Source organism: Ovis canadensis, chromosome 2 (assembly GCF_042477335.2).
Source record: "Ovis canadensis isolate MfBH-ARS-UI-01 breed Bighorn chromosome 2, ARS-UI_OviCan_v2, whole genome shotgun sequence".
NCBI classification, from domain to species: Eukaryota; Metazoa; Chordata; class Mammalia; order Artiodactyla; family Bovidae; genus Ovis; species Ovis canadensis.
Window position 1 is genome coordinate 189,893,574 of NC_091246.1, and position 243,793 is coordinate 190,137,366.

The 243,793-nt window shown below is 44.1% G+C and overlaps 3 protein-coding genes, 1 non-coding gene and 1 pseudogene across 10 annotated transcripts; 4 read left to right on the forward strand and 1 right to left on the reverse strand.

The window, feature by feature from the left end:
• The first annotated feature begins 15,785 nt into the window (after window positions 1-15,785).
• STEAP3 (STEAP3 metalloreductase) lies at window positions 15,786-67,678 on the forward strand. 4 transcript variants are annotated; one of them, XM_069577797.1, is made up of 5 exons: window positions 15,786-15,969; window positions 45,398-45,897; window positions 47,484-48,011; window positions 56,590-56,754; window positions 64,862-67,678. In XM_069577797.1, exons 1-5 carry the CDS (start codon window positions 15,879-15,881, stop codon window positions 65,141-65,143), a joined length of 1,566 nt encoding a protein of 521 aa, XP_069433898.1. In that variant the 5' UTR covers window positions 15,786-15,878; the 3' UTR covers window positions 65,144-67,678. The 4 variants fall into 4 exon arrangements, with proteins under 4 accessions (XP_069433898.1, XP_069433901.1, XP_069433900.1 ...); XM_069577800.1 differs by lacking the exon at window positions 15,786-15,969 and adding an exon at window positions 20,148-20,271; XM_069577799.1 differs by lacking the exon at window positions 15,786-15,969 and adding an exon at window positions 20,175-20,312.
• Window positions 67,679-69,582: 1,904 nt separating this feature from the next.
• On the forward strand, window positions 69,583-70,161 carry LOC138434028 (ergosterol biosynthetic protein 28 homolog pseudogene; annotated as a pseudogene).
• Window positions 70,162-123,220: 53,059 nt separating this feature from the next.
• Window positions 123,221-238,375, reverse strand: C2H2orf76 (chromosome 2 C2orf76 homolog). Of its 4 annotated transcripts, none has more exons than XM_069577805.1 (7): window positions 238,246-238,375; window positions 176,729-176,798; window positions 175,217-175,361; window positions 145,836-145,886; window positions 139,242-139,279; window positions 132,122-132,203; window positions 123,221-123,397 (listed from the first exon to the last, which is right to left on the reverse strand). In XM_069577805.1, exons 3-7 carry the CDS (start codon window positions 175,347-175,349, stop codon window positions 123,321-123,323), a joined length of 381 nt encoding a protein of 126 aa, XP_069433906.1. In that variant the 5' UTR covers window positions 175,350-175,361; window positions 176,729-176,798; window positions 238,246-238,375; the 3' UTR covers window positions 123,221-123,320. The 4 variants fall into 4 exon arrangements, with proteins under 4 accessions (XP_069433906.1, XP_069433905.1, XP_069433908.1 ...); XM_069577804.1 differs by lacking the exon at window positions 238,246-238,375 and adding an exon at window positions 213,904-213,990; XM_069577807.1 differs by lacking the exon at window positions 238,246-238,375 and adding an exon at window positions 213,904-213,990 and having other exon boundaries at window positions 176,616-176,798.
• TRNAC-GCA (transfer RNA cysteine (anticodon GCA)) lies at window positions 185,225-185,296 on the forward strand. The gene has a single exon. It is a non-coding gene; the product is annotated as a tRNA-Cys (tRNA).
• On the forward strand, window positions 213,318-219,219 carry DBI (diazepam binding inhibitor, acyl-CoA binding protein). The gene is made up of 4 exons (XM_069577808.1): window positions 213,318-214,191; window positions 215,218-215,335; window positions 217,540-217,602; window positions 218,935-219,219. Exons 1-4 carry the CDS (start codon window positions 214,183-214,185, stop codon window positions 219,006-219,008), a joined length of 264 nt encoding a protein of 87 aa, XP_069433909.1. The 5' UTR covers window positions 213,318-214,182; the 3' UTR covers window positions 219,009-219,219.
• Window positions 238,376-243,793: the final 5,418 nt, after the last annotated feature.

A 243,793-nucleotide genomic window follows, 5' to 3' on the forward strand; every position in this document is an offset into this window, starting at 1 on the left:
CCTGTCTTTTTTCCCCAGCCAAACAATGATGGCCTGAAGGCAGGGGTTTTGCCAGTCCTCACCGATGCTGTTGCTGCTAAGTCGCTTCAGTCGTGTCAGACTCTGTGCAACCCCACAGACGGCAGCCCACCAGGCTCCTCCGTCCCTGGGATTCTCCAGGCAAGAACACTGGAGTGGGTTGCTATTTCCTCCCCCAATGCACAAAAGTGAAAAGTGCAAGTGAAGTCGCTCAGTCGTGTCGGACTCTTCGCGACCCTATGGACTGTAGCCTACCAGGCTCCTCTGTCCATGGGGTGTTCCAGGCAAGAGTACTGGAGTGGGGTGCCATTGCCTTCTCCACAATCCTCACCGGGTATGTGTCAGTGTCTGCTGATGGTGTGGTGGGGGTCTCAGCACTGGCCCACTGGGTCTGTCTCTTGCTCTAGTGCCCCATCTCCCTACTCCCTCCATCTCCCCTCTGACTATAGCAAAGCCTAGTCTGCTCCCAGCTCAGAAGCGCAGGACCACTAAGGAGCCTTGGAGCAGTCCTCCATGGCCATAAGGCTGGAGAGTCTGCAGAAACATATAAACTCCCCCAGAAGCTTCTAGCAGGATGGAGACATATCAAGCAATGTACCCTTGATTTGGCTCCCCCCTCTCCATTTCACTCCCCCTGCCCCACGCTCAGCTCCCTGAGCTCTCCCTGCAAATACACCACATGCACACTGGCCTGAGGCTCTGCCCAAAAATGTCTCCAGATGTTGTCGTGTCCCCTGCTATGGTGGGGTGGGGGGTGGGGGGTGGGGGGGTGGTAATTGGCGCAGATGAGAACCACTGGGTTAATCAGAAATCATTCAAGAAACATACTGCAGTTTGAGAGCTATTCACAGGAAACAGGTTATGCCTATGGAAGCTCTGAGTGCCTCAGTTCCCTCATCTACAAAACGGGGGTGATAGTCACAGAGCCCACTTCATGGGTTGACCATAAGACAATGAAATCATATATGTCAGACCATATATAGGACAGAGCCTGGCACTGTAAGGGCCGTGTGAGTGTGACAGCCCTCGTCACTTGTTTCTTAAGAGGAAAGGACGCTAGAGCAAAATAGGACAGTAGGTGATTCTTTTAGGGGATCTTGATTTTTCCTTGCTGATTTCCTAGCCTAAAGGAAAATAATGTAGGCAGTAGTTAACAAACATTCAGCAAAGGACAAGAGGGGGTTGGCAAAAGGCTTGACCATTCTGCAGAGCTGGCTAGAGTGAGGGCCTTGAAACCCAGTGGTGGACCACCCAAATGTTCTGGAATCCAAGCTTCTTGAATGTGCAGGGGCTCATGTTTTCCTAACCAGTCCACACAGTGGTCTGCTCCCAGCCAACAGTGGAGCAAACACAGCTCCAGTTCCATGTCCTAGGTGCCTGACATGGACTCAGCCTACTCCCCTTCCCACAGGCCCCAGAGCATGCTAACCACAAGCAGGTGTTCAGACAGTCACTCACGAAAGTCTGAGAACCCGGGGCACATAACTGATGTGGGGCTGGAAAACTCCCAGAGGCTGTCCCACAGCACACTTTCTAATAAGAAGCTCCTAGATTCCACCCTGTTTCAGGAACCCTTTTCTCTTTAGATCTTCCTTTTGCCTGACTTTGAGCTCTGGCTCCTCACCCTCTCTCCCAAGTGGCAAGTGGCCTGAAATGCAAAATTCCTGATATTTAAAATGTAAGAAAATTTGGACTTGCCTGGTGGTGCAGTGGTTTAAAATCTGTCTACCAATGCAGGGGATATGGGTTCAATCCCTGATCAGGAAGATTCCACGTGCTGCAAAGCAACTAAGCCCATGCTTCACAACTACTGAGCCCATGTTCCACAACAAGAGAAGCCACAGCAATGAGAAACCCACACACCACAGCAAGGAGTAACCCCCGCTCGTCACAGCTGGAGAAAGCCAGCACGCAGCAACAAAGACCCAGTGCCAGCACAGCCAAATAAATAAAAATACTTTTTAAAAAAGGAAAAGGAAAATGTATCTCCCGTTAGTCTGATGCCTGTGCTCCCAGGTGTGAGGTAAAGGATTAAAAAGGAGTTTGACTTTCATGGCCAGGGTGGAGTCCCAAAGGGGCAGACCTCTTTCTCTTTCCCTCTCTGAGATGAATTCTGCTTTCCTCCTGGCCCAGGGCACTCAGACTGTAGCCTGTGTTTAAGAATAATATAATTGTTCATATTAAACATCCAACACAAAGATGAAGCTGCCCACTAAGTGGTGAAGAACTCTGAGAACAGGGCAAGCTGGTATGAAGCTGGGCTAGGGTGTCTGGGTGTGTAATTATGACTACATTCTTGCATTCCAAATGCTAGGAGGTGTGGAGGTGCCCACTAAAGAGGGGAATGACAGGTCCGTGGCTCCCCACCTGCGATGCTTCCTGAGTGCCCAGAGCAGTAACAGAAGGCCTCAAGTCTTGCTGCCTGCTACCCTTACCCAGTCCCACTCCCTGCTCCTGCAGTGCTCCCCGCCCCACTCAGCCTCTGGTGGCTGGCCCCTCAGTGGGTGGGGTTTACAGAAAGTCAAGTTCAAGTTGGAGCCATCCCAGAATGGTCAAGCTAGGACAGCCCGTGGGCATTATCAGCTATCACCTTTTCAGTGCTCTGATAAGAAGCTGAGAGCAGAGAGAGTGACTAAGTCCAAAGGCACCCAGCTAGGTTAGGGAATCTGGGTCCCTCTGAGATGCAGGGTGGATGCCTCAGACCCCAGGCACTCCCTGCGGTATAGGCTTGAGACACTTGTGGGTGGACAGTCTCCCATCTGTTTCTCACACAGGCCCCAGTGTACAGACCCCCAAAGGCCACAACCCACCACCACACCATAGCAACCACAGCACACTGGTGGCACCACTTCCTGACCAGCTGCACGTGGCCACGAGCCAGTGTTGGCAAACTTCAGTTTACATCTTTATTAGAGGACTAGGTCAACAAGCTTTTTCTTTAATGAAGTGGAAGAGAATAAAAGTTTAAATATCAGATCTTGCCACACGTGGTGAGGATATGTTTTGTCTCCTCACACTATTGTTTCAGGTATGGATCTATAAGCTATATATAAGTAGGTATGTATTGGGCCAGATTGTATGACTCCAAGAAAAAGCCTGAAAGCCCTGGCTTTATACCCATTTGACAAACCAACCATCCATCAAAAGCTTTCAAATATGATGTGGTGATGGGTTAATCACTGTCGTGTACAACCCTTGTGACCCCACGGAGAGTAGCCCACCAGGCTCCACCATCTAAGGGATTTTCCAAGCAAAAATACTGGAGTGGGCTGCCATTTCCTTTTCCAGGGGATCTACTTGAGCCAAGGATCATATCTATTGCATTGCAGGTGGTATGGACATTTTTCAGTTGAACTTGAGCCTGGCAGAAACCTATGGTTAAGGTGCTACCTCCCTCAGCAAGGGGACAGGGTTGAAGACACATTCAAGATCCATGCTGCACCGAGCTGGCCTGGTTGAAGCACTGCCTGCCACATGGCTTTCTCATCTCTCACTGCTGGGGGATCTGTGTCCTTGTCTGAGAAATGGGCAGATGGTAAGGACCATCTTGGAAGGGTACTGAAGACATTAGAAATAATGAAAGTGGGGCAGCTGGCACATGTACAGGAAAGCCAGCTGGCAGGCAAGGGCACCCCATGCCAAGCAGAGGGAGCATCAGCTGCTCTCCTGCCCCAGCTCAAGTGAGCTCTCTGCCCAGGAGTGTTTACAACCAATTGGACTTCTGCCGCAAGGAAACACGTTTGGGGGCTGACTGGAGAAGGTGGGCCTGCTTCAGAGCATGTGCCACAGGGTTGGGGGACATCCTCGAGCTGAGAGATCAGAGCCTTGAAAGAGGTCAAGAAAGTCTTCCCAGATCTGAGGCTCAGTGGGGGCCGTGAAAGAGAAGCCCCAGCCCTTGGGGTCACTCCTTCAACCACACTACTGAGGAAGGCTGCTATGGAGGCAAACCCCATATCTTTCCACTCTCTTTTCTTTTCCAAAAGCTCCGCCCACAGCGGCCAGCCTCTCGGGCCGAGGTCCTGCATTTGAGCCTCTGAGGAGATTTTTCCTCTTCAAAGTGCATTACGCCTGCCTGTGGTTAATTTTTCAGCAGTCACTTGCCTTGCTAATGGTCTAGGAAATGGACCAGGCCTCCAACTCTGCCTAAGTGCTCAGGCACCCCCACCTCGGCCCTGATTGGGCAAGAAGCCTGCGCTGCCCCTGCAGCCCAGCTCACCACACTGCCAGTCACTGCGGTTTGCCCTCTGCCAAGAACTTGAGCCTCTGCTTTGGGGTTTGGCATGTTATTTTACCAGTAATTGTACCTGGCCCCTACATGAAATGGGGTTTCTCTGGTGGTTCAGATGGTAAAGAATTTGCCTGCAATGCAGGCGACTGGGGTTCGATCCCTGGGTTGGGAAGATGCTTTGGAGAAGGAAATGGCAACCCACTTTAGTATTCTTACCTGGAGAATCCCATGGACAGAAGAACCTGGCGGGCAACAGTCCATGGGTTTGCAAAGAGGCAGACACAACTTAGAGACTAACACTTTCACTTTTCACTGCATGAAAGCCTGGAGAAGTGAAAAGTTGTGTCTTAGTTAGGGAACCAGTCAAATTCTTTTTAATTGCTTCATTGCTGCGTGGCTTTTCTCTAGTTGCTTCAGGAAGGGGCCACTCTCTAGTTGCAGTGCGTGGGTTTCTCATTGTTTTGCAGCACGGGCTCTAGAGATTAGGCTGAGTAGTTGTGGTGCAGGGGCTTAGCTGTCCCATGGCATGTAGGATCTTCAAGGATCAGGGATCAAACTCTTGTCTCCTGCATTGGCAGGCAGATTCTTTACCACTGAGCCAGCAGGGAAGCCCCAGTCAAATTCTGAAGTAAACGCTGCTTGGGAGGATATCTCAGTGCTCTGAGGTTGGCAGTAAAAGGAGACTGGATGCTGGGCCCAGGGACCCCACACTTGCCATCAGTTCTGCCTGGATTCCCCAGCCCCTGCCAGTTCTGCCCATTCCTCTGTCACCACCATACCAGCCTTAGGGCATTCTTCCACCCCATGATTGACTAGTCCACAGGCCAGACACCAGGGTGGGATATATGGGTTTCTGAGCCCATCAGCCTGTGATCCCAAAAGAAAGTGCCCTTGCTTTTTAGGCTGAAGTCTTTGTAATACAAGTTCCTACCACCATCTACCCAGAAGGTTAGTCCCTCTCAAAGTACACCTGCCACCGCCCCCCATTATTTCTGAGTGTTTCCCAGAAATAAAGAAGACTAAGTGCCAAAGTAGGCTGCCATCTCTGGGGTCGCACAGAGTCGGACACGACTGAAGTGACTTAGCAGCAGCAAGTGCCAAAGAACTGATACTTTTGAATTATGGGGCTCTAGAAGACTCTTGAGAGTCCCTTGGACAGCAAGGAGATCAAACCAGTCAATCCTAAAGGAAATCAACCCTGGATATTCACTGGAAGGACTGATGCTGAAGTTGAAGCTCTGATACTTTGGTCACCTGATGAGAAGAGCCAGCTGATTGGAAAACACCCTGGTGCTGGTGTCAACTACAAATTGGCACTTTCCCAGAGCACTGTCAACAACTGAACAACAAGGGCATTTGCCATCTGCCTCTGTGGAGACTGAACCCTGTGCTACGGCAGCTGCTAACCTTCAACACTCACTCGGGAGTTCAGGGTGAAGTGAGGCACCCTATGCTCCAGGGAACCTGGTGGGACAGGTCTTTAGATAGCTAGACATTTTCAGAAACAGGTTTTATGATCCCAATCCTTTTCATTGTTCAGCAGTTCAATTGTGTCCAACTCTTTGCAACCCCATGGACTGCAGCACACCAGGCTTCCCTGTCCTTCACCATCACCCAGAGCTTGCTCAAACTCATGTCCATTGAGTCGGTGATGCCATCCAACCATCTCATCCTCTGTTGTCCCCTTCTCCTCCTGCCTTCAATCTTTCACAGCATCAGGGTTTTTTCCAATGAGTCAGCTCTTTGCATCAGGTGGCTAAAGTATTGGAGCTTCAGCTTCAGCATCAGTCCCTCCAATGGATATTCAGGACTGATTTCCTTTAAGATTGACTGGTCAGATCTTCTTTTAGTCCAAGGGACTCTCAAGAGTCTTCTCCAACACCACAGTTCAAAAGCCTCAATTCTTCAGCTCTCAGCCTTCCTTATGGTCCAACTCTCACATCCATACATGACTACTGGAGAAACCATAGCTTCAGACCTTTGTTAGCAAAGTAATGCCTCTGTTTTTTAATATGCTGCTTAGGTTAGTCATAGCTTTTCTTCCAAGGAACAAGCGTCTTTTAATTTCATGGCTGCAGTCACCATCTGCAGTAATTTTGGAGCCCCCAAAAATAAAGTCTGTCACTGTTTCCATTATTTCCCCATCTATTTGCCATGAAATGATGGGACCAGATGCCATGATCTTCATTTTTTGAATGTTGAGTTTTAAGCCAGCTTTTTCACTCTCCTCTTTCACCTTCAACAGGCTCTTTAGTTCCTCTTAGCTTTCTGCCATAAGGGTGGTGTCATCTGCTTATCTGAGGTTATTGATATTTCTCCTGGCAATCTTGATTCCAGCTTATGCTTCATCTAATCCAGCATTTCTCATGATGTACTCTGCATACAAGTTAAATAAGCAGGGTGACAATATACAGTCTCGATGTACTCTTTTCCAGATTTGGAACCAGTCTGATGTTCCATGTCTAGTTCTCACTGTTGCTTCTTGACCTGCACACAGATTTCTCTGGAGGCAGGTCAGGTGGTCTGGTATTCCCATCTCTTGAAGAATTTTCCACAGTTTGTTGTTATCCACAGAGTCAAACGCTTTAGCATAGTCAATAAAGCAGAAGTAGGTGTTTTTCTGGAATTATCTTGCTTTTTCTATGATCCAACGGATGTTGGCAATTTGGTCTCTGGTTCCTCTGCCTTTTCTAAATCTAGCTTGTACATCTGGAAGTTCTTGGTTCACGCACTATTGAAGCCTAGCTTGAAGAATTTTGAGCATGGTCTTGCTCAGGTGAGATGAATGCAACTGTGCAGTAGTTTGAATGTTCTTTGGCATTGCCCTTCTTTGGGATTGAAATGAAAACTGACCTTTTCCAGTCCTCTAGCCACTCTGAGCAAATTCCATGAGTGCAGTACTTTCACAGCATCTTCTTTTAGGATTTGAAATTCCATCAGCTGGAATTCCATCACTTTCATTAGCTTTGTTCACAGTGATGCTTCCTAAGGCCTGCCTGACTTTGCATTCCAAGATGCCTGGCTCTAGGCGAGTGATCACACCATCGTGGTCATCTGGGTCATGAAGATCTTTTTTATATAGTTCTTCTGCATATTCTTGCCACCTCTTCTTAATATCTTCTGCTTCTGCTAGGTCCATACTGCTTCTGTCCTTTATTGTGCCTATTCTTCTTATCTAGAAAGGCACTAAATCCCTTCGTGATGACATCAGATCCTCACAACTAGCAGAAAATCTCTTGTAAAGTAAACACTTGATGGCATTGAACTCCCCCTTCATCAAAATCTTCTATATTGACCTTCCCCCACTGCCTCTTTGGAGCAGTCTCTCAGAACTAACTGGAGTGCTGTCTCCTGGGCTGCAATCCTCATTTTGCCCCAAATAAAACTCAACTCACTACTCTCACATTGTACATCATTTTAGTCAACACTGGGAAAGATTGAGGGCAAGAGGAGAAAGGGGCAACAGAGGATGAGACGGTCGCATGGTGTTACTGACTCAGTGGACATGAGTTTGAACAAACTCCAGGAGATGGTGAAAGACAGGGAAGACTGGCGTGCTGCAGTCCATGAGGTCACAAAGAGTCAGACACAACTTAGTGACTGAGCAAAGACAGACTTCCCAGAAAACTGCTACCAAGGGCTCTTGCATGAGGCCCTTTCTCTAGCCTCTGGTCTGACCCCCACATTTGCCAATGGCCATATGAGATGGTCACATGTGCACTCCTGTGGGCACAGCCCTCTCCACTGGGGACCACTGATGACCCCACTGGCTTTGGAGAAGGAATGGGATTGCTGATTGCCTCAACTAGGCCCCACCATGACTCTGAGCAAAACGTCCCTCAAAGTCTGAAGATAAACTAACTCCAGCACTCCTGGCTCAGGCAAACGTTACAGCTCACACTCACTTCATGATCCTGCACCTTACTGACTTTACAACTCCACTCAGTTCTCAGCTGTGCCCACGTGATCCTAGAAGAGAAACTGGAACAGGAAAGGCTGGAGAGGGGAAGAAGGAAGTTGCACCTCAATCCCCACTGGCTGGAACTCTTGCTCCTCCTTACCTGAACACTCAGATCAGCACTCTCTGGCCCAGTGGGGAACCTCCTTGACCAATTCTAAGGCCCCCTGCTTTCGCACCCCCAGATTAGCTCTTTTCCCCATGACTTGACCCGCTGATAGAAATCCATTCTCTGAAACAAGAAAACGAACACATCCCTAGCCATCTACATGTTGTAGTTATTGCAGTGAAAAAGAAAAAGAAAAAAAAAATGAGTTTTTTTTTCATTCCCTTTCCTGAGAACAAAGAAGGTATAGAGAACAGTGAGCAGGCCAGAACATTCCCAGTTTTTTTTTACTTTAACTGCTTCTAACTCTGCATGTCTCGAAGTTTGCTATTCTGCCCCCTAACTCTAAATTCTTAAAGCGATGGGAATACCAGACCACCTGACCTGCCTCCTGAGAAATCTGTATGCAGGTCAAGAAGCAACAGTTACAACTGGACATGGAACAACAAACTGGTTCCAAACTGGGGAAGGAGTACACCAAGGCTATATATTGTCACCCTGCTTATTTAACTTATATGCAGAGTACATCATGAGAAATGCTGGACTAGATGAAGCACAAGCTGGAATCAAGATTGCCGGGAGAAATATCAATAACCTCAGATAAGCAGATGACACCACGCTTATGGCAGAAAGCAAAGAAGAACTAAATAGCCTCTTGATGAAAGTGAAAGAGAAAAGTGAAAAAGCTGGCTTAAAACTCAACATTCAGAAAACTAAGATCATGGCATCTGGTCCCATCACTTCATGGCAAATAGATGGGGAAATAATGGGAACAGTGACAGACTTTATTTTTGGGGGCTCCAAAATCACTGCAGATGGTGACTGCAGCCATGAAATTAAAAGACACTTGCTCCTTGAAAGAAAAGGTATAACCAACCTAGACAGTGTATTAAAAAGCAGAGGCAATACCTTGCCAACAAAGGTCCATCTAGTCAAAGCTATGGTTTTTCCAGTACCCATGTATAGATGTGAGGGTTGGACTATAAAGAAAGCTGAGCACCGAATGCTTCTGAACTGTGGTGTTGGAGAAGACTCTTGAGAGTCCCTTGAACTGCAAGGAGATCCAACCAGTCCATCCTAAAGAAAATCAGTCCTGAATATTCATTGGAAGAACTGATGCTGAAGCTGAAACTCCAATACTTTGGCTACCTGATGTGAAGAAATGACTCATTTAAAAAGACCCTGATGTTGGGAAAGATTGAGGGCAGGAGGAGAAGGGGGTGACAGAGGATGAGATGGTTGGATGGCATCACCAACTCAATGGATGTGAGTTTGAGCAAACTCCAGGAGATAGTGAAGGACATGGAAGCCTGGTGTGCTGCAGTCCATGGGGTTGCAAAGAGCTGGACACGACTGAGCAACTGAACAACAGCCACCTGCTTCCCACCTTTGATGAATGAGGGTTTCTGGAATGTCAGGAAAGGTTGTAAGGGGAGAGCTGAGGAAAGACTGGGCCTCGCAGCCACAAAGTTCAGGTCTTCCAGCCAGGGCTGGGCCAGGTCCAATGGGCAGCATGTACCCAGGGTCCTAGCATCCTCCTTCCATCCCTCCAGGCTCTGGAATCCAGGGGATTGATTGCGGCCAAGAAGGACAACGAACCAAGGAATATAGCTGAGGGCAGATTGGGGAATCAATGTGTGTTCAAGGACTAATTTTACCATCTGCATGTAGTTTACTCCCCTTCTGTCATCAGCTCCATTTTACAGATAAGAAAACTGAGGCTCAGGATTCAACTTCAAAAGCCTTGTCACATCAAAAGCCTTGTTCTCTCCAGATGTCAAAGGCAGTGGGTGGGCCATAGGTCCTCAGTCACTTCCCTTCCTGGATTCCAGAAAGCAAGAGATTTGATTTTGGCTAAATGACCTTTTTGAATGCCCTTTTTAGCCCTGGCCAGATGACTGCTTGGGCAGTTGCTTTGAACTCTGATTAAACATGCAGCCCTTAGCCCTGAGTGAGGAGCTCTGAATGCACATGATTTACTAGACTTATTTTGTCCCCTAAGTACACTTCACCCCCTCCCAGCCCCTCATGTGCCTTTTATGATCCACCCCCAAAGGCTTCCAAGAGACAGAAAGGAAGTGGTAGGGAGTGGGCACCAAAATACACCCACTGGCTTTCAATCCCAGCTCCACCACTTTCTGAGCTATATCACATCGAGTAGGTGATGTAGGGACGTCCCTCTAGCTCAGATGGTAAAGAATCTGCTTCCAATGCAGGAGATCTGGGTTTGATCCCTGGGTCAGGAAGATCCCCTGGAGAACAAAATGGCAACCCACTCCAGTACTCTTGCCTGGAGAGTCCCATGGACAGAGGAGCCTGGTAGGCTACAGTCTGTGGGGTCGCAAAGAGTTGGATACGACTGAGACTAACAATACAATGCAATAGGTGACGTGACCTCCCCATACCTGTCTCTTATTTGAAAGTGGGGGGAATGTTCTATGAAGATTGTTGGGGTGTACCCTGTGGATCTGCATGCCTTGTAGTTTCCCAGCCCCAAGATCAAAGAAAGAGCCGGGAGACAGTGACAGAGACAGCGGTGGTTTATTGGACAGGGGATCTTTCGCAGAGGGTCCTGGGGAGACCCCCCACTATGTGTGACAGATGGTAAGTGAGACATGACAGCAGTTTTTGCTACTCAGAGGAAAAGGAGGCTACTATTTGACGTCAGGTGGGCTCATCAGTTACCAGGGACTAATTAAGCTCAGTAATTAAAAGGATTAGGTAGTTATGTGAATGAAGCAAGGTCTGGTTGAAGAGGGGATATACAGAGAGTAAGAGAACAGCCATTTTGAACGACCTGCTGTTGACTGAAAAAGATGCACAACTTGAGAGTTGAGTTAAGCTTGATCTGGGGCAAAATGAGGACTGCAGCCCAGGAGACAGCATTTCAGATAGCTCTGAGAAGCTGCTTCAAAGAGGTAGTGGGAGAAGGTCAATCCATAAATTATGGTGAAGGGGGAGTTCAATGCCATCAATGCTTACTTCACAAGAGGTTTTCTGCTTGTTGCCAGGATCTGATGTCATCATGAAGGGATTTAGTGCTTTTCTGAATATGACGAGATGCAAGGATTGGGATCATAAAATCTGTTCCCTAAAATACCCTCCTATTTAAAGACCTGCCCCACCAGGTTCCCTGGAGTTCAGGGTGCCTCACTCCATCCTGAACTCCCACAGGGAGTGTTGAAGGTGAACACCTGCAGCACAGGGTTCGATCTCCACAGAGGCGGGTGGCAAATGCCCTTGTTCTTCAGTCACTGGCAATACTCCGGGCAAGTGCCCATTTGTCGTTGACATTGCCCATACAAGGATTATATGAGCTAACACAGTTTACACGCTAGGAACAGGGCCTAGTATATAGCATGCCTCAGAAACTCTTAGCTATTATTATCACACACACTCATGGCTCTTCAAATCCTCCTGGGCCCCCCCAGCTAGCAGGACAAAGCCTCGATAATCACCCAAAGGCAAACCAGGCCTCTCTTCATCTGTCCCCTTTGTCCCCAGCCCTATCTGCTGCAGCAGCTTTCAGGGACCCCCAGATCATGCACAGGGCAAGCCCTGTTCACAGGACTCACAAGGCATTGGGGGAAGTTTCAGACACCTTGAGCTGGCAGGGGCAGGGAACTGGGCAAGAAGTTTCTACAGTCAGCCTGGAAGCTGACTGGAGGGCCCACAGTGCCCACTGACCACTATGACAGGCGGGGGGAGGGGGAAACTGGCATTCACTGGGGGTCTTTGACATGAGTTGAGAGGAGAGCTAGTTCCCTGAGGGCTTCTCAGAGACAGGGAGAGTTTAGATCAGGACGCAGAAGGAAGAAGACTTTTCCAGTGGGGAGAAGAGAGGCTTGCTAGGAAGTGCCTTTCTTACGGAAATGACTTTTTTCAGTGGTCTGCCCACTTCACTCTTCCTTTTCCTCTTAATTGATTGACTACCTTTTAATGAACACCTGCTATGTGCCAGGCATTTTCCTGGCAGTTTATCACTTCATTCTTACAATCACCTGAAGAAGATATGCGCTGTCATTTTGCAGCTGAGGAAACCAAGTTTGAATCCTGGCTTCAGTCTGAAGCCAGGTCAGTATGTCGCTTTGTTCTGCAAATGCCTCTAAAGACCAATCCCCGGTCCCTCTCCCCTCTGGAGTCCCCAGGATCTAGCTGACTGTGGCCTTGGTTCTTGGAATATTTACCAGGACTTGGGCCACTATCTCCTTTATTTGTCTTGCAGGGACCTAGCTTCTCACGTGCTGCCAGGGAATAGCAAATGTTTACATGACTCTGAGGATGACGGCCCACTTTTGCACATCGCTGGAATCAGGCAGTACACTGGAAACAACCAGACTCTTGAAAACCTACCTGGCATTTCACAGACCTGCCTCTGGGCTATGCAGATCTCATCGGTGGAGCCTCACCTCTGAGAGGCTAGGGCGGCTCATAGGACTCCGCGTAGGAGGGGCAGAGCTGCAAGTGTTTCCCCATCCAGATTCATCTTCCCTCTGGCCATACTATGTGGACTACTCCTGCTCTGCCCCTGACTAAGCTGGCCCCAGCCCTTAGCACAGAGGCGTGCTGGCCGCCTCCCACAGGAGCCATGCACCTGGTGAGGCAGCAGGAGCAAAAAGACCTGTGGTGGAGGCAGACCTGGTTCAAATCCCAGCTCTGCTTCCTCACTGCATGATGCTTTCTTCATCTGAAAATGTGGCTCGTTCTATTCACCTCACAAGGTCTTGATGGGGCTTAAAGCCCGTGACTTAAATGTGGCACAGTCCTTGCCTCAAGGTAGTTGTTGTTCAGTTGCTCAGCCTTGTCGGACACTTTGTGACATCATGGACTGCAGCACACCAGGCTTCCCTGTCCGTCACCATCTCCCAGAGCTTGCTCAAACTCACGTCCGTTGAGTCAGAGATGCTGAGATGGGAATCTGAGTTCTTGTCTGCAGAGCTGAAGAATGGAATCCACGAACACGCAAACACTCACGGTAGCAAGTGAATAGGATTTATTGAAGAGAAGGAAAGTACCAAGCTCTCAGCATAGACACTGAGAGGGGGTAAACAGTACCCACAAGATGGGACTTAAGGCAGTTTTTATATCCTTCCTCAAATTATTTCTAACCAATTATTATTATAACTAATAATAACCATTATTTCTAACCAATCAATTTAAAGTTAATTTAAACCAATCAATTTAAGTCAAGATACTTAAAATCTTTATGGTTTCTCTTTATCCTCGGATGAAGTTACGATTCATGCCCTCTGGCCATTTTACCAGATGGGTGGGTTTAAGATTAATGATCTTTAAGAATTTTCCACAGTTTGTTGTGATCTGCACAGTCAAAGGCTACCAGACCACCTGCCTCCTGTGAAATCTGTATGCAGGTCAAGAAGCAACAGTTAGAACTGGACATGGAACAACAGACTGGTTTCAAATCGGGAAGGGAGTACATCAAGGCTGTATATTGTCACTCTGCTTATTTAACTTATACGCAGAATACATCATGAGAAATGCTGAACTGGATGAAGCACAAGCTAGAGTCAAGATTGCCGGGAGAAATATCAATAATGATATGAAGATGACACCACCCTTATGGCAGAAAGCAAAGAAGAACTAAAGAGCCTCTTGATGAAAGAGAATAGTAAAAAAGTGGGCTTAAAACTCAACATTCAGAAAACTAAGATCATGGCATCTGGTCCTATCACTTCGTGGCAAATAGATGGGGAAACAGTGGAAACAGTGACAGACTTTTTGGGGGGCTCGAAAATCACTGCAGATGGTGACTGCAGCCATGAAACTGAAAGATGCTTCCTCCTTGGAATAAAAGGTATGACCAACCTAGACAGCATATTTAAAAAGCAGAGACATTACTTTGCAAACAAAGGTCCATCTAGTCAAAGCTGTGGTTTTTCCACGTATGAATATGAGAGTTGGACTATAAAGAAAGCTGAGCACCAAAGAATTAATGCTTTTGAACTGTGGTGTTGGAGAAAATTCTTGAGAGTCCCTTGGACTAAAAGAAGATCAAACCAGTCCATCTTAAAGGAAATCAGTCCCGAATATTCATTGGAAGGACTGATGCTGAAGCTGAAACTCCAATACTTTGGCCACTTGATGCAAAGAACTGACTCATTTGAAAAGACCCTGATGCTGAGAAAGATTGAGGGCAGGAGGAGAAGGGGACGACAGAGGATAAGATGGTTGAATGGCATCACTGACTCGATGGACATGAGTTTGAGTAAACTCTGGGAGTTGGTGATGGACAGGGAAGCCTGTTGTGCTGCAGTCCATGGAGTCACAAAGAGTTGAACACCGAGCGACTGAACTGAACTGAAGATTAATAATCACCAGTTGCTTTTCCCCCAAGCATGTGGAACAGAATCCAATTACTTCCATTCCCTGGATCTGAGTGCTGATCATTTATCATACTAAAGAGACATTCCAGGAATTCAGGACAATGGAGTGGATGTTTACTGAAAACAAGACCAAGCTCAGAGTTCTACACTGACTAGTAATTTCTACTTCAATGCTAATCCAATCATCTCGTCCTCCATCATCCCCTTCTGCTCCTGACTTCAGTACTTCCCAGCATGAAGGTCTTTCCCAATGAGTCGGCTTTTCACATCAGGTGGCCAAAGTATTGGAGCTTCAGCTTCAGCATCAGTCCTTCCAATGGATATTCAGGACTGATTTCCTTTAGGATTGACTGATTTGGTTTCCTTGCTGTCCAAGGGACTCTCAAGAGTCTTCTCCAACACCACAGTTCAACAGCATCAGCTCTTTGGTGCCCAGCCTTCTTTATGGTCCAAATCTTTTACCCATACATGACTATTAGAAAAACCATAGCTTTGACTATACAGACATTTGTTTGCAAAGTAATGTCTCTGCTTTTAAACATGCTGTCTAGATTTGTCATAGCTTCTCTTCCAAGGAGCAAATGTCTTTCAATTTCATGGCTGCCGTCACCATTTGCAGTGATTTTGGAGCCCAAGAAAATGAAGTCTGTCACTGTTCCATTGTTTCCCCATCTATTTGCCATGAAGTGATGGAACCGGATGCCATAATCTTTGTTTTTTGAATGTTGAGTTTTAAGCCAGCTTTTTCACTCTCTTCTTTCACCATCAAGAGGCTCTTTAGTTCCTCTTCACTTTCTGCCATAAGGGTGATATTATCTTCATATCTGAAATTATTGATATTTCTCCTGGCAATCTTGATTCCAGCTTGTGCTTTATCCAGTCTGGCATTTCACACGGATGTACTCTGCATACAAGTTAAATAGGTGGTGGAACTTCAAAAATGTCACTTCCTTACCCTCCTCCCTTTGGGAGTCAATACCCAGGAAGCAGAGAATTAGGCAGGATGAAAACATCCCCAGGCCTGGAAGGAAGCCTTATCTAGCTACTGACCACAGTGCATGTACAGATAACCTTGAGGTCAGTGACCCCACCTGGGCCAGGAGAGGCTCTGACACTGCTGCGCTTGAGCAGTCTGGGCTGACTCCACACTCCGCCCACACTGAGCTGAGTGAGCTGAGTGAGCCCTGGCCACCAGGCTCAGGCCCAGGGCAGAAGCAGCAGCACATGAAGAGTGGGCAGCTGGCGAGCAGAACCCCTGCTCCAGGCTGCAGTAAGTCCCTTGACATGGAGGACAGCCCCTTGCACCCCCAATCAGGTGAGCTGGGTACGGACGCGCAGGGAGAAAGCAGGGAGGAGCATAGTATGGGTATCACCTAGCTGGTCGAGCTTTCTTTTCTTAGTAACTTCGGGCAGAGTCATCCGTCTCCCAATCCTTCCACCTTCTCAAAAATCCAGCAGAGGATGGGAATGGAAGGGTAATGTTTGCCCAGGGAGAAATGAATTTGCCGTTGTAACACACAAGTGTTACCTATTTATTTTTCTTAAACAATCGGCTTTTTCCAAAAGCAATTTAGAACAGCTTATAAAGAAGAGCTTCACAATAAGGTTAATAGTAAATAAGACTTGGGAAATCATGGGCTGGGGTCAAAATAAAGTAGAATTTAAAGGAGCTCAGCTGGTAAAGAGTCCACCTGCAGTGCAGGAGAGCCTGTTTCAGTTCCTGGGTTGGAAAGATCTGATGGAGAAGGAATAGGCTAGCCACTCCAGTATTCTTGCCTGGAGAATTCCATGGACTGTATAGTCCATGGGGTTGCAGAGTCAGACACAACTGAGTGACTTGCATTAAATATATTTAGTAAAGATAAGATAATCATGAATATGGGTCTGAGTATCCTAGTCTCCATGGTAAAAAGGGAAATAGGATCAGCAACTGGAAAGGAAGATGCATACTAGTTTTATATTTTTTTCCTAGTGCTTTATATAATAGGCATTAAGCACTGTGAGAAACAGGTTATTTACTTCATATTTCTAAAAATTCAGAAGCAGATGAAATCAGGCTATTTGGCTCACAAGAGCCTTTGAGAAAGCAAGGGGAATGGTATTAAAGTACCACCCCATTAGGGTGAATGCATTCCAGTACAGGTTTCTGATGGTCAGATGGGCCTGGGTTTTCAGCGAGTCGTCCCTTTCCTCATCTGTGTTGCAGATCCGCATTTCTCAAACTTTAATATGCATGCAATCTCCAGCAAGTCTTTTAAAAATGCCTTTCTGATTTAGATCTGGGGTAGGCAGTTCTGAAAAACTCCCAGGGTACCACGTGGACCATACTTGGAGCAAGGAGCTAAAAGCCTAGACTTCTCTAGCCGTGCACCTATGCGGTTTCCCCCAACTGAAGGTAACGCAGTGCTGCCATAGTTCCCACTGACCACTGATGTCCAGTCCCAAGCCATGATTCCCGACTCACACAGAGACTGACTAAGCGCCTACCATGTGTCCGAGCGCCCTTAGCAAAATGGCTGTTCCTGCCCACCCTCCCCTAGTCTTGGATGTGCCCACCCCTCCCCCTAAAAGCACCTGCCTCTAGAACCTTGTTCATGCTCTTGAGCTGCCACAGTTAAATCTCTTGTGGATACAGTCTCATTCCACTGAACTCAGAGAGCTTTTCCTTTGGAGAGAGCTCATGTTGCAATAGAGGACTAGAAGGAGGGCAAGACTTACACCGGAGTGCCAAGCCCTGGGTGCAGGGACAGAGGGTTGAGGGCCCTGTTAGTCACACCTTATAACACCTTACAATGCTGGCTTGAAATAATCCATAACATGAAAGAGACTGTAAGCTTAAACCCTGAGCCCTGAGCACACTTCTGCAGCGTGCCTCCCCTTCCAGCGGCTGTCCCCCACAGCCCACCCCATGCCTGTGACCACGGCCTCACCTCTGGGTGGTTTCAACAAGGCTTTATCCACAGGGTCATCACAGTAGAAGACACAACCCATCCGTTTTCCCTTGAAATTGCTTCCCCTAGGTGCAGTCCCACTCCCTCCCTCACAGAAGGAAGCAGTTCCCTGTGCCCAGAGGCTTGGTTTGGGGAGTCTCACCTTGCCTGGGCCTGGCAGTGGAGGGCAGGGCACCTTTCCTGGGGCTGCAGCCGAGCCTGAGCACATCTAGGTCCAGGTGGCCTGGCTCCCAGCCAGGCTGTCAGAATATACCTGGCACACGGCTTCAAGTGACCATCTTGATTTAGTAGTCAATTAGAATATTTATTTTGTGAAATGGATGTGTTCTGTCTGAGCTTATAAGTGCTGGATCAATCTAAGAAGCTGAGTCTGAACTATGTCCTTCTCCTCTCTGGGCCAAGTAGAAGATAAACCTAGATTCTCTTCCCAGGTACTTTCATCTTCTAAGCCAAAGGAGTAGCCTTGTCTGTAGGAAAAAGGGAACTCTCAGGACACTGACATGCAGGGGCTCCATATCCAGATATCCACCAGCACATGTACTGAGCACCTCCTGTGTGCCTGCAGCGCTAGCTCCAGGGCAAGCAAAGGAGGAGACCAGATGTCGATGTCAGGGGAGCACTGGGCGAAGCTTCCCAGAGATGCTGGGAGGTGCAGAAGGTTGAGAATGGCCAAGCATTCATTCAACAACTGTTTACAGAGCACCGACTATGTGCCAGGCTCTGATCCAGGCACTGGGAATACAGAAGTGAAAGAGGCAGATAAAACTCCCTGCCCTGAAGGAGCTTACATTTCTGTGGGAACAGAACATTAATGAACAGCAAACAGAGAAGGCGTGTCTTATAGTGTGTTAGAAGGAGGAAAAAGGGCTTTCCTGGTGGCTCAGTGGTAAAGAATCTGCCTGCCAATGCAGGAGACATGGGTTCAATCCCTGGGCTGGGAAGATCCCCTAGAGTAGAAAATGGCATGGGATTATTCTTGCCTGAATAATCCCATGAACAGAGGAGCCTGGCGGGCTACAATCCATGGGGTCGCAAAGAGTCAGACATGACTGAGTGACTAACACACACCAGAAGGAGAAAAAGGCTAAGTGAAAAGAAATAGGGCAGAGTACCCAGATGAGGGATGCAGATAATTGGGTGAGTCTCACAGAGGTGATGTTATTTCTCAAGGATCCAAAGGAAGGAGGGAGAAGGCCCGCGTGGCAGGGCTGAGTGAGAGCAGAGAGAAGAGAGCTGGAGACAAGGTCCTGCTGGGCCTGGTCGCCATAGAAAGGACTTTGGTTTGACTCTCAGAGACCAGGGAGCCAGGGGCAAGTTTTGAGCCAAGGAGTAACACGGTCTGACAAATGTCTCCGAAGGATGGCTCCAGCCACTCTGCCCTTGGCCTGGCCATGGACATGAGTCTGGCAGAGGAGGTGCTCGACCAGTATCAGGGCACCATCCTCCCCCCAGCTCAGGAGGTGGCGCGTTGCTTCCGGGAGCTGGGCTCCATGAAACACTGATTCAGCTCTCAGCCACACTAGGCCTCACGTCAGGTGAGACAGACAGGCCAAGCATCAAAGGCCAACAGCGTGGATGGTGCTCTTTCCACCAAGGTTCTTGGCCTCAGCAGGGTGTTCACCTCTCTCCCTCCCTGTGCCTTTCAGGCCCCTCATTGTTCTCTTGCACAAGCTCATGATCCACTAGGACATTCCTCTGTGTATCTCTGCTGCTCCAGCCTTTGCCCTCTCTCCAACTCATGGGGAGCCCCTCAGAGCCCTACCAGGTCTCTTTGGAAGGATGCTAGCCAGATCCTTTGAGAATATTGGAAGGCTTCTCGGCGTCTCTATTTCCCAAGCTGCATCTCCTTGTGCTCCAGCTCCTCTGGAGTAACAGGAAGGGTGCTCAGAGACCCTCATCAGACAGAGAAGATCTTGAAAGAGCACCTACTGTGTGCAGGGCACCATGTGAGGGGCACCAAAGAAGGCTACATGCTCTTTCCTGTTTCCCCAAAGTCACTGCAGAGGCAACCTGCCATCCAAGGGCCAGAACCAGGCATGGGGCAACTGTGTCCCCAGCACTTGGAACATTGTGATATGGTGCGGTTTCCTGAGTGTGGAATGCACAAAGGACCTATGAGAACTGCTCCAGAGCTCAGAGAGGATGTTTTCCTGGGGCAGGGTGGCACAGGAGATGGGAGAGAAGCTGGGCCTCAGGGTCTGGCAAGTGGAGAGCTGGGGCGGGTGGGTATTTTACACAAGAGGAAACCTATGGAAGTGAGGAAGCACAAGATGCTGGTGAAGTGAGAGGACAAAGAAAAGGACTCTCATCTCACCACCTGGCCAGAGCTCTGCCTCTCCCCGTCACTGCACTCCCTGAGGTCTAGTTGTGGGGCCATTCTTGAGGCCCAGCCGCCTGCCTTTCTGGTCTCCGGGTTCAGATAGCCCCTCCCTAGGACTTATCTCCCCAGAACAGCTTGGGATCCTGGAGTAATTTGAAGCTCTTTATCAAGGGCTAGCAGAATATGTCCTAGAGGACCAATCCAGAGAGAGTCCCAGGGGCCAGGCAACCCCCAGTCAGCCTCCCAGAAGATGTGTGACATTGGTGCCCCCCAACGATCAGAGCCCCGGTGTCCTCACCTGTGGAAGGAGAGGAACGGTGGTCAGCAGCACGTGATGAGGCTGCAGGTGAGAAAGGGCTTCAGATGACGGCGCACACCTCTAGAAAGGTACCTGAAAGATATCCTCACCTTATACCTGACTCATGGCTGTGCTGGGAGGCCACCGTCATGGGGGAGTGGAGGACAGCGCCCAGGGCTGGAGGCCATCTGTCTCTGGGCAGGGTGGTAGTTTCAAGCCTAGGAAGTCTAGATGAGGAGACTAGGGCCCTCCCAAGGGCCCTCCCCCAGTTCCCAGGCCCTGGAAGTGAGGACTCTGAAGAAGGGTCAGAGGTCTGCGCTAAGGGTAGACCAGGGACAGAGGAGCAACGGAAGCAACTGAGGCCTGGATGCAGCCTAGTGGAGGAGGGGGCCTCTGCTGCTGCGCCCCTTGCAGGATGGAAGGAAGCCAGGTTGAACTGGTGCCTTGGCATCGTCCCACCTGTGTGAACTTGGCCTGCCACTTAACCTGGCATTATGAAATGGACGTGGATTTGAGGTGTCCCTCGGATGAAGGGAGCCAGCCGGTCCCAGAAGTTACTGCAGACTCCAGACGCCCTGCTTGTCCGGGTTAAGAGTTGTCCACTTTAATGAGGGAGATAGAGGTGTAGTTCTAGAAGTTTAGGAACATTAGGCCGGGGGAGGGGAGGGTCGTTTGTCCCTGCCGCCCACCACCACTGCTGGAGCTGCAGGACCAGGCGGGGATCGAGGACCCTGCAGCTCCCCGATTGCGGTCCCGGGGGAGGTGGCCAAGCCGGATAAGCAGCCGCCGCCGGCAGGAGGGCGGCCTCCTCCCCCGCAGGTCCGGCCCCACAGGCGGGCGGGGCACCGCGAGAGGAGGAGCCTCCGGGCCGGGCTACCGCCTCCGCCGCCGCGGACCTTCTGCTGCCGCCGCTCCGAGCAGCGGCGGGCCTGAAAGGTGAGTGGCCCCTCGCCCAGGTCGCCGCGGGGCTGCGCCCTGCCAGGGACCCCGGCCCCGGAGGCTGCCCCGTAGCCTCCTGCGCCTGGGCCGCCCCACGCATGCAGGAAACCTGGGCGACTGGGACCCAGCCACGTGTGCCCGGCGGCAGCGAACCCAGGTCCTGGGTCCTCCACTCCCTGTGTACCTTCTTTCCCAACCTCGTGCGCCACCCGAGGTGGGCAGGGCCGGGCGCGCGCAGCGCCGGGGCCGGGACTGAAGGGACCTAGCTAATTCCCCGGGATGCTGCGTCCCGCGCCCCACCCCGCGGACCCGCCGAGTCCACCGGTCCCGCGTTCCCCGCTGCTCCCGCCGGCGGTCACAGGGGAGCGCCGGAGCGCTGGGCGGGATCTTCTCGCCAGGCCTCCCAGCCCTGTGCCTGCCCCGGGCGGGGCAGGCGGCAGGGGCGGGGGCTCCCGACCTTGACCGGGAAGAGGCTGGGCTGACCAGTGTCCTCTGCCCGCAGAGCTCTTGCCTGGCAAACTTACCGGTTTCCGTGAAATTGGGGGCAGGCTGCCGAGAGAGGCGTGGTTGGAACTTTGCTCACTCTGGGTTAGATGAAGGGGAGGGTACGACGAGTTAGTATGTCCTTTGAGGACCAGGAGGCTGGGTCCTCAGGGAAAATGCAGACAGGTCTTGGAGCCCTGGCAGAGGACTCTGGGGGAGAGGCCTCAGAGGTGTCCAAGGCCGCCGCTGAGACACAGGCTGCAGATAGGGATCATGGAAATACAGGGAAGTATTTCTGTCCATCAGAGTCCAGTGATGATATGATTAATAGCAGACATTTATTGCACATTATCTACACCAGAATTCTTGCTTTGCTCACAGTATTCCAGTTAATCCTCAGTATGGAAAGGCACCATTATTATCTCATTTAAGATGGGGAAACTGAGCCTCTGACAGCACGGGTATTTTATAAGGATACAGGAGTACTAAGTTGCAAAAGTAGGATTTGTACACAGATTTATCTGACTTGAGAGCCGAGAGGATGCTGCTACTGGAAGATATAGGTCATGCTCTCAGAGGGCTGTGGCAGCCTGAGGAATCCCAGGCGAGGGCCCGAAAATCCACGAGACCACGGAGTCTTACCTGGCGTGACCCTCGGTCACCTGCATGGTTTCTTAAAAATACAGATACCTATGTCTTCCTTGTTGGCTCAGTGGTGAAGAATCCACCTGCCAATGCAAGAGACATGGGTTCCATCCCTGGGTTGGGAAGACCCCCTGAAGAAGGAAATGGCAACCCACTCCAGTATTCTTGCCTGAGAAATCCCACGGACAGAGAAGCCTGGCAGGCTACAGTCCGTGGGGTCGTAAAAGGGTCAGACATGACTAAGTGACTAAACAACAACAAGGTCCTACCCACAGCTGGCCGAGTCCAATTTTGCAGAGTGAACCCCCCTAGCATCTAGTCAGGAGGGCCTGGAGGGCGCTCTACCGTCATCTGTATCCCCAGTGGCCTCCAGAGGGGCCGGCTTGGAGCAGGTGCTTTTGTTACCAAGTACAAGTTCACTCTGCTCTCCACACAATATGCCAGTTAACCGTGAGACAAGGTGTTGAGGCAAGGAATAGACTTTATTTGGAAAGCTGGCTGACCGAGAAGATGGCAGACTAATATCTCCAAAAAACCATCTTGTGGGGTCTGGGTGCTATGTTCTTTTATAGAACCAGAGAGAGATGCAGTGAGGAACTAAGGCAAAAATGCAGAATAGAGGCAATGAGGAAGTAAAGCAAAAAAGGCCATCAGTCTTGCAAAACATCTCTGGGAATGGCCAGCCTTGGGAAAGGGATATGCTCTTCTCATCTTTCTTACAGCCATTCGCTGGTGGACAGGGTCAGATTATCTCCCTAGGAGCTGAATAAGGGCGCTCTAGATTAACAGTCAGGCAGAGGGACAGGGTTCTCTGAGGCAGGCCCTAACGTATGATTATAACAAAAGCAATGAAAAGCAAGTCAAAGAAATAGATCCAACATGGAGTCAATTGACTTTCTGTTACAACACTTAAGCAATGTCTGATGGATAAATGGACTTCGTGGGTCAGGGGCTATCACTGGGACAGAAAAGTTTTCCTGAAAGAGGCCTCGAATGATGGACAAGTGACCTCAGCCAGGCCTGGGGGAGGAAGGCCTGGATTTGGCATGTGGTGACCGTGGCCTCAGAGTTTGCAGGGAGCTTGGGCCAGGCCGTTTGTTCATTGGAGGGTTGGACAGACAGCCTCAAGCTTGTTGAGCTCCCCAGGACCAGGCCTGGTCACACTGGGACCATAGGTATGCCCTCTTTGGCCTAGAGATGCCAAACAGATGAACTCCTCTCTCCTCCAAGTTTTCTGTCCTTAACTCTGGGCCCTTAACTCTGGGCCCTTCCCTTGCAGGATGTATCAGAGTTGTTGGGCAGGGCTTCAGATAGTTAAAAGGGGAAATGTAAGGACTAAAGTCCATAGCTGCAAACCTGAACAGTGGAGTGGCTGACTGCAGAGGAGGGTGCCTGCCTTCATCACAGCCCTTTACCGTGTGGCCTAAAGCACGGCCTCCATTCTCTGAACCTGTTTCATCTACAAGAACTGCTAAGGGCTTGGGACCTTATATTCCTATAAAACAGGAACTATAGTGCCTGCTGGAGGAGGATGCACCATGTGATAGTGCTGAGGTTCAGGAGTACAGTAAATATCAGACCCCTTCCCATTCTCCCAGGGTTTGAGTGAAAAGCAGCTGGGAACCTTACAGGCTCATTGCTCCTCTTGTCTGAACCCCTCAGCTCACTAGGGCGTGGCCTCCATGGTCCCCTTCTCTGTTGCAGACCTGGTCTTGAGCCCAGGCCCCAATTTAGTTTGGGTTACAGAAATTGGAGGTGGGAAGGCAAGGGGTGGGGACAAGGCACACTAGGTGGTTTTCAAACATTTGGCTACAGAAGGCTCACTTCCTCCTATCTGTGCCCCAGAGCTGGGCCCACCTACCTGTCCAACCTGATCTGCCATTCCCAGGCCTCTGCATGTCAGCCCTTCATGCCCTTGGCATGCAGTGAGCACCCCTTCATAACTGAAATGCAATCGTCATCATCAGTGAATAGTCAGCTCCCCACATGCCGAGCATGTTATAGGTGTGAGCACACTTGAACCTTCCAACTGTCCTATGAAATAGACAGTGCTGTTCTCCCAGCCCTGTGACTTTCCCAAGAACACATGAGACTCCATTCTTTTGACAGCATATTTGTTCTCCTAACCACTGACTATAACTACTTGTCCAAATTTTGCCTAATTGTTTCTTCATTCAACATTTACTGAGCACTAACGTGGTATCAGGCACTCAGGAACTGGTTTGAGTCCTACTTCTAGCAGGATGAGTGTAGGCTGTCATTTATAATCACACGAAAGCCAACACCCTCCACTTATTTCTGAATATGAGTGGGAGAACTGAAGCCCAGGTTCCACAGCTAATGCGAGGGAGCCAGGATTCAAAACCAGAGATGGCTCCTCCCTGAGCTGGAGGTATTGACCACGGCCCTGGCGGGATCAGTGGCTACAAATTTATGCAGAATCATAAACCCCTGCATTGTCTCTTCAACCCAGAGCAAAAGATTTCCCCTGTCCTCAGGTATGGAACGCTGTCACTGGAGAATTACCTGATGCTCGACTCTTTCCAATCAGTCTGTCCTTATCAGTCACCATTGTCATCTGGCAAACGGGCAACAGGTGAGCCCTAATTGGTCTGCAATCAGGCAGTAACTTCTTACTCCAGCTTCGGCTTAATGAGATCCAGGTGGGGTCGAAGCACACAGCACATTTTTAAGCCTTTTAGAGCTATCCAATTAGATTAAACTGTGAAAAATGCAGTCTCAAGACTATCAAATCAGTCCAGGTAAATGTAAAGGAGTTTATGGAAGGGTGAATGGGCCTCCTGTCTTCCCTGGGGAGTAGGCTGTCTTGGTTCAAGTGCAGACGGCATGTTTCCCAGAGCCTGTGTGCCGTCTGTGATGGGAAGACCCAGGACTGTAGCAGCCAATGCTTCTGGTGGCTGTCAGGCTGTGGAAAGGGGAGGCCTGTGACTTGCCTGGTGGGCTTGGGGAGGTGACAGCATGCCCTGCTGTTGGGATGAAGGTCTCTCTGAAGGTGAATCATCCAGTGCTGACAGCTAAGGATGTTAAGGGGCTTCAGGTGTCCCTGTGAGATGGGCCCTCCAGGTAGATTTTGTGAAAGACAGGCTGGCCAAATACTGTGCCTGTGGAGTCACCCCAATGGGCCTTTTGAATCAAACAGGTCTGTGCCAAGCCCAGGTGCCCAGCCAGACGTGCACATGGGTCAGTATTGCATAGATACGGTGGGGTGGGGGTCTGGCAAATGAGCCATGACCTGATGTGGGGCCGAGCCTCTCCTGGAGGTCGAGCAGGCCCTTTGTGGCTGTCTATAGAGATGGCTCCACACTGGCTGGAAATCAGGTGGTGCCTGGAATTTTTAGGGAAGAAACAAGACGTGCTGAGCCAGGTGGCCAAGGGTTGTGATGAGAGTTCAGGGGGTTCGATCTGGGAAAGCCCTGCCCTCCTGGTGTTCCTAGATTAGAAGGCTGGAGGCTAGAGATCTGACTGCTCTGTGAGTTCTGTCTTGGCGGCCTTTGTCCTCTCTTAATTTTGCTGTGGATTTCCCTTTTGGCTCAAATGGTAAAGAATCTGCCTGTAATGCAGGAGACGGGGGTTTCACCCCTGGGTCAGAAAGATCCCCTGGAGAAGGAAATGATAACCTGCTCCAGTATTCTTGCCTGGGAAATCTCATAGACAGAGGAACCTGGTGGGCTACAGTCCACAGAGTCAGAGAGTCAGTCATGACAGAGTGACTAATCAACAACAAAGTTTTGCTACAGCTCTTCTAGAACATTCTGATCTGGCATGGCTCTGTGTGACACGTGAAGGGAAGGGGAATCACAAGATTGGGGGAGCTCAGGACACAACTAGGGGCTTGGGGAGAACCCCAGGGGGCAGGGCATCACCGCTGGAACCATGGGGGTGCTGCTCTTGCCTGGAGGGTTTGCTTTCAGAAGGAAGTGTGGTTTCTGGCAGGGCAGCTTCTCCAAGGGGCTGTGTAGGTACACAGGAGTGGAGAGCCCTCAGGGAACTTACAGTCAACTGGGAAGCCAAATGAGGATACAAAATGCTCCTAGGCAGCAGAAGGGAAAGAGTCCAAGGCTGCATGTGGCCGGTGGCCTACAGCGGAACACAGGCCATGGGTACGAACTAGCAGTTGTAAGATGTAGGTCTGGGAGCTTTCATGCTTACTGTCTTACTTAACCATCAGAACAGAGAAGGAAAGTAGCCTACCCAAGGTCACATAGCTGGTACACGGTCAAACCTGAATTCACACCTAGATCTGTCTAACTAGATCCCGCATGAGGACAGCTGCTTCTGTATTCAGAATGAGGGAGATGAGTGGGGGGCTGTGGGGGGGGGGTTCCTGGAGGTGCCTTGCATGCCCAAGGGCTCAGGTTAGATCTTCAGGGAAGAGGAGTGTCAATGGACAGGAGGAAGACAAGACTTCAGGTGGAGGTGACGGCGCTGGGAGAAGAGGGGAGCGGGGACTGGAAGGAGGGGTGGCAGATGAGTTGAGCAGGGGAACGTCAGTCTGTGCATTGCTGGTCTAGGCTGGACTCTGGAGACATTCCACAATGCCCCTCCCTGCCCACAGGGTGAGACAGAGGAGCCTTAGCAGAGAACCATTCAGGCCCTGACCTGTTGCTGGTAATGAGTAAACCTGTCTGGAGAACAGGGTGTGTATTCTGGTCATCAAAGGCCCAGATGCCCATGGTTCCTCAGAGCTAGTTTCCCAAAATCACCAGTTTTCCAACAAGTTGAAAAACATCAAAAGTACTTGTCATAAGACTGAACTTGGCATAGTTTACTTCAATGAAACAAAAGCTTCCACACCTCTGGCCTCCCCTGTGCTGCCGGTGCAGCCTGGCCTCCAGGGTCACTGCGCAGGCAGGCCTTCCCTGTCCAGGCTATGTCCTCTGGACAGTACTGTCTTTCTGTTCGTCCTTCTGTCTGTCTCTCTGTCTGTCTCCCTACCAGAGAGAGGCACCAACTAGCTAGTAAAGATGACTGTGAAGCCTTGCTGGCACCAAATGTAGAGAGAATTATCACTAAGCCAATGACAACCACAGTGATTGCAATAAATTACCCCCTGCAGCAATTGGTAAATTGCCATTTTCTGCAGCCATTATGTTTGGCTTTGTATCTGAGAAGTAAAGGCATCTCTCTCTCTCTCACACACACACACACACTCCTGTGGTGAGGCAGTCTGCCCTGCATTGGATGACATTTATTCATTTTATGTATCCTGGGTTCTGCTGGCTGTCCTGCCTCAGTTCCTGTAGCAAAGAGACTTGAGTCTGAGCCACTAATTATTACCAGTGAGGTTTCCTCCCTTAACAGGAAGTATCAGGCCAGAGCCACTCGCTTGCAGTGCACTCTGAAACCAAGCATCAGTCACTACCCTGTTCACTCCCTGCAGCCGGGAACCAGAGTGCAGGCTGAGGCGGTGGCAGCCCGGCTGTCCAAGCCCCTGGCAGTCCCACGCCTTCTGAGCATCCGCCTGAGTTCTGTGTTCCAAGCCAAAGTCAGGCAGCTTACAGGTCAGGGGGAGACCCCAGGGAGAACGGGTGGCCAGATCACAGTGGGGCTGTCAAGGGACGCGTGCGTCAGACCCTCGCATCGGCTTGTTGTGGGTGAGTCTGGTTATAGGGTGCAGAGCCACGTGGCCTGGGCAGCATGCGGGGCCCTCTCTCCAGCCCCTCCAATCCTGGTCTGCTTGAGTGTACCCCAGCATCTCGGGGAGCCCCTGTTTTAGAACTGGCACCAAAGAGCACCATCTGGTGATGTTCTTGCCAAAATAGGAAATCTTATCATCAGCACATTAAGTCAGAAACCTTTTCAAAGTAAAGGGTTCAAGGATTTATCACACACAGTGCCTTCAGTTAATGTGAGCACTGGCTTTGTGGGTTCTGGTGTGTTTAAAAAAAAAAAAAGTTAATGTTTATGATATATTTCTGTGGAAGGCAGGTCCATTTGGGAATTGTAAATTTTACTTATTAGTAACCACTTCTGGGTTGGTTTATCAGAGAACTGCTGCTGTAAATAGTCGAACTGGATTTTTTTAGAATGTTTCAACAATCTAAATGTTTGTAAAAAGCCCTATGAATTTTTCATTCACTTCTGTTTTGCAGGCGGTGTGGTGATAAACCTCTTTTCTGTCCAACCAAACTTGCATGTGTGTGTCTTTGTGTGTGTACAGCGTTGTGTGTGTATGCGTGTGCACGCACCCCTGCTTTCTGTTATTCTCTCCCGTAGGAACTTCTCAGCCTTCCTTTTAAAAATATAATGATTTTTTAATGATGTCTAAATAATGATTCCAGGCAGTATTACAAGAAATATAACAGTAAAATGTTTGTTAGAGTCCATCAGAAAGGGAAAATGCCCGCAGAAAAAAAATAGAAGTGCACCAATTAGATGTGTGCGTCTGTGACCCAGCTTTTAAACCTGTGCTTGAGATGGCATCTTCTATGCTGTCTGCTGTCAGGTGAGCTGTGGGGGTTTGTGGGGGAGCAACTGGACACAGGTAGCACCTCCTTCTTGCCCCCTGGGCCCCTCAACCTGAGATCAGGGAGGGAGGGCCAGTGCTGCTGTGGTTTAGAATCTAGGACAGAGGGCAGCCCTGGATTTGCAGAAACAATTTGAGAATGAGAGATTGGAAAGTATGAGTTTGGGCAGCTCAGCTGGGCAGAGGGAGAGTGGAGAGGAAGCCAAGACCACCTCAGAGCCCCATGTAGACCAGATGACTGGCTGTTACTCATATCCATGTGCATGAGCAGGACTGGATGGGGCTAGGGCAAGAGCCATCCAGGCGCCTTCAGGAAGCCCTGACTTGACCTCGGTTTTCTTATCTGTGGAATGGAAGCAGTGATACCCCGAGTGTACAAGTCCACAGTTAAGTCTCTCCACTGTGTGAGTCAGACCCCACCTCATCGTCTCTTCTTTGACTCCTGATTGTTACTGACGTGGCATGTGCCAGACACTTGCTGGGTACTGGGCTGTGACTTCCCAGCTGCATCTCAGTAGGGAAGGGCTGGCAGACCTCATAGCCCTGGGAAGACCAGGATTTCTACATGACGTGGCTTTAGGGGCAGTCATGTGGAGGGAAGGAGGAACTAGGGGACTTCCCTGAAAACTGTATCTATTTGCATAACAAGTAGCCGGCTTGGTACTTAGATTGTCTCTTTCAGATTTATAAAATGGGAAAGATTTTGTAGGAGCTGTATTCACTTTACCAGGCTGGGAAATGTGAATTATTCATATCAAAGTGTATTCATTTTAACATTAACATTAGCACATGGGGAAGGGCGATGGAGATTTAAGGAGGCTGGGAACTCCACCACCATCCACCCCTTGGGCCTCTCAAAGAAAGTTCCTACCATTATATGCTGGTTCCATCCTGTTAGCATGCTACAGGGAGCCAGGGGGACCAGGGGAGGGAGGTTAATCCTGCCTCGAAGAGGAGGTAGGGTGAGGGCTTCACAGAGGAATGGCCTTTCTGCTGGACCTTGAATTTTGTCATTTGAAAGGAAAAGACTTTTCAGGCACAGAGATTCAGTCTATGACTTGATCAGGAAAAAGCATAAGGAAGGATGTCCGAGTCAAGACCATTGGCCAGGTGGGTCTTGATTGAGAAAAGCCAAGGAATTCATCTAAGGGCTTCCCTGGTGGCTCAGAGGTTAAAGCGTCTGCCTGCATTGCAGGAGACCTGGGTTTGATCCCTGGGTCGGGAAGATCCCCTGGAGAAGGAAATGGCAACCCACTCCAATATTCTTGCCTGGAGAATCCCATGGACGGAGGAGCCTGGTGGGCTACAGTCCATGGGGTCGCAAAGAGTCGGACACAACTGAGCGACTTCACTTTCACTTTCAAGGAATTCATCTGCCAGAAGCCACAGCTGTGCCTCACCTGTCCCAGGTACTGTTCCCTGATGGAGAGGACAGATCACTCTGAAAGGTTGCTTCCTCCTGGCTGAGATTCATGGACCCTGGAGCCATTGGCCCAGCATCCCTGAAGCCTTCTTCCCTGGGTTTGTCCTTACCAGGCTGCACCCTGCTGTGCCTCAGATGTGGTGTTTGATTTCCTACTTTGGCCAGAGTTGCACGAGTTGAACTGCATCATTCTGTCTCTTTGCAGTGTGTGAGTGCAGCTATGCATTGGTCTTCTATGTTACTAAGTTCATCAAACAGTGAAATCTCTGGCCAGTTCTAACAGTATAAGCAAGCTACAGTAGGACTTCAAAACTCTTCATGTGATTTAATCCCCTCTGGGTAGAGGAGGACCCCAGCTAGGTGCTGGGATGAACAGCCAGGGCTCATTCCCAAGCACACTCTGCCCTCGGGCACAGAATCTAGCAGTTAAGTCATCCAAACGGCAAACACTGATTGAGCACCTACATGGTGCTAGGCCCCAGACCAGATCTAGAGACACAGACATGAGTCCAAAGTGGGCCCTAGTCTGGCGGGGTGATGAACGAGCAAGCCGGTATGTGTGGTCAATGGCAATGTGACAGGAGTGCAGACTGAGGCACGGAGCACAAGGCGCCCCTGTCCTTCAGGGCACAGGAGGAAGCCAGAAGGTGCTCCCAGGACCGCTCGGACCAGTTATTTGAGCTCTCAGAGACTTCTAACAAAAGTCAGAGTTCTGTGTGGAGCTGGCCTGTGGCAGGTGGTTGGGATGGAGTGGCATGACAACCATCCCCACACAGAGCAGTTGGAGAGTGGAGGCTGAGTCCCACTGTCCCTAAGAGTTCAGAGGAAGAGGCCCCCGAGGGTCAGGGTCAGGCACTCCAGAGGCTTCCTGGAGAATGTGGCCCATCAGCTGGGCAAAGCCAGGAAACTTGCACCCCAAACCCAAGAATCTGGCCATGTGAGGCAGGCTGAGCTGCTTGGCGAAAGTCTGGGGACCTGCCCTTTCCGTTCCTTTATCCTCCCCAGGGGCAGGTGAGCCCCCAGGGCCAGGTGGGCCCATTTCTGGATGTGCAAATGCACATCATGGCAAGGGGAAAGGGTGGAGGCAGCAACCAGCCACAAGACCCATCTGGCCCCACGAGTTGCAGCACCAAGTGTCCCTGGAAAGCGAGAAGCCATCCAAGCCCCATCGCTGAGGTGGCAGATTCAGTTGCCGCTGCCTGACAGCCTCCAACCTGGCTGGCTTAACCAGTCCATAGGGAGCTGGCTGCCTCCACATGCCAACACCCTGACCTTACTGGGCAGAGGCAAGCGTTCCTCCCTGGCTCCCACAGTGCTGGGCATGCCCTCATTCAAGCACTTTTCTCCTGGCCGCAGGGTGTAGCCAACCTTTCCCCTAAGAGCCTCAAGCGGACACCTGCCAGAACACCTGGAGAAGGAAATGGCAACCCACTCCAGTATTCTTGCCTAGAGAATCCCATGGACAGGGGAGCCTGGTGGGCTGCTGTCCATGGGGTCGCACAGAGTCGGACACAACTGAAGCGACTTAGCAGCAGCAGCAGCCAGAACACCTGCTAGGTATGCGGTGGATATTCAGACCAGGGTTGGCAGGACCAACCTTTACGTAAAACCACACAGGATGTGCACTGTACAACTCCAGAGGGCACTGTTCACATGGATCACAATGTAAATGGTGCCCCTGGGGTTGTGAGCACAGGGCCCCTTGCTAGCATCGTCCCTGTTTCACGCCACTGGCCTTGGTGCTGACCACCGGGACTTCCTCCCTCCCCCTTGCAAGCAGCACTGACCACCCTCCTGCCTCTGTGCTGATGGTGGGTAGTGATGAACTGTGCAAGTGAGCATTTCCTCCGGGCCTGGCAGTGAGAATACATGGATATGGATATGACTTCAGGCCATCTGAATTCTTGGTCCTTCAGGAAACTAAGTCTTCTGGGGAGATCACCCCAGTGGATGTGTTGGGGGCCCCTGGGTCCACAGGCTCTGTGTGGTCTCCTGGTTTCACTACTCTCTTCTCCCTCAGTGGGAGAGGTGACCCCCTGCAGTAGACCTGATGACCTGCACACAGGACGGGGAGGGGGCCATGGGAACAGGTTGCCTGGAGGGTTTGCCTCATTGACCGAGTGGGCAATGCCACCATAGCCTTGACTGCCTTCTCTTTACCAGAAAGAGCCAGCTTTGGGAGGCCAAAGTGTGTGCAGGGGTGGGGTGCACCTGGCCCTCAAGACTGAGAGGAATATAAGAAGAGTTACTGATACCAGGGGTCCCAGGGGTCAGGGAGGCTTTATGAAGGAGTGGCCTAAAGGCTAGGCCTGACTAGAAGAATTCAAGGAAGAAGACAGAGCTGGAGTGGTTCTTACATGCGAGTGATTCATCAATTCACTCGCCCCTCACCCAGACCTTTTGTGAGCATCTGCGGCAGTGTTTTTAGCCTGTGGTCCTAGGACCAGTAGCATCAAAAGTCCTGAGGATGCAGCCCAGCAGTAGGTTTTTGTCTTTGCTTTCGTTTTCGGCTGCGCGGCACTTGGGATCATTTGTTGCAGAGCACGGGCTCTCTAGTCATGGTGTGCAGGCTCAGTGGTTGCAGTTGCTAGCCTTAGTTCCTCTGAGGCATGTGGGATCTTAGTTCCCCTGACCAGGGATTGAACTCGCATCCTCTGCTTTGAAAGACTGATTCTTAACCGCCGGACCACCAGCGAAGTGCTGCCCAGCAGTACGGTTGTTTTTTTAATACATTCAGTTTTATTTATGTATTTATCTTTGACCATGCTAGGTCTTCGTTGTTTCGCTGGCTTTCCCGTAGTTGTGGTGCACAGGCTTATCATCGCGGTGGCTTCTCACTGAGGAGCGCAGGCTCTAGGGCTCAGGCTTCAGTAATTGCAGCACGTGGGCTCAGCAGTTGTAGTAGAATATGGGCTTATTTGCTCCACGGCATGTGGGATCTTCCTGGATCAGGGGTTGAAACCCATGTTCCCTGCCTTGGCAGGCAGACTCTTCACCACCAGGGAAGTCCCACCTAGCAGTATGTTTTACGAAGCCCTGCAGATGACTCAAGTGTAGCTCAGGATTGACCTAATACATGCTAGGCACTGGGCTAAGTACTGGGATTGCAGAAGTGAATTTGACTGTTCTTGCCCTTGGAGTCTGGGGAGGACAAAAGCAGGAAAGAGAGATCCTGCCAGTGCAAAGGGGCTGTTCTCAAAGACCATGAAGGCAGAGTGGCTGCTGTTGGGGTTTGATCTAGGAGCTGGGGTAGCTGGTAAGGGTTGCTGGTGGCCTGTCAACACCAGTGACTTGAGCTCCATCCCTGGGAGGGAACCTGGTGCTGAGACTAGCAAAGCCTGGTCCCAGACCACCCTTGGTGCCCTTCCCCTGACCACCAGCCTCTCTCCACTGTACCCCTCCCTGTTCGACCACCCCCTGTTACCTCTTCCTGAGCCCCAAAGAGCAGCATGACTTCCTCCAATTGTCTTAGAAGTGTGTGCAGATATCCAGACCATTATCTCAGAGCGTATTTTTAGAAAACTTTGGAGTAAAATTTTCCGTTCAGCAGAGAACACCATTTATTGATTTAGGTGCATTTATTTCTGCTTTACACAGATCAAAGGTTTTTTAAAATCCTAGGCAGAGAGGAACAACATGAAACTCATATGAGTTTTAACAAGCTCAGATCGTGGCACTTTGCTACCTCCTATAATCCTTACTGGGGCCAAACTGGCTCAGAGGTTAAAGCGTCTGCCTGGAATGCAGGAGACCCAGGTTCGATCCCTGGATTGGGAAGATCCCCTGGAGAAGGAAATGGCAACCCACTCCAGTACTCTTGCCTGGAGAATCCCATGGAGGGAGGAGCCTGGTAGGCTACAGTCCATGGGGTTGCAAAGAATCAGACACAACTGAGCGACTGCACTCAGTCACTCACTCATAATCCTTACTATGTTTCATTAAAGTAAGTGACATCACTCCATTGTACAGATGAAGAAACTGAGGCTCAGGGAGGTAAAGTGACTTGCCAAAGCCACCCAGCTTGTAAGTGGTGCAGCTGAAATATGACCCCATAATTGCCTGTGTTCTTGCTGGCCCACTTTGCATTTTCCTAAGGTGACTGATCCTGAGTAAATCCAGATGTTTTACGAGACCACACTCTGCTAGGCAACCTCCCAATGACCACTGATGGCTCTCAGGTGCCGATCTTCTGCCTAATTAAGGAAAGGATGAGTTTGGTGGGGAAAGATGAATGTATTGGACCTAATGCAGGCAGATTGGCAACTGTGTGCTAGTTTCCAGCTGTAGGTCTTTATATAAACCCACAGCCACTTGGTGAGGAGCAGATGACACCTGCCTGTCCCCTCCCACTGGAACACACGTGCCCTATTCGCTGACCCATCCCAGGAGCTGATAGGTGAGCCTCAGGCCTCAGCGCCCTTCCTTGCAGGCCATCCACTGTGGCTCTGGAACAGCTGTCTGCTGACATGGGGTGGAATGCAGAGAAGTAGCTGTGTGGGCAAAAGCTGCAAGGCCCATTCAGAAGCCAAGAGGACTGTTTAGCCCGTGGTACCATTTGCCTTTGGGGCTTCCAAGGTGGCTGAGTGGTAAAGAATCCGCCTGCAATGCAGGAGACATGGGTTCTATCCCTGGGTGAGGAAGATCCCCTGGAGAAGGAAATGGCAACTCAGTTCAGTATTCTTGCCTAGAAAATTCCATGGACAGAGGAGCCTGGTGGGCTACAGCCCGTGGGGACGCAAAGAGTCATACACAACTGAGCAACTAAACAACAGCAACCATCTCCCTTACAGCAGTAATTAATAGTGTTGACTACATAAGCCTCACTTTTCTAGATGTCTTGGGGCTTTAGAAACCTCAAATTTTGGATGGAGGAGCCTGGTAGGCTACAGTCCATGGGGTCGCTAAGAGTCGGACACGACTGAAGCGACTTAGCAGCAGCAGCAGCAGCAGCAGAAGATAACTTGGGAAGGTTGCAGAATCACCAACACTGATGTCACAAAATCCATGTATTAACTCATGCTGCTGCTGCTGCTGCTGCTGCTAAGTCACTTCAGTTGGGAGTAGTCCTTAAACTCTCACCAAAGCATGTTCTTAGTTTATACATAGTAACAGGCTGTGTAGTGTCACAACTTTATTGAGCTATAATTCGTGTACTATATAATTCATCCATTTAAAGTAAGCCACCCAGTGGTTTTTTAGTATATGCACAGAGCTGTACACCCATCACCACAATCAATTTTAGAACATTTTCATCACTCCAGAAAGAAACCCTGTACCAGTGAGCAGTCACTCTTGATTTTGCCCAACCCCTTACCCCCCGCCCCCATCCTTAGTTCCTGGCAGCCTCTCATCTACTTTCTGTCTCTGTAGACTTGCCTGTTTCTAGACATTTTGTATAAATGGAATCATACAACATGTGGCCTTTTGAGACTGGTTCCTTTCATTTAACATAATATTCTCCAAGTTCACAGTGTTGTCGTGTGTATTAGTGCTTCATTCCTTTTCAGTATGAATGTCATTCCACTGTGTGCATGAAGCACGTTTTGTTTACGCGTTCATGAGTGGCGATCATTGGGTTGTTTCCTCTGGGGTTATTGTGAGTGTGCTAATGGGAACACTGGTGCACACATTTTTGTGTGTATATATGCTTTCATTTTTCTAGGGTATCTGTGTTCCTAGAAGTGGGATCGCTGGAATACATAGAAACTCTATGTTTAAATTTCTGAGGAACTTCCAGACTCTTTTCTCCAGGGGCTGTACCATTTTACTTTCCCAATAGCAGTGGATGTGGGTTTTGATTTCTCTATATCCCCACCAACAATTTTTATCTTTGTCTCTCTCTCTCTTTTTTCTTTTTTGTTTTGGTTAAGCCATCCTAGTAGATATAAAGTGATACCTCATGGTTTTCTTGATAATTTGCTTTTCCTTGGGGGCTGATCATATTGGGCATCTTTTTGTATGTTTCTTGAAAACCAGTAAATCCTCTTTGGAGAAATGTCTACTCAAATCCTTTGCCCAATTTTATATAGGTTGTCTTTTTAATATTGAGTTGTACGAGTTCTTTATATATTTAGAAACAAGTCCCTCATCAGCTATATGGCTTCCAAAACTGCTCTCTCATTCTGTGGGTTGTCCTTTCACTTTCTTGATCGTGTGTTGTCTGTAGTTCTTGTCCACAGCCAATTAGCAGGATCTGGGAGGGCCTTAATTAAGAGGCAAGCAGGCTGACAGCTGTGATAAATGTCCTGCCAGTGAGGGAGGAGATAAGCCTATAACACAGTTCTAAAAAGGCAAGATGAGACTCAGGAACATCCCTTCTTGCAGCTCAGGTTGATCTCTGGGTTCTGGGTGAGGATGTGCTTGCCTTCTCTTGAAACAGGCACTGCATTTTGGAAGGATTTCTGCCCCCAAAGGACAAATAGAGTAAGTTTGGAAGCTGGAAGCTCCTGTGACGTGTATCTCTAGTCACAAACATGCATGGAACATCTGCAATGTGTCAGGCACAAGGCTGGGTTTTAGAAGTCGGGCCATGGAACAAGCATGGTGATCTCTACCTTCCCAAAGTTGACTGGGGCAAGGCATGGGGACACCAACAGACAAGGGCCTAGAGAAGCCGCCTAGGTCCCTAACCACAGGCAAAGTCCCAGGTGTGCACCGGGCTCAACTCCCCCGTGCCCACTGAGGGAAGCCAGGCGGTCCTCCACCATCGCACAGATGAGGAAACTGAAGGAACTCGTCCAGTGTCTACTGGTGAGGAAACTGTCAGGATGAAACCTAGAGCTTCAGCCTCTGAGAGCCATGCTCTTCATCTCTATGCTTTTTTAGTGTGTGTGTGTGTGTGTGTGTGTGTGTGTGTGTGTGTGTGTGTTTTAAGTTCTGGGTGAGAATTTACATTTTCATTTATGACTTGCCAGCTCCTAGGTACTGGCTGTGGGTACATACACCCTTTGCCCCAGGGCCACGAGCTATCTGTGGATCCCTGCTCTTCAGCTCCTGGGCCTTTTCTCACACAGGCTCATCTTTCTAGAAGGCTTTTCTGAGCTCACTTGCACATCTTTCAAGGCTCAGCTAGGCCCACCTCCTGCAGGAAGCTGCCCAGCTGCCCTGTCTGTTGGCAGGGTCCTTTCCCAGGGGACCATGTTCAGTTGCATCTTGTGCCTGTCACTCTGTGGGGACCCCAGTATCTGGAGGGTACAAACTTCCCCAGGGGTTGTCAGGGATCATCCCTGGGAGTGGGAAGAAAACTTAGAGCTTCTGTTTGTGTTTAAATTTTTAGCCTTATCTCTTTACATTTATGTGTGTTTATATATTATTTATTCTGTGTATAACATTAGAGTGTACAAATCATACTAAAATATACTTAATTTATAAATAAATAGAGCAGTTCTGGTTTGATCCCTGGGTCGGGAAGATCCCCTGGAGGAGGGCATGGCAACCCACTCCAGTATTCTTGCCTAGAGAATCCCATGGGCAGAGGGGCCTGGCAGGCTACAATCCATGGGGTCACAAAGAATCAGACATGACTGAAGTGACTTAGCACAGCACATACATAGAATTACAGGAATGTGTGCCCCCCAGATTTAATGTTAAGATTTAAAAATAAAGCTTGAACACAACTGTGGGCCACTTGAGGGCAAGAATTGTGCCATATTCCTCTTGCAGTCCATGAGGCCAGAAATGTTAGTTAAGTTAGCCTCTGCCCTGGGGGTGGAAGGGGTGGCATCCCAGGTGGCCTGCAGACCCTCCAGCTGCAGGGTGCCAAGCTGGCACCCCCGCCCCCACCCACATCCAGCCCCAAAGCAGTGCCTTCGTGGCTGCAGCCTGCTCCAGCCCCTGGGGTCTGATGGGCGTGTGCCACCCATGTAGAAGGGGCTGCAGTGCTGTCCATGCCCTGAGTGCCCACCTCTGAAGGCCTGTCTGAGAGCAGACAGAAGCTGGCAGGCAGGCCTGTGGGCCAGGCCTGGCTCCCAGCCACAAACAACCCATGTTGTGGCCCTGCCAGGAAGGAAGAGAGGCCCAGCAAGCAGGGCAGAGACCCAGAGGGGACTGGAAACTGTGGTTTGTGCCAATTCCTGCACAACCAGGCCTACATGTCGTTCTGTCCACAGTTTGAGAAGGGGAGGTGGGAAGGTGTGTCTGTGCAGGCAGCAGGCCCCAGCTGCCCCAACCCAGCTGCAATTTGATCCCCTCCCTTCCACCTCCCCCAGATCTGTAAACAGAATAGCAGGGGAGCCAGGGCCCAGGCAGGGTCAGGCCCTCTCACCTTTGGGTCACATGGACAGGCAACAGGGTCTCCGCTAGACCTTTGGGGCCTCCAGGATCCTACCACATGTCCTGCCCTTGCCAGCATCATGCCAGCTGCAGGCTCATGCTGGGCAGTGGGAGGGCTGAAGGATTTTGAAAGGCCTATGAAGCACTTCAGAGGATAGTGCACATAGATACACACACACCCACATGTACATGTACACATAGCACCAGTCAGAAAAGGTGGCTCTGAGTTCTTGTTAGCTAATTTCACCCTCGCAACAGTCCTTGGAGGAAGATGCAATTTGTGTCCCCATTTTAAAGGTGAGAGGACTAAAGTGCAGAAGCACCTGGGTAGTGAGCAATGGGCATGGCTATGATCAGAACCTAGCACCTCTGCCCACGTGGCTGGCCTTTTCCTGTCCCAAGGACCACATTTTGGTAGCAAGAAGCACTTTGGAGGTGTTTCATGTTTAGCTTCCATTTACCCTGAGGCTCAAAGCAGAGCCCCTGAGGACAATAAGTCTGGGATGTTTAATAGGTCCCTAGATGTTCCAATGTCTCAGGGTCAGTTCAGGGCAAAACTCGTCACCTCAGATCCCTGACGGGAAGCAAATACGAATGAGGTTCTGAGCAGTGAAGCTTGAGTCCCAGCCCTGAACACTTCCTCCCACCTCGTGATGCTAAGTCTGGGGATAAACACAGACAGGATTCCAAGTCCAGGTCTCACTGACTTCTCTTTGGGCTGGTTCATGTTTACTGTGAGGCTGTAGATCACTCGGGGCTCTTCAAGGACCAGCAGAGGCTGTGTGTGCCGTGAAGTTGTCGTTGGCTGCCCCTTTGGAAGCCCTATCCCTTCTTTTCCTGCATCACCCAACACGCACACACAGACACATGCAATTATAAACCACTGGAGAGTAGGGAGCATTTCTTATTCATCTTTATCCTCCCAGGAGGGTTCAGCATGTGGTAGCTGCTCAGGAGATGAGAAGGAGAAGGGGAGACCAAAGCTAGAGGAGAGGCTTCTATTCATGAGGGGACCTGCTTGGGATCCTCCAAATCATTAGCAAACATGGAGGTGACCTGAAAGGCTCAGTGTGGTGACTCTCCCCCCAAAGGAATAAAGTCTGCTCTGGCACTGGTATCTCCAGGTGGCTGGGGCAGGGACTGGGGAGACCCCAGGGTACCTGTCCAAGCCCCGACTGGCCATAGGGAAGGCTGGAGTCCCTAGGGAGGGATGTACAGTTATCTTGGCCCAAATCCCTGATGCTAGCCTGGGAATCTAAGGCCACCTGCAAAGCCCCTGTCACCACTCACCCCTCTCCCTAGGTGCACAGGTACTGGCAGGGTCTCTGCATCCTTCCATCACCTCATCCCTGCTGCTGGGACAGTGCTGGCACCCAGGGTCTGCTTCATCACCAGAGCCGCCATCCACCCAGTGCTGGCTTAACTGCTGAGAGAGCACTGTTCTGCATGCTTAACACATATTGGTTTCTTCATTCCTACAACCCCCTCATAATGTGCGCCGTTATCAGCTGTAGTCACCGCAGTGTTCATTAGATCTCCCAAACATACTCATAACTGAAAGTCTCTACCCTTTGACCAGTATCTCCCCATTTCTCCTGGTCACCAGCCTACTCTCTACTTCTAAGTTGGGGTTTTTCAGAACCACATATAAGTGGGGTCATGCAGTATTTGTCTTCTGTATTTGGTTTATTCCACTTGGTATAATGTCCCATGGGTTCATCATGTTGATGCAAATATCAAGATTTCCTTCTCTTTTTAAGGTTGAATAATATTCCCTTGTACTCATATACCATATTTTCATTATCCATTCATCCACGGACAGACACTGAGGTTGTTTCCATATCTTGTCTGCTATGAATTACGCTGCAATAAACATGGGGTACAGATCTCTCCAAGAGAGTGATTTTATTTCCTTTGGTAAATATTCAGTAGCAGTTTGCTGGATGATATGGTAGTTTTATTTTTAATATTTTGAGGAGTCACTGTGCTGTTTTCCACAATGGCTATACGAATTTCCTTTCCTCTAGCAGTGCGTCAGTTCAGTTCAGTCCAGTTCAGTCGCTCAGTCGTGTCTGACTCTTTGCAACCCCATGAATTGCAGCACGCCAGGCCTCTCTGTCCATCACCAACTCCCAGAAGGGTTCTCTTTTCTCTACATGCATGCCAAGGACTTACTATCTTTTGACTTTTTGACACTAGTCATCCTAACTGGTATGATGTTTTGATTTACATTTTCCTGATTAGTGATATTAAGTATCTTTTTATATATTTGTTGACCATTTGTATGTCTTCCTTAGCAAAATGTCTGTTAATTCCTTTGCATTTTTAATTGGATTACTTGGAGTTTTACTATTGAGTTGTATGATTTCCTTAAATATTTTAGAAATTAACACCTTATTGAATATATGATTTACAAATGTTTTCTTCCATTCCACAGATTACCTTTTCATGTTGTTGACTGTTGATTTTTCCTTTGCTGTGCAAAAACTTTTTAGTTTGATATAGTCAGACTGAACTTGTTTGTTTTTACTTTTGATCTTTGTACTTTTGGTGTCAAATCTAAAGGAAGCCATTGACAAGACCAATGTCAAGGAGCTTTTTCCCAGGTTTTTTTCTAGGACAGTAATACAGTTTCAGGTCTTGTGTGTGTGTGTGTGTTGTTTTTTTTTTTTTAGTGTGAGTCTTTAATCCATTTTGAGTTGATTTCTCTGTATGATATGAGATATGGGTCCACTTTCATTCTGTCCAGTTTTTCCAGTGCCATTTATTGAAGAGATTGTCCTTTCCCTATTGCATATTCTTGACCATATATGCATGGGTTTATTTCTGGGTTGGCTATTTTGGTTTATGTCTGTTTTATGTCAGTAATATATTGTTTTGATTACTAAAGCTTTGTAATATAATTTGAAATCAGGAAATACGATGCTTCCAGCTTTGTTCTTCTTGCTCAAGATTGCTGTAGTTATTTGGGATCTTTTGTGGTTCTGTATGAATCTTAGTTTTTTTTTTTTCTATATCTGAAAAATGTCATTGGAATTTTTGTATAGATTGCTATGAATCTGAAGGAGTTTTAATTTATTAGCATCTTCTTCAATTTCTTTCATCAGTGTTCCATAGTTTTAAGTGTACAGATCTTTCCCCTCCTTGGTTAAATTTATTCCAAATTATTTTATTCTTTAAAAAATACTTATTTATTTGTTTTATTTGGCTGCTTTGGGTCTTAGTTGCAGCACACACGGATCTTTTGTTGTGGCAAGTGGGCTTAGTTGCCCCAAGCCATGTGGGATCTTAGTTCTCTGACCAGGGATCAAACTAGCACTCGCTGCCTGGGGAGGCAGATTCCTAACCACTGGACCACCAGGGAAGGGACTGTGAAGATGGCTGGGCGCTGAGGAACTGATGCTTTTGAACTGTGGTGTTGGAGAAGACTCTTGAGAGTCCCTTGGACTGCAAGGAGATCCAACCAGTCCATCCTAAAGGAGATCAGTCCTGGGATTTCTTTGGAAGGAATGATGCTAAAGCTGAAACTCCAATACTTTGGCCACCTCATGTGAAGAGTTGACTCATTGGAAAAGACCCTGATGCTGGGAGGGATTGGGGGCAGGAGGAGAAGGGGTGACAGAGGACGAGATAGTTGGATGGCATCACCGACTCGATGGACATGAGTTTGAGCGAACTCCGGGAGTTTGTGATGGACAGGGTGGCCTGGTGTGCTGCGATTCATGGGGTCACAGAGTCGGACATGACTGAGCGACTGAACTAAACTGAACTGAACTGATGGGACTGTTTAGTGAATTTCTTTTTCAGATAGTTCATTGTTGGTATATATACAGCTTATTTTGCATGTTGATTTTGTATCCTGCAGCTTCACTGGATTAATTTCTTAGTTTTAATAGTTTTTTGGTGGTGTCTTTAGAGTTTTCTATATATAAGATCATGTCAACTCCAAAAAAAGACAATTTTATTTTTTCCTTACCAATCTGGATGTCTTTTGTTCTTTTTCTTGTCTGATTGCTCTAACTAGGACTTCCACTACTATGTTGAATAGAAGTGGCCAGGAGTGGGCATCCTTGTGTTGTCCCTGATCTCAGAGGAAAAGCTTTCACCTTCTCACCACTAAGTATGATATTATGTGTGAGCTTGTCGTATATGGCCTTTTTATACTGAAGTACATTCCTAATTCTGTATCTAACTTGTTGAGAGTTTTTATCATGAAAGAATGTTCAATTTTGTTAAATGTTTTTTCTGCATCTTTAGAGATGATTGTTTTAATTTCATTCCTCATTCTTTCATTATGGTATATCACATTTAAAAGTTTACCTATGTTGAATCATCCTGGCATCCCAGGGATAAATCCCACTTTGATCATGATGTAGGATCCTTTTAATGTGCTGCTGAATTTAGTTTCTTAGTGTTTCATTGAGGATTTTTGCATCTATGTTCATCAGGGATATTGGCCTGTAATTTCCTTTTCTTGTAGTGTCCTTATCTGGCTTTGGTATCAGAGTAATGATAGCATCATAAGATGAGCTCGGAGGTGTACCTTTCTCTTCAGTTTTTTTTGTTTTAAAGAGTGAGGAAAGGATTAGCATTAACTTGTCAGGAAATCTCTGGAAGAATTCACCAGTGAAGCCATCCAGTCCTGGCCTTTCTTTTTTGGGAGAGGCTTTGGGGGTTTTTTGTTTGTTTGTTTGCTTACTAATTTATTTTAAAATAGCCACAATAAATCCATTTTATTTTAAAATAGTGAGATATTTTCATGAAAATGATATTTTCCAAAACAAAAAGTAATGTGAACAGAGGTATTGTTTTATATTTTTTAATATCTCCTTAAGGGCTGGCTTAGTAAGAAAGAGCTGGATTCTCGTGTTTCTGCATTCAGTGTGGGGCAATATTTGATTGAAATGTATGAAGAAAATCCAGCCTCACAGAGACATGTAGTTAGGAAAGGGAGGAGTGTCTTAATAACTTCTTTATCATTATAGATATTTTTCTTTGAGTCAACATCTATCTTGTCAGCTAAGTTAGAGAGTTTTTTAAATTACTGATTCAATCTCCTTACTCATTACTGGCCTGTTCAGATTTTTTATTTCATAATGAGTCAGTCTTGGTAGATAGTATGTTTTTAGGAATTTATCCATTTCATTGGTGTTGTCCAATTTGTTGTCATATAATTGTCCATAATAGTCTCTTATAATCTTTTGTATTTCCGTGATATCAGTTATAATGTCTTTTTCTTTTGTATTTTATTTTAATCTTTTTTTTTTCTTAGTGATTCTAGCTAAAGGTTTGTCAATTTTATCTTTTCAGAACACCAGGTCTTCATTGATTTTTTTCTATTGTTTTTCTAGCTTTTATTTCAATTAGTTCCACTCTGATCTTTATTATTTCCTTCCTTCTGTTAACTTGGACTTTGTTGTTCTTTTTCTAGTTCCTTGAGATGTAAATTAAGTTGTTTTGAGATCTTTCTTTTTTCTTCATTTTGGCATTAAGCTATACTTTCCTCTTAGAGCTGCTTTTGCTTCACTTCATACTTTTTGGTATGTTATACTTCCATTTTTGCTTGCTTCAGATATATATATTTTTTTATTTCTCTTTTGATTTCTTCTTTGGCTTATTGGTCATTCAGGAGTATGTTAATTTCCACATATTTGTGAATTTTCTGATTTTTCTCCTGTTACTGATTTCTAGTTTCATACCACTGTGGTTGGAAAAATACTTGATGTGATTTCAGCTTTTTTAAATTGTTAAGATGTATTTTATGACCTAACATATATACTGTATTCTGGAGGATGTTCTGTGACATATGAGGAGAATATCTATTGTGCTGCTGTTGGATAGAATGTTCTCTATATATTTGTTGGGTCTAAAGTATAGTTCTAGTTCAATGTTTCCATGCTGACTTTTTTTTCTGTCTGATCCATCTATTACTGAAAGTGGGATAGTGAAGTCCCCTACTGTTATTGTTGCTGTTTTCCCTTCGGGTATATTAATATTTGCTTTATGTATTTAGGTATTCTATCTACCATAATTTTAAATTCATGATGAGTTTAAATCATATTTGGAGAGCTCTTTCACAATTAAAGTTGTGACATTGGTCATTATTGGTGACAAAGCTGCAGATAGGCCAATACTACTGTGTTGCTGCTTACATTCATACTGAAGAAAATAGCAACTTACAGCTAGAAGTTGGTGACAATTAAAACAAATAACTTTCCCACCCAAGTTTACTGTAAATTTGTAGCCCAAATGCAGGGGCCCAATCTTAGGTCCCATTCGCTGTCAAGTCCCACTCCAGTCCTACCCTCAGAGAGTAGAATTCTGGTGTTCGTTCGTTCATTCAGTAAGCACTGAACACCAGCTCTGTGCCAGGCCTTGTGATAATTGGTGAGATCCACAGTCAAATAACATGAGGTCTCTACCTTTAAGCTGCTAACTGTCTACTTAAGGAAGAGCATCAGAGATATCATTCCAAAATACAGAGTGTAAGCAAACAGGAACGCATCGTCTACCCTTCCTGGTAATCCAGTAAACCCAATGATGCTGAGGTCGGGGTCACTCCCGGATAGTAACACTGGATATTACTTAATGCTTTTGAAAAGACATGCATAGCATTGATCATAGAAATTCCATACCCTTCTTTCTCAGCGCACTCACTCTCACAAATTTGTACCAAGCAAATAATTCAGGACAGAGGACAGAGTAGAACACAGAGGTCCTTCCCTCTCCTTTTATGGAATCTGTGAGCTCCTGAGGAAGGGGCTGGGACTTATTCAGCTTGTGCCCCCATGCTGGCACATGTTAACACTGAAAGGCCTGTTGGGTGAATGTTGGACCATCATGCAGTTCTGATGGACAGAGAGGGAGCTGGTAGGAGGGGCAGTCCACAAGCCCTCTGCTGACCAACTTCCTGTTTTCTCTTCTAGCCACCAGAACATCAGGAAAGATGGACAAGCCGCTCATCAGCCACCACCTGGTGGACAGTGATGGCAGCCTTGCTGAGGCCCCCAGTGAGGTTCCCAAAGTGGGCATCCTGGGCAGCGGGGACTTTGCCCGCTCCCTGGCCACCCGCCTGGTGGGCTCCGGCTTCAGTGTGGTGGTGGGGAGCCGCAACCCCAAACGCATGGCTGGGCTGTTTCCTTCAGCAGCACAACTGACTTTCCAGGAGGAGGCGGTGGGCTCCCCGGAGGTCATCTTTGTGGCTATGTTCCGGGAACACTACTCCACACTGTGTGGCCTCAGTGACCAGCTGTCTGGCAAGATCCTGGTGGACGTGAGCAATCCCACAGAGCAGGAGCACCTTCAGCACCATGAGTCCAATGCTGAGTACCTGGCCTCCCTTTTCCCCACCTGCGCAGTGGTCAAGGCCTTCAATGTCATCTCTGCCTGGACCCTGCAGTCTGGTCCAAGGGATGGAAATAGGCAGGTAAGTGCTGGAGGAATGCAGTCATCATAATCAATGTAAATGGCTAACTTTCACTGAAGGCCCTTGATGAACCAGGCTCTTCATGTATATTATTTCAGCTCATCTCACATGACTGCAAAGTTCCATTTCACAGAGTAGGGCAGTGTGGTGCAGAGTTGTTAATGAGCTTACTTACACCAGGTCCCATAGCTTGGTGAGCTGGGGTTTCAACCGGAAATCCATGTTCTTCTATGGTAATTTGATTTCCAAGAAAATAAGGAGGAAAAGATTGATGGCTTTCTTTTTACTATCTGGAGTCAAGAAGAGAGATTTTGCTTTTAGGACTGGACTTAGAAAGAAGAACCTGTGCCAGAGCCTGAGGAAGGAGGCAAGTCCCAAACTTTATCTCATTTATTCCAAGGGTTTCCAAGAACTGAGCAGATTTCTCAGAATAGTTAATAGCAGGTTTTTCTGGAGGTGGAAAATGGCTCCAGAAAACAGCCATTGCTGCATACAGTTGTTGGCAAGAGGGGCTCTAACCAAGGCAAGATGGTTTTTAATGTCAAGAGGCCACCTGCATTTTCCTGAAGGAAGAATGCTAACATATGTGTATGAGACCCTCTTCCAATGAATCCAGCTCAGATGGCTTCTCTGCCAACTCTGTGCCAGGCTGTGGGAGAGCCCACCGGTACCCAGCCCCTCTAACTGGAGGGTCCTCTTTACAGCCTGCATCTTGGGACTCTCATATGTGGACAGGCAAGGGACAGTGGCTGAATGTAGAATAGCAGGGCCTAGAGAAAGCAGAACCAGCAGCTGGCTGGGGAAGCCTTTGAAGTCAGCTTTGGCCTTGGCCCAACCTCATGTTATCAGGCACAGAAAGGGCATTCCTTCTGAGGCACAGAGGTGAGAATTGATGTCCCCAAACTTCAGTTTCCTCACCTGAAAAATGTGGACAGTAGTACCTACTTTCAGGCTTGTGGCAACGCTGAGGGATCACACGTGTTAAGCCTGGCACATAGTAGGTCCTGAGTCAGTGTTGGTAGAGCAGCTGACCACAGCAGTGTCAGCAAGACACGCAGAGTGTTTGGGGTCAGAGGATTCCAGTGGACCTGCCTGGGGGCTCACAGAGGGGAGCAGTGGGCTACAAGGCAGGGGCTGGCTTGTGGAATGCCTCATATGTTGGCTGAGAGCCGTAAGGGGCAAGAGGACACTTGTGGACTGAGGGATGGAGCTGCAGCCACAGCAGCACGTTCTAAGCCATACGCAAAGCCCCGTTGCTGAGCAACCCTCAGGGCAGGCCAGAGTCCTCGAGGCACCTATTCCAAGGGCTGCTGGGGGCTGCCTAGATGGGTGTTCTGCTTGTGGATGCTGATGGCTATGAGCTGGGTGAGATGCTCACTGTTGAATGAGTGTTGGCCATTATCCTTGAGTAGTGGGCACTGCTGGGTCAGAGACGGGGAGACCACAGGGAGGAAACGCCTCTGGCCTGGGAGTCAGGGTCACCTTCTGCTCCAGCTGTACCTTACCTGGCAGTTTCCTTGGCCAGGAGACTCTCTGAGGCCCCACCCAGGGACCCCATCTAACACCTCCCACCTCCCTCCCCACAGGTGCCCATCTGCAGTGACCAGCCGGAAGCCAAGCGCACTGTCTTGGAGATGGTGAGGGCCATGGGCTTCACCCCTGTGGACATGGGGTCCCTGGCCTCAGCCCGGGAGGTGGAGGCCATGCCCCTGCGCCTCTTCCCAGGCTGGAAGGTGCCCGCTCTCCTGGCCCTGGGGCTCTTCATCTTCTTCTACGCCTACAACTTTGTCCGGGATGTGCTGGAGCCCTACGTGCAGGAGGGCAAGAACAAGTTCTACAAGCTCCCTGTGATCGTGGTCAACACAACACTGCCCTGCGTGGCCTACGTGCTGCTGTCGCTGGTGTATCTGCCCAGCGTGCTGGCAGCTGCCCTGCAGTTGCACCGCGGCACCAAGTACCAACGCTTCCCCGACTGGCTGGACCACTGGCTGCAGCACCGCAAGCAGATGGGCCTGCTCAGTTTCTTCTGCGCTGCCCTGCACGCGGTCTACAGTCTCTGCTTGCCGCTGCGCCGCTCCCACCGCTACGAGCTGGTCAACCTGGCCATCAAGCAGGTACGGCCCTCGTGAGTTGTCTCCTGCCAGTCATGGTACTGGGTGTCCCATAGGTACAACCCTCCACTTGCCATCTGCCAATTCTTCCCAGTGGCACAGCTGTAAAGAATCTGCCTGCCAATGCAGGAGATGTGGGTTGGTAAGGAGATGTGGGTTGATCCCTGGGTTGGAAAGATCCCCTGAAGTGGGGAATGGCACCCTATTCCAGGATTCTTACCTGGAGAATCCCATGGACAGAGGAGTGTGGTGGGCTATGTACATGGGGTCGCAAAAAGTCGGATATAACTGAGCAAACATGCCTAGCGCTAAGGAAGAAAAAAAACCACGGAGAATGGTGGGGTGCAATTTTAAAGGGTGGTGTAGGAGGCCTTGCTCAGAGAAGGCAATGGCACCCCACTCCAGTACTCTTGCTTGGAAAATCCCATGGTTGGAGGAGCCTGGTAGGCTGCAGTCCATGGGATAGTGGAGAGTTGGACATGACTGAGCAACTTCACTTTCACTTTTCACTTTCATGCATTGGAGAAGGAAATGGCAACCCACTCCAGTGTTCTTGCCTGGAGAATCCCAGGGACAGGGGAGCCTGGTGGGCTGCCATCTATGGGGCCGCACAGAGTTGGACATGACTGAAGCAACTTAGCAGCAGCAGCAGCAGGAGGCCTTGCTGAGTAGGTGATATGTGAGCACAGGTTGGAAGGAGAAGAGTTGCCTGGCACCTTTGAGAAATAGCAAGGAGGACCTCTTGGTGGAGCCCAGGGAGGCAGTGGTGGGTGAGGCCTGGGAGGCTGAAGCCACACCAGAGAGGCCTTGAAGGCCAAGGAAGGGCTTTGGCCTTAGACCCTAAGCCAGTGAAAGGTTTTGAGTAGAGGATTGATGATCCATCTGGGGTTTTAATTGGCTCACTCTGCTGCCAGGTGGAGAAGATAGACGATCTTCTAACTTGATCAGATAAAGATGCCGGGAAACCAGTTAGGAGGCTGTGCAGGAACCCTGATGAGAGGTGATGGAGGCTTGGAATGGGGTGGGGACAGCAGAGGGGCAAGAAGGTATTGAAGGCATGTTTTGAAGCCCAAGTACACAGGATTGCTACAATAGACTTGGCATAGATGAGATGCTCAGGTTCTCAGCCTGAGTACCGAGGCGGGTGGAGTTACCATCATCTGAGATGGGGAAGGCTGCTGGGGAAGAAATATGGTTGGGGGGGGGGGCACAGTAATTATGCATTTAGGAAAGCCAGATGGTGCTCTTTTGCCATCAGGATTCCTGGGAATGCAGGGCCTTCAGGCCAAACCAAATAGCACCACAGGCAGCCTCCCCTGGCACCTGTACCCACAGAAATAGGCCCCCTAGATGCTTCCTCATGGTTTACAAACTCACAGGGCCTGATTCTGACTCCAAAGCGCAGGTCTGCAAGCAACACTGCTTTTCTTTATTTTCACTAACCTGCTTGATTCTACCTCTAGCCCTCAGCCTCTGGCCTGGTGTGTGGGTCCTACACACTCCAGGACACTTAAGTCATCCAATGAGACCCTTCTCATCTGCCCCTGGTTCCAGCTTCAGTTTTGTTCTTGCTTAGAAAGCAGGGATCCTACTGAGGCTGTGCCCTCCCCAGGCACATCTGCCATGCAGCCATCCCCTCAGAGGCCTGGCCACTTCCCAGAGCAGGACTGTGGGGGCAAGGTGGGGCCGCTTCCTGGGAACCACAGACCTCAGCCCCTACTCACTTGGGTTCCTGCTTCCCTGCTCGCAGCTTCTCAAATGCCCCTGTCCTTCCCCACCCATGGACACCTGGCATCATTGCATCTGTAGGCTTGGGCCTTCATAAGAGAAAGTTGGAACCCAGACTTCAGACTTCTTGTTGCTGGCAATGAGAGAGAAAGGGAAAAATAATGGTCACGCACTCTTTAAAAAGAGCTTACTCTTAGCATTCTAAGAGCTTTACATACCCAGCGTGAATTCATTTAGCCCTTGTCTCTATAAGGCAGATGCTGTAATACCCTTATTTGACAGGTGATAAAACAGGCACAGACAGTTTACGTTACTTGGCCAGAGTCACGCAGCCAGTAAGGGGCTGAGGTGGGATGTAGATCTAGCCAGTCTCTTCCGGATCCATGTTCATGCCCATGTAATTTCTACAGGGAAAACAAGTCCAAATTACCAGTTGAGTAGGTGATGCCAGGGCTCATTCATTCCCTGAGTTCTACTCTATCAGGCCCTAAGGCCACAGGACGAAGTAAGACAGTCTCGTCCTCCCCTTAGCTGGCATGGGGTGGTGTGCAGGCCTGCAGGCCAGAATCCTGGACTCTTGTCCTCTAGCATCACTGATGAGAACAAAGAGCTTAACCTTGAGCAAGTCATAGCCCCTCCTTGGTTCTCAGAGCCCTGATGTCAATGGAGGTCTTACCCAGCGCTAGTGGGTTTGATGCTCTCCAATATTCTCTCACTGGGCAGGAGGCCGTGCATAGCTTCTCAGGGTATGGCACAGTACTTGCTGCCCAGGAGGTGGCAGATCTGGGTGGCAGGCATTTCAGGCAGCAGGTAAGGAAGAAGGTGATGCTCCCTTCCCACCAGAGCATTAGGCAAACCTCTGGCTGCCCCTTCCCCTGCTCACCCTCTGACTGCCACTCTCCAGATTCTCCGCCCTGCAAAGGCTGTTTCTGTTTTTGTTTTTAATTCAATCATTTATTTATTTTCAGCTGTGCTGGGTCTTTGTTGTTGCGTGGGCTTTCTCTAGGTGGGGCAAGCGGGGGCTACTCTGCTGCCGTGTCCGGAGTTCTCATTGCAGTGGCTTCCCTGTTGCTGAGCACATGCCCTAGGCGCACAGGCTCAGCAGTTGCGACGTGCGGGCTCTAGGGCACTCCGTTTTCAGTAGTTGTCACTGATGGGCTTTGGGAGTGGCCTGCGGGCTCTGGAGTGTGGGCTCGGGAGCTATGGCACATGTGCTTCTTTGCTCTGCAGCATGTGGAGTCTACCAGACCAGGGATCAAACCCCTCTCCCCTGTCTCACAGGCAGAGTCTTATCCACTGCGCCGCCAGGGAAGTCCCCAAGGCTCTTCTTGATATTATGTTAATATAGTTTTGCCATGATGCAAACACCAAGGCACAGAGGGGCAAGGGCAAGGTCACTTTCCCTGAGTTTCAAAGCCCTGTAAGGCTGCAGGCCCCAGTGGAGGTTGCCAGGCAACCATCACTCCCACAGGATGGGATCAGAGACAGATAGCAAAGTCAAGCAAAGGGGCCGAACCGTGTTCTGCAGTGTTCTGTAGGGCAGAGCCAGGGCTGCTGTGGGTATGTCGGGAGTGGGGGCGGTTAACAGCAGAGCAGCCCAGAAGTAGGATGCACATCCAAGAAATGAGGAGTTGCCTGAACCTGGAGGTTTAGAGACTGGATAGTATGCAGGTCAACCATGCCCACAGGCTCCAAGACTGGGCATCTGAGGTTGTCCTGCATTCAGCCCCTAGCAGCAGGGCTCTGGGAGCAGTTTGTGACCCGGGACTTTCCCAGTCTGCCCTCGAGCTGCCCTCTCAGGGCCCACCTTGGCTGCCCGACTGGAGAGAAGGGAGCTGGCTAGCCTGGGCACAGGAAACACAGGTTTCCTTTAACCCCAAGTCCACAGAATTGGAGACGCACCAGCTGCAGAGAAGACCTCTGAGACCATGTTTATCGATATTGTTAATAGGATTACCAGTGGTAACTAGTACTTTCTGATTTACATCTATGGTAAATCGTATTTTATTTACTAGTGTTTTCTAATTTACTCCAATGGTGCCTTAGAAATACATTTTAAGGTCAAAATTAATATCAAAGAAAATGTTTTATGCACACACTCTCTTCTCCTTCCTCTCACCCCAAATCTAGTCTAAGCTGTCAGAGAGAACCATCTAGATCTCACATCTGACCATGTCACTGCTGAAAAGCATTTGGTGACTCAGGATAAGGACAGACCCTTCCCAGTGCATCTGGGCTCTGTCCCTAGCCTCATCTCCCCAATGCTTCTTTGACACATCACACTCAGGGCCCATACTGTCCTTGGAATGGGCAGAGCTCATTCCTCCAGCTTGGACACCCCAACCTGGGACACCTTGGCAGTCTGACAAACTCCTACTCCTCCTTCAAAACCCAACCTCTATTAAGCCTCTCCAGCCACTCTCCCATTCCCCATTGCCACCTCTGTTATCTGTTGTGTTTGGTCCACATTTCTATGGGATTTCTTTTGCATCACTGTGTAATCACTCATCTACATGTCTGCCCAGCCTAGATTTCCATGACTGGGTGAGTCTTCCACCCCTTGAGGTCCATGGTTCCTAACACAGAGTCCCAGTGCATATTCACTGAGTGACTGGTAACTTGGCCACCATGAAGCTAACACCAGGCATCTCTTAAGAGAAGTCTGGGTAGAGCCTAGGGAAAGAACTAGTCTAACTTCCCAGCTGCCATTAAGACCAACAGCACCAGCCATTTATTATATTAATCATCTACTATGTGCCAGTCACATGCTTCTCACTTCACAAACATCACCCATTTAGTCTTTGCAAGAAGAGAGAGAGGTGCTGGTACTCTGGAAAGCGACTGCCTGGATCTCATGACTGACCCCAGCAGCAGACCCAGCACTGAACCCAGGCCTTGGGACAGCGAAGCCATTCTCACCAGCACCATAGACTGACCCTCTCCTGCCTTACCATAGTCTCTGGGTTTGGCTGGAGGTCAGCATCACCCTCTTGCCAACTACCACCCACTCTTGGGACATGGTGAGCCTTCTGGTCTCCTGTCCCTGAACCCTTCTGCCTCTAAGCTGAAACCTACAGGGAAAGGAAATGTCATGCGTGGATGCCAGCATTCCATCTCTTGTTGATGAGCACTGTCCTCATCGTGTCAAGGTGGCCAGCCTGATTAGCTCTGAACATGGGAGTGGAGAGCTATTGAATCGATGTCCCGGTTAGCCGGGTGTGACCCTGGTCGCTGGGAGCCCTGAGAACAGCACTTTGGTTGGATGAGACCCCCACGGCCTAATATCCAGATGCTCACACAGGTTCCTCACCACCCATTACTCCCTTGCCAGCCTCACCCAACCCCTTCCCAGCATCACTGCTGAATGGAAATAGTAGGAAAAAAACAAGACATTTTGCAAGCAAATGCGGTGTGTGTCATCATCCAGACTCTTGACTTGTGACATTAACTGCCTAATCTTACCAAAAGGCAGAAGGGAGTGACTAATGAAGAATATCTGAAGAACAAACAACTCAGAACATGGGGATGACTTACAAGCGGCAGTTGTTAGTCCTGGGAAGGTGTGAGTAAGCCTCCACCAGGCTCAGGTAGGAGGGAGACCTCCCAGCCCCCTTCAGGGTAATATCCGGCCCCGCCTTCCCTAGCTGGTGATGACATTTGTTTGGTAAGGGAGCAAAATTCTAGGATTTTAGACACAAGCTCTTCCTGCTCCGTCAGTGGAGAAACAGGCCCAGAGCTGGAGTTGCCCAGCGTCTCACAGGACCTGTGGTCAGGGTGGGAACCTGGGTCTCCAGACTCCTGGTCCTTTTGTGGCTTAATGGCACCAGCAAGAGCCAGCCTGCCCTGAAATAGAACAGAGTCCATCATTTTTCACAAATTGCTCAGGAAAAGTACTCAATGGATGGCATTTGCTCAGTTTCTTTCAACCTTTTCTCATAAGCTTTTCAACCGTTTTTGCTCAGCCCACTAGATTCATTTTTATTATTACATCTTCTACCTGTACTTGGGTTATTTTTTTTCCCTCTGCTGAAATAGTTTCTTAAAAACCTGACTGACTCTGTTTTGCAAAGCAGAGACATGCCTGCTAAAGCCTGGTCATATTTCCTAAGGGAAATGCTGTTCCTTGTCCTGTGGGTAGAATTGAAGCACCAGCATTTGCCAGTGTTCTGAGAGAACACCTTGACTTCCAGGAACTCTGCTACCTGGTCTAGTTGGGAAATCGTAGTTTTAATAGAAGGATCTGTCAGCCCAGCTTGGAGGGGGCTCAGGTGCAAGGGCACTCCCTGTGGGGAGGAAGGAAGTAGACACCTCTGGGCCTGCAGTGGCTTATCAGTGGGTGCATCCCTGGAGCTCAGTGGGGGATCCGGAACCCTGTGAGGTCAGGTGTCTTTGTTCTCTGTGGCCCAGGGCCTAGCACACAGTTTAGTTCAGTTCAGTTCATTCTCTCGGTCATATCTGACTCTTTGTGACCCCATGGACTGCAGCACGCCAGGCTTCCCTGTCCATCACCAACTCCCAGAGCTTACTCAAACTCATGTCCATCGAGTCAGTGATGCCATCCAATCATCTCATCCTCTGTCATCCCGTTCTCCTCCCACCTTCAATCTTTCCCAGCATCAGGGTCTTTTCCAATGAGTCAGTTCTTCACATCAAGTGGCCAAAGTATTGGAGTTTCAGCTTCAGCATCAGTCCTTCCAGTGAATATTCAGTACCGATTTCCTTTAGAATTGACTGATTGGATCTCCTTGCAGTTGAAGGGACTCTCAAGAGTCTTTTCCAAGACCACAGTACAAAAGCATCAATTCTTCAGCACTCAGCCTTCTTTATGGTCGAACTCTCACATCCATACGTGACTACTGGAAAAACCATAGCTTTGACTAGATGGATGTTTATTGGCAATGTACTATCTCCACTTTTTAATATGCTGTCTAGGTTGATCATAGCCTTTCTTCCAAGGAGCAAGCATCTTTTAATTTCATGGCTGCAATCACCATCTACAGTGATTTTGGAGCCCAAGAAAATAAAGTTTTGTCACTGTTTCCATTGTTTCTCCATCTATTTGCCATGAAATGATGGGACCAGAGGCCATGATCTTGGTTTTCTGAATATTGAGCTTTAAGCCAGCTTTTTCACTCTCCTCTTTCACTTTCATCAAGAGGCTCTTTAGTTCTTCACTTTCTGCCATAAGGATGGTGCCATCTGCATATCTGAGGTTATTGATATTTCTCCTGGCAATCTTGATTCCATCTTGTGCTTCATCCAGCCTGGCATTTCTCATGATGTACTCTACATATAAGTTAAATAAGCAGGGTGACAATATACAGCCTCGACGTACTCCTTTCCTGATTTGGAACGAATATTGTTCTATGTACAGTTCTAACTCTTGCTGCTTGACATGCATACACATTTCTCAGGAGGCAGATCAGGTGGTCTGGTATTCCCCATCTCTTGAAGAATTTTCCAATTTGTTGTGATCCACACAGTCAAAGGCTTTGGCGTAGTCAATAAAGCAGAAGTAGATGTTTTTCTGGAACTCTCTTGCTTTTTTGATGACCCAACGGATGTTGGCACAGTAGGTGCTTCTGAAGTGCTCATGGGTCTGCTTGGTGAGTGGACCTTGGCCTCTGCTGTGTAGCAGTGCTTGATGTCCTGGCATTCCGAGCACAGGTTGGAAAAGAACTTCCAGACACAGAGCATTTCAGATGGGAGTGAGTTTATTAAGACAAAGAGTTGAGGTAATGTGGGGGCTGTGAGCACAGTAGGCCAACCTCCTAACAGACCAGGGAGAGCCGACGGGACACTGTTAGAACAGCTGGCCAGCTCAAGGGAGAGCTGATGCTTTACATGGGTTGGTAGCCAATTTTTATGGCCTCAAGACAAAGAAAATTTCTGCTTGAAGGGTGGCATTAGGTGACTGGTTTGGGCACAATAGGATGAGTACCAGGGGGGAAGGCTTGGGAGGAGGGGCATTTTTGCCTAATTTGGAGTCAGGAATCTGGCCAGTAAGGATCAGGGCGGGTTTCGGCAATGGTTACAATGAGGCTCAGTCAGTTCCAGAGGTGACCTTGGATCTGGGCTCTGCATCAAAGGCCTCACACCTGTGACCTCAGTATGGGGCTGCACAGTTGAGTCAAAGCTGTATTCCTCAGACAGAAATGAGGAGCTGGGTGGGAAGATGGGAGCTGGGGGCTAGTTAGGAAATACTGAGGGGCTTGGTGTCTATGTGTGTCTGGAGTATGAACCAGGGATGGGGGCAGCTTGGGGGACCATGGGTCCAAGGTGAGACAGGCTGGGAGGGGAGGCGGGCAGCAGGGTCAGCAGCCCACCTAGCTGATGGGATTCTGAGCTTGGAGAGCTCCTCCCTCCTCTGGGAGACTTGGGCACCTGAAAACCTTGAGAGATGGCCATGTTTGGAGGTTCTTTGTGTCTTATCAAATTGTCTGCTCCTTACTCTTGGCTCATGTGGCTGCTTTGGTTGACTGGCCCCAGGCCAATTGTGAAACGTGTGGGGAGGGAGCCATGTCTTCAGAGCCCGCTGCCTGGCTCCTAGTCTCAGCTCTGCCATCTCCTGAGGTGTGTGTGGCCACAGCAAGGTAACTTGATCTCTGTGCCTCATTTCCCTCATCTGAAAAATGGGGACAGTAATGAACTCTCTCTCACAGGGTCGTTCTAAGGATCGGTGAGCTGATACTTGAAAAGCACTTCAAACAGAGCTAGACACACATTACATGAGGTGGAAAGTAGAAATGTTGGTTGTTCCTGTGTTTCTCCCATCCCAAACTCCTCACTGGCCCAAATCCCAGGGCATCGACCTTGGCCACAGTGTTCATGGTTTTCCTTCCTTCTATACCAGGTCTTGACCAATAAGAGTCACATCTGGAACGAGGAGGAAGTGTGGCGGATGGAGATCTACCTGTCCCTGGGAGTGCTGGCCCTTGGCATGCTGTCCCTGCTGGCTGTCACCTCACTGCCATCCATCGCGAACTCACTCAACTGGAGAGAGTTCAGCTTTGTCCAGGTAAGGTAGCCTGGGCCCTGCCTCTCCCATGCAGGCACCTTCCCATCCACATGCTGCCTGGGCTTTCATAATCTGTGCAACAGAACCTCTCAGTCCACTGTCCCAGGAGCCTGGCAGGCTCACCCAGGTCTCCTGAGAAAGGGGCTGCCTGGGACCAGCTCATCCTCACAACATCTGGGGAAGCCAGATTTAGGCACGTGAAAAAATCAGATGGCAGAACGCTGAATCCTGGACTACACGTTCTCAGTTTCTATAATTCTTGGGCTTCTGAAACAAAATCCCATAACGTGGAGTCACTGGACATGTCGCTGATCTGGCTAGGAAATCAGTGAGCCCTTGAGTGAATCTAGTGGCCACCCAGCACCCTCAGATCAACCGGACCCTGTTATTCCCTTTGACCTCTTGATTCATGCAGAGTGGATGGAAGGTGGGCATGAGGGCCTCCAATTTATAGGAAATAAACCACAGCATTTCCCAAAGGACACCACTCCTATGAAAAAGGACATGTGGGGTCAAATACATTTGGGACAAGATCTGCTGCCCCCTGAGTTAGTCACAATGCACTTTGGCACATCAAATTAATATCTGCCACAAGCAAATCTTGTTCAGCTGACTTACTTGAGTCGTAGCACCCTCCTGACCCCACTTCCCCCCTCCACCACCACCCACGTAACAGCTGTCTACGCTCTACAGGACACACTTAGGAAGCTGCTACTAGTGGCAAAGCTTCTTCATGCATTCATTCACTGTTTATTGAACTCACACTCTGCACCCAGCATTGCGCTAGACCTGTGAACAAGCCAGGCATGCACGTGTGCATGTCCGGTTGCTCAGTCGTGTCTGACTCTTTGTGACCCTATGGACTGTAGCCCTCCCAGGCTCCTGTGCCTGTGGGATTTCCCAGGCAAGAACGCTGGAGTGAGTTGCTGTTTCGTCCTCTAAAGCCAGGCATAGCCATGTTTTAATTTTAAGGACAACTGGGAAGGGACATTTGCATTCCTCTGGCATCGCCCACTGTTCTCTATACAGAGCACGTGGTCAACCCCCCGGTACTGACACACTAACTCACCCACTCCAGTGATGAGTGCTGACTAATACTGGGTTCTACCATCGACGTGGTATCAGGGCAGGGAACAGCTATCACTTCCACCCCCACTGCCAACAAACATCTGTTGCATATCTTCTCTGTGCAGCAAGGACACAGCATGAGATTCCAGCAGGGACACCAGTGGTGTGGTACTCTTATATAATCCCAATTTATTGTTCCTAACTGGGGGCACGTGCACACCCTAGAACGAGACAGAGTTGTGGTGTTTTATGTCAGTTTCTGACTCTCACTGGCTCTGCTCATCTTGGAAGGTCTCTGGAGGAATGCTCAGGCCTGACTACATGCTGGCAAAAGAGGGGAAGAAAGAATCTTATTTATCTGCCACTAATCCTCATGTGTCAAACACACAAATCTGGGATTTTCCAGTTCCTGCCTGGAGTCTGCCAGAGTGCATGGTTTATCCACAATTAAAACAGACTGCAGTTTGCTCCCCTCACCAGAAAGTTGCTTCCTTAAGCAGCCATAGATTACAAGCCCCGGCTCCTGCTGCCAGAGAAAGCCGGGGGATTTGGTTTTGTTAGCAAAAGCTGACAGGGACCTCAGCAGCCTCTCTGCTTTACATACTGAAGAGTTGAAATACAAATAGGAAAGTCCTGCTGGTGCTGCAGGAAGAGGGGGGTGGAAGGCCAAGAGAGGGGTGGAAAGGCCAGGTTTTACTTGTGGAAATCCAGTGCCCACATTCTGTCCCCAAATGCTTTATCTCCCAAGAGTGCTGACATGGGGGAGGAACAGACTTGTTCCAGCTCTGGAACCATGGGCAGATCATGTGCGCTCCCTAAGCCTTACCTTACACTCTTGTGAAGTGGAGTGAATTCCCTCCAGAGGTGCTGCAACTCATTGTGCAAGATTATGTGTAAAACACAAACACAAAGTGATTTGCCATTATTCTTAGGGCATGTGGCCACATTTCCCTGATCACTAAGCTACCAATTGCCCATTTCTGAGCCCAGTAGGAAGCAGCAAGAGACTGAACAGTCAAGTCACTCAGCACTCAGGGGAGGCCAAGAGACTCCCCCCTGAGGGCCTTAGAATAGTCCAAGGCAGGGTTTGCAAACTGCAGTGGACACTCATTGATGGGTCATGAAATCAATTTTGGGGCTACAACAAGCTTTTCAAATAGAGTAGAGTGTCTCCCAGAATGTCAGGGCACTTTACATGTTCTGAGCACAGACATCTCTTTTTCAGTTGTATCAGTTCAGTAGTTATACATATGTGTATAGACATCATTGTGTCCTGGGTGGTAATGAAAATGCGATTCTTATGGTGAGCTGACGTCAAAAAGTTAGAAGTCACAGAGCTCTTGGAGAAGTGCAGATACCCAGGACTACCCCGACCTATGGGTTGGCTCTAGAATCTGTCTTTATAAGCTCTTCGAGTGACTTAAGTGCGTGCCATGTGGTGTGTGACAGTCTCTGAGATGGCGGAGCCAGCAGACCTGGGTTTCAGTGCCAAGACCACTACTGACCAGCCCTGCCCCACTAGACAGTTTCTTAGCCTCTCCGAGCATCCTGACTGTGGCCTGACTTGTCTGTGTCCGCCTCCTGTGTTGAGGACATGTGTAGTGCATGACACGTGCACCCAGGGGTGGCTGTATACTTTCTGAGGTGAGCTTCTCCGTAAGGTAAGCACTGCTCTAGAACGAGGAGTACCCTGACCGCATTTCCTTCCCCAGCCAAGAAAGACCGCAGCAGGTCACCAGGGCCTAGAAACTGACTGTGGAGAAAATGTGGTTCCCAGTGCGCCTGGCCTGACCTCTGGGTCTGCAATGATTTACTGAGCTGCTGCTGCTAAGTCACTTCAGTCGTGTCCGACTCTGTGCGACCCCATAGACGGCACCCCACCAGGCTCCCCCGTCCCTGGGATTCTCCAGGCAAGAACACTGGAGTGGGTTGCCATTTCCTTCTCCAGTGCATGAAAGTGAAAAGTGAAAGTGAAGTCGCTCAGTCGTATCCGACTCTTAGAGACCCCATGGACTGCAGCCTACCAGGCTTTCCCGTCCATGGGATTTTCCAGGCAAGAGTACTGGAGTGGGTTGCCATTGCCTTCTCCATCTTGATGCCTTCAAGCCATCAAAACAGTATGTTGATTCAACAAGTTGACCTGTGCTTACATTCCTGAGGCTGTTTTCAAAGTTTTTAATTTGGGGTTTTGTTTGTCTGGGTATTTTTGTTGCTGTTGTTTTGGGCTGTGCCAACTGCTCCTAATGAAGCCAGTTAAACATTGTCAGATTGCAGAATACCCAGGTCAGTGCAGCTCAATTTGAAGAGAAATTAGGGTTCAGTTCTTAGCACCTCAGTTCTGCTCCATAGTTACAGGAGCTACCTGTGGCCTTGCCCACTCTAGCCACTTGCCTGAAATAGTAGCAGAGGCCTGCTTTGATCCCAGCCTTGTAAGCAATGGTCCAAAGCCCCTTCCCACCACAGTAGCTGAGCACTGGCAGGAGCCAGCAACAACCGGTGGTTTCTTTCTCACTAACAAGCCTACATATAATAGAAATGGCCTTAGCTTGTTGTGGGGGTCATTAATTGCCCCCAGACCATGCCTCCCTTTGGCTGTTCTGAGATTTTTAAATTGTTCCCAAGGAGAGTGAGTTTTAGGGAAACAGACTTGCTGGAGTCATCCAGGCTTCTCGTTGGGATTGGAAAGTCAAAAGGCCCTTTGTCACTGGCCGGTCTTTGGCTGTCAGCCCTCTCTGTGAGCCATCAGCCCGAGGCTGGGGCCTCCTGCCACCCGTCACCATGGGATCCTGGACGGTGAAGGGAAGAGGACGTCTGAACAGGAGCAGGTCTTTATTGTCTCCCGGGGCATGTCTTGTTTTGGGAGCAGGTCCTTATTGCCTCCCAGGGCATGTCTTGTTTGCCCAGCACAGTCCATCACTCTCCAGATCAGGGCCAGGGACAGTGGAGAGCATGGGCAAAACACTGGAGCCCCAGGACATGCCACCACGGGAGGTGTTTAGGCCTCACTGGGGCTGCCAGGACTCGTTCCTGGGCCAGGGTGGGTTCTCACTGCTGTAGCATCTGGGAAGGTATCACAGTGCAGAGTGTGAGCCCATTCAGGCCATGGGTGGGTCTTCGTCGAAGCAACAGAAAGGACTGAGTCCACCCCCATCAAACAGCCTGAGCAGAGGGGCCACAAAGACGTCTCAGCCTGAAGCTAGAAAGTCTCAGGTGAGGAGAATCTCCCAAATTGGTGATTCTTAGTCCTGTCTGCCAGAGAAGGCAATGGCAACCCACTCCAGTACACTTGCCTGGAAAATCCCATGGGTGGAGGAGCCTGGTAGGCTGCAGTCCATGGGGTCGCTAAGAGTCAGACACCTGGCAACTTCACTTTCACTTTTCACTTTCATGCATTGGAAGGAAATGGCAACCCACTCCAGTGTTCCCTGGATGAATCCCAGGGATGGCAGAGCCTGGTGGGCTATCGTCTATGGGGTCGCACAGAGTCAGACACGACTGTAGCAACTTAGCAGCAGCAGCAGCAGCAGTCCTGTCTGCAAACAGCATCATTGCTGAACTTGTAAAAACTACCAATGTCTCAGCCCCATCCCAAACCAATTTAATCTGAATTCCTAGGACTGGCGCTTGGGCATTAAGATGTTCCCCAAGCTCCCCAAGTGATGTTATTATGCAGCCAGATTTGAAAACACAGTCTCCGGCTATGAAAAGGCACATCCCAGCCACCTTAGCAAAACCCAGTGAATTCATCTGAGTAAGGAGAGCAGTAGTTTGGGCCTTGAAAGTTGTTTGGGAAATAGCAGGGTGATTGGAAGGCTAGTTGAAGATTTATTCCTGATGGAGAATTACTCTGTGGTCAGATGAGGACTCTATGCTTATAGTTAGCACACTTCAAGACCCTACTTTCAATTGCTTGGGATATATACCAGAAGTGGAATTGCCAAAGCACGTGGTGACTGTTTTTTAATTCACTGGGGAATTTCTGTTGTAGCCGCACTCTTTCTGCTCCCACTAGCAGCAAGTGCTCCAATTTCTCCACATCCTCACCAATACTTTTCTTGTTTTGCTTTGTTTTTAATAGTAGCCCTCCTAATGGATGTGGAGTGGTTTTGATTTATATTTTCCTGATGTTGGACATCTCTTCATGTGTTTTCTGACCATTTCTATATCTTCTTTGGAGAAATTTCTATTCAGGTCCTTTACCTATTTTTGAATCAGGTTTGTTTTTGTTGTTGTTGAGTTTGAGTTCTCTATATATCCTGGATATTAATCCCAAATATTTTCTCACTGCTGGGAACTTCTTTAACCCGAGTCTTCATTATCAATAGATCAGAACTTAGAAAAAGTTACTCTGGTTCAGAAGTTGCTAGGAGATTTGGAATTCTTGACAGGTCTGGAAGTGGCTCTGGTTACATGTGACTCACAGTCGAGAAGCCTCCCATTTGGGGGCCAACCATTTTCATATGATACCTGAAGTAGCTGTGGGTAGCACAGAGCCAACCATGGCCTTTCCCAACAGGCTGTACTGAGCCAAGAAGTTGTTAAGGATGTGATAAAAAGATCCTTGAGGTGGTCACAAAGCCAGGAAGGACCAGAGATGGCTAAGGAAGGATAGAGACGGGATCTTGGCAGCTAGTATTTTTTTTCTTGTTCAGTCACTAAGTCATATCCAACTCTTTGCGACCTCATGGACTGTAGTCCACCAGGCTCCTCTGTCCATGGGATTTTCCCAGGCAAGAATACTGGAGTGGGTTGCCATTTCCTTCTCCAAGGGAATCTTCCCGACCCAGGGATCGAGGTCGGTAGTTGCAGCTCCTGGGCTCCAGAATATAGGCACAGTAATTGCTGGGCACGAGCAGAGTTGCTCTGAGGCTTGTGGGATCTTCCCCAATCAGGATCAAACCCACATCTCCTGCATTGGCAAGTGGGTTCTTTACCACTGAGCCACAAGGCGAGCCCAGCTAGTATTTTACTTAGGGTTAAAATGTTATATTTGTGAACCTATTTATGAACTTGTATGTACAGCCATTAGAAAATATTTATTATTACTATTTTTAGTAAAAACATTATAAGCAATTCTTCTGAACCAGTTACTGAGATTCACCGTCTTGAGTTTACACTGGGGCGGGTATAAGCAAAGTGCCACCCATGCTAGTGAGGAGTAAGCATGAGGTACGGTAGTAAAATCAGACCCACTTAGAGCTGTGTCTGAGGGGAGTGAAAACAAGACAGCATCTCTCAGCCAAGCCCCTGGATTGATGCTGACAAGCTGGGCTGGAAGGAGATCCAGGAGGCCAATTACAACTTCTCCGTGGAAAGCTCAAAACCAACCTGCAAAAAGCACCCTCAGGTACCATGAGGTGTGTCCTTGGAGAAAATGCATGTGTGTTCATTGCTTGATGGGTCATTGCATATTCCTTATGCAGTGCACACAGGTCTCCCCTACCAGGACTCTCTCAGTGCCCTGTACCCCCTCCCCAACCTCTACAAAGCCCTAACGCTAGGTGCCCTCTGCTCTGCACTGTTGCCTGCCAGGTCTGGGGGCTGCAGAATGCTGCATCAGTACAGCGCTTTCCCCACAGTTCTGACTTCAGCTTTTTTAATCACTTCCTTTTCCCTGAGGCTAATGAAGTGACTTGCCGAGGGTCACAGTGTCAGTTGAGGCTAGCACCAACAGTAAATCTGGAAGGCGTCATTTGTAGTTTGCAAGAAACCCTGCCTGCAAAAAGATTCCCAGAGGCTGGAGTTACAGATCAGCACTTCTTGGCTATTTTCACATTGTGGTCCCCATAGAAAGTCGTGTTTGTATAGCACTTGGGGTGATGAGCTGCTCGTGGCTGGAAGTGACACACAAAAGCCCACACCCGGCTCAAGGGTGGGATGCTCTGCTGTAAGATGGCCTGGACTATGTCCATTCGGATTTGTGATGGTCTTGATCTCCTTAGCATCACTAATCTCCTTCCAGGCAGGAGAGTAATCCTGATAGGGTTTGTACCTGGGGTGTTTGTAGCTCAGAGCACGGGCAGGAAGTAAGGGACCAGTACCCACAGGCAGCATCTCTGTGGTGCTATGGGCTTTGTATACAGCGTGAAGATACCTAGCCTAGAGGCCCCTGAGAGCCATCTTCACTGTTGGTGCCGAGGGAACTTTTTGCATTGTGTTTTATCTTTTCTTTTTTTGGGCCATACCCCACCCAACAGCCGGAGAAGGCAATGGCAACCCACTCCAGTACTCTTGCTTGGAAAATCCCGTGGACGGAGGAGTCTGGTAGGCTAGAGTCCATGGGGTCTCGAAGAGTCGGACACGACTGAGCAACTTCACTTTCACTTTTCACTTTCATGCATTGGAGAAGGAAATGGCAACCCACTCCAGTGTTCTTGCCTGGAGAATCCCAGGGATGGAGGAGCCTGGTGGGCTGCTATCTATGGGGTCACGCAGAGTCGGACACGACTGAAGCGACTTAGCAGCAGCAGCACCCAATAGCATGTGGTATCTCAGCTCCCCAACCAGGGATGGAGCCAGCGTCCCCTGCATTGCAAGGCAGATTCTTAACCACTGGACCACCAGGGAAGTCCCTGTGTTTATCTTTAAATCAACTTAAAATTCACTTGTTTTTTTCTTGGCCTTATGCCAAATATTATCTGTGAAATTATGATTTTGATATGCTAGCAGACACTTATTACTCTATATGCATGAATATATACACAAAACTACTAATGTTTTTAAACTTCTTTGAATTTAATTCCATCTTAAGTCCTTTGGCAGCCACTAGAGGTATGAATAATACAGTTTGGGGAAAAGCATTGTTGTTTTATTGAATCCTTATGAATCAATCAATTCTTACACACATTGGCATACAAGCATTGTTCCTGTTTTTCTGTTGGGAAAACTGAGGTTCAGAGAGTTTTGGTAGTAATAAGATCACGCAGAGAGTGAGTGATGGTGCTGGGATTTGAACCCAGAGCCCCACTAAAGCCACCCTGCTTCTTTCCCCTGTCATTGTCCATCCTCACCCTTACTGCAGCCTTCTTTTCCCCCGCAGTCCACTCTGGGCTTTGTGGCCCTGGTACTGAGCACCCTGCACACGCTCACCTACGGCTGGACCCGCGCCTTCGAGGAGAGCCGCTACAAGTTCTTCCTGCCCCCCACCTTCACCCTCACCCTGCTGGTGCCCTGTGTTATCATCCTGGCCAAAGGCCTGTTTCTCCTGCCGTGCGTCAGCCGCAGACTCACCAAGATCCGGAGGGGCTGGGAGAAGGATGGCTCCGTCAGGTTCACACTGCCAGCGGACCACGCCCTGGCCCAGAAGACAAGCCACGTGTGACGGGCCTGCACCCAGCTCCGGGGAGCCAGACGCAGGCAGGACAGTGCCCGGAGTTTGCCAGGACTTCTCGATCATGCAGGACAGCAGAATTACACACAAGTTGGTGGGCCGAGATCTGGATTCCTGGGATGTGTGCAGTAATATTCAAAATGACATGCTTGTGTGTGATATATATATATATATATGTCCACATGTATTTCATATAGATAACAGGATTTACAGTTACACTTATTAGCTCAAAAGTTGAGTCCCTGAGATTTCAACCTGTAGATTTCAAAGCCAGTGCCAGATGTTAGGAGAAGGGCAGCTCACACTTGCGACATCTGCAGAGAGCTGAGCACACTTGGCACAGAAAAGGCAATGAGAGGCTGGTACTTTGATGACTGCATCCGTGTGCGCACCCCTGCCCCCTGCCCATTTTGCTACTTTCCCTAGGCGTTTGCAGAGCTGAGGCTCTCGGGTAGCAGGGCAGACAAGAGCTCTGCCTGGAGCCCAATCCAGGTGCACAGGGCTGACCAGTCGCCAGGGAGCAGGGTGCCGCCCTTCCTTTGGCTGCAGCAGGAGGCCAGGCGGGGTTGAGGGCACTGGGTGGGGGTGAGCCCAGGTCTGTGCCCAGGGAGCCACCTGAAGGTTCATCCTTTGCCAGGTTAGGAGGTGGGAAGGGGGAACAATTGGGGCTGAGGCTGCTACCCCTAATCCTCCCTGAGCTGGGGAGATTTTTTTTCCTAAAAGTCAGAAATCACCCCACCAGCTGCAAATTGGTCCTCCTGTGGGAGTGTGAAATCACCTCCTTACCGGAGCCACTAATGAACCCTGTCTTGAGAACAAATGTACTTTTTTTCTATTTTTAAGTTGGTGATGACTGTTCTTTAAACCACTGTGCCTTCTCACCTTGTAAATCATTAGTTTGAACGTCTCCCCGAGAGCAGACCCTCTAAAAGTTGGTTCAAGGGGGAGGGGAAAACAATGCCTGCTTTTCTCGGGGCCCCAGCCAGAGGGCTGAAGGATGGATAGTCCTCACTGAATTGTCCTGTGGAAGAATGCTGGGGACTTTTCAAATTTCCTGCTGCCGCCAGGCAGAGAACCTGCCTTCTGAACACCCCAAAGCTACACTGGCTCCAAGTTCTTCCTAATGCAGGGTTATGTTTCAAAATAGCTGTGGGGGGTAAGGTGGGAAGCTTTTCCACCAAAACCACAAATGGGAAACACTGCTGCCCCAAAGCACAAGAGAGGCCACAGGCCATGTGTCCTTGGATTGTATGCTGTCCCTCACTGATTCATACTGAAACTTTTTATTTCCCCTGTGGAGAGAAACAGCTGTTCTCGGCTAAGCCCCCAGCCCCTGGCAGCATCGGGATGATGTGTCATCTCTGAACGCAAAGCGGCGTGGTCTGCTGGAAGACATCAGTGAGATGTACCCTGAAAGGGGAAGTTGGTCATGCTTATATTCTTAGGTCGCCCAGGCCAGGGGGCATCGTGTTGTTCTATCACAAAGTCCGACTCTTTGCGACCCTGTGGACTGCAGCTCTCCAGGCTCCCCTGTCCTTCACTATCTCCCAGAGTTTGTTCAGATTCACATCCATGAGTTGGTGATATTAGCTAACCATCTCATGAAATAAAGAGAGTCAGCTGGCAAAAGCTGACCCAGGAGAGCCACAGAAGAAACGCTCCTGCCTCCCCATGGAGACTGCATGAGCTCATGTCTGTGGAGCGCATTAGGGTCCTTGAGTAAAAAGGAAAAAAAAAAGGAGCCAAGTGCAAGCGTATCTCATTAGGCCAGGGACTGATGGAGGGAAAGCAGTGCAGACAGAACTGCCTGCTTCCTGCGGATGTTTCTGTCTGCTGCTCGAGAGCTGAGCGGCGTGAGCTTGCCTCCCAGATGCGCCCTGATGGAGCGGCAGCCTTGGCCTCAGAGAAGCTCACTGGAAAGGTGGTGGGCGAAGCAGAGATTTCAGCATTTGCTTGACAAAAATGCCCATCAGTTTCCTGCTGATAGGAAGCAGGGAGAACATGGGCAGCTGGGACTCACCAAGGATTGTCAGCCCCACTCAGTATTAGCTGCCCTTTTCCTCCGGCCCTCCCTGGGCCTGGGATGTTTCCTTACACCAAAGATGCTGACACAGAGCCAAGTCTAATACGCTCCCTCCCCTTCCCTGCCCACCTTCTGCTACAGGTGCTCCTCAGGGGGGCAGGTGCAGCAGAGGACCTGAGCACACCCCAGCTGGACAACCTGCTCATGAAAGGCAGGGTGGGCTGTGTGTTTGGCCTTGACCTGATGTCATCTGCTGCTCTTCCGTACCTCACCAGGCAGCTGACAACCGCACCCCAATGAGAATAAGTCACTCCCTTCCAGCCTGGGAAATTCTCTGTGCCTCTGGGTACAAAAGTGCCTGAACCAAAATGCTCTGGAAACCTGAAATGCCATGGTATGAGGTTGGACGTTTAAAATCTATGCTATTGAAACTGCGTGTTTTGTTTTTACCTTGAGGAGCTTGTCTGAGAAGCAGCAAAAATAAACACCTAGCCTCCCATGAATTGCAGGCTGTTATTTTTGTCTCATTGATCACCTGCCCATTCATTGGTTCACTGGCCCAGTGGGCCTTCTGATTAGAATATGCTCTGAATCAGGTCATCTGCAAGGTGAGCACAGAATGGCCTGGGTTGGCACTGAGGAAGGGACATGCAGACCTGCAGCAACAAGGCCAGTGAGGGAGGACACAGAGGAGATCCAGGTGACAGAGTGCTGGGGTATTGAAAGGAGCACCAGGAAGACTTCCTGGAGGGAGCAGTGTCTGTGCTGTGGTCTGAGAGCAGCAGTGCTCCTCAAGCCATAATGTGCACAGGAGCTGTATCAGGATCTTGTCCACACCTCGATTTGGATCCATGGGTCAGGAATGAGGACTGTTCATCTTAATAAGTTACCAAGTGCCACTCACGATGCTGATCCTTGGACAGAGTTACACGGGCTTCGATGGCTTTCTTAGTGTCTGCTGTGCTACAGTCTGCAGCCCACAGCCAGTGCTTGTCTGTCCCATTAAGCTTCCCCTGGACTCTGGTTCCCTGGCTGTCCTGGTTAGATACTGCTGATGCTGCTGCAAACCCTGTTCTCTTAAAAGTAGAAGGAGAAAACACCCCACCGGCCACAGTCTTGCCCTCTGTGTGCTCCATGTAGGATGCTCCCAGGCGGTCCCGCACATCAGCTCTGGGTCCATCAAGAAAACAGGAACTCTTCACAGAACACCCACCTGTCATGCAGTCAAGCTTTTCTCCTGAAGCAACCAGAATTGTCTCGTACCGGGAAATAAAACAGAAACCCATGTGCAGAAAGCAATCTAGTGGTTGAAAACCATTTCTTGGGAACAATAACCAAAAGATGGCCTTGCCATTTTGAGCCTGTGAAAAGAGTTTTCCAAAATAAGAACCACAGCCAGAAAAAAACTTCACTACAAATAATTTTCAATAGAAAAACAAAATTTTGTACTTGGAGGTTTGCAAGCAAGCATCCTCCCACGCATAAGGCTGGCAGAGGTAAGTTTAAAAAGAAGGGATAAAGTAGATGAAAAAATATCCATCATTTTGGTAGCTCACATAAGAACTAAGGAACAACCAAAATAACTCATATTAGTTAAAGAGAATTATCATTCAGCTATTTGAGAAGCTGAATTTGTTTCAAAAGTAATGAAGGGGGACACTGGGAAGTGCAGAAGCTCACTTGCACTGGATCTCTTTAGAAAGAGGAAATTGGCACTGCTACAGCAGAAACTCTCAATCTCCCCAGACTAGCACCAACTTTTTCTAACAAATATGCTGATAATTCCTTTCTGTGAATGAAATTCAGAAATAATATAAACAACTATATGTAGTTTTTTCCCAACCCAGGGATCATACCCAGGTTTCCTGCATTGCAGGCAGATTCTTTACCATCTGAGTCACCAGGGAAGCCCTTTAAATCAACATAAGGTCTTAATTGAAATATAAAGTAGAAACAAATCCAAAGTAATTTACACTAACATATCAAACCAGTCAATCCTAAAGGAAATCAGTCCTGAGTATTCATTGGAAGGACCGATGCTGATGCTTCACCTGATGTGAAGACCCTAATGCTGGGAAAGATTGAAGGCAGGAGGAGAAGGGGGTGAATGGATGAGATGGTTGGATGGCATCATCAACTTGATGGACATGAGTTTGGGCAAGCTTTGGGAGTTGGTGATGGACATGGGGCATGCTGCAGTCCATGGGGTCGCAGAGTAGGACACAACTGAGCGACTGAACTGATATATATGTGTGTGTGTGTATAATACTAATAATGAGTATAAATTATTATAAGTAATGATCTTACAGTAAGTAAGTTGGTGTTGAGAGAAACACAATGACATTGTGTTTCTAAACACTGTTGACCCTCTTTAAAACTAATGTTTTAAAATAAAGGCTAGAATTCCTTTGCTGCTGCTGCTGCTGTGCTGAGAGTGCTGTTGCCGGGCAAAAAGCCCTCTCAGGTTGGAGGGGAGCCATGAGCCGATTCCTGAATGTGCTACGAAGCTGGCTGGTGATGGTATCCATCGTAGCCGCAGGGAACTCACTACAGAGCTTCCGAGACCACACCTTTCTCTATGAAAAGCTCTAGACCGGCAAGCCAGACCTGGTGAATGGCCTCCAAGCTCGGACCTATGGAATCTGGACACTGCTCTCATCAGTGGTTCGCTGCCTCTGCGCCATCGACATTCACAACGAAACGCTCTACTGCATCACGCTCTGGGCCTTCTTCCTCGCACTGGGACACTTCCTCCCTGAGTTGTTTGTATCTGGGACCACGGCTCCCACGATTGGCGCCATGGCATCCCTCACAGTGGCAAGTATCTCAATCCTGGGCATGCTAGTGGGGCTCCCGCACCTAGAAGCAGAACCAGGATCCAGACAGAAGAATAGAAACTGAGGCCAACATCCCCACATCCAAGATGTCATCTCCCGCCATTGCTCGCCTCTTCCTTCTCTATACTCTTCAGTTTCATTTCTGCTCCATCATCCACTTACAGCCTTTCACATTTGGGGTTTCTTTTCTTTAATTAAAAATTTTTAAAGATATTACATGCATACAGAAAGTCAGTGCCATTTAAATGTATGTAAAGAATCAAATTCTCCAAGCCAGGCTTCAGCAATACATGAACCATGAACTTCCAGATGTTCAAGCTGGTTTTAGGAAAGGCAGAGGAACCAGAGATCAAATTGACAACATCCGCTGGATCATGGAAAAAGCAAGAGAGTTCCAGAAAAACATCTATTTCTGCTTTCTTGACTATGCCAAAGCTTTTGACTGTGTGGATCACAATAAACTGTGGAAAATTCTGAAAGAGATGGGAATACCAGACCACCTGACCTGTCTCTTGAGAAACCTATATGCAGGTCAGGAAGCAACAGTTAGAACTGGACATGGAACAACAGACTGGTTCCAAATAGGAAAAGGAGTACGTCAAGGCTGTATATTGTCACCCTGCTTATTTAACTTCTATGCAGAGTACATCATGAGAAACTCCGGGCTAGAAGAAGCACAAGCTGAGATTGCCGGGAGAAATATCAATAACCTCAGATATGCAGATGACACCACCCTTATGGCAGAAAGTGAAGAAGAACTAAAGAGCCTCTTGACGAAAGTGAAAGAGGAAAGTGAAAAAGTTGGCTTAAAACTCAACATTCAGAAAACGAAGATCATGGCATCTGGTTCCATCACGTCATGGCAAATAGATGGGGAAACGGTGTCAGACTTTATTTTTGGGGGCTCCAAAATCACTGCAGATGGTTATTGCAGCCATGAAGTTGAATGATGCTTGCTCTTTGGAGGGAACGTTGTGGCCAGCCTGGACAGCATATTCAAAGGCAGAGAAATCCGTCTAGTCAAGGCTGTGGTTTTTCCAGTGATCATGTATGGATGTGAGGGTTGGACTGTGAAGGGGGCTGAGTGCCGAAGAGTTGATGCTTTTGAACTGTGGTGTTGGAGAGGACTCTTGGGGGTCCCTTGGACTGCAGGGAGATCCAACCAGTCCATCCTGAAGGAGGTCATTCCTGGGTGTTCATTGGAAGGATGGATGCTGAGGCTGAGGCTCCAATACTTCGGCCACCTGATGCGAAGAGCTGACTCATTTGAAAAGAACCTGATGCTGGGAAGGATTGGGGGCAGGGGGAGAAGGGGACAACAGAGGATGAGATGGTTGGATGGCATCACAGACACAATGGACATGGGTTTGAGTGGACTCCGGGAGTTGGTGGTGGATGGGGGTGCCTGGTGTGCTGCAGTTCATGGGTTCAGAGAGAGTCGGACACGACTGAGCGACTGAACTGAACTAAGCTGAAAGAATCATTTTAGAATGACGTACATCTGTCCAAATCAAGGAACTGCCAATATATCTGAAGCCCACTGTATGCCTTTCCCGCACCCACAGCCTCTTCTAGCACTGCTTTTCCAGCCTTCTCCTTTTTTCATTTTATTTTTAACTGTTGACTTGACTTGTTTGGTTGGAAGATGCAAACTGTGAAACTTCAAGCTGCTAATTTGCCCAGGGCATTGCCACCAAGGACTGCTTTGAGGGGTTGTCCATCCAGGTTGGGTTTCTCTCTGCTGCTGGACCCCAAGACTCTGAACCATCTGAGAGACAAGCAGTTCTTCCAAGAAGGGCTCCCCGGCCAGTGAGTGTGGCCCCTGTCCTTGCGCCTACAGGTGGATCAGGGTTGGAAGGATCTTTTAGACCTTCCAGTCAGCTGTATTTGTGTAATGAGACTTGTAATAAATAGAGAAAACGTCTGCTCTGATCCGTCCTGGTACTTTGGCTGCCTTTAAGCCCAGAGTGCTCCTGCCGTCCTCTGAGGCCTAGCAGAGGAAGATCCCAGCTTTCTGCAGATCAAATACACCATAATGAGTAGGACAGCGCAAGACCCAGGTAAACTTGGCTGCCTTTCATCTCCTGTTCATTTCTCATGAAGTCAAATCTTCCTCCTCTCTGTCCCCACCTTCCAAATTCTGAGCACACAACTGAACAGCCAGAACCCTCTCTTGTTTTCTTCACAAAGAAGAAACAGGTTCTTGAGAAAGCAGAACCAGACAACATGGAAGAAACAGCTGTATGAGCATGAAAAGCACACTGGAGCCCAAGGACAAGGCACTGGAGCAGACGGCTGCCATCCAGACACAACCCTGAGCACCTCCACACTGGCGGAACCCTCACCCACAGTGTATGGATGCGAGAACCCATTCGCAACTTCAGCGAGTGTTTACTGAACACTTACTCCATGCCAGACACTTGGGAAGGAAAAATGAATGGCCCAGGCAATGTCCCTGTAGTCAAGAAACAGACTGTCAAGCCCACACCTGAAAGGATAGCCCCAGGCAGTGCTAAGACTCTAGAAAACCAGGCACTGTGATTCGGAAGAGGAGGGAGGTGCAGAACCTAGAGGGGTGGGATGGGGCGGGAGATGCGGGGAGTTTCAAAAGGGATGTGAGGTGTGCATACCTATGGCTGATTCATGTTGAAGCTTAGCAGAAGAAAACAAAACTCTGTAAAGCAATTATCCTTCAAAAAAAATTAAAAAATAAAATCAAGGCTAAAGAAGTGTGTGTGAGAGAGAGAGAGAGAGAGAGTGTGTGTGTGTGTGTGTATGTGAAACACAATGAGATTCAACTAAACACTGTTGACCCTCTTTAAAACTAACATTTTAAAATAAGGGCTAAAGAAGTGTAAGAGAGAGTGTGTGTCTGTGTGTGTGTGTGTGTGTGTGTGTGTGTGTGTGTGCTCATGTGAATGTTGGAAACAGTGTTGAATTCTATGGAGAAGTCAAGTAGGGTAAAAACCAGTAAATGTCCACTGAATCTGGAAATATGGAAATTTTAGGGTGAGAATTTCAGTGGAATGTTGGGGATAAAGTAAAGACTGGGAATGAGAGAGAAGTAAGGAAGTGGAGGCTAGTTCTAGATATTATTTTAAGATTTGGCTGTGAAGTAGGGGAGAGAAAGGGTTGGAGAAATGGGGGATTAGAAGGAGAGTTGGTTATTTTTTCCCATGGTTCTGACCTGAACATGTTTTAAATGTTTCTGGAAAAGAACAAAATGAACTGGAGTCTTTCAAGAAGAGAGAGAAAGAGGTCAAAGTTCTAGAGGGTATAGGAAGAGATAAGGTCTAGAGCACAGGTGGCTTTAGTGCATATATTTGAGAAAACCTACCCCCTAAAATTGGGCTTCCCCGGTGGCTCAGTGGTAAAGAATCTGCCTGCAATGCAGGAGCCGCAGGTGACACAGGTTTGATGCCTAGGTTGGGAGGATCCCCTGAAGGAGGGCATGGCAACCCACTCCAGTATTCTTGCCTGGAGAATCCTATAGAGAGAGGAGCCTGGTGGGCTACAGTCCATAGGGTCGCACAGAGTCAGAAATGACTGAAGCGACTTAGCAAGCACACACACACCCCAAAATTGGTAACAAAGGCACAAGTAGGCAGTCTTTGAACAAAGACCACCCTCCTTCCTCTTCCAGCTCAGTGAAGACTCCAGACTTCTGCAGCCAAGGACATAGGGCTCCCTCTCCTCAAGCTACCATTGGAAGGGCCCTATTCCTAGGAGAGGCAGAACTTCAGTGTTTCACATCCTATTCCTAGCTGCCTATCAGTTCATTCCCTCAGTCATATCCGACTCTTTGCAACCCTGTGGACTGCAGCACTCCAGGCTTCCCTGTCCATCACCAGCTCCTGAAGCTAGTCCATCAAGTAGATGATGCCATCCAACCATCTCATCCTTTCACCCCCTTCTCCTCCTGGCTTCAATCTTTCCCAGCATCAAGGTCTTTTGCAATGAGTCAGTTCTTCAAATCAGGTGGCCTGATTAGTTTGTAGGACAATTTATGCCCTAGGGCATTATTAGAAACAATAGAGCAATAAGCTTGCAATTAGTGGGGTTTAACAACTGAGTGTTGTCAGGGAAAGAAAGAGCACTTACCAATACCATTATCATCCCGAGGTGATTATGGAAGTATCCAAGTTGGGTCTTCTGATGCCGAAAACTCAGCCTCTGTGCACTGGTGCCAGATCAAATCTTGGAGACAGAGTTGGGGTGAATTAGAAAAGAAGAGCTTTATTGCTTTTCTAGGCAAAGGAGACACAGCAGGCTCCTGCCCTTGAAAACAGTCCAAACCTGGGAGGATTTGGTGAGGAGTTTTACAGCAATAGTTCAAGAGTGTGGTTGCTGATAAGGATCAGGGTGTGTGCAGGGCCTGCACTCCTTTAATCTGCTCTCAGGTAATCTCTTGATGAGCTTCTCTGGTTCCTTTAATCTGACTTCAGAAGGGCTTCTCTAGAATGAAGGACTGCTGACACCTTGCATTTCCTGGGGGTTTTAGTTCTATAGGACTTCCCTGGTGGCTCAAATGGTAAAGCGTCTGCCTGCAATGCAAAGAGTCGGACTGAGCAACTTCACTTTTTCACTTTAGTTCTATAAAGAGCTTAAAGATATTGCTATGCCATCTGGAGGTAGAAACAGGACCCTCCTCCAAGGCGGCACTGTTGTTTCTTGGTTGTGTTTTCTTTGTCTCTGAATCTCCTCCCTTCCTTGATTAGCAACTGTTTGAATCTGCCCTTTGGGACACAGGGAAGGTCATGGAGGTTGGGGTCTGTTCCCTACAAACAAGGAATGGGGACACAGAAATGCTTCTATACCCAGGAGCCCCAGAGGGTCTTGCTTGGTTTCACTCCCTGAGGAACACCACCAGAGACTTCACACTTTATAGGATGGAGAAAATAAATATTGCTAAAATAATCCAGTCACTAAAAAACAGGCAAACAAAAATAACAGATCTTGGCTGGGGAAGAAGGGAGATGAGTACCCAGAGTCCTACAATATATCATCTCAAATGTCCAATTTCTAACAAAAAATTATGAGGCATGCAAGCAACAGGAAAATGTAACCCATACACCTTGGGAATAAAAGAACAACAAAAGCTGCCTCTGGAAACAACCAGATATCAAATTTCACAGAAAGGACCTCAAAATACCCATTATAAATGTGTTCAAATATGAAAGAAAAATGAAGATATTCACAGATAAACAAAAACTGATATAATTCATCACTAGTGAACCAACCCTACAAGATATGCTAAGGGGATTTTTTTTTTTGGACTGAATTAAAAGAACACTAGACAGTAACTCAAACTCAGATGAAAAGTAAAGAACACCAATAAAGATAACAACAGAGGTAAGCGTATAAATGCATTTCTTATTTGTAATTTTCTACCATCTGATTTAAAAGACAACACAGAAAACAATAATTATAACCTGAGTTGACGGGCACACAGTGTATAATGGTGTAATTTGTATACCAATAAACAACACAAAGGAGAGAGGATGGAATTGAATATATATATAGGGGCAACGTTTTGTATAATACTGAAATTAAGTTGGTATTAACCCAAACTTAAATTGTTATAAATTAATATATTAACTACAATTTCAAACACAACCAGTAAGAAAATAATATATAGTAAACGAAATGACAAGGGAATTAAAATGGTACACTACAAAATGCCTATTTAACACAAAAAAATAAATAATGGGGAAACTGAGGCACAAAAGAGAAGATATATAGAAAACAAATGGCAAGATGGGAGACATAAGCCCTACCTTATAAATAATTAGATTATATGTAAAAAGATCAAACCCTCCATTTAAAAGACAAAATGGATTGTTTTAATGAGTCAACTATCTATTGGCTACAAGAGAAACACTTCAGATTCAAGGTCACAAATAGGTTGAAAGTAAAAGGATAGAAAAAGATACTCTATGCAAACAACAACCGAAAGAGAACTGTCATGACTGTATGAAAAAAGACAAATAGACTTAAGACAAAATAATTGAATGGAGTCAGAATCTTAAAATAAGAAAAAAGTCAATATATCAGGAATATTAAGCAGTTATAAAGATAAGTGTTCTAACAACCCCCCAATACAAGAAGTAAAACTGTCAAAACTGAAGAGAGAACTAGACAATTCAAAAATAACAGCAGAGGAGCCTGGTGGGCTGCAGTCCATGGGTCGCTAAGGGTCAGACACGACTGAGCAACTTCACTTTCACTTTTCACTTTCATGCATTGGAGAAGGAAATGGCAACCCACTCGTGTTCTTGCCTGGAGAATCCCAGGAACGGGGGAGCCTTGGTGGGCTGCCGTCTATGGGGTCGCACAGAGTCGGACATGCTGAAGCAACCTAGCAGCAGCAGCAGCCTTCAGTAGCCCATTTTCAGGGATGGGTAGAAAACCTGACAAAAGACAATAAGAAAATCCAAGATTTGAACACTATAAACCAATCAGACTTACACATATCTATAGAACACTCCAAAAACAGCAGTGTATACCTTCTTCTCAACCACACATGGAATATTCCCCAGGACAGACTATACATTAGTTCCAATAAAATGTACCAGTTCCAATAAATTTTAAAAGACTAAAATCACACAAAGTATGTTCTTCACAATGGAAAGAAATTAGAAATCAATAACAAAAATATATTTTATGAATTCAAAATATCTGGAAATTAAACAACATAGCAATGGATCAAAGAAGAAATAACAAAGAAAATTAGAAAATATTTTGAGAGGAATGAAAACAGAAACATACCAAAGCTTATGGTGGTTTAGTCGTTAAGTCATGTCTGACTTTTGCAATCCCATGGACTGTAGCCTGCCAGGCTCCTTGTCCATGGGATTCTCCAGGAGAGAATACTGGAGTGGGTTGCCATTTCCTTCTTCCAAGCTTAGGATATAACTAAAGCAATGGTTGGAGGATAGTTATAGCAGTAAATACTTATATTTAAAAAGACTAAAGACCTCAGATCAATAATCTGAATAAACTAGAAAAGCAAGAGCAAACAAAAATCCCAATAAAAAAGCAGAAGAAATTAAATTATAAAGACTGATGTGAAAATAAATGAACTAGAGAATAGAAAAACAGTAGAATCAACAAAACCAAAAAATTGGCTCTTTTAAAAAATTAACAAAATCGACAAGACTGATCAAGAAAAACAGAAGCCTTAAATCAGTAAAATCACAAATGAAGTGGGGACATTACTACCAACCTTACAGAAATGAAACAGACTATAAGGGAATACTCTGAGCAACTATATGCCAACAAATTAGATAGTCTTCTAGGGCAAATTCCTAGAAAGTCACAAGCTATTGACACCAAATCAAGAAGAAACAAAATCTGAAGAGATCTATAAATTTATTAATAATCTATAAAGTAAAAACAATGAATTAATAATCAAAATTGTTTTGATTACTTCCTACCCAAAAAAAGGCCATAACAAGCAGGCTTCACTAAATGGATACTACCTAATGTTTAAAGAAAATTAACAATAATCCTTCACAAACTCTTTCCAGATATTGAAAAAAAATATGTGTACACTTACTATTATGGGTTGAACTGAGTACCCCCCGAAATTCACATGTTGAATTTCTAACCCCCAGGACCTGAAAATATAACCTTACCAGGAGAGTGTATCTTTACTGAGGTAATTAATTAAACTGAGGTTATTAGGGTAGACCCTAATCCAATATGTGTGTATCACATATTATAGTTATGTGTAACATATTATGCAGAGGAACCAAAAATCAAATTGCCATCATCTGTTGGATCAAAGAAAAACCAAAGGAATTCCAGAAAAACATCTACCTCTGCTTTATTGACTACAGTAAAGCCTCTGACTGTGTGGATCACAATAAACTGTGGAAAATTCTTACAGAGATGGGAATACCAGACCACCTTACCTGTCTTCTAAGAAACACGTATGCAGGTCAAGAAGCAACAGTTAGAACTGGACATGGAACAACAGACTGGTTCCAAATTGGGAAAACAAGTACGTCAAGGCTGTATATTGTCACTCTGCTTATTTAACTTACATACAGAGTACATCGTGAGAAATACTGGGCTGGATGACTCACAAGCTGGAATCAAGATAGCCAGGAGAAATATCAACAACCTTAGATTTGCAGATGATACCATCCTAATGGCAGAAAGCAAAGAGGAACTAAAGACCCTCTTGATGAAAGTGAAAGAGGAGAGTGAAAAAAAAATGGCTTAAAACTCACCATTCAGAAAACTAAGATGATGGCACCTGGTCCCATCACTTCATGGCAAATAGATGAGAAAACAATGGAAACAGTGACAGACTTTATTTTCTTGGGCTGCAGCCAAGATGGTGACTGCAGGCATGAAATTAAAGATGTTTGCTCCTTGGAAGAAAAGGTATGACCAACCTAGACAGCATATTAAAAAGCAGAGATATTACTTTGCAAACAAAGGTCCATCTAGTCAAAGCTACAGTTTTTCCATTACTCATGTATAGATGTGAGAGCTGGTCTATAAAGAAAGGTGAGCACCAAAGAACTAATGCTTTTGAACTATGATGTTGGAGAAGACTCTTGAGAGTCCCTTGGACTGCAAGGAGATCCAACCAGTCCATCCTAAAGGAAATCACTCCTGAATATTCATTGGAAGGACTGATGGTGAAGCTGAAACTCCAATCATTTGGCCACCTGATGTGAAGAACTGACTCATTGGAAAAGACCCTGATGCTGGGAAGGATTGAAGGCAGGAGGAGAAGGGAATGACAGAAGATGACGTGGTTGGATGGGATCACCAATTCAATGGACATGAGTTTGAGCAAACTTCAGGAGCTGGTGATGGACAGGGAGGCCTGGCGTGCTGCAGTCCATGGGGACACAAAGAGCTGGACAGGACTGAGCAACTGAACTGAACTGAAGATAGACATGCAGACATAGAGAACAGTTTGTGAACACAGTGGGGAAAGGTGAAGGAGGGATGAATTGAAAAAGTCATGCTGAAATATACACACTACCATATATAAAATAGACAGCCAGTGGGAATTTGCTGTATGAAGCAGGGAGCCCAAAGTCAGTGCTCTGTGACAACCTAGAGGGGTGGGATGGGGTGGGAGGTGGGAGGGAGGTTCAAGAGGGAGGAGATACATGTATACCTGTGACTGATTCATGCTGATGTATGGCAGAAACTAACACAATTGTAAACAATTATTCTCCTATTAAAAATTAAAAAACACAACTGATTAAGAATAGAAGGGAACTTCCTCACCCTGATTGAGGGCATCTATGAAAAATCCATAGCTAATGTAGTGGTCAAAGATTGCTTGATTTTCTCCTGAGATCAGGAAGAAAATAAGTATATCCACTCTTCCCAACACTGTGCTGGAGTTCTGCCGAGGGCAGTTAGGCAGGAAAAGAAATTAGAAGGCATTCAGATTAGAAAGGAAGAAGTGAAACTCTCTCAGTTTAGAGATGACATTATCTTATATATACGAAATCCTAAGGAATCCATTAAAAAACTGGAACTAATAAACCAATCCAGCAAGGTTATAGGATATAAGATCAATATGTAAAAATCAGTTGTGCTCTATGTCCTAGCAATAAACAATACAAAAATTAAATAATTCCATTAATAATACCACCAAAAAGATTAGCCTACTTAAGAATAAACTTAACAAAAAGGTGCGAGTACACTTAAGTACACAGAAAACTATAAAACATTACTGAAAGAAATTAAATAAGCACTAAGTAAGCAAAAAGACATTCTATCTTCATGGATTAAAAGACTTAATGTTGTTAAGATGACAGTATTCCCCAAATTGATCTACAGATTCAGTCAATCTCCATCTGGCTTTTGTGGGCTTTTTTTTTTTCAATAATTAATAAGCAGATCCTAAAACTCATATAGAATTTCAGAAGACACAGAACAACCAAAACAATTTTGAAAAGAACAAAAGTTGGATGACTTACACTCCCAATTTCAAAACTTACTACAAAGCTACAGGAAATAAGACCTATCAACATATAGGTCAATGAAACAGAATTTGGAGTCAAGAAATAAACCCATATACCTATGGTCAATTGATTTTAAACAAGGGTGCCAACTGATGGTGGAAGAATATCTTTTCAAGAAATGGTGTGACAACTGGATAGTCACCCACTAAAGAAAGAAATTAGACCTCTCCCTCACACCACATGTAAAAATTAACACAAATGGATCAAAGACCTAAACATAAGAGCTAAAATGATAAAACTCTTGGAATAAAACATAGATATGAATCTTCATGACCACAGATTAGACAATGGTTTCTTTAATATGACATACAGAGCATAGAAACACAAGACAAAATAGATGAATTGGAATTAAAAACTTCTATACTTCGAACAACATCACCAAGAAGTGAAAAAACAACCCACAGTATGGGCAATAATATTTGCAAATTGATAATATTGAGTCTGAGCTCTGCAACAAGAGAAGCCACTGCAATGAGAAGCGAGAACGCCACAACTAGAAAGTGGTCCCCACTGGCCACAACCAGAGAAAAGCCTGCCCGGCAATGAAGACCCTGCACAGCCAAAAGCACAAAAATAAATTATTTTTAAAAATTGCGACTGAGGAGGAACTGCCAGAAATAGAATCCACAGGGAGCAGATCAGGGAAATGGAGTAAAGGGAGTGGGAAGAAGAGCCTGATAAAAGGAATCTGGAGATGGCAGGAAGTGAGGTGCCAGAGTTCTTTAATACTTAACAAAGACTACAGAAGAGGATGCTCTAAAGCTGTAAAAGCAGAACAACTCTTAAACTATACCTCCTTCCGATAAGTTTGGGAAACCTAATATCACGTATGCATAAGTAAGAGAAAACGATTGAAGTCAAATCCTGTACAGTTATTCAAAGAAAAATGAGGAGCAGAATAACATCCCTATAGATAATAAAAGCATGCCAGAGAAATGCACCAATGAAAACAAAAGCCTAATAGTTCAAAATGGCAAGAGGAGGGAGAGGAAATGGAATGGGGGCTTACAGATGGAAGGAGATCTGGAAAAGACGTTCTAGGAAAGAAGAGATAAACAGGCAAAGCTAAACTGTAGTGCTTAGGAATGGTGAGAGTGCAGCAAAGAAAAGTACAGAGGTGATTAACACAAAGTCCAGCTGAAGGAGGGCATGGTGCCTATTGCGGGCTTTGAGGTCAGAGTAAGTCGTCTTGCCACGGGTGTATTTAAAGGTGTTCAGTTTTTAATACATGAACTTTTCATTTCTTATGCTATATATACATGTATATATGTATATACTGTTATTTTAACAACCAAAACAATTTTTTAAAGAATGTTCATAGCCATACTGTTCACAATTGCCCCAAACTAGAAATAACCCAAATTCCATTGACAGGTAAATTCATGAATACATTGTGCTATTCAGATGATGGCCTGTTTATTATTCAGCACTGAAAATAAACTACCTATTGCTTCAGTGAAGCTTAGAAACATAATATGGAGTGAAAAAAAATAGTAAAAAACCATAAGCTATATGATAGCATTTTTTATAAACCTCAGAAACCAAGCAAAAACTAAACAACACTCTGATTAGGATTACATACATATGTGATTTTTAGAACAAGCTTAAGGAAGCAAAGGTGGTAAACATAAGATTTAGGATGGAATACACATATGGGATTTTTTAACTACTCTTTTAAAAAGCAACAAAATGAGAAACCCAAAATTCAGGGTGGTTTTTATTTAGACGGAAGCAGGAAGGATGGGATAGGAAAGGTACTCACAAGCTTTTTTCTTAAGCTCAGTAGTGGGTTAATAGTATACTTTCCCATTATTGTTTCATAATTTGCAAATATGTTTATATTAAGAGTTTATCAGCTCTGGACACAAAGAATAAGAAATTTTAAATGCAATTATCTCTTTCATCCACCATTCATTCATTCATTCAGTTACTTAACTCATGGTTACTGGGCACCCACTCTATGCCAAGCACTGTGCTAAGTTCTAGGATGGAGCAGTGAAAAAACAGACACTGCTCTTCCCCTCTCATAGCTCACCACTTCCTAGGATTTATCATGTTCACTGGAGATGGTAATGATTGTGAAGGAGCCTTTTAAAAATCTACGGAACTAACAGCCAGTACAATCCATAATCAGAGCAACTAATTTCAGGATAACTGGGAGATACCTTCTTAGCATCACTTGAAGGAGGTCATTTTAAAAGTAACCAGCCAATATATCCAGAAAAGATGAAAACTCCAACTTGAAAATATATGTATACACCAATATTCATAGCAGCACATTTATAATAGCCAGGACGTGGAAGTCACCTAACTGTTCATTGACAAACAAATGGGTTTTAAAAAGTGTGGTGCATGTATAGAATGGAATATTACTCAGCCATTACAAAGAATGAAATAATATCATTTGCAGTACCATGGATGGACCTAGAGATTATCATGGGCTTCCAAGGTGGCGCTAGTGGTGAAGAACGTACTTGCCAACGCAGGAGATATAAGAGACACAAGTCCCATCCCTGGGTCAGGAAGATCTCCTGGAGAAGGAAACAGCAACCCAGTCCAGTATTCTTGCCTGGAGAATCCCATGGACAGAGGAGCCTGGTGAGCTACAGTCCATAGGGTCACACAGAGTTGGACATGACTAACGCAACTAAGCTACTAAGTGAAGTAAGTCAGACAATGACAAATATCATGATATCATGATATTTTTTGTGGAATTTAAAAAGATGATACAAATGAACTTATTTACAAGACAGAAACACTCACAGACACAGAAAACAAACTTATTGGAGTCCCCTGGTGGTGCAGTAGGTAAGAACCCACCTGCCTGTGTCAGGGACACGAGTTCCATCCCTGGTCCAGGAAGCTTCCACATGCTGGAAAGCAACTAGGCCCATGCTCTAGAGCCTGGTGGTGAGCCCACGCACCACAACTACCGAGCCCACATGCCCTAGAGCCCACAAGCTAGAACTACTGAGCCTGCATGCTTCAACTACCGAGCCTGCATGCTTCAACTACCGAGCCCGCATGCTTCAACCACTGAGCCCGCATACTTCAACCACCGAGCCCGCATACTTCAACCACCGAGCCCGCATGCTTCTGCTTCAACTACCGAGCCTGCATGCTTCAACTACTGAGCCTGCATGCTTCAACCACCGAGCCTGCATGCTTCAACTACTGAGCCTGCATGCTTCAACTCCTGAAGCCCGTGCACCTAGAGTCTGTGCTCCACAACAAGAGAAGTCACCGCAATGAGAAGCCTGCACACCACAACTAGAGAGTCGCCTCCACTCTCTGCAGCCAGAGAAAGCCCATGTGCAGCAATGAAGACTCAGTGCAGCCAAAATGAATAAATAAAAGAGAAAACAAATTTACAGTTACCAAAGGGAAAGGAGTGGGAAGGGATAAATTGGTAGTTTGGGATCAATATATACACACTACTTATATAAAATAGATTAAAAAAAAAAACAAGGTCCTACTGTATAGTACAACTATATTCAATATCTTATAATAACCTATCATAGGAAAGGATCTGAAAAAGAAAAGATACACACACACACACATATACACATATGTATAACAAATTACTTTGCTGTGTACCTGATACTAACACATTATAAATATTTCCATTTAAAAAATTATCTAATTACCAGCCAACAGATGACAGCAGAAACACTAGGCAGGAATTCTTAAGACAGTGGTTCCCCAGTACTACCAACTTGGCTCCATGAAGCAGCTTCCATCTGTCTTAAAAACATGCTGTACACGTTTGTGCACATGCACGGACACGCACACAGATTATTCCAAGCTTATGTCCTCCCTATGTTTCTTTGTTGTGATCTCCTTTCATTTCTGTATTGACAATGTTAAAGAAGCATTGTTGAACTTTGCAACTACTTAGGGAAGTAATGTGTTTACCTGATGAAATAAAGAGCTGACAAATGTAATCAATCTCTAAGATTTAAGTTATTTATTATTTAAATGCCAGAGTCTGAGACTTATGGTTAAGAGTTATGGTCAGACCCAACATTTTTTTTCTGAAAGAGAATGTAGGAAGACTGAGTTCACCTTTAAGGAATAAGTAACCGAGAGTGTAATGTCATGGCTGAGACCTTGCTGGGTTTTAGGAGCAGCCTGGCCTGGTCTCCCAGCCCAGGTCCACCCCTGTCAGCAGGGTGGCCTGGATATGTTCTATAGAATAGCCCAGACTCAGCTTCCTCATCCTGGGATGAAGATGAAACCCTCCACAGAGGCTGCTGTGAAAATTTAAAGAGATAATACAGGTTAAAGGAAATAAGATGAATGAATAAAGATGTGGTACACAGACACAGTGGAATATTGTGAAAATGAAAGTGTTAGTCGCTCAGTCGTGTCCAACTCTTTGTGAACCCATGGACTGTAGCCCACCAGGCTCCTCTGTCCATGGAATTCTCCAGGCAAGAGTACTGGAGTAGGTTGCCATTCTCTCCTCCAGGGGATATTACTCAGCCATAAAAAAGAATGAAACATTGCCATCTGCAGCAATGTGAATAATAGAGATTATTATACTAAGTGAAGTAAGTCAGAGAAAGACGAATATCATATTCTACTTATTTGTGGAATCTAAAAGAAAAAAAGTGTTTCAAATGAACTTGTTTACAAAACAGAAACAGACTCACAGACAAAGAAAACAAATTTATGGTGACCAAATGGGAAAAGGGTGGGGAGGGATGAAATGGGAGTTTGGGGTTAACATATACGCACCACTGTATATAGGACAACAAAGTCCTACAATATCGCACAGGGAACTGTATTCAACATCTTACAATAACCTATAATGACAAAGAATCTCCAAAGGAATATACACACACACACATAAAGCTGAATCACTTTGCTCTATGCCGGCAACTAATATTTTTGTTTGTTTTGTTTTGCCTTTGTAACACAACATTGTAAATCGACTACACTTCCATTAAGAAAGAAAAGCAGGAATGGTGCTGACCAAGCTGTGCGGCTCCGTTCCTGGTCGACAGCAGTGAAGATGGCAGTGTGCACACACATGTACGTGTGCATGTACCTGTGCATTCATGTACATATTATTACAATACATTATTACAATACATCGTCTCTACAGGAGGTCTCTACAGCACAGTTAACCTGCAAGAAGTTTTATCTGCAGCTCCAGGGATCCTCCAGGTGCAGTGCATTGTGTCTGAGGCGGAGTGCTTAGCCGGCCAGTCACTTCCTCATCCTGCAGGCCCAGGGGAGCTACCAGCGATGCTCATTTTAGTTCACCGTCACCATTTTTGCCATTTACAAATAGTACGTGAACCTCATTTTCTTTGTATCATGTTTTTTGAATCAGCTCATTTTTTTCCCCTTGAATATATCAATTTTTAAAGCATTCCTTCTGGAGAGGCAGCAGTGCACAGAGGTTAAGAACACAGTCTGGAGTCAAACTGCCCTGGTTTCAACACTGCTTCTGCCACTTCCAAACCTGATTTAACCCCCTTGTGCCTCAGTTTCCCATCTATGTGATGAGGGTGGGCTTCCCAGGTGGTGCTAGTGGTAGAGAACCTGCTCATCAACACTGGAGACATAAGAGACCTGGGTTTGATCCCTGGGTCGGGAAGATCCCCTGGAGGAGGGTATGGCAACCCACTCCAGTACTCTTTCCAGGAGAATCCCACGGGCAGAGGAGCCTGGCGGGCTGTGGTACACAGGGTCGCAAAGAGTCAGACATGACTGAAGTGACTTAGCATGGACACAAGCATGATGAGGGTGATTATAATTCTTATCACAGAGGTTTACAATCAGGTTGTGAGAAACAAAGGGCTGTCTCTTTATAAAGTGTTTGAAACAGGCCTCCCACAGAATAAAAGCTATATGAGTGTTTGCTAAATAAATGCCTCTAATGTAAATGGAAAACCAGTACTACCTTCCATAAAATCTTAAAACAAATAAAATCTTAGAAACAAAAGAGGGTTTACTAAGTCTAGCTAGATATTTACCTGCTAAAATGCTTAGTGGACTGGCCCTGGTATCTTTAAAAATAGAAAACAAACAAGAAGGAATCAGGCGAGGGAAGTCGTCAGCACCAGAGTGAAGCCTCTTCTCCACTCAACCAGAAGATCAGCAGGGCAGCTAAAACAAGAGTCACTTTCTCAGTGCACCACCACCAGAAATCATCCCCAGACACACTAGGAGTCGGCTGGATGTGCTCTGGAAAGTTCTGGAAAGGCCATTAAGATGGGAAAGTGAGAGGTGTTCCAAGGAGCACATGTAAATGAAAAGTGACACCAGGCATTCCTGTGTTGATCTGTTTATCACAAATATCCCTTTATTAAGAGTAAAATATTTTATACTGATAGGTTAGCTCCAAGGCAGAGAACTGGTTTTCACTTTGAACTGAAGCTTCCTTGTCCAAGGTGCTGCCAGTGTCTGCCACTCAAGCCTCCTCTCCATCCTTCATCTAGAGGTGACTCAGCACTTCCCAGTAGGTGATTCCAGGTGACAGCCTATGGCCAGCTTGCCTTCTGTTTTCTTTTGTAGGCAGAGTGGGCTTAATTTTCATGTATTTATTCTTTCAACCACCAGCGTCACCTGAGATGGATGGCTAGAGGGGTAGCAATAGATCTGGGATCTTGGCACCTCTGAACCTCCTGTTCTGTGTGGCCCAGGTTACAAGGGCCTGTAACCTGTCAGTCTCAATGGGTCCTGATGGATGGGGTGAGCACCTTATACAGCCTTCTTCCATAAGAGGATTAAAGGTGATGTTTAGAAAGCACAGCTCCATCCCTGGAGGGAAGATGCCAAGAGATATCAACACACAGTTCTGCATAATCAGTTCAACACCAACACAACAAAAATGAGAAAGGAAGATTAAAAACTAATCCACATTTCATAGCACTGAGGGGTGTGATGAAATGGGGAATAGAGTAAAAGCATGAAGCCCAGAATCACAAAATGCTCTCATTTCACTCTTTTAAAACCTTAAGACTGAGGTAGGAGATGATTCCAGCCCTTAGGAGAATTCTTCCAAGGTCCTAAGAAAGAGTATCCAATTCAGAGTTTCTCTCCTTGTAGATGAGCACAGGAAGGGCTGGAGAGTTGGCCACGTTAGGTGAGTGTCTTGAATAATTACGGGGCCATTCATAGTTGAGTGATGCCCTGATAGGCCCATGTCCCAACCTGGGAAATCTCTCTTAGGGGCCCTTGATGGAGAGGAGGGGGCTCCAGAGAGATGCTGGTGACCACCTCCCTTGAGGTGTCAGGCAGGATGCCCCTGGAGGCACCAAAGGGCAGCAGGGGCAAGTGGAGGGTACAAGGGTCAGCCCTTAGCCGCCTCTGTGGGCATCATCCTGAACTCCCAGTCTTTGGTTTACATAGTGTATTCACTCAATCCAGTGCAGCAACCCCCTCTCCCAACATTCCTGGGTATCCAGCTCTGGGTTAGCCCCGGTCCTGCCTTTCTCCTCCCTCTATCCTTTCTGTACCCCTCCCACCTGCTCCCCTTTCTCTTTGCCATGACTCATATCTAATTTACAATGCTTAAAGATTACACTGGAGGGTTTTCCCACTTCTAGGTTCCATATTATCAAACTCACAAAATCAGAAATTGGGCTCTGCTGATAGGACTGAATCTTGGAAACTGAGACTTCTCAGGAAGTAGAGAATACAAGCCCTATTTGCACAATGAAATGACTACACACATTTGGGAGCACAACTAAGACATCCAGGGGTGGTTTCTTGATAGAATCTGGGCTTTCCGCTCACCCATGATATGAAAATGGCTTCAAACATCAAGCTCATTTCTCTTCTAAGTGACACCTTTTCTCCCTCCTGGAGTTTCTAGAAGCCTTCCACAATCGCCCAGCAGCCAACCTCAGTTTCTCCATGCCCTGTCAATCTGCATAATCAGAAGAGAGCACCTCATTAATGAGCCAGTGAGAAGGAGAGTGTACTTCTAGCCAGTGACAAGAGCTATGTACTCCTTGAAAGAGGAGAGTAAAAAAGGTGGCTTAAAACTCAACATTCAAAAAACTAAGCTCATGGCATCCAGTCCAATCACTTCATGGCAAGTAGATGGGAAAACAATGGAAACAGTGGCAGATTTAATTTTCTTGGGCTCCAAAATCACTGCAGACAGTGACCTGCAGCCACAAAATCCAAAGAAAAGCTATTACAAACCTAGATAGCATGTTAAAAAGCATAGACATCTCTTTACCAACAAAGGTCCATATTGTCAAAGCTATGATTTTTCTAGCAGTCATGTACAGATGTGAGAGAGCCCTGAAGAACTGATGCTTTCAAACTGTGATGCTGAAGAAGACTCTTGAGAGAACCTTGGACAGCAAGGAGATCGAACCAGTCGATCCTAAAGGAAATCAACCCTGAATATTCATTGGAAGGACTAATGCTGAAGCTGAAGCTCTAATACTTTGGCCACCTGATGTGAAGAGTGGATTCTGTAAAAGATCCTGATGCTGGTGTTGACTAAAAAAAGATGTACAATTGAGAGCTGCAAGTTAAGTTTTATTTGGGGCACAATGAGGACTGCAGCCCGGGAGGCAGCATCTCAGATAGCTCTGAGAGACTGCTCCAAAGCAGCAGTGGGGGAAAGTCAATATATAAGGTTTCAATGAAGGGGGAGTTCAATACCATGAAGCACTTGATTTACAAAAGGTTTTTGTAAGTCATGAGAATCTGATGTCACCATGAAGGGATCTATTGCTTCTCTAGATATGAGGTGATGCAAGGATAGATATCATAAAATCTGTTCCTAAAACACATCCAACTATCTAAAGACCTGTCCCACCAGATTCCCTGGAGCACAGAGAGCCTCATTCCACCCTGAACTCCCTCAGGGGCTGTTGAAGGTCAACAGCTGTAGCAGCGTGGGGTTCAGTCTCTGTAGAGGCCTACGGCAAAGGCCTTTGATGTTTAGTCATTGGCGATGCTCTTGGTAAGTGCCAGTGTAGTTGATGCTGGGAAAGATTGAGGGCAGGAGAAGAAGGGGACAACAGAGGATGAGATGGGTAGATGGCATCACTGAATCAATGGACATGAGTTTGAGCAAGCTCCGGGAAACGGTAAAGGACAGGGAAGCCTGGCGTGCTACAGCCCATGGGGTCACAAAGAATGGTACATGACTGAGCAACTCAACAACAGCAACCCCTTGCTATGTCACACCACGAACAAGCACTAGACAGACATCTGACATTTAATCCTAATGACACCTCATTTGGTAGGCACCATTAGCCTAATGCTACAAATGAGGAAAATGGGGCTCAAAGTAAGTTTCCCAGAGTCATGTGGACCCCAGGGCCTCTGCTCTTAACTATTATGTTACTGTATCTTACAGAATCCCCAAAGAGGCCTCAGTGGGTCTCTGGATTTGTATACTGTTGATTTAGGTATATTCTGTCAAATTATCTCCACCGTAAAATACTGCTCCAGGTTTCCTCAGGCTTTTACCTGAGAAAATATATTTATATGGAAATACTGATATACAGCAGCCCACATTCATTTTGTATACTATGCATTTACTTTTGCAGCCTAGTGGCTGAAATAGTTTTCATATTTGAAACTTAAAAATATATACATGGAAAAATGTACTGTACAACACAGGGAATATAGCCAATGCTTTGTAATAACTGTAAATGGAAAGTAATCTATAAAATTATTTTAAAATTTTAATTAAATTTTTAAAAATATATACATGGATAAAAATATAAATAAATACACATGAGTATAGCAAACAGAATCTTATAGTTGTCAATTTTCTAAAAGATTTAACCCAGAATTTCACATGACTGAATTTAGAATTAACTATTTATAGATGGTACATGATAGTGGCTGAAGAGATCTCCAGCCAGTTAATTAGCTTTGGTTTTTCCGTCTGTGAATAGGCGATTTAAAATCATTGTGCCAGGATTGTAGAAAAGATCAGACAAGGGCATTCATATCCAAAACACCCAACACAGCTTTCACTCAACATTAGTACTGTTGCAATTTCCTTATTAGGATTCTTTAAATAAGATATACACATTTGTTTGCATATTCTTACTAAATTCTTAAAAATCAACAGTCAAATCCAATTCACCTATAATAAAACCATCTACTGTGCATAAAATCATTTGAAAAGAATGACACAATAACTATCAACTGACATTTTATTTACCATGATAGAGTGCCATAGTCTCGGGACAAAGTGACCTTAACTGCTTAGAAATTCCTTCCTTATTTTTACTGCAACAAATCATATGATGAAGGAAGACCTTCATCAGGGTCATGCAATCAGAATGGCTTCTTTGGGGATACATGCAGGCACCTTTGGGGACTTGGGAGGAAAGTCTTAGTGATTTTTTTTTCAAGAGAATATGTTTTTATTTATTTGTTTATTATTCGAAGGACTGTCCTATATAAGGGATTTAAAACAGTTTTTTTGGCTGTGCTGGGTCTTCCCTACTGGATGTGGGCTTCCCCTAGTTGTGGGAGGTAAGGACTGATCCCCATCTTTGTTTGGCTGTGCTGGGTCTTCCCTCCTGGACGTGGCCTTCCCCTAGTTGTGGGAGGTAAGGACTGATCCCCATCTTTGTTTGGCTGTGCTGGGTCTTCCCTCCTGGACGTGGCCTTCCCCTAGTTGTGGGAGGCAGGGACTGCTCCCCATCTTTGTTTGGCTGTGCTGGGTCTTCCCTCCTGGACGTGGCCTTCCCCTAGTTGTGGGAGGCAGGGACTGCTCCCCATTTTGTTTGGCTGTGCTGGGTCTTCCCTCCTGGACGTGGGCTTCCTCTAGTTGTGGGAGGCAGAGACTGCTCCCCATCTTTGTTTGGCTGTGTTGGGTCTTCCCTCCTGGACGTGGCCTTCCCCTAGTTGTGGGAGGCAGGGACTGCTCCCCATCTTTGTTTGGCTGTGCTGGGCCTTCCCTCCTGGACGTGGGCTTCCCCTAGTTGTGGGAGGCAGAGACTGCTCCCCATCTTTGTTTGGCTGTGTTGGGTCTTCCCTCCTGGACGTGGCCTTCCCCTAGTTGTGGGAGGCAGGGACTGCTCCCCATCTTTGTTTGGCTGTGCTGGGCCTTCCCTCCTGGACGTGGGCTTCCCCTAGTTGTGGGAGGCAGAGACTGCTCCCCATCTTTGTTTGGCTGTGCTGGGCCTTCCCTCCTGGACGTGGGCTTCCTCTAGTTGTGGGAGGCAGGGACTGCTCTCCTGTTGTGGTGCCTGTGCTTCTCGCGGTGGTGGCTTCTCATTGCAGAGCATAGGCTCTAGGGCGCAGGCTTAGTAGTTTCAGTGCACAAGCCTAACTGCCCCGAAGCAGGTGGAACCTTCCAGGACCAGGAACTGAATCCATGTCCCCTGCAACGGCAGGTGGATTCTAAACCACAGGAGCACCAGGGATGTCATTAGCGATTGGCTTTTCCCCCACAGGATGTGTCCTGTCTCCCCTTTTATGTGTCAGGTCCTCAATAGCAGGAGCCCTATTTTTTCTGTCTTTTGTCTCCCAACTCCCCAACTAAAATCAACAGATAATTTAAACAAGTAATGCATGTCCAACACTGTGTCAGATCATGGGGAGAACATAGAAAAGCAGCAGAAATTGAAGTTCTAGCTGAGAGGCACAGATAATCTCAACAGGCAATTTTGGCACTGGCTGAGCTAACCAGATATTATTGCTGGTATCTAAATTTCTTAATGTAAGTTCCAGAAAGCCAAGTAACTTTTAGAAAATTATATGATGCAATAGGGAAAGCAAATCCATCCATTCATGTATAAATAAATAGAACTATACCTTTATTAAGTCCTGATATGTGCCAGGTAAGGGAAACCCAACAGCGAATTAGACTCGATCCTCAAACTTGGGAAGAGCCCTGTCTTGTGAGGAAGATGAACATATAAAAAAGCAAGACCATGGTGTGTGTTATAAGCTCTATAAAAACTGGCCAGGACCTGGTGAGGACCCAAAGGAGAGCACAATCTAGGCTACTGGCCATGAGGTGGTGGGAGGGGTGGGTCAGACAAGATCTCAGAGATGAGGTGATCCTTGGCCTTGCCAGTGTCTCCCAAGGTGAATGCCTTCCTGGTGGAGGAGGGGTGGAGCATTCCAGAGAAGCCACAGCAGCATGGCACATGCAGAGAAACAGACGCCGGGGACAAAGGAGGGCTGTAGGTGAGGGGAAGGCTATGCCCGCTCACATAGCAAGAGAAAGGTTGGAGACATGCCTTGAGATTAAACCAAAAAGTCCCCAGCACCACACTAGAGCGTGTACTTCATGCTGAATGAAACAGGAGCCCATCATCAGCTGGTTTTAAGCAGACAGGAACATAGTCAGACTTGATTTTTTTTAATTACTTTTAATTGGAAGACAACTGCTTTACAATGTTGTGTTAGTTTCTACTGACAAATTAGCGATATGTATACATATATCCCCTCCCGCAGGGGCTTCCCTGGTGGCTCAGCAGTAAAGAATCTGCCTGCAGTGCAGGAGATGTAGGAGACAAGAGTTCAATCCCTGAGTCAGGAAGATCCCCTGGAGGAGGGCATGGCAACCCATTTCAGTATTCTTGCCTGGGAAATCCCATAGACAGAGGGGCCTGGAGGGCTATAGTCCATGTGGTTGCAAAGAGTCGGACAGGACTTAGCTACTAAACAACAAATCCCCTCCCCCTTGAGCATCCCTCCCACACCCACCTCCACTCCACCTCTCTAGGTCATCACAGAGCATGGGGCTGGGCTCCCTGTGCTTTCCACTAGCTATTAACACATGGTAGTGTATATATGACAATGCTACTCTCTCAGTTCCTCCTTCCCTCTCCTTACCCCCACCATATCTACAAGTCTGTTCGTTTTATCTGCACTCTATTTCTGCCCTGAAAATAGGTTCATCTGTATCATTTTTCTACATTCCATATATAGGCATTAATATATGATATTTGTTTTTCTCTTTCTGACTTACATTTTTAAGAGATTATTCTGGTAATATGCATGACAGATGGACACACTGGATGAGAGTCTGCAGGAGAGTCTCCTGCAGACAGAATGGTGTCTCAATGATCAAGATGAAAAATAATGAAGGCCCAAAGCAAGGCAGTGGAAGTGGAAAGAGAAAGGGAAGGCAGTCTTATAAGATGTCAATTCCAAAAATTTTGAGCTGTCTCATCTTGAGGAGGTATCAGAAAGCAGTGAAAGGCAAAGAAGGATATCATTTGCTCCAGCTACAATTAGCAAATATTCTGCAGTGTAGCTGGTGATTCTAAGGATCCTCCCTCTTAACCTTAGAGTCCCTCCTGCCTTCCATACAAAGACAGTGTGATAGCTGGTCCTGAGCATACTCTAAACCCTAGCTCCATCACTTTTTAGCAGGGTAACCAAGTGCATAAATCTATTAATATTAGTAGCTATACTCAGTAAATGCTAGCTGCTCTTGGACCTGGCTGGGTCTCTCTTCTGAGGGCTTAGCTTGTCCTGCAGAGGTTGCTAACTCTTTTTGTGGAAAAAACACTCAGACTTAGCTTTTTAAAAATATGAGTTTTGTCATTCGTGGAAGGTCTATATGAAGGGAGCAACCACCAGGCAGAAGCCAGGCAATTAGCACACCCTGGTCCTTATCATGTCAGTATCACAGATCCCCCTATATATACAGTGCCAATCAAGATCCACCCTCCCCACCACCCCTGCCACGACAGCCTTGTGCCCACAAGTGCACAGACATCAGAAGGTATTTGAAAGGACGGCTAATCACATATCCACCTAAAAACAAGGGGGATCTTGGTTTTTGTTCAGAAGCACCTGGGGAGTGTGACCTTGAAGACATGGAAAGAGGACATGATGTCTGTTCAAAGATGTTAAGGATCATTTTGGACTCCTTGAGTTTTTAACTAAATATGTGATATGACATTCTGGTGGTTATGGAGGAAACTGATTTCCTTAAAAGCTTTTCGAGGTAACAATAAACCTCGCTTCACTCCTGAAGAAGGACATTAGATTGGACAAAATTTGGTGTGGTTTTTTTTCTTAATAAAACAGAATTGCTGTCACTTAAATTTCAATTTCTTATCATAATAGAGCTGTTCTTCAGTTGGGTAAGCTGGGAGGATGATTTGTACCATATAAATACTTCCCTCAAATATTCAAAAATTAGAATCCCAAATTCATTGACAGAAATCACAACAGTGGCTTTTAATGGTGGAAAAGAGGGGAGGGACCTGAAAAGGGGCATGAAGGAAATACCTGGGGGGATGGGCACATTCTGTAAAGATACTGATAGGGATGTAAGTTGCACATTTGTCATAACTCATGGAACTGTCCACTCAGGGTCTTTGCATTTTACCGTATGTAAATTATACTTCAATCTTTAAAAAGGAAACATGTTTGGGAACGCATGTAAGAATTAAAGATTTTAAAATTTAAAAAATAAAAAAATAAAAATAAATAAAAATAAAAAATGACCAAAAAAATAAAAAATTAAAGAAAAAAGGAAACGGGAAGAAGCATGCATGCAGATTTCCAGGTAAGCATGATGGACTGGGCACATTCATTGTGTCACCTCCTCTGGCTGCTGCTGACCCGCTTCAGCGTGTCCGACTCTGTGCAGCCCCATAGACGGCAGCCCACCAGGCTCCCCCGTGCCTGGGATTCTCCAGGCAAGAGCACTGGAGTGGGCTGCCATTGCCTTCTCCAATGCATGAAAGGGAAAAGTGAAAGTGAAGTCGCTCAGTCGTGTCCAACTCTCAGCGACCCCATGGACTGCAGCCCACCAGGCTCCTACGTCCATGGGGTTTTCCAGGCAAGGGTACAGGAGTGGGTTGCCATTGCCTTCTCCAGAAACTCCACTAAAATAAGGATAAATGGACAGGATAGGTATAAGCCCATAAAAACAAAGAGATTACGATAGTTCATCCCATTTTTGAAGATGAAAAGTTTATAGAGGAGTAGGAACTGCCAGAGTTAAGATGCTCCTAGTAAAGTGCTCACCAAAAGTGATAAGAAGCTGACTTATTCACCTTTCTGCATCCTCAGAACCTCAGGCCATTCCCAGACAGGAGACTGGAAATTTATCCTCCGGACACTGGGCCCTGGAGCACCATTCAGCAGGTCCCACCCAACCACAGAGCACTTTGAAGAAGTTGTTTGTAATGTAACTTCAAGCTTATAAGCTTCAAACTTCAAGCTTAGTGTAAATGGACAGACATTATGATAAATACCTCTATCACACAAGAAACTGAGAAAAGGAACCCAGAGGAAACAGAAACAATGTAAGCAACAGAGTAAGACATTTCAATGAAACTACAAGCAACATCTTTAGATCACAAGCTGGAATTAAGATTGCTGGGAGAAAGATCAATAATCTCAGATATTCAGATGACACCATCCTTATGGCAGAAAGGGAAGAGAAACTAAAGAGCCTCTTGATGAAGGTGAAAGAAGAGAGTGAAAAAGCTGGCTTAAAACTCAACATTCACATTCAAATATCATATTCTAATGTGTATATACAGAATGTAGAAAAATGGTACTGAAGAATCTATTTACAGGACAGTAATGGAGAAGCAGACATAGAGAACAGACTTATGGACGTGGGGAGAGGGGAGGAGAGGGTGAGATGTATGGAAAGAGTAACACAGAAATTTGCATTACAGCCAACGAGAATTTGCTGTATGACTCAGGAAACTCGAACAAGGGCTCTGTATCAACCTAGGGGAGTAGGATGGAGAGGGAGATGGGAGGGAAGTTCAAAAGGGAGGGGTATATATATATATACATATACTTATGGCTGATTCATGTTGAGGTTTGACAGAAAACAACAAAATTCTGTAAGGCAATTATCCTTCAATTTAAAAATAAATTTTAAAAAAATTCAATGAAAATAAAGCAATGTCAATAATAATAATAATAATAATAATAAACCCTCAACATTCAAAAAATGAAGATCATGGCATCAGGTCCCATCACTTCATGGCAAATAGATGGAGAAACATTGAAAACAGTGACAGACTTTATTTTCTTGGGCTCCAAAATCACTGCAGATGGTGACAACAGTCATGAAATTCAAAGATGCCTGCTCCTTGGAAGAAAAGCTATGAAAAACCTAGACAGCATGTTAAAAAGCAGAGACATTACTTTGCAAACAAAGGTTTATATAGTCAAAGCTATGGCTTTTCTAGTAGTCATGTATGGATGTTTGAGTTGGACCATAAAGAAGGCTGAGCACTGAAGAATTGATGCTTTTGCACTGTGGTGTTGGAGAAGACTCTTGAGAGTCCCTTGGACTGCAAGGAGATCAAACCAGTCAATCCTAAAGGAAATCAACCCTGAATATTCATTGGAAGGACTGATGCTGAAGCTGAAGCTCCAATAATCTGATGTGAAGAACTGGCTCATTAGAAAAGACCCTGATGCTGGGAAAGATTGAAGGTGGGAGGAGAAGGGGGTGACAGAGAATGAGATGGTTGGATGGCATCAACAATTCAATGAATATGAGTTAGAGCAAGCTCAGGGAGATGGTGAAGGACAGGGAAGCCTGGCATGCTGCAGTCCATGGGGTCACAAAGAGTCGTACGTTACTGAGCCACTGAACAACAAAAAATAAGGCACTAGTCCTCTCAACAGCTTCTTATAAGCTAAAAGCAGATGGCACCTCAAAATTCTAAGCATCAGTGTGTCAGTCTAGATTTTAATACCTACCAGTGTGTGAAGACTGTGTGGATCACAATAAACTGTGGAAAATTCTGAAAGAGATGGGAATACCAGACCACCTAACCTGCCTCTTGAGAAATCTGTATGCAGGTCAGGAAGCAACAGTTAGAACTGGACATGGAACAACAGACTGGTTCCAAATAGGAAAAGGAGTACATCAAGGCTGTATATTGTCACCCTGCTTATTTAACTTCTATGCAGAGTACATCATGAGAAACGCTGGACTGGAAGAAACACAAGCTTGAATCAAGATTGCCGGGAGAAATATCAATAACCTCAGATATGCAGATGACACCACCCTTATGGCAGAAAGTGAAGAGGAGCTAAAAAGCCTCTTGATGAAAGTGAAAGAGGAGAGTGAAAAAGTTGGCTTAAAGCTCAACATTCAGAAAACAAAGATCCTGGCATCTGGACCCATCACTTCATGGGAAATAGATGGGGAAACAGTAGAAACAGGGTCAGACTTTATTTTTTGGGGCTCCAAAATCACTGCAGATGGTGACTGCAGCCATGAAATTAAAAGACGCTTACTTCTTGGAAGAAAAGTTATGACCAACCTAAATAGTATATTCAAAAGCAGAGACATTACTTTGCTGACTAAGGTCCGTCTAGTCAAGGCTATGGTTTTTCCTGTGGTCATGTATGGATGTGAGAGTTGGACTGTGAAGAAGGCTGAGCATCGAAGAATTGATGCGTTTGAACTGTGGTGTTGGAGAAGACTCTTGAGAGTCCCTTGGACGGCAAGGAGATCCAACCAGTCCATTCTGAAGGAGATCAACCCTGGGATTTCTTTGGAAGGAATGATGCTAAAGCTGAAGCTCCAGTACTTTAGCCACCTCATGCGAAGAGTTGACTCATTGGAAAAGACTCTGATGCTGGGAGAGATTGGGGGCAGGAGGAGAAGGGGATGATAGAGGATGAGATGGCTGGATGGCATCATGGACTTGATGGACATGAGTCTGAGTGAACTCTGGGAGATGGTGATTGACAGGGAGGCCTGGGGTGCTGCAATTCATGGTGTCGCAAAGAGTTGGACACAACTGAGTGACTGAACTGAACTGAACTGAGTGTCTGAAGAAAAAATAAAACAGCCATTTTCAAACCTTTCAAAACACAGACCTTCTATGTGCCCATTTTTTAAAGAAACTGAAAGTGAAAGTTGCTCAGCCATGTCCGACTCTCTGTGACCTCATGGACTATACAGTCCATGGAATTCTCCAGGTCAGAATACTGGAGTGGGTAGCCATTCCCTTCTCCAGGGGATCTTCCCAACCCAGGGATCCAGCCCAGGTCTCCCGCATTGTAGGCAGATTCTTTGCCTGCTGAGCCACCAGGGAAGCCCAAGAATACTGGAATGGGTAGCCAATCCCTTCTCCAGTGGATCTTCCTGACCCAGGAATCGAACTGGAGTCTCCTGCATTGCAGCTGGATTCTTTACCAGTTGAGCTACCAGGCAACCCATTTTGGGGAAGCTACTATTAGGTTGGTGCAAAAGTAACTGAGGTTTCAGATCCTGAATTTTAAATTATTATAACTAGGCTTAAACACATGCTTATTAATCAAAATAGGAATCTTTACAATCAACACATTTTGCCAAAAGAAATAAGTTTGTTTATTCCTGTAGCCTAAGAGTCCATGCTTCAAGAATCAACAAACTCTTGGAAAGCATTTTCCGGTTCTACTGGTTTTAGAAGCATTTTCCCTGCAAAAATTGTTGAGATGCTTGAAGAAGCGGTACTCAGTTGATGAGAAGTTAGGTGAATATGGCAGATGAGACAAAACTTTGTAGCCCAATTTGTTCAACTTTTGAAGTGTTGGTTGTGTGCTGTGTGGGCAGGTGTTGTCGTGGAGAATTGGGCCCTTTCTGTTGACTAATGTTGTCTGCAGGCATTGCAGTTTTCAGTGCATCTCATTGGTTTTCTGAGCTTTCTTCTCAGATGTAATGGTTTTGCCAGGATTCAGAATGCTGTAGTGGATCAGACTAGCAGCAGACCACCAGTGACCATGACCCTTTTTTGGTACAAATTTGACCATCGCTGGTTGTCGTATAAAATTCACTTCTGTCATATGTCACAATCCAGTCAAGAAATGGTTCGTTGTTGTGTAGAACAAGAGAAGACAACACTTCAAAACAACAATTTTTTTAGATTGCAGTCACCTCATGAGGCACCCACTTATCAAGCCTTTTCACCTTTCCTATTTGCTTCAAATGCCAAACGACTGTAGAATGGTCAACACTGAGTTCTTGGGCAACTTTTCATGTGGTTGCAAGAGGATCAGCTTTGATGATCCTCTAAGTTGGTCACTGTCAACTTCCAGTGGTCAGCCACTACACTCCCCATCTTCAAGGGTCTCATCTCCTTTGCAAAACTTCTTGAACCACCACTGCACTATATGTTGGTTAGCAGTTCCTGGGCCACATGTGTTGTTGATGTTGCGAGTTGTCTCTGCTGCTTTATGACCCATTTTGAACTCAAATAAGAAAACTGCTCAAATTTTCTTTTTATCTAACATCATTTCCATAGTCTAAAATAAGCATAAATAGCAAGTAATAAGTCATTAGCAAAAAACATAAAGCAAAAAGTGAGCACTGAAGTGATGTATAACAATCACATTTATTTAAGAATGTATTCCAATATCAAAATGCAAAGTTGGACAATGCAAAACTGCAACTACTTTTGCACCAACCTAATAGAAGCTGTGAAGTGAAGAAGAAGCGCAAGAAGTGAGACAAAAAAACAATAAAGCATTCAGGAACCAAGAAGACAGGAGAACAAGGAAGCCCCAGATGATGGCAATGGGAAGCCCCCTGTAATATTTTTACAGCAGACCCAGGGAGCACACCATCTGGCCACAGCAGGACAGATGACTCAGGATTCAGCAAGCCAAGGAGAAGAGGTTATCTGATATGCTTCAGCAGTTGGGAAAAAACTAACAAAAGCCTAGACCACTCTGATGGGGAAACGCTATACATGTGAAGGGGGAAAGCATTTACAAATTCCCAAGAAAAGGCATAATCGTGGTATACAATCATGACAATAAAGGATAGAAATGTCAAAGAAGCATAAAAGAGTTAAATCCTCATTGATTTAAAATAGGTGAGTCAATTCCCTTCTACAGTAGAAACTCAATAGATTGTTCCCCAAATGGGCAGATCAAGGAAAGGAACGGGAGCAGATTAGAAGAAACATGGAGAAAAATAGCAGGAGGAACTAATCAAGAGTTTAAAGTAGTTGCTTTGGGGACTTGAGATCAGAGAGAGGAGATGGAAGCCAGTATAAGGCATTAGTACTGTAGGACATTATTTTTTTTTAATTTGGTAAGACTAAAGATATATTTTTTAATTCTTCCAAAAAAAAAGACAGGTGTTTCTTTTGAAAATTTGGCAGGAGGATTTAATTCTGTTCTCCATTTTTATTAAATTATCATTTTGGTTGGTAACCAAGAGGTTACATTGCTCCTCCTTAAACACTAGATTATACAAAACTTGTATACTGTGTTCAGTTCAGTTCAGTTCAGTTTGGTCGCTGAGTTGTGTCCAATTCTTTGCAACCCCATGGACTGCAGCATGCCAGGACTTCTGTCCATCACCAACTCCCAGAGCATACTCAAACTCATGTCCATTGAGTCGGTGATGTCATCTAACCATCTCATCCTCTGTCATCCCCTTCTCCTCCTGCTTTCAATCTTTCCTAATATCAGAGTCTTTTCAAATGAGTCAGTTCTTCACATCACGTGGCCAAAGTATTGGAGCTTCAGCTTCAGCATTGGTCCTTCCAATAAATATTCAGGACTCATTTCCTTTAGGATGGACTGGTTGACTCTCCTTGCTGTCCAAGGGACTCACATCAGTCTTTTCCAACACCACAGTGCAAAAGCATCAATTCTTCAGTGCTCAGCTTTCCTTATAGTCCAACTCTCACATCCATACCTGACTACTGGAAAACCATAGCTTTGACTAGATGGATCTATGTTGGCAAAGTAATGTCTATACTTTTTAATATGCTGTCTAGGTTGGTCATAACTTTTCTTCCAAGGAGCAAGCACCTTTTAATTTCATGACAGCAGTCACCATCTGCACTATTTTTGGAGCCCCCCCAAAAAGTCTGTCACTGTTTCCATTGTTTCCTGATCTATTTGCCATGAAATGATGGGACCAGATGCCATGATCTTTTAGTTTTCTGAATGTTGAGCTTTAAGCCAACTTTTTCACTCTCCTCTTTCACTTTCATCAAGAGGCTCTTTAGTTCTTCACTTTCTGACATAAGTGTGGTGTCATCTGCATATCTGAGGTTATTGATATTTCTCCTGGCAATCTTAATTCCAGCTTGTGCTTCATCCAGTCCAGCATTTCTCATGATGTACTCTGCATATAAGTTAAATAAGCAGGGTGACAATACACAGTCTTGACGTACTCCTTTCCTGATTTGGAACCAGTCTGCTGTTCCATGTCCAGTTCTAACTGTTGCTTCTTGACCTGAATACAGATCTCTCAGGAGGCAGGTCAGGTGATCTGGTATTTCCAACTCTTCAAGAATTTTCCACAGTTTGTTGTGATCCACACAATCAAGGCTTTGGCATAGTAAACGGATGTTGGCAATTTGATCTCTGCTTCCTCTGCCTTTTCTAAATCTAGCTTGAACATCTGGAAGTTCATGGTTCACGTATTGTTGAGCCTGGTGTGGAGAATTTTGAGCATTACTTTGCCAGTGTGTGAAATGAGTGCAATTGTGTGGTATTCGGGGTGGTGAACAGGGGCTGCATGGCACAGGGACAGCAAGCAGCATAGAGGAGATACCCCATGTCCAAGGTCAGGAGTGGCAGCTGTGAGGAGACAGCCCATGTCCAAGGTAAGGGAAACCAAAGTAAGACAGTAGGTAGGCCCTGAGAGAGGGCATCAGAGGGCAGACAGACTGAAACCACGATCACAGAAAATTAGCCAATCTGATCACACGGACCACAGCCTTGTTTAACTCAATGAAACCAGGCCATGCCATGTGGGGCCATGCAAGATGGACGGGTCATGGTGGAGAGGTCTGACAGAATGTGGTCCACTGGAGAAGGGAATGGCAAACCACTTCAGTATTCTTGCCTTGAGAACCCCATGAACAGTATGAAAAGGCAAAAAGATAGGACACTGAAAGATGAACTCCCCAAGTCGGTAGGTGCCCAACATGCTACTGGAGATCAGTGGAGAAATAACTTCAGAAAGAATGACAGGATGGAGCCAAAGCAAAAAACAACACCCAGTTGTGGGTGTGACTGGTGATAGAAGCAAGGTCCGATGCTGTAAAGATCAGTATTGCATAGGAACCTGGAATGTTAGGTCCATGAGTCAAGGCAAATTGGAAGTGGTCAAACAGGAGCTGGCAAGAGTGAACATCGACATTCTAGAAATCAGTGAACTAAAATGGACTGCAATGGGTGAATTTACCTCAGATGACCATTATATCTACTACTGTGGGCAGGAATCCCTTAGGAAAAAAATGGAGTAGCCATCATAGTCAACAAAAGAGTCCAAAATGCAGTACTTGGATGCAATCTCAAAAATGACAAAATGATCTCTGTACACTTCCAAGGAAAACCACTCAATATCACGGTAATCCAATCTATGCCCTGCCCAGTAATGCTGAAGAAGCTGAAGTTGAATGGTTCTATAAACACCCACAATACCTTTTAGAACTAACACCCCAAAAAGATGTTCTTTTCATTATAGGAGACTGGAATGTAAAAGTAGGAAGTCAAGAAACATCTGGAGTAACAGGAAAATTTGGCCTTGGAGTACAGAATGAAGCAGGGCAAAGGCTAATAGAGTTTTGTCAAAAGGACGCACTGGTCATAGCAAATACCCTCTTCCAGCACCATGAGAGAAGACTCTACACGTAGACATCACCAGATGGCCAACACCGACATCAGATTGATTATATTCTTTGCAGCCAAAGATGGAGAAGCTCTATACAGTCAGCAAAAACAAGACTGGGAGCAGACTGTGGCTCAGATCATGAACTCCTTATTACCAAATTCAGACTTAAATTGAAGAAAGTAGGGAAAACCACTAGACCATTCAGGTATGACCTAAATCAAATCCCTTAGGATTATACAGTGGAAGTGAGAAATAGATTTAAGGTTCAGTTCAGTTCAGTCACTCAGTCGTGTCCAACTCTTTGCGACCCCATGAATCGCAGCACCCCAGGCCTCCCTGTCAATCACCATCTCCCGGAGTTCACTCAGACTCATGTCCATCGAGTCCATGATGCCATCCAGCCATCTCATCCTGGATCATCCCCTTCTCCTCCTGCCCCCAATCCCTCCCAGCAGCAGAGTCTTTTCCAATGAGTCAACTCTTCACATGAGGTGTCCAAGGTACTGGAGCTTCAGCTTTAGCATCATTCTTTCCAAAGAAATCCCAGGGTTGATCTCCTTCAGAATGGACTGGTTGGATCTCCTTGCAGTCCAAGGGACCCTCAAGAGTCTTCTCCAACACCACAGTTCAAAAGCATCAATTCTTCGGCGCTCAGATGCCATGATCTTCGTTTTCTGAATGTTGAGCTTTAAGCCAACTTTTTTACTCTCCTCTTTCACTTTCATCAAGAGGCTTTTTAGCTCCTCTTCCCTTCTGCCAAAAGGGTGGTGTCATCTACATATATGAGGTTGTTGATATTTCTCACGGCAATCTTGATTCAAGCTTGTGTTTCTTCCAGTCCAGCGTTTCTCATGATGTACTGTGCATATAAGTTAAATAAGCAGGGTGACAATATACAGCCTTAAGGTACTCCTTTTCCTATTTGGAACCAGTCTATTGTTCCATGTCTAGTTCTAACTGTTGCTTCCTGACCTGCATACAGATTTCTCAAGAGGCAGGTTAGGTGGTCTGGTATTCCCGTCTCTTTCAGAATTTTCCACAGTTTCTTGTGATCCACACAGTCAAAGGCTTTGGCATAGTCAATAAAGCAGAAATAGATGTTTTTCTGGAACTCACTTGCTTTCTCCATGATCCAGCGGATGTTGGCAAGGTACTAGATCTGATAGACAGAGTGCCTGATGAACTATGGTCAGAGGTTCATGACATTGTACAGAAGACAGGGATCAAGACCATTCCCATGGAAAAGAAATGCAAAAAAAGCAAAATGGCTGTCAGAGGAGGCCTTACAAATAGCTGTGAAAAGAAGAGAAGCAAAAAGCAAAGCAGAAAAGGAAAGATATACCCATTTGAATGCAGAGTTCCAAAGAATAGCAAGGAGAGATAAGAAAGCCTTCCTCAGCAATCAATGCCAAGAAGTAGAGGAAAACAATAGAATGGGAAAGACTAGAGACTAGAGATCTCTTCAAGAAAATTAGACATACGAAGGGTATATTTCATGCAAAGATGGGCTCAATAAAGGACAGAAATTGTATGGACCTAACAGAAGCAGAAGATATTAAGAAGAGGTGGCAAGAATACACAGAAGAACTATACAAAAAAGATCTTTATGACTGAGATAATCACGATGGTGTGATCACTCACCTAGAGCCAGACATCCTGGAATGTGAAGTCAACTGGACCTTAGAAAGCATCACTACGAACAAAGCTAGTGGAAGTGATGGAATCCCAGTTGAGCTATTTCAAATCCTGAAAGATGATGCTGTGAAAGTGCTGCACTCAATATGCCAACAAATTTGGAAAACTCAGCAGTGGCCACAGGACTGGAAAAGTCAGTTTTCATTCCATTTCTTTCCAATCCCAAAGAAAGGAAATGCCAAAGAATGCTCAAACTACACACAATTACACTCACCTCACACACTGGTAAAGTAATGCTCAAAATTCTCCAAGCCAGGCTTCAGCAATATGTGAACCATGAACTTCCAGATATTCAAGCTGGATTTAGAAAAGGCAGAGGAACCCGAGATCAAATTACCAACATCTGCTGGATCATGGAAAAAGCAAGAGAGCTCCAGAAAAACATCTATTTCTGCTTTATTGACTATGCCAAAGCTTTTGACTGTGTGGATCACAAGAAACTGTGGAAAATTCTGAAAGAGATGGGAATACCAGACCACCTGACCCACCTCTTGAGAAACCTGTATGCAGGTCAGGAAGCAACAATTAGAACTGGACATGGAACAATAGACTGGTTCCAAATAGGAAAAGGAGTACATCAAGGCTGTATATTGTCACCCTGCTTATTTAACTTACATGCAGAGTACATCATGAGAAATGCTGGGCTGGATGAAGCACAAGCTGGAATCAAGATTGTCAGGAGAAATATCAATAACCTCAGATATGCAGATGATACCACCCTTATGGCAGAAAGTGAAGAACTAAAGAGCCTCTTGATGAAAGTGAAAGAGGAGAGTGAAAAAGTTGGCTTAACACTCAACATTCAGAAAACGAAGATCATGGCATCCGGTCCCATCACTTCATGGCAAATAGATGGGGAAACAGTAGAACAGTGGCTGGCATTATTTTGGGGGGCTCCAAAATCACAGCAGATGGTGACTGTGGCCATGAAATTAAAAGATGCTTACTCCTTGGAAGGAAAGTTATGACCAACCTAGACAGCAGAGACATTACTTTGCCAACAAACATCTGTCTAGTCAAGGCTATGGTTTTTCCAGTAGTCATGTATGGATGTGAGAGTTGGACTATAAGGAAAGCTGAGCACTGAAGAATTGATGCTTTTGCACTGTGGTGTTGGAGAAGACTCTTGAGAGTCCCTTGGACTGCAAGGAGATCCAAACAGTCCATCCGAAGGGAGATCATTCCTGGGTGTTCATTGGAAGGACTGATGTTGAAGCTGAAACTCCATTACTTTGGCCACCTGATGCAAAGAGCTGACTCATTTGAAAAGACCCTGATGCTGGGAAAGATTGAAGGCAGGAGGAGAAGGGGACAATGGAGAATGAGATGGTTGGATGGCATCACCAACTCAATGGACATTAGTTTGCGTAGGATCCAGGAGTTGGTGATGGACAGGGAGGCCTGGCATGCTGCATTTCATGGGGTCACAAGAGTTGGACATGAGTGAGCGACTTAAGTGAACTGAACTGAACTAGAACATTCTTTTGCATTGCCTTTCTTAGGGATTGGAATGAAACTGACCTTTTCCCGTCCTTTGGCCACTGCTGACTTTTCCAAATTTGCTCATATATTGAGTGCAGCACTTTCACTGCATCATCTTTTAGGATTTGAAGTAGCTCAAATGGAACTCCATCCACCTCCACTAGCTTTTTTTGTAGTGATGTTTCCTAAGGGCCACTTTACTCTACATTCCAGATTGTCTGGCTCTAGGTGAGTGATCACTGAGAGTAATCACCATCATAGTCATCACTATTGTGATTATCTGAGTCATGAAGATCTTTTTAATATAGTTCTTCTGTGTATTCTTGCCACCTCTTCTTAATATCTTCTACTTCTGTTCAGTTCAGTTCAATTGCTCAGTTGTGTCCAACTCTTTGCGACCCCATGGATCGCAGCACCCTAGGCTTCCCTGTCCATCACCAACTCCTGGAGTTCACTCAGACTCGCATCCATCGAATCAGTGATGCCATCCAGCCATCTCATCCTGGGTCGTCCCCTTCTCCTCCTGCCCCCAATCCCTCCCAGCATCAAAGTCTTTTCCAGGGAGTCAAGTCTTCGCATGAGGTGGCCGAAGTACTGGAGTTTCAGCTTTAGTATCATTCCTTCAAAAAAAATCCCAGGGTTGATCTCCTTCAGAATGGACTGGTTGGATCTCCTTGCAGTCCAAGGGACTCTCAAGAGTCTTCTCCAATACCACAGCTCAAAAGCATCAATTCCTCAGTGCTCAGCCTTCTTCACAGTCCAACTCTCACCTCCATACATGACCACAGGAAAAACCATAGCCTTGACTAGATGGACCTTAGTCGGCAAAGTAATGTCTCTGCTTTTGAATATACTATCTAGGTTGGTCATAACTTTTCTTCCAAGGAGTAAGCATCTTTTAATTTCATGGCTGTAGTCAGTCATCATCTGCAGTGATTTTGGAGCCCAAAAAATAAAGTCTGACACTGTTTCCACTGTTTCCCCATCTATTTGCCATGAAGTGATGGGACCGGATGCCATGATCTTTGTTTTCTGAATGTTGAGCTTTAAGCCAACTTTTTCACTCTCCTCTTTCACTTTCATCAAGAGGCTTTTTAGCTCCTCTTCACTTTCTGCCATAAGGGTGGTGTCATCTGCATATCTGAGGTTATTGAGATTTCTCCCGGCAATCTTGATTCCAGCTTGTGTTTCTTCCAGTCCAGCGTTTCTCATGATGTACTCTGCATGTAAGTTAAATAAGCAGGGTGACAATATATAGCCTTGAGGTACTCATTTTCCTATTTGGAACCAGTCTATTGTTCCATGTCCAGTTCTAATTGTTGCTTCCTTACCTGCATATAGGTTTATCAAGAGGCAGGTTAGGTGGTCTGGTATTCCCATCTCTTTCAGAATTTTCCACAGTTTATTGTGATCCACACAGTCAAAGTCTTTCTATCCTTTATCTGCCCATGTTTGCATGAAATATTCCCTTGATATCTGTAATTTTCTTGAAGAGATCTCTAGTCTTTCCCATTCTATTGTTTTCCTGTATTTCTTTGCATTGATCACTGAGGAAGGCTTCCTTATCTCTCCTTGCTATTCTTTGGAACTGTGCATCAAATGTGTTTATCTTTCCTTTTCTCCTTTGCCTTTCACTTCTCTTCTTTCCACAGCTTTTTGTAAGTGCTCCTCAGACAACCATTTTGCCTTTTTTCATTTCTTTTTCTTGAGGATGATCTTGATCACCACCTCCTGTACGATGTCACAAACCTCTGTCCATAGTTCTTCAGGCACTCTGTCTATCAGGATCTAATCCCTTGAATCTATTTGTCACTTCCACTGTATAATCCTAAAGGATTTGATTTAGGTCATACCTGAATGGTCTAGTGGTTTTCCCTACTTTCTTCAATTTAAGTCTGAATTTGGCAATAAGGAGTTCACAGTATAGTGTGTATGAATTTACAATTATGAATGTATGTGTAAAAGAAAATTCATATATTTTTATTTCCTGAAGTCTGATTTCAAGTCCCTATCTGGCTTGAAATTCAACCTCAGACATTACCGATCTTTCTTATACCCTACCTGAGGGTTATGCAAAGGTCCTGGGGCAAAATATTTCTGGGGCTCTTAGTCCTCAGTTCATACTTGGTTTCCCAGAGATGCCTGTTGTCTCAATCCATGCGGTTCTGAGAGGCTAACAACCTGGCTACTCTCATGAGGAATAGAGAAGCCTGGGGTCTTGGGTGGAGCTGGAGTGCTCCCCTGAGTAGAACTACCTCTTTGTCTCCAAGGTCAGACCCACCCGCCATGCCCCAAGAATGCAGATAGCTGCTTATGGTAGAACTCATAGGCCTCCATTCCCCTCCTGTCTTGGAGAACCACTCTAGCTTCCCAGTCTCCCCAACTCTGCCTTCCAAAATGTGCCTGACCAGCTAAGGCTTTCAAGAAAGACTTACAGAATTTATCTTCAAGTTGCTTCTGCTTTCAACCCTTCAAGCACCCCTGGGTTAGGACACCAAAGAGCGCAACTATCTTAGAATAAGAAGAGGGGAGAATACAGAGGACCACACACAAATTCCTGTCTCTATACTACTCTGTCCCCTTGTGCTGGAGACCTTGAGGAAGGGCAGTCACCAGGCCTTTGCACAACAGGTAGGTCCCAACACATTTCCATGAAATATAGGAGACCTAAGACTACAGAATGCTCACTAGATCAAAGAAGCCCCTTTCATCCCAGGGCTGTAAGAATTTGGAAAATGGAGAGGTAGGGGAGGATTGGACTCATTCCTACATCAAATAGGCTTCTTAGAATTCTCCTCCTCCTTTTCAGTCACTGTGTTTCATCTCACACTTTGCCAAGCCTCTCATCAATGTCTTAGTCTGGAAGCATCTACCAGCTGTGTACATGCATTAAAGAGCTGAGTGACATAGACAGCACAGGGAGCTGAAATTAGACACCAATAGAGTCCCCAAAGCTATAAAAAGACACTGCTACTTCAATGTACTGTCAGGGGTTTCCCTAGTGGTCCAGTGGTTAAGAATCCACCTTGCAAAGTGGGGGACACCAGTTCAATCCCTGGTCCGGGAAGATTCAAATGCCGTGCAACTACTGAGCCCTCGTGCTATGCTGCAACTACTGAAGCTGTGCGCCTTGAGCCTGTGCCCTGCAATGAGAGAAGACACCACAAGAAGAACCCCAGACACAGCAATGAAGAGAAGCCCCCTCTCTGCAATGAGAAAAAGCCCCCATGCAGCAACGAATATCCAGCATAGCCAAAAATAAAAAATAAAGAATTTTTTAAAAAAGTTTTAAAATTTACTCTAGGCCCCACTCCCAGCACCAGCTTAGCCCTCTGTCTACACAAAAAGTTTTCTTCTAATGGCCAGACTGGAGCCGAACCATGAAGAGAACCCACAGAGGCAATTCTGTACCATGCCAGATTGTTTTTTAATTCTGTTCACTAACTCAAAATGATGTTTAAAAAAATTTTTTTAAATAATTCAGAAACAAACACAGGGGTTTTTATAAACTGTTAGGGGTTAAAGGCAATGCCTAATCATGTGTGAGTACATTCAGCCTTTAAAACGGAAGAGAGACATCACCTTGTGTAAAGTAATTTTTATGTCCTTGAGGTGCGAGTCACTCTGTGCTCCTGGAGCTGTGAGCACTGCTTTAAAGCTCAAAAAAAGAGAGCTCCCAAGGTCTTCCACCAAGTAGAATGTTTTCACAAACATCGCTGGTTTGGAAGGAACTGGCTTAAGCATCTAACCTCAGCCGAACAAAGGAAGTTGCACATAATGCAGTATACTCGGAAGCTTTTGGAAAAGGATCTATTAAAACTTCCTTGCCACCTCTCAATCCTTACCTTCAAACATCATCCTCAACAAATAAGTAGAAGCATTTTCTGAAGCATGAACACCTTACTGGTATACATTGGAGAAATAAGGAAGATTACAGAGGTGCAACTGATTAAAAGTAGCCATTGGTTTTGTAATCCTTAGGTGCTGATTTCTGAAACAAATTAAAATTTTAGGCAGTAGAAATCACATGATCATTTTGAACAGGAGTACAACAAATCATTTACTGGTTGAAGGCTTTGACTTTCTGCTGAAGTACTGCAAAGCCGACTTGACAGGTGTATAAACCTACCTTCTGATGCTGCTGCTAAGCCACTTCAGTCATATCTGATTCTTTGTGACTCTATGGACTGTAGCGTGCCAGGCTCCTCTGTCCATGGGATTCTCCAGGCAAGAATACAGGAGTGAGTTGTTATGCCCTCCTCCAGGGGATCTTTCCAATCCAGGGATCGAACCCACGCCTTTTCCACCTCCTGCACTGGCAGGTGGGTTCTTTACCTCTAGCACCTCCTGGGAAGCCCATCCATTAAGCGCAGTCTTTGACAAAGGGCTCAGCCCTCTCTGCTCTGGCAACTCTGAGGCCCAGTGGCCTCTGCTGACACCTGGTGGCAGACAGCAGGCAGACTGAGCTGAGTCCACAGAGGATTTCCTTTCACCTGACCTGCTGCCTGGACTTCTGGTCTGCAGTGGATATCGGCTAAAACAGCAAGAATGATGTTACATTAGAGGAAGAGCTGCTCTGTAAGATCGTCGCATTAATGGCCAGAAATTAATCAGCACCAATAAAGAATCCCACACAGGTATCTAGAAAATTCAAATGGCAAAACCTGCTTTTCAAAATTGTTCTTCCCATAAATGAAATTTGTTTGAACAATCTCTGTATCCACCTCTCTGGAATCCATTCATTCTACCAACTCCTGCTCTTATCCACATTTTAAGCAAGTTATATCCAGAATATAGAAAAAGAATATTCCTTATTCTTTTAAAGGGGGCATTTAAATTGTTCTGCTGTTGTCAATTAACTCAATCCTAACTGGGAATAACACCAACCAGAAGAAAAGGGACAGGTACAAGAAACATTTAACATTGTTAATGGTTAGCCACATTCAAGGACAAGGCTCTGCAGGAAAGGGAATAAGATGGGAAGATTTCTTAGAAAAAGAAAAATGAATTCTTCACCAGGTCCCAAGAACACTACTGGGCTGTGTCATTGGAGCCAACAGGTCAAAAGAAAATTGGCAAGCAGCAGGATATACTTGTAAAGGCTTGGCTCTACTGCCCAGTGTTTGATGTGGGACAACCCCATTCTCTGTTTAGATTGTCCCTAAATAGGATGAATGGTCTTCTTTGTGGAAACAGCCAACACGATAGTTCCTCCCAAAATAGAGTATCTGTATGCCAGGCACTGAGTAGGCCATTTTGCTAAAGCTCAGAGCAATCCTGTGCAGTCAGAGTTATTATCCCCCCATGTAATGGGATGCTGGGGTCCAGCCCCGGTGGATCCAGGGTGATTCCAAGGTGGGGACAGAGTCAGCGTCCTTGGAAATAACTTATTTAATTACAGATAGAGAGGGATTAGAAAGTTAGCAGAGAAAAAGAGGCTGAATAACTTGGTTTACATAGAATATCAATCACTACCTACGTAGGCCGCAGGCGTCTTCCCGTTCTCCCAAAGGAGAGGAGGCACTGAGGCCCCCTCACCCACCCCTGTCCGATCTTAGAAGCCCAGGCAAAATTAGCAGGCTTGGTGAATACCCATGCACCAGATGGGAATTCGGTCAGAAAACAGCAAGAGAGAAAAAAAGGCTGAATAACTTGGTTTACGTGGGATACCAATAAAATTCCAAGACAAGGAATTTGTACCATCTATGTTGGGCCACCGGCACCACTTGAATATCAGAAGGTGCCACTCCTTTGGCTCCTTCTCGCGTGGGCTTGAAAGCCGGGGCAAGTAAGTAGACATGGTGAGCACCCACGCTCCAGATGGGAATTCAGCCAGAAAAACGGGGCGCAAGAAAGAAGCGACATGGGGGAATCAGTCTTTCTGGAAACTGATCCCGATTTCTTTAAGTTTGCTTATATACCTTTTGTTACACATAGGGATGAATACAGAGTCACGTGAGGGTCAGCAGTCCTGACCTTTATCAAAATCAGGTGCTTTACATAAAAAAAGATCTTAGGGGTTTTACATCATCTTCTGGCCGTGAGGCCTGCTGACATTTTACGACCCTTTCTTTCTGACAACCAAAAAACTTATTTTTTCCAAGGGTGTTTTTCTTAAACCAGGCACCACCCTCCAAATAAGGGTTGCATTCCTATAGGGTGAGGGTGCAGTGAGTTACAATCAAGAAAGGAATATATTTAACCCAAGGTTAACATGATTAATCTTAAAGGTTAATACTTATTTCTCCTATATGTTAGTTATGTTCATTATACGGGCAGGGAATGTGGAGATTTAGCAGCAAACTTCAGTCCAACAAATGAAAATCCTTTTACCAATGTTCCCCTTAAGATCTGTTAAGTCTTAAGATAGTGATAAAGTTACATTTTTACATAGCAAGGACACAGTGATTTATAACAAAATACAGTGATCTATTACAAAAGAGAAAATTCATTAACTCAAAAAGTCTAGTATTGCTAACCTTAAAAACTACTATATTTCCTTTTCTATATTCCAAATACATTGATTAATATAGTCCCAGGTGCCTAAGGATATGGAGGCCTGGCGGCAATCATTGACTCAACAATGAGAAAAGCCCTATGCTAATTAAGACTTTCAAAATACTCCAGAACTCTCTGTGCTGTTTATGGTTGAGAGGTAGTAAACAGTCATGTGTGTAGTGGCAGGAGTATGGATAATCCTGTCACACAAGCTAGTTTGCCAGCAGAGAGGTTTGACCTGAGACACCCTTGTCACACCCAGGGCAGGGAATTAGCAGCAGTTATTGGTACAACAAATGAAAAACCCTTCACCAATATAATTCCTAACCAACCCACCATACTAATAATTTCTAACTTCCCAAAAGAATTTGCCTTTAGTAAGTCTAAAACATCTCGTGCCTCTCAGGTTGGGAGGCTGTAAACAATCATATGTGGCCAGACGAAACTATACAGGCGGGCTAGATAACCTCAGGGGAGTTCGTAAGTTGAAACACCCTTGTCACGCCCAGGAATTTTTACTGACTTGGAGCTGCACATTTACTCCTTCTCTGAGAGAACTGGTGGGAAACGCCCCCCCATAAAGTCAGAGGTGTAGGCGAGAGCATGAAACAGTAAAGTAGATAGACTCTGGTTTGGGGGATAGATGCTCGGGAACAGGGGGTTTCCTGAGGCTTGATCATGCCTTTGCGTATGCCAAGCCTTCTTCCTCATGACCTTTGCCATGGGCGGAGTTTCTCATGCTGGCAATGGGAGAAAGGGGACTTCCCAGGTGGCTCAGTGGGAAAGAATCTGCCTGCCAATGCAGGAGACACAGGTTCGATCCCTGGGTTGGGAAGATCCCCTGGAGAATGAAACGGCAGCCCACTTCAGTACTCTGCCTGGGAAATCCCATGGACAGAGACTGGGGGGCTACAATCCATGGGGTCACAAGAGTTGGACACAACTTAGCGAGTAAACACCAACAGTAGAAGAGACTGCGGCCCAGAGAGGCCGAGTGGCTTGCCCAAGGTCACACCTCCGTACTAGCGACAGTGTGTCTGTCCTTCAACCCAGGGCTGACTTCAGAGCCAATGCTCTTTCCTCCTGCTCACACTTGCTTAAAGCAAACACTGAAAGATAAATAATTCCAATACAGGCAGAAGTGTACCCTTTGCCTTTTTCAATCTGTATAATTTTGAATGTCACCACAAGTTCACTTCTAGGTCACTTTTAAAACAAGAAACTTTGCTTTAAGGCAAGAAGGGGAGAAAATACTGCTGTAATTTGTACAGTTGTAGGATCCACTGTGCAGTGTGCAGTTTTCTACTCAGCTTTCCAGGGACATCTGTCTTGTATGTTGTGAGTATTCAACACTGTGGTTTTTTTCCAGCTGGTAAAAAAAACCCTCACACAAGGTGCATGATGGCTTCCAGGCACACACCGGGACTGCACAGTGAAGAGAGCTGTCAGCTGCACTCATAGGCAGGTGTGACAGCCACCAGGTTCAGACAAATAAACACCAACTGTAACAAGATTTTTAATCTCATTTCCTCAATACCATTTGAAGCACATATGCACTAAGGACTGCTGGCCAATTACTACAGGGCCCAGTCTATTAGTATACAAATCTAGATGACTGTCTTCAAGTAAAAAAGTGTCTAGAACTTATCCAATCTACTTCGGGTCTACTTTGCTAAGAGATGAGCTTCAAGAGTCTGTAAAGTTTTAAGATTCAGATATAGTCCCAAAGGCATTCATTCATTCAAGAAATATTTATGCTGGCCTATTAAATGCCAGCACAGTTCTATATAGCGGGGACAGCCTGATAGCAGACTGACCAGAAAAAGATTTTTTAAGAGTAGAGTTAGAAGGGACTTCTAACTTATCCACTGGTGGAGCAGTGGATAAGAATCTGCCTGCCAATGTAAGGGACACAGGATCAATCCCTGATCTGGGAGGATTCCACATGCCTTGGAGCAGCAAGCCCACATGCTACAATTACTGAAGCCCTCACAGCTAGAGCCTGTGCTCCATAACTAGAAAAGCCACCACAATGAGAAGTCCGTCACTGCAACTAGAGAAAGCCCGCACCAAGCAACAAAGACCCAGTGCAGCCAAAAATGAATGAATAAATAAAAGTATTAAAAAATCAGGAGTCCACGGCATCTAGTTGTCAATTAAGAGACGCACGAGGTCATCAAGAGAGTAGAAACGGAAAGAAGATGAGGAAGGACCAGTAAAGGAAATCGGGATGAGTGGCCAGGGGAGCACCAGAAAGCCAAATGAAGAGAGTGTTCACAAGCAGGAGGGTGCCAGGTGAATCTGTGTCAAACGCTTCTGATAGGCCCAGTAATTTGAAGCCGAAGCATCATCCTCCTTTGGCAAGAGAGAATCCACTGGTGATCCTGACCAGACCCAAGTCAGTACAGAGATAGGGGTGAAAGCCCAACTAGAGTGAGTTCAAGGGAAAATGGGAAGAGAGAAAGTGGGGAAAGGAGGGTATGATTAACTCTGTTAAGGAACTTTGCTGTAAAGGGAAAATGGGACGAGTGTTGTGGGCTCAAGATGAGAGACGTTACAGCATGTTTATATGTTTATACACTGGTGGGAATGATCTAGGGGACAGGGCAGATGTGACAACACAAGAGAGGGAGAGAGGCCAAGTGCTGTGATGGTGCTTGAAAGGCAGGGATGGATACACAAGTAGAGGGCAGACTCGAAAGGAGTCTTCTCATTCATCAGTAACTGGCGGGACAGAGGAAAGCTATCTTCTGATGACTTCTATTTTCTCAAGTGAAATAGGAAGCAGGGATAGCAGCTCAAAGTTGGAAAGGAGGTGTTAAAATTGAGGGCCAAGGAGAGTGATGGAACTAGGGAAGTGTAAGAAGTGCAGGGCGGCATTAGGAACTCACCTGAGTTTAGCAGTCACAAACCAAACAAAATGGTTTGTCAGCCCACGTTTTTATCCAGCCAGGCAAACGTGGAGAAGGCAGAGGGTAGAATTAAGCCTGGGGACTTGGGAGTGGTAAGGGAACTGAGGATCCATACAAAGGACCAGTTGTGGTTGTTCAGTCGCTAAGCTGTGTCCAACTCTCCACAACCCCATGGACTGCAGCACACCAGGCTTTCCTGTCCTTCACCATCTCCCAGGGCTTGCTCAAACTCATGTCCATTGAATCAGTGATGCCATCCAACTATCTCATCCTCTGTCACCCCCTTCTCTTCCTGCCTTCAATCTTTTCCATCAGGGTCTTTTCCAATGAGTCAGCTCTTTGCATTAGGTGGCCAAAGTATTGGAGCTTCAGCTTCAGCATCAGTCCTTCCAATGAATATTCAGGGTTGATTTCCTTTAAGGTTGACTGGCTTGATTTCCTTGCTGTCCAAGGGACTCGCAAGAGTCTTCTCCAAAGGACCAAAGAATCTCAGTGGGGTTAGGAGGGACAGTGAAAAGATAGTAGAGTCAATGCTGGTGGCATCTCAAGAGTCTGAAGAACTGCAGGAGGGGGCACCAGAGGGAAAGAACTGGAAAGACAGGGCACAGTGGTTGATGAATGAGAGGCATGATATTGAGAAGTTATGGACTAGGATGTGATCAGTGATGATAACTATGGCTAAAGTGTGAACATGAGGGTAAGCAGTTGGCTGAGACAGTCGAGCTGCAAGGCTCCATGGTACTGGAAGGCTTGACTATACCAAATCATGACAGTAGTAGTACTGGCATGAGCCAAAAGCTGACCTGAGTTTGCAAGGAATAAGGGGGACTGGTGTTGGGTCCTGCAACAAAGGGTTGGGCAGGCAGGTGATGTACAGTCTGATGGCAGAAAGCACAAAACTGGGGATTATGTGAGGGAGGAAGAGGCAAAGAGGCAATAATGATGAGGAAATTAAATGAGATTCTTATTTTTCACTAAGTAGGACTGAACAAAGAAAGGAATGCGGATAATAGTCCTTGATCTTTCTCGCTTTCATTTCCCACCAAGTGAGAAATGGGGGGAAGAAGCCCCCACAATTTTGTCTTTATCACTTGCCTTAGTCCTGTTAAAGAATCAGAGCCTCTGCTCACTCATGAACGACAAAAATTTTATTGTTGGGGGTGGCATTTTTCCTGTGTATTGGACTTACAAATGAAGCTAAAACCAAAGGCCTGATCTCTAAGGCATTCCCAGCATTCCCCAAACCATTTGCCTTCACATATTTCAGGAGTCGTATGACATCACCTGGAACCTCAAGTGGATTTTCTCCATCCTAAATCTTGCTGCCTATGAATGACATTATTGACTGAATACTTGTGTGAAGAGCCAGAAGCACAGAAGAGTTGAGTCACTGCTCTCTAGAAAACCCACGTCATAAAGCAGCATGACACATATCCTGTAAGTTTCTCTTAAGTCATTGCACATTATATAATCCTCTCACTGACTAACAATCAAAAAAAAAAGAGTCTCCAAGGGCCATTATCCAAGGTCCAAAATGCACACCTGGGGATGGGAGAACTGGTCTCCGGTCTGATTCATTGAAAGAAATGTCTCCCTTGATGGAGAGAAATGACAAAAGCCATGCTCTTCTCCATCATGCTGGAAGTGCTAAGTGAAAGCTCGACAGTGGCCATGAGCTTCACGCAGGAGGCTCAAAGTGAAAGACGGGTATCTTCCAGGCCCTCAGACACCCAAGCCCCGCCCCCATCATGATGGCGGGGTTCAAAATGGCCACCTCAAACCAAGGAATTAACTAGAGCACTTGCTTCAGTTACCCTTGCTAACCTACCTGATCAACTATGAGTGTTTTAAGAGTAAAATAAAAGGAAACTGTCTATAAACAATAATCAGACCCCACCCCCGCCCCACCCACCCAACACACATGCATGCGCACACAGTGAAGAAAAAATGAACAAGTCCAGATCCCTGGACTGACTTACTTGTCTTACTTGGACTTTTCCGTGTTCTTGAGATGTGGTTCAGCAGCCTGACTCCTCTGGCCCCTGCCCCTGCATGCCCAAAGTAAGAAAGCCTCATTTTCCCCTCCCCTCCCCTCCTTAGCAATGAGCAGCAGTTTCCCAAGAGGCCCAGGCCAGGCCAGCTCTCTGGGTGTCCCACATGGGCAAGAGCATCACCACCTCTCCTGCATGTATCTAAAACAGGCAGAAAGAGAAGGGAAATAAAACACCTTTGCTGTGTAAAAAAGCCTCAGACACATAAAACTAGGTGTGGTTATTAAGTGGGGCTAGAGCCTGTACGGAGAAGGCAATGGCACCCCACTCCAGTACTCTTGCCTGGAAAATCCCATGGACGGAGGAGCCTGGAAGGCTGCAGTCTATGGGGTCGCTGAGGGTCGGACACAACTGAGCGACTTCACTTTCATGCGTTGGAGAAGGAAATGATAACCCACTCCAGTATTTTTGCCTGGAGAATCCCAGGGATGGGGGAGCCTGGTGGGCTGCCATCTATGGGGTCGCACAGAGTCAGACACGACTGAAGCGACTTAGCAGCAGCAGCAGAACCTGTATGTTCGTTTGGCACAAGAGGAAGAAAGCTCTCTTCAACTGAGAATGGCAAAAATGCTTGGAGAAGGGGTGACAATCGACAAAACTGGGACACCACCTCTCAGCCCATGGTTGACAACCTTCATGTTTCTTCAAGTGTCCAACACACCTTGTTTTTCAAGAGTGGCAGAACATGGTATCTGAAGCCAGAAGAAACCTGCTGTTTGACCTTCCAGATTTTAGGCCTTGGGCAAGTGGCTTAACACCTGAGTGCATCAGGGTCTGGGGCTTCAAACTGAAGCTGATGCTGCTTCACAACTCATGAGTATCATAAGACATTCGATGAGCACTTACCCCACACCAGGCCCTGCCTACTAAGTGCCCTGTGGACAGTGTCTCACTTGACACTAAGATCCTGTAAGGTGGGCATCATCACCTCCACTTCACAGATGGAGCTACTCATAGCTCTATCCAACTCGAGGACTTAATATATAAAACGCATGCAGTGTCTGGTACACAGTGATTTTTCAAAAAGAAAATGAGACTTCCAGGACTTCCCTGGTGGTCCAGTGGTTAAGAATCCACCTGCCAGTGCAAGGGACACCAGTGTGATCCCTGGTCTGGGAAGATTCCACGTACCTCAAGGCAAGTAGACTCGTGTGCCAGAACTACTGAGCCCCTAAGCCACAATTACTGAGCCCAAGTACTGCAGATACTGAAGCCTGCTCACCCTAGAGTCTGTGCTTCACAACAAGAGAAGCCACCGCAGTGAGAAGCCTGAGCACTAGAGAGCAGTCCACGCTCGCTGCAACTAGAGAAAGCCCACACACGGCACGAAGACCCAGCACCGCCAAAAACAAATAGAGTTTGTAAAAAGAAAGAAAATGAGACCTCTATATATATGAGAATAGTTTAAAATATTTAAATGATAATGCTTTAAAATGCACACTTAAAAACTGATATATGTGCAGAAAAAAAAACAACTAAAGTATGAACACCAAGTCGTGCAAAAAAGAGACCGCTGAAGGGCATTTTATTTCACCTTAGAGCTGTTTTTAGTTATTTACCTAGGCTGCGCGGAGTCTTCGTTGCATCTTTGGGGATCTTTCATTGCTGTTCACAGACTCCCTAGTTGTGGCGCTTGAACATCAGAGCGCACGGCCTCAGTATCTGCAACTCACAGGCTTGGTTGCTCCATGGCATGTGAAATTTAAATTCCTTCACCAGGGATTGAACCCATGTTCCCTGCATTGCAAGGTGGATTCATAACCCCTGAACCACCAGGAAAGTCCTCTAGAGTTGTTTTTAACAAGCACATATTACTTGTATAACTCAAAACACAACAAAAAGATCAGAAACATTAAAAAAAATACGTAGAAAAAATAACCTAGGTGGAATATGCCAAAATATTAATAGCAATTGTCTGATGGGTTCTTTTCCTGCCTCTTTTAATCTCTATAGTGTACTAGTTTTTTACTAATTCTTAACACAGATACATTCTCCTTAAATATTATAGATAAAGCCTTTTACCACTTTCACCTCCCAATCCTAGGCCCCTACCAAGGGGTAATCAATATTATCAGTTTGGTGTATAGTCTTTCATGTATATGTACATATGTGTATACAATGTGTGTATTCACACATACACATGTATATATAACATTATATATATTATCATTTTGTGCCTTTTTAAAACAAATGACATCAGTTTGAGACCCTTTGCAATTTCACCCATCAAGATGTCTCAAAGATTATCCCATGTCACTAAGTAATATGAATGGCTCTCATTGCTTCAGATTAAGTAGCAACACAAAATATAGATACACCAAATGTCACTTAGTTACTCTCTACTAACAGCATTTAGTGTTTTTCTACTAATAATAATTCTGCAGTCAATTCTCTTATAAATGCCTTCTTCTGCAGGCATTAGAGGGTTTCCTTGAGATTCATTTTAAGAAGTGAACTGCTAGGTCAAGAGAAGACACACATTTGTTATTTTAACAGACAGTACATCAAATTGCTTGACTAAGTGACTGCACACGAATTTATACTCCCAGTGTAGGCACACATCACTGTCAATACTTGCTAACAAAACCTTTAACTTTTTGCCAACTTGATGAATAAAAATGACTCTCCGCTGTTTTAATTTCCTTGAATCACAGGATGTGTGTCTTTTCAAATTTTTATAAGCCATATGTTTCCTTTTTTACAAATTTCTTCTTTACAAAATGTGTCCATTTTTCTGATGCAGGTTTGTCCTTTTCTCATTGATTTTTATAAGAGTTCTTCATATATTCTGGAAACTAATCCTCTGTCCACCTTATATGTGCAAGTAGCTTTCCCAGTTTTTGTCTTTCAATCTGTTTATATTGGCAGGGGCGTGGGAGGAGAATCTAGTTTTTCATACCAATACATCAAATTCAGCAAATAATGGCATTTGCACGTTTTGTGTTTTAAAGCCAGCCTTACCCTGAGGTCATAAAAATAATCATTTTTTTTCTAATAAATTCATTTATTTTTTCATGTTTATTTAGTCCATCTGAAATTTCAGTGAATGGTACGAAGTAAGGTCCTTAATCATTTTTTTAAGACCTAGGCAGGTGCTAAATATCCATCTTTTTTCCACTGATTATAAACACTTTTATTATATACTAAGTTTCCATAGACATTAGTCGGTTTCTATTCACTGATGTTTTGGTTTGCTGTATCACAACCAAGCTGTTTTAATTACTTCAGTTTTACAATGTATTTTGACATGGAGTAGGCAATCCTCCCTACTCCTTGTTTTTCCAAATTGATCTTGGCTCTTTTTATACATTTGCTTTTCCAAATGAACCTTAAAATCAATTTGTCAAATCCCAATATAAATACTGAGGTTGCACTAAATTACAGATTAGGTATAAATCAACATCTTTACTACACACCAAAGTTTCCATCTATGAACATGTAGTATCTCTCTACTTAGGTCTCTTATATCTTCTAGTTAACAGTTTTATAGCTTTTGTGCACATTTTAAGTTCATTATTAAGCACTCAAAGTCTCCTGTTAGTTCTCATAACTTGTCAGTTGATTCTCCTGCAATCATATTACCTGCAAATAAATGTTCTGTCTCCTTTCCAACGCCTGTGGTTCTCACTACTTTTTCTTATTGCACTGGCTGCAATATGAGGCAGAACCATTCTGAATCGCACTGGTAATACTGGTCCTCCCCGTCCCATTCATCTCATAGGTTTGCTTAAGCACTTCTCCATTAGTATGTTTCCTGTGGGTAACCTTCATCAGGTTAGGGAGATTCTGTTCTATTATTCACACATGGGGTTGTACATCATCATATGCTTCTTTCTGGCATCTCTTGAGATAGCACAATTTCCTTCTTTATAGATTTTGCAAATTATGTACAGTGATAAATTTTCTATGTTTTCAACCAATCTTTCACTCCCGGTAAAAATCCTTCTTAGTCATAATATATTTTAATTTCTGACTTTTACATCTGTGTTTACAAGTGAGAAAAGGCTATATGTAACTTTCTAATAAGGAAAATAAATACAGGCCAAAACAAAGGATTAGACATACATACATATTTTTGCATTATTTGTTAAAAAGAAAACATAAAGGTAAACAATGCTTAATTTTTCTTAAAAAAGAAAAAAGTGTGGGTAAACTGAATGTTTGAAAAATAATCAAACTGAATATGCTTTAACTCATTCTTCTACTTACTTAACTTTCTGTTTGGGTTCAGGCTGTCACCATCAATCCAGTCACTTGCTCCAGCAAGAATCTGGAAGAATTAAAGTCTCCTTTCCTCCTTCTTCTACACCTTCCACAACAGCCATTCAGCAAGTCCCAAAGATTTTACCTCAAAGCTCTCCTAGGAGGCCACAGGATAAAATGGGCAAGGTCAAGAATTTAAGACAGACCCGGCTCCGCTCGCAGTGCACAGTACTGTGTTGCCTTGAGTAAGTTGCTTTACCTCTCTGGGCCCTAATTTATTCATCTGTAAATAGATATGATACTATCAAGACCAAAGAGCTGTGCATGCTAAATCACTTCAGTCATGTCTGACTCTTTTCAACCCTATGGACCACAGCCCACACCAGGCTCCTCTGTCCAGGGGATTCTCCAGGCAAGAATACTAGAATGGGTTGCCACGCCCTCCTCCAGGGGATCTTCCCAATCCAGGGATCAAACCTGTGCCTCTTATGTCTCCTGCACTGGCAGGCAGGTTCTTTACCACTAGTGCCACCTGGGAAGCCCCTTAAAGAGTTGTGGTAAAAATTAAATAACACATGTAGATACCTAACACAATGCCTGCCATCTGATGCGTGACCAAAGGTTAGCACTACTTCAGCAAGGTCTCCTGCCTTCCCCTCTGCTGGGTCCTAGGTTGAGGCCTTCCAACCTTCACCTGGTCTATGACAACTGTCTTCTAGTCTTTCTGCCATATGGATACTGCTGCCAAAGCTTACTTTCTAATATACAAGTCTAATCATGTAATCTACCTGTTTAAATCTTCCCACTGGCTCCCAACTACCTGCTAGGTAAAGTTCCACCTCCTCAGCATGCCTAATAAGGCCTAGTTCAATGGACTTTCTGCCCTTATCTTCCTCTACTCCAAGTGCTTTGCCTTTAGACAAAGCAACGCATCTTCTAGCTATGTTAACCAGGCTTTCAAGTTTGATTTTTGTTTGTTTGCTTGTCTGTTTTAGCAGAACAGATTTTCTTATATTAGCCTCACCACAATGAAGCCTTACTAGCAATTTAAGGCTTCATGGAACAATTCTAGAGCCAACTAACCTCTCTCAGAGTTCTGATTAGATATATGCTTGCTGAGAGGCCCCCTTGAATCCACTATTCTTCAGATGCTGGTAGTCAGACATCAAAGTATTATATTATTTTGAAAGAATGTATCATCCATAACTTAGACTTGTTCTCAATGGATGATTTTCTTCCAGAAGTGCAAACTTCCTGCTACCTCCTCTCTCCAAACAAATGAGTTTGATTCTATTATAGTTTGCTCCTGTAGTCAGGAAACATAGCTCAGAAAAACACATTTCAGCAATGTTATCTGTGTGGGCTGTAACATGAAAAGAAAGAAGAAACTCTCTTATATCAGAAAACCTCCCTAAAATATACCCAGTTTAATTTCATGTGTGGTGGCGTTTATCACAGTGACTGAAAAGACGGCATTCATGGTCATAAGAGACTCTTATGGTCATTCGTGGTCATAAGAATCCCTGCTAGACAAAGATAGTAACAGGGGCTCCAATTAGAAAACTTTGGAGACAACACAAAATAGAGAATGACCTTAGTCTTATAATCTTTTTTAAAGAATCCAACATGCAAGTCACCAAAATGACCTCTAATTTAGAGAAACAAATGATAACGAAAGAGCCAACACTCCATGGTGATTTTTGAATAATTATTTCTTTCACTTAAAACCAGATGTTTTTCCCATAAATAAACACATTATTTTACAACAAGAAAGAAGAAAATGAGACCTGCACAAGAGAGAACACACCACAGATTTTACCTCAAACAGCAGAGGCTGGGATTAATTTTTTTAAGTTTATTTGTCAATTTCAGAAACTCACTAGTGGAATAAAGAGCTTAATACAAGTATGCAAAAAAGAAAGCTCTGTGAGGTTTTCACCAGGATGAAATGGGATTAGCTTTGTAGTTCTTATAGTCTTCTTCACAGAAGAATGCAATTTCAGTTTCACTGGCTGAAAAAAAGAATAGAAAATGGAAAAAAACTGTAATGTAAAACTAGATTTTAAATAAGTATGGAAATACATATTTCATTGATTTAGTGCTTCCAAGGCCCAAAGTTAGAAAAACAAGTATGGTTTCACATTTCATAAAATCAACAAGAAGTTTAAGTACGAGAATCTAGAATTCAACCAATTTAAAAGTAAAAAGAAAAATTACCAAAAAAATTAAAAACAAGAGTTAACACATGAATCTGGTTTCCAAGAAATCATAAAATTGTTCATTTATAGTCCTCTTGACAATCCTAGAAATAATAAACCATTATTTTTTTTTTCCAAATGTGTTACTCTGGTCCTGAAGGAGGAGGAAAACTCTTTTCTCCCCACTCTGAAATTAGCCTGTAGGTATAATAATTTAATACTTAGAGGATCAGTAGAATATTTTACAGATCACTTTACATTCTCCCTCATGACCCATCAAAATATGTGTCTGAAGAAGTTAATTTTTTGCCCGCTTATGACTAATTCATGAGGCTTCAACAATATGCAAAGTGAAAGACACAAATTGGCTTCTACCGCAATACCTTCAAATACCTCTAATTATTCACAAGGGATATGGCGCAGCTAAAGGACCCACAAAGGTTCAGAGCAGTCACAATTCTTTCAACCTAGCAGGTCAAGGACTCTGTCTTCTAAAACAATAAGTCAGCAACATTATTAATTCAGACTGGAGACAAATCTGATGGAAAGCCTTCCAATTATTAAACATGCAATTCTTTAAGGTGTTGCACCAACAAGTTCCACATTTTTTAAATTAAATCAGAAGTTAATACAGCCTGCTTAGCTTTTACAGAAAGAGCAAAAGGGCCTTCAGAATCTTGACAAGAAAACAGACAAGATTATTTGTAATGAATACTGATCACTCAATTAACATATTCTCTAAAAACAGACAAGTGAAACTCTTCAAGCCAAATAAATAGGATAATCAGGAAGGATGCCAAGGATTACCACTGGTCTCCCAGTTTAAAGCTCTCATCTCTTCATTAGAATTTATCACAGAAGAATGAAATTAAAGAGCTTAGCATAACATTTCATTAAAAATGTTTTTGCTGGTTTTAAGTATACCAAATTTAATGTTTCTCAAACCTAAATTTCTGTGGTCTTTACAGAAAATATGGAAATGTTGAAAGAAGAAAATAAAATCACCCAGAGTCTCAGATCTTCATTCCAGCCCTTTTATATATTCAAGATCAAATGAAGATTAATCTTTATAAAAATCATATTACGAACTCTTGTTACAACAAGCCTGAGTGTGTGTGTGTGTAGGCAAGCAGGGAAGACACAGCAGAAAGAAACTGGGAATCGATGAGAGGGGCTGTATAAAAATGCACCCTGGGCAAACGATAAGTTAATGTACAGTTAAATTTTACAAGAAAATGGCATTTAAAATAATAGCTAAGAGCTCTATACTAGGAATTAGTAAAAAGTTGAAAAGGGGGCTTCAAAAAATTCAGTATTCAAAGTTAAGATATTCTGAGATCTATCCTTTAAATAAAAAGCTCCTTTTTGGAAGAGAAGCAAGCCCAAAGGTAGACCTACAAAATTTGCAAGTGATTCTAAAATCCTCCTCCTGATGTTAGGAGAATAAGCAAAAGTCCCCTGTTCTTAATAATCACAATGCAAGATTTCATACACCATGTGCTATTTACATATAGAACTTTACACAGTGCTTTGCCCACACAGCACTTTGCTCAATACACACTAACTGTAATTACAATTTTCACTTAACCGTAGCTGACATTTATCTGCACCCCTTTTGAGAAACTAGTACATCTTACGGCTCTTCAGGATACCAATAATCGGTTTAGAATTAAATGAATGTATAGAAAAAACTGACAAAGCATTCCTGTTTTGACACATAAGTTCTCTTGGGTCTAATTAAGTTATAGATCAATCCATCTTTTATACACTACAGGGTTAAAAATGAGGTCATCTAAGGTAAATATTTTATTTTCAGATGAATGTTTTTTCAGGAAAACTAGATTGACAAATGGGTTAAACTCAAATGGTCCAGGCTGATAAAAATGTTCACCCTTAACAAATTGGAGAATAACACACAAATTAGGAGTTGGCTGGTTTGAACATTCAAAAGAAAGACATAAGGTGGATTTTAAATTTTAGTCATGTTTCTTAAGCAGAATCAGAATATAATGTTTTTTCTTAAATCTACAGAACCCTATTGGAAATCTCTGAGACAATGATTTCACATATTTAGACTGCAAATTTACTTGCCAATTACAGTGAAAACAAATTACAAAAGATTTTCAAGACCTCTACATAATCACCCTTTCCTCCATTATCCCAAATTCTATTTAAAATGGCTCCAGAAGAACCCTCAGGAAGTCTACCACACGCTGGTCCCCTAGGGCTCCTGATTTTAAATTAAATGTGCTGCAGGCGGCAGTGCACTCAGGTGCAGAGTGCCTTGGCATGTGAATGTGAAATGAATGTGCATTCTCAAATCCAATAAATATACCACCAGCTCATCCCTTTGTCTTACTAGCAAATGAAACCAAGTAAGAACGCTCCAAATACATTTGTAGACCATTTTAATACTGACTTTCAAGTTTAATGAAATGAACACAAGCCAGGACATTCAAATGTTGGATATGAAATTAATAATTAAGAATTTTATAATGTTTCCATTACAAAATGCACATATATACACCTTCAATGGGAAAATAATAACTTCAAATTTTTTAAAAGAAGAAGAAAAACCAATTTTAAATGCAAAAATCTCAGGAAAGTTGAGTATAATGAACTTAAACTCCTCAACTAACTTATTTCAATAAACCCATCTATAAACAAGGATTTACTGTATGGCTTCTAAATCCCAAGCTTCATATCAAAGCTGTATGCAGCACAGCAATTGTCGTCCAAGAAAAGAGGCTGAGAAATGTGTCCTGACTGTAGTACAATTAATGATCAGAGCAGGCTGTAATGTGAATAATAACTCCAGATTATTGGCCAAAAAAAAAAAAAAAGCCAAGAAGGGCAAGGTGTGATTTCTGCAGCAATTTGACACCAAAAGGACAAAGTTTCACTGTCTCACCTGGTCCAGGAGTCATCCTTGCAAGTTTCACCAAAGTATAATCTAAGAATCATTCAAAACCATGCCCACAGCTGTGTTATATTTCTAACTTTTTACCAAAGGAGGTCAACAATCCAACAAGTAGTTCCAAACAACCATGTGTCTTTTATTTCTTATTTGCTTGAGATTCCGTTTTCAAGCTGGTTGAGAAAGATTTCAAACTATAGTTTGGAGAAAACAAATATAGAGATAAGTCTGACCTTTGATAGACTGGACACTGTGATTTCCACATCAGCATGCAAAGTGAAAGTGTTAGTTGCTCAGTCGTGTCCGACTCTTTGTGACCCCATGGACTGTAGCCCTCCAGGTTTCTCGGTCATGGAATTCTCCAGACAAAAATACTAGAATAGGTTGCCATTCCCTTCTCCACGGGATCTTCCTGACCAACGGATCAAACCCGTGTCTCCTGCATCAGCGGGCATATTTTTTACATCTGAGCTACCAGGGAAGCCCGAGGGGAGTGCAAAAAGGAAGAATCATGTCTGGAAGGTTCCTTCTGATCTTCTTCCTCTGGGATCCCAAATTCCCTGGGCCTACCACCTATTTTAGCAAGTACCAGATCATCGCTGCTATGATGTTAACATGAACAGCCGGTTAAACACACTGTCAAAGCAGGAAAGCATGTATGCCCCCAAGATATTACTACCTAAAAAGAGAATGGGAAAGGGACTCAAACCTTCAGGAAACACTAATCATATATGAGCCTGATAAAGAAGCGGAGCCAAGGAAGCCTACAATCTGAGCTGCTTAGCCAAGGTCACCGAGAGGTGCCGGGCACCAAGACTGGGTTTCGGCTGTAGGCAGACAATAGAGGAGCGACACACAAAGTGGAAACAAGCCACAAGGGAGCTGGGGAGTTAGCACAAGATGTGGCCTGACGCGGACTCTTCCCAGAGGTGAGCACTTAGAGTTTGCCAGACTGTATCTTGCTCTAAAATATTTCCGGTAAAACATAACTGACTTTAGAAGAGTTACCCTATCTCAGTTTCTTTCCTAAACCGGAGACGATTCAAAAGACAGCAATCGTAGAATCCAGCAAAATGAAAGAGATAAAATATAACCCCAAAAATATTTAACATGAAAATTTATTACCTAGGGGAATTAGTCCATAAAACTACAACTGTTAACAACAAGATCTTTAAATTATAAACAACAATTCTAGGTAAGGCCTTCTTCCTTCTTCCACAAAACAAATCTTTTTATTGATGTATTTTAGGACGAAATCCACAAGCAAAAACCTCCCCTGATGTCAAGCGTAGAATATACAATTGGGATCTGCAATGCAGATAAAAGGCTAGAGAATTTCTTGGTGAGAAAAGAAATCTTCAAACCAGTTTGTTCCCCTAATTTCCCCCCTTACAGTCTCTTTTCCTTTCATGATTTTTACAGAAAAGTCATAATGATACATTTGTTACACTGGCCTTATTCCCATGGCAACTGGCTGTGATGGCAGAGTGACAGCTCTACAGCAAGATCAAGTGGTAAGAAGGGAGAAAGCGATGACTTGGAATTTTTCTCCTAAAACCTCTTAAAAACCTAACCAGGCACAGCACCAAGGGAGGGAAAATTCCCTAGAAAAATCACACATTTCAAGTACTGCTTTTACAACTCTACTCCCACTTAGAATTTTTTGTTGCTCTCCAGGGGCCATCACCTCCTTCCCCATGAGTAGTAACTGTGGCTTGTTCTCAAGGGTACAGAAACACTGCTCTCAGCAACAAAGGGGAACATGCAGAAGAGGGGGTTGCTCCCAACAGGGATGGCAGACACCCTCAACCAGAGCTACAGACTTGCCAGGGCATGAGAACAGTTTGAAGTAACCTGAAACCAGTGGAGAACTCATGAAAACGATCCAATTCTGATCGAAGATCTATATCGCCTTAAAACAAGAATGACCAAAAAAAAAAAAAAAAAGTGATTTGATTTATACCTTTATAGGTGGTTTGTTATATAAGTCTGAAATTGATGACAATTAAACCAACAACTTGAGATTTTAACAAATTCAAAACATTTGCCAACTGCTTTCTCCAAAATGGTTTCCAAATAAAATGAAGTGTTTTTGAGGGCGTTTACATGCATTGCTCCAGATGCTTTCATATACATTCTTTTACTTAGCCCTATGACAACCGTCTGAAATAGGTTTATTATTTCTGTTTCATTTTACAGAAATCAAAGTAGAAGTTCAGAGAGTCTAAATGGCTTCCAGAAGGTCACAGATACCGAGCCATCATTCAAACCAATTTTCCCTAAATTTAGGAGTTGATTCCTTAAAATTGGGCCCTTACTTTATAAGTAATACATGTAAATTATACAAGAAAGTTTAAATTACAAGAACAACTAGATAAAATGGAGAATAAAGGGAAAAAAAAAAACAATTGCTAGCAATGCCACCACCCAGGGAAACCATTTTTATAATTTTAGTATATGATCTCTTCTTCATATACATATGAAAGAAAGTCAAAGTGAAGTCACTCAATCGTGTCCGACTCTTTGCGACCCCATGGACTGCAGCCTACTAGGCTCTTCTGTCCATGGGATTTTCCAGGCAATAGTACTGGAGGGGATTGCCATTTCCTTCTCCAGGGGATCTTCCCAACCCACGGATCAAACCCAGGTCTCCCGCATTGTAGACAGACGCTTTACCATCTGAGCCACCAGGGAAGTCCTCATATACATATACAGACATGTAAATACATACATTTAAAAATAATAATGGTATCACACAATACATTTTCTATTTCCATTCAATAAAGGAAATGAATCTCAAACCAGGAAGGTGAAAGATAACACTTCTGAATGTGTATCACAACCTTGGAGGAGTCACAGAGTTGAGGAAGCACTTTTCTGTTGGCTTGGTAATAGAGATGACAGAAAATTACTTAGTAAGGTTGAGAAAGTCTTACTGATCAAATTGATCAACAAAGTTAGAGGTAATACACCTTCCCAACAGTAGTACAAGAGAACATCCATTTTCTAACATTCCTTCAGATACAACCACTGTTCTTTGTGTCTGCTAGTCTTAAATTATTGCTTGTCTAAGGTCACGCAGACAGTACGTGGCAGTCAAGCTGCTAACCCAAGCACTCTGACTTCAGCCTCTAATTCTTAATCACTAGAGTAGTAAAGTACATAAAATTTAGTCTCTATTTTCATGTATATTGCTCTCATTACTAATAGGGCTGAACTATTTTTTATGTTAGCTATTTCTTCTTCTGCTGCTGCTGCTAAGTCACTTCAGTCGTGTCTGAATCTGTGTGACCCCATAGACGGCAGCCCACCAGGCTCCCCCGTCCCTGGGATTCTCAGGCAAGAACACTGGAGTGGGTTGCCATTTCCTTCTCCAATGCATGAAAAGTGAAAAGTGAAAGGGAAGTTGCTCAGTCGTGTCCGACTCTTCGCAACCCCATGGACCACAGCCTACCAGGCTCCTCTGTCCATGGGATTTTCCAGGTAAGAGTACTGGAGTGGGCTGCCGTCGCCTTCTCCGAGCTATTTCTTCTATCAGTAGTTTATTTCTCTTTTTTGTGCTAATTATAAGACCTCTTTATAAAGTCAGGCTTTCTTTGTCATATATGCTGCAAATATTTTTTCACAATTTATTGCTTCTCCTTTTAACTCTGTTTATGTGGTCAAATCTATCATTTCTCCCTGCTTTATGGCTTCTGGCTTCAAGGGCATGCCTAGAAAGCTCTTCTCCCCAAGATTATGAAACTACTGACCTGCATTTTACCTAAAACCTTTTTTACATTGCAAACATTTAATCTATATAGAATTTATTTTAGAGTAAAGACTAAGAACTTAAGTTTTATTTTCTCAAATGTTTTGGCAATGGGCCCAACAGTTTCTGGCTAATTCATTCTTTTCTCCACTTATTTGAGATGTCAAAATTTTTTCATACCATGAAACTGCTTTTTAGTTGGTTTTTGAATTTTCCAGTCTTTTCCATGGAGCTGTCAATTTCTGTATAAATGCTTCTGCTGCTGCTAAGTTGCTTCAGTCGTGTCTGACTCTGTGCGACCTCACAGACGGCAGCCCACCAGGCTCCGCCATCCCTGGGATTCTCCAGGCAAGAATACTGGAGTGGGTTGCCATTTCCTTCCCAATGCATGAAAGTGAAAAGTGAAAGTGAAGATGCTCAGTCGTGTCTGACTCTTAGCGACCCCATGGACTGCAGCCTACCAGGCTCCTCCATCCATGGGATTGTCCAGGCAAGAGTACTGGAGTGGGGTGCCATTGCCTTCTCCGGCCTGTATCAATACCAGTCTGTTATACTAGGTACAGTTTTACGCTTAATAAGCAGTTAAGTGCTACTTGCTGTAATAAAATAAGCACCAAATTAAGAAGAAATAAATGCCAAATTAAACATTGTTTTTTCAGATAACAGCAATCAATCTTAGTCACAATATGGAAAGACACTAAATCTAGCCAGGAGTATAGACTTAGACACAGAAAACAAGTCTGAGATTATATAACATGGCATTCAAAATGATATCTAAGTTAGAGAGGTCAGGAATCCACTTCAACCACATGTGTCATTTAAAAATGACTTCCTGACAGATGCGACAATAAAACACCTGTCAAAAAAATGTAAGGATTCCTAACATGGACTTCGTGGACCTTGCTACTGCCAAGTCGCTTCAGCCGTGTCCGACGCTGTGCGACCCCATAGACAGCAGCCCACTAGGCTCCTCTGTCCCTGGGATTCTCCAGGCAAGAACACTGGAGTGGGCTGCCATTTCCTTCTCCAATGCAGAAAAGTAAAAAGTGAAAGGGAAGTCGCTCAGTCGTGCCCGACTCTTAGCGACCTCATAGCAACCCCATGGACCTTAAAGTGTCCCTTAACCAGTGCATATAAAAAATTAGAAAGTAAGTGTGATTTGTGCTGCTTCATTATGTCAGAGGCATAATGCCTTCAACTGCTCACATTTCTCTCAAAACCTTCGCTGTACTACCACATCATCTCTAAGTATACATGTAAGTAGAATTACAGTGACATCTAATGGTCACAACACATGTCACACAGCATTTCTTTAAAACAAAACTGCATGCATATTCCAAATGGAAAGGTTAAATCAGGCAATTTTTCAACTGCATACCATAGGCTCCTATTTGAAATTCCATGACTTGGTCGGCTCACAGTGATTTGGATAACTATCAGAAACCACGCTGCTTGTTATACAAACAACATCTCACTTCATTATTCCACGATACTTCTACTGGGCCCTTTTCTCTTAAACTATCAGCTCAAATGAAGCTGATATGAGTAAGTAGGTTATTAAGTGAGTAATAACCTGTCAATCACTTAAAATAACCCTCAGCAGAATTCTGAGCATACTTTCTGGAAAGAACTATTTGCATGTTGAACGCTGGGAAAGCAGATATCTACTGCCCTCAGTCAAACGATCTGAATGTACATCATTCTTGTCCTTCCCCTCTGAATAACTATCAGGTAGTGTAAAGAGCACCAAGGGTAGCATTTACTTTGCATTAAGTTATCTGAATATAATCAGCCAGACATCACCATCCAGGCCGGGAAAGACAGTGCCCCCTCCAGCCCCACATGCACACACACACACACACTTTCTCACCAATTCCAGCTGCTTTCAGGGTACTATCTTCTTTTAACAGGAGTCTGTCATCGTCTTCCAAACTCAACACAAGTTCATTTGTCTAGAAAGAAAAAAAAATCCACTTTTTACCAGTACTTTTATTAGTTTCACATTTGGTGAGATTCCTCAAAGACAAACGAATTGATACTTTGGGTCACAGCAATAATCCAAGTCACATTTTGCTCCCATCGCTGTAGGGAAAGCAGTGAACAGGTACATAGTGAGTGCTTCCTAAATACACACTACATAAAGCACTATGGAGACAGGGCTAGAACACAGAGCTTTTGTGCTAGAGCTGGGTTAAAATTCAGGTTCCACAAATATCCAGCTGTGTGGTCTCAATAAATTACATAGCCTTAGGAAAAAAAAAAAAGTAGGGGTAGCAACGCATCTTCTTACTGCCATGTGGTGAGGATGGAGAGAGATGCAGTATATAAAACCCCCAGTGCAGTGTCAGTCACATAGGGAGCAGTGTCAGCTGTCAGTGTTCTGTTTCATCATCATCTCATCCTCACAATACCCCAGGAGGATTCAGAGAGGTTAGCACACAGACTGAGGATGTGATCAGGGGACTAAGGTTCTGTTAGTGGAAACAGAAACCGCCCACCCTGGTCAGGCACTACAGTAACCATTTGCGTGATTTTACAACAGCAGATCTTAGTAAGGAAAACAGAACTAACAAGCCACTATCAACTGGAAGCATTTGGGAAAGGTCAAAAGGAGATGCCACATCTCCTATCAATCTCCCAGAATCCTTCTCACTGGAATCCATCTTGGCTGAAGAATGCTTGCTCCACCAAGAAGGACCCTGAGTGAGAATGACTGGCCAGAGACAGCCCAGAAGCTAATCTCATCACCACAGAACCTGGGACTGCAGGCCACATGGCAGAGCAGTGCCCCTGGGCTCCCTTACCCTCCTGCTCTTCACCCGGGAGCCCTTCCCAGTAAAGCCTCTTGCTGTGTCAGCAGGTGTGTCTCCTCGGACAATTCATCTCCCAGTCTTAGACCAGAGCTCAGTCTTGGGTCCTGGTAGGTGTCCCTCTTCCTGCAACAGATCCAGTTTTGACCAGTCTGACTTCTGAGAGAAGCAAGTTTGCCTTTACTGAAAGCTCACGTATTTAAAAACCCTGCTCCAGCTAACAAACACTTGGTCCCAAGTCCTGTTAACTAACATTTCTCTTTGTGATTTAGGGAAAGTGTGCTCTCCAATGCTACTCACAAATCCACTTAAACACCATAAATGTTGATCCTGCCTCTAAACAGCACCTAGTAGTGAGCACTCGCTGGGCACACAGTACCACCTGTCAACCAGAACGCAGTTGTTTAGTACCAGACTCTCTTTCCAGAATATGGCTGAGAGGGAGGCTCAGAAGAAAGGCCTTCTCAGCAGTCAAAAGAGCCACCCTGGGAGGCATGCTCCACAGCTTTACGCACTAGAAAGAGCACAGGGGCTTAAACGTGCACAGATTAAAAGGGGGGACAAACTTTACCGAAGAAATCATTTTAGAATGGGCAATACATATTCACAAGACAAAATTCTCCAAGTACATATGGACAGAATGAGATGTAGGCTCCTCCCTCCTCCACCCAGCTACCCACCTTTCCTCCAGAGAATTTGTACTAATTCTTATGCATCCTTCCAGAGACTGTCCTTGTACCTTCCAGAGACTGTTGCTGTACATGTACATGCAGGCAGAGATGTGCCTATAAACCTTTTCACACAAACGGTGGCATGGTATATGCTGTATTATAACTTCTCTTTAAATATCTTAAAGTCATTCGGATACAATGAACTTACAAAACAAGACTTACAGAAAGAGACTCAGAGAACAAACTTATGGTTTCTGGGGGAAAGGATAGTTAGGGAGTTTGGGATGGACATATTTAAAGTGGATAATCAACAAGGACCTACTGTATAGCACAGGCAGCTCTGCTCAATGTCATGTGGCAGCCTAGATGGGAGCAGGGTTTGGGAGAGAATGGATACATGTATATATATGGCTGAGTCCCTTAGCTGTTCACCTGAAACTATCACAATATTGTTTATCAGCTATACCACAATACAAAATTAAATATCTTAAAATCATTCAAAATTAGTTTAAGAGCTGCATCATAATTTATCAAGGCTATAGTATATTCCAATGGAAGGATTAACACTCTCTCTGTCCCTACTGATGGACATTCAGGTTGTTTCCTATCTCCTATCCTACTCAGTCCTGCATCAAATGTCCTTGTCCATGTATCATTTGGTATATGTACAAGTTTTGTCTGTAAGATAAATTCCTAGAACTGTTCGGTCAGAGAGGAAGTACAATTTTTATTTTGACAGATATTTCCAAATTACTCTCCAAAGAAGCAGTACCCATTTATACCACCACTACCCATCACTGGGATTCCCTGGTGGCTTAGATGGTAAAGCATCTGCCTGCAATGCGGGAGACCCGGGTTTGATCCCTGGGTTGGGAAGATCCCCTGGAGAAGGAAATGGCAATTCACTCCAGTATTCTGCCTAGAAAATTCCATGGATGGAGGAGCCTGGTGGGCTACAGTCCATTCGGTCGCAAAGTCGGACACGACTGCGCGACTTCACTTCACTTCACTTCACCCATCACGGAGAGTCCCTGTTTCCCATACCCTCACCAGCACAGTGTATTATCGAAAGATTTTGATATTGCCAATCTGGCAAATGTAGATTAAGAATAGCATTGTGGTGGTTTAGTCACTAAGTCGTGTCCAACTCTTGTGACCCCTGGACTGTAGCCCTCCATGTTCCTCTATCCATAGGATTTTCTAGGCAAGAATACTGAAGTGGGTTGCCATTTCCTTCTCCAGGGGATCTTCCTGACCCAGGGATTGAACCTGGGTCTGCTGCACTGCAGGCAGATTCTCTACCTACTGAACTACCAAGGAAGCCCCCAAGAAGAGTAATTTATATTTATTTGGGTGTGAATAAAGGCTGAGAGGTTAAAGCGTCTGCCTGCAATAAGGGAGACCCGGGTTCAATCCCTGGATTGGGAAGATCCCCTGGAGAAGGAAATAGCAACCCACTCCAGTATTCTTGCCTGGAGAATCCCATAGACGGAAGAGCCTGGTAGGCTACAGTCCACGGGGTCGCAAAGAGTCGGACATGACTGAGCGACTTCATTCAAAGGTGTGAATAGTTTCTATTTTTTAATAAACTTGTTGGATAATTTTTTAAGTGGAATTGTGGAATATTGTTACATTCTAAGAAAACTAGGCTTCCTTGAAGGCTCAGATGGTAAAGAATCTACCTGAAATGCAGGAGACCTGGGTTCAATCCCCAGATCAGGAAGATCCTCTGGAGAAGGGAATGGCTACCCACGCCAGTCACAAAGAGTCAGATACAACTGAGTGACTAACACTCACTTTTCACTAAGAAAATTAGGTCTTTTCTGTAATACAAGTTAGAAAATCTCCCAGTTTTCCTTTGTTCCTTCATTTTCCTTCTAGTGCCTTTTTTTTTTTAATTTTTCTATCATATTTGAAAAGACCTTCAGTGTAAGGTTACTTTAAAATCCCATGTTTCCTTAAAATATTTTAATTAACTTCACCTTTTAAACTTCTAATCACAGAGTATTTCAAACATAAAATGCATGCAGGATAGTACAATGAACCCCTCATGTACCTAACACCCAACTTGAACAGATTATCCACTCATGTTAATCTAGTTAATCTCTATCCTTACCTATGGGTTTCATCTTAGACTTCTTTGAGTATTTATTTTGGCATAAGGAAAAGGATATGGATTCAACTTAACTGTTTTTTAGTTGTTCCAGTAATATTTACTGAATCCTCCATATTTTCCCCATAAATTTGAAATGCAATGTTCACTATATACTAAATTTCCATATATAATTGGGTCTATTTTTGGACTTCTGATTCTGTGTCTTTGAACTAAAAGTTCATGTGACAGTACCACACTGTTTTAGTTACTATAGTTTTACCATATGCCTTAATGTGCCAGGGTTAGTCACTTTCATTTCTCTCTCTTCTGACTATTCTTCATTATTTATCTTTTGCATGTTAGTTTTATAATCAGTTTCTTTAGCTTTTATATACACACCACATACACACACACACACACACATATACAAATATATATACACACACCACTGTTACTAGAATTTTATTTGGGTGGCATTAAATTTGTCAATTAACTATGAGAGAACTGACATCTTCATACTGTTGCCTCTTCCCATCCAAATACCCTTTACATTTCCACTTAAATCTCATCTTATATCCCTCTTTGCATGTTTTTCTTTTTTATTAAATTAAGGTGGAATTTCATATAAAGATAGCACATAGTTCTTAAGAGAAGTTCAGCTCAATGAGTCTGGACAACCAAATAACCTCTCTGCAATTTTAAAGTTTTCTTCTTAAAGATCTTGCATATTTCTTACAAAGTTTACTACAGGGTGTGACTTCTTCCTTTCATAAACTTTTAACAAGGATAGCTATCCAGTTTCCAAACTCACAAAATGTAAAACAGAAATTGGGTTATTTCTTTCAGATCTTTTTTATAGGAATTATTATGACTTTACAAGTAGCCTACTGATTATACCCCATACTACACACATAGACTCACAAGTACATTTTCTTGCCAAAATAAACCATACTATAATAATTACTTGCACTGGACTACTGATTCATTCAAGAAACACTGAGCTCATCGTCCAAACAGGAGGCTTGGTGGGAAGGTATCCAGTCACTTTTTTATTGTGGTGATGGCACCAAATTTCTGTGGACACCTGGTAATTTCAATTAAGAAAGTCTAAACCTAGAAATTTGGGGAAATGGGGAACATGCCTTTTGTGAACAAGTTCATTAAGATACAGGAGTTAGTTGGAAGTTTCTCCCTTTGGCTAAGGAAGAAGACTAAAATTACAGCAGGGTTAGAAAACTGACAGGCTGGGCCAGTGACGTCTACAGGCCTTGTAAATGGGAAGTAGACGCACATGCAAAAACGAGAACCACGGCTGGCAGTTGGAAAAGGCACAAAGGAGGGACATGTGGGTAAAAGTTTTAAGTCTTAAAACTGTATCTCTAAAAATATATTGACTCCTTCCTTACAAAAGTTAAAGAGGAAATCTGAAGAACTATCTCTTAACTGGGTTTCCCTGGTGGCTCAGGGGTAAAGAACCCCTGAGCAGGGGACATGGGTTCCATACCTGGGTCTGGAAGATCCCCTGGAGAAGGAAATGGCAACCCACTCCAGGATTCTTACCTGGGAAATCCCATGGACAGAGGAGCCTGGTGGGGCTGCAGTCCATGGGGTCACAAAACAGTTGGACACAACTTAGCAACTAAATAACAACAATCTCAACTAGAATCTCTATAATTTAGATGAGAAGTTTATAAAGCCAGATTCCAGAAACCTCCTCAGTGACTCAATTTGTTTGGAGAATCTTTAAGTAAATACATTGCTCAACTGAAAAATGGGCTCTAATTTCACAACTCTAATGTGCCAAGATGGAACATATGTTTTAAATATAAGAAACAATTCTAAGATATTTCCAACTATAGCAGGAAAACTTTCTGATTTTTGTAAATATCATAATACTGATTAATCTGAATATTATGAACTAGGTCTTCATTAGGATAAAGGAATACTCTACTTATTATTCCCTTTTAGGAAACATGAGCATATGAGCAAGCTATGATATAAATGCAACACTAAATGGAGGATGACAACCTTTTTAAAGAGCCTATTGTTTCATTTTAACTTCATTTATTTTCTTTCTACAATAAGATCAAGATTCCTACTCTCCACATTTTAAGGACAAGCCTAAAAACAGTCCTGGCTTGGACAAGAGAAAATGGATGGAGTCCGTGACCAGATACAATTCTAGCATCCATACAAAGTAAAGACTCCATACCATAGTCACAGACATACACAAGCACCAAATTTCAAAGCATTTGACAATTGGATCCTGTCAAATTTGTATACATAGTCCTTGGTATAGAAAAATAAAGTTACTGGAAAGAACCAGCTTGATTTTAGCCCAAGGAAACTGATTTCAGATTTCTGACCTCCAGAACTGTAAGACAGTAAATGTGTGTTGTTTTAAGCCACAGGGGGGAAAAAAAAATTGAGTTACTAATCCACAGTCAACAGACATATCCTTATACCATCCTCTTTATGATCTCTTGCTATACGTTTATTTGAAAGCTGACGGAGTTTATGGGGGGCATCATCTATGAATAGCAAAGAGAATGAAATTAAGTGAATCCATAAATAAATACTTCCTTCAAAAATTGTTAGGAAACATTCCTTTGAATGAGGCATTGTGCTAGGTATTGGAAATATGAGGAATAAAATACAGTCCCTTATCCTTGAGTAGTTTCTATAATAGAAGAAATTATTGTTTTAATGAGAAGTCTATACGAGGTCACTGAGATTCAAGAAGAAAGATCACTCTGGTCTATCTACATGAGATGCAAACATAAAAACATTGTTCTAAAAAAGTATGAAGACGGAAATGTAAACATACTATAAACACATAACTAAGCAGTCCTCTTTGGGGCAGCCCATGTCCTCTGTGAAACTAGTAGGCCTGTTTCTGAGAGCCACAGTACGGGGCCTTAACATACAGAGAGAGTCAAATGAGAGAAAACACGTTATTTTCATAATGCCCTCTTCTGGTATAGAAATAAGAAAATCAAAGAAATTGGACTAAATATAATATTTGATTTCCTTTATTTGTAAGCTGAATTTATTTCAACAAGTTTTATGCTTGTTAAACATTTGCTTGATATACCGGGTTGACCAAAAAGTTCATTCAAGTTTTTCTGCACCAAAAAAACCCGAACAAACTTTTTGGTCAACTCAATATATTAACAACATTTTTTTTTTAATTAACACTTTTTTAAAAAAGAATCTATTACCAACAGGAATACAATTTAGAGGTGTGTTTTTTTCTTTTAATGGATAAAAGGCTATTTAAAGGGTAAATTCAAAATGAAAAATGCTACTATAATGAAAAATATCTTAGAAGTACACATGTTCATTCATTTATTCACTAAGTCAACCAAAATTGATCACCTGCTATGTGCCAGATACTGTCCATATGAAACATACCTTTGATTTATGTGCTTGATGAACAATCTTCAGTTTATCTGAAAAAAAAAAAGTTGTCTTTTTACTAAAATTATTCTAACCTAAGTGAAATATACACATTTATGACATAAAATAGGTCACAATGGCTAAAAATAAGCTTACAATGTATGTACACAAGAAAACAAACAAATGTGACTTTTGAATTATCTATTACACTAAGTTACCTATTACACTCTTTTTCTCACTATAAATATATATTGTTTGTTACTAGAGACAAGTTAGAGAAGCCAATAGTAGTTGCTTTTTTTTTAAACAAAAGGACCTTGATTAAAGTCAGTTATAATCGACCTGCAAAATTGCATACTGACCTCTCCAAGTGTCATCATGTTCTATATATTTTGCTAATAACTCTTTAAGTTAGAAATATCTTTGCTCTAATATGCTCTGCAACCCCACAATAAGGAGGCAACATTTTTTTTTAGCAGAAAAAGAAATGCTTTGAACATAAACTTTTACCAAATTTTTCTCTCCAACAGAAATTGGTAAGAATTGGGAAGAAAACAAATGCCCCTTCCCTTGTTAAATCATCTTTTTCACTTGTTTTTACTTCTTAAAAAAAAAAAACCAATTTCAATTATTAACAGAAACAACTTCTGCAGGTATTATTTCCTTAGTGCAGATTTCTTGAGGAAAACAACCTCATAAAGATAAAAATAAGATTTACAAGATTTACATTTGCAGAGTATTTAATGTGTTCACATTGTTTAATGTAATCTCACACAGCCTTAGAAACAAACAGAATTAGCAGCCTCACATTGCACAACAACAAACATTCACTGCACACATACACCATGCCTAAACAAAAAGAATTTAAAAATAAGACAACATCCCCTGTGCTTTAAGAACACACCATCTGACCAGGGTAAATCAGTAATAGATGCAGATGCCAATTAAACGGGAGGCAGGGCTCTGAGAAATCTCTGACTCTTGGCAGCTTGGCAGAGAGACTAGACGTTTGTCCAAGGACACAGAGATGGCAACCAACAAAAGTGAAATCTGACTCTGTGCCCTTTCCACTCCCCAACACCCAGTGTGTTCAGTCCCACAGAGAGTGTAGCAATACGGCAGGACAAGGATAGGTGAGCAAGGAACACTTCAGCGTTTCTTGTCAAAAACAAAGCGGCAGATTGTTAGAGAGCCAAACACAGTCACCTGAATTCTACCAAAACCATGGTGGTTCTCTAATTTCCTCACAGGTAAATGTGTTCATTTTCCTGCCAATTCATCTGAGTAGTATAGAAACAAGAGGACAAGTGGATGTCAATAAGGTGGACTAATAAGAAAGATACATTATCTACCACCATGGTAAAAGAAAAAGCAACAAGGAAAGAGCACAAAATCAACTGCAGAATGAGGTTTAAATGGCAATAAAAACACATCTGGCAATAATTACCTTAATTATCAATTAACTAAATGCTCCAATCAAAAGACTTAGAGTGACAGATGGATAATAAAACAACAGCTTACAATATGTTGCCTACAAGAGACCCACTTTAGGGTGAAGGACACACATACATTGAGAGTGAGGGAATAGGAAAGATTCATGTATAGAGCTATAAAAGACCACAACTGCCAGAGCACTCCTGAGGGGAAAAAAAACAAAACAGAAGGCAAACCCCCCCAAACTTCGGGAAGGAGTCAATTGATACTATAATATTAACAATACTACAAAGCTACAGTAATCAAAACAGTGTGGTACTGGGGTAAAAACAGACATATAGATCAATGGAACGTAACAGAGAGCCCAGAAATAAAACCACACATACAGTCAATTAATCTTTGACAGTGGCAACAGTATAAAAGAGGAAAGTCTCTTTAGCAAGTGATTTTGCCACATGTAAATCACTAAAGTCAGAACACATCCCTACAACATGCACAAAAATAAACTCAAAATGGCTTAAAGACATAAACATAAGACAAGACACCATAATACTCCTAGAAGGGAACACAGACAAAACATTTTCTGACATAAATCGTACCAATATTTTCTTAGGTCAGTCTCCCAAGCTCAGTTCAGTCACTCAGTCATGTCTGACTCTTGGCGACAGCATGCCAGGTTTCCCTATCCATCACCAACTCCCGGAGCTTGCTCAAACTCATGTCCATCGAGTCGGTGATGCCATCCAACCATCTCATCCTCTGTCATCCCCTTCTCCTCCTACCCTCAATCTTTCTCAGTATCAGAGTCTTTTACAGTGAGTCAGTCCTTCACATCAGGTGGCCAAAGTATTGGAGTTTCAGCTTCAGCTTCAGTCCTTCCAATGAATATTCAGAACTGATTTCCTTTAGGATGGACTGGTTTGATCTACTTGCAGTCCAAGGACTCTCAAGAGTCTTCTCCAGCACCACAGTTCTAAAGCATCAATTCTTCGGCACTCAGCTTTCTTTATAGTCCAACTCTCTCATCCATACATGACTACCGGGAAAACCATAGCTTCGATTAGACAGATCTTTGTCAGCAAAGTAATATCTCTGCTTTTAAATATGCTGTCTAGGTTGGTCATAGGTTGCTGTCTAGATTGGTCTAGGTTGGTCTCCCAAGGAAAGAGGCAATAGAAAAATAAATGGGACCTAATCAAACTTACAAGCTTTTGCACAAACAAAAGACAGTTTACATGAAGGGATAAAATATTTGCAGGTGATACGACCAACCAAGGGCTTAGTTTCCAAAATATACAAGCAGCTCATACAACAATGACAACAAACCCAATCAAAAAATGAGCAGAAGATCTAAACAGGTATTTCTCCAGAGAAGACAAGAGATGACCAATAAGCATGGGAAAAGATTGCTAATTAACATTGCTAATTATTAGAGAAATGCAAATCAAAACTACAATGAGGTACCACCTCACACCAGTCACAGTGACCATCATTAAAAAGTCTACAAATAACAAATGCTGGAGAGGGTGTGGGGAAAAAGGAACCCTCCTACACTGTTTGTGGAAATGTAAATTGGTGTAGTTACTACAGAGAACACTATGGAATTTCCTTAAAGAATTAAAACTAGAGTTACCATATGATCCAACATTCCCACTCTTGTGTATATATGTGGACAAAACTATAATTCAAAATGATACATGCACTCCTATGATCATAGCAGCACTATAGTTCACAATAGTCAAGACATGGAAACAACCTAAATGTCTATTAACAGTTCAGTTCAATTCAGTCGCTCAGTCGTGTCCGACTCTGTGACCCCATGAATCGCAGCACGCCAGCCCTCCCTGTCCATCACCAACTCCCGGAGTTCACTCAGACTCACGTCCATTGAGTCAGTGATGCCATCCAGCCATCTCATCCTTGGTCGTCCCCTTCTCCTCCTGCCCCCAATCCCTCCCAGCATCAGAGTCTTTGCCAGTGAGTCAACTCTTCGCATGAGGTGGCCAAAGTACTGGAGCTTCAGCCTTAGCATCATTCCTTCCAAAGAAATCCCAGGGCTGATCTCCTTCAGAATGGACTGGTTGGATCTCCAGAGGAAGGGATAAATAAGATGTGGTACATATATGCAATGGAACACTACTCAGTCATAAAAATGAGGTAAACAATGCCATTTCTAGCAACATGGATGCAACCAGAGATGATCATGCTAAGTGAAGTAAGTCAGAAAGACAAATAGCATATGATATCACTTTAATGTGGAATCTAAATATGACAGGAACGAATCTACAAAGCAGAAACAGACTCAAAAACACAGAGAACAGATCTGTGGTTTCCAAGAGCAGTGGGAAGGGACAGACTGGGAATTTTGGGTTTGCTGTTGTTTAGTCACTCAGTCGTGTCCCACTCTTGTGACCCCATGGACTGCAGCACACCAGGCTTCCCTGTCCTTCACCATCTCCTGGAGCTTGCTCAAACTCACACCCATTGAGTCAGTGATGCCATCCAACCATCTTATCCTCTGTCATCCCTTTCTCCTCCTGCCTTCAATCTTTCCCAGCATCAGGGCCTTTTCTAATGAGTCAGCTCTTCAAGTGGCCAAAATATTGGAGCTTCAGCATCAGTCCTTTCAATGAATATTTAGGGTTGATTTTCTTTAGGATTGACTGGTTTGATCTCCTTGAAGTCCAAGGGATTCTCAAGAGCCTTCTCTAACACTACAGTTCAAAAGCATCGATTCTTCAGCACTCAGCCTTCTTTATGGTCCAACTCTCACATCCATACATGACTACTGGGAAAATCATAGCTTTGACTAGACAGACCTTTGTTGGCAAAGTAATGTCTCTGCTTTTTAATATGCTGTCTAGGTTTGTCATAGCTTTTCTTTGAAGGAGCAAGAATCTTTTAATTTCATGGCTGCAGCCACCATCTGCAGTGATTTTGGGGCTCAAGAAAATAAAGTCTCTCACTGTTTCCATTGTTTCCCCACCTATTTGCCATGAAGTGATGGGACCAGATGCCATGATCTTTGTTTTTTGAATGTTTAGTTTTAAGCTAGTTTTTCCCTCTCCTCTTTCACCATCATCAAGAGGCTCTTTACCTCCTCTTCACTTTCTGCTATAAGGGTGGTGTCATCTGCATATCTGAGGTTATTGACATTTCTCCCGGCAATCTTGGGTTTTGTAGATACAAAAATTACATATAGAATGGATGGACAACAAGGTCCTATTGTATAGCACAGGAAATTATATTCAATGTCCTGGGATAAACATAATCACACATAAGTACATACATACATACATATGAGTCACTTTGTTATATAACACAAATTATAAATTAAGTATAATTCAATTAATAAATAAAAAAAGATTTTTTAAGATATTTTATGCAAACAAAAAGGATAAGAAAGCAGGGGTGGCAAAATACTCATGCCAGACAAAACAGACTTTTTAACAAAGGCCATAAAGAAAGAAAGACACTATAAAATGATAAAAGAATCAATACAAGAAGATACTCCACCTATTAACAAACTAATATACGTACCCAACATCACACCTAAATATACAAATACCAACAAAGGGAAAAATTGAAGGAATACATTATTTACCATCATGATGATTAGTACCCAGATATTTTGATAATTTCATTATCTAAAACTTATCTTTCAAAATAATTTCCATGGAACATAGTTTGAATACATATCCACAGCATGTAAAAAAGGGAACCCACATGTAACTATGCTAATCTGAAGTGGTATCTGAAGGCAGATTCAAGTTTAAGGTTTTTATTTCAAGGCTTGACACTTTGAAAGCCGTGAAAGACAGAACTGAAAAGTTTCATAATTACTTAATCATGCTTTTTATTTCTCTCTCTTATTCAATATTTAGTATGTAAATTCTTTAAGTCCAATAAATCAAAGTACTTTCGACTCAGTGCCTTTAACTTCTGCGTGACTACCCCTTGTGACCTCACAATTAGTCTCTGAATATTAAAATGCATACACACGGTGAAGATTGTGATTTCAAAGTATTTTATGTCATAAGTTGCTCTAACAAATGGCAGCAGAATTAAAAACCACTCCAGAAATGATCTAGGGTAATTAAAAATTTATGCTTTAAAATGTCTGCACCAATTAACAGAAATATTTATTAGGTGCATCGTAATTCTCAAGTGAAGTCTCAAATCCAAAGTTTGGTGAGTGTCACTATCCTGAAGATTAATAACTGTACCATCTTTATAATGAATAATGAAACCTAGTTTCTTGACTTATTACTACATTTTAAAGTCCATAATTGCAACATACAAAATTACTATGTAACACGCTCAAGTTGCTGCTTTTGTTGTTTAGTCAGCTAAGTAGAGTCCGACTCATTTGCTAAAAGCCCTATGGACTATTGCCCACCAGGCTCCTCTGTCCATGGGATTTCCCAGGCAAGAATACTGGAGTGGGTTGCCATTTCCTTCTCCGGGGGATCTTCCTGACCCAAGGATTGAATCTGCCTCTCCTGTGTTGGCTGGAGAAGGCAATGGCAACTCACTTCAGTACTCTTGCCTGGAAAATCCCATGGACGAAGGAGCCTGTGAGGCTGCAGTCCATGGAGTCTCAAGGAGTCGGACACGACTGAGCGACTTCACTTTCACTTTTCACTTTCATGCATTGGAGAAGGAAATGGCAACCCACTCCAGTGTTCTTGCCTGGAGAATCCCAGGGACAGGGGAGCCTGGTGGACTGCCATCTCTGGGATCTCACAGAGTCAGACACAACTGAAGCGACTTAGCAGCAGCAGCAGCAGCAGCTGCAGCAGCTCCTACATTAGCATATAAATTCTTTACCACTGAGGCACCAGGGAAGCCAACATACTCGTTATTGACATCTAAAATGTTAAATCTCTTCTTTTAATTCCCTGTCTTTAATCATTTCTCCTTTTCTGACTATCTGACAAAGAAATTCATTTCAAATAGTTTTCCAAACATGCTATTCCTCATAAATATGCCACTTGATGACACAAGTAGTGTTTACTTTAACGATATGCTAGAATTCCTATATTTTTAAAGAACTTCCATATTGGTTTTTATATACAGGTTGCAAACTCATTTTTGAAAACCAAATTTAAATTCACTTCAAAATAAAACTAATGTGAAATTATATGTTTTAAAAGAATAAGAAAAGTTGGTTACCATATTTATAATTTCTGAATGGTGGTGGGAGGCTGGTCCTCAAAGGGATGTCTGTAAGATAAAGAGTATTTTTATTATAAAATATTCAAATAGTCATAGTATTAAGAGAATTGGCATTTTATTATACAATAGATCTACATACACTTGAAATATATAGTATGTATGAATGAAACATTATTATATAGTTGATGTTCATTTAGCACATGAGTCTGAGAATCCCTTGGGGTCAGTAGCAGAACAAAGATCTAGAACAATCTTATCACTCTTATCAAAATTCATATAACCTATAATGTAACTACTCTAACTCAGCAAAGAGACTATAAAATTTTCTTAAAACAGTGTTTTCAAACACTAGTATTAGTTTTCATTAATAATTAATTAAACTACAACCCTTACAGACGAAAATTAAGTAACATGTATCTAAATTACATATGCATATATCCTTTGACATAACAATTCCACTTGGAGAATTTACCATAGAAATATAATTTGCACATTCGTGTGTGTGTGTGTGTGTGACTTAATGACTTAAACAAAGGTACTAACTGTAGCACTGTTTGCACTAGCAAATGCCTAGGAAAATCCAAGTGTCTTTCAATGAGGGGACTTCCTAAATAAACTATAATATGTCTAAACATATTTTTCAACAACCAGTGAAACAACCAAAAAAGGAGGAGAAGGAAGCTCTTTACTAACATAAGATCTTCAAGACGCGTCAAGAGTAAACAAGGCAAGATTTTCCTGGTGGTCCAAGTGGTAAAGAATCTGCCTGCCAGCACAGAGAACATGGGTTCAATCCCTGGTCCAGAAGGTCCCACATGCCACAGAGCAATCAAGCCTGTGCGCCACAATGACTGAACCCACGCTCTAGAGCCTGGTGCTCCTTAACAAGAGAAGCCACCACAATGAAGTCTGTGCACAGCAATTAGAGAGTAGCCCCCGCGTGCCGCAACTACACAAAGCCTGTGCGCAGCAACAAAGATCTAGTGCAGCCAAAAATTAAATAAGTAAATAATTTTTTTTAAAGAGCAAAGGAGGCATAAGGCGGAGCATTATTTTTAGTATGCTACCTTTTGAATAAAAGAGAGGAAAAATAAGAATATGTATTTGCTTTTGTTTATACTTCCATGGGAGAGAGCATGAGGTGCTGGTCAGATAAAGAACAGAAGTGGGAAGGAGACTTTTCACCGTATTCCTTTTATATATTCATCCTTAAAAACCATAGGAATGTGTTACCAAAGAAAACTTTTTTAGAAACCTACACATCCGAATTAGGGAAAGTGTTCAAGTACATTTAACATTTTAAAGGTCAGTAAAAGTGAAAAAGTGTTAGTTGCTAAGTTATGTCTGACTCTTTTGCAACCCCATGGACTGTGGCCTACCAAGCTGCTTTGTCCATGGAATTTTCCAGGCAAGAATACTGGAGTGGGTAGCCATTCCCTTCTCCAGGGTATCTTCCTGACCCAGGGATTAAATCCACATCTCTTACATTGCAGGCAGATTCTCTACCACTGAGTCACAAGGAAAGCCCAAAATTTAAAGGTCAAATAAATACCAAAATTAAAATATAATTTATTCATTTATGTTTCAAGCATTTAAAGTACCCACTACCAAGTATTCCAGAGACAGGGAAAATAAGAAGTTACTGAGACAAGTCCCCACTCTTGAGAGGGCACGCTCCCTGTGAATCCTGTAACAAATATGTGTTCACAGCTAGGGCTATGATCTCACCTGCCACATGCTAGAATCACCCAGCCCCACACCCAGAGATCAGACTCACAGCCAGCCAGTCCCAAGCATATTTAGACTCAAAATGAAAACCTGCTGAGATGATTCTTAGACAAACACAATCACAGGAGGACAACCAGATGACAGGACTGAGTGAGGCTGGGCAAACAGAAGGGCCGTGAGGTAAGAGCAAGCATCCCATTAAAGGGAGTACAGTCCCTTCATTCTAACTGGTCACCTAAAGGTTTAAATGGAAACACTAAGTCTGGGGTAGGGGTGGGGGAGGTGCTTCCCTGGTGGCTCAGAGGTTAAAGCGTCTGCCTGGAATGTAAGAGACCTGGGTTCGATCCCTGGGTTGGGAAGACCCCCTGGAGAAGGAAATGGCAACCCACTCCAGTACTCTTGCCTGGGGAATCTCATGGAGAGAGGAGCCTGGTAGACTACAGTCTATGGGGTCGGAGTTGGACACTGAGTGACTTCACTTTCACTTTTCACTTTAAAATACTGTAGGCAGGGACTTCCCTGGTTATCCAGTGGTTGAATTCGCCTTCCAACACAGCGGACACAGGGTGTATTCCTGATTGGGGAACTAAGATCCCCACAATGGTGGTAGTGTAGTCCCTCAGTCATATCCTACTCTTGTGACCCCATGGACTGTATCCCACCAGGCTCCTCTGTCCATGGGATTTCCCAGGCAAGACATGCCACAGGGCAACAAGCCCACATGCCACAATGAAGATCCCATGTGCAGCAACTAAGACCCAATGCAGCCAAAAAAAAAATGCTGTAGGCCAAAGGAAACCTGTCTGTGGAGTCCACACGCCTGCCCAACCTCCATCTGAAACCTGTTTCAGCCTTAGCAGAGCACAGAACTTCATTTTATCTTTTGCTTCTTACTTTTGAATTATAGGCCAAAGAAGTGTTGACTAAATATCAGAAAGAAGAATTAAATCTGTTTAATTTATTGCCATTTGTATTTCCTAAACTAGACAGCAAAACTCCCTGAAGAAAGGACTAAGGCACAGAAGAAACAGTGCCATGACACTATTCTCATTTAGAGACGTCTACAGTCAGGACACAAATCACCCCCCTTGGACCTCAGAGGTCTAGGCTTCTGGAGAAGAGACTATGACAGACATGAAAGGAGCCATTTTTTCCATCTGTGGATCTCAGCTCAGCGGTCACCTCCACAAAGAGGCCTTCCAGGACAGCCCTACTAAAAGAGGGGTCTCCTCTCATAGTCCTCCACTCATAACATTTTTTACAATTAGAGCTCTGTTTACTTAGTTTGGTCTCTCTTCTCTACTAACTCATAAGTTCCTAGAGATTAAGACACAATGGCCTGTCTTCCCAAAACATAGGACAGTGCCTGGCACATTATATGTTAATAAATACTGGTTCCAATGAGGGCAAGGACTACAGCCTATTTCCTTCATCATGTTGCCAAAACCTAACAGAGTGCCTGGCACACGGCAGGTGCTCTAAAACAGACATGAGTAAAAATGTATCATTTAATCCCTTTCATCAGCAGGTTAGGGCACTGAAGTCCCAAGAAGGCAGTCGATCAGCCCAAAGTGTCAAGAGCCAGGACTAGAATCCAGCCCTCCCAACTTCCATCTGCCACACTAAGAAGGGTAGGACTAAAGCTGGTATCTTCTGCGGTGGAAAAAGAAAAGAAAGAATAGATGTTAAACACATTCTGGTGAAGTGAACTTTACATATAAAAATGAAGAGGAAGAGAAAAAGAACGAACACTTCCTTATGAAAAAGGTTGTTTCCCATTTTGTACCGCTATGAATACGGCTGTGAGTATTCATATGTAGACACACACCTTCATTACACCTACAGGTGGAATGGCTGGGTTGTATGGTAGGTTCGTAAGTTTAACTTGTCAAGAATCTGCTGAATCATCTTCCAAAGTGGTACCTTTTTAACGCTCCCACTAACAACATATAAGAAGCTCCAGTTCTTTCACATCCTAGCCCAAAACTTGGTTTTTAACTTCTAAAGCTTTCTTATTTTAGTCATGTTAAGTGGGTGTGTTACGCTCTCATTGTGGTTTTAACTTGCATTTCACTAAAGACTGATGATGAGTATCACTGAATGTGCATATTCGTCGTCCATACATTTTCTTTGATGAAGTGCATGTTCAAATATTTTGCCCATTTTTTAACTGGGTTATATGTCATATAACTTGAGTACTAAGAGTTTGGTCTCTTTCTTTAGTTACTATTATTCTAGACACAAATTCCTTGTTGGATATATGCTTTACAAGTATTTTCTCCAAAGTCTGTGGTTTGCCTCTTCATTTTCTTAACAGTGTATTATAAAAAGCGAAAGTTTTTAATTTTGATGAACCCTAGCTAGATTTTTTTTTTTTTTTTGGCTCATTGTACTTTAAGAAATTTTGCAAAATCAGTCTTTAAGATTTTCTCTTATGTTTTCTTTCAGAAGTTTTTATAGTTTCAGATTTTAAATTTAGGCCTTGACCAATCTCAAATCATTTTTCGTGTATGGCAAGAGGTGAGAGTTCAAGTTCATTTATTTGCATGTGAATATCCAATTGTTTCAGCTCCTTTTTAGAAAGATGACAGCTTCCCCCTAAAATGCTGTGATCAAAAACCAATTAAACATATATGTATAAGACTATTTTTCATCGATATACATGTCATCTGTATAACAATACCACTGAATCCTGCCACCGCTTTATAGTAATAAGTCACGCAATCAGATAGTGCAACTCTTCCAACTTATTTCTTTCTGTGATTTATTTATATCATTATTTATTTATATATTATGTCTTTACTTTCCTTATAATTTTTGAACACGTTAGAATAACTTATTCATAAACTTTAGAATAAGTAGACATTATCTGAAGGAAAAAAGAAAGCTTGCTGAGACTCTGATTGGGATTGGAATCCATACATTATTTTGAGGAGTCATGACGTCTTAACCATATTGAGGTTTCTGATCTATGAACATAGTATATCTCCATTTATCTAGGTCTTTTTAAACTTCTCAGTGATGTTTTAGAGTTTTCAGTGCAAAAGTCTTACAACTCTTATCAAATATACCCTATTTCAATTTTTTGGATGCTATTATTCTTTTTTAGTTTCCAACTGTATACTGCATAATTAGTTTTTATATATTCATTTATATCCTACAACCTTGCTAAAAGCTCAAGTTACTAGTTCCAGTAGTGTTTTTATAAACTCCACAAGATTTTCAACAAAGATAATCAACTCACCAGTGAATAATGACAATTTTACCTCTTTCTAACTTGGATGCCATTTATTTCTCTACCTTGTCTTACTGACCTGGCTAGAACTTCCAGCACAGTGTTTAATAGAAGCAATTTCTAAGAAAACAACTTGCCTAGTTCCTTATATTAGGAGGAAAGTCTTCAGTCTTTCACCATTAAATATGATGTAGGGTATCATTTTTTCACAAATATCCTTAATCAGGTAGAGAAAGTTCCCTTCTACTCCAACTTTCCTGAAACAGTTTCTAACAGAAGTGGATGCTGTAGAAGCATACACACTACCATATGTGAAACAGCCAATGGAAATTTGCTGTACAACTCGGGGGACTCACACCAGGGCTCCATAACAACCTAGAAGGGTGGGAAAGGGTGGGAGGTGGGAGGGAGGCTCTAGAGGAAGGGGACATAAGTATGCCTATGGCTGATTCATGTTGATGTTTGGCAGAAATCAAGGATTTCTTTCCTTAGTACCATCAACCTCCCTTCCCAGAAGTAACCACTAACTATCCTTAAGTTAGCATCACTTTCTTCATTGCTATATTTTCACTCTGTTAAGTCATAGCCACAGAATTTAAAGTATTATCTTGTGTTTTAAATTTATGGAATATTTAAACTAAGGAATTTATAGTACATTTGTAATACAAACAAGAGAGTATTACCCTAACACTGTATTGAAGGAATGGTCCCTTTGTGATAAGGTGATAATGTGCTATGATTTTGCTACTATAAAATTATCCTGGTTCTTTCTAAATAGGAGGGACACCAGGGGAGTGCCTCTTTACAGAAAAAATGCTAAACAATAAACACAGAAGGAGTCACAGAGTTAAAAAAAAACCCAGTTGCTGCAGCTACCAGAGATTTGGGTAAAGATCATCAATAGATACTAAAACCGGGACTTCCCTGGCAGTCCTGTGGTTAAAACTCCAGGCTTCCAATACAGGGGGCACAAGTTCGACCTCTGGTTGAGGAACTGTTTTGGTGTGGCCAAAAAATTTAAAGATGAATTTAAAAACAAAATAGATACTAAAACTAATGGAAACAACATACACATATGGTCTCAACCATTTATGAGTTGAAAAGATACCGTTACAACAGAGAAATCTAATAGACAGCATCTTAACCAAATGACTTAAACATCTATCACGAGAGCTTCCAGGTTGGTGAACGCATGTGACACAAGGGAGAATGGTGCCCGCCAGGAGGGCACAGAAGCTCCACCCCTTTCCCCATGCTTTGTCCGATGCATATTTTCCATTTGGCCATTCCTCAGTTTAATCCTCTAACAAACGGCTGATCCAGTAAGTTCATAAATACTACCAATAACAAGTGCTTCCTAATATGATGCAATGAGGAGGAATCACCAACGTTAGGGATCAGCAAACTATTCCTGTAAAGATCAGTAAAAAATATTTTAGTTTTTGTGAGCCACATGGTTTCTGTCACAACTATGTAAGTGCCACTGAAACACAAAAGCAGTACATATAATATGTAAATCAATGGGTGTGGCTGTGTTTCAATAAACTTTATAAAAACAGGGGGAAGGTCAGACTGACCCATAGCTCGTGACTTGTCAACCTGCAACCTACATGGTAATCCTGTCAAAAATGTCTAATCTGAATCTAATCATACGAAAACAATCTGACAAATTCAAATTGTGGGGCATTCTATAAAAACTCAGATTTGGACTTTTCTCGAAAAAAAAAAATCAATAAAATGACAGATAACTGAAGGTGAGGCCTGTTCCAGGTTAAAGGAGGTTAAGAAGATAGGACTTGCCATGAAAACATACAGAAAATCCTTAAATGCATGTTTCTAAGTGAAAGAAGCCAGTCTGAAAAGACTACATACTATATGATTCCAAGACCATGATATTCTGGAAAAAAGCAAAACTAGAGACAATAAAAAGATCAGTGGATGTCAGGGGCTTGCAAAGAGGATGAATAGATGGAAGCATGGGGGATTTTTTGGGCAACTGACTCCAGCTTGTGTTTGGAATTAAACAGGTAAGTAAATGGATGGCAGATGATAGGAGCCAGATTTCTCACAGCTGGAGTGAAGATGTACAGATAAGCAAACAGAGAAGGCTGAAATGATCCACGTGATAATGGATTATAGTTGGAAGCACCAGTAAGAACTCACATTTAACATACAGATTCAGATAGTAAATATGAAAATATTTATACATACATAAAAATAAACTGTGGACAATTCTGAAAGAGATGGGAATACCAGACCACCTAACCTGCCTCTTGAGAAACCTGTATGCAGGTCAGGAAGCAACAGTTAGAACTGGACATGGAACAACAGACTGGTTCCAAACAGGAAAAGGAGTACATCAAGGCTGTATATTGTCACCCCGCTTATTTAACTTATATGCAGAGTACATCATGAGAAACGCTGGGCTGGAAGAAGCACAAGCTGGAATTAAGATTGCCGGGAGAAATATCAACAACCTCTGATATGCAGATGACACCACCCTTGTGGCAGAAAGTGAAGAAGAACTAAAGAGCCTCTTCATGAAATTGAAAGAGGAGAGCGAAAAAGTTGGCTTAAAGCTCAACATTCAGAAAACGAAGATCATGGCATCTGGTCCCATCACTTCATGGGAAATAGATGGGGAAACAGTGGGAACAGTGTCAGACTTTATTTTGGGGGGGCTCCGAAATCACTGCAGATGGTGACTGCAGCCATGAAATTAAAAGATGCTTACTCCTTGGAAGGAAAGTTATGACCAACCTAGAGAGTATATTGAAAAGCAGAGATATTACTTTGCCAACAAAGGACCAGCTAGTGAAGGCTATGGTTTTTCCAGAGGTCATGTATGGATGTGAAAGTTGGACTGTGAAGAAAGCTGAGCATCGAAGAATTGATGCTTTTGAACTGTGGTGCTGGAGAAGACTCTTGAGAGTCCCTTGGACTGCTAGGAGATCCAACCAGTCCATCCTAAAGATCAGTCCTGGGTGTTCATTGGAAGGACTGATGCTGAAGCTGAAACTCCAGTATTTTGGCCACCTCATGTGAAGAGTTGACTCATTGGAAAAGACTCTGATGCTGGGAGGGATTGGGGGCAGGAGGAGAAGGGGACAACAGAGGATGAGATGGCTGGATGGCATCACGGACTCGATGCACATGAGTTTGAGTGAACTCAGGGAGTTGGTGATGGACAGGGAGGCCTGGCGTGTTGCGATTCATGGGGTCGCAAAGAGTCGGACACGACTGAGCGACTGAACTGAACTGATAAATACACAGGTTGACATATTTCCTTGTTCTGTCAAGAACGCCTAAGAAATTAAAGTAGTGAAGAGCATACCTAGCACCCAGATTTTGGTCTAAAACCATTCTCCAATAAAAGCAACCAAGGCTCCTACAGAAATGGCTGGTTCTAGGATTGGCACGGGAAATACACAAAATTAGCCTGGACCATCTTAAAAACCACACACAGATGGCATACGTCCAAGGGGCACAGAGGACAACTGGAAGTTTTCAGTGACCAAATCTGTAACAATCTGAGCAACAAATATCTCCCATGCAAAAGAATTTCAAATAAATTATGTAGATATTCCACACTAAAGGAAGGAGAACATAATTCCCCACTCCTTAACTGTGTGCTGTGCATAGTGCCTTCCTTAGAGTACCTTATGAACAGGGAGATTCCAGAGTAACCGGTGATACAGCGGAGAAACCTGTACTACTTTAGCCAAGTGGTCAAAGTCAACATCAACAACCACAAATCATTTAGAAAATATGTACCCTTGATATGATGTGATGTGAAAAAAGTGACACTATCTGTGTGATCTTCCTCTCGAAAACCCACAACTCCAGTCTAAGCATGAGAAAAATCATCAGGCACATTCCAATAGAGGGATATCCTACAGTAAGCTTGATGAGTACTCCCCAAAACTGTCGAAGTCCTCAAACAAGGAAAACCTGAGAAACTGCCACAGTTCACAGAGCCTAGAGAGACGTGACAACTAAGTGTAATGTAGTATCCTGGCTGGGATCCTGGAGCAGCAGAAGGACATCAGTAAAAACTAAGGAAACCTGAATCAACTATAGTGAAGTGAAAGTGAAGTCGCTCAGTCGTGTCCAACTCTTTGCGACCCCATGGGCTGTAGCCTACCAGGCTCCTCTGTCCATGGGATTTTCCAGGCAACAGTCCTGGAGTGGATTGCCATTTCCTTCTCCAGGGGCTCTTCCCAACCCAGGGATCAAACCCGGGTCTCCCGCCTCATAGACAGAGGCTTTACCATCTGAGCCACCAGGGAATCAACTATGGACCGTAGTTAATAAGACATCAATATTGGTTCATTAATTGCAATAAATGCAGCATACTAATATGTTAATAATAGGGAAACTGTGGAGGGGAGAATTAAATATAAACAAATAAATAAAGATTTAAAAGATAAGGAAAATTTTTCTAACTATTCTAGTAGTCACCTAACAGAACAGACTGCTCTACAAAGTAACAGTTCACCAGGAGTAACCGGGTATAAGCAATTGAGTTCTGAATTGGAAGTTTGGATAAAATCTCCACAGCTTTTCTTTATTTAATAGATGAAATGATTTTACATTCAGAACCCAAATCTAAAGTATTGCAAAGTATTAAAATGCCAGATCAACAAATAATTAAAATGTCATACAGTCTAGATAATTGGTTTGTATATTATTCTGAAATTTTGTCATCTATATAAAGTAATACATGATCAATATCCATTTCCCCTATGTTAATAATAGATTTGTTTTATTATATTTATATGCTTATACATGGATACAATCATGTATTATTATATTTACACCCTGGTGGCTCAGATGGTAAAGCATCTGCCTGCAATGCGGAAGATCTGGGTTCAGTCCCCGGGTTGGGGAAATCCCCTGGAGAAGGAAATGGCAACCCATTCCAGTATTCTTGCCTAGAAAATTCCATGGATGGAGGAGCCTGGTGGGCTACCGTCCATGGGGTCACAAAGAGTCAGACATGACTGAGTGACTTCACTTCATAAATGCTAGTTTACATCCACTACACTTATTTGTTCTATTTACACAACTTTAGATTTTAATGGCATGATATAGTGGTTCAATGATTCTCAAGGCAGAATCAATCCAATTTAACCAAAGTTGCTTGGTTGAGGGAGAAAAAGACAATTACGGGAAGAGACCACGTTAAGCTATGGATGGCAAAAGTGATTTATCAAAAGGACGGCTGGAAAGGCAAGAAGGCATCTAAAATAACCCCCAAAAGTCATTCACCACAATCAACATTCAGTTTCTATACAAGATTCTCTATGCCACGATGTCAAGCATCCTTCCAGCTTTCAGTGTTCAAAACGTTAAAGCAAGGCCAACAGGCACATGAAAAGATGCTCAACATCGCTAATTATTAGATAAATGCAAGTCAAAACTATAATGAGAACAGACCAGACCTCAGGCCAGTCAGAATGGCCACCCTCAAAGTCTGCAAATAGACGATTCCCCCGGTGTCCAGCGGTCAAGACTCTGTGTGCCCAGTACAGGGCGCCTGGCTTCAATCCCTGGTTAGGGAACTAGACCCCACATGCCCAGAGACTAAGACCTGTTGCAGCCAAATAAATATATAAGTGAAATATTTTTAAAATTCTACAAATAATAAATGCTGGAGAGTGTGTGGAGAAAACAGGACCCTCCTACACTGTTGGTGGGAATATAAATTGGTGCAGTCACTATGGAGAGCAGGATGGAAACTCCTTAAAAAACTAAAACCAGAGTTACCATATGATCTGGGAATCCCACTCCTGGGCACATGTGCAAAAAAGACAAAAAGTCTTAACTGAAATGTTCACAGAAGCACTATTTACAAAACCAAGACATGGAAGCAACCTAAATGTCCATCGTCAGAGGAATGGATAAAGAAGATGTGGTATACACATACAATGGAATATCACTCAGCCACATAAAAGAACAAAGTAGTGCCATTTGCAACAATATGGATGAACCTAGATATTATCATACTAAATGAAGTTAAGTCAGACACAGAAGGACAAATATTATATGACATTACTTATCTGTGGAATCTAAAATAATAATACAAATGAACTTTTTTATAAGACAAAAATAGACTCACAGACATAGAAAATAAAATTATGGTTATCAAAGGGGAAAGGGTGGGAAGGATAAATTAGAAATTTGAAATTAACAGATACACACTACTATGTATAACATTTAAACAACAAGGACTACTGTATAGCACAGGGAGCTAACTATATTCAATATACTAATCTATAATGGAAAAGAATCTGAAAAAGAATATGTGTGTGAATCTGTTTGTTATATACCTGAAACACAGTAAATCAACTATACTTCCACTAAAAATAAAACAGTAGAGCATGATGAACTAAATTCAAAGACTCTTTTGACTCTAAGCAAATCCATTTATTTCAGAGATTCTATTTTAAACAAGTAAAGTAATAGAGAAGAATAAAGAGGCAACTGAGTGTACTGTTTAAGAGTACATGATTGTATAGCTAAACTGCAAGGGCTGGATTGCAGCTTTGCCTTGTTTTTGCCATGTAATCTCAGGCAAGCTTCTCAACTTCTCTCTCTGTTCTTTAGTTTCTTCATCTGCAAAATGGAGATAATAACAGTTCCTAATTTAGAAGGATACTGTGAGGATGAAATGAGAAAAATCTACGTAAAGCTCTTAGCACAAATTAGTTCAAACATCCCTCAGTAATAAGCTATTTGGTCTTTGTTATGTACACAATTCATAAAAGGTAAATTCACTAACTTTGCAGAGTTCCACTGTACCTCAAATTAGAGGACAAAGGCAGGCACAGAACACACAGCTCAGAAAGGCCTGAAGCCCAAAGTTTACCTTTTAATCAGTGGAACACATTTCCCACATGCACAATATTAATAGAAACAAGTAACAGGTGAAAGATGTGAGTAGGCTGTGCTGAGTGTTTGCAGTGATCCACACCACTGCTCTAATGGGGAGCAATTCTGCGGTACTTGGGAAGGAAAAGAACACAGTGACACTGGGGAGAATACATCTTCCCTTGGCACTGGAGCAGCCTGAAGACTACATCTTGTTCTCAAGGGCTTCAGAGGATCTATTCTGCACTGTACCAAGCAGAGCACTTACTGTACTAAGAAACACTGTAACCCATAATACACACAAAGATTTTAAAATAAAAAAAGTAGGGATTTGTTTTTCTTTCAAAATCTGAATATACTTTCGGTGATAGCCTTTCAAAAACAGGACACTCTGTAATTGGCAATACCTTAGTACCAACTCTCAGTCTCCCCCTAACAAGTAGAGTGACTAGCCTGTCTTCTCTATGAGTTAAAACACCATGCTTACTTCTTAGGCAAGTAACACTGAGCAGTAAAACCACTTGAATTAGATGGAAAAAAAAAAAAAAAGGGAGAAGAGTTTAGAAATATTACAAAGTCAATCAGGAAGCAAAATGTCAAGAATTCACTACATTTTTAAAAGTTAACTATGTACATTTATATTGCACACATATAAACCAAGTTTGTGGTTTCCCAATAACATTCTCCAGTAATGGAATCACAGCTCCTCAGAGAAATGACTGATCCCAAGACTGGGGTAGAGAAAGAACAGGACACATCTGGAACATCTTAGATCAAAAAGTAAGGAAGTGCTCAAAGAAGGATGTGGACATGTTAAAAGGACAGGGAGCTTTGTCCTTTCTTTCTGTAACATAAGAAAATCCAAGGACATAACGTTAGTTCAGCTCCTTTCATCTGAATTAATTTCTTCATTCAGGACTCTTTTATTGTCTTTCATTGGCAATTTTGAACAGTGTTTTTGGCTACCCCCAGCCAAAATGAGGATTATTAGACCATCAGAATAAAATAAAAATAAAGAATTATAATCCTCTGAATAAAGTAAGTATCCTTGACTGCACAATGATATAAACCGAAGATTAAATAAATGGGGCAGGAGCAGGAATGGGGGGTAGGATAAAAAGATCTTCCTTACTGTAGAAAAACAACTAATATATGTAAAAGGAATGATGGAATAAGAAGAATCATCGTTTGCTGAACATCATAACTGATTCAGGCAAGAATCATCAAACTAGTGGATGAAAGATTGGGAAGTAAAGGACATTCACGTAGTTCAGAATGTATCCCTAACAAGTTACTTTTCAAGTACAATCAAAATTTACAGTAGAGAAACCTGGCAGCTATCACCTTCAGTTCAGTTCAGTCACTCAGTCGTGTCCGACTCTTTGTGACCACATAGACTGCAGCATGCCAGGCCTCCCAGCCCATCACCAGCTCCCAGAATTTACTCAAACATGTCCATTGAGCCAGTGATGCCATCCAACCATCTCATCCTCGGTCGTTCCCTTCTCCTCCTCCCTCAATCCTTCCCAGCATCAGGGTCTTTTTGAATAAGTCAGCTATTTGCATCAGGTGGCCAAAGTATTGAAGTTTCAGCTTCAACATCAGTCCTTCCAATGAACACCCAGGATTGATCTCCTTTAGGATGGACTGGTGGGATCTCCTTGCAGTCTAAGGGACTCTCAAGACTCTTCTCCAACACCACAGTGCAAAAGCATCAATTCTTTGGTGTTCGGCTTTCTTTATAGTCCAATTCTCACATCCATACACAACTACTGGAAAAACCATACCCTTGACTAGACGGACCTTTGTTGGCAAAGTAATGTCTGTTTTTTAATATGCTGTCCAGGTGGGCCATAACTTTCCTTCCAAGGAGTAAGCATCTTTTAATTTCATGGCTGCAGTCACCATCTGCAGTGATTTTGGAGCCCCAAAAAATAAAGTCTGACACTGTTTCCACTGTTTCCCCATCTATTTCCCATGAAGTGATGGGCATGATCTTAGTTTTCTGAATGTTGAGCTTTAAGCCAACTTTTTCACTCTCCTCTTTCACTTTTATCAACAGGCTCTTTAGTTCTTCTTCACTTTCTGCCATAAGGGTGGTGTCATCTGCATATCTGAGGTTATTGATATTTCTCACGGCAATCTTAATTCAAACTTGTGCTTCCTCCAGCCCAGCATTTCTCATGATGTACTCTGCATATAAGTTAAATAAGCAGGGTGACAATATACAGCCTTGACGTACTCCTTTTCCTATTTGGAACCAGTCTGTTCCACCTGTTGCTTCCTGACCTGCATACAGGTTTTTCAAGAGGCAGGTCAGGTGTTCTGGTAACCCCAGCTCTTTCAGAATTTTCCACAGTTTCTTGTGATCCACACAGTCAAAGGCTTTAGCACACTCAATAAAGCAAAAGTAGATGTTTTTCTGGAACTCTCTTGCTTTTTCAATGGTTCAGCGGATGTTGGTAATTTGGTTCCTCTGCCTTTTCTAAATCCAGTTTGAACATTTGGAAGTTCATGGTTCACATATTGCTGAAGCCTGGCTTGGAGAATTTTGAGCATTACTTTACTAGCATGTGAGATGAGTGCAATCGTGCGGTAGTTTGAGCATTCTTTGGTATTGCCTTTCTTTGGAATTGGAATGAAAACTGACCTTTCCCAGTCCTGTGGCAACTGCTGAGTTTTCCAAATTTGTTGGCATATTGAGTGCAGCACTTTCACAGCATCATCTTTCAGGATTTGAAACAGCTCAACTGGAATTCCATCACCTCCACTAGCTTTGTTCCTAGTGATGCTTCCTAAGGCCCACCTGACTTCACATTCCAGGATGTCTGGCTCTAGGTGAGTGATCACACCATCATGATTAACTGGGTCATGAAGATCTTTTTTGTACAGTTCTTCTGTATACTCTTGCCACCTCTTCTTAATATCTTCTGCTTCTATTATGTCCATACCATTTCTGTCCTTTATTGAGCCCAGCTTTGCATGAAATATTTGTTCCCTTGGTATCTCTAATTTTCTTGAAGAGATCTCTAGTCTTTCCCATTCTGTTGTTTGCCTCTATTTCTTTGCACTGATCACTGAGGAAGGCTTTCTTATCTCTTCTTGCTATTCTTTGGAACTCTGCATTCAGATGCTTATATCTTTCCTTTTCTCCTTTGCTTTTTGCTTCTCTTCTGTTCACAGCTATTTGTAAGGCCTCCCCAGACTGCCATTTTGCTTTTTTGCATTTCTTTTCCATGGGGATGGTCTTGATCCCTGTCTCCTGTACAATGTCACGAACCTCCATCCATAGTTCATCAGGCACTCTATCTATTATATCTAGTCCCTTAAATCTATTTCTGACTTCCACTGTATAATCATAAGGGATTTGATTTAGGTCATACCTGAATGATCTAGTGGTTTTCCCTACTTTCTTCAATTTAAGTCTGAATTCAGCAATAAGGAGTTCATGATCTGAGTCACATTCAGCTCCTGGTCTTGTTTTTGCTGACTGTATAGAGCTTCTCCATCTTTGGCTGCAAAGAATATAATCAATCTGATTGTGCCTTAACCAGCTGATTGAAGTCACCATTGTCAGCAATGTGGCCATTTGACAGCATGTGTGTCTTGGTGTAAATGCACTGAAAGTCAGCATCATTTCAATGTTCTCTGCCAAAAGTATAACCTAAATCTAATAGAGAAAACACTGGAAAACCCCACCTGAGGGAAGCATTCTACAAAAAAACTAGCCTGTACTATTCAAAATTGCCAGTGTTATGAAACACAATAAAAGAATCCCAAATGGGTTTATTTCTGGGTTTTCTATCTTGCTCCATTGGTCTATATCTCTGTTTTTGTGCCAGTACCATACTGTCCTGATGACTGTAGCTTTGTAGTATAATCTGAAGTCAAGAAGGTTGAAACCTCCAGCTCCATTCTTCTTAAGACTGATTTGGCTGTTCAAGGTCTTTTGTGTTTCCATATGCATTGTGAAATTTTCTGTTCTAGTTCTGTGAAAAATGCCATTGGTATTTGATCGGGATCGCACTGAATCTGTAGATTGCATTTGGTAGTATAGTCATTTTCACAATATTGATTCTTTCTACCCAGGAACATGGAATATCTCTCCATATGTTTATGTCATCTTTGATTTCTTTCACTAGTGTCTTATAATTTTCTATGTACAGTTCTTCTGTCTCCTTAGGTAAGTTTATTCCTAGATATTTCATTCTTTTTGTTTCAATGGTGAGTGGGATTGATTCCTTAATTTCTCTTTCTGATTTTTCATTGTTAGTGAGAGAGTCATTTCCTAGGCAGGTTGATAAGAAGTCTAGGGGTCCCCAAGGAGAGAAGGGTCTGGAATTCTCAAGGAGGAAGAAAGGACAAACTCTTTTTCCTTCTCTACATTCTTTAGGATTATATAGCAACAATGTATTCTGCCTGAGGACAGTCTCTGGATTAAACCTTCTGGCTAATTCTGCGCAGGCAGCTGCGACCGGCCGGCGCACTGAGCACAGGCGGCTGCGACCAGCCGGTGCACTAAGTGTGGCTGAGAGGAGCTACCCCATGTCCGAGGTCAGGGGCAGAAGCCAAGAGTGCCAGGCTGCGACGGCACAGGAACGGCCGAGAGGAGCTACCCCGCTTCCAAGGTCAGGGGCGACGTCCGAGAGGAGCTACCCCGCGTCCGAGGCCAGAGGCGGTGCCCGAGAGGAGCCACCCCACGTCCGAGGTCAGGGGCAGTGGCAAGAGGAGCCACCTGGTGCCCAAGGCCAGGGGCAGTGGCCGGGAGGAGCAACCACATGCCCGAGGCCAGGGGCAGTGGCCAGGAGGAGCAACCCCACATCCAAGGAGCGGTGGCTGCCTGGATGCAGGAGGGCCTAGAGGAGCCATCCCACATTGAAGGACAGGAAGGGCGGCAGTGAGGAGACACCCCTCATCCGAGGTAAGGAGCAGTGGCTGCACTTTGCTGGAGCAGCCGTGAAGAGATACCCCACACCCAAGGAAAGAGAAACCCAAGTGAGATGGTAGGTGTTGCAAGAGAGCATCAGAGGGCAGACACACTGAAACCATACTCACAGAAAACTAGTCAATCTAATCACACTAGGACCACAGCCTTGTCTAACTAAATGAAACAAAGCCATGCCAGTGGGGTAACTCAAGACGAGCGGGTCATGGTGGAGAGGTCTGACAGAATGTGGTCCACTGGAGAAGGGAATGGCAAACCATTCCCTTCAGTATTCTTGCCTTGAGAACCCCATGAACAGTATGAAAAGGCAAAATGATAGGATACTGAAAGAGGAACTCCCCAGGTCAGTAGGTGCCCAATATGCTACTGGAGATCAATGGAGAAATAACTCTAGAAAGAATGAATGAAGGGATGGAGTCAAAGCAAAAACCATACACAGTTGTGGATGTGACTGGTGACAGAAGCAAGGTCCGATGTTGTAAAGAGCAATATTGCATAGGAACCTGGAATGTCAGGTCCATGAATCAAGGCAAATTGGAAGTGGTCAAACAAGAGATGGCAAGGGTGAATGTCGACATTCTAGGAATCAGCGAACTAAAATGGACTGGAATGGGTGAATTTAACTCAGATGACCATTATATCTACTACTGCAGGCAGGAATCCCTCAGAAGAAATGGAATAGCCATCATGGTCAACAAAAGAGTCTGAAATGCAGTCTTGGATGCAGTTTCAAAAATGACAGAATGATCTCTGTTCGTCTCCAAGGCAAACCATTCAATATCATGGTAATCTAAGTCTATGCCCCAACCAGTAATGCTAAAGAAGCTGAAGTTGAATGGTTCTATGAAGACCTACAAGACCTTTTAGAACTAACACCCCAAAAAGATGTCCTTTTCATTATAGGGGACTGCAATGCAAAAGTAGGAAGTCAAGAAACACCTGGAGTAACAGGCAAATTTGGCCTTGGAATGCAGAATGAAGCAGGGCAAAGACTAATAGAGTTTTGCCAAGAAAATGCACTGGTCATAGCAAACACCCTCTTCCAACAACACAAGAGAAGACTCTATACATGGACATCACCAGATGGTCAACACCGAAATCAGATTGATTATATTCTTTGTAGCCAAAGATGGAGAAGCTCTATACAGTCAGCAAAAACAAGACCAGGAGCTGACTGTGGCTCAGATCATGAACTCCTTATTGCCAAATTCAGACTCAAATTGAAGAAAGTAGGGAAAACCGCTAGATCATTCAGGTATGACCTAAATCAAATCCCTTATGATTATACAGTGGAAGTCAGAAATAGAGTTAAGGGCCTAGATCTGATAGATAGAGTGCCTGATGAACTATGGACGGAGGTTCGTGACACTGTACAGGAGACAGGGATCAAGACCATCCCCATGGAAAAGAAATGCAAAAAAGCAAAATGGCTGTCTGGGGAGGCCTTACAAATAGCTGTGAACAGAAGAGAAGCAAAAAGCAAAGGAGAAAAGGAAAGATATAAGCATCTGAATGCAGAGTTCCAAAGAATAGCAAGAAGAGATAAGAAAGCCTTCCTCAGTGATCAGTGCAAAGAAATAGAGGCAAACAACAGAATGGGAAAGACTAGAGATCTCTTCAAGAAAATTAGAGATACCAAGGGAACATTTCATGCAAAGATGGGCTCAATAAAGGACAGAAATGGTATGGACATAATAGAAGCAGAAGATATTAAGAAGAGGTGGCAAGAGTACATAGAAGAACTGTACAAAAAAGATCTTCATGACCCGGATAATCAAAATGGTGTGATCACGCATCTAGAGCCAGACATCCTGGGATGTGAAGTCAAGTGGGCCTTAGAAAGCATCACTACGAACAAAACTAGTGGAGGTGATGGAATTCCAGTTGAGCTATTTCAAATCCTGAAAGATGATGCTGTGAAAGTGCTGCACTCAATATGCCAACAAATTTGGAAAACTCAGCAGTGGCCACAGGACTGGAAAAGGTCAGTTTTCATTCCAATTCCAAAGAAAGGCAATGCCAAAGAATGCTCAAACTACCACACGATTGCACTCATCTCACATGCTAGTAAAGTAATGCTCAAAATTCTCCAAGCCAGGCTTCAGCAACATGTGAACCGTGAACTCCTGATATTCAAGATGGTTTTAGAAAAGGCAGAGGAACTGGAGATCAAATTGCCAACATCCGCTGGATCATGGAAAAAGCAAGAGAGTTCCAGAAAAACATCTACTTCTGCTTTATTGACTATGCCAAAGCCTTTGACCTAGATAGCATATTCAAAAGCAGAGACATTACTTTGCCGACTAAGGTCCGTCTAGTCAAGGCTATGGTTTTTCCAGTGGTCATGTATGGATGTGAGAGTTGGACTGTGAAGAAGGCTGAGCGCCGAAGAATTGATGCTTTTGAACTGTGGTGTTGGAGAAGACTCTTGAGAGTCCCTTGGACTGCAAGGAGATCCAACCAGTCCACTCTGAAGGAGATCAGCCCTGAGATTTCTTTGGAAGGAATAATGCTAAAGCTGAAACTCCAGTACTTTGGCCATCTCATGCGAAGAGTTCACTCATTGGGGAAGACTTTGATGCTGGGAGGGATTGGGGACAGGAGGAGAAGGGGACGACAAAGGATGAGATGGCTGGATGGCATCACTGACTCGATGGACGTGAGTCTGAGTGAACTCCGGGAGTTGGTGATGGACAGGGAGGCCTGGTGTGCTGTGATTCATGGTGTCGCAAAGAGTCAGACAAGACAGAGCGACTGAACTGAACTGGCTAATTCTGTAAATTATGGGAGTATACCTACTCTTTACAAGGATTATATAACAATAATGTATTCTGCCTGAGGACAGCCTCTGGATTAAACCTTCTGGCTATTTCTGTTATCTTAAAATGTAAATTATGGGAGTAGGTCTGGTGAGGTCTTTACAACCTCCAGACATTCTTTGGATTCATTGGAGAGCATATAACTTCATTGCTAACACTAACAAGCGGGTACTCTTTCTGCCCCCTTCTGATGCCTATGTCAGAAGCTTTCCCTATCTCCTTTATACTTTAATAAAACTTTATTACACAAAAGCTCTGAGCAATCAAGCCTCACCTCTGGCCCCGGATTGAATTCTTCTCCTCCGAGAGCCAAGAATCCCGGCGTCATGATTCAACAACAACCTTTCATCTTGGGGGCTCGTCTGGGATCCTTCAGGACAAGGTAAGGATGCTTGGAGCTCTAGTTCTTTGTTCTCTTAGCAAACACGTTTTCTGCTGTGCTTTACTAACTCTATGGTGTGCTTGTGTGAATGAATGACATTCCCTGCATGAAGCAAGTAAGGAGCCCTGCTCTGCGGTTCCACGGTGATCTCATAGGACTTATGGCAGAAACCTGTCGGGGGTTTATACCGACCTGCCAATGCCAAGAGGCACCCCATGTCTCCTTTGGGAACCAACCAGAAATGGGCAAAGCGTGTGGACCAAACTCTCCTTTCTCGGTCAAACTTTTTTCGGTCTCTTTGATCATTTCATAACTCCTTGGGAATTAGAAGTACTAACCTAATCTATCAGATCTTAGACTTTCAAAGGACTTGTGATCTATACTGTTACTGTGTACTGTGGCTTAGGTCCCAAACTTGGATTGGTAGTTAACAAAGCACCTAGCCTCGCCTAGGAATCGGAAGTTCAGAAACTAGATGGAGCTCTAGCTCCAAGAACATCTCTGAGGTTGAAGGTTACTCAGATTGGGACTGCAATGGGTTTTTTCCTTTGGTAATGCTGGCTCTTAGTGGACCAGAGGCGGCTCTCATACTGGTGTGGTGATGCTTGAAAAGAACATCTCAGCTTTATGTTCGTATTGGTCTTATTGGTCAGGAATATACTCAGGGTCGTACACAGGCACTCAGGTGACGAATGTTTCCCCCAGCAGTCTTAGCTTGGGAGGCATTCCGGGGGGTTACTCTGACTGCACCCCGGGTGGCATCAGAGGCAAGCAAGGTTGACCGTGAAGAGCTGGACATCAGGTAGAGATGCTATCAGGTCTACCCCGGTGCATCCCCACCCCATCTCGGTGGTAGAACCGGGAGGGTTGAAGACGGTGCCTGTGTCGGTAAGGGACAGACTAAGTCTGACCAGGAAGGAAAAGCTTTTGGTGTAAAGTCTGTCTACACCCCCATCTTGAGCAAGCAGGGATGCCTCTGGTAGAAAAATGGTGCTGGCCACTTTTTTCTCTCTTACAAATGGGAGCTAACAATTTCAGCCTCACTCCTTTGAAAAACTGGGATAGATTTGATCCCCAGGGCTTAAAGAAGACACACCTGGTCTTCCTATGCGATACTGCATGGCCACGGTATCCACTGGAGGACGGCGAAAGGTGACCAGTTGGAGGGTCTCTTGAGTATAATACTGTTTTACAATTAGACCGGTTCTGCAAGGAACAAGGGAAGTGGGTAGAAGTAGCACGTGTGTTGCCCTTTTTCTCTCTGCGGAATATGCCAGACTTATGTCCTAAGGGTATAGATTTGGGCGTGAAACCTTCAGCTCCCTCCTGTCCTCCTACTTTGCCCCCATACCCAGGGCTCCAAGCTGAGCAAACTGAAAACCAGAGAACCCCCCTTAGAAGGGTTGCCTTTGTCTCAGTGGAAATCCAAACTGAGATTCAAACTGCCCACGTGGAGGTCCAAACAACTCCTGTCTCAGTAGGACCTCAGACTACTCTGGTTTCAGTAGAAACTCAGACCATCGAAGTTAGAGATGAGATGGAGGACAGGAGACAAAGAGAAAAAGAAAAACAGGTTTCTCCAATCTATCCCTGGGATCATATGTGCAGAGCAGCCAGAGAGACAGGAACAGCCACACAAGCTGTTGCCTCTTCATGAAACACCCACCGGGAGAAATAATCAGTCTATGAGAGTTAATAAGCCTTTTTCTTATCAAGAAATACAAAGAATCAAGGAGGATCTGGGAGACTATTTAGAGGACCCAGAAAAATATATTAGAGCTTTTAAAGGTGTTACTCTGCTTTATGACCTTACTTGGAAGGATGTGATGTATATCTTGGGACAAATGCTGACTCCTGACTCAAAGACTCGAGTTTTGGGAAAAGCAGTTGCTTATGGAGATGAATGGCTTGGTAATGAATCAGTAGGGAAGAGGGAGGACGAGATAGCAGACAAGATAGCGGCCCTCCCCACTGGGAATCAGGCGGTCCCAACTATAGAACCAGACTGGGACTACAACTCAGCTAAAGGAAGATGGGGTCAGAGTCATTTTGTCAGATGCATTCTTGAAGGACTCAGGCAGGCACGTTCTAAGCCTTTAAACTATAGCAAATTGGCAGACATAGAACAGGAGGAGAAGGAAGCTCCCGGTAAATTCCTAGATAGACTAAGAGAAGCCCTTCGCAGATTCATTGAGATTGATCCTGAAAGTGAAGAAGGAAAAGTGATCTTAAAAGATAGATTTCTCACTCAGTCGGCTCCAGATATCCGCCATAAGCTACAAAAACGGGCGTATGGACCAAATCAGTCTTTAGATACTCTGTTACAACTGGCTCAGATGGTCTATTATGGTAGGGAATATGAGGAAAAGAAAGAAAGGCAAAAAAAAGAACACCAAGGAAAAGACGGAAGCTTTAGCAATGGCTATGAAAAACGTTCTTAAACAGCCAGAGAAAAATGCCCAGAGGGACCCAGGTGAAAAGGGATGGGCTTGCTATTACTGTGGAAAGGAGGGGCATCTCAAGTGGGATTGCCCTCAGGCATCTAAGCCACCCCCCTCCACCCCCCACCCCACCCCCACCCCTGGCTTCATGTCTGCAAAGGACCACACTCCAGGGTCAGACTCTCAAGACAATCAGGACTGAAGGTGCCCAGGGGTCCCCACACAAGCTCCCGTCCTAATTATACCTAATTATACCTGAGGAACCCGGGTATTAATAATTGTGGGGGGCCAATCCATCGATTTCCTTTTAGATAATGGGGCAACTTACTCTGTGCTTACTGAAGCCCCTGGCCCACATTCTTCCCGATCCACTTCCATAATGGGACTGTCTGGATGAGCCAAAAGGTATTATTTCAATTATTCTTTATCTTGCAACTGGGATTCTGTGCTATTTTTACACGAGTATCTGACTGTGCCAGAATCTCCCTCACCCCTTTTGGGGAGGGATATACTGAGCAAGGTCCATGCCTCTGTTTTCATGAATACGGAGCCCTCCCTTTCTCTCCCTTTAGTTGAACAAAATGTAAATCCTAGAGTATGGGCTGATGGAAAATCTGTGGGTCGAGCACAAAATGCTATTCCTATAGTTGTCAAGCTCAAAGACCTGCACTTATTTCCACATAAGAAGCAGTGTGCACTGAAACCTGAGGTTAAGGAAGGGTTAAAACCCATCCTCGAAAATTTAAAGGAACAGGGACTATTAATTCCCTGTAACAGTCCTTGGAACACTCCTGTTTTGGGTATAAAGAAATCGAATGGTAAATGGAGACTAGTTCAAGATTTACGTGTAATAAATGAGGCTGTAGTTCCTTTACACCCCGTGGTGCCTAATCCTTATACTCTATTGTCTGAAATTTCTGAACGAGCCAAATATTTCTCAGTAATTGATTTAAAAGATGCCTTCTATTCAGTGCCTTTGGCGGAGGAAAGTCAATTTCTATTTGCCTTTGAAGACCCTACCCAGCTAGCTTCTCAGTTAACCTGAACAGTTTTGCCCCAGGGATTTCGTGACAGTCCTCACTTATTTGGACAGTTTGTCACGGGATCTACAAAACTTTAATAGCTCTGAGGTGGTGGTGTTACAATATGTAGATGATATTTTGCTCTGTGCTGAGACAGAGGAAGCTTATTCTCAAGCTTCAGAAGATTTCTTAAACTTCCTGGCAGGCTGTGGTTACAAGGCATCAGAGAAAAGGCTCAGCTTTGTCAACAATATGGCTATCTGGGCCTAATCATATCAGAAGGGACTAGGGCCATAGGCCCTGAGAGAATTAAACCTATACTTAATCATCCCCTACCTATGACTTTAAGACAATTGAGAGGATTTTTGGGAATCACAGGTTACTGCATTTGGATTCCAGGTTATGGGGAACTTGCCCGGCCTTTATATAAACTTATAGCTGAAACTCAGCAGGCCCAAACTGACAAACTGGTTTGGTCTCCAGAAACTCAAAAGGCTTTTAAGGTTCTTCAGACTGCTCTCCTGCAAGCTCCAGCTCTGAGCTTGCCCACAGGGTCAGAATTTAATTTGTTTGTCACTGAAAGAAAAGGTATGGCCTTGGGAGTTTTGACACAACCCTGAGGGCCTCACCAGCAACCTATTGCTTATCTAAGCAGAGAATCAGATGTAATTTCATGTGGTTGGGCTTCCCTGGTGGCTCAGAGGTTAAAGCGTCTGCCTCCAATGCGGGAGACCTGGGTTCGATCCCTGGGTTGGGAAGATCCCCTGGAGAAGGAAATGGCAACCCACTCCAGTATTCTTGCCTGGAGAATCCCACGGACGGAGGAGCTTGGTAGGTGCTAGTCCACGGGGTCACAAAGAGTCGGACACAACTGAGCGACTTCACCTTCACCTTCACGTGGGTGGCCCCACTGCCTAACAGTAATTGGGGCAGTGGCTTTATTAGCACCTGAAGCTTTAAAAATAATTAATGGATGAAACCTTACTGTACTGACTTCTCATGATGTGAGTGGAATCTTAAATTCTAAGGTTAATATTTGGATGACAGACAGTAGGCTTCTTAAATACCAGTCATTGTTGTTGGAAGGACCAGTAACTAAGCTTAAAGTTTGTGAAATTTAAATCCTGCCACTTTCCTTCCTAAGAAGGAAAATGAAACACCTGATCACGATTATTCTCAATTCCTAACTTTAAACTATGCAGCTCGGGAAGATCTAATGGATACCCCATTAGACAATCCTGACATGGAAATATTTACAGATGGCAGTTCTTTTGTTCGGGATGGAAAGCGTAAAGCAGGTTATGCCGTGGTGACTGCTGAACAGGTTTTGAAAGCAAAATCTCTCCCCCAGGGAACCAGTGCTCAGTTAGCGGAGCTTGTGGCTCTGACCCAAGCTCTAGAGTTAAGCAGAGGGCAGCAGGTAAATATCTACACGGGTTCTAAGTATGCTTATTTGATTTTACATGCTCATGCTGCAATATGGAAAGAAAGACAGTTTAAAACGGCAACAGGAGAAGCTATTAAGCATTTCAGGGAGATCGAGAGACTTTTAACTGCTATATATTGTACAACGAAGTGGGAAGTATCCTGGAGAGGACTGGGAAATTGATTTTACTCATATGCCAAAAGCTAATGGATATTCTTGCTTACAAGTTTGGGTAGATACTTTTACTGGATGGATTGAGGCTTTTCTCTGTCGTGGTGAACAGGCTAAGGAGGTTATAAAGATTCTCTTCATCAGTGGAAGGCTTCCCGTGGTGGACATCTCCACTTCAAGGAAAGGACTTTCTCCAAGTCTGTGAATACCTTCAACAATCACATGCAATGCCTCTTCTTCATCTGATGACATCTACCAACCCTAAAATGGACTGGTACAACACGTTGCATTTTAACTATGGACATAATGTGACTTTTAATTTTGATTTTACCTTGTTTTAATGACTATGTTGCCTTACATCTGTATTGTATAACTGGATTTGTTTCTAGCCGCATGAAAGCTTTTAAGTTACAAATGGTTGCTCAAACTCCTGTTACTGCTACACCTTCCTCCAACTACTATTTGGGGCCCCTGGATCAGATATCCTCAATATGAGGATTAGGAGAATATGTTGCCTCGCCAATTTAGGGACAATGCCCCTTCTCAGCTCGAAAGCAGTTATGGAACAAGAACGACGCCCCTTTTCCCTAGGCAACATAATTCTCCTAAAAGAAAAGGGGGGAATGACAGAGTCATTTCCTAGGCAGGTTGATAAAAAGTCTAGGGGTCCCCAAGGAGAGAGGGGTCTGGAATTCTCAAGGAGGAAGAAAGGACAAACTTTTTTTATCTTAAAAGGTAAATTATGGGAGTAGGTCTGGTGAGGTCTTTACAACCTCCAGACATTCTTTGGATTCATTGGAGAGCATATAACTTCATTGCTAACACTAACAAGCGGGTACCCCCTTCTGATGCCTATGTCAGAAGCTTTCCCTATCTCCTTTATACTTTAATAAAACTTTATTACACAAAAGCTCTGAGCAATCAAGCCTCGTCTCTGGCCCTGGATTGAATTCTTCTCCTCCAGAGGCCAAGAATCCCGGCATCGTGATTCAACAACAACCTTTCATTAGTATATAGAAATGCAAGTGATTTCTGTGTATTGATTTTGTATCCTGCAACTTTGCTAAATTCACTGACTAGCTCTAGTATTTTTCTGATACTATCTTTAGGGTTTTCTATGTACAATATCATGTTATCTGCAAACAATGAGAGCTCTACTTCTTTTCTGATCTGGATTCCTTTTCTTTCTTTTTCTTCGATGACTGCTCTAGCTAGCACTTCCAGAACTATGTTGAATAATAATGGTGAAAGTGGACACCTTGTCTTGTTCCTGATCTTAGGGTTAATGCTTTCAGTTTTTCCCCATTGAGAATAATGTTGGCTATAGGCTTATCATATATGGTCTTTACTATGTTGAGGCAGGGTACTTCTATGCCCATTTTTTGAAGAGTTTTAGTCATAAATAGGTGCTGAATTTTGTCAAAAGCTTTTTCTGCATCTATTGAGATGATCATATGGTTTCTATCTTTCAATTTGTTAATATGGTGTATCACACTGATTGATTTGCATATATTGAGGAATCCTTGCATTCCTGGAATAAACCCAACTTGATCATGGTGTATGAGCTTTCTGATGTCTTGCTGAATTCTATCTGCTAAAATTTTGTTGAGGATTTTTGCATCTGTGTTCATCAGTGATATTGGCCTATAGTTTTCCTTTTGTGTGTTTTCTTTGTCTGGTTTTGGCATCAGGGTGATGGTGGCCTCATAGAATGAGTAATGGAACAAGATTGAAAGCCCAGAAATAAACCCATGCACCTATGGGTACATTATTTTTGACAAAAGAGGCAAATATACAATAGGGCAAAGACAGCCTCTTCAATAAATGGTGCTGAGAAAACTGGACAGCTGCATGTAAAAGAATGAAATTAGAACACTTCCTAACACCACACACAAAGATAAACTCAAAATGGATTAAAGACCTAAATGTAAGACCAGAAACTATAAAACTCTAAGGGGAAAACATAGGCAGAACACTCGATGACATAAATCAAAGCAAGATCCTCTATGACCCACCTCCTAGAGTAATGGAAATAAAAACAAAAGTAAACAAGTGGGACCTGATTAAACTTAAAAGCTTTTGCACAGCAAAGGAAACTATAAGCAAGGTGAAAAGACAACCCTCAGAATGGGAGAAAGTAATAACAAATCAAACAACTGATAAAGGATTAATTTCCAAAATATACAAGCAGCTCACACAAAACTCAATGCCAGAAAAACAAACAACCCTATCAAAAAGTGGGGAAAAGACCTAAACAGACATTTCTCCAAAGAAGACATACAGATGGCTAACAAACACATGAAAAGATGCTCAACATCACTCATTATTAGAGAAATGTAAATCAAAACTACAATGAGATATCACCTCACACCAGTCAGAATGGCCATCATCAAAAAGTCTACAAACAATAAATGCTGGAGTGGGTGTGGAGAAAAGGGAATGCTCTTGCATTGCTGGTGGGAATGTAAATTGATAGAGCCACTATGGAAAACGGTATGGAGATTCCTTAAAAAACTAGGAATAAAACCACCCTATGACCCAGCAATCCCACGTCTAGGCATGTATCCTGAGGAAACCAAAATTGAAAAAGACACACGTATCCCGTTGTTCACTGTAGCACTATTTACAATAGCTAGAACATGAAAGCAACCTAGATGTCCATCAACAGATGAAGGCATAAAGAAGGTGTGGTGCATATACACAACGGAATATGACTCAGCCCTAAAGAGGAATGCATTTAAGTCAGTTCTGATGAGGTGGATGAACCTAGAACCTATTATACAGACTGAAGTGAGTCAGAAAGAGAAAGTTAAATATTGTATTCTAATGCATATATATGGAATCTAGAAAAATGGTACTGAAGAATTTATTTACAGGCAATGGAGAAACAGACATAGAGAATAGACTTATGGACATAGAGAGAGGTGAGGAGAGGATCAGATGTGTGGAAAGAGCAACATGGAAACTTATATTACCATATGTAAAACAGATAGCCAATCATCTATTTGCTGTATGGCTCAGGAAACTCAAACAGGGGCTCTGTATCAATCTAGAGAGGGTGGGATGGGGTGAGAGATGGGAGGGAGGTTCAAAAGGGAGGGGATATATGTATAGCTACGGCTGACTCATGTTGAGGTTTGACAGAAAACAACAAAATTCTGTAAAGCAATTATCCTTCAAAAAAAATAATTAAAATCAACAACAAAAAAACTCCTGGATGAAGAAATTAATTCAGATTAAAGAAACTGAACTAACATATGTCTTCAGATTTTCTTTTGTTCAGAAAGATCTTACTGGGACAGGTAAAATCTCAGTAAGGTCTATAAATTAGTTGATAGCATTGTTTCAATGTTAAGTCTGATTTTCATTACTGTAACTACAGTTATATAAGCAAATTCCCTATTTTTGGAAAATACAGCCTGAAATGTTTAGAGGTAAAAGGGAATAATGTCTGCAACATACTTCTAAATGGTTCAAAGAGAAAAATGAAGTGGAAGAGTAAGAAAGGAACTGGGGAGGAGGAGAGAGAAAAACAAATGTAACAAAATGGTGACATTTGGGGAACCTGTGTGAAGAGCTTTCAGGAGTTCTGGCAACTTCTCTGTCTCAAATTATGTCAGTTGAAAAAATTAAGTTAGATATAAAGTGCTACATCTGCCAAAATTCACAGAAATGTGCACTAAGACCTGTACATTATACCATATATAAATCGCAATTCAATTAAAGCAATAAAAGCTTATTCTAGATGTTTCATCAAATGTTGATGACTGGAACACTTCTGTAATTAAGACCAGAGGATAGAAACCCACCAAGGACCTAGCTAAATGAAGACTACATTTACACCTGCTGTATGCTGAGCTTGAAATGATACACTACCCCAGTGAGGCTGGTCATCACTCTGTGCCCACAGTGACCAGATGCTCTCGTGATCTCCTGGCTGGACAGACAGAGGTCTGCTACCTTCCTGTCATGCTCCCCAGGATGCCCTCTGTGTGCTCAGCCAGGTAACACTACCTTCTCTTGTTAACTAGCCTCCAAATACATAAAGCCATTTGTCATGAGGACTCGTAGATCTTAAATGTTTTTTAATTATAAAAAAAAAAAGAAGTCTAACATGCTAGTGACAATCCCTGAGGAAGGCACACATGTTGTTAAATAAGCCTTGGAGAGAATACTGCTGCTGATACCAAGGCCCAGAGCAAGAGCAAGCCTCACACCTGGCTTAGAACACAGATTGGTATCTTTCAAAGTGCTTTTAAAAGGTTACTATCACTCTAATACTCAACTACTCTTTTTTGAAACACTAATAAAGCCAAGTGGCTGAGACATCTCATACCTTGCTTTAGAAATACTATAAAATCCTTCACAGTTTGGTCCAAATGAACTCCATGATATACTACAGGTCTGAAATTGCGATGCTCAAATGAACGAATGAGGCGAACTGTAATGGTCACATCTTCGGAAGCCATGTGCAGAAATTCCTGTGGCAAGGGATAATAACATCAACTCATAACTATCCACCAGCCTGCATTTCCTCCATCAGCTCTCAGGCACCCAGCCGATCTCTCCCACACTGCACAGTTAACAACAGAATTCCTAGAACCAGACCAGATTCCAGGACAACCAAAGGGTGTCAAGGTCGCTCCCACCTACCCACTGTGATCCTGGACAGCTTTACCACAGTCCCTGATGTTCTGACAGGCAGAAAACTGACAAGGTACAGAAGATGAACACCGACTCAGGAGTGTGGGTGTATGTGGAGAAGTGGGGCTGCACACGTTTCTGCTCTGGTGTGCTACACCACCAATCTCATTTGGCCCTGAGAGGAAGTTCACTGACATTAGCATCAACTATCAGGCTGCATTTTCATTTCACAAATGCTGCCAGATTTCAGAACTGATTTAAACATGCGTCATAGTATTACCCAGGCTTCCCAGGTGGTGCTAGTGATAAAAAATCCACCTGACAATGTAAGAGACAAAAGAGACTCAGGGTTCCATCCATGGGTTGGGAAGATCCCCTGGAGGAGGGCATGGTAACCCACTCTAGTATCCTTACCTAGAAAATGCCATGGACAGAGAAACCTGGTGGGCTAGAATCCACAGGACTGCAAAGAGCTGGACACAACTGAAGCAACTTAGCATGCATACTATCACCCATTGTCCACACTATTGTTTAATTTGAATATGTTTATTTCACCCTAAACTATGTAATAGTCCTACATGCCAGTGTTAATGTTATCAGATTTAATTCTATTACCAAACCATACTTTATTACCAAATGATACTTATTTTAAGATGAGGTAAAATTCATTGCACTAAATGCCCAAGGTCATAAAACATGGAGCCAGGATTCAAGCACCAATTTAATTCCAAATTTCATGATCTAATATATAATATACTATTAAAAAAAAATTCACCCCAAATAATTTCCTCCAAAAAATCTCCAAAGTTGCCAATGTTTTAAAAATAAAATTATGGTACATTTCTAATTAGCAGCAACTACTTCATGCTTTCAACTTTGCATATAACTTTCAGCCATAATACACAAGTACTAAAAAAAAAAAAATACCTGTAATGCTAACAAAATAAAATAAGATAATAAAAAAAAAACCTGTAATGCTAACAAAATAAAATAAGATGTCCAACCTCACCAGTAATCAGAGAAATTCAAAATAACAATGAGCTATATATTACTCATCAAACTAACAAACGAAAAAGCCTGACAACACTTACTGTTGGCAAGAGTGCAGAAAAATGAGAGTTTAATCAGTTAAGGTGGGCATCCAAATGGATTCTACTTCTGGAGACAACTGGGCAATATTTAGTAAAGCTGAAGATTCATATACCTTTCAATCCAGCAATGTCATTCATATGTAGGTGCTCTTGGGAATCTCTCACATGTGTGCACAAGGAGAACTGTAAAAGAACATCAATATTCACATTGTTAATTGCAAAAACTGGAAACAACTAAATGTCCATCAGCAGGAGAACAGATAATTATGGTACTTTCATTCAACAAAATGCTTCAAGCAGTGAAAATGAATGAACTTGTACATCAACACAGATGGAATCTCAGAAACAGCATGGTGAATGCAAAAAAAGCAAGTTACAAAAGCATCAGAATAACACATCAGTTCAGTCGCTCAGTCATGTCCAACTCTTTGCGACCCCATGAATCACAGCACGCCAGGCCTCCCTGTCCATCACCATTTCCCGGAGTTCACTCAGACTCACGTCCATCGAGTCCATGATGCCATCCAGCTATCTGATCCTTGGTCAACCCCTTCTCCTCCTGCCCCCAATCCCTCCCAGCATCAGAGTCTTTTCCAATGAGTCAACTCTTCCCATGAGGTAGCCAAAGTACTGGAGCTTCAGCTTTAGCATCATTCCTTCCAAAGAAATCCCTGGGTTGATCTCCTTCAGAATCGACTGGCTGGATCTCCTTGCAGTCCAAGGGACTCTCAAGAGTCTTCTCCAACACCACAGTTCAAATGTATCAATTCTACGGCGCTCAGCCTTCTTCACAGTCCAACTCTCACATCCATACATGACCACAGGAAAAACCATAGCCTTGACTAGACGGACCTTAGTCGGCAAAGTAATGTCTCTGCTTTTGAATATACTATCTAGGTTGGTCATAACTTTTCTTCCAAGGAGTAAGCGTCTTTTAATTTCATGGCTGCAGTCACCATCTGCAGTGATTTTGGAGCCCAGAAAAATAAAGTCTGACACTGTTTCTACTGTTTCCCCGTCTATTTCCCATGAAGCGATGGGACCGGATGCCATGATCTTTGTTTTCTGAATGTTGAGCTTTAAGCCAACTTTTTCACTCTCCACTCACTTTCATCAAGAGGCTTTTTAGCTCCTCTTCACTTTCTGCCCTAAGGGTGGTGTCATCTGCATATCTGAGGTTATTGATATTTCTCCCAGCAATCTTGATTCCAGCCTGTGTTTCCTCCAGTCCAGCGTTTCTCATGATGTACTCTGCATAGAAGTTAAATAAGCAGGGTGACAATATACAGCCTTGATGTACTCCTTTTCCTATTTGGAACCAGTCTGTTGTTCCATGTCCAGTTCTAACTGTTGCTTCCTGACCTGCATATAGATTTCTCAAGAGGCAGGTCACGTGGTCTGCTATTCCCATCTCTTTCAGAATTTTCCACAGTTTATTGTGATCCACACAATCAAAGGCTTTGGCATAGTCAATAAAGCAGAAATAGATGTTTTTCTGGAACTCTCTTGCTTTTTCCATGATCCAGCAGATGTTGGCAATTTGATCTCTGGTTCCTCTGCCTTTTCTAAAACCAGCTTGAATATCAGGGAGTTCACGGTTCACGTATTGCTGAAGCCTGGCTTGGAGAATTTTGAGCATTACTTTACTAGCCTGTGAGATGAGTGCAATTGTGCGGTAGTTTGAGCATTCTTTGGCATTGCCTTTCTTTGGAATTGGAATGAAAACTGACCTTTCCCAGTCCTGTGGCCACTGCTGAGTTTTCCAAATTTGTTGGTATATTGAGCGCAGCACTTTCACAGCATCATCTTTCAGGATTTGAAATAGCTCAACTGGAATTCCATCACCTCCACTAGCTTTATTCATAGTGATGCTTTCTAAGGCCCACTTGACTTCACATTCCAAGATGCCTGGCTCTAGATTAGTAATCACATCATCATGATTATCTGAATCATGAATAACACATCATTTACACAAAATTCAAAAACAAAGGTTTCATTATGTTGAAAAAGAGGTGATTCTTGGAGCAAAGAAAGGATTATCCAATTAGGGAGAAGTAAAACAGGTGTTTCCATCATACTGGTTGCATTTTATATCTTAAGCAGGATGTCAAGTATATGGACAGTATAGCTACCATTCTTTAAGCCTTTTAATGTGTCTGGAATATTTCATAACATACACAAAGGAGCCACACTAATTTGATCTGGAAAGTTTCTTTGAATCACAAAATGCTTATACAAATATTTCACTAAGTTTGAGAGACTATGCAGCACATTACGTGTGAAAAGCAAAGGTTCAAGCTGTTTTAATGCATAAAATAATCTGTAATTATAGTGTACTGTTTATAATTAAACAAATGGTTTTAATGAATTGGTCTTGAATTAAAAATAGTATTTTTCCTCTAAAATAAAGGATATAACCTTATTTTGTGGCTTGAGAGCTTAAATTAAATCTTTTGGTAATTCCATTATTAGCTGTTACACTATTTGTTATTAAATCTGGCTTTACAGGGCTTCCCCAAAATTTTGACCCTAAAATCTATCAAATAATGGCAGTTTAGCAAGACATCTACAAAATTACAATTTAAAATTTACTGCGATACCTAATAAAAAATCTCTCTCAATAAAGGGATAGCATAAAAGACTCTAGGAACTTCCCCTGTGGTTTAGTGATTACGAATCCATTGCAAGAATCCCTTGCAATGCAGGGGACTCAGGTGTGATCCCTGGTGGGGGAACTAAGATCCCACATGCAGAGGAGCAACTAAGTGCTGCAATTACTGAGCCCATGCTCTCTGGAGCCTGCAAGCCATAACTGGAGAGCCCCCACCACAACAAAGATCCTGCACGCTACAACTAGGACCCAAAGCAACCAAATAAATACATAAATAAATTTTAAAAAGAAAGAAAACAAGACTCCATATTTTAGAGGCAGTGTTAACAGGTTTGTGAAAATTATGACCAATTTCTTCCTCCTCTCACCTAGCCCCCAAAACAACAAAGAAGCTCTCCAAAACACACACACACACACACACACACACACACACACACACACTCACACACACACATGGACAGAAGCCCTACAATGAAGTCCAAATTCCTAAAGAGTTCAGAGCTAGACAGATCAAACTTAATTACTGACTCTACTTCTCAGCCCTAACGTATAGTTGGATCTCAATAAATAGTAGCTGCTTTTATCAAGGGTCTACTTGGGATTAAACAGGTTTGGGCATAAAGACAGCTCACGTAGGCAGCAAATAAAGATACAAGATTCCCAGGTGCAATGAAATAAATGATGTAAATGGACTAACAAAAGAGGCCAAGCAAGCTAGCACATGTATGCCTTATGAAACTTTTATAATTGTAGGCTTGTTTTTTTCCACTTTAAAAAAAGCTGCCCCATATGCTGTACTGAAATAGCTGAAGTTTTCAATTTAAAACTCCAAATGTGCGTTACTGTCTAATTTGATTAACAATGTATTGTCATCTTCATCAGAAATTTGTAGTAATTTATACTCAGTAACTAAGCCATATTAGCTACTATTAGAATGAGGCCATTATTTAATTTGTCTCAAGGACTGTGGGAAATATAGGTTGTTAGTTTAGGGAGCCAGACATACTGAAGAGACAGCTTGGAATGCAAGTATTACAAATTATAAATGTGATATTTTCCCAGAAGGTTTGACCTACTTTTAAAAAATGAATCTGATCAAGTTTAAAAGGTATCCTTCAAATGAAGGGACAGAGAAACCAAAAGCAATAATTTAGAGGTAAATTAACAAAACATATTCAAAAACAAGAAAAAATGTGTGAATAAATGAAATGATAGACCATTTTCTTAACTATGAAAGCTCAGAGTTGTAAAGAAATAATTCTCCCTAAATTAATCTATAAATTAAATAAAATCCCCATCAAAATATAACAGGGTGGTCTGGATTTAAAACAAGTATTTCTAATCTAGAAGAACATGCTTGTGAACTTAGCAAAGTCATAAAAGGAAAAAAAAAAAAAAAGCGAGAGACAGAGAGACCAGCAGCACCATAAATTATGTGACACTGGAGACTGACAAATCAGTAGAAGAGAATAGAAAACTCAGAAAAGACTCAAGATGCAAGAATTTAGTATAAAAATGGCATTTCACATTTGTGAGGAAAAGACACCCTAATCAATGGCATTAGGAAAACTGGTCAGACATTTAGAAAAAGGTAATTCTGGATCCTTACTTCATATCTTATACAAAATAAACTATACGGAGAACAAATATTTAAACTAAACTGTAAAATCACAGGAAGGCATCAAAAAATGGGTATAAACTTTTATAAGCTTAAGGTAGAAAAGACCTTTCTAAGCAAATAAAAATCAGCGACCACCAAGGAAAAGGTTGACAGATATAGCAAAAAAAAAAAAAAAATTATAAGAAAAGACAAATGTCTTGATAACATGGATAAAGGTAATCAATGAGCAATAGGCTAAATTTTTAAGTCAATATTACTGGTAACTGTAGAACTGAAAAATAGAAATAGTAAGATACTGGTTAGCCACAGATTGGTAAAATATATTTAAATTAAAAACTGGTCACACCAGTGTTGGCAAGGATATAGAAAAGTAAATATTTTACATACTCTTGCCAAGAACATTAAATGATAGACTTTCTGGAGAGGAGTGGAGATCAGTTCAGTTCAGTTCAGTTCAGTTGCTCAGTCGTGTCCGACTCTTTGCGACCCCATGAATCACAGCACGCCAGGCCTCCCTGTCCATCACCAACTCCCGGAGTTCACTCAGACTCACGTCCATCGAGTCAGTGATGCCATCCAGGAGTGAGATAACCGATATCAAAATTTTAAATTTGCCTACCTTTTGACATGACAATTTTCCTTCTACTAATTTATCCGGAGAAGACAATCACATCAAATATTTTAAAATCCATGAGTTTATAATGATATTTTTTTAAGTCGATTAGTCACTCGGGAAGCTAAAGGGGCATTTATTTGTTTTCCTGAAAACTGGCTTACCAAGGTAGGGAATGGGGCATTGAAAATGAGAAAAATAATCAGATTCTTATACAGTTTGTATTTCAAGATTACCAAATAGCTGATGGAAAGTTTCTTCTTTAAAGAAGAATGACAGCTAAAAAGCACTGAAGGAATGACAGAATTTAAAAATTATGATTTACATAAATATCAAAATGGCTAAAATGAGAACAATGATAACACCAAATACTGGTGAGAATATAGAGAAACTAATCTTTCACTCACTACTGACGGAAATGCAAAATGGTACAGCCACTCTAGAAAAGAATATGATAATCTCTTACAAAACTAAACACATGCTTACCATAGACCTAGCAAATGCACTCTTGAGCATTTATGCCAGAGAAATGAAAACTTATGTTCACACACAAAAAAACTATCTATAAATGCTCATAGTATATCCATGTTTAATGCCCCAAAACTGGAAACAACCCAAACATCCTTCAACATGTGAGTGGTTAAACCAAGTGTGGTATATCCATATCATGAACCACTGGGGAATAAAAAAGAAAAAACTACTGATACAGATAACAATTTTGATAGATCTTAAGGGAATTAAATTGAAAAGAAAAAATCAATCTCAGAAGGTCACATACTGCGTAGTTCCATTATACATCATTCTTTTTTAACAGCAGACTTTTACTTGTGTGTTTATTTCCAGCTGTTCTGGGTCTTCACTGCTGTGCATGGGCCTTCCCTAGCTGTGGCAAGCAGGGGCTACTCTCTCGTAGCAGTGCACAGCTACTCACTGCAGTGGTGTCTCTTGTTGCAGACCATGGGCGGTAGGGCACATGGGCTTAGTTGCCCTATGGCATGTGAAATCTTCCCGGACCAGGGATCAAATCCATGCCCTCTGCATCAGAAGATGGATTCTTAACCATTAGACAACTAGGGGAGTCCTGTATGCCATTCTTGTAATGACAAAAGTATAGAAACGGAGAATAATTAGTGTCCCTGGGGTTGGCAAGGAGGGAAGGAGGTGGCTCTGGCTGTAAAAGGGTAACAAGGGATCCTTGTGATGGGAAGTTTCTAATTCTTGACCGTGGTGTTATCCACACTTATCTACACATGTGATAAAATTGCCTAAAACCAAATACACATGCACGTGCACACATGCCTACAGAAGAGGATGTAAAACCAGTGAAACGTGAATATGGTCCATGGATTGCATCAACATCAATTCCCTAGATGTGGTTGATCTAAGACCACCCTGAAGCAGGATGTCACCCTTGGGGAAAACTGGATGAGGGGCAGAAAGGATCACTGGTATTATTTCTTATAACTGCATGTGACTCTGCAATTATCTCAAAATAAAAGTTGCTAAAGCCCATCATTTTGGAAACCCTAATGAAGTAATGAAAGTAGGCAGTGATCAGAAAGGGGTGACAAAACCATTAGGTAAAAGATTGATGGGAAACTTCAGAATGGATACTTCAAGGGCTAAACTTAGTAATCCAACTTAACAAATGAATCCAACTTAACAAATGAATTAAGCCTCTGGATCTAACTCCCAGCTTAGGGGTTATGACAGTGTCTGCAAGAACAAGTTAAATGACACAAAATAATTAGCATGCAATACACAGAAGGGGAGGAAGGTTGTAAACTAAGAGACTTAAAAGAGATATATCAACTAATGTTTAGGTCATGCATGGATCTTAATCTGCATAATACTAGAAGATATTAGGAATCAATATCAATTCTGTTTATTTAATATTATTATGCTTGTTAGTCTAACTTAAAATACTGACATATATAAGTAAAATGATACTATGACTGTACTTGCTTTCAAATACTCTTGACAGAGGAAAAACAATTATGGATGTGTAGACTGAAAAGAACACTAGTAACAGCTGAAGCTGAATGTATATGGGACCTTATCATACTACACAGTTTTTAGATGCTTGAAATTTTTTAATAATAAAATCATTTTAAGAAAAGATAAATGTACAAAAATGTACATTCTAGGAAGGTTTTTTCCACTGATGTGCTTCTACTAGTTTATAAAAATTAGAATTCAATGAAGTAACTGAATTCATCAATTAAATCAATTGAGTTCATTAATGAAGTAAATTATGTCATATCATAAAATGAAATCCCTTGTAGCCATTAAAGGGTGAAATGAATCCACAGATATTAACTTTAAAAGATGGGTATGAAATATTGGTGAATGAAAAACTAAATTTAGAAAACCATGGGTGCATGGTGTCTGCATAAGATCAGAGACAGGTTCAGAGCAGCACTGACTAAAATGTTCACAGCAGCTATGAATGGTAGAAATCCAACAGACTGCTACTTGTTGTATAAATTTTTAATATTGCTTGATGTTTTAAGAATGAGTATGTGTTTTGAAATTAGGCTAATTTCTCTGTATACTTACATTTTCACTTTTCTGAGGAATGTGGTATACATCAACAAAAAGTTATTTTTAAAACTAAGGTATTTCTATTTCCTTTAAGAAAAAAGAGCTTACTGAGCAAAAGCAAACAAAACAGAACTTAGCAAATGCTAGAAAGGACAGAGAGGGTCAGAAACTTAGTTATATTACTGATATGCATTGAAGGATACCAACTATTGATAAATTCAGAAAGTATCACTCAGCAGTCAAGAGGCACTAGAAGCAGGTCACAGGCCCAAGACGAGTTTACACTTGTCTAAGAAGTACAAAAGGCCTTCCATACTCAGCCCCTCCCTGCTCCTCTGAAGGTATTTGTCACCACCACAACCCATTTTGTACATATTACCCCGGTGGTAATGTCAGCCCACAATTTCCCACACACATCAGGCTGTTTCCAAGCCCCTGCCACACCTTTCCACCCCCAGCTTTTCTCTGAACTCCCTTTGTCCCTCTACTCTTCACCTTACTACACAGGCAGCCTCCAAAACCCAGGCTGGCACCATCTGCTCCAGGATAGCATCACAATACTTTCTCCTCTGCCCCAGCTAAAGGCCCTCTGTCCAGCCACAGCACCTGACCACGTCATACTGCAGTCATCTGTTTATGGCTTGTTTTTGTACCAAAGCAACATATGTGTCATGAGGCACATCAGAGCCCCCATCAGTGTCTGGATAACTGCAATGCTAAGGAACACCTGAATTCCTGACACAGTCCAGCACTACAGACACGGTTATTGTTGTTTAGTCGTTCAGTCGTGTCCGACTCTTTTGCAGCCCCATGCACTGTAGCCCCCCCCAGGCTCCTCTGTCCATGGGATTCTCCAGGCAAGAATCCTGGAGCAGGTTGCCATTTCCTCCTTCAAGGGATCTTCCTGACCCAGGGATCAAACCCACATCTCCTGCACTACAGGCAGATTCTTTATCGCAGAGCCACTAGAGAAGCACCCAGGTACCTATGAGCTTTTTCCAGGGTCCATGAAAATGCTTGAGATCTGGAGAAAAAACTTACTGCTCTAGAACATGAAATTTTTAAAAAATCAAATTTAACATTTAAGTAACTACAAGTAACATTTCAACACCAATTCAACTCTACTTTTAAATCTCAGATTTAATACAGGATACAAGACCATTTTCTATAATGTAGGGTGGGGATTTGAAAAGTAACAGTGCCTAGGGCTTAGGAGGGCTTCCCTGGTGGCTTAGACGGTAAAGCGTCTGTCTGCAATGCAGGAGACCCAGGTTCGATCCCTGGGTTGGGAAGATCCCCTGGAGAAAGAAATGGCAGCCCACTCCAGTATTCTTGCCTGGAAAATCCCATGGACGGTGGAGCCTAGTAAGCTACTGTCCATGGGGTCACAAAGAATCGGACACGACTGAGCGACTTCACTTCAGGGCTTAGGAAGGTCTTTAAACTTCCCTGCCTTAGAAACCTGTCATGGCTGGTACCTTACCCAGCTGGTTTGGGATAATGAAGAAAAACCCATAACCATAGCAAAGCAAAACTCTTAAAGAAACAAAGCAAGCAAGCAAGAAACCCACATAAGAAGGCCCTCACGAGGAGCTCCCACATCCCATGTCCCTGCACCATCAGAGCCAAGAATAGACGCAGTCCAATATCCTCCCCTCCTGGACCAGCGTCACAGGTCAGGTTGGAGCTGCTTTTCATGGCCCAGGCTGCAGCAGCATGAAAAGGGAAGGTGGAAAGTCAGGATGGAGTGGTCAGGGAAAGCCAAGACAAGCTGCAAGCCAGGTTCCCTAACCAGCCAATGGCTCTCATGCCCTCGCTGATGCCTCTCCCTGAGGCAAAGCTCTGAGCTGATGAGCTGTAAACTAGCTAGGGCGCTCCTGAGATGAAAGTGCACAGCCCAGCATTAACATAAACACGAAACACACGTATGCATAAGATACTTGACTGATGATCTCTATCAGTCCAACAAAATAAAATAAAATAACTACAGCTGATTCTAGTTACTTGCAGTGGATGCTGTCTGTAAAGTGGTCTCGAACACTGAATTCATGAATACTAGACCACTGCTCCGGGGGAAATAGAGAGTCAGGTTCTGGGACATCTGTTTCCTCTAGCCACAATTTTCATCAACTGGTAAATACATAACCTTGTTTTATGTGCATTTCTGTTTAAAGACACCTTCTTTGATATATACTGTACACTGCTGATTCATAAATGTTAAACTCACAGCCAGGAGTCTTACAAGTCATGCCTGAACAAAGTTTGCTTAACACACATGTTTTCTAAGGCACACACAGACAGCAAGATATTTGGGGGCCATTTTAAAGTGACATCACCAACAAACAACCATGAAAATGTGAAAAGCATGGCATTAAATGAAGCACAGTGTGGACACCTGTCTACAATATGAACTGAAACAAGAAGGCAGCAAGTTGCCTAGTTTCACCTCAGCTGGCAATGTGAATTCTGTTGATTCAAATGTGTCACAGCCCTGCAGACTGGAGAATGACCAAGAAAGTGCCTGGGTACTGCTCTGGGGGTTGCAAGTAGGCAAATCACAAATACACAGTCTGTGAGTAACAAGGATTGACGACATTACAGTTAAAAAAAAAAGTGTATGTATTTTCCAGGCTTCCCTGATAACTCAATTGGCAAAGAATCCACCTGCAATGCAGGAGACCCGGGTTCGATTCCTGGGTCGAGAAGATCCACTGGAGAAGGGATAGGTCACCCACTCCAGTATTCTTGGGCTTCCCTGGTGGCTCAGCTGGTAAAGGATCCACCTGCAATGCGGGAGACCTGGGTTTGATCCCTGGGTTGGGAAGATCCCCTGGAGAAGGGAAAGGCTATCCACTTCAGTATTCTGGCCTGGAGAATTCCATGGACTGTATAGTCCATGGTGTCGCAAAGAGCTGGACACAACTGAGCAACTTTCACTTTCACATGCTTTCCAGTATTTGAAGCACGCACACTCTTCACTTTTTGTCAGAGAATGGAAGAGGATCCAAATGTCCTTGAGAGTTAAAAGCTTTTTAAAAAACCTTTTTATTCTGTATTGGTGTACAGCCAATTAATAATGTTGTGATAATTTCAGATGAAGGGACGCAGCCATACACATACATGTAAAGAATCAGAAGTTTTAAGTGTAGAAAAGCACTCACCACTCACGCAGTTAGCATTCAGACTCTTTAATCACCAGGAAGGAGAAAGGGTGTACATAACTTGAAATTTAACAGATTCCTAAGGTGAATCACTTGGAAAAACTAAAATATTTTGTAAAGTTATATCTACTCCCTAAATTTAAGTATTATAAAATCAAAATTGTCATAATACCAAGTTTGCTTTAAAACTTGTCTTACCAATATGAAAAAGGTACAGCTTTCAAAAAACTAATGTTCTAAGCACATACAAAAAACATATATTACACTAAATGCTTAATTTTCCTCTAGATTTAGGAACTAATAGAACACAGAAAAGAGTAAATTTGCCTTCCTTTTGAAACAAATCAATAAAAAGAAGAAATATAGTTTATTGTTCTTTTATATGAGGAAACTAAACTGGCATAAAATTAGGAAAAAGAAGAGTACTGCTAAGACGAAAATTACTCAATATGCAAATGAGTCTGACAATGATTCTGAAGAAAATAAACATACGTACTACTAAATATCACCCAAATATGTGATTTTACTCCTAGAAAAAGTTGTTTGAGGCCAAAGAGGGAGAGGAAAGAAAACCTACATTCTTTTTTCCTTTAATGCTTTTGCCTTTTTTTTTTAATTGGAGAATAACTGCTTTAAATTGTTGTGTTGGTTTCTTCTAAACAACTCGAATCAGTCATAATTATATACACACACCCTTCCTCCAGTGTCTCCCTCCCCCCTTCCATCCCACCCCTCCGGGAGGTCACAGAGCTCCAGGCTGGACTCCCTGTGTTATATAACGGCTTCCCACTAGTTACCTATTTTACACATGATAGTGTACGTATGGTACGTGTAAGAATTGATGCTTTCAAATTGTGGTGCTGGAAAAGACTCCTGAGAGTCCCCTGGACTTCAAGGAGATCAAACCAGTCAATCCTAAAGGAAATCAGTCCTGAATATTCATTGGAAGGACTGATGCTGAAGCTGAAACTCCAATACTTTGGCCACCTGATGGGAAGAGCCGACTCATTGAAAAAGACCCTGATGCTGGGAAAGATTGAAGGCAAAAGGAAATGGGGGCAGCAGAGGATGAGATGGTTAGACAGCATCACTGACTCAATCGGCATGAATCGGAGCAAACTCTGGGAGACAGCGAAGGACAGAGGAGACTGGTGTGCTGCAGTCCATGGGGTCACAATGAGTCAGACACGACTTAGCGACTGAACAACAACAGAATGTATACATGTAAATGCTACTTTCTCCGTTCATCCTACACTCTCCTTCCCCTGCTACATCCCTAAGTCCATTCTCTACACCTGCATCTCCATTGCTTCCCTGTAAGCAGGTTCCTGAGTATATGCTTTAATATATGATATTGATTTTTACTTTCTGACTTACCTCACTGTGTATAACAGGCTTTGGGTTCATCCACCTCACTACAATTGACCTACATTCTTTATACTGTTCTTAAAAATACTGAGCACCTAGCACACTGCTAAATAGGTGAATGAGAAATGTTCACCTTTTAAAGAGAACATAACCTTGGCAAATTAGTAAGTTTATATAAAATTCCAATTTAACTGAAGTTGATAAGAATGACAAATTATAATCAAGTCAATTATTTTAGACTATGTCTAAAATGTTAATTTAATTCTAATATATTCCAGCCTACTTTAAAAGTATAATTATTTTTAAACTCATAAATGAAGAACAAAATTTTATTCTAAAATTAGACCTTGGTAAAAATGAAATACCCAAAACTGGTCTTTATAATAAAAAGAAAAAAGTTAACAGAAATTTGCTTTAAATATTTTCAAAAGTATAATTTTTAAGATCATAAGCTATAACTTTATAGGTCCATGAGAGAATCAAATAAACATGTGAAAATCTCCTAGCCTTTTTCTTCCAAATGTTTAGTTGTATAATTGAAGTCAAAACACTATTACATTAGAAAAATCAGTTATTCATCTTTCAGTGACACAAAACTTTTGAGAAAGAGATTTTCAATGTATTAACTTATGAAAGACTTCAAAGTCTTTGACCTCAGCCATTTTTTAGATAGGTCAGAAAAATAAAATCTCATACATTAGATGTTTAAGATAACACAGAAGGTGCAAGACAAATAATTAGCTAAATTAAGGCTTCCCTTATGGCTCAGTGGTAAAGAATCTGCCTGCCAATAGAGGAGACATGGTTTCAATCCTTGGGAGGGGAAGATCCCCTGGAGAAAGAAATGGTAACCCATTCCACTATTCTTGCCTGGGAAATCCCATGAACAGAAGAGCCTGGCAGGCTACAGTCCATGGGGTCGATAGAGTCTGACATAGTTTAGTTTAGAGACTAAACAACAAACATTTGCTAAATCAGATGATTATGCAAATAATTCTCATACTGTAACTGCTTCACTGCAAGAAGGCATTAGCAGCTAGCCTTTCCTGAGAAGGAGACATGGTCAGTTCTAATAAGTAAACTCTTGCTGTTCACCCTGAGTGTATCACTCACTGACAAATCAACACCTACAATTCCACAGACCTGCCTTTATGACCTTCGATTTGGGGCAAATACACAAAATCATAATCTAGTTTCTCTGCTCAAGGACAAAAACAACTCTCAGAGACCTAACTATTCTGGACAGTTGAGTTTTCCAAAGGGTTTAACAGTTAACCATGTGGTAAAAATATTTCACGCCGTCCTTCCTGTTTGTAACAAGGTACATGGAATACCAATTCGATTTTTCTTGATACACAGTCATCAATGAAAACGTCAATCCTTACACAGTGTGTTGGAGATACTTCTCCATGGTGCTCTCACACTTCTGTACACCTTGTGAGCAGAGGCACTGGCTGCTCTAGTGCTCAGATATTCTTTTCAAGGATGGTATAGAGCAAACAGTCCAGGAAGACAGATCTTCTCCCCCTCCAGAATAGAGGGCAGGTGTGTTTCCTGTCTAGTATAACAAAAACAACGGTTCCCTCTGGGCTAACGTTGGGTAGGCTCGCTACAGTTCTTTATTTGGATTACCTAAATTCACAGCTGTGGACTCATGGGACAAAAGGAAATGACACAGACAGGGAGCTCATGCTGTTGGCTGTTTTGATATACAGTCCTTTGTCTCAGAACCAAGAGTCCCATGTCTTCTGCCAGCATCCAGGATGACAGGCTGACTTGCTGGCTTCCAAGTTGGGTAAAATCTCAAGACTCTTCACAGTTCTTAACAGTAGGTGACAAGGATGGGATGCTGGCAGAAACATGGCTTTCTGGAACAGAAAAGACAAGGGTCCCATGGGTTTAGGGTACACAAGAAGATTCCCTGGGATCCAGTAACGAAGGTTCTTCTCCAAGTGATGGGTGTGGGGGTGTTAGGGCTAATTGACCTCAGAGGACAAGCAGCAAAAGGTAGGACTGAAACATCTGCCCAGTGGACCTTTTGCTGTTGCTCACACTCCCTCGGGTGGGAGCAGGAAGGGATGTTACTGAGGCAGTGAAGCACCAGCCCCTGACTCCAGATGAGAAGCAATGCAGCTGCAGCTATTGAGTAGAGTCCTCAGAGCTGAAACAGATTACATCATCAGTGAGGATGCAGAGCTTTTGGATAACTGAAAAATTCATTCAGTTGAGCCATGTTTAGTCACCAAGCCATATGAAACTAAAGATAAGTGGGGCTTCCCAGGTGGTGCTAGTGGCAAAGAATTTGCCTGCCAATGCAGGAGACATTAAGAGACACAGGTTCAATCCCTGGGTCGGGAAGATCCCCTGGAGGAGGGCATGGCAACCCACTCCAGTATTCTTGCCTGGAGAATCCCATGGACAGAGAAGCCTGGTAGGACAGAGAAGCCTGTGTCCATGACGTCACAGAGAGCTGGACACGACTGAAGCAACTTAGCACACACACACACGCTTACTGGCACAAAGCTCCTCCACCCCTTTGTAACCCTGATCCTGCCCTGTGCCCTCTACCCTGACATCTGCTTTTAGGCGAAGCATCAGGGGTGGCCTGAGGCCTCTCTGCTCCCAAGAGAGACTGAAGACCTGATGCACCCAAGCATACTGGAGAACTCCAAGGAAAGGAGGGACTCAAATATCTGTGGCTCTGTGGATTCAGGCACCACGTCACTGTGCTACTTGGCCCTGTGCAGGAGGAGGTACTCAGATTCAGCTAACGGAATCTGGACAAGATTCACAGTAGGAGAGGGAAACTAACACGATGTAGCAGATGGGCACTTCAGGCCAATTCAAAGTACTGCTGTTGTTTCTACATCTGATTGTACAAATGATGCTTATATATCCTTAATACTTCCCCGTCCACAGTGCCAGAGGAGATTCTTCCCCATGAGGAAGAGCTATAGATAGAGAAATGCTAGTGGGAGAAGCTCCCCTGCTGTGTGTCATCAGTGGGTGGGTCAAGACAACATGTAATTGCCCTACCCATTGATGTTCAAAGTTTTCAATATATAAAAGATGTCCTGTTGGCTGGCAAATCAGACACCTCAGTCTCCACAGTCCTGCCTGTGCTGTTACCACACCTCTACCAGCCAAATCCAGGGCCCTACTCAACAAGTAAAGTTTCCTGGGATCATGTGGGTGGATTCACAATGCCCAAGCCCTTTGGTGATCAAGGAACAACAGCTGCCTCCTCAGCCTCCCACCACCAAAGAGAAAGCCTAGCACCTTGCTACACTCTTTGGGTACTGGAGACAGTATATGCCTGGGGTGGCTCACTGTGGCCAGGCTGAGCTACAGTCCCCAGAAAGCACAAGGGATATTCTCTCCAGAATGTCAGAGGAAGAAGGGGGCAGTGACCATTTTGTAGCATATTCATTTTGTAGATAAATTAAAGTCCATAATCAACTGGCCTTAAATTAATCAAAAGGGAGATTTTCCTGGGCAGGCCTGACTTAATTAGTTAGTTAGAAGCCCTTCAGGAGGACTTCCCTGGTGGCTCAGGCAGTAAAGAATCCGCCTGCAATGCAGGAGACCTGGGTTGGATCCATGGGTTGGAAAGATCCCCTGGAGGAGGGCATGGCAACCCATTCCAGTATTCTTGCCTGGAGAACCCCCATGACAGAGAAGCCTGGTGGGCTACAGTCCATGGAGTCGCAAAGAGCTGGACACAACTGAGCAACTAAGCACAGCACAGGAGGACATAGGCATCCCTGGGCTCAAAGAGTCCAAACTCCAGTGAGGCCTGCACTTGCTCTCCCTCCCCCTGGGTCCTCCCTCCTGATCACTGCCTGGGACCACAGGCCTTGGCTGGTGTCTGTGGGGTCCAGTCTGCTCCTCATGGGCCCTTCCTGACTGCTGGCCTCTGGATTTCCAACCTGCTTATCCAGTCCCCACCATGGAGTAAGTCAATTCCATGTGTGTGTGTGTGTTTGTGTCTGTGTATTTTGTCCCTACTGGTTCTGCTGCTTCTCCAGTTGAACCCTGATTGATACAGTCCTCACATGGACACTCTACATGGTCTTTTAACCTACAAGGCAGCATCCTGAGTGGTGTCCAAATCAACTGACTGCATCAAAAGTGGTCCAACAAGCTGCACTACATGTCTAACTTTGGTTCCCACAACCCAACAACCTCGTTGAGGTACCAGTCTCTGTGGCTAATGATTTTGCCAACTAGAGCCTCTAGAAAAGGGAGACAGCCTCCATTCGGAGGCACTCCTTTGCGTTTTGGGCTCCTCACCTCCTTGACACAGCTACTGGCTCAGCAGGATGCTCTGTTCACCGAGGTTGCCCTAAATGCCTGGACTTAGTTCACAGATGGTTTGGATAAGCTCAAACCCAGCAGTGTCCATGGGCCTGGAATGGGACACACACATTTTTGTGGAGGTGGAGGGAGGGAATTAACCTCACCATTGAAGAAGAGAACCTGGAGATACCTGGGGTATCTCCGTACCCCAGGAGATACGGGTGGGAAGGATCATTCCCTAACGATTTTTCATCTTTCTGCGCTGCCCTGGAGCAGTTCACATGAAGCAAAACACCCTGACAAGCTTCCCCAAAATTGGTATAAGCACTTCAAATTTAACTGACTCCTGAATTTGCCACCCCTGACAGATGGCTCTGACCCCTATGTGATCACTGTTACCAAGAAAACAAGTGTCTCAGAACATCTGTCCCAGCTCCTGTATTTCTCATACAAGACATCTGTCCACACCTCCAGACATCTTCTCCACCCCATTCCCACAGCCACTGCTCAGCATGTGGTGTTACAGACAATGACACTCAGCGGGCAGCCTAAACAAACAAGACAGACTGACTGCCAGCCCTCATGCAGTGCCTCCAAAAACAAGGCCTAAGTGCAATAACGTGAACCCAAGTGATACATTTGGGTTGAGCAGGTCAAGGGTCATACTGGAGGCCCTGACAACCTATGTGTTCCGAACCAAGTGAGTCCCAGTTGCAAACTGTAAAGAAATCTTTTTCCAGGGATACCAAATGCACCTCCAGGCCTGTAACTGGTTGTATGTGTCAATGTGTATGTGTGTATGCGTGCGCGTGCACACCACTTGCCTCTCTCCCAAAAAACAGGTCTAAGAACACACACGAGTAAGATCTCAGATGACCAGCAACTAGATTAGAGGTGGCAATCTCTCCAAAACAGCCCTAGGGAACTCAGGAACGCTTCTAGGAGGGTTAACTATCTTAAGTAGACCCTATGGGCGGTTTCCTCCACAGTGAGCCATCCAATCAGAAAGGGTGGTTTGAAATCCATTCCCAGCTTAAGCTAAAGCGATAAGTGACACCACCTTGTCCTGCAGGTTAGCAAGGGTTCACTCACTGGCCAGCGTGGCTATGGGTGGCAGACTCTAGACTCCTGCCTTTTGCCCAGGGTGAAGTCTCTGCCAAGGCTAATATAAGCTGCTACACCTAGATTGATGTCTTGTACCCAGAGGGAAGGTCAATACAGAAACTTAAAGAGAAAGGGCCCTGGTTTTTTAAGGCCCATGGGTAGTTTCTGGGATTTGCTCAGGACCCTGGTAGTATGGTGGAGGTCAACACTGCAGGTTGCCCTAGTCCTGCTGCTTGGAGTCTTACTGACAGTAGTCCTAACAAAACGCTGTCTGAGATGAACAGAATTGATTTAGTCCCAGCCTGCCAGTAGATTAACCAGACTGGCTGAGAGAGTGGCATACTCAGAGGAAAATTCACTGGAATATGCTATAGAAATGAGGAGTGGCTCTTGCCATGCGTGATAAGTCACTTCAGTCATGTCTGACTCTTTGTGACCCCATGGACTGTAGCCACTAGGCTTCTCTGTCCATGGGATTCTCCAGGCAAGAATACTGGAGTGGGGTGCCCCTTCTCCAGGGGATCTTCCCGATCCAGAGATCAAACCACATTTCTTAGATCTTCTGCACTGGCAATCGGGTTCTTTACCACCAGTGCCACCTGGGACTGGCTCCTAGCCAGCGACAATTTTCCATGAGTCTGAATTTCTACATGTCTTACTGAGCAGAAGCACTGGCGGCCTTTGTTCTCAGCTATCTTTTCTCAGGATATCTATATAGTCTATGGCCTTGGAAGATAGTGTCTGCCCCCAGCATAGGGGTGGTACGTTTACTCTGCTGATGTAATTCCCCACCTCCCATTCTCTCTTCAATCTATTCTAAAGAAGACATTAGAATAAAGGTTTCTAACACTGTAGAGGAGTTGGTGATCAAAACCATCCCCAAGAAAAAGAACTGCAAAAAGGCAAAATGGCTGTCTGAGGAGGCCTTACAAATAGCTTAGAAAAGAAGTGAAAGGCAAAGGAGAAAAGGAAATTTATATGTTCATCTGAATGCAGAGTTCCAAAGAATTGCAAGGAGACATAAGAAAGCCTTGCTCAGTGATCAATGCAAATAGAGGAAAACAATAGAATGGGAAAGACTAGAGATCTCTTCAAGCAAATAAGAGCTACCAAGGGAACATTTCATGCAAAGATGGGCACAATAAAGGACAGAAATGGTAGGGACCTAACAGAAGCAGAAGATATTAAGAAGCAAGAATATAAGATATTAGCAAGAATATACAGAAGAACTACAAAAAAAAAAAAAAGATATTAATGACCCAGATAACCACAATGGTGTGATCACTCACCTAGAGCCAGACATCCTGGAATGCAAAGTCAAGTGGGCATTAGGAAGCATCATTACCAACAAAGTCAGTGGAGGTGATGGAATTCCAGTTGAGCAATTTCAAATCCGAAAAGATGATGCTGTGAAAGTGCTGCACTCAATATGCCAGCAAATTTGGAAAACTCAGCAGTGGCCACAGGACTGGAAAAGATCAGTTTTCATTCCAATCCCAAAGAAAGGCAATGCCAAAGAATGTTCAGACTATTGCAAAATTGCACTCATCTCACATACTCGCAAAGATATGCTCAAAATTCTCCAAGCTAGGCTTCAACAGTACACAAACTAAGAACTTCCAGATTTAGAAAAGGCAGAGGAACCAGAGATCAAATTGTCAACATCCATTCCATCATTAGAAAAGTGAGAGAATTCCAGAAAAATATCTAATTCTGCTTTATTGACTATGCCAAAGTCTTTGATTGTGTGGATCACAATAAACTGTGGAAAATTCTTCAAGAGATGGGAATACCAGATCACCTTACCTGCCTCCTGAGAAATCTGTATGCAGATCAAGAAGCAACAGTTAGCACCAGACATGGAACAATGGACTGGTTCCAAATTGGGAAAGGAATACATCAAGGCAGTTTATTGTCACCTTGCTTATTTAACTTATATGCAGAGTACATCATGAGAAACGCTGGGCTGCAGGAAGCACAAGCTGGAATCAAGATTGCCGGGAGAAATATTAATAACCTCAGATATGAAGATGACACCACCCTTTTGGCAGAAAGCGAACAGGAAATAAACAGCCTCTGATGAAAGTGAAAGAGGGGAGTAAAAAATCTGGCTTAAAGCTCAACATTCAAAAAACGAAAATCATGGCATCAGTCCCATCATTTCATGGCAAATAGATGGGAAAACAATGGAAACAGTGACAGACTTTATTTTCTTGGGCTCCAAAATCACTGCAGACGATGTCCACAGCCATGAAATTAAAATGCTTGCTCCTTGGAAGAAAAGGTATGACCAACCTAGACAGCATATTAAAAAGCAGAGACATTACTTTGCCAACAAAGGTCCGTTTAGTCAAAGCTATGGTTTTTCCAGTAGTCATGTATGGATGTGAGAGTTGGACCATAAAGAAGACTGAGCACCAAAGAACTGATACTTTTGAACTGCGGTGTGGGAGAAGACTCTTGAGAGAAAGGAAATCAGTCCTGAATATCACTGGAAAGACTGATGCTGAAGCTCCAATACTTTGGCCATCTGATGTGAAGGACTGACTCATTGGAAAAAACCCTGATGCTCAGAAAGACTGCAGGCAGGAAGAGAAGGGGGCAACAGAGGATGAGATGGTTGGATGGCATCACCGACTTGACAGACATGAGTTTGAGCAAGCTCCAGAAGTTGGTGATGGACAGGGAAGCCTGGCATGCTGCAGTCCATGGGGTCGCAGAGTCTGACATGACTGAGCGGCTGAACTGAATAAAACTGAAAGACTTTGCACTCACCCCTCAGTTAAAATAGCAGAGGTGGATCCACTGAATACATTTCTCTCCTTTTCTTCATATCCCTTTGATCACACTCAACTTCTTAGAAGCACTCAACAGAGCTGAAGAACCTGCTCATCCTTCTCTGCCTCTCTCCAGCTGTCTATTACTGCATGGCTCCTTTCCTAGATCTTCTCCAGGCTCCTCTCCTCTCCGAGACCTTGAAATGTTACTGCTCCTCTGACCACTCTCTCAAATACATTTCCAGACCTAAGTTCAAAACTCAGACATCAGATGCTACTTAAGTTCTCTAGTTAGTTATCACCCCAGGCATTTAACATATCCCAAACTGAACCTGGCAGTTAAATCGGACCCCAACCCCTAATCCTAATTTCCCCATCTCAGTCCATTACACTTGAGTTACTCAAGCCATCAACAGAGCATTCCTCCTTCCCTACTCTTTAGCTAACCCAGCAAATCTTCTCAGCTCTTTCCCCAAAACGTATCTTGAATTTCCCCATTTCTCTCCACCTCCACTACACCAGTCTAAGCCTCCACTCTCACTGTCTCTACTGAAATAATAGAAACTGGTCTTGGTCCCAATACCAGTCCAGTTCTCTCAATCCATGTAACATATAGCAGCAGGAGTGATCTCCATAATATGTAAATCTGTATATGTCTCCCCTGCTTAAAATTCTTCACAGGCTCCCCAGAGCCCCTAAAGGAAAGAAGTGAACTCATCATTATGGCCAGCTAGTCCCTGCATGGTTTGGCCCTAGACACCATCTCCCCCTATGCCACTGCTCAACAATTACACCGGTCATCCTTTGGTTCTTCCAATACATCCAGCTTTCTGGATCATTCCAGAAACTAGACAACAGGTTGTTCTCTAGCTTGAAACATTCTTGCTTTTTCTAAAACTGGATCCTCCCTATTAGTGTAATTGGTACCACATCAGGAGGACCTTTTCTGACTGACTCAGCTCCACTAACTATTCCTTTGCTCTGTTTTCCCCTACTATAAAACAATAATGCTTGAAGAAAAGCACTTGTTTTTAATACCAATTCATTTATTTCTGATTTTTAGGTGAATGTTGTTGTGGGTGTTACTGTGTTCTCCCTAAAAAGATAAGTTGACATCCTAATACCTACCCCTTCCTCAGAATGTGACCTTATTTGTAAATGCAGTTGCTGAACATGCAACTCATTAAGGTGAGGTCATACTGGGGTAGGCTGGGCCCCATATCCAATACAACTAGCATCCTTATGAAAGCAGAGGGCCTTGTAAAGACAAGCACACAAGAAGACCACCATGTGAAGATGGGGGGCTGAAGTGATGCCTCTACGGGCCAAGGAATGCTTGGGGCTACCAGAAGATAAGGGAGACAAGGAACAGATTCTCTCTCACGACCCTCACAAGGAATCAGGCTTGCTCATTGATTTTGGACTTCTGGCCCCCAGAACTAAGGGACAACAAATATCTGTTGTTTGAAGTCTCCCAGCTTATGATACTTCGCTATAGCAACCCTAGGAGACTAACACAAATGTCAAATTGCAAAGACATATATAGAAGTGAAAGCTGTTCTTACAGAGGGAGGCAGTGGATAAAGGGGCACGAATGACAGTTTTAACATTTGTCTGCTTAAACTAAAACTTTCACTTTTGAAAGTAACCTAATTATTAAAATATGAACAACAGGTGTTCCCTGGTGGTCCAGGAGTTATGAATCAGCACTTGCACTGCAGGGGGGATGATTTGGATCCCTGGTCCAGGGAACTAAGATCCTCCATGCTGCATGGTACAGTACAAAATACATATGAGCTACAGTCACAGTGAAGCCTCACTACACAGAAATGTCATGATTTATGGGAAGTATATGTATATTTGGTCCTCATCGTTCCTGCTCATGGTTTCCAAATCTCTTAGAATCTCCTGAACAATGGAATGGAATTTGGTCTCTCATCCTCAGTTTCTGAAAACCACTCCAGGGAAGATGATTTTTGGGGTCCACACAAAGGTGGGGGCTGGTGGTTAGGAAAACTAACTTTCAGTCCCACCCTGTGCTGGAAGTTGAATCGATCACCACTGGCCAATGATTTAGTCAATCATAACTATGTAATGAAGCCTCCATAAACAACTCCAAAGAACAGTTTTTTGGACCTTTTTCAGAGATCTTCCACGTCAGGGAATCAGAACACTTCCACATGCCCCCATGCCCAGCTTCATCAGCCATGACGACGGAAGTCCCTTTGTAGGACCTCAACCCATGCATCTTCTCTGGCTGTTGAGGTATATCCTTTAACATCCTTTTATAATAAACTGGTAATCTAGTGAGTAAACAGGCTTTCCTGAGTTCTGTGAGCTCTTCTAACAAGCTAATTGAACGCCAAGAGGGAGTTGTGGGAACCTCTGACTTATAGCCAATTGATCAGAAGTATGGGCTGCAACCTAGAGTTGCAGCTGGCACCCTGAATTGGAGGGGTAAACAGAACCTCCAGTCTGTAGCTGGTCAAAAGCACAGATAACAACTTGTGTGACTGGCCTCTGAAGTGGAGGGCAGACTTGTGCAACTGAGCCCTTTGTGTATGGAATCTGATTCTATCTGGACAGGTAGTGTCAGAACTGAGTTGAATTTTTGAATACCCTCCTAGCATCAGTGGGGAAGCCTCCATATATGTACACAGGAATTGAGTCTAGGAACCCAATTCAACCAGCTGCCCCCCAAAAAAAATCTCTATTATTACACCAATCCATATTAAATGGCACTGCAAACAGTTCCTGAAAAATTACAATGCAGTTAATGAAGAAAAGTCACAGATTCCTCAATCTCAACTCTATGATCACTTATAACAAGGACTGGGGCAAGTTATCTCTAATTTTGCTATGAATATGCTTCAAGGTTTTTGCTTTAACAAAGTGCATTAAGGATGATAATAATAGCTACTCAGAATGTGCTAAATGCTTTAGAAATATCATTCGGTTCAGTTCAGTTGTTCAGTCATGCCCGACTCTTTACGACCCCATGAACTGCAGCACGCCAGGCTCCCCTGTCCATCACCAACTCCCGGAGACGACCCAAACCCATGTCCATTGTGTTGGTGATGCCATCCAACCATCTCATCCTCTGTCGTCCCCTTCCACTCCTGCCCTCAATCTTTCCCAGCATCAGGGTCTTTTCAAACGAGTCAACTATTTGAATCAGGTGGCCAAGTATTGGAGTTTCAGCTTCAACATCAGTCCTTCCAATGAACACTCAGGACTGATCTTTAGGATGGACTGGTTGGATCTCCTTGCAGTCCAAGGGACTCTCAAGAGTCTTCTCCAACACTACAGTTCAAAAGCATCAATTCTTCAGCACTCAGCTTTCTTTATAGTCTAACTCTCACATCCATACAACTACTGGAAAAACCACAGCCTTGACTAGACAGACCTTTGTTGACAAAGTAATGTCTCTGCTTTTGAATATGCTGTCTAGGTTGGTCATAACTTTCCTTCCAAGGAGTAAGCGTCTTTTAATTTCATGGCTGCAGTCACCATCTGCAGTGATTTCGGAGCCCAAAAAAATAAAGTCAGCCACTGTTTCTCCATCTATTTGCCATGAAGTGATGGGAATGGATGCCATGATCTTTGTTTTCTGTATGTTGAGCTTTAAGCCAACTTTTTCACTCTCCTCTTTCATTTTCATTAAGAGACTCTTTAGTTCTTCTTCACTTTCTGCCATAAGGGGGTGTCATCTGCATATCTGAGGTTATTGATATTTCTCCCGGCAATCTTGATTCCAGCTTGTGCTTCCTCCAGCCCAGCATTTCTCACGATGTACTCTGCATATAAGTTAAATAAGCAGGGTAACAATATACAGCCTTGACGTATTCCTTTTCCTATTTGGAACCAGTCTGTTGTTCCATGTCCAGTTCTAACTGTTGCTTCCTGATCTGCATACAGGTTTCTCAAGAGGCAGGTCACGTGGTCTGGTATTCCCATCTCTTTCAGAATTTTCCACAGTTTATGATCCACACAGGCAAAGGCTTTGGCATAGTCAATAAACCAGAAACAGATGTTTTTCTGGAGCTCTCTTGCTTTTTCAATGATCCAGCAGATGTTGGCAATTTGACCTCCAGTTCCTCTGCCTTTTCTAAAACCAGCTTGAACATCTGGAAGTTTATGGTTCACATACTGCTGAAGCCTGGCTTGGAGAATTTTGAGTATTACTTTACTAGCGTGTGAGATGAGTGCAATTGTATGGTAGTTTGAGCATTCTTTGGCATTGCCTTTCTTTGGGGTTGGAATGAAAACTGACCTTTTCCAGTCCTGTAACCACTGCTGAGTTTTCCAATTTGCTGGCATATTGAGCGCAGCACTTTCACAGCATCATCTTTTAGGATTTGAAATAGCTCAGCTGAAATTCCATCACCTCCACTAGCTTTGTTCCTAGTGATGCTTCCTAAGGCCCACCTGACTTCACATTCTAGGAAGTCTGGCTCTAGGTAAGTGTAAGTGATCACACCTTCGTGATTATCTGGGTCATGAAGATCTTTTTTGTACAATTCTTCTGTGTATTCCTGCCACCTCTTCTTAATATCTTCTGCTTCTGTTCAGTTCAGTTCAGTTCAGTTCAGTCGCTCAGTCATGTCCAACTCTTTGCGACCCCATGAATCACAGCACGCCAGGCCTCCCTGTCCATCACCAACTCCCAGAATTCACCCAAACTCAGGTCCCTCGAGTCAGTGATGCCATCCAGCCATTTCATCCTCGGTCGTCCCCTTCTCCTCCTGCCCCCAATCCCTCCCAGCATCACAGTCTTTTCCAATGAGTCAACTCTTCCCATGAGGTGGCCAAAGTACTGGAGTTTCAGCTTTAGCATCATTCCTTCCAAAGAAATCCCACGGTTCATCTCCTTCAGAATGGACTGGTTGGATCTCCTTGCAGTCCAAGGGACTCCCAAGAGTCTTCTCCAACACCACAGTTCAAAAGCATCAATTCTTTGGCGCTCAGCCTTCTTCACAGTCCAACTCTCACATCCATACATGACCACTGGGAAAACCATAGCCTTGACTAGATGGACCTTAGTCGGCAAAGTAATGTCTCTGCTTTTGAATATGCTGTCTAGGTTGGTCATAACTTTTCTTCCAAGGAGTGTCTTTTAATTTCATGGCTGCAGTCACCATCTGCAGTGATTTCGGAGCCCCCCAAAAATAAAGTCTGACACTGTTTCCACTGTTTCCCCATCTACTTCCCATGAAGTGATGGGACCAGATGCCATGATCTTCATTTTCTGAATGTTGAGCTTTAAGCCAACTTTTTCACTCTCCTCTTTCACTTTCATTAAGAGACTCTTTAGCTCCTGTTAACTTTCTGCCATAAGGGTGGTGTCATCTGCATATCTGAGGTTATCGATATTTCTCCCGGCAATCTTGATTCCAGCTTGTGTTTCTTCCAGTCCAGCGTTTCTCATGATGTACTCGGCATAGAAGTTAAATAAGCAGGGTGACAATATACAGCCTTGACGTACTCCTTTTCCTATTTGGAACCAGTCTGTTGTTCCATGTCCAGTTCTAACTGTTGCTTCCTGACCTACATACAGAATTCTCAAGAGGCAGGTCAGGTGGTCTGGTATTCCCATCTCTCTCAGAATTTTCCACAGTTTATTGTGATCCACACGGTCAAAGCCTTTGGCATAGTCATACAATTTCTGTCCTTTATTGAGCCCATCTTTGCATGAAATGTTCCCTTCGTATCTCTAATTTTCTTGAAGACATCTCTAGTCTTTCCCATTCTATTGTTTTCCTCTATTTCTTTGCATTGATCACTGAGGAAGGCTTTCTTATCTCTCCTTGCTATTCTTTGGAACTCTGCAATCAAATGAGTATATCTTTCCTTTTCTTCTTTGCCTTTCACTTCTCTTCTTTTCACAGCTATTTGTAAGGCCTCCTCAGACAGTCATTTTGCTTTTTTGCATTTCTTTTTCTTGGGGATGGTCTTGGTCCCTGTCTCCTGTACAATGTCACTAATAATCCTCAATTACCTATCAGCAAAGCAGGTGCAACTGCCCCTATTTTGCCGATGAGAAAACAAAGGATATGTGGATCTAGAATAACACAGCTAATTCAGTAGCAGAGATAAGACTAGAACACGTGCCTTGACTTCCATCAAGACCTACCTATACACAAATAATGTATTTGGCAGGCTCTACTAAAGAACAATCAGTGTCACTGCAGCAACATTTCTGGTACTGTTACACATAATCAGAAAATACTGTCATGTGCTAAGTCACTGTAGTTGTGTCCGACTCTGTGTGACTCTATGGACTAAGGGACCCTTTGGACTCCAGGCTCCTCTAGAGCCTGGGATTCCTCTGGAATCCCTTGGCAGGGATTCTCCAGGCAAGAATACTGGAGTGGGTTGCCATGCCCTCCTTTAGGGGATCCTTCTGGCCCAGGGATCAAACCCACGTCTCCTACTTCTACCTGCATTGACAGGTGAGTTCTTTACCACTAGGGCCACCTGGGAAGCCCGAAAATACTCTTAAGATAAATTCAAAACTTACTTTTTGTATCACCCATCCCAGGAAGGATGCTTTTTAAAATAAATTGTTTTTAAATTAATATTTTAAAACATACATTATATTAGGCACTAGCTAAAGTTGGATTTGGCCTTACTGAAACTCACTTTCTGGGCTTCCCAGGTGGTGCTAGTGGTAAAGAACTCACCTACAATGTGGGAGACACAGGTTTGATCCCTGGGTCAGGAAGATCCCCTGGAGGAGGAAATGGCAACCCACTCCAGTATTCTTGCCTGGAGAATCCCATGGACAGAGGGGCCTGGTGGGCTACAGTCCATAGGGTTGCACGGAGTTGGACATGACTAAAGCCACTTAGCATAGCACAGCACAAACTCACTTTTAATGGCAAACCACTTGGCTTGTATTTGACCACTTGGCTTCTTTTTTCTTTAATTTAAGAAGTTGCTGCTGCTGCTACTACTACTGCTGGTAAGTTGCTTCAGTCGTGGCCGACTCTGTGCAACCCCAGAGACGGCAGCCCACCAGGCTCCCCCATCCCTGGGATTCTCCAGGCAAGAACACTGGAGTGGGTTGTCATTTCCTTCTCCAATGCATGAAAGGGAAAAGTGAAAGTGAAGTCGCTCAGTCATATCCAACTCTTAGTGACCCCATGGACTGCAGTCTACCAGGCTCCTCCGTCCATGGGATTTTCCAGGCAAAAGTACTGGAATGGGGTGCCATTGCTATAGAATACTATGTAAGTTACAAGAGAACAACATTTTTTAAAGGTTATACTCCACTTATTACAAAACATTGGCTATATTCCCCTACCACTTGGCTTCTTAAGAAGAAAATAATCCTGCTAAAAAAAAAATAATAATAATAATCCTGCTATTGAATTTGGGAGGTTGTAAGCTTCAACCCGGTGGCTCAGATGGTAAAGCATCTGTCTACAATGTGGGAGACCTGGGTTCAATCCCTGGGTCAGGAAGATTCCCTCGAGAAGGAAATGGCAACCCACTCCAGTACTCTTGCCTAGAAAATCCCATGGATGGAGTAGCCTGGTGCAGACTACTCCATCCATGGGGTCACATAAGAGTCGGACACGACTGAGCAACTTCACTTCACTTCACTTCAAGCTTCAACCACGTGAAACAACTTTCAAACAGCCAAAAGAGAACTAATGCTCTTCTGAAAAGAATGGAGAACACTGAGTTTTTATTCAACTTTAAAAGCCACAACTTAGGTTATGAATTCAGAATCTAGTCTAATTCATGGAGAAATTAATGATGAATTTTAAGTGGTACTATTCTTCATTTCTGTGTCTAGGAAGATGGAGTAGACGTATCTTTCCCTATATGTCCTGATAAAATACAACTAAAAATCCTGGACATTATCTATAAAACAAATGTAAGAAGATCAGAAAGGTGGAGGGAGGGCAACAGATTAGCTAGGGATCTACAGACCTAAGGAACAACATGGTGGAGAGGTCCCTAGTTTTTCATATATCTCAGACACAGAGCTGAAGAAGTCAGCAACCCAGAATCACAAACAGGTGCAGGAAAAGAAAAAAAAAAAAGCTTGAACAAGTCTTCTCTATCTAGCCGAAGGACTAGGAAAGGGGCAGCCTAGCCAAGAAAGAAAACTTTTAGACAAAGGGGCCCTCTAATCCAGCCAGAAATCACATAAGAAACTGCTGCCCCACCCCCACTAGCAAAGGTAGAGCCGGAGCCTAGACTTCTGCCCTCCCCAGGCCTTTATGTGGAGCCCCAACCCCCCGCCAGGGTCACGTTAGAGAAGGCTGAGTAGGGAGCTGGGCAATCACCGGCTTGATTCCCCGGCATCCTGGAGTCACTAAAGAGCTCGGACTCTCCCACCTCCACAGAAATAAAAGGCCCTCCCCTTCCCCATGGGGGCTCTGTGGAGAGTTTACCGAAGCTACTACGTGATACTGCTGCCCCAGCAAACATTTTGTTTGGCTGTGTAGCCCCACAAGGACCTTAAACTGAAACTTGCCCCCTCATGGAAGTATGTGCCCTAGATAAAAGCCCTGAATCACAGAGAAAAACAAGCTCCTGATAAGACTTCCCCAACAGCCCTTGTGATCACCAGTTTCCCCTGCCTCCGGGGCCTGCCCTTTGACACTCCTTAGATAAAACCCCCACAGAGCTTACTAGAACCCTGCACATTTGGTTTGCAGTGATCAATCCAGTGTTAACCTGGGAACCCCAGGGGTTCCACCCATAGACCATGTGTTCCAGGTCCCACAGCTCACTCTCTCCCTGTACTCAGTCTTGACCTCCTCCCCACGTGGGTCCTCGAGTAGTGCCATGTACTTCCTTCAGGACGGGTGAATAATAAATATCTCTATTTCAATTTCTCTGTGGTCCTCCGCTGACCACAGCTTGCCATCCAGCAACCTGTGCTCCACTTCACAAACGTTAATAAAACAAAGCAGCTAGTGTCACAGGGGCCTGGTGAAGAGTCAGGAAGCTTTCATCTCAGGCACCTAGAAAAATAAAAGCAAAACAACCCAAAATAGGCAGGAGGAAAGAAATAATAGAGAACAGAAATCAATAAAGTTGAAAACAGAAAGACAAGAGAAAATCAATGAAAAAAGGGCTAGTTCTTCAGAAAGATCAAAAAAATTGATAAATCTTTTGCAAGACTGGCCAAAAAAGAGAGAAGATCTAAATGATCAGTATCAGAAATGAAACAAATATTCGCTAAGACTCTGTACATTTCATAAGGGAATACTATGAACAAATCTACATAAACACATTTCAACAACTTAGATTCAAGGGGCCAATTTCTTGAAAAACACCAACTACATCATTAATCCAATAAGAAATAGATAATCCGAATGGAACTTTTAAGGAAACTATTAAGGAAAATCCGTAATTTTGATACTCCCAAAAGAGAAATCTCTAGGCCCAGAAGGTTTCACTGAAGAATTCTATACATTCTCTTCTAGAAAACAGAAGAGGAGGGAACATTTCCTAATTCATTTTATGAATTTAATAGTTACAGGATAACCAACCAAAAACATTATAAAAACGAAAGCCACAGACCAATATTCTCTACAAATCCAAGGCAAGTATATATTCACTCTCATCACTCTTATTCAATATAGTTATGGTTCTAGAACATAGTTCTGGAAGTTCTAGACATAGACAAGTTTATTCTAAAATTTATATGGAATGAGAAAGGAACTAAAATAACTAAACAATTCTGAAAAAGGAGAATAAAGTAGAAAGAATTAGTTTACCCAATTTCAAGACTTATTATACAGCTACAATAATCAGAACTGTGCAGTATTGGTGGAGGAACAGATGCACAGATCAACAGAAGACAGGACCCAGAAAAGACCACATAAACATGCCCAAGAGGTTACAGATAAAGGTGCAAAAAGCAATTCATTAAAGGAAAGATATCTTTTCAACAAATGGTGCTGGAACAATAAGACATCCAAGGTAGGGGAGGGGAGGAGAACCTCAATCTAAATCTTATACTTTATACAAAAATTAACTCAAAATAAATTATGTGAATTTTAAAATGCAAAACTATAAAACTTTTACCAAAAAAAAAAAAAAAAGAAAATTCTCAGAATCTAGGGCTAGGTCAAAATTTATTAGACATGACACCAAAAGTGTAATCCATAAAAGAAAAAATTGGAAAAACTGGATTTCACCAGAATTAAAATTTTATGCTTTGTGAAAGACTCTGTTAAGAAGATGAAAAAAAAAAAAAACTAAAAACTGGAAGAAAATATTTGTAAACCACATATCCAACAAAGGAATAGTATCTGGAATATATTAAGAACTCCCAAAACTCAACATTAAAAAAAATCCAATTTAAACACAAGTAAAAGACACAGAAAATTCAGAAAAGAGATTATACATGAGGCACAAATAAACACATGAAAAGATGCTCAACATCATTAATAATTAGGGAATGCAAACCTAAAACCACAATGAGATACCATAACACACTTGTAAGAATGCCTAAAATAAAAAATAGTGATAACACCAAATTCTGGTAAGGATGTGGAGAAACTGGATCTCTCCTTTATTACTGGTAGGAATGTGAAATGGTACAGATACAATGGCAATTTCTTACAAAACCAAACATGGAATGGCCATATGGCCCAGAGCTGCACTCCTGGGCTTTCATTCCAGAAAAATGAAAACATTCACAGAAAAATCTGTACATGAGTGACTAGCAGCAGCTTTATTGGTAACAATTAAAATGTGGAAACAGTGCAGATGTCCTTCAACAGGTGAATGGTTAAACAAACTGGTTCATTCATATGATGGAATATACTCAGCAATAAGAATTAATTACTGGTACATACAACAATCTGGATAAATCACTAGAGAATTAGGTTAAGTAAAGAAGCCAATCCCAAAAGGTTACAAACTACATGATCTCACTTACATAACATTCTTGAAATGACAGAATTATAGAAATAGAATAAATTCCTGGTTGCCAGGAACAGAGGAAGAGTAAGGACAGGAAGGAAGTGGTTGTGGCTATCACAGGGCAATAAAAGGACGATGATGAAAATGTTCTGTATCTTCAACCTATTATTGTCAATGTACTACTTGTGGTAGGTACAATAGCTGTGCAAGCTGTTACCATCAGGACAAAGAGTACAAGGGATAACAGCACAGAGGGACGTCCCTGACTGCCTAGTGGTTAAGAAACTCCACACTTCCACTGCAGGGGGCACAGGTTTAAACTCTGGTTGAGAAGCTAAGGTTCCACATGCCTGGTGGCCAAAAAAATGAGAAACATAAAACAGAAGCAATACTGTAACAAAAGCAACACAGATTTTAAAAATGGTCCACATCCCCCCAAAAAAATCAAAAATAAGCAAATAAATAAAACTGCATTATCTGGCTGAGTTGGACACAACTGAGTGACTTCACTTTCACTTTTCACTTGCATGCACTGGAGAAGGAAATGGCAACCCACTCCAGTGTTCTTGTCTAGAGAATCCCAAGGACAGGGGAGCCTGGTGGGCTGCCGTCTATGGGGTCGCACAGAGTCAGACACAACTGAAGCGACTTAGCAGCAGCAGCATTATCTCCAAAGGGATTATCAGCCAAATCATTTGTCATCAAATTTTAATATTTCTATTTTTTTGTTGTTGCTGACAGGCAATAGGAAAGCACACTAGAATATTCATCTCTAACAACCTAGTTTCAAAGCATTTACCAAGAGCTTGTCACATGCAACTAGGAGCTAGGGAAACAGGCAAAGTGAGGAAGACAAAGTAGATTTAGAAGAGAGTTTATACTTCTTCTAGTGAAGTTGAACAGGAACTACAGTACTGAACTTATCTTTGTAAAGCACTTCATTATGCCTGCCCACATTCTTAAGTATTTCTAAACAGAACACAGGTAGCAGCTCACCAGTGCATGACCAACTTATAAGTAACTTTCCTTACTTCTTAACTCCCAGCCAGTGAAGGTCACTTCCTGCCAGGAATACACCCCACCTCTACCCAAGCCCTGGTCTTCATGTCTCAACTAAGCCCAAACCACTCCCCCACCCCATGTTGGCTGGGCAAAAACAGGACAGGGGAAAGGTGAGGTTCATACACTCATGTGTCTTACACACATGCCCATTCTTCTCTCACCCAATTTCTCCAAATATAGACACCCAAAGGAAGAAAAGAAAGGCAAAGGGGAAGGGCTGGTTAAGATCTCTGGTAACCAGGCCTCCTCTTACCAGCTTTTTCATCAGAAAAGAAAAAGAGACAAAAAGGGAGAAAAGGCAGGAGGGTGGGGGGTGGGCGGGAGAAGAAAAGCTATGGTACATTTTCACCTCAGCTGTCAGTTCCCCCCACCTTCACAAAATAAAGGCCACAACTCTATCCAGCTCTCCCCACTCCTATCCCAGCAGCAGTTCCCAAGTGCCTCTGAACCCCAGTCCCCCTAAAATCAAGTTCCCTTACCAAGTTTATGGTTAATCTCTCTGTTCAAAATTTTATTCCCTTTTTTATCCCCTCTGACCTCAATTGGGTGCTGAGCACTAAGCAACCAGAGTCAGATGACTATAATCGCTGTTACTGATAACATCTTTCTAAAACTGCTATTATAGGTATCATCATTAATGAACAAACTCAGGTTGTTTCTCCAGGACAACATGAGCTAATAAACCCCCAAGCCATGGACTACCTGGCCAGAGAACGGTAAACCAGCGCACCCTGACTCCCGAAACTAGAAATTACAATTTTAAAATGTCACAAAAATGATTAACCCCAGTCTCTTATGCCAAGAAACCAGAAAATAAATACAAAATGAATATAAGTCATTATTTGTGAATACACTAACCCTTGCCTTCTAGTAAAGCTTTACCATAAAACTTCTGGTAATAATTTTCACGTTTTAATGACTAGGTTACTCTTAGAGATTTAGTTTATACCAAGAAACATAATATTAAACTACTATTCACACCCACTGGGCAAGAACTGCTTTTACCTGTTAATATAACTTGCCTGGCTGGCTTTACACTGACACCCGGCAAGTGAAGCCTGTGAGAAGCCAAAACTGGCAAGACAAGGATGTGGGGGGAAACTGCAGTAATGATAATGGCCCCTCCACTAACTCGGAGGGTCAATTAGGCTGACAAGTCAGCTCATCAGGTTCTCACCTTCCCTTAATATTTCAAGTGTTCTATTTCCAAGACTGCAGGCAGAACATAGAGATGACACAGCCCTTGCACCAGAGTTCATCTACTTTAATCTAGCTCATAGTCTCACATTTAGTTCTAATAAACTTGGCTGGTTTCTAAGTTCATGGCTAATTAGAAGGAAAATGTTTCATAGAGAGAAAAATACTCTGTTCCTTCACCCACCATTTAAGTGCCAGGTGCTTGGAGACAGAACACTAACTGATACTCAGTGATCCCTATCCTCCCGGACTTAGGTAGGGCAGGGGCTCAGACAGTAGAGGAGTAAATTAAAATAAAATGATTGTAAATAAAATAATTACAAAAAGTAATTACCAACCGTGATAGTTGTTAACAAGAATACGAACAGAGCTAACAACCTTGCCCTTTCTTGGGATATGAAGACCCTTCCAGTAGTGTCAAAACGTAGAATCAAAAAATTCTGGTGGGTCAGTGGTAAAGAATCCACCAATCAGTGCAGGAGACATGGTTCCCTGGTGCAGGAAGATGCCACAGAGCAACTAAGCCCGTGCACCACAACTACTGAGCCCATGCTCTAGAGCCCGGGAGCTGAAACTACTGAGCCATGTACCAAAACCACTGAAGCCTGCACATGCCCTGGAGCGTGCACTGCACAACAAGGGAAGCCACTGCAACGAGAAGCTCTTACACCACAACCAGAGAGCAGCACCTGCTAGCCAACTCTAGAGAAAAGCCTGCCTGACAACAAAGACTCAGCATAGCCAAAAACAAATAAATTACTTTTTTAAATTCATATCATCTATTGACCCCAAATATACGCTAAAATTTACTTTTAAAAAATTAAATACCAGCTGCTGACTTGTTACCCTCTCTTTATGTTAAAAGCTGAATGACATTCCAATTCCCTAGAGCAGAGATAGCTCAGTTCAGTTCAGTCACTCAGTCATGTCCGACTCTTTGCGACCCCATGAATTGCAGCACACCAGGCCTCCCTGTCCATCACCAACTCCCAGAGTTCACCCAAACTCATGTGCATCGAGTCGGTGATGCCATCCAGCCATCTCATCCTCTGTCGTCCCCTTCTCCTCCTGCCCCCAATCCCTCCCAGCATCAGAGTCTTTTCCAATGAGTCAACTCTTCGCATGAGGTGGCCAAAGTATTGGAGTTTCAGCTTTAGCATCAGTCCTTCCAAAGAACACCCAGGACTGATCTCCAGGGCATAAAGCAGCATTTGCATAGATGGAGGTCACTGAAAAGTGAGGGAAGGAAGCACAAAGTAAGCATGCCTTCAGCCATTTTGAAACTTGGCCTAGGCTGGATCCCCTAACAAGGAAAAACATTCTTCCTTCTCCTCAAGATCACATAGCACCCAGTTCCCTGGGATCTGCAATCACTACTAGTTCTGAGGCAGGAGGCAGATGCCACAGCTCCCCTCCCACCCACCACCCCAGGGTAAAGCAACTGAAGATTCATTCTCTGTGGACCAGAACTCCACGTGGAGAACAGCAGGACAATTGAGGAGGCTGTTCCCTGCCCAGACCACATATTTCCCATTCTTGAAGTCAGGAGACTCCCCAGCTACATATGTGCAAAAGGGTTCTGTGGAGGTCAAAAGGGGAGTGATGATAAGAGATGTTCTACCCTTAGGCCTTTTCGGTAGAATCTATCTTGGCTAAGAGATACATACACACATGTGGGAGGATCCTGAGATGTATCAAATATGGACTCTGAACCAGGCAATTCAAAATGACTGGCCAACAGAAACTTGGAAGAAATGTCCCATAAAAGTAATTCAAATTACCACGAAGGCACAACTCAGGGACTCTCTCTCAGTCCTCCCGTGTCTCTATCCACATATAATGTATTCTTTTTCCTCTCAATAAATATTCCACTTGCTTCACCACTTTCTGACTTCGTGGAAATTCTTTTCTGCAAAGCTGAAGGGCCAGGGCCCTTGTCACTGACCACTGGCCTAGTGGCTAGGATTTGGGGCTCTCACCACAGCGACCTGGCCTCAATCTCTGGTTAAGGAACTGAAGCCCCACCTCAAGCCACTGCAGACTCAGGCTCCCTGAGATCAGTTCCATACTTCCATCACTTTAAGCAACCTGGGCACAAAACCACCATGTGGAAGGTCGGTTTTTTCAAGAAGAGTGGCATATATTCCAAAGAAGCAACCAAAATATCAACCCCACTTAAGCTGGAGATTACCAAGTTAATTTAAAACACTAGCTTTGCTTTCTGCAATGCTGAACTTCAGTCAAAGTTCAATCACACTACCCAAACTTGGAGGAATAAAAAGAAAATTTCATTTTCAGAGGTACCTAATCTTTTCAAATGTGCCAAACACAACATAAACACAATAACTTTGTGTTTACTCACGTCTCCTGAGGCTCCTGCACTGCAGGCAGAATCATTGACATTGAGCCACCAGGGAAGCACAAAACCTACCTACTAGAAAATATATTTGACTGCAAATATGATCCACACAAGGAATAATCTGAATTTCATCAAGGAAGCTGTAAGCACTAAATGGTGGAGGCAAAAGTGAATCCAAGTTTCACATGGGACTAAGGGCAAAAAGACAGTTCTGAATTGTCATTTTGGAAGAAACCCACATCTCTTACAATTCAAAAGTAATTTTCCCCAAAGTTAGCTCCAAAATTTGTTAATTCATTTGGCTTTGCTTTCTCAAACAAAATTACACATAGGCTGAAGACTCGAGATGTGCTCCCTGCTATTGCATCTCTACTTTTCCCCTTTTTATAAAGCCTGATCTCCATTAAGTTAGTAAGTTATATCTGAAAGCATCTACCTGGCCTTTCTTTAAACACCTACAGCTATAAATTAATGTGGGAAGGATCTGGAAGCAGTCCACTCCTCCTTACAAATTAGGAATTGGAGAGGAATGGTCTCTCTTTATCAAAAGATTTCTGGAGACTTATTTTCCATCAATTCCCTCCTTTCACCTAGCTCCTCTGTAGCTGCAGCCTGAAAATTCTCCCTTTGGTCTCTTAGGTATCACCTTCAAACTCCCCCACTCACCTTTCTCCCATGGAGACTATCAGCCTCTGCAACAACTTTGCAAAACTGCGCTAGTCTTCTTATCCTCTGCTCAAAAGCCTCTAACTTTCCATTTCACTCAGAATAAAATTCAAGGTTCTGCATCATCCAGCCAGCCTGCCACCTCCTTAACCTTCCAGCCTCATCTCCTATCTTCCCCTCACTCCCTGCTCATACATTTACACTCATTTTCTGCCTGGAATGCTTCCTCTTGAGGGGCTTTCTCAAAAGTTACCTTCCCTTAATCCTTCACCCTACGGTCTGGAGCAGTGCAAGCAACCTGACAAGACTTTAGTACACATTCATGAACGAAGAAAAGTCGTAACAGATGCCTGCTGAGCACCTAGTCCGGGCCAAGTCTGTTAACGTGAAAGTGTTACTCGCTCGGTTGTGTCCTGCTCTTTGCGACACCACGGTCTGTAGCTCCTTCAGGTTCCTCTGTGCATGGGATTATCCAGGTAAGAATACTGGAAGGTGTTGCCGTGCCCTCCTCCTGGGGATCTCCCACACTGCTGGGCAGATTCTTTACCGTCTGAGGCACCAGGGAGGTCAAGACAACTAAGACACTGTCCCTGACTTGAGTGCACCAGACGGATTACTGCACACGAAACAGGACTACAAATCACGGCCAACGGCAAGTCACAGAACATGTCAACAATTCAGAGGAAGAGCCTCGGCTTCGACCCTCTGGGAACCAATCCAGCTTCCCACTCTCGCGCAGTTCTCCAGGGACCACCCCCAGAAAGTCTCTTCTAGTCCCCACAGAAGGACCGGGGCCCTCGCCCTCCCCAAGCGTGAGCGTCTGGCGACGCGACTTCCGGCATTTCACGCAGAACACAAGATTTAATGAAACAAATTTTAAAACCTCCGCTCTTCAGCTTCTACCCCCTGTCTTCTGCTTCGCTCATTCCCCACGGTGAGCCGGGAACCCAACTCCCGCTCTGACCAACTGGCAGTCACTACCGAGAACGCTGTACTTCCGCTATCCTCACCTGCTCCTGGCGTCCCCTTCGGCTCCTCCCCGCTGCGCTTGCGCAAGCAAACCCTCCCTGGTTCAAGCGGTGTAGACAGCGAGGTTGGCAGCGTGGGTTGGTTGGGCACGCCCCCAGCGTACATCTGGCTTCTGATTGGCTGTCTCTCCTGGTCCGAGCACCGGTGGAGAGGCCTAAGGCTGCGCTTCCAGAGGCGCTGCCAGTTGAGTCTCTTGTGCTCCTGCTTCCTACTCTTCGCCGCCTCCGCGGGCTTCCTGGAATCTTTGCAACACCGCCGGCATGTCTCAGGTAATATGCGTGCCCAGCCTTGGCTGCGAAGGTACCACGAGGCGGGAAGCTGGTGCGGGGTCATCCCGCAGACACAACCCCGCAGGGTCTTTCCCTTCTGTGCTCTGCTGTTATTTCTGGACCCTTGCCCAGCCCAGACTGAACAGAACCCTGTAAGCGAAACTTTCCGGTTTGGGGCTCCTAACACCTTACTGAGCCCGCAACGGCTGGCAAGTTGCCCATAAGGAAGACTTCGTTCGCAGTGAAGCAGGAATTGAGGTCGAAGGCTAGCGTCCAACATAGACAGATGGGATGTAATGGTTTTTATAGATTGAAAGACTAAGGGGACAGAGTGCCCCATCCGGAAGGACACGGCAGGAGTAGGGGTGCCATATAGAGTGGAGAAGCCAGGAGGCCGCGGTTGAGAGCTTGGAGGTCAGGGGGCCGAGTGTCCAGCGCGAGGCCAGGGGAGGGTCGCAGCCTGAGGAGGGGTGACCTAGAGGCCTTTCTCTTCGACTGTAGACGCTTTTCCGGGACCTAGCAGTTGGGGGGGGGGGGGGAGGAGCGGTGATCTTTGGCTCCTTCCGGGTCTTCAGTACGGACACTGGGACAGGCCTCAGAGGGAGGGAACCAGCGGGCTCTGGCCGCTGACACCGCTGCGCTCATGCAGTTTTCTCCGCTGTTTCAGTCACCCATTTCCAGCCCTATCGCAAGTCAGGGCTATCCTGAGACCTCTGTCTGGCCAGCCAGTTGGCTGTGCTGCTTTTTCTGTGAAGTGTGTGTCCACTGCAGCCAGTTTCAGCCTGCCTCCTTCACCTCTGTTTCCAGCACATAATACCTGGTTTAGTGAGACAGCCCCATACATAGCTGTCCAAGTGAGTGAAGGGATGTGCTTACCCTCCTGGTTTTGCTGAATCTCTCTAGCTGCCCTGTTGAGATGAGGAAGACTGCTTTTCCTCACCAGCAGGGCAAGAGAGTGCTTCCTTTCCAACCCCTCCATCCTCATTACCAAACTCTAGTCAGGCCTCTTCTCTCCCTCATATTTAGGCTGAGTTTGACAAAGCTGCTGAGGAAGTTAAGCAGCTTAAGACCAAGCCAGCAGATGAGGAGATGTTGTTCATCTACAGCCACTACAAACAAGCAACTGTGGGTGACATAAATACAGGTATGTTGAGGTGGAGTTGGGAGGGCCCAGATTCATCAAAGTAGGCTTGGCAGCCTTGGTTGGTGCTGAAACTGTTCATCTCTGGGAACTTCATTCTCAAAACCACCCACAGCCCTACTCTTAAGGCGGTTCCTGGGGTTTAAGCTGGGAGAGGTTGCCCAAAGATCATGTTCCTGAATGGGGTTTACAGACCCTACACAGTTCTTGATTTCTTGGTAGCTCAGATAGCAGAATTCAAATCCCAGTTTGCGGACTTGTCTTGTTATCACCAGCATTTTCCATCTATTTGGGAGGAACAAAGATCCCAGCTTTGAAGAGCCTTGTTCCAAGCTCTCAGCTCAGTAGTAATTTTGTTGAACCACACTGTTTCCACCCCAGTCCAACAGGATCAAAGTTGGGGAGCTTGGCAGCTGGGCCAAGCCTGATGTCAGCTCCTACAGCCAGGGTAGCAGCTGGCTTTCTGCGGCAGGTCAGAAGCATTTTTGCTGACAGCAATTCCACCATTTCTTCCCTGTCAAAAAATCTAGGTACAGATTTGAAGCCTTGGTTTGGACCACCATATTCTATAATGTCTTTTCTCCCTTGGACAGTTTTCATTCTGCCCCTAAGTTCTTCAAACTCCAGAGTATATGGCAATAGCATGATGCATTGTACACAGGAACTCAGAGATGTTGACCACAGAAGCATAGAGGAGGTCATCCCTCGCTCCTGTTTAGGAGGATGAGCATAGCCCCTAATTCCATTGCAGTTAGGGTAGAGGGTAGAGCAGGTGGGCTGGCTGCTAAGGATCCTGGGCAGTGCCAAATCAAACATCACAGGGAGTGGGACTTCCCTGATGGTCCAGTGGCTAAGATTCCATACTCCCACTGCAGGGGGCCCAGGTTCTATCCCTGGTCAGGGAACTAGATCCCACAGTTAAAGATCCTATATGCAACAACTAAGACCCGGCACAGCCAAATACATAAAATATTTTAAAATAAAAATCACAGGGAGGGCTTAGTTAAGAAAGGTCTTGTGGTGAAGGTAAGTTTTACCCTGGGTTTATAAATTCTGCCTCTTCCCAGGGAGGCAGGGGAAATGAAGTAGGGGTGACCAGAGTGACTGAGACACTTTTCTGACAAATGTGATTGTCACAGAGATGGTCCTCTGCCCTGCTTTCGCAGTAGTGTAGGAAGACTGGCTCGGGATTCTTACAGCTTCCTGATCAGCTCCCTCTAGGACTGTTCGGTCCAATACAGCAGCCACTAGCCACATGCAGCTATCTAAATTTAAACTGAGAATAGTTAACACGAAATAAAGTCAACAGTTAACTCCCCAGTCACACTTCAGGTGCTCAGCTGCCACCAGTGGCAGGAGGCCCCTGAGTTCGACAGTGCCAATGTACCACCCTTCCATCATCATGAGAGGGCCATTGGGATGTGCCAATCTCAGATTCTGATGATGATTCCGGGGCGCAGTTTTCCTCAGCTGTCCCTGGGAATGCTTCCCGGCAAGCACTTCGGGGGAGACTTTATGTTTCTCAGACTCTGTGGTCCTGGCTGTGGGCACTGCGATTGCTCCCCTGGGCTTTCTTCTTAGCATGGCAGTGAACTAGGTCAGCAGGGAGGCGGTAAGTGTGTTCCCTAAGTGCAACTGATAACAGGTCTACAGGTATAAAACCATGGTATACCTTAAAAGAAGCTTGCCCTCGGTGGGGAGGGGTGGAATAAAATTCCCTTAAAACAATAAGAAATAGACTAACAATTTGGTAGCAAAATGGGGCAAGGATATGAACAGACAGTTCGCAGAAAAGGACACCTACAAAACTGATAACAATAACATGGGAGAGAGACCTTGGGTGGGGAGAGTGGAAGGAAACTTTATAGTAATCCCTTTTGGTGTTTGAATTTTAAGCCAGGTGAATGGATTGTGGTACTTGTTTAAAAAAAATACAGTACCATTTTTAAAAGAAATTTTGGAGTTAATTTATAAGAAAGGGGCTCTCTAGTAATGAGAACAGTTTTCCTCCTATTTTCTCTAGATTTTAAGTTTGAATTTCTGTACATGTGGGTTTCTGAAGGCAGAACCCACTATACTAGACCCATTTAACTCCACAGCAGAGCCTGGAAAAAGAAGATAAAATATGGCTATCATGGCAAGAAAATGGATACAGTTCCCCATTAGAACTTGCAGCAGATCTAATGTCTTTCCTTCCCTTGTTTAAGAACGTCCTGGAATGTTGGACTTCAAAGGCAAGGCCAAGTGGGATGCCTGGAATGAGCTGAAAGGTAATTGTTCTGATACACTTCCCTCATTTGGGAACCCCAGTAATGAAATACTGTTAAGAAGTGTAAGGGGTGAGGAGAGAGAACAGAATGGATGAGGCACATGCTGGGAACCAGTTTGACCTAGATCAGAATGGAAAAAAAAAAAAAACTAGACCGCTTATGATACCATGTGTGCCATTTCCAAAAACACCATCTCTGAGTCATAATATCATCTGGAGAGTGGAGGGGCAGGGGACCAGGCCACTGACCAACAGACGGGGAGGTGATGAGTTGCCTTGGGCTTTATAATATTCAGAATAGGGATGGCTTCCTGTCCACACCTTCCTTTCCCTCACAAGGCCAGGCAGTGACCCCCCCACCCCCACCCCGGCCCAAGTAGCCCTCCCTAGTTCCCTTCCAGCCAGAAAGGCACCTAAAAACAGAAATGAATTAATGCATGGCAGGTTGCTGGCACATCGTAGCCTCGGTGAATGGAGCTATTATATGCTAAGAACAGAGGCCAAGAAGTATCCCGGCTGTGACTTAATCACATGCCACCTGCGGCAGCAAGACCCAGAAGTTGGCACTGAAGTGCCTGTCAGCTTTTGTGTCCTAGCTTGCTCGTTTCTGAATAAGCCCTCTGTCTTCCTGCAAATGAGAAACCCTTGAGTTCAAAAGGGGCCAGAATACAATAAATACACTCCTAGGATCTGCAAGTAAGTAAAACAGGAATGCCCCTCTGACTGTCCATTCCCATTGGGTATTTCCATACCATTCTGAGGCCCCATGTACTCGCCCTTGCTCCAGAACATACACTAATTCCCACTGAGTATCTCTCCTTCAGCATAGAATCCAGGACACCAGGCATCACTATCTCTGAGGGATATCTCCAGTGTCCTCTGTCTTCCCCTCCAAGGGCCAGCTGCTTGTCTTCAGAGTTCCCAAAGCTGCTCTCTGGGGAGAAGAGGGTATCTGGCTTTGTTTCTTCCCTGGCAGCTTAACAGCTCTGAGAGATAAGAGCCCAACAGAGAAATACTTGATAGATCAAAGCCAATCGTGAAAGTCAGTGGGACACAACAGTGGGATACTCACCTGGCCAGCAAGCCAGTGACAGGCCTCAGGCAGCTACACACACATTATGAGCTCAGTGCTTTATGGAGCCTTCCCTGTGGGCCAGGCTCCTTAAGGACTTCAAAAGTCACATCCTGGCCAGGTCTGTGAGGTGTAGGTAGTAGAAGCCCCACCCCCTTCACAGGTGAGAAACAGCCTCACAGCATTAACCTGGGGCTCTAAAGTTTGCTGCCTTTCTACAGTACTGCCTTTCTGACAAATAATCTTGTTGATGCCTTGCAGGGACTTCTAAAGAAGATGCCATGAAAGCTTACGTTGACAAAGTAGAAGAACTAAAGAAAAAATATGGAATATAAGAGGACTGGGTTTGGCTGCCAGCCATTCATTTCAACTAAACTGATTTAATGCCTTGTTTTTCTAATACTGTGGATGAAGTTAATAAATAACTAGCTAAACCAGAAGCTCAAGACAGCCCAGGATATGAACAGATTAGGAGCTGAAACGGTTACTAATCCTTGCTGAGTAATTTTTATCAGTAGATGAATTAAAAGTATCTTTGTTACTTTACTTCGATAACTTGGGTTCTTGAAATAATGTCCTCTGTTCCGATCTCTCTTCCTCACTTTTTCTAAAGATTTCATCTAGAAGTGTTTGAACTTACCTATCTCCCCCTGTACACTTTGCTGGAGAGTGGGCAGGCGCACCCACCTGTTCAGACCTAGCCTGTGTTCACCTCGGTGCAGAGGAGTTGTTATAGCAGTGGCCTTCCCTGTCTCCGTCTTCCCCGGCTTCAACTACACCAGTCAGGTGAGCTGAGACACCAATCTGCAGGTACTGCCAACCCTCTGTCAAGAACACTGCTGGCCTCATACTCTGAGGAAGGCAGAGTTGATGAGCATTTGAGGTTTGGCTGAGGTCCAACCAGTCCATGGTTGCAGGGTAAACAAGTAAGGAGGGAAGCCCCAGTCAGGGCGAAACGTGCATTTTCAGGGAGCATCCCCAGTGTCTTCTGAAGAAGCTTGACCACATGTACCTGGGCAGGCAAAAAGCCAGTAAGAGAAGTGAGGGCTTAGCAGGGAGAAGGGCAGTCAGGACCTCAGAAGGGCAAGGGGTTAAGGCTGCAAAGAAGACAGGCTGAAGCTTGACTTTGCAGGTGATTGAATAGTAAGAATTAAAGCAGACAGCAATCAGATCCTCTGTGCCTCCTGTTCCCCTTCAGTCACTTCCACAGTCCTGCAAGGGAGGCAGTCATATTTCCATTTTGCAGGTGAGGATGCTGAGGCAAAAAGGAGTTACAGAGAGGCTCTCTGAGGCCAGGCAGCTCTTAGATCTCCCCTCCAGAGCCAGTGCCCTGCTCCTAGACATAGTTCAGCCTTGCTCCAGGACAGTGAGACCTAAGCACTACAGTAACTTGCCTAAGGTCGCTCAGCTGGCAAAGAAACCCAGGACCAGCATTCAGGTGCAGGTCTTGGCTCAGATACCTGTACCAGCCAAGGCACCCTCAAATGAGTGAGTAGCACTGGTGGGTAAAACAGGAGCAAGCAGGGAGGGCATCTGGTATGGCTGGAATACAGCGTGCCTTCAATGTGGAAGGAGACTAGGTAGTGGGAAGTTGACAACCAAGTTTAAAAGTACAGTTTGACCATAGGTGATGGGGAGCTGCAGGGGAGGCAGCATGGTCAAGGCATTCAGACAGTCAGTCTGACCATATCAGTGATTATTGAGAATAGTGAGTCATCCAGTTCCAGCCCAGGCTGCCCATGGAAAACGAAATCCCGCAGTTCAGATGTGCAGTGTAGGGGAGGTGATGTCCTGAGTAGCAGTGTCATTTGTGCAGCGCCAGTTCTAGGTGCTGATGTGATTAAGGGCATATGAGGCAGGGAACCTGGCCTCCCACCTGGCTCCACTCCACCCAGGCTGCCAAGACCACCCAACTCAGGGGGCACCTCTGAGCCCTAAGGGAGGCAGTAAGGAGCCATAGCCACCCACCTGGACCCATATTTAGATCATCTTTGCTCAGTTATTGGCTGTTTTGGGGAGTAAGCCAAAGGAAAAACAATCTTAGAGTCCAAGGTATGGTGCTTGTCTTAAATAGACCTGGCTCCAGGATCAGGCCTAGTGTAGCCTCCAGGGGTGTGAGAAGGTCCTGCCATAAAGGAGACACCACAGTGTGTAGCACTTTATCAGGAATTTCTCTCCCACCCTCCTTCAAACCAGTTTTTGTCCCTGGCAGCATCCCTTGCAATATCTATCAGTCAGGGACCTAGCCCAAGAGCCTAACACTGGAGATGGTGGGAAAGAAAATCAACTACCTGGTACCCTGCCCTATTTCTAGCTTGGAAAGGCAGCGCAGACCTGTGCTCAGACATGTCATTGCCTTGTTGCCAGCCAGGATCCCAGAAGAGTGGACCTGAGCTTAGGGAAGCCCTGACAGAGCACAGTATGGCCCTGTGCAGTTACACTCGGCTTAGATTGTACTATGACGACTTGTATCTCTTCTCCAGTGGATGCCAATGGGAGAGACACTGGAGTGAAAAGACAGACCCAAGGCCCCTCTGCCCACCAAGGGCATGGCCTCTGATGAATGGCCATTATTTGCAAAGGACCTGCAGGGTCAGGCTCTTTGCTTCAGTTCTGAAATTTATCCACGGTGCCTTGAGGTGGGAACTGTACCTCCTTGCTGTGTTACCATGCCCATTATTCAAATGAAGAAAAGGCGGCTCAGGTGATGAGTTGATCAAACCCAGGGCTCTCTGACCAGAAGGGCCTTGCTTGTCCACTTCTGTCACGTCCCCTCTGGTCACCACTCATTACCTGGTGACCCCTGTCTCGCTAGGCTAACATAAAGTCAAAGTCACTCAGTCGCGTCCAACTCTTTGCAGCCCCCATGGACTGCAACTCACCAGGCTCCTCTGTCCATGGAATTCTTCAGGCAACAATGTAGAGTGGGTCACCATGCCTTCCTCCAGGGGATCTTCCCGACCCAGGAATTGAACCCAGGTCTCCTGCATTGCAGGCAGTTGACAGACTTACATGTGAATCCCACTCCAGCCTCTCAGGTGCTGAATCACCTATCTTCTTTGAGCCACACTTTCTTCCATCTGGAAAATGAGCCCATAAAATGGGGAAAGTGCTTGGCACAATGCCCAGCAAATAGTGACTACTAAGGAAACGGCAACCCACTTCAGTGTTCTTGCCTGGAGAATCCCAGGGAAGGGGGAGCCTGGTGGGCTGCCACCTATGGGATCGCACAGAGTCAGACATGACTGAAGTGACTTAGCAGCAGCAGCAGCCTGGAGGCCTTCCCTAGCCAGCATCCTCACCCTCAGTACTTCCCTGCCCAACCGTTTGGACAAGCCGTGGCCTGAGGACACAAGCTGCAGCTCCCCACTTTGTTGCTCTTTAGTTGCCAAGTTGTCCAACTCTGCAACCCCATGGACTACAGCCCCTGTCCATGGGATTCTCCAGACAAGAATACTGGGATGAGTTGCCATTTCCTTTTCCAGGGGATCTTCCCAACCCAGGGAATGAACCCAGGTCTCCTGCATTGGCAGGCGGATTCTTTACCACTGAGCCACCTGGGAAGCACCCCCTCCTTAGTAGTGCTTCAATAATAAGGCTGGGGGGGAGGGGGTCACCATGTTTTCCCTACACTAAAGTAGTTCCAAGATCCAAAAGCCTGGGAACTGCTGCTAGAGACCAGGCATCTTAGGGGACACAGAAAGGCCCCTGGATTGCAACTGGACCTTGGCTAAGCACTGCCCAAGTTACATAGACATAGCGCAAGTTGTGTCACCTCTGTAACCCTCAGCTTCTTCATCAGTAAAATGGGGCTGAGCAGGTCATGGGGTCCAGCACAGAAAGGAAGGAGGCAAAACAGGGGAACGAGAAGGCCCCAGGGCTTCCTGGCTTGCTGGAAAGTTGTGAGTGGGTGGTTTAAGCAGCATAAAGGTGTGTAAAGTAAAATTACAGGTATTCAGAGTTGAGGATGAACCAAAAGAAATTACCAGCGGAGGCAGGCTTTAAGGAGCTGAGGCTTTGGACTGACTCAGTGCAGGACAGCGCCTCTGCCCTCAGCAGCTCCCAGGAAAGAAAGGGGCAGAATGGTTCTTCCCTTTTTATTTATTTGTGTGACTACACACAACCTGTCTTTTGAAGGGACGTGGGGTAGCTAAGAACAGACCCCCCAAATGAGCATGGCCCCACCAGGATCCTAGGGTTTAAAGATCAGTCAGATGCCCTCCTTGTTCTGAAAGAGCCATAAACCAGGAAGTGCACCAGAAGGGCCCAGGAATGCCCTCTGAGCACACCTCCAAGCAGAGCATCCCCCTTGCTTCACAACACCCTCCTGCCTTGGATGCAACTCGATCCTTGGAGGACTGGAAATTAGTCGACCTACACCATTTTTGTTTTATGATTTTTTGATAAGTATCCTTGCTCAGGAATGAACGAACTAATGTAAGTCTAGCCTGCAAACATTTAGATACACCTACAAAGCCTTTCCAGAATAATCAGTGAGATATAAAAGACAATAAAGGACTCTGCAGTTGGTGGGGGGGTAATCTCAAGTAGCTTCAGTGTTTAACTTGTGGGGCTTCCAAATACTCTGCTAGAGTGGGGTAGATGGTGTTCCCTCAGGATATAGGTCCAAGTCCTAAGTACCACCACCCCCAAATACACAGACCACACCTCAGGATGTGACCTTATTTGGAAAGAGGATCTTTCTAGTTGCAATTGAGATAAGGATCTCAAGACAAGATCATCCTGGATTAAGGCTGGGCCCTAATCCAATAACTGTTGTTCTTAGAAAGTGAAAATTGAGACACAGATAAGCACAGAGAGAAAGACAATGTAAACATGGGGGCAGAGACTGGAATTAGGCATCTGGGAGCCAAGGAGTGCCAAGGGCTACCAGCAGCACCAGAAGCCAAGAGAGAGGCAAGGGACAGATCTTCTCTAGGTCTCCAGAAGGAACCAGGCCTGCCAACACCCTGAATCTGGATTTCTAGCATCTAGAACTGTGGTAAATAAATTTCTGTTGTTTTAAACTATCCAGTTTATGTGATTTGTCAGAGGAGCCCCAGGAAACTAATATGCCTGCTAATAATCCTCATATGGCTGTCCATGGGCTGGTCTTGTCCACCAGCGGCCCTCCTTCAGAAGACCCTTAAGGTCTTTGTCAAGTACAAATGAGACACCATTACCCAGAGGGCTCTCTGGTGAATACCTGATTGAGCTCACCTCAGTTAAAAATACACGGAAGGCAATGCCACCCCACTCCAGTAATCTTCCCTAGAAAATCCCATGGATGGAGGAACCTGGTAGGCTGCAGTCCATGGGGTCTCTAAGAGTCAAGACACAACTAAGCGACTTCACTTTCACTTTTCACTTTCATGCATTGGAGAAGGAAATGGCAACCCACTCCAATGTTCTTGCCTGGAGAATCCCAGGGACGGGGGAACCTGGTGGGCTGCCATCTATGGGGTCGCACAGAGTCAGACACGACTGAAGCGACTTAGCAGCAGCAGCAGTTAAAAATCACCAGCCTTAAGTTATGAGAGTCAGCACAGTTTTGATGGAAATCATGAAAAAGCTAAAAGCTCAGGTTGCTGCCAAGGTGACCATTCTTAGAAATCACCCATGGGCACCGGGGCATGAGTTTTACCAAAAGAGAGTGGGGACTGCAAAGTGGGAGGGTGTTGGAGAGAATGATTACCTCAGCCCTTCACACAGCTTTGCCTAAGTGTGGCCCTGAGGGACACTATGTTCACCAGAAGATATGTACTGGTGGAAATAGCATGGGCTTCCCTGCTCCTGCTCCTGCTAAGTCACTTCAGTCGTGTCCGACTCTGTGTGATCCCATAGACAGCACCCCACCAGGCTCCCTCGTCCCCCAGGCAAGAACACTGGAGTAGTCGGTTGCCATTTCCTTCTCCAATGCATGAAAGTGAAGTTGCTCAGTCATGTCCAACTCTTAGCAACCCCATGGACTGCAGCCTACCAGGCTCCTCCATCCATGGGATTTTCCAGGCAAGAGTACTGGAGTGGGGTGTCATTGCCTTCTCCGATGGGCTTCCCAGATAGATTTAAATTTGAACCACAAAGTGGCTACTTTTGCTCTTTCTGACCTTGAGCCAGCTTATTTTCTCTGAGCCTCAGATTTTTTTCTTTTCTTTTTTTTTTTTTTGTCTATAAAATAGGGATAATCTCTATGGTGCAGAATTGAGTGGAGATTTTAATAAATGCCTAACACAAAAAAGAGAAATGAATATACACTATCAACAAAAGCATTTAAGATGACTAAAGAATGGATTCATCTATTTAGAGTTTTAAAATTTGAGAGGTTCTGGTTGAGACAGCCCAGACTCTTCCCTGATCTTAAACTGTATCTTTTGTGTTCATGTGTGCTTGGACCGGCATCCCTGCTTTTGAGGAATAATACCCCCTCCCCTATTCCAGGGCAATTAGTCCACCAGAGTCCTAGAGTATAAGAGGGGTCATTTTTCCTGAAGGTCTCAGCATGAAAATCCTAGGAAAGAGTGATTGCCTGGGTCACTTGACTGTCTTTGAACCAATCTCATGGCCAGGGGCATAGAACACCTTAAAGTGGCCAGGCCTTGTTGGAAAGTTCTCCCGCCCTCCAAAATCTCTAACTATAGGGACTTTATAAGTGGGAGCTGCTTGCTGCCATCTTTCCCAGAAGCACGGAAGAAGCTGTTTGGCATAGCAAAGAATGATTTCAGTAAAATCTCTTACCTGAGATTCTATCTGGATACCAGAAGAAAAAAGATATCTGTTGCTGTATAAGTCACCCCCAAGGTTAGTGACTTAACAATGATTTCATTATCATTCTCATGGTTCTGGACTTAACTAGGCTCAGCTGAGTGGCTCTTGTTCAGGATGGCTCATATGGTTGAGGCTAGATGATGGTGGGGATAGGGGTCACCTCAGAGCTTCCTCATTCGCATGTCTAGTGGCTGTTAGCCAGGACACGGATCCACAATTCTCCACGTGGCTTGGACTTCCTCACAGTATGGTGGCTGAGTTCCCAGAGTGAGTGTCCCGAGAGATTCAGAGTGAATCCGTACTGCCTTTTATAACCTAGCCTGGAAAGCCACATGGCATGACCTCTACCATAGTCACAAGCCTACCCAAATTCAAGGAGAAAGAACACAGACCCCATTCTTGATGGAAAGTCTCATGATCACAATGTAGGAAAGGCTGGTGAGATGGGAGACACTGTTTCTGCTCTTTTGGGAAAATATTAGTATAACCTGCCAGAGATTTATGACCATATAGCATGTGGCCACCATCAAACTGTCCTTTCCAGATAACTGAACCCCTACACTCCCATTCTGCTTCAGCTGGCTTAACATAGGTTTCTGTCACTTCCTGGTTACAACAATATAACAATATCTCACAGGGCTACTCTAAGGATTAGATGATTGCTAATGCTTGCAAAACTCACAGCAAAGTGCAAACTATAAGAGCTCCACAATCAAAGTTCCCATATCCCTGCTCCTTCCCTTCCAATAACTCATTTCCCCTGTGGATAGTGAGAATCCACAACTAATGTCATCTATGTTGCAAAACCGGAGAAGGCAATGGCACCCCACTCCAGTACTCTTGCCTGGCAAATTCCATGGACGGAGGAGCCTGGTGGGCTGCAGTCCATGGGGTTGCTAGGAGTCGGACACGACTGAGCGACTTCCCTTTCACTTTTCACTTTCATGCACTGGAGAAGGAAATGGCAACCCACTCCAGTGTTCTTGTCTGGAGAATCCCAGGGACGGTGGAGCCTGGTGGGCTGCCATCTATGGGGTCACACAGAGTCGGACACAACTGAAGCAACTTAGCAGCAGCAGCAGCATGTTGCAAAACAGCAGTAGCAGCAACCTTTATCATCATGGACAGTTCATACCCTATGCTTACAAGTACCCTCAGGAAATTTGTAATACATGGCTCCAGCCCAGTACAGACAGAGCTCTGCTCTTAGGCAGCAATCTTTGTTCCTTCTACCTACCAACTTAACATTTACATCAATATGATCCAAAACTGGGACCTGGACTGACTTTATACTATAAACAAAAGATTTTGCAATTGATTTTTAAGAGTTTTTAAACAAGTCTTTTAAGATACAGTTTCTTTACAACATATCCCAAATCCCTATGCAGACATCGCTCTCATATCCCAGTCCCAGACTGTGCAGCATTAAAAAAAATTTTTTTTCTGGACATCCCTGGTGGCATAGTGGACAGGAGTCTGCCTGCCAATCCAGAAGGCACAGGTTCAATCCCTGGTCCAGGAAGATTTCATATGCTCGGAGAAACTAAGCCCGTGCTCCACAACTACTGAGCCCACATGCCGCAACTACTGAAGTCCGAGCTTCCCAGAGCCTCTGCTCTACAGCAAGAGAAGTCACCGCATTAAGCCAGCGCAGCACAGTCATGAGTAGCCCCCGCTCTCAGAAACCAGAGAGAGCTCATGCAAAGCAGTGAAGACCTGGCACAGCCAAAAATGAAATAAATAATAAAATAAAAATTAAACAAATTCTTTTCTGATTTGAAAAACAATGTGCATGCATTGCAGAAAACTTGGGAAATGCCAGAAATGTGAAAAAGAGAACAAGTTAAATCTCATAGTCTTATAGCATATAATGGAAATCACATTGTACATAAAATTCTGTACCCTGATTCTTCTTTCCTAAAATCGTTTCATGAAAAATGTCTGCATAATAGTTGGATCACTTTGTTGGACTATAATTTAATTAGTACCCTGATAGACAATATCTACTTTTTGTTATTATTATGATAATTTGTTAAACATCTTTATATACAGATCTTCGAAAACATTTTGATTTTTCACTTAGAATGTAATTTATTGATTCAAAATTTATCATCTTTTATACATATTTTTAAATTATTTCCAAAATAATGCTTTTTCACTATGACTTCCTTGCCAGTACTGAATATTATCACTTAAAATTTCTTTTTACAATCTGGCAGGTAAAAAGTGGTGTCTTGCAGTTTGAGACTCCCTTGAAAGTGACAGTGTTTGAGGGCTGTCTTTTCCAGGTTCTTTAGTGACCTCTGCTCCTACAGATTCTTTCTCCCTCTCTCTCTCTCAGCCTCCCAGCCATCTTTCATCATCTTGCACAGTTTCTGCTCATTTCTTTGGAGCAGACGTTTCTTTCTCAGTTTCACCTCTGCTCTCCAAAGTCTCATTCTGCTAGGGAGCACAAGGCCAGATGTTTTCCATTACCCAAGGCCATGTATATTAAATGGTCAGCTAGGAAGCCCCTGGAGACGGCAGGAGTGCAGAGTTGGACGGCACCCAAGAAAGCGGCATGGGGCAAAGGTGCCTCCCCCAGGCAGGCTGCACAGGCCGGATGCCACAGGCTGGGAGAAGAAGGCTAAGTGCATAGCCTTTCCTGGAGTCACCGCAGGCAGTGGGTGAGGACTCAGTCCTCCTACACCAGGCCAACCAGTCAAGACACACAAGCCTGCCCGGGAACATGAGCTCCTGGCTAGGAGGGAGGAAGCCGCTCTCCTGCATGGGCAGCCACAGGACAGGAGGACACAGACTGAGAAAGGATCTCAGAAACAGGTGACTGCAGAGCAAGAGGGGCGTCTCTGGTGGCTCAGCTGGTAAAGAATTCGCCCGCAATACAGGAGACTCCAGTTTGATTCCTGGGTCAGGAAGAGCCTCTGGAGAAGGGATAGGCTACCCACTCTAGTATTCTTGGGCCTCCCTAGTGACTCAGACAGTAAAGAATCGCCTGCAATGCGGGAGACTTGGGTTCAATTCCTGGGTTGGGAAGGTCCCCTGGAGGAGGCCATAGCAACCCACTCCAATATTCTTGCCCGGAGAATCCCCTGGATAGAGGAGCCTGGTGAGTTACAGTCCATGGGGTTGCAAACAGTCCGATGCGACTAAGCACAGCACAGCAGAGCAAGAGAAACTGGCCTTCTTTTAGCCTCGCCCAACTTTAAAGGACTTTCCAAGGACTTTTAACTTATTTCTGCCCATTTTTAATGAAAGTGAAGACATAAAGTGAAAATACTGGTTTTTACAGTGAGCTCTCGAGTACTTCCTACCTAGATTTTTACCACAGGATTTTACTCTAGCTGTTTCATCATATAGTTAGCTATCCTTCCACTACTCTTATCCGGCAACCTAAATGATTTTTGGATGCCGTTCAAAGTAAGTTACAGGCATTCATATGCTTCTCACTGAATACTTCAGCTTATATATTGGGTTGGCCAAAAAGTTCATTCTGGTGTTTCTGTAAGATGTTATGGAATATTATTAAGTACAGTTCAACATTTGCTTACATTTTATTATTTCTTTGGAATAAAATTTATAATAAAATGTAAAATCTTAAATACACCAAGTGGTAAGTTTCAACAAGTACATGTACCTGTACAACCCAGATCCCTATCAAAATCTTAGAGGAAACACTGACTGAAACCACTCACCCTGGGCCAGGCACCATAGTAATCATCTGCACCAGATACTTTACAACAGGAGGTCCTGGTAAGGAACATGGAACTAACAAGCCACCACCAACCACAGGAGTTCGGGAAAGGTCAGCAAGAGATGCCAAAAGTCCTACCAATCTCCCATAATCCTCCTTGCTGGAATCCATCTTGGCTAAGCAAGGTGTATACCACAGGACGGACCTTGAGCCAGAACGACTGATCAGAGAGAATCTGGACAGTACATCACCTAAAACCGGAGACTGCAAGCCACATGGTAGACATTCTCCTGGGCTCATTCACCCTCCTGCTCTCCGCTGGGGTGCCTCTTCCCAATAAAGTCACTTGCTTGGTCAGCACCATGTTTGTTCTTGGACAATCCATTTCTGAGTGTTAGACAAGAGCTCAGTCTAGGGCCCAGGAAGGGGGCCCCTTCCTGCAACAAAAATATAGAATGCTATCATTGATCCAGAAAGTTCCTTCACGTTTCTTTCCAGTCACTGTCTGTCATCATGCTCCCAGAGGCCAACATCACTCTCATTTTTTTCCTACCATAAATTAGTTTTGCCTGTTCTACAACTTATGTGAGTGAAATCATACCTGTGTATCCTTTCTGTAAGGCTTATTTCACTTCATCTAAGGACACTTTATTATGTGAGAGGGAAGTATCAAACTATAGGGCCCACCAGCAAGTTTTCATTTGAGATGAAGAAAAACTGTTCATTACATAGAACTTCATTTAAAACCACAGTGGGAAATACCATTAAGAGAGTATGAAGATGCTTTCTAAGGTCCACTTGACTTCACATTCCAGGATGTCTGGCTCTGGGTGAGTATTCACACCATCATGGTTATCTGGGTCATAAAGATCTTTTTTGTATAGTTCTTCTGTGTATTTTTGCCATATCTTCTGCTTCTGTTAGGTCCATACAATTTCTGTCCTTTATTGAGCTTATTTTTGCATGAAATGTTCCTTCGGTATCACTAATTTTCTTGAAGAGATCTCTAGTCTTTCCCATTCTATTGTTTTCCTGTATTTCTTTGCATTGATCACTGAGGAAGGCTTTCTTATCTCTCCTTGCTATTCTTTGGAACTCTGCATTCAAATGAGTATATCTTTCCTTTTCTCCTTTGCCTTTAGCTTCTCTACTTTTCTCAGTTATTTGGAAGGCCTCCTCAGACAACCACTTTGCCTTTTTGCATTTCTTTTTCTTGGGGATGGTCTTGATCACTGCCGGGGACCAGCCCCGGTGGATCCAGGGTAATTCGAAGCGGGGACAGCATGGCGAGAGAGATATATAGATTTAGAGAGAGATAAGGAAAGAGTCTGCAGTTAAGAGAATAGACGAGAGAAAGAGGCTGTATTCCTTGGTTTACATAGAAAGCCAATAAAGCCTCAGACAAGAGACTTTCACCGTCTGCGTAAGCCCACAGGCACCCCCTTGAATAGAGGAGGGTGCCCTGCCTTGGGCTCCCTCTCACGTGGGTCTCAGAAGCCCAGGCAAATAAGTAGACATGATGAGCCTCTATGCTCCAGACGGGAATCAGCCAGAAAATAGAGTAAGAAAGAAAAGACACGGGGGAAGCCAGTCTTTCCAGGAACTGCTCTGAGAAACTGGTCCGTCCTTTATTTTCCAGGAAAAGCTTTTATACTTTTAGTTCTACATAGATATCAATGGATAATACAAAGTCATGCAGGGTCAGCAGCCCTGACCCTTATCGAGACCAGGCTTTCTCTCTGCATACTTAGCTGTATACACAGGTCTTAGGTGATTTACATCATCTTCTGGCCAGGAGGCCTATTAGCATTTTATGGCCCTTTTCTGATAAGGGTCCGTCAACCAGAAAAGTTATTTGCCCTAAAAGTGTTGTTCTTACTAAAGTCTGGTGCCACTCTCAGAAAGCACTAATTAAGGTTACATTCTTACATAGCAAGGACACAACAATTTATAACAAGGAAAGAGGAGTACGGTGATTTATAACAAAGAGAAAATTCATTAACTCAAAAGTCTAGTATTGCTAACATCAAAACTATTATATTCTTTTTTCTACATCCCAATTACATTGATTAATATCCTCCAGGTGCCTAAAAGATAAAGGATATGGAGGCCTGGCAGCAGTCAGTAACTAAACAATGAAAACCTACACTGATATAATTCTTAGCTTTTTAAAAAAGGCTCTGTATCTTTAAGATGTTTTAAGCTTAGTGCCTCTCACAGTTGGGGGGCTGTAAACAATCACATTCGTAGTTGTAAAAGTCCAGACAGACCAATCAGGTAACTTAGAAAGCTATCAGAGGGGTTTAAGCCGAGGCATTCTTTTTATGCCCAGGAGACTTACTGACTGGAGCTCTAAGTTAATTCCTTTTAGAGGAAGGTGGTGGGGGACAGCCCCTGTTAATGCCAGAAGCGTAAGCGAAAGCATAATGCAGTATGGCAGGCAGACTCTGGTTTCAGGGGTAGATGCTCAAGAAAATCCAGTGAGGCTCCCTTAAGGCCGGACTCACCTTTGCCTGTCGGACCCCTTAACCTCATGACCTTTGCTGAGAGCGGGACTCCTCATGCTGGCTCCCGGCAGATCACTGCCTCCTGTACAATGTCACAAACCTCTGCCCTAGTTCTTCAAGCACTCTGTCTCTAAGATCTAATCCTTTGAATCTATTTGTCACTTTCACTGTATAATTGCAAGGGACTTGATTTAGGTTATACCTGAATGGTTTAGTGGTTTTCCCTAGTTTCTTCAATTTAAGTCTGAATTTTGCAATTAAGAATTAATCATCTGAGCCACAGTCAGCTCCCAGTCTTGTTTTTGCTGACTGTGTAGAGCTTTTACATCTTTGGCTGCAAAGAATATAATAAATCTGATTTGGTACTGACCAACTGGTGATGTCCATGTGTAAAATCTTCTCTTGTGTTGTTGGAAGAGGGTGTTTGCTATGGCGAATGCATTCTCTTGGCAAAACTCTGTTAGCCTTTGCCCTGCTTCATTTTGTACTCCAAGGCCAAATTTGCCTGTTGGTATTTGACTTGACAAATATACCTGACAAATATCAGTTCAGTTCAGTCTCTAGGTCGTGTCCGACTCTTTGTCACCCCATGAACCACAGTACGACAGGCCTCCCTCTCCAACACCAACTCCCAGAGTCAACCTAAACCCATGTCCATTGAGTCGGTGATGCCATCCAACCATCTCATCCTCTCGTCCCCTTCCCCTCCTGCCCTCAATCTTTCCCAGCATCAGGTTTTTTTTTCAAATGAGTCAGCTCTTCACATACGGTGGCCAAAGTACTGGAGTTTCAGCTTCAACATCAGTCCTTCCAGTGAACACCCAGGACTGATCTCCTTTAAGATGGACTGGCTGCATCTCCTTGCAGTCCAAGGGACTCTCAAGAGTCTTCTCCAACACCACAGTTCAAAAGCATCAATTCTTCGGTGCTCAGCTTTCTTTATAGTCCAACTCTCACATCCATACATGACTATTGGAAAAACCACAGCCTTGACTAGATGGACCTTTGCTGACAAAGTAATGTCTCTGCTTTTTAATATGCTATCTAGGTTGGCCATAACTTTCCTTCCAAGGAGTAAGCATCTTTTAATTTCATCTGCAGTGATTTTGGAGCCCCCCAAAATAAAGTCAGCCACTGTTTCCACTGTTTCCCCATCTATTTCCCATGAAGTGATGGGACTGGATGCCATGATCTTCGTTTTCTGAATGTTGAGCTTTAAGCCAACTTTTTCACTCTCCTTTTTCACTTTCATTAAGAGACTCTTTAGTTCTTCTTCACTTTCTGCCATAAGGGTGGTGTCATCTGCATATCTGAGGTTATTGATATTTCTCCCGGCAAGCTTGATTCCAGCTTGCACTTCATCCAGCCCAGCATTTCTCATGATGTACTCTGCATAGAAGTTAAATAAGCAGGGTGACAATATACAGCCTTGATGTACTCCTTTTCCTATTTGGAACCAGTTTGTTGTTCCATATCTGGTTCTAACTGTTGCTTCCTGACCTGCATACAGATTTCTCAAGAGGCAGGTCACGTGGTCTGGTATTCCCAGCTCTTTCAGAATTTTCCACAGTTTATTGTAATCCACACAGTCAAAGGCTTTGGCACAGTCAATAAACCAGAAATAGATGTTTTTCTGGAACTCTCTTGCTTTTTCGATGATCCAGCGGATGTTGGCAATTTGATCTCCGTTCCTCTGCCTTTTCTAAAACCAGCTTGAACATCTGGAAGTTCACAGTTCACATACTGCTGAAGCCTGGCTTAGAGAATTTTTTAAGTATTACTTTACTAGTGTGTGAGATGAGTGCAATTGTGCGGTAGTTTGAGCATTCTTTGGCATTGCCTTTCTTTGGGATTGGAATGAAAACTGACCTTTTCCAGTCCTGTAACCACTGCTGAGTTTTCCAAATTTGTTGACATATTGAGTGCAGCACTTTAACAGCATCATCTTTTCAGGATTTGAAATAGCTCAACTGGAATTCCGTCACCTCCACTAGCTTTGTTCCTAGTGATGCTTCCTAAGGCCCACCTGACTTCACATTCCAGGATGTCTGGCTCTAGGTGAGGGTGAGTGATCACAGCTTCGTGATTATCTGGGTCATGAAGCTCTTTTTTATACAGTTCTTCTGTGTATTCTTGCCACTTCTTCTTAATATCTTCTGCTTCTGTTAGGTTCATACAATTTCTGCCCTTTATTGAGCCCATCTTTGCATGAAATGTTCCTTTGGTATCTCTAATTTTCCTGAAGAGATCTCTACTCTTTCCCATTCTATTGTTTTCCTCTATTTCTTTGCATTGATCACTGAGGAAGGCTTTCTTATCTCTCCGTGCTATTCTTTGAAACTCTGCATTCAAATGGGTATATCTTTCCTTTTCTCCTTTGCTTTTTGCTTCTCTTCTTTTCACAGCTATTTGTAAGGCCTCCTCAGACAGCCATTTTGCTTTTTTGCATTTCTTTTCCATGGGGATGGTCTTGATCCCTGTCTCCTGTACAATGTCAAGAACCTCTGTCCATAGTTCATCAGATACTCTATCAGATCTACTCCCTTAAATCTATTTCTTACTTCCACTGTATAGTCACAAGGGACTTCCACTGTATAGTCATAAGGGATTTGATTTAGGTCATACCTGAATGGTCTAGTGGTTTTCCCCACTTTCTTCAATTTAAGTCTGAATTAGGCAATAAGGAGTTCATGATCTGAGCCACAGTCAGCTCCCGGTCTTGTTTTTGACCGTACAGAGCTTCTCCATCTTTGGCTGCAAAGAATATAATGAATCTGATTTCAGTGTTGACCATCTGGTGATATCCATGTGGAGAGTCTTCTCTTGTGTTGTTGGAAGAGGGTGTTTGCTATGACCAGTGTGTTCTGTTGGCAGAACTCTATTAGCCTTTGGCCTGCTTCATTCCATATTCCAAAGCCAAATTTGCGTGTTGCTCCAGGTGTTTCTTGATTTCCTACTTTTGCATCCAGTCCCCTATAATGAAAAGGACATCTTTTGGGGGTGTTAGTTCTGGAAGGTCTTGTAGGTCTTCATAGAACCGTTCAACTTCAATTTTTTCAGCATTACTGGTCAGGGCATAGATTTGGATTACCATGATATTGAATGGTTTGCCTTGGAAACGAACAGAGATCATTGTGTCATTTTTTAAATTGTACTGCATTTCAGGCTCTTTTGTTGACTATGACGGCTACTCCTTTTCTTCTAAGGGATTCTTGCCCGCAGTAGTAGATATAATGGTCATCTGAGGTAAATTCACCCATTCCAGTCCATCTTAGTTCACTGATTCCTAGAATGTCGATGTTCACTCTTGCCATCTCTTGTTTGACCACTTCCAATTTGCCTTGATTCATGGACCTAACATTCTAGGTTCCTATGCAACACTGCTCTTTACAGCATTGGACCTTGCTTCCATCCACAACTGGGCGTTGTTTTTGCTTTGGCTCCATCCCTTCATTCTTTCTGGTGTTATTTCTCCACTGATCTCCAGTAGCATATTGGGCACCTATCGACCTGGGGGTGCATCTTTCAGTGTTGTATCTTTTTGCCTTTTCATACTGTTCATGGGGTTCTCAAGGCAAGAATACTGAAGTGGTATGCCATTCCCTCTCCAGTGGACCACATTCTATCAGACCTCTCCACCATGACCTGTCTTGAGTGGCCCTACATGTCATGGCTCATAGTTTCATTGATTTAGACACAGCTGTGATTCATGTGATCAGTTTGATTAGTTTTCTGTGACTGTGATTTTCATTCTGTCTGTCCTCTGACAGATAAGGATATGAGGCTAATGGAAGCTTCCTGATGGGAGATATTTTCATATCTGTTCTAAAAAGTACTCTAAACACTCATAAGAATGCCCAATGGGCACCAAGATGAAATGCAATCAGCTACCATCTCATGCAAAGTAACTACATTTAGCAAACATTAATATGTGTCCTCTTAAAGCATATATTAGTATATGATAAAAAACAAAGTCAAAAATACTGTATTATTAGATTAATATTTTAAATAAAATCATTATTTGAAATCTAGAGAAACCATATAGATGATCTTATTTGCAAAGTAGAAATAGAGACACAGATATAGAGAAGAAACATATGGACACTAAGGGGATAAATGGAGTGGGGTGAATTGTGAGATTGGGATTGACATATATACACCACATGTGTGTGAAGTTGCTTCAGTAATGCCTGATTCTTTGTGACCCTATGAACTGTAGCCCATCAGGCTCCTCTGTCCATGGGATTTTCCAGGCAAGAATACTGGAGTGGGTTGCCATGCCCTCCTCCAGGGGACCTTCCTGACCCAGGTATCTTGTGTCTCCTGCACTGCAGGCAAATCTTTACCACTAGCACCGCCCAGGAAGCCCTAGATATACACTGCTGCTGCTGCTGCTGCTGCTGTCACTTCAGTCGTGTCCGACTCTGTGCGACCCCATAGACGGCAGCCCACCAGGCTCCCCAGTCCCTGGGATTCTCCAGGCAGGAACACTGGAGTGGGTTGCCATTTCCTTCTCCAATGCATGAAAGTGAAAAGTGAAAGTGAAGTCGCTCAGTCATGTCCGACTCTTAGCGACCCCATGGATTGCAGCCTACCAGGCTCCTCCGTCCATGGGATTTTCCAGGCAAGAGTACTGGAGTGGGGTGCCATCGCCTTCTCCGAGATATACGCTACTATGTATAAAATAGATAACTAAGAAGAAGAACCTACTGCATAGCACAGGGAACTCTACTTGGTGCCCTGTAGTGACCTAGATGGGAAGGAAATTCAAAAACAGGAATATACAGGGGGATGCTGCTGCTGCTGCAGTCATGCCCGACTCTGTGTGACCCCATAGACAGCAGCCCACCAGGCTCCTCTGTCCCTGGGATTCTCCAGGCAAGAATACTGGAGTGGGTTGCAGCAGAAACTGACACAGCAGTGTACAGCAACTATACTCCAATTTTAAAAAATGACATGAAAAAATAAGATAATAAAGTCACATCAGGAAATATACCATGGTGAAATCAGAAGCATGTTGGTAAAAGGGCATTATTGTACAAATATTTATGCAGGCTTTAAGACAAGATGATACTGTAAGCCAAGTGGAAACTGTTAAGTGCTCCTTGGGAAATTCCTGATTATATATATAATGCATGCTTATTAGGAGGGCTCTCTCCTTATTTACAGGAAGAGAATGTATCTCCTGAAATCCGTTAGAAGAATGAAAAGCTTTAACAAGATACAGACATACATTTTCTGATACAAAAACTAAATAAAGGAAAAGGAAAGAAATGGGGAATGAAGAACTACATATAAAAATATCAATTCTTTTGGGAAAGGAGCTTATTAAAAAATAAAATTATGGACATTCTAATTTACCATTCAAATAGAGATATACAAAATTAATCTAAATTCCTTCAAATATTGAAGTTATTAGGAGAAAGTTTATAATTTACAAAAGTTTCTAATCAGCAGCCATTGTCTCAGCTCTTAAATATGCTAAAGTTTTGAGTTTTAATATAATTCATCTTAAATTATCTTAATACGCAATGGCTAGTATTTTTTTTTTAATCACAACTGTCTTTGGATCTTCTAAAAGTGATTTGCAGTATTTTCACTATATTCTTATAAAAACTTGGTAATAGCCTGGATATTATTATTTTAACATGTCTAGTTGCATTGTAATCCTGCAAAAGATGTTTCAATGACCTAATATTTACACATATCTAAGATGGCCACTGTGTTAAAATAAACTGTCAAGCATGGCTAGTATTTTTTTTAATACTTTTGTAAATTATAAACTTTCTCCTAATAACTTCAATATATGAAGGCATTTAGATTAATTTTGTATATCTCTATTTGAATGCTAAGTTAGAATGTCTATAATCTTATTTTTTAATAAGCTCCTTTCCCAAGCATCTTAATCTGGAAATGAGGTTAAGAAGTATACTAAGTATATTTTAGATAATTTGCATTCCTTTAAAGTCAGGAAATTAAAGTTATAGAAAATCCTGGTTTTTGCATACTTAAAATATTAAAGTAATGTAACACACTTCCTCTTTACTTTTTCAGTATTTTTTCAACTACTATTCCATTCTATCCGTATTGTCCGCACAGACCAGGAATTTTAGTAAAGATCTTTGCACCAGTGACTGAATAGTTCAGTGCCCTGTGGACAAGGGGAGGCAAACACTCTCAGTCACTAAGGAAAACAGACATATTTATAACTTTTCGAGGGCAAGTGAGCAAACAGTAACGGAAGAACGGGGATAACTGTAAACTCTCCCTTCTGCCCAGGGATCCTGCGTCTCCCAAGGCCGGTCCTGAGTCCTCCTCATCCCTCTCCCGAGGCTGCGGGGTCCCCAGCACCGCATCTCCCTCCACGACGATACATCTGTGCTGCTGCTGCTGCCGCTAAGTCGCTTCGGTCGTGTCCGACTCTGTGCGACCCCATAGACGGCGGCCCACCAGGCTGCCTCGTCCCCGGGATCCTCCAGGCAAGAACACTGGAGTGGGTGGCCATCCCCCACAAACCACCCTGCCCCTGACAGACATCTCGGCAGCACGACCTCCGTCCCAGCTTCCGCACCGGCGCCCGCTGCACAACCAGCCCCTTCACATGATCACCTCCTCAGACGCGCGGCGTAGCCGGAAGCGCTTTGCCGCCTCGGACGCGACCACGCCAGGCAACTGCCCCAGAGCCACCGCTGCGAGCCCTCCGTCTTCCTAAGGGAAAAATCCGCTCCTTGCCAAGGACGCCGGAGAGGTGCGCATGCGCCCGTGCAGAGGCCAGGAAGGTTCTGGCTCCACCTGCCGGCCACTAAGGGCCGAGCAGGACGCTCGGGGTCAATAGTCGGAGGACATGCGCCCCCTCCTGGCCGGGATGCAAAGCCATTCAATGTACTAGTGCCTCAGCCTCTGCTGATGAAGCTGCTGCCCTGCTCCAGCCATGCCTGCTTTCCTGCCTGGGACATGCCTCATTCTTTGGAGCCACCGCCTGAAGAACAAGAGAGTCATCAGTCTTTTAAGCCACTGGAAAGTAAAACCTATTCTCTCCCTAGAAAAGAGATGCCCATTTCTACCATCACATTCTTTGCTGGATCGTCAACCTATTAAGATACATAGTACTGCAACTCTGATTGGAATAAAATCCTCCGTGATTAACTACGATGCAGTCTTGATCATGATCACAAATAACTGAAGCAGAAGATAAAAGTGGAAAACTCTGGACTTGTCTCAATTTGGAAACTGAGAGCCAGAGGTGACTCTAATAAAGCGATAACTATCTGAAGCTCTGGGAAACAGTTGTCATGCCTTGGAGCTTGCTAGGAAGGGGCTCAAACTGTGTTTTTCTCTCATTTAACAATTTCTCTCAAAATGCAAAGAAATAAGGAAGAACATTGTGCTCATGACCCTCTATTCAATTGTATTATTACGTATAAGAAAGTAATCTGCATTCATACCAGCTATAAAATATCTGGAAACAACATAATAATCATAGATTTAAAATATGATACATCTTGAGAATTCCCTGGCTGTCCAGTGGTTAGGATTTGACTCTTTCACTGTCGAGGGGCCAAGTTCAATCCCTGGTCAGGGAACTAAGATGCTGCCAGCCAAAAAATATGTGTTCATATATAACACATCTTGAATATCCAAAAACTGGATGGAAAGTGACCAACCCTCTAGGGAGCCCCCAGCTTCCTCCTTGGGGGTCTTTTCCTCCACTTGTTTCAACTCCCACAGCAAACCCTGCTCTCAAGATAGGAACTGGGGAGCCCACTCAGACTGGATCCGGGAGCTGTGATGGTCTGCTATGGAAAATAGACATTGGCCTGCTTCCCTCCTGCTGTGGATGGGTTACCTTATGCCAGGAGGAGGGCTGAGGCCACACACAGCCCAAGCTGATGACTCGCCTGAGAGACCCAGAGCAAGGGGACTAGCACAGTGTACCTATATGAAGCCCGGGACTGCCCTGTCTGGGTTATGTGTCCACTCATCAGGCCATCACTGTTGCTGCCCCGGACCGTGTACCTATTGTCATAGCCAAGGTGTGCGATTCTGAGATCCTGGCTTCAGTGGGATGGAGTGACATGGACAAGATGACAAGACTTCACGGTGGAGAGAACAAGACTCCACCCACAACAGCCACAGCCATACCTTGTCCAGGAGAACTGGGCGACATCAGCAGAGGTGTGTGTTGAAAGGAGGCAATGGGGTGCCAGGCTTTGGTGCCAGGCTTTGCCAGACTTACAAGAGGATTCTTTGCCTGCAGTACTGAGACGGAGCAGGACCATAGGCCCCCCAACCCCACACCACGTCCTCTGCCTGCATTTGCCTGTGGAAAACTTTAGTCAAAGGATAAGTTTAATCAGAGATGTGAGAAATGCGGAAACAAAGGAAAACAGTCAAAGAGACTAAATAATAATAATGTAGTCATTAGATGTAGTCAAGGACTTTAGTTCTTTCTCAAGGGCTATAGATAATATTCTGAGCCATATCCTGTGAGCTGTCTTATAGATACCGAAATACCAGGTGGAGGAGTTAGCTGGGAATGGACCACGAAGAAATGGGGACAAATGGACCCTGGAACTGAAGATTAACTGTACCTAAAACAATCATGATGCTGGTCAGACCACTGATGACCAATTTGAAGATGACTGTTGAAGATGACTGTGCTGTTTCTGCCTGTAACACGCACCCTCCCTCCCAACCCCCGCCCCAGCAACTCTGTCTGTAAAAGCTCTCACCCCCTGCTTGTCAGGGGCGGAGAGAGGGCCTTTGGACAGATGTCCACCACCCTCGCCCAGGGCTGTTGCTCTGAAATAAAACAAACTTTCCTTTCCACCAACCTGACCTGTTTATTGCCTTTTGAGTGGTGAGCAGCCGGACCCACGAATTCCTTTCAGTAACAATAGCAGGCAGAGGCCAGCAGAGGAAGGTGTAGTGATTTGCTGGGCTTTTGTGGCATCCTGCCCAAGCAGACAGGAAGACCCATGTATTCCCAACTGGGACCAGTTCTGTGGGTGGCAACCTGGGGTGAGTGGCAAGGGAGGGAAGAGTGACAGAAGGTGTCTTCCCTTGTCTCTAGCACTGCCTGGCCGGGCCAGACTGCCTGGGGCAATGGGGCGGGTAGGCTGAGAGCCCCAGATCCACAAATCTCCCACTCTATCCGATCCCCACTGACACTTTCCCCAGAGAGAGGCATTTTCTGGTTCCCCGCTCACCATCTCAGCGGCTTGGCATTCTGCAAAGTCTCTAGGAAATATCTGAGATAGATTTGTGAAACCCTTTTAAAAAAGTACCCAGGATACCAAGCAGTGAGGTTATGAAGTATGTATCCATCACAATATTTTATACCCATCAAAATAACAAATGTTAGTAGGAGGAGAAAATCACATTTGGCAAGGATGTTGGGAAATGAAAACTCTGCTGCTTTGGGTGCCCATGTCCACTGAGGGGTCATTCTGTGCAGCCACAGGCGTGTGTAACAAATCTAAGTGTGTACATATACCCCTGACCTGGCATCTAGGGAGTAGGTAGTGTGCATCGGCCAGGTTGCTGGAGAACATTCAGTTCCATCAGGCAAATGGGAAGGGTGAAACACAGAAGGTTTGTGAAGTATAGGTAGATAAGACATGAGACAGATCCAGAGAACACACCGTGAATATAGATGAAAAGGGATGGAGGGCCCAGAAGACTCTCAGTGCCCCTGCCCCGTTCAGTTTTCATGAGGCACAGACTGTGAATCATTAGGCATGTAACAGTCATGATCTGAATGCAGCTCTTATTTGGTGACAACTGCTCTGCCCTAAGGGTCCTCTGCTGCAGCAAGCCCAGGGCTGCTGATCAGACTAAATGTTGAGTTACAGCTGTGGCCAGACCTACTCATCCTTTGTCCTTTGACTCTGATCGCGTGCCCTCTGTCTGCTGGGACCCTGGCTCAAACCTCAACTGTTGTGCTAATAATTCACCTTCGTTGGAAAAGGCTAGTATCAGAGAGAGTAAGAAGGAAAAGACAGGTGAGGACCACATACCAAGATTCAGGTGGTACATACCTCCCAGCCTCTTGTACGGCATCCTAGGTCTGCATGTGAACCCACTCCATCTCCCCCGCCCACCTGGCCTTCTCGCTGAGCGCTGACTTATTAGTCTGTGTGATCCAGGCATCTAATTTGGCCTATGAGCCTTTCTATTTTGTGAACTCTGGCTCAGCCTGTTTGGTGTTGTGCTTGGAGGCATCCAAGACATAAAGGCTCACATGACAGACATGGATTAAGATATTCATCCGTGTGGTTGGTGGTAGGGTGCAGGTTCTGGAGTGACCTATTGTTCATCACTAAGGTGAACAAATAAAAGGCAGTGGATGAATAACAGCAATCGAAAGCAATAGGCAGCAATGAACTTGACTGTTTAAAGGTTTCTTACTGGGACCCTCAGTAAAGAATACTTTTTACAATGCAACCTATATCTGTCGATCTATTTTTTATTAGTATTTTTAACACTTTATTTATTACTTTTGGCTCCACTGGGTCTTTAATGCTGCATTCGGGCTTTCTCAAGTTGCAGCAAGCAGGAGTGACTCTTCAGCTGCGGTGTGAGGGCTTCTTGTCTCGGTGGCTTCTCTTGTTTCAGAGCGCTGGCTTTAGGCAGCAGTGGGCTTCAGTAGTTGTTGTGCATGGGCTTAGTTGCCCGGTGGCTTGTGAAGTCTTCCTGGACTAAGAATCAAACTCACGTCCCCTGCACTGGCAGGCGGATTCTGAACCATTGGACCATCAAGGAAGTCTAATCGATCTATTTTTGGGAAAAAATTCATGGAACAATGTGTATGTGCTCAGTCACTAAGTCGTGTCTGACTCTGTGATCCCATGGACCATACCATGCCAGGCTCCTCTGTCCATGGGATTTCCCGGGCAAGAATACTACAGTGGGCTGCCATGCCCTCCTCCAGGGGATCTTCTGTACCCAGGGATGGAACCTGGGTCTCCTGTGGCTCCTGCAATAGTAGGTGATTCTTTACAACTGAACCACCTGGGGAGCTCCCATGAAACAATATTTACCCTGATGATGTCTGAGGCACTCTGATATTGTCTTATATATTGTATTCATTTCCTATATATGGTGATTATGCCCCGGCAGAATTGATCTCACCAGCCACTACTGGGACCCAACCTATTATGTATAAAATATTGAGTCAGATTTATACATATTATCAATAAGGATGGCCTCTCATCATGCATCTGGGTGAGAACAGTGGGAAACAGAACAAGATTTATAGCATAATGCCACTTAGGAACGCAAAAATCACACACATACACACACACGCACACACACACAAGGATACACAGTGGTTAAGGACAGACATCAAACACATAAAGGCCATCCCATTGGGGAAATGAAAAAAGGAAAGGAAACTCCTGGAGGATCTGAATGTTCAAGTGTTATGGTCTAAGAATGATTGGCTAGACTCTGAACCTCAGTTCAACAAAATGAAAAGATGAGGGTGGGTCATTTACAGGAGAAGTTTGAGAATCACATGAATAGCCAGGAAATATATCAGAGTTGGAAAATGCTGCTGTTAGAATTCTTGAAATGTAAATAAATGATCAGTTCATGAGGTCGGAGACGAAATATCACCCAGAGCAAAGCTTGAAGAGAGAAGGAAGGGTCCCCTCACCATGCATGAGTTGATACCAGGTGGAAAGGAGGTAGTCGGCTTGGAGGCTGGCAAAAAGGAGAGTCTGAGTGGTCTGGCTGGACAGCGTACCCTTGGCACACTTCAGGGGAGGGGCCCAGGATTGGGGGATACCATTATTCCAGGGAGGGATTCTCTGTTGAGTGTACAGCCCCTGCCTCATTGCTTTCTTGCCCAGAGCCTCTGCTGCTCAGGAGGATGCCCTGCTCCCAGCTCTTGGTTACAGCTCTTTCGAACAAAGTTGGACCCCGAGCCCCAGAATGACCTACTCAGGCCACCTGCTTTTTCAAGCAACCTCACCTTTCTGGACTAAGGAGATTCTCTCTCAAGAACCTGAACCAGGAAGGGGGCAATCACTGCCATAGGGGTGAAACTGCAGCAGAAGTTCTCAAATCTGAACAAGAGAGATGGCTGGGTCTCAAGCAAGCCGAGTTACACAGAACAAAATCTGGGGCCTGTCAGGGAAGAAGTGGCGGAAAC

Bases quoted from the DNA above. Each gene is read 5' to 3' on its own strand.
- DBI (XM_069577808.1), top strand. The intron at 215,336-217,539 runs GTATGTTGAGGT...CCCTTGTTTAAG, and splicing joins TGTGGGTGACATAAATACAG to AACGTCCTGGAATGTTGGAC. The intron at 217,603-218,934 runs GTAATTGTTCTG...GATGCCTTGCAG, and splicing joins TGCCTGGAATGAGCTGAAAG to GGACTTCTAAAGAAGATGCC.
- STEAP3 (XM_069577797.1), top strand. From the start codon at position 15,879: ATGAAGAGTGGGCAGCTGGCGAGCAGAACCCCTGCTCCAGGCTGCAGT. The intron at 45,898-47,483 runs GTAAGTGCTGGA...CCCTCCCCACAG, and splicing joins CAAGGGATGGAAATAGGCAG to GTGCCCATCTGCAGTGACCA. The intron at 48,012-56,589 runs GTACGGCCCTCG...CTTCTATACCAG, and splicing joins TCAACCTGGCCATCAAGCAG to GTCTTGACCAATAAGAGTCA.
- C2H2orf76 (XM_069577805.1), bottom strand. From the start codon at position 175,349: ATGGCTTCCGAAGATGTGACCATTACAGTTCGCCTCATTCGTTCATTT. The intron at 145,887-175,216 runs GTATGAGATGTC...TTTATCTTACAG, and splicing joins TATAGTATTTCTAAAGCAAG to ACATCCCTTTGAGGACCAGC. The intron at 139,280-145,835 runs GTAACCAACTTT...TTTTTTTTTCAG, and splicing joins ATTCAGAAATTATAAATATG to ATAAACTGAAGATTGTTCAT.